The following is a 288,358-nucleotide window of genomic DNA, read 5'->3' on the forward strand; positions in this document are numbered from 1 at the left end:
CAGAGCTCACCTGCAAAATAACTCAATCTGTGACTCTGATCAACATGGAGTCCACCAGCCCAGAGTCCAGAACTAGGTTGACAAAAAAAAAAAAAAAGAAAGAAAGAAAGAAAAAAAACAAACCAAAACCAGTGGTTCACGTTTCTCATTTCCTAGATATTCAAGTCCAATAAAACCTATGTCATGAAAATGGAAAACAAACGATCCGTCTTTGTAATAAGAAAGAATAGAAATTACTCCAAATCAGAAGAGCAGAGGTGTGGGGAAAATAATGCAACACATATTTAGAAATATAGAATTTATTTGTATTCACCGTTAAGACAGTTTCACATTTTTGTACATGGTTACCCGGAGAGAGAGCACACCCCGATGGCATTATATTGCTGTCAAACATTGCTTACGCTGCTGAGGCTGAAAATACATTTTCCCCTTTAAAAAATTTAAGGCTCAGTTTCCAAAAGGTAATTTTACCCCTTATTTTCCTGTTTAATAAACTAGGAGAGTTCTGAAATAAAGGACAAAGAGGTGGACAGGGAGGGACAGGGTCACACACTTCACTCATTCCTACTTGCGCTGAAGACACTCAATGTGATTTGCTGTTGTTGTAAAAGGCTCCTTCTATTTGAAAATGTGTTGGTTACAATGTCAAACAACCTAGTAGACGGGAGAGGCCTTTAAGTATGGGTCTTTAGCACACAAACAAGGAAAACTTTATCACCAGTTGCTGGCTAACGTGTTTATTTACAAGTTGCCTACATAAAAATGTGCACACACAGTAACGTGGACTCACTTTTCTCTGGTAAAGCTCACCAAATAGTATGTCTCTACTGACAAGCTAGTAAAAAATATTTACGTTTCCTTTTGACTTTCGGATCAAGTGGCCACAAAGCTGTCCTTTCTCTTAAAAACTGTCCTCATTTTTCTTTCCAACCTTGTGGTAAAACAAAACCATGACGGCAGCCCTGAACTGACATGTAATCCCTGTTTAAGTGATTGAAGGGGGGGGGGAGGGCGTGAGAAAGCTAATTATGAACAAAAACTGGAGTACTTCTTCGAGAATTACCCCATCAAAGAGTTCCAGACACAACCCGTTCCAGAAGTGTTTTAGAAGCACTTTTTCTGCCCGTTCAAATAGTTCACTCAATCCACAATGACACAATCGTCTTACTAAAGGCAGAATCTGCTTAAACTCAGTAAACTACCTTACAGTTCACGAGGTTGATGCTATAACAACAAAAGCCAAAAAGGGCACCTTTTTGTGGGTTCTGCCTCTGGCATAAAGAGGTAGAGACAATCATCCTTTAGAAAAGATTAACAATAAAAAAACAAAAACAGTGAAACAGAACCCAAAAAACAACCCCTGCCACATTCAGTTTCTAAAGACTAGTTCTGGAAAGCCAGGGTGGCATTCAGTTTGCTTCTGAGTTGAGAGATCCGTTGCCCACAATCATTTTGCTGTAATTCTTCTGCTGCTCTTCCTTAAAGGTGTCCTTCACCTTGGCTCTCTTCAGCCCTCCATCCCTGAGAACAGAAAGACAAATAAATCAAAGATACTCCCAGTGGTGATTTACAAGGGTTACCTATTAACACGTGCTGCATGGTGCCATGACACTTAGGCAGCTGGTCAGCGATGAGGCAAAGTACACCGGACTTGGAAGCACAAAGACCCAGATTTCTGGGTCAGAGGTAGACCTCTGCTCTACCACTTAACCAGACGTATGTTACTTTATGGAAGGAACAATCTCTCTGATGTCTGGTTAAAATAAAGAACAATTTCTCTACTCAGTTTCTTTTCAGAAGCTAGGGCTCCTCTGTTCAATATTTGGATACCATATACCTATCTTTTCCCCCGGAAAGCAAAATACTTTTTTTAAAAAAAATCTAAATCGACCTATATCTTAGCAGAAAATCAGATGGAAAATTTTAAATATCCACACAAGAAATGGTGAGGGTACTCTGCGTGTGTGGATAAATTCCTTACAGAGAAATGGGGCTCATCAGTATTCAAATCTAATCCTATTGTCTGAGAAGTCATGTTTTCATTCAAAGCACTGTATTTCAAGTATTTATGATCTTCCATATCCCAAAACACACTCAGAGTAAGACAGATAAGAAAAACATAAATTGCATTCAACAGTAGTAGTGCCAAAGTCAGCAGCATTCCTTAATTCAGAGCCTGTGAATCTTTGAACTCTCTTCAGGGTGATGAAAACACAGACCTGCCTGGGTTATAAGGACCCTGCGTGCCTTTCCTTCTTTGGGCAGCACCAAGGAACAACAAGCTCGATGAGCTGGAAGGAGACTGGACGATCAGGGGCCACTATCTCTCTCCTAATCTAACGTTTTAGATTTTAACTCCTAGGAGACCGTGGATCAAGAACTTGCTTACTTTATACTCTGCCTGTTTAATTTTAACCCAGCTAGGCACAAATGTTTACCAAGTGCTCTCTAATGGTGATGTATGGATCATAGGTTAGCCAGTGACCCCAATGCTGTGAAGTCAGAACTTGACCTACAAACAGAAGCCTGCCTGAGCCCAGTGCAACGTTCTGGCCTCTAGAGTCAAAACTAAGACACAGCCCACCAGGAAGGCCCCAACTTAAAAACAGACTTCCATCCACAATTCTGCCAGGAGGTCAGTTGTAGGAAATTTCCATGAAATCAGGTTATAAGTTGTCATTAGGTCTCCAGAATTGTCCACAGGAGCCCTTTATCCAAATGAGCTGCCTCTAACACTTCGCAGCATTTATGTGAATTCGGACTAGGAAGAACTAAGGAAGGGAGGGAGAGACAGAAGGAAGGCCAGTCATCCTTCCCTGTGGTCCAAGCCAAAACGGACAAAAATTCAAAGTTAGCAACATTTGTCCTTCAGCATCTTGACATCATTTTTAAACAATTCTCTTTCCCAGGCACCCAGGAAACCGCACATTGCTCTAAGCACCCCAGCTGTGACTGGCCACCCCTAGAGACTTCAAAGTTTTACCCAGTTCCCTTTTGCCATGGCAGCAGATCTTAGTTCTTTTTTTTTAAACTGAAGTATAGTTGATTTACAATGTTGTGTTAGCTTCAAGTGTACAGCAAAGTGATTCAGTCATACATATACATATATATATTACACATATTCTTTTTCAGATTCTTTTCCATTATAGGTTGTTATAAGATATTGAATGTAGTTCTCTGTGCTACACAGTAGGTCCTTGTTTTATCTACTTTATATATAGTAGTGTGTATCTGTTAAGTGCAAACTCCTATTTTATCCCTCCCCTCCATCCTTGTCCCCTTTGGGAACCATAGTTTGTTTTCTGTCTATGAGTCTGCTTCTGGTTTGTAAATAAATTCACTTGTATCATTTTTTTTAGATTCCATATATAAGTGATATCATATGATATTTATCTTTCTCTGACTTACTTCACTTAGTATGATAATTTCTAAGTCAAGCCATGTTGCTGCAAATGGCATTATTTCCTTTTTTTATGACTAATGTTCCATGGTATAGACATACCACAACTTGTTTATCCAGTCATCTGTCGATAGACGTTTAGGTTACTTCCGTATCTTGACAATTGTAAACAGTGCTGCTATGAACATCTTTTCCAGTTAGAGTTTTCTCCAGATATAATCCAAGAGTGGGATTGCTGGATCATATGGTAGTTCTATTTTAAGTTTTTTTAAGGAAAACCTCCATACTGTCCTCCATAGTGGCTGCACCAATTTCCATTCCCACCAACAGTGTAGGAGGGTTCAGATCTTAGTTCTTAAGGAGGACAGCAGCCATAAATAAAAGCCAGTTTAAGATGACACAAGTAAGTTCTCACTTAATCTAGGAAAAAAAAACAATCTAGACATGTTAATTCACACCTGATGGATGAATGACAAATACATCTGGAAAGGCAGTGAGCCTATTTTCTTTTTAAAGAAGAGACTAGGTAATTAAAAACAACCTTATATCATAAAATCACATATGGCCTGATATAAGGAAATGTTAAAACTCTGAGGGTTACTTTTGCCATTCTATTCAAGCCAGTCTGACTGAGAGTCTGTCCTGGGGCTAACTCCCTTAAGCTATTTTGTTTCTCAAAGTTTTCTTCCTTTCCTTGTTCTCTGAGGCTATAGATCCAAAGCTCTAAGCTTTTTAGGGCAGGAGCAGGGCTAGGGTGTCAGGCAAGAGGAAGGGGGATAAAGACTAGAAAACAATGAACAAGGAAGATATAAGAACATGGGTCACTAGGGCATCTATAAACTACAGCATCGGTAAGCCTGTCATTTCATGACGGTGGGATGTCTGTAATTTAGTTTCACATATTCCAGTGTAGAGAACGTAACACAAATGTTGGTCTTAACCCATCTTAATCCTACTTTTTTTTTTGTTTAAATTATTTCATTTTAATTTATTTTATTTGTTGTTGAAGTATAGTCAGTTACAATGTGTCAATCTCTGACGTACAGCATAATGTCCCAGTCCTGTTAACCCTAATCCTGACCTTAGGGCCAGTCAGTTGCCCTAAATCAAGAACTCATACTCCCAGAGGGGTCAGCCAACCATTTAGTCAGAAGGCCACACTCCAGAGGTACCGCTATAAGGCTTCAGCTACCTTGATCTCCCATCATACTCCCAAGCTTTATAACTAGCATAATGAATTTTAGAAATAGGTTTTTACTGTAGAAATTAATAGCTTATTAATTAGTATAATGGATGCCAGAAAGTCTTCCCTGAGTGAAATTAGCTGTATTCAAGATATGTGAATGGATTAAGTATTTTAGAGATAATCCCCCCCCTTGCATTAAAGGGTACGTAAGAATCCAGCTAGCCCTTCCACCAGAGGCTTAATCCCTAAACAGTCCTGGGTCCCTCCATGTGTTCAGATGTTTTTGGTTGCCTGGCTGACAGCCTGACTTGGTTAGCCACATCCTGCTTCTAGAACACTGCCAAAATTGACTCCCATGAACTTTCCACATCACATGTTTTCAAAACACCAAAAAGATAAACAGCAGGGACCTAATATTAGTAGGCCTTGAAGTATGGACTGTTTTATGCCAGTCTACCAAATACAATGTCTATGTGTGTGTAAGAATTTAATCCCCCATCATAACATAGGTACATTTAACCCTCACTGACACAGACTAAAGTTTGTGTGCTCCCCAAAATTCATACTGAAGCCCTAACCCCAAAAAATACTGGTATTTGGAGATGGGACCTTTGGCAGCTAATTAGGTTTAAATGAGATCATGAGCACTGGGCCCTCAAGATGGGTATAGTGCCCTTATAAGAAGACACATCACACAGTTTCCAGCCTTCAGTGACAAAATAAATTTCTGTTGCTTGAGTCACCCAGTCTATGGTAGTTTGTTTTGGCAGCCTGAGCAAACTGACACTCTCAACTACACTCAGTCTTCCTCAAACAAATGAACAAAAAACTAAAGCTATAGTTACCCATAACTAAAAATATTTCACTTACTTCCTGTCAAGTTTTTAAGTTTTATTTAACATAGTTATAGCTAGAGTTAAATATGAACAAGCCTGGGGGTTGCCCCTCGCCTCCCAAGGTCCATGCCCCATGCTCAAATCCATTCACACTTTCTTCTTCAGTGAAAGAATTCTTAATTTTAGCTAGACACATGGCCATACAGAACAAAGACTACATCTCCCAGAGTCCTTTGCATCAAGGTGTTATCGCATGACTTGAGTTCCAGTCAACATATACAAGTGGAGGTGGCGTGTCCAACTTCCCGCCTGAGGTTCCCAAAGACATGAGTACATCCTTCTTGTTTTAGTTCTTCCCTGCTAGCCATTCTGTTGTACTCACTGGGTAGAGCTGAAGCAGCTGCCCTGGACCATAAAGTAGAAGCACACTGAGAATGGTAGACGAATACCGAATGAGCTGTTATACCAGTTGAACTCCCTATGGTTAAGTGAGAGGGATAAAACTCTACCTTATTCAAGACATCGTTAACGCTGTATAAACCACTGTCAGTGTCAGCTAAACCTCCAGCGAACTAGCGTAATAAATGACATTATTAAAAGTTGGGTTTTTAGAGGGGAGGGTATAGCTCAGTGGCAGAGTATGTGCTTAGCATGCACAAGGTCCTGAGTTCAATCCCCAGTACTTCCATTCATACACACATACATAAAAGCTTAATACCCTCCCCTCTCCAAAAAAGTTGGGTTTAATTTTTAAAAAATGACAGTACTTCTGAAAATGTCTTACCAGGGAAGCTCAGTCAATCCTCCTTGTACAGCAATAGCAGACTTAACCCTATTAGCAAACTGGACTGCATCTTCTCCTTTCTGGAAAAAAAAAAAATTACAAGTACATCCTGGGAACAGAATCTTCAAATAATGCTTTCAAATATCTCATAATCATTTAGATTTGTTTTAAAATATAAGATTCACATTTTAGCTCAAATATTCTCTATTCTGAATCACAGCAAATATTTGTTCTATCAAGAAAATGTAGTGCTATATTGTTTAATTTTTTATGATGTGTATATATATATATTTATTATGCTCTTTGTTAGTCTTATTCGAGATACAACATTCCACAACATTTGTAGGTTCAATGAACCAATAGCAATTGTAAAAACTCTTACGGAAAAGAGTCTCTGAATACAAAAACAGACTGATTTTGAAGAGAGCTAAATATATTTATTTTCAATGACTCATTTGCTGAGGAGGCAGAAAGAAAGTCCAACTCTAGCTGACGTGAGGAAGACAGATACCCAGGTTTTCGGGTAAAGGTTTTCTTGTCTTTATCTGATTAGATAAAGCCATTATCTATGGAATACCTCTCTGGTCATAGGGGGCATGTACCACACGTCACAGACAATAGCCCAGCTGGTCATCATTCGAAGCAGGTAGCTCACCATGTTGTATTTACTACTGTTCCAAAATGCATCGCCAAATTGAGGATTATACTGAGAAAAGAGGAAAGAAAATGCATTCCAGTTAAAAATTAAATGGCGGCTTCTCTCATCCATGTTAATGGCTAACAAGCCAAACATCTCTATCAGACCCCAAGAGAAAGAGAAAAGCTATTTCACTGGACAGAAATGATCAAAAGACTAAACCAGGTCAGATAACTCCTCTGACTAGAGCCAGGAACGCTGTGACAGGGAGGTTATTGACATGATCCTTAAATATCTGTCTCCCGACCTGACTGGAAAGCGGGTCAAAGTAGGAACGGCATCTGTTTTGCTTATCAGTGTATCCTCAGTTCTGGAGCACTGGCCCGGCACACAGTCCCCTGGTACATACTGTATACATATCAATAGAGAGAAAAGATGATCGAGCAAGTGGGGCAAGTGCAAACAACAGGTAAATCTGAGTAAAGAGCACACAAGTATTCTTTATTAAGTTTGGAATCATATCAAAATAAAGTTACCAAGTCACTGCCCTTTTGGGGAGGGTAGGGGTGGATAATCTGTTTTACCTTAATTGCAACTGGATGTATGGTTCCTCCAATTTCAAAGCTTCCCTTTTTGAACATCATTACTGAAGTATTGTTGATGCAAGTTCCTGGAGGGGAATTGGGGGGGTGGGTGAATATTTTTTAAAGCAGTCAATTTTTAAACTGATTTTTTAAAATGAATTATTTTGATATAAAATAATTGAAAATATTCACATTATATCACAATTATAGACATTTTACTACCATCTCATAAGTCAATTTCTGCTTAAGTAGTAATTCAACAGTTTTAAGGAGATTTACTAACAAATTTTTACTTTATTACTGACTATTCTAGAGATACACAATAGGTGACAATTTCAATATATTTAAAATAAGGAACCTTAAAAGTTATGGACAATGCCTTTCTAAGTTCATTACCCAAACACAAATTCTAAGATCAAAAAAAGTACCATGACTGCCATTAAATCTCATAAGGAAGCAGGGAATTACTAGCTCAGAAGCCATCTCATTCCTGTAGGACAGCACAGATCTGAACTAAGAATGCCAATTCTAGAACAATCCAATTCCTCATACACTTTTGGTACTTGTCATCAACTATAGCTTGGTAAGCAATCCCCCTTCTTACCTTCAGGAAAGATTAATATGGGTAATTTTTTCTTATCAGCAATATGTTCTCTTAGTCTGTGAAGAAAAATAAAGGATCAAAATTCTACCTTTAAAAAGAGAGGTGGGAATCCTCTTTGGTATTCTTTATACTCTACTAGCACAAATATAACTGTAACACAGTAAGAAGAAATCAGATTGAAATTCAAGTTGGTCCCTTTCTAAAAAAGTGTAAGGATATGTACACTGCTTCAATTTCTCTCATCTCCAAGGAGTGATTTTCAGTGCCTTCTGCCTACTCTTAAAAAACAGTACTAGGCAGTCATGTGACGTGCGCCCTCGAGCCCGTGTCATCAGCTTTGTGCCTTTCTCCACGTACTTGTATTTCCTCATCTAAAAAGTGGGAATATTGGTTGTGGGACTTGTCCACCTCAAGACCATTAAATATAAGAAAACTCCTTCAGTGAGTCAGGCTGAACTTTTCTGTGAAACACACACCATAAAACTAAGAATGAAAGAAGTTCTCCCAAGCTTAGGTCCTGCCCTGCCTGCGGCCAGCCCTACATTTCCAGCTGCTCACTGGAAGCTGGTAAAGCTGAGATAGAGAGACTACAGCTGCCAGAGTGTATACCACTGCTAAATCATTCCAAGATGGGGAACAGTTTCCCAACCTTAAAGAAATTCCTTCAGGTACTTTCATTTTTACTCTTAAACGCATGGCCCACCTTCACCCCTACAGAAGCGAGGACTAGAGCGTCTTCAGTTAAAAGGCAAAAGCTGTTTCCAAACAAAGGCAGCTCAACTCCATCCCAAGTCCCAGGAGCTCCTTCGCCTGTTCCATGAAGAGCATTAGCTCTGTCTGTCTCTAGACGGATTTAAGTGATAACGGTCACTCAGCAAACACTTAATCAGCCATCTGTTTATTCAGCCAACAGTTACCAATTATTTACCTTCAAGTAGTAATTTTTAGCTTTAAAAATTCAGTGACTGGATTATCCCTAAGTCCCGGCAATATAAATGTACTGGCCTTTTAATCTCATTGTATATCCCACTATGACTACAGAATTAAAAAATCTTTAAATCTAGCTAAGACAGATGATTCACTAGAAAAAGCGAACCATAAACAGAGCTCCGTATGCTGCAGTTTGAGCCCTTGGTGCTGCTCAGCCCTCTCTGGCAGGAAGGCCACAACTTATCAGACTTTATGCTACCCCCATGGATGCCGAGTAATGCCACTGCTTACCTCTGAGTAACCAGGTGTCGGTCCTTCATTTCTGAACGTTCAAACCAGACATGTGGACAAGCCTTGACCATAGCTCTCTGAATAATTCCCAGCAATCCACCATGAACCTGGCCAACCTAGAAGAACCATGAGAAAAAGGGGGAAAATGTAAAGGCATAGCTGTCCAGAGAATGCCTTTTTTTAGTTCCTATTAGTTCCTTTAGTTCCAGTAAGTTCCTATTTCCCACTCAGAGAAAAGACTGACCTTCTTAATCTGTTCAAAGAGTATAAATAGCCAAATATAAGCACAAAATGTTCTTTAGTAGCATCTTTGAATTTTGAGCTATGTTGCTACATTAGCTTTACTTCAGTTTTAAAAAGTAGAAATCTTTCAGCTGAGTCAAGATAAGGGAAATGCAAATTAAAACTACACTGAAATAATGATTTCAGACCCACCAGACTAATAAGGATGCAAAAGCTTGACGATGCACCCTGAGCCAAGGCTGTGGGAAACAGGCACTCTCGCACATTGCTTGGGATGTGGGAGAGAACAACCCCCACAGAAGGAAACTTGGCAGTATCTATCAGAACTACACATACACTTACCCTTCAACTCAGTAACTCCACTTCTAGGAATCTACCCTGCAGATATACCTCCAACAAAATGAAAACATATATACACAAGGTTTTCATTGCAGCATTATCTGCAATTGCAAGATACTGAAAAATACCTACATGTCTGAACATAAGAACTTAGATGAATACACTATGGTACATACACACAATGCAGTACTATGCAGCTACAAAAAGAACAAGGTTGATCTCTATGACTGGTAAGGACTGATTCCCAGGAGATGTTAAGTGAAAAAAGCAAACTGCAAAAAAGCAAATGAAGTGTGCCACATTTTGTGTCAGATGGAAGGGGAAGTACACACATTATCTCTACAAAAAGAAAAAATAACCAAAATCAACAAAGCTGTAGATTTCACAAGGGTCAGAGGAAATGGGGCAGAATAGACATGGATGGACTGACACTTCTATGAGTATAGCTTTTTTGTTTAGTTTCGACACTTAGAAGTATGTTAATGTCCCACAAATTCAAAAAATAAATCAATAAAAATAGGACTAGCAAAGTGCAAGCAAACTTAAACAAAGGAACCCAGCTGTATTTCAAATGAATAAAAGAACCCTGAAGGAAGAGGGAGAGAAAAACTCAAGAAATTTACAAAGACAGTATTTGACCACATCCGCTCCATCTTAGGTGGGGTACTAGGAACTGCAAAGTACCCTGAATTATTTTACTACATTTGTTTTTTGTAGTAAAACAGGCGAAGCAGTTCTGAAACAGTTTTAGATCTACTATAGGCTGGAGAAAACAAGCAAACACATTGATACTGTCAGGAAACAAGGTATTCACTGTGAAAAGAGGGAAATACGAACATAGATTGATGGAAAGTGAGAAAGAACTCCATGAGTTGAGTGAAATGTTATAGATTCAGATTTCCAATATATTAATATTATACATGAATATGAAATATAAACATATTGAAATAGAAACATTTATGCACATATTTACGAGAGAGAGAAAGCAGCACATGAAAATGCAAATGATAAAGCAAATGGGGCAAAATGTTACCAACAGGTTAATGTGGTTAAAGGGCTTATGGATATTTAATGTAACATTCTTATCATTACAATTTCTCTTGTAAGAAAGTATTTCTAAATTTTTAAAAAAAGCAGAGATCTTTATTTAGGAGGAAAAAAAAAAAAAAAACTTTGTAAAGCCACTAAGAAGAGATCTTGAATGCTCTTCAGATACATAGCTTATGTTTAGCCAAAAGAGGACAAGTATGACTTCAGGAAGTTAGCTGTACAGTTTCTCCTACTTCTGCCCTCTACTGACTGATTTCATCCAGTTGGCTTAGAGTGGATGGGGATGAGGAGTGGGACAAAAATAGGGGAAGGGTATTAAGTGGTACAAACTTCCAGTTATAAAATAAGTAAGTCATGAGATGTAATGTACAGCATAAGGAATACAGTAAATAATGTTGAAGTAACTTTGTATAGTGACAGATGGTTACTAGGTTTATCCTGGTGATCAATTTGTAATATATATAAATATCAAATTACTGCATTGTACACTTGAAACTAGCATAATATTTTACATCAACTACAATTTAAAAACTGACTATACTTCAATAAATACATATACCAAAAAAAAAAATCTAAAAAGATAAATCCAACTGACTTTTTTTTAATTGAGTTAGTCAGTTTACAATGTTGTGTCAATTCCCAGTGTAGAGCACAATTTTTCAGTTATACATGAACATACATATATTCATTGTCACATTCTTTTTCACCATGAGCTACCACAAGATCTTATATATATTTCCCTGTGCTACACAGTATAATCTTGTTTATGATTCTATATATATATATGTCAGTATCTACGAATTTCAAACTCCCAGTCTGTCCCTTCCCACCCTTCTTCCCGCTGGCAGCCACAAGTTTGTATTCTATATCTATGAGTCTGTTTCTGTTTTGTACTTATGTTCATTTGTCTTTTTCTTTTCTTTCTTTTCTTTTTTTTTAGATTCCACATATGAGCAATCTCATATGGCATTTTTCTTTCTCTTTCTGGCTTACTTCACTTAGAATGACATTCTCCAGGGACATCCATATTGCTGCAAATGGCATTATGTTGTTGGTTTTTATGGCTGAATAGTATTCCATTGTATAAATATACCACAGCTTCTTTTTTTTTTAAACATTTTTTATTGAGTTATAATCGTTTTACAATGTTGTGTCAAATGCCACAGCTTCTTTATCCAGTCATCTGTCAATGGACATTTAGGCTGTTTCCATGTCTTGGCTGTTGTAAATAGTGCTGCTATGAACATTGGGATGCAGGTGTCTTTTTGAAGTAGGATATATGGATATATGCCCAGGAGTGGGATTACTGGGTCATATAGTAAGTCTGCTCCTAGTCTTTTGAGGAATCTCCACACTGTTTTCCACAGTGGCTGCACCAAACTGCATTCCCACCAGCAGTGTAGGAGGGTTCCCTTTCCTCCACAGCCTCTCTAGCATTTATCATTTATGGACTTTGAATGACAGCCATTCTGACTGGTGTGAGGTGATACCTCATTGTAGTTTTGATTTGCACTTCTCTGACAATTAGTGATATTGAGCATTTTTTCATGTGCCTATTGATCATTTGTATTTCTTCATTGGAGAATTGCTTGTTTAGGTCTTCTGTCCATTTTTGGATTGGGTTGTTTGTAAACCCAACTGACTTTAGGCCTTTATCCCTCAACCCATCAGAAAGTTCACAGGTACTATAAGCTTTTCTAAACCTTAGCTAATATTGTAATTACACAACTGTACATTGCAAGTGTAACTGCAGTTACTACATATGATGAAAAAGCATGGAAAATGTGGACAAAATTCTGAGGTCCTCAGGTACAAATGAGTTATACTCAACTCTGTTAACTAGGACACAGAATGAATATTGTCTCAGAGACACAAAATGATGCTTTGGGGAAGTTGGTTAAGATGCCTAAACCTCTGTTTTCTCATCTGTAACAAAATCTCAGCCTTAACCTGTTTGGATTTAGTATATGATTTTTAAACCTTCTTGGGTTGCAAATACAATGGATATGAAAGTGCTTGTTTGCATAAATGCACAGAATTATTACATACACCCAGAACTGTGCTGGGGCATGTCAAAGGTTGTTAACATAAGCGTCCTTGGAGAGGCTCTCCGGGGATCCATAAATACCTAGAAATTATACACAAAACTGGGTTTTTATGATGCAAATGTATGTTGTTGTTTTTCTAAAAAGGGGGTACATAAATGTTAACTGATTGCTAATCTAAAAAAGGTTAACAACTACCAATTCCCATGTCTTTCCAGGGAGATGGATAAAGCTTCCTTGGATTCAGAAAAAGCTCCACAACTTAGAGAAATTTAACAACATGTTAAAATGTGGTTACCCAAGAGTTATATTTCCAAATTTATATTTTAGACAGATAAAATATCTGGCAATAAGTTAGGAGTTTTTACAATGGTCTTCAAAGCCCCCTCAATGATTATATAGCCCATGTATAACTGTGGGTTTTGTGGTTTGTTGATGGGTTTTGTTTTCTTTTCTCTTGGGGCTGTAGGCAAGTCAACTACCAGCGCTCCCCACTCTCCCGCCTACAGCAGACACTTGAGTCAACAATGGCTCCCTTCAGATGCCGTCCCAGAAAAGCACTCCAGACCATGACTGTCAGTCATAGCAGTAGGGGCTTAAGAGGTACAAACCGCTATGTAGGAAACAAGTGAGCTACAAGGATATATTGCACACCACAGGGAATATAGTCCATCATTTATAATAACTACAGATGGAATGTAACCTTTAAAAACTATGCAGGGGGAGAGAAATAGCTCAGTGGTAGAGTGCGTGCTTAGTGTGCACCAGGTCCTGGGTTCAATCCCTAGTGCCTCCATTAAAAAAAAAAGTTGGGAATCACTATGTTGTACACCTGAAATTTATATAATATTGTGCAGAAACTGGTACCTCAATAAAAATTAATTAATTAATTAATGGCTCCCTTCAAATGCGTCCCCAGAAAAGCACACTAGACCATGACTACTCATCACTGAAGCTGACAAGTGACATAAAAACCATCTGTTCTCTCTGAAGCCCAAGCTACTACCATGAGATATGAAGAGACAGTTCCCCAGGATCCCTCTCCCATACTCCACACACCAGCTTAGGGCATATTTACCACCATACAAGGAAAAAGGACACCTTCGGTGATCCTCCAAATTTTACCTGACATGTACATGAAAGAGATGAAGGAAATCATGACAAGTTCTTCACGGTAAGAGAAACATTCTTTGATGTGGAAAAAATGCCAGAAGTGCCACAAAAAGGTCTTTTGAGGTATTTGACTTATTTTACTGTGGGTTTTGTGGTTTGTTGATGGGTTTTTTTTCTTTTCTTTTCGGGCTATAGGCAAGAACTGAGAAGACAATGTGGTATAAATATTTGCCTTTCTTGCTTGATCTTCATTAAAGAGCCAGGTTGTTTGTTTTTTGTTTTTGAATTGCATATGACTACTTGAAAGGAGACAGAACTAATTGGTTGGTAAGGGATTTGAACAGCTCTAAGGAGGAAGATTTTAATGTCTCAAAGTGTTCACTAAACATTGCAGGGATTTTAGAAGCAAGATGGAATCAACTTCATGAAGTCCTGTCAAACCCACACACCTATGGTCAATCACTCTTTGACAAAGGAGGCAAGAATATGCAAAGGAGAAAAGACAATCTCTTTGGCAAGTGGTGCTGGGAAAGCTGGACAGCTGCATGTAAATCAATGAAGTTAGAACACTTCTCACATCATACACAAAAGTAATCTCAAAATGGCTTAGAGACTTAAATATAAGACAGGACACCATAAATCTCCTAGAAGAGAACATAGGCAAAATATTCTAACATAAATCGTAGCAATGTTTTCCTGGGTCAATCTACCAAGGTAATAGAAATAAAAGCAAAACTAAACGAACAGGACCTAATTAAACTTATAAGCTTTTGCACAGCAAAGGAAACATAAACAAAACAAAAAGATAACCTACTGGAATGGGAGAAAATACTTGCAAAAAAAAAAAAAAGAAAAGAAAAGAAAAGAAAATACTTGCAAATGATGTGACTGACAAGGGCTTAACTTCCAGAATATACAAACAGCTCACACAACTCAATAACAACAAAAATAAGACAACCCAATCCAAAAATGAGCAGAAGATCTTTCTCCAATGAAAGCATACAGATGGCCAATAAGCACATGAAGAGATGCTCAATTTCACTAATTATCAGAGAAATGCAAATCAAAACTACAATGAGGTATCACCTCAGAATGGCCATCATTAAAAAGTCCATAAACAATAAATGCTGGAGAGGGTGTGGAGAAAAGGGAACCCTCCTACACTATAGGTGGGAAAGTAAATTGGTGTAGCCACTATGGAAAACAGTATGGAGATTCCTTAAAAAACTAAAAATAGTTACCATAGGATTCAGCAGTCCCACTCCTGAGCATATCCAGAGGAAAATCCAACTCAAAAAGATAAATGCACCCCAATGTTCATAGCAGCATTATTTACAACAGCCAAGACATAGAAGCAACTTAAATGTCCATCAAAAGATGACTGAATAAAGAAGTTGTGGTATACAAATATAATGGAATACTACTTAGCCATAAAAAATAAAATGCCATTTGTAACAACATGAATGGACCTGGAGATTATTACACTATGTGAAGTAAGTCAGACAGAGAAAGACAAATATCGTATGATATCACTCATATGTGGAAGCTAAAAAAATGACACAAATGAACTTATTTACAAAACAGAAAGAGATTCACAGACATAGAAAACAAACTTATGATTTACCAGAGGGGAAGGTGGGGGAGGAATAAATTAGGAGTTTGGGATTAGCAGATACAAACTACTATATATAGAATAAATAAACAACAAGGACCTACTGTATAGCACAGGAAACTGTATTCAATATTTTGTAATAACCTATATATATGTACAACTGAATCAGTATGCTGCACACCAGAAACCAACAAAACACTGTAAATCAACTATACTTCAGTTAAAAAAAAAAAGTCCTATCAAGCTCACATATGTCTACATTTCAGTCAATTAACTTCTTACTACCCTAACTATAAAGAAAAATATAATTTTCTTTCTTTTTCTTGCACTATATATTCCTCATGTAAATATATTACATAACTTACATAGCTACAGTAGTATATAATCCAGTCACTTTCTAATATAAAAGTAACTTTCTAATTTGTGCCAAAATAAAATAGAAGTTTGAACAGTCCATAATGCATGCAATTACTTGAAACATCAATGAGCTGCTCTTACCATAGCATAGCACCCATCCATTGTCAAGATCAAAACATCTATCGGGGATGTGTGGTTGGCAACACAAATGCCTCCCTTCTGGGGTTTGTACTGCCTGCAATTACAAACAATAGTACATACTCAAACTTGAAAAAGAGTCACTGTTTTGCAGAATGGCATGTAGAAATTCATCCTGTTTTGTTTTAAAAAGTACACTAAAAACAGAAAGTAAGATGGGCCCATCTTAAAAAGGATGTCTCTAGGCAGTACGATGGGAGGAGGCTAAGAGTACAGGTGAAATGACTCATGATTTCCCTTTTACATATATTTATGTTGCTTTTTTTGTAATGATCATAGAGTCCTTCTACAATGAAGAAATAATTTTAAAATATTAGACTTAATTACAAAGATTCTATAAGTTTAATCAATTTTATGATACGTAAGTTTTACTTATTTTATCATAAATATTTTCATATTATTTCAGTCTTCATATGCATCACTTTTAGTGGCTTCATTGGGATTCACAGAGTAAATTTACTATCGTTCCCTCCCTCTTATCACCCTAAGGCAGAAGTTGGCAAACTTTTCCTATCGCAGGCCAGATAATACTTCAGGCTTTGCAAGCCAGCCAATCTCTGTCAAAACTCCTGGACTCTGCTGTTTGGCACAAAGGAAGCCATAGATAACACGTAGATGAATGAGCAAGGCTGTATTCCAATACAACTTTATTTACAAAAACCAGATAGCAGGCCACATTTGGCCTACAGGCCCATAGTGTAATTTGCTGACCTCTGTCCTAAAGTTAACAAACAGTATTTGACACTGATGAAGCAAAGCAGTTTTCCTTGGGCCTATACTGAGAAGAAAGGGAGCCACATGCGGAACAACTTTGACATGCTTTCCTGAAAATTAGAAGCAATTCTGTTGTGAACTCCTCTCTATGTAACTAAAGCACCTCTTCTGTAGAAGATATCACCTCTGATAACAATTTTACCAAATTTTACCAATTTTATTCTGCTCCCCACCAAAAAAATTCATAGCCCAATCACAAAATCATATAACTTTCGAAATTTAAGTGGCCTTTTTACATTGGTAACACACGGTAAAGCCAAATGATGAAATGTGTCCCTTCTAGAAAAGAGACAGAAAGATCCAGTCGGTAAAAAAGAGAGGTTTGTCCTAGGACTTTTAAAACAATGATGTTAAATATAAAAAAATAAAATTGAGTTAACAGAAGAGTAACTCAAAAACAATCAAAATGACTTTCATGTAGCTAATAACTTCACTTACTTCCTTTAACCTCTTTGTTCTGTTTTAAGGCTCAGTTACTGGAATTTTATAAGTCACAGGGCTGAGACTAGAAACCAGGTCTCAGGACTCCTACCAAGTTCAGTCCTCTTTCTCCCATCCTACAGGCTCATTTATTTCACCATTTAGAAATTTTTAAATTGACCCAGTGCAAAACCTGGCTCTGCTACTTACTAGCCATGTGACCCTAGACAACCAGTCCCAGAGCTCTCATTTCTTTACCCATGAAACAGGAAAACAGCGCCTCTCTGAATGGGATTGCAGATGAGAAGCACACACCTGGCCTGCACACCATAAATGCCCAATTATTTAGTGTCATTGCATGTTTATTATTATGTTCCCTCTGCAAATGGATTGCTTTTGAAAAGTGTTTTTGTGCCCTGCTATGTGTGTGACACTAAGCAGAAGGGATGAGCACACAGGAAGTACTCCTCTTTCACCTGCTCCCTCCCACCCACGGCTGTCAATCACAGGCTGGATTTACCCAGAGAGAGGCAGGCTGGAAGTCAGCACCCACTCACTTGTTATGATAATGAATGGTACCAGAGAGGGCACGAACACAGATTCTGCAGCAAGTCAGGTGGACCAGTTCACTCAGCCAGTTTTTGAGGCTGAAAGAAAGAGAAAATATTTCATTGTGCAGCTCCGGGCACCCCCAAAAAACAATATAATAGAAGCTTTTATGTGCTCCCTCACAACAGCCTATTGTGTTCTGAAGTAAAAGCACAGTTCGATTCCTAAGTCTCTTGGAGGACAAAACTCTAATGGAAGAAAGCTCCCACCCTACCAGACTGTCAGTCTCCATTCCTGACCAAGACAAGCTGAAGCGTCTTTGGTCTTGGCCCTATGAGCTTGACAATACTGTAAGACTCGCTTGCTTTCCTTGAGTTCCTTAATCTATTTTCTTTCTTCTCATCTTTTCTCCTTTGAAAAAACAACTTCTTTCAATTTATATGAAGGCATGATGGGAAATCAAATAATTGAAGACTATGAAGATGAATTGAGCAACATTTTAATACACGTGCCAAGGCCATCACTTTGATGCAGTACATAGGAATGAAACAAATACTCTCACCTCCCCCCATTTAAAAGAAAAAGCAAGTACTTGGTTATATACCAATCATTAGGTTACAATATAACACAGCTATGTATTGATTCAAAATAAAAAACATGAAGAATATACCAAAAATTTTTAAAAAGAAACAAATATTCTCTTTGTGGACACAGCTAAGAAAACGGACAATCCTATTAATGGCTGGGAGGAAGGAAATATTTCACCTGCTCTCTGGCAGCTGTCCAACCAATGTGGTTCCCATAACCAACAAACCGATCCCAATGAAAGCCAAGGTAACCCTGAAAAAGAAAAGAAAAGGTAATGCAAAAGCTAGCTGAACAGGATGGCAGAAAGGGAAAGAACATAAAGTTTGTAAATAATGAAACTGTAAAAAAGTGGTAGAGCATTCACGCTATGGAATATGATACAGCCATTTGTGAACGAAAATACTCCAATGTGAATGAAAATACTGCAAACATATCAGTAAACAAAGAATGCTGAAACCAAGTCATCAGCGGCTGCGGCCACCCCCCAGTGAGGACAGGCCTGCAGCCCAGCCTCTGCAGCCACTCACAATGGTGCACTCCGAGCGGACTCAGAATAAGAAAGGACAGGATACTGGCCCTAGATAGCTAGGTGCTTGTCAAAGGAATGAATTCAGTGAGCCCAAATGTTTGCTTCCTCCCATACATAGAAAAGCACTAAATTCTTTAACTTGAGATGCCTGGTTTTCTTTAGATAACAAGTAATCTTTTATTGTTCCAACTACCTGGTCTTTGTTGTAAAGCTCCTATATATCCTAGCTCCTCCCCTACCTCTTCAGAGAAGTCCCTCAGAACCATCTGAGAGGCTGTCATCCCAGCTCGAGTCCTCCCGCCAAATAAAACATAACTTTTAACTTTAAGGCTGCGCGTTTGTTTCAGTCGGCACATTGAAAGAACTGGGCAAATCTGTAGATTCTGACGTGGGAGAACAGTTTTTGGTACATTTTGAGAGAAAAGAAAGCAAAGTAAGTTTCAAAAGAATGTGTAGAGTATAATAGCATTTTCAGTAGAACAGCAAGCACGTAACTAGTCCATAGACACATAGAGCAGGCCTGGAAATTTGTTCACAAAGCTGCCAAGTTCAAGGGGGGTGGGTATAGCTCAGTGGTAGAGTGCATGCTTAGCATGCACAAGATCCTGATTCAATCCCTAGTACCTCCATTAATAGATAGATAGATAGATAGATAGATAGATAGATAGAAAGAAAGAAAGAAAGAAAGAAAGAAAGAAAGAAAGAAAGAAAGAAAGAAAGAAAGAAAAGAAAAGAACCCCCCCCAAAACAAACAAAACTGTAAAGTTCAATCTATGGAAACATCAAAGGGTTAAAGCGGGCTAGTGAAGAGAATAAATTAAAAGTCTTGCCCTTCTGCTTTTCTGAATTTTTTTTTAATTTTTAAATACACACATATTAACATTTTGTATAATATAAGAATTTTATGTTGTACAAAGGAGTCATTTAGGTTGAAAGTAGTTATTCTGATGGGATATTTTGGTGTGGAGTGGTATTACTATAAAAGGAAATATCTTGCAAAGGTCTGAAAATAACTTGTTTTTCTGTGTTTTTTAATGACGAGGCAAAAGAGTGCAATTCAACTTCTTCTCAAAAGGATTTAAAATTTACAGCAAATGGCAAGAAAGTTTTACTTATAAAGGCTCTATCATAATAAGAACACCAAATTATATCACCATGTAGGAATTCTTCCATGCAAATCTAACCTTTGTGTGTTTCAAGCTAACTCGTAAGTTAGTTACCAAGATGACTAACAACACCTCTAAACTTCACCTTCTCATTTTTGAAAAGTAATCTTAATATATGTGCTAATCACTCAAAAAGAAAAGTCATTTTTAAAGATGTAAATAGGATTATTCAAAAAGAAAAGGGTGAGATTTTAAAACTTTCAAAATAAACAGTGTCTCATAATTTAAGGTGTTTAACCTTGTGAAAGTCTTGGTTTAACACCTATGCCAGCAATCTGAAGGTTCATTTCAGTTTTCTTTAGATGCCATATTTTCATGTCAGACAGTAATGCAATAACTAAATGACTGCTTAATTTCATCCATCAATTACGCAAATGTTTTAAAATAATGCCATCTTGTCCTAATGAGAATAACTTGTTCCTACACATTAAATCAGAAGAGGTTACATTTTACCATGTTTAACAACTGGGTTCAAAACCATTGAACATTTTTATTTGCTAAATTAACAGGCCAGGAAACTCTTGTTTTCCAGTTTAAGCCAACATGAGAGATCTCACGGAAGACACAAGTTTTCTGCCACAGTCTGTTCTGCTTAAGAGCTTTACTGAGATTAAAATCCATGTCATACAATTCACCCACTTAAAGTGTATAATTCAACAGTTTTTGGCATATTCACAGAGTTGTGCAACCATCACTAAAATCAATTTCAGCACAATCTGTTTTTAAATGCTCACTTTGTAGCAACTGTCTCCTTTAAAAAGCATTTACAAAGCAATTCTTCCACATCGAAGAGTATGTACTACCCGTCGGAGTGTCAGTTTTGCCATTGTCTTCTTGTTCTTGGGTGCTTACATTACTGGATTGTCCTAAATCTGTGGTATCTTTGCAAGAATCATGTCTATTTTGTGAACGTCAGTTTAAACTAGATAACAGAATCGTAACACTCTTTGCTGGGCACCCACAGCAGGTGAGGAGAGCTAACCAACTAATAAGGACATCTCAAGTACTCCGGGTTGTAAAATCCTCTCTCTGCCCTCAGGTTGCCTTGGATACGGTGCCTAACCCAAGTGAAGATTTAAGAGTCCACCTAGATATTCCACTTTACTGATGTTTCATTTCTTTATAAGCATGAAAATAGAGTTATAAAAAGACTAGAAAATGCTAATAAATAAAAGCTCAAATATTTCCTTCCTACATACCAATGGCTAGTCTTGTGCATCCCCAGAGCACATGAACCCCACTTTGGGAACACTGGCATAATGATCAAGCAAAAATGTATCCGAATTTCACTTTGTTATCACAGCTGAAATGATTCCCAAAAGACATACCATGCCCTGGCATCAGACTCTGGCAACACGAGCACAAGAAAACAGAAAGAGCTCCTCAGAAATGTGCCTTTACCTACTTAAGCAATCTCCTCTCCTGTAATAAATCTGCATGAGGCAAGTACAGGCCATCCTAGGGATGGTAAAGAGGCTTCAACCCATGTGCCAATTTTAGTTGGTGGATAGCAACTGCCTGGAAACCTCCATGGAGAGCACACCACGGCCATGTCCAGGGCAATGAAGCAAGACAATGAGCAGCAATATCGCGACTGGCCCACGTGCCTACTACCTGCCACCACCGTGCTAGACAGACCTTCACCACTTCATCCCGCTGCCACTGTCACCTCTGCTACCTGTGTTCCAAACTGTGGTTCTGGGCTTTGAGGGTACCTCCTCGTGAGGTGGCACACAGACTTAGAACCAAAAGGGGACCCAACTGGGGAACTTTCAATAAGGAAGGTGAGTGACCATGATGAAATTGGATGCAACCAATTCACTCTTCTGAACTTCTCTCTCCCATGTGATAACCACTCCCAGGAATTTTTTTCTTTCCTGTGCGGCCATGAACGGCTACAGAACAGCAGAGAGTTTGGTTGACACTCTGGTGACTGAAACTGCAAATCCTCTCTTCTTTTTTCTAACTTCCCTTTTCTATCCATCTTCAAACTATGACTGAAAGCGCGTGACATGGGTCCAGATTAATACATAGTAGGTGGGATTAATCCCAGTAATACTATCATATGGCCATTACATACATGGATTAAAAAGAAAGCTGCTCACTTTGCTGTATATCTGAAACATATAGCACTGTATACCAACTATACTTCAGTTAAAAAAATTTGGAAAAAAAAAAAAGCTGAACCAATTATACCATCAAATTCCTGGGAGGAGACATACCTCAGAGGTAGTAGGATACAGTAGCGCACTAGGACGCCCAGCACCCATACCACGGTGAGCCGCGGACTGATGTACTGGAAATTTACATTGGTCCTTGTGAGGAGATTCCATGACACTAGCTCCTCTGAGGAGAACCTCTGGGTCACCTCGTCTTCCACAATGGCTTCCAATCCCTTCTTGGAGAAATAAAACACGTCAGACAGCTCAAAGTCCCTTCCTCGCAGACCAGAGAGCCCTTTTTCCATGGGTGACTCATCTCTTTGGATAATACCTTAAAAGAAAGCATCAGGACATGAGAAAATGCCACAGGACAGAGGAACAACTGACCAAAGAGGTTATTTTAACTGTGCTGAATGAAGACAAATACATTTAATGGGTAACATGAAGCAGATTTCAGAAATAAAAGACAAGCCAACAGCAGTGGGAAAAGAGTTTGTCTGAAATGGCTTGTACCCAATGATCTCAACTCATTATGGAGGAATTTAGTCCTCAATAACCCTCCTGCCTGCATTTACTCCCTATATACCATTAGCAAAAGAACTCACAGAAACAAACTCTCCCCAAGTTTAGATCTAGACTGTGTAAAAACAAAGATTTATGTTCGCCACAGATAAAATCTATAAAGCCAAAAAGCAAGCAAAATGGTCAAAGGTACTTATTTATCACAAATGGCGGAAGATTGGTGTTTTCAGTATGTAAAAACTATTTAATAAGAAAAACACAGCTCCCGCAAAAAAGTTGGCAAAGTTCATGAACTGGATTTATAGAAACAACATTAGTTAATAAATATATCCAAGCCTTTTTTACTAATAATCAAAGAAACCTGAATTAGACAAAGACTAGCCTATTTACATGAACAAATCAGCAACATTTTTGTTTAATGATGAAGTTCAAAGACAGAAATGATACAGGTACTCTCATATTCAATTTGTATGTGTGTGGAACTCGGAGCAGCTCTGTCAAAATCTGTTTGGCATGAAGAGGCTAAAAATAGTTTTGCTGATTATTCAATAATTCCAATTCTAGGACTCTGACATTAGAAGATAGTCAGAAATGTAGGCAACAGTGTTCACTGTAGTATTTTCTATTGTAGTCGATCCAGACAGTGAGATACAGTGCACCCATTAATAAACACTGTAATGTTAAGTGAAAAAAGCCAGGATCCAAAACTATGGTTTATTCTTAACTCTATGAAATACATACACAGTAAAAATGTCAAAAAGGAAACATTAAGTGGTTATCTCTGGGCAAGAAGACGACTTTTCCTCTTTATACTGTTACTGTATTTTCCATACTGAAAATAATTCAAAGATTTTTAAAGTAGCATAACTTGGGTAAATCGAAAAATGACTTCTGCCATCCAGTTCTAATCACTAAATAAAAATAATAGATGAGAAGATCTTCAAAGAATAAAAAGTAGCTATATGCCAGTGATATGGCTGTCCATCTGTCCCTCTGGGGTGTATCACAGAGGAATTCACGTCCCACATTAGAAAAATCAAGACTTAAGATGTTAAATTTCCTGAAAGATCTTCTTTGATTTTCTCACTTTTCAGTTTACTAAGAAATCAGTGAGGAGAGTGCTATTATCTATCCTCTGGAGAACCTGGGTGTGCATCCATAGAAAGAGCTATAATATATCCTTTTTTTTGAAGGAATAGCAGCGTATGCACTGGAGTAGAAAGTAAAGAGGATCTGGAATCCAAAGTCAACTTCTGTTAGGACCATTACCAGCTAGCTCCATGAGTGTGGGTAACAGGTAAGTCACCTAACGTGGTGTCTTCCCTTATAAAATGGGGCTGGGGTTGAGAATGTATTTAATATCCTTGGGAAGGAAGACTAAAGTTTTCTGATTTTACTTTGGGGTTTTTGGGTGGGTTTTGGTGTGTTTGTTTTTGCCCACATGCAAAGCTAATACCTAATCACCTTAAGAAAGCAAGCAATAAAGTTAAGTTTGTGAATGCTCATCAGATTATCTTTTTCAGTAGTGCACTCCAAGTGGTTTAACCTTTCTTCATCTCTGAAAAGGATTTGATCCACATTAGAGAAGGAACCAGAAAGTGTTGCTACTGAATTACCCTTTGGCTCCGTAGGTACTGCAGTACCACTCGGAGCAGCTTACGCAATCCAAGCACTGGCCAATATTTAGCAGTGCAAGAGTTTCATTATTTAGCAATGGAGATTTTTTTTTTAAGTCTAGAAGGGGAGGGAAGAACAGTTCTTCAGGAAATCTCTAAATGAAACACACTGGAGACAGGAGACAGCCCTTCCAAAATTAACCTTTTTCAGAGGGACCAGAGGTAAGAATACAAGTTCAAGTTGCCTCACATTATTTAACTGAGCCAGGAGAGAAGAAATCTGTAAAGAGAAGCCAGCCCCTTGGCCCCTGCACACTTGATGTGCAATGTTTTCTTTGCCCCTGACCTACTTTATTCTGTGTAACTCAAATAAAATATAATTCAATTTTATATTTTCCTTAAGCTTCTTCCAAAAGTATGTGGAAAACAACAATGCATCTAATTGACAAAAGATTCATTTCCAGAATATATTAAAACATACAAAAAATTAATAAGGAAAAGTCTTCAAAGAACTCAGTTAAAAAATGGCTAAGTATATGACAAGCAATTCATAAAAAGAGTAAGTCTTAATGACTTACTTTTATTTTTTCATTTTTTTATTGAAGTGTAGTTGATTTACAATGTTAATTTCAGGTGTACAGCAAAGCAATTCAGTTATACATATACAGACATACATAAATATTTTTTCAGTTTCTTTTCCATTACAGCTCATTACAAAAAACTGAATAAAGTTCCCTGTGTTATACAGTAGGTCCTTGTTGTTTATCTATTTTATATATAGTAATGTGAATCTGCTAATCCCAAATTCTTAATCTACCCACTCCTCCCCCCTTGCCCCTGGTAACTAGTTTGTTTTCTACATCTGTGAGTCTATTACCAGTTTGTAAATCTGTATCTTTTTTTTTTCAATTCCACACACATACAAACCACATCATATGATAAATGTCCTTCTCTGTCTGACTTACTTCACATAATATGATAATCTCTAGGTCCATCTATGTGCTGCAAATGGCATTGTTTCATTCTTTTTTATGGCTGAGTAGTATTCCATCATATATATATATCTCTCACATCTCCTTTATTTATCCATCTGTCAGTGGACATTTAGGTTGTTTCCATGTCTTGGCTATTGTAAATAGTGCTGCTGTAAACACTGGGGTGCATGTATCTTTTTGAATTATAGTTTTCTACAGATATATGCCCAGGAGTGGGACTGCTGGATCATATGATAAGTCCGTTTTTAGTTTTTCAAGGAACCTCCATATTGTCCTTAATGACTTACTTTTAAATAAACATTTTTTAAAATGTTCAACTTTACTATAATCAGAGAAATGCAAACTAAAACCACAATGACATACTATTTCATACCTACGAAAATAAAAAAATTTTAACTGAATAAGTGTGGGTAAAGATTTGAGACAATGGACATGTAATAAGCACAACCACACTGGAAAACAATTTGGCACTGCCTAGTAAATTTAAATATTCATAGCCCACAGCAATTCTACTCCCAGGCATACCTCAGGAAGGTTTTTTGCTTAATAATTTCAAATATACAGAAAAGTTGCAACAATAGTTCACTTTACCCAGATCCACGAATTGCCAACATTTTGTCACAGCTGCTTTACCATTGTATCTCTGTATGTAAAAACAGTATTTTTTTCCTGAACCACTTGAAAATAAATTGCAGACACTATGCCTTTTACCCTCAAATATTTCAGCATGGATTTCCTTAAGATACTGAGCTTCACTCATTTAACCACAGTACAATTATCAAAATCAGGTAATTGACATTACTGCAATACTAGTATCTAATCTACACACCTTATTCAAATTCTGACAATGATTCCAATAATATCTTTCATAGCATTTTTTTCTGGTCTAGGGTTCAACCCAGGATTGTACATTACCTTTCCATGTCACCTTTTTAGTTTCCTATTTTATGAAACGGCTCCTCAGCCTTTCTTTGTTTTTTAAGATAATGACATAGCTTAAGAGTACAAGCTTTTTATTTTGTAGAATGTCTCTGAATTTGGATTAATCTGATGTCTCTTCACGATCAGATGCGGGTTGTACACTGTGGGCAGGACTACTATGTAAGTGATGCTGTATCCTTCTCAGTGCATCACCTGGGTAGGCACAGATGTCAGACTGTCCCGTCAATGGTGATGTTTAACTCTTATCACTTGGTTTGAGGTAGTCAGTGCTTACAGGGTTTGTCCACTGTGAAGTTACTCTTTTCCTGTTTTTGATTACTAGATAATTATTACCTGCAAGTATCCATAAAGAGGAGATACTTTAAGACTATGGAAATATCCTGCTCCTCACACTTTTATCCCATTGTATTAGCAGCTACTGATGGCCTTGCCTGAATAAACTGGCACTATGTTTCTTTTAAAATAGTATTTTCTCCCTCCTTCGTTCCCTTCACATTTATTATTTGGCATTCCACTTTAAGGAAGCGCTTTTCCCTTATATTCTAGAGAGATTCTTATAAAATTGTGTACAAGTAGACATACATAAGAACACCATCTTGCCATACTGTTTACAATAGCAAAGCAGTGGAATCAATACAAAGGTCCATTCCATAGGTAGATATATAGCAGTATATACAAATATCAAATCATTATACTATACACCTGAAACTAATATAATGTTACATGTCAACTACACCTCAAAAAGTAAATAAATGGTAGCTCATAATTTTTTTAAATGGATATATGAAGTGTATACTACACAGCAGTTAAAAGAAATTAACTAAACATTTACCAACTTAGATAATTCACAAACATCAGAATAAACAATTCAGAATAATCTATGAAAGGTGATACTGAATAATGTAAAGCAATAAATACTATGTATTGTCTAAGGGTACAGACATATACAGAAGTACGAAATATGCATAAAAATAATAAACATCAAAATCAGAGGAGTAGTTTCAGGGATTGGCAGGGCAATGGAATCAGGGAGGGATAAACAGAATTTGTTTTGTGAAGTTTTATTTATTACATTAGGTGGTGGCTACACACATGCTAGAACAAAAGAAAAAACAAGTTACATGGAACTGACAGTTGTTCCTAAAATGAAGATCTATGTTGTAAGAGAGCAGGCACCAGCTTAAGAGTGCGTTAATAAGGCACACAAAATCTGCAATCAGGTATTATAAAATTAAATGTCAAAAGAAGTACTACTGAATATGTAATGTTACTTCCTTCTTGAAATATATTGACTATTAAGGGTCAGAAACACTGATTCAATTCACCCTAAATATAATCTTCTAACAGCAAAAGATACTCAATTCAATCAACACATAAGGGACACTCACTATGTATCAGGCATCAAAGTACATGTTAGGAAAAAAAGAGGAAATATCTCTTTTGACACCAAAATTTATTCCTAAGTAGACCAACAGTCTTCAAAATATAGATACAAATACATACCAGATTTAACTAGTACAGACAATTTTGATATTGGTTTTTATCATCATTAAGGAAATCTGTTATTATTAATAAATAAACCCTGATTCTTCAGAGCAACCTACAGTTCTTAAATTGGTAAAACTCTGATTCTAAGAAATACTTCCTTTTGTTCCAGAAAGCAGCTTCAAAAAAGGAAAGCCATAAACATTTGAACTTTGTCCTTACATCAAATGCTTTGGTAAACCCAACAAGGTTCATGCTTGGATGAAAATAAAATTAGAACAATTATCTCTAATGCAAGAGATGAATTTCACAAGCTGCCTGTGCCCCCCCCCCCCCCGCCTTGAGAAAGTCACTGGTACATAAATAATACCAGCTATGAAAGGCCTGTTAAAAGAAATGGAGGCTGAAGTTAAAACCATCTCAAATATAATTAACTCTAAATGAGCTGAGTGAACTCTTGGAATAACTGCCCATTTATAAATCATGCTAGTTTTCCCATCCTCCAGCTATAAAGTATGCTTTCTAGGTCAGTGATTACAGAAAATCAGAGTCCACTACAGACCAAAAATGGATATAACAGGCTTATGTATAGAAGTTGATCCTTGACCTACCAATGGGCTGTCTTCCAAAAGACAGAAGAATCTCAGAGTTCAAAACACACTCTCCCATGGAAACTTTGTTGGAGTTAGTCTGTTTGAGCTAGAATCCTATCCCAACATAAGCCTAATTAACCCAAAGCATACGTAATCATATAGTAGCAGTACCATGAAATGAAATAGGAATCTCCTTTAGCACTGTTTCTACAAGATTTAAAAATTAAATCTGGTTTGGAATTAACAACAACAACAAAAAATACTTCCTCATAGTGCAGTGACTTAAGAGGGGGCACTAGGGGACTTTCTGGGGCACTGGTAATGTCCTATTTCTTGATCTAGATGAAAGGCTCATGAGTATGTTCACTTTGGGAAATCCACCAAGTTGTACATTTATAATTTTACACTCTTTTCTATGTATTTCTCATGCCTCAATTTCTTAAAAATTTTACTGGAGAGCTGCTGTACAATACTGCCTGTGGTTAACAATTCTGTATTGTATGCTTAAAATTTTGTTAAGAAGGTAGATCTTCAGTGTTCTTACCACAATTTTAGAAAAAAAAGAACTGAAGGAGGCAACACCCGTTAACCCCCGATTTCAGGGATTTATCCATTACAGGATTAAAAACATATGACTTCTCTTAAAAAAAACGTTTATAACCCCCTACCCAATTATTAAGCAGCTGGGCAGGAAAGAGTTTACCTGTCCTACCACCAACTACTGGTAGCAAGGTCTTTTTCTGGTATGAAGTCCTCCTCCGAGGGGCTCTGATCCTTCCCTCCCACGCCCCAATATCCTTCCTGATCCATAAGTGTGATTGGCCTCATTAAAAAGACAAAGGTAAAGTAGTTGTAAAGATCAACTGTATGCGGTGGGGGTTGGGGAGGGGGGTGGACCAGAGTGGCTGGGAGTAAAGAGCAGAAATATTCAGTGCCAAGCTCCAGAGAGGTAAGACCCATGTTTAAGCAATCACTTAGCCATAGTTCAAGGTTCTTGGACAACTCTAACAAGCCAGGGCCAAGGATAGATCTCTGGCATAGACCACCGAGCTCCATCCTCATTCTCCAACTCATTAATCATCACAGATATTAACACACTAATCAATGCATTATCTATGCAGTTATCTACTGCACAGGTTTCCAGTCCACTTTTTGCCACTTTTTTCAAAATAATTTACCTGTAACATTCCAAGGCTGCCTATATCATGGACAAATCATTCCCTGGGCTATTAGTCAAGTGACAATTTCCTGCACATACATTAGGCGATTTGACTATGCTTACTTCACAGTGAACACTTTGTGTTCCAGATTACCATGGCTTTCCTGCCTAAGCACTTTTTAAAAATCCAGTGTATTGTTGTTACCTTAGTTAAGTGTAATAATGGTTTCAGGATTATGTTTTTTAAAAAGTCAAGTTTTTGAGATGCCTCCCAAGGTGCTTAAAGGTAACATGACATACTATCTAGGATTATTTTTAAAATATTCCCATAAAGGACATTCATTAAGGTGAGTGAATATGGTATTTCTGATTATTTATCTGTATTCTCTAACTTTCTACATTGCTTACATTCTGCATCTGTAATTAAAATTTTAATTAAAAAAAAAACTTCCACAAAGGAAAAAACTGAAAAAAAAAAAAAAAAGGATAGATGAAACAAATTCTTGTTGAATTTGAGTGATGGGTGTAAGTGGATTAATTATACTATTCTCTTTATTTTTAAAATCTATTTAAGGAGCTCATTTGAAAAGTCAATTTAGCTGGGACTTAATTTCTTCATCTAAATTAACAGCACTCATTCATTCATTCAGTCAATCATTACAGAGAGAGTACCAGACCAGGCACAAAAACACGTATTAGGGAGAGGGAAAAAGAGGAGTTGAATCTTTAGAATCCATAAAAATACAGATGTCAGGGCCCAACCCCAAACATACTAAACTAAAATATCAACCACATTTATAAAAAATATATGGAAATGGGGGAAACGCTATAAGGAAATACACCAAAATATTAGGGCTTTTCTGCGTCATGGGATATCATGTGGGTGATTTTTTTTTTAATGTTCTCATTTATACATCTGCACTGTAATTTTTCAATAAAGTATATGTATTATTTCACATAGTGAGAGGAAGGTGCTCAAAATGCTATTTTTAAAAGCTAAACAAGATATGTACTACCACTTACACCCCCCAGCAATGGCTGTCATTCAAAAGGTCAAAAGTACCAAGCATTGAGGAGGCTATGGAGGAACTGGCAGGAAATCATCCATACCCCACGAGTGTACAACCAGGCTGGACTGCCACTCGGTTTCTAACAGTTAAGCATACACTTGTTTACCCTATGACCCAGGAAACACAAGTAAATAGGTTCACAGCGGTGGTCACAGCAGCTTTATTCCTAATGGCTAAAAACTGGAAATAACCCAAGTGTCAATCAACATAAGGGGTAAGCAAATTATTATTTATTTGTATAAAGAAATACGCCACAGCAATTTTTTAAAAATAATCTGACTCCTGCAACAATGTGGAGAAGTCCCATAAACATTTTACCAAGTGAAAAAAGCAAACAGATACAAAAGAGCCCATACTATACAATTCCATTTATGTGAATTTCAAAACTAGGAAAAACGAATGATGATGACAGAAATCTGAAGACAGGTTACAATGGGGACGGAGGGATAAGTGATATGTACTAGGTGGGGGCTTGAGAGAACTGTGAGATCATGACTATCTTCTTTAGCTGAAACTGGGTGGTAGTCACAGTGGTCTATAAATATGTAAAAATGCATCTGTTGAACAGATGATATTTGCACACTTTAATGTATGTTAATTATGCCTCAATTTTTTTAATCAGAAAAAATGTTACATTTAAGAGTCTCCACAAGTTTTAGCTATAATCCCAATTAGAGGCTCTAGCCAATCTATCCTTCCCATGAATATTTTTAAGTCTTCAGTCCTAAACTAAAAGACAACTGACAGGTATTGAATGTTTCCTGTGGCAGACTGTATGCGAAAGCCTTGACACATGCACTTAGGTAATCTCCATAATCCTATGAGGTACTATCTATTGTGCCCATTTCACAGATGAGGAAACTAAGGCTCAGAGGGATTGGGTAACCTGCCCCATGCCACAAGGAGTAAAAAGAACAGAACAAGGATTTGAAACCAAATCTGTGATTCCAAAACCAAATGTTCCCTCTTACCTTAAACTTTCAAGTCCAAGTCAGTCTGTCTAACACTTACTCTTTGACAAACCTCAAATAGGTAATATCTTTCCCATTGACTCCACTTGGCCTCAGTTCTTCCTTGCTAAATAGAAGTCCTGAGTAGCAGTTTTTCCTAGTATCTCTCCTACCTTTGATGGGACAAATGGAACTTTGACACAGGAAAATCTATAAGCAGCCTCTAACTGTCATTAATCTGGATATGTACTTGTCACTAATTGACTGAAACTTGATCATCCTTTCCAGAAAACAGGAACTCAAGTCACTACTCTTTTTTTTTCAATTTGGGCAGGAATTTTTTACAGCCTGGAGCACATCTGATTAGGTTTCTCCAGGCCTTCCCATGATAAGCCCAACAAAAAACACCCCATGGGCAGTGGTTCACTTTAATGCTCCTCAGTTTGTAGGTCAGCCAGGTCCGAGTTGTCCAAGGAGGCTGTTCTGTCCAATTTAAGACTCAGCACACAGATGTCCTGCCAGTATCCGTCTTCGAGTCCTCTCCGAGGCAGAAGCACCTGCCCCGTGCATCCTGCAGGCTAGGCAAGGTTTAGAAAGGATAATCACCCTTGCTGTTTTATAGTTGTCGCTGTTAAGATATATTCTAAAATTGTCTACCTCATTAACCTGGACCATCACCCAGCCAAGGTTTGCAGAAAGCAGCCTCTTTGTCTTCTGATCCCAACAGCCTGCTGTATCCTCAGCTAAAGACTACGTTTGAGCTCAAGGTCTCTGAGCCAAAGACAAGACTGACCATGAAGCTAACAAGGTTAAGCTTCAATCTTCTCACCTGCAATGGCCCCTTCCAAGCTCCTACACCAAATTTTATGTATTCTTTTTCTTAAGGAGAATCTCCAAATTGTATAAGCTTCAGGCCCCCTCAAAATGTGGATTGGCCCCACGTCTGAATCATATTAACATCTTGTTGCTACAAGCAACAGTTCTATGTTAACCCATTCACTCTATGAACTAAAATGATTTAGAAGAAGAAATACTTAGGATGACAAGGCTGTTTCCATGGTGTAGTGGTTATCACGTTCGCCTCACACTTAGGATGAGAGAACCAGGTTATTACCAGTAAGTATTAGAACATTGGGAGTTCACAGACACACGTTAACATCTTTCTGCTTCATTTCACCTATTATTGATAATATTTTATCTATTTGATGGCCCAATTAGCAATGTACTTGTAAGAGGGGTTGCTATTGGCTAGGTCACATTTTGGTTGTTGTTTTAAGGTTTGAAGTTTCTCCAATGATCAGCATATATATGTAAACTAAAAAAAAATATGTGCAGTATATTGTATATATGTATTTACAGGCAACATAATGTATATGTGCAGTCAAACTATAATAATTTTACCTATTAAAACTAAAAAGAAAAGAAAAAAAGCAAGGCTACAAGACAAATTTAGCAGCAAAAAAAAAAAGTTTGAAGTTTCTCTGTTCTTAGATATGGAGAGATTGGAAAGGATAAAAAACAAAAATATGAATATAATACAAACTGAAAAAAACTCACTACATAGAAGTTTTACTAGTGTCCCCGGAGCAGCAAAACTGCTGTAGAGCTAAATCAGTATATACCGTATAATAGGTCCATAAAAAGAAAAGGGGGCAAAATCAGCAGAACTATCATGATCTGTCAAGACACATGAAATGTGCTCAAAATAAATGCTGACCTCGCATCTCCTTTGGTTCCATAAGCGTTACTCAATCATGGTTGCCTAGTTTTTAAAAAAAGCATTGGAATTATGAAACTACTTGCGCTCCCCGCCCCATAATGGTTCCCCAGTTGGCACAGAAGAGTAACATTCAACTTTTTTAATTTATTTTATTTTTTACATGAAAAGGGTAAAGTTTACTTTAAACAACTATACACCCCACTAGTTAATCCAAGTAAGAAAAATAAAATAAGGACAGGGGAGAAAGTCCACATATGATACAAAATAAGAAATTACAAAGGAAAAAATATAAGCAGAAAAGTGTAAAAATCATTAAGAAATAACTTTGCACAAAGTCCTACGCAAATGAATTTAACGAAAAGCTGGGCAAAACGGATAGCTTTTACTAAGAAAATTTTACTGACACCAAGAGACACATGCTGTAAAGAGAACCATTTGCACAAATAAAATATTGTGGGGAGTAAAAAAACTTTACCTGCCCAATTAAGCACCAAACCTGAACTGTTTTACAAGGAATTCTACCAAGCTTTTAAATCTGAGAAGAAAGGGAGAAACGTGGCTAGGAAGGAAGGAAGGAGGGAAGAAAGTAGGTAGGGAGGTAATACTCATCTCAAGTAAAAGGATCGACTGCAAAAATCCTAACTCTAATTTTGCAAAACTCCTAACTCCAATTTCAGCAGACAGATTCCGGGACCATATTATGACCAACCAATGTTTAGTCCATAAACATAAAGATGACTCAAATATTAAACTATTAATATAATTTACCATAATATACTTGAGGGAGGGGAAATATATGTTCATCACCAAATATGCTGAAAAAGTACGAAAAATTCAACATTCATTCTTTTTATTTATTTATTTATTTATTTATTATTATTTTTTTTTTTTTGCAGGGGGGGCAATTAGTTTTATTTTAGTTAGTTAGTTTTTTGATGGAGGTACTGGGGATTGAACCCTGGACCTCATGCATGCTTAGTATGTGCTCTACCACTTGAGCTATACCCTCCCCCCAAAAATTCAACATTCATTCTTGATCTACAATAACAAAACAAGCATCCAGAAGTATTTACCATAAGATGGAACGCTAGGCTAGTTCAAAGCCAACATGATGCTTACAGGGAAGACACTGTAGGCACTACAGCCTGTCCTCAGCACGAATGGCAACCAACATCGCTGCTAGTCTAACACTCAGTTAGAAGGTATCACGGAGGAAAATACTCCGTTTATAATATCAACTGGAAATATAAACTTAAGAGGAAATGTACAGTATCTGAAGAAAACTTTCAAGCACCCCTGGAGGATTCCAAAAAGCACCTAAACAAATGAAAGGACATAATGTCCTTGGAGAGGAAGACTCAACACAGATAACATTAAAAACGACCCCCAGTAAATTTATAAAATGAACACAATGCCAATAAAAATGTATTTCTCTGGATCATAGACAAGTTGAATCTCAAGATCATATGGATCATAAGGAAGAATGAACAAGAAAGTTCTGTAAGGAAAGCAACAAGAACAACGATCCCTACCAGATATTAAAATCATCTATTAATAACACCAATAATTAAATTAAACATCAATAATTAAAACAACACAGTACCAGGACGCAGCCATGACCCCACAGACGCAGCCACGCCCCCACAGACGCAGCCACATGGACAGTTACACACCAAGAAGGAAGCCTTGGGGGTGTGTTACTTAGGGAGAAACATTCAATGACTGGGGTGATTTCTCAGGACTCATCTTGTCCACAAGAGGAGGGAATTGATCCTGGAGTAATTTCTGTTAAGTTTTCACAGCAGCTAGTAAAACAAACAAACAAACAAACAAACACAAAAACAGAAAAACATGGTACCAGTGCATGAGAAGACAAGTAAACGAAGGAAACAGAATAGAAAGAAACAGAATAGAAATAGATCCAAACATATACTAGAATTCAGGAAATTATTAAGGATGCATCATACATCAGTAGAGATGGGCTTTTTAATAGGGAGTGTGGCAGTGGACGGCCAGCTGAACAAATACACCAAAATAAATGAATCAAGGCTTAATTTTTTTTTAAGTCATAAAAGTAATCACAGAAAACACTGGAGAACTCCCTAAAGATTTGGCAGGAGGAAAATCATCCTACTCATCAACTCAAAATCCTATAAAGCTATAAAGAAAATATTGATAAATTTGACTACATAAAAATGAAAAATATCTGCATAGTAAGGAGCATGATAAGCAAAGGAAAAAATACAAATTGCTCACTAAAAGCAGTATTTTCATCTCAGCACAGACAAGAGCTAATCACTTTAATATATGAGAGGGTTCCAGAAATCAAAATGAAACAGAAATCAAGAGAAATAGAAAAACGGCCAAAAGATGCGAGTAGACAGTTTCCAGAAAAAGAAACCCAAATGGCCCTTAACAGAAACGTGTACAAAATCACACTCTATAAAAGAAACGCAGATTAAGACTAAAATGAGTTTCCACTTCTCACCTATCAGGATGACAGAAACCCAAAAGTTTGAAGTATACTGACAGCACTGGTGAAGCTGTTGGGGAACAGGCACTGGCACACACTCCTAGTGGAAGTACAGCAAACAGCACAACCATTAATGAAGGAGGAATCAATCAAAATTACAAATGCTCTCTGTCAGAGCAATCCTACTCATATCACAGACTCATATTACATATAATTCATGTTCTATAGAGTGCGCATTGCCACATATTTTTCTAACAGCAAAAGTTAGAGAACTACAGGTATAAAGAACTATTTGACCATTTGCATTCATATAATGAAACTTCTTGAAGCGGACCAAAAAGAAGAAACTGCCGAAGTCATAATATGGAAAGGACTGGATGATATAGCTGAAAAACACAAGGCTCAGAATAGTGGTTACTGTACATCATCTTTGGTGTTATTAGCAAATCAAGAAAATGAACATTTGCCCTATAATAGCATGTTTGCAATAGGATAAAGAAACACTGGAACCATCCATAAGAAACTAACATGGCACAGAGGTAGACAGCAAAGTGTGGAAGCCACACTTACCAAAGCACGAGCTTTTAGTGGGGAGGGTATAGCTCAAGTGGCAGAGTGCAGGCTTAGCACACACAGTGTCCTGGGTTCAACCCCCAGCACCTCCTCCAAATAGAAACAAATGTGCAAGCTTAATTACCTCCCCCTCATAAAAAAAAAAAAAGCAGAACTTTTTAAATTGCTATAATTTTTGTACCACATGAATGTATTACTTATGCAAAAAAAAAATTAAGATGTGTAAACCCAAATTTAAAATGTTTACACAAGAACTTGCACATTCGCATCCTTTGTATGTTCACCTGCTAACTCTCCCAGAACCTCATCAGTTTGATGGCTTAGTATGTCCCCAGGACTGTAAAGATGGAGCAAAGTGAAACTGTACCATGATCACTTTTCACAAAGCCAGTGTCATCCCTGCATTTGAAGTCTTATCCCAAAATACGTGATTTCTAGGTTAGCTTTAGAAGTCCCCAATAACCAATCACCACCCCCACCTCACGTGTGTATACACTCACGGAAAAGCAGTTTATAGATGAGGTGTTTACTGTTTTTATTTCTGAAAAGGAGTTGATAGACAACACCTTTTATTCTTGGGAGAAAAATATAGCACAAAATATTACCAGTGGTCAGAGGAATGAAGAGTGAGATAAAATATAAAGTTAGAACTCTCTCTCCTTTGAGCTTCCATTCCCTCTGCTCCTACTCTCTTCCCTGGTTGATCCTCATCTGGTTCATTGATCTCTTCCTCTTTTCTATGATTTTTTTCCTCCAGCCTTTATAAATGTCTTTCACTCTCTGTGGGTTCCTTAAATCTACCATTTCAACTTCCACCCTCTCTGCAAATGATTCCCTAACGTGCATCTATGGTCCTGACTTGTCTCCCAGGGCTCACATTTTTATATGGCTGCCCAGACGCTCCACCTCTCCACCAGCCCCATCGCTCTGGTTCAAGGTCCCACTGCCTTCCAGAATGTTTTCCAAAGACCACCCTCCTTTCTTCACTTCCCCCACCCTCTTCCTGTCTAATCCTGCTTCCGCAAAGCTACCAAATTTGTCTTCCCAAAACTTGGAGATCCTAAATTGAATTAAGAAATTTCTTGGCATGGCATTCAAGGCCTTTCAGGATTGAAATATCCAATCTCAACTTTTTCCACCTCTAACTCACCTTCAGTCATCCTGGCTCCAGCCAGACTAAATCAGACCTCCTACCCTCCTACTTTGCTTATTTCTTCCACTGGATACCCCCTTTCCCAAAATCACTCAAAATTCTCTGTTTCAGCAGAACTCTATTTCCCCCTTTTTTGTTTTCCTTGAGCCCATGAGCCATCAACCTTCTTCATTACATGATGCAGGAGTTGTTTTAACTGATTATTAGCAAAGACTAAAAAAAAAAGATCATGTTATATCAAACTTACGAAATATCACTTATAAGTTTCAGGCTTGTACTAGAGGACACAGTGGGTGGCGTGTCCGATGAGGATAAGGGTGAATTGGCAAGGCAATGCCCTTCCTTTTTAAGGAAGACAAAAGGGTGTTACTTCTTTTCGTTGATTATAAAATGCCTGTTTTTCTCTCTCCTCCTGGTACCTGTAGTCTGATACACACGCTTCTCTACTGACTAACAATCCTGGGCACCAGCCCACTGCATAGATGCCGGATGAGCATCAGAAGCTGAGCGCTGTCACACACTGGGATTTCACAACGCCTGCTGGCATCGCACATTTGGTATCTGTTGTGGAGAGTCAGGTGGGTTGGCCACTGACTGGCAAGGGAACTCACCATTTTGAACACATGAGTCATTGAAAATAAGGACATCCATTTATCCATCTATGCATGTGAATTTGTGCCAACATCACTGCAGAAGCAGGAAGAGGAAAGGATTCATCCACATGATACATTAACAGATATCAACTTAATAAACAAGAAGCTGACCACACTTGGGAAAAAAAAAAAAGCATACATTTACCCTCTGCAAAGACTCTAAGTACTTTACACAGTCTACCAAGCAGGTGAATGTTATTAGTCACAGATAGCCAACATCTATATGCTCTATCCAGCCTCGATTGTCTTTTCCCTTTTCTTTTCTTTTTTTTTAAGGGGATCGTCTCTGGAATTCATTGCCAATTTACCCTCTGCTTAGACCAACAGAATGCCACTGGTTACAAAGGGATACCCGAAATCACTGCCCGTAATGCTGTTTTCTCTTACAACTTGAAGAAGGGTGCCATTTGCTACGTATGCGCACTGTCTCCAAAGTACCTGAACTTTTTGTAGAGGCCTGAAGCCATGTTCCTCCAAGGTGCTGTCCTCCGCAGAAAATGCAGCTTTCCAGATGCTCAAAGGTAAAAGGGCCAAATGATCCCACGCACAAAGTTTGTCCATGGCGCCCCCTGCATCCTCGAGCATCAGGGTCCACTCGATGAAATTAGCAGGTGCGGGCTGCCCAGCACTCAACACAGAGAAGCACAGAGGCAAGACTTCTGTTCCCAGAGAGAAACACTGAGGCGAGACAGGGAAAGGGCTCTGAGAGCATCCTGCTCTTTCCTCTTGTTCCCCAGGTTCACCAGGTGTCCCAGAAGTTCCAGGAGACATAAGGGGTCCACTGGTTCTGCTCCCTGAGGAACCTTCAGAAAACGGGATAGGACTTGAGGGAACTGAAGTTCTTCTCTAACCAGCCCAAGCTCTGGGGGAAGCGGAGCTCTGAGGAAGAGAAGCAGAGACACTAGGCACCTGACCTGGAAAAGTGAGTGAAGAGGGGACAGAGCAGAGCTTTTGTCACAAAGGAGAGGTCCCTGCCTAAAAGTTTTGCTCACCCCCAGGACATCCAGACATCAAAGGCTTCTTCCTACCCCAACCCAAGGAAAAATCTGTCTAATCACCAGCCCAACAGGATCTCTCCTTTCTCTGAGCCCCAAGAGCTTCTTCTTAACAAACACAGAACCACCGCTATCTGCTCCCCATCTCCCAGCCTTCGATGTACAAGGCCTGCTTCGGTGCCCTGGTCCCTCACCTTCTTGTTCATTCAAGAATTTATGTTGCCCCAAGTGCCTCAGCAAAAAGAAATAGGAAAAGAAAACTGGGAAATTCTAGTACAAAACCTCCTGAAGAAAAGAGGAAAGGTGAAGAGGCCTAGAGTTGCTGGTTGCAGGCAGAATAAAAGAACCGATGACGAGCTTTCTTGCTTCTTCTGCCCATAGAACCGGCGACCCACAAGCAGATGCCAGCGTTTCAGAGATAAATACCACACGCAGACAGGTGAAAAACGGGAATACTTAAAACTTTTATAGGGAACTTGCTACAACCAAGATGACAAGCCGCTGCTAAAAAAATGAAGTTTTGTTACATAATTCATACTCCCCCTACCAAATTCTCAACTCTCTATGCTATTTGTACAAAAATTTTACATAATCTACCTACTAGCCTGGTCCAGCTTTCTGATCATTTTTTATTAACAAGAAATTTTTTCTTTCATCTACCAATTTTTCTTTTTTTACTTTAATTTAAGCCAGTCTTTTTGTTCCATCTTTTACGAATCTGAAGAAAAAGTGAGATGGCTTCCTTCTAATTAACCAACTGCAAAATGTCACCCTCTTTTCTTTCTTAATTCAGTAACTAACCTTCACAGATCTTGTTTACCATTTTTATGGCTTCAGAATTTACTCTCTACCACCCTTAATATAAACAGTAAATCTGGATTTATCTATGCCTTTATATCACATCTAAACTGCTTTGCATTTAAGGCCTTTAGTAACCTAATCTTATTTCTATGTTTTGTCACTTCTATAAACTAAGCTTACTCTCATTGCTATTTAAACTATTCCCTCATTTTCCCAGTTTAGAACACGCTGTCACCTTAGTTAACCCCAGTCCACCTTCACGTGGCCAGCTCAACACCAACACGTCCACAAAAAACTCTCTTTGATGTCCCCCATCCAAAATTATCTCCTTTCATGCTACATTCATGAATTTTCTTCTTTAAATTAATTATGTTTATATGTTTGTGGAAATAAATATCAATAGTGCCTGATTCTCAACTGCCATGTGAATATCTGGATCTTGGTGTTAGCTCCTTAACTAGGCTCCAGATTGCTCACAGGCATAGTTCCACATATAACACAGGTACAAAGAAGACACACGTTAAGTACTTTTCATGGCCAAGACCAGGGTTAGTGATTCAAAGCAGCACATCACAGGAGGAAGGTATAGCTCAAATAATAGAGTGCATTCTTAGCGTGCACAAGGTCCTGGGTTCAATCCCCAGTACCTCCACTTAAAAAAAAAAAAAACTAATAATAAATAAATAAATAGATTTAATGACCTCTCCCCAATTAAAAAAAAAAGTTGAAAGCAAAACATCACTACATAGTGGAACATGCTGGTTCTGGTATGCACTGCAGCGTTGTTTTTCTATGCTTTGCCTTGATCTCCCCTGCCTGCTTATCTATAACTCTGCCTCTGGCCTTTTGAAGGAGCTGGGCTTTCTCTATCATATAACCAAGCCTGGCTTTCTATCCCACTCCGGAGCACCCTCCTTGAGTAGAGGATCTTGAATGTCATCCCTCCCTCTGACAGCACATTCATCAAAACCATCAAAATTACTAAATTCTATTCATGTTTCCCAGGTTGTTGAAAACCTAATTTAAGAGCATTCAATCAACTGTACTGCACTTTCAATTAGTCAAAGTCATCAGTGCAACCTCAAACAATACAACCAAATCTATGCCAACCCCAATTACTCAGCAGGCTCCCCTCCTTTCAGTTAGTGACCCTCCGATGAGCAGTGTGAGAGGCCCCGTCTGATCTCCAGATCAGGAGTGTGACAAGGTTTCAAGGGAAGGTCAACTCCAAATCGGCTGGTAATGAGAAGCTGTCCGCAGGTTTGTGTTAAGGAGGATTCTGAGGCCACATCTTGGTTCAATGACAAAGATTTCATCAATTACTGAGTCTGCCTGAGTCACGGGAGGGGAAACAGGAAGAATGGATTTGTCAGCCCTGTTACTTGGGATTAAGACAGAATCAAAAGCTTTACTGAAATAAAGCTTCTACTTTCCTGTTTTCTACATGGTTTATAAAACCTAAAATAGAATAATTTGCCCTATTTTAAAATTTAGAGTAATTTTCTGTTAGTGTCTCTCAGTTATCAAGATTGAAAGTACTAGGCTAGAAGTACTACAGATACACTTTTTGTCTCCTGAGAAAGGTGGATGAGAAAATCTACCTCCTTTTTCTTCTTTTTTTTTTAAACATCCTTTTTCATCATTGTATACTCCAGTAGTTCTCCAGAAACCTTCCAAAAAAATCAAAGCTGATTATAAAAGGGAAGATTTTTAATCCCAGATATAAATACTAATTATGGAATTAACCATCTGTTCAGACCTATTTTAAAGCATAAATGACGTGGATTATGGACATTGTAATCAGTTGTCAGTTAACATCGCAGAGAAACCAGCAGGCATTTAGAATAACAGGCAGTTTCATTTTAACAACTCACATTTTAACAACTTACATTTTAACATCTCATTCAATATACTGTTGACTCATATCTTGGCTGACAGTCCACATTAACTTTGTTAACTCAGATGTAAGTAATTTAATTAAACAAGAAATCCCATAACACAGAATTGTCCATAAAGCTTCATCATCAAATGAGCCATCGATTCAATTAAAATGTCAACCTTGTAATTTGGCATTTGTGTATGGTATCTTAGATTATAATACTAAATATTCTTAATAGATTTGTTTCTTTGAAATGTCCGTAGATGATTTGTGACTGAAATGTTACCAGTTTCCTAGAATGTGACAAAGCCAACACTCACCAGAGGAGTTTCCATTTGCGAAAGAGTAACCTCAACTTTCAGTGGGAGAATCAGAAGGCAATGGCTGGAGATGCTGGTGAGGAAGGCATGGTTTTGGGTAGTGAGTGGTGGCAAGGGATTCTGAGTAGGAAAAGAGAAATTGTGATTCCTTTTCAGGCTGCCTTTGACTAGCGATGTGACTTGAAGCAATTTACTTGACTTTTTTCACTTGGAGTTTCCTGATCAGTAAAATGGGGATTAATAAACTATTAGCCTCATATAAATAGTGTAAATAATTTTGCACAGGGGAGTCGGTGTCTAACAACAGTGGTAATTACTATTATCGATAGGTTCTTGTCTGTAAGGTAGAAACAAAATGGAGAAGTTTTGATGTTTTGACTGGAGTTTCCTCTGTGGGGAAGGGTGGCCAGAAGGGAGCCTGGTTTGGAGAACCCTTCTAAAATGACAAGCTGGATTTTGAATTCTGTGGGTACTAGGTGAGATGTCCGCTCCTCCACACAATAAAGAGAACGCTAAATAAACAGGGGACGTGTTCTTGAGTTGACTGTCTAATCATCTGATTCTATTACTTGTTCACCCTCAAAGAGTCCTTGAGTCTTAGTTCTCACCCAGCTTTTTCAAACCTCCATAATTCTGAGACACAGATACCCTCTTTTAAACTGCTGGGAGGTTTGGGATTACGGGAGCTAAATCACCAGCAAGATCTCCAACAGCTCGTTAGTGCTGAGGATAGAAAGATTAAAAACCTGCTTATATTAGTTACTTAAAAAAAAAAAAAAACTAGCTTCACAGAAAATACGAACAGGGCATAGGGCAAGTCATCTACTTTGTAACAGCTCTATGGGAAAAAAAGCAATCTGAAAAATAACGGTACATTTTACAAGCTAAAATATACCGGGAAAACTAGTTTCTTAGGATGGGAGCCTTCCTTTCTGTGTCTTCAGGCTTAAACTGTACTTTTTCCACCCCTCACTCACAATGCAGTTAAGACCCTTCATCTGCTCTGACGTTCTATCATCCTTCCTCTTTCCTGCCAGAACCACCCCATCCCGCTTACTCACTGCTGGCCAGAATTAAATCCTAAGTCATCTATGCTTTCAGAGATGAGGGCACCAAGTCATATGCAATCTCTAATTCACTCTAAAGTAAAGCTCCCTCCAAAAGAGTCAGCATATTTCCCTCAGATTCCAAGGCGAAGTTTGGCGGAAGAGTCCCTTGTCCAGAAGGAACATGCCTCCTCTCTCACCATCCAGTGTTCTCTGCTAACCATGTTGTTCCCATTCCTTACCTCGCACTCCATCTTCCCCCAAACCAGAGCCACCAAAAACTGCAGAAATCAAGTCCTGCTCCTTCAAGGGGCTATTAGTTAGAAAAGCAAAATAAATTCTGCCAATGATAGTGGTACCAACAGAGTAATGCATTATTCACCGAGAGAGGTGGTTCCACAAGGAGTGGAAGGAGGGCTGGGGGAGGGGAGAGGAGGATTTTGCCCCCGGGGAACAGTTGGCGCCGTCTGGAGACACTGTGGCTGTCACATTAGGGGTGTGCTACTGTCATCTAGTGGGTAGAGGCCTGGGACACGGCGAAACATCTTACAGTGCAGAGGACTGTTCCCCATGAAGAACTATTCAGCCCAAAATGTCAGCAGTACTGAGGTTGTAAAAGCCAGCTCTAGGAGGCTGTATACTTCAGTCAACAAGACCTGTGTTCCACGGGTTTAAGTTAAAATTCCAGGCCCTGGTCTCGCTGACGGGAGATGTATTTTGGAGTGGGTAACCATCAGTCACACTCCTGTGGCTGGTGCCTCTTTTCTATTCATATAAAACTGGTTCCGTTCATCGGACTAAAGAAAGTCTCCAGCTGAATGATTATTGATATTTTATTTGGTTGGGGCTTTTTAATGTTTCTGTTTAAAATATAAGTTTAACCAAAAAATATGAGTTCAACAAAAGAAAAAAGATACCCATTGTCATATCTGCTTCAGACTTTTTTTTAAAGAAAAAATTATAGATACAGTTAAAGCCCACCTCCCCACCTTTTTCCTCCCTCCTAGGAGCTAACCATTATCCTACCACATAGCATTTCCGCAAGTATTTTATACTTACCTACATATATCTACATAAATATATAGTATCTATTGAATGTACCAATTTTTTTTTTTTAATGGAGGTACTGGGGATTGAACCCAGGACCTCATACATGCTAAGCATGAGCTTTACCACTGAGCTATTTCCCTCCCGGTAAATTTTCTTTTTAATTGAAGATTGCTAATTTACAATGTTGTGTTAGTTTCTGGTGTACAGCACAGTGATTCAGTTATACATATACATATATGCATATTCTTTTTCATATTCTTTTTTATTATAGGTTATTATAAGATAGTGAAAGATTCTAAATTTTGAATGTTATTATACTATACAGTTCTTTGCTCTCAACATTGTTTGAGATTTGTCCATTTTGTTTTCTTCATGTAAATCTGTATAGTATAAATAAAGCATAATTTTCCTCCTGAGGAGTGACTGGGTTGTCGCCACGTTTCCACCACATGTCCACACTTGTAATGTGTCTCCTAATTCACACATGCTGAGCATTTGGGTGTGTTCAATATTTCAGAAGTGAAATCATGGAGTCAAAGGGCAGTGGGTCTTCAACTTTGCTACGAATTGCCAAAGTGCTCTCCGAAGTGTCACTGAACTAAGTCTTCATTGTATTGCACTTAGAAATGCAAATGCTAATTTTACAGTTTTCAAACAAACCAACAAAAAAGCAAACCTTTGCCTTCTACAGAGCTGTATTAAGATATGAGGATTAAAATATATGGTATGTTAGTGAATTTTTTTCAGAATCATAGGCTGTTAAGTATTAGTTACTTTTCCCATATTTTGTTCCAAGAAGAAAAATTGAAACTCCATATGTCTAATAAAGCAGTGCCAATAAATAAATAAACAACATATCTGTGGACTAGGACTGAATCTTGAGTCAAACAAATCAATTATCAAACCATTTTGAAACTATTAGGGAAATTTATATATGGATTGTGTATTAGACAATACTAAGAAATTATTAAGCTTGTTAAAGGGAGAACAGTATTGTGGGGGGTTTTTTCTTTTCTTTTTTTTAACACTTTTTATTGAGTTATAGTCATTTTACAATGTTGTGTCAAATTCCAGTGTAGAGCACAATTTTTCAGTTATACATGAACATATATAGTCATTGTCACATTTTTTTTTTTGCTGAGAGCTTATTGTGGTTATTTTTTAAAGTCCTTTTTTTAAAAAATGTATGAAAAGGCATGACATCTTAAATCTGCACTGAATACTTCAGCGAAAACTGAGGGGTGACAGATGAATCAAGCACGGCAAAATCTTGACAAAAGATGCCTGTATGGGTCTCATTATACTATTTTTCTACTTTTGTGTATGTTTGAAAATTGTCTTCATCATCATCACCATCAGGCACAAGACCTACCAACAGAGGTAGACTAATGTAAGCAAGTAGACGTTTCGCTGTGATAAAGAAAATCAACCTCTAATCCTTCCGTGTGCCGTAAGTGGGTTATTTTTCTCTCTACACCTAGCTAGAACAGGTCCTAGGATTTTATCAGCAAGATAACCCATTAAATGTAGTGTAGTCCATATCCTGAGGACAGCAGAGCTTACACCAGGACAATTAGCGCTAAATCAATTTAGCTGATTTAAACAGACTATCAAAAACAGCCTGCCCAAGACAAAATGAGCACAGAAAAATGACACTCCTCAAATTTCTGTTACAGCACATTGTCCCACATTTTCTGGGAAGTCAGGAGATCTGATTACTGCTGACGTAACAGATGTTGAACTGGTATCGACCCGGTTAATCGGTTCTCACAGAAAGAATTCCAGATGTAAAATTAGAGGGAAACACTGGGCAGCCTGAACTCTCGCTGAACAGGGACATCAGAAGCTTTGTCACAGCATTTTGTCCCTTGCGTGTGTCTGGGCGGAAGGCAGGCAGGGGCTGGGGGGCAAGAGATACAGGGCAGAGGAGAAACTCAGCCCAGAGGCTTAATTAACAATAGGCCATGTGACCCCAAATCCTCGTGCTTGGCGCCTGCTGGAACAGGGCAACCTGGAGGCCCAGAGGAGGTGGGTGCCTTTCCCACAGCCGACAGTGCTGAGTCAGTCCGGCAACACACTCCAGGGGACCTTGCCAGAAGGACGGAGCCATAGCTTTCATTTATTTGTATTGTTTGTGACTCACTCCCTAGACAAGAGCAAATGCAGACCTTTATTCCTGCCTGTCGACATTTAGTTGGTCATCATTCAGAAAGTCCTAGCATCATAATGCAATTACAGTGGAATTAATCCTGTGTCATGAAAATGACATAATTAATTACATTCATTTCAGTCGCAATCAAAATTACAAACTCATTCAAGTCTGACAGCGTAAGTCCTGGAAATCAGGTACCCAAAGAGTGAGGCTGGTTGGTGGCTCCTTAAAAGTCAAATGGTCCCTTGCACTACTTACAGCAGAGTAAAATAAAAGTTGTTAAAATCTCCATCCGACCACGAGGAGATAAACTTGTCCTATGGCTGGAGAGGTAAAAACACAGCTGATGCAAAAAAGCCAATACCCTTCTCTTTTCTTGTTTTACTTTCTAGCGCATCAGCAAAAATTAGGGTAGAGGGTAATTGTATTCTCCACTGAAGTTGAATGCCTGCCTATAACATAGTTACTTGAAGTGGGGAAGAAAATTTATCTTCATTATTGTATTAACAACGAAGAAAAGTCCTTGGAGGGGAGCAGTATAGCTCAGTGGTAGAGGCATACTTAGCATGCACGAGGTCTTGGGTTCAATCCCCAGTAACTCCATTAAAAAAATAAGTACAATAAAAAATAAAAAAAATAAAAATAGAATGTAGTAAAAAAAGAGAGAGAAAAGTCCTTAAACCTAGAAGCAGAAGATGCACTGATACAGCTTCTTAAAGAGCTCTTACTCATATCATATCTGAAGCTCAATAAGCCAAGACAGTGTCTTAACAGAAGACACAGTAGAGTACAGCCAAAGACAGCAGAGAAATATCTAAGTAGAAAGATAATCCTTCCCTAGGTCCAGCTTTCAGTCGGCTTACTCAATAAAAACACAGAAGAAACAGAATACATGAGGGGTTTAACTGGAGAGGGAGATTTGAAAAGTGTTTCCAAAAATGTGCTTCACCAAGTAAGAGTGGCAGATGGAATTTGTTGGTGCAGAAAATAAACATGAGTCTTGTCCTTGTTTAGCTCATCTCTCCCTCTTGGCTTCCCAAACCTATCATCAGCACTATATCATTCAAACACCTCGAAATCGCACCCCCATCCCTAGGGCCTGTGGCCTGCCAGTGACCCTTGCTTAAACTTTGACCAGCTCCACCCTGACTTGTGCTCTGGTTGGCTACAGTACAGAGACATGATGCTCTGAAGGGAGGAAATTACACCAGCCAACCAGCACACAGTGCTCGGTATGTTTCATCACCCTCCCTCTGTCTAGGACTGTGATCCTACCTCTCGGCTGACTCCAAACACCCACATGCACCAACAGGGAACACACCCTGCAACAGGGCGACCCACACAGGACGTAAGTCAGGATGGGAGTGGAGGTGCATACCACGCACAGTTGTGGGGTTAACAGAGATGAAAGCAGCACAAGGCAAAGACTAAATGAGATCTCACATCATCCTTTGCTTATGTAATGATTTTACCATTTATCACAGTGGCCTGTTGGATGACTCACCCCACAGGAACCACATCTTAATCACCTTTGGATCCCCAGTCAACCTCACAGGTAGTAAATGCTTAGTAGCTGCAATAGTCAATTCCCAATGTCAATGGCTAAAAAGGCGGCTAGCCACGCTGAATGAAACATGACAAATTTTGTAGGCATCAGCCTAACTCTTTACCATTGTGACATCTATTTTCTCCTCCTGTTCACTTCCACTCCCTCCTGGGGGGACCATGAAAAAGACAGACCAAAAATAGAAAAAGACAGATGCAAGCCAAAAAAAAAAAAAAAAAAAATCCAACAAGTGGTAATATTCACTTCCAGATAGGCTGAAAAACTAAAACAATGCTACAAACACCCTCTCCTGGTGATTTTTTTAATCCTCTAAAGCTACAAATTTGAAATACTTTGTGCCCTTTTAAATTCACGGCCCAAGACATACACCATCACCACCCCAATCTATAAGGCCCCATAGAATTTCACCCAAGATCAATGATGGCCCAAAGTCTCACCAAGTACGACAAAAAATCAGCAATAAACTCTGTTCTCTCCCTAAATCACAAGGACACATATTTAAAAAGTACCCAGAAAAATTAAATTATTAGATCTGCTATACCCAAGAGAAGGTATCTGGCAATAAAAAAGACGATCAAGAATAGCCAAAAATATCCAATATTGGTAAAAAAAATGTTGTCAGTGCTAATCCTTTGGTGTTTAAGTAGACACTATGATGTTAAACTAGTTGGTTCAATCATTTGAACGTAACAATCTAATTACACAGGTGCTTTCATTCAAATTCCTTATTTCCAAATTTCAGTATAGTATATAATTTCTACAACTCCTCTTAGACAAGCCTCCAGAAGATATGCTTCTTCTAGTGAAGTATATGACATTTTGACCATCTTTAACTCTAAATTAGATGGACACGAAGTTGTTCCCACATTATTTTTGAAGAACACACAAAGGCTTAATCTTTTAATTAAATCAAGGGTTTACTTCTTCCTAATTTCATGGCCATCACTTCCATAGAATTCTACCCCACTATGAACCTGGTGTCTTAAAAAATTCTTAAAATTCTTAACCCAAGTGAAAGGTTTATTGGGACAAAAGCAAAGCATACAAATAGAAGCAGGGACTGGTTAGCTCGGTTGATTTGTTAACACTTCTAGCAAAAATTAAGCCAGTCTCTTTTAACACAGGATTTTCCTGAGTCTTTGTCACTCTGCAGTATTACTCTCCAAAAAGAAGGTGTAGTATGTGGTGATTCCCACGCTTCTTTCACAAGGGAGTTTCTTTCTTTTTTTTTAATGAATTACCGATTAGTATTTAGCAAGAAAGAATATTTTGAGGAACACACTTTGAGAACCACAAGTTAGAATAAGGTGCTAACAAAACCTCAAAAATAGGTTTAACTTAACCCCAGGTACTCCAATTAGCCTTTTTTTTTTTCTTAAGACCAGTAACTACTGTGGGCAAACATCTTTAAACACACACCTTTAGAAATAGCCTGTAAGAACACATCCAAGAGCTAGTACGTATTACCCACCTTTACAGTAAAAACTCATTCAAAACTCGGACAGCTGCTATTTTGCATAAAGGACAGACTTATGAACAATCCAAGGCCCGTAAAATGCATTACTCTATGCATATTTCAAGTTCAAACTGGGTAGCTACAAATCTTCCCAATTTGGATACTTTAACCATCATAATAAAAAGGAAGACTCACCAACAGAAGCTGAGTGTTTAAGAACTGATTTCTTTGAGACTCCTTTTTCAATTCGTATCGTGGCCCACTGTTCAAAAACAAGAAGTATTAATGTAAACTGTGCCACAGACGGGATGTAAAATATGTAAACCATGCTTATACAGATGTGAAATTAATCATTAAGCCCTGGTGCTATTTGAATGGAAGAGAGACCCCACTGAATCTCTGATGTAATAGTATTCCAAGTCCCAGGTATACTTTTATATTAGTTACTGATAATGCCTAAATAAAACGAGGGAAAGATCATGTTTCCCCTATTTAAACCCCTCATACACACCTCATACCCCCAATAAACTGTTCCTTGAAAAGGTCGTGAAGCATGACCGGCAAGAATACAGACTATGGCATCAAGTCTGCGTGGGCTTAAAGTTACCTAATCCTTCTCAGCCTGTTTCCTCATCAGTAAAATGAGGATACTAGTTCCTGTCCCATGGGATTGCTATGAGGATTAAACGAGATTAAGACATGTAAAGACATAAACATAGAGCACAAAGAATATTATTTTCATAACAAAGTAGGCGTTCAAAGGTGAGACACACTCAAAGCTGCCTAACCGCCTGTATCAGAAACAAGCTTGCAGAAGGATCAGCGTGAAAGCTGGAAAGCCGGAAAGGAATCCATGAAGTCACTAACGAGACATCTGCCCACCAGGCCTCTGACCTATTAGGATGCATAGGGAAAATGTTATGCTTGTGAGGAACCACTGGTTTGAGAGAATTTAAAAGCAGGAAAGTGAACTCCCGTTTTGTTCTGAATAAATATAGGAGTGTAAAGAAATACACCAAGACATGATTCACTATTTTCTTCTTTACACTTCTTTTCTGCATTTCCAAAATTACCTACCATTAACATCATAATTCAAAACCTGCAAGTGAACTCTTTGGACAGTGCTCCAGAAAATCCCAACAGCGATTTTTCTAGTTTTGAATATTACTGAGATGATTACAATTGCACAAGCTAACAATGTCTAAATTGACTTGATCTGGGGAGGTGGGAGAAAAGCAAAACAAACGGGAAAAGGCATTGTAATCATTATACTTAAGGACTTTGGCACACTTGAAGGGACAAAAAGACAATTTATTAGATATGTCAAGGCAAAAACTTCAATTATTGCTGGGCTCAGGAGAGATTAAATAGAGAGGTAAAAAAAAAGTGTCTTTTCAAGTGAGTAAGAAAATAAGTGATAGAGAATAAATAAACTAAAGCACGTACATGATCTGACTACGTCAGGACCCCTGCACAACATCCCACAGAGCAAAGAAGGAACATGCCACTGGCGCTTAGAGAGAACAGGCTATAAATAGAGGCCTAATCTCCCAGCTTCAAGTGGCAAGTCACAAATGATAATAAACGCAGTCTTAATCTGGTTGCGTCCTTTTCTCTTCCTTGTTGATCTGTGCAGAAATTCTCAAACTCAGGACTTAGATCTCTCATCTTTCTCAACAGAGATAAAAGTTGATTTCCATAGTTTTTCACTTTTAAAGCCTTGGTACCTACTATCATCTGAAAGTGGACCAAATATATGATTACAATAAAATTTGGTAAAAACTCACACCCTTATCCTGGAGCTCGCTTCTTTCATCGCAGACTTGTGGTTTTATATTTTGCATAGATGGTCATCACCTTGGGCAAGGGTGATTATTCCATGCTCCATATAATGGAAAACACTTCATGGCTTATGGGCTGAATGTGTGTCTCTCCCCCAGATTCATATGCTGAAGTCCTAACCCCAAAACCTCAGCATATGACTGAATTTTGGAAACTGAACCTTTAAAGAGGTAAGTTAAAATGAGGCCCCTAGGGTGAGACCCTAATCCAGTATGACTGGTGTCTTTATACGAAGAGGAAGAGAACCAGGGGCATGTACACAAAGAAAAGGCCATGTGAGGTCACAGCTAGAAGGCACCATCTACAAGCCAGGGAGACAGGCGTCAGAAGAAACCAAACCTGCTGACACCTTGATCTTGGGACTTCTGGCCTCCAGGACTGTGAGACAATAAATGTCTGTGGTTTAAGCCACCCAGTCTACGGGCCTTTGTTACGGCAGCCCCAGCAAATGAAGGCGAGGGCATTCCTCCAACAGCATCACATGCTCCAAAGAGCTCCCTGCTCCATCATCAGACCAGTTTCAGCACACAGACCCTCTCCTGAAATGCTGACTCCGAAGTCTGTCCTCCAAAACGCAGTTAACAGTGCTTAAGATGAGCAAGTCTGAAGGCTGGAGAAGTCATTTAATGTACCGGGGAATTTGTACTGGAAAACCATTTCCTTCCTGAGGCTGACTCTCCAGCAAAAGTGACCCAGCGCCCGCCCTCTGCAGCCAGACAGACAGATGTACACTGCTGCCACTTCCTTGCTTTAATCATCTCAGCCAAAATTTGAACCTCCTGGGACCTTAGTTTCATCATCTCTAAACAACACCAAGGGCTGCTGCAAAGATTAAAGGAGATAATTTATCCAGTGATCACCACAATCAGCCACAAAGTAGAAAAACGGCTTTCTCTTCCCTCCTCACACCCCACTAGGTAGGTACCAAAATGGTCAGTTTTTTCAGACCATCAGCACATCTCCCAATAAATTGCTATTTCTCTTTCACCAAGCCAGCTTCTCTAGATGGTCAGGTTAAGCCTAAACACAGAGAAAGAATATCTCTTTAGAGGTACACATCTACCTCAAGGTACCACTAAAGATGCAGCTCCGTCTGCAGGCTGACCCTGAAGTGGGACAACGGCTTCCAACAATCCCAGCTCCTACTCCCCATCTTGCTCCCCGACCAAAGAGAGTGGCATGTCACTCTCAATCAGGCTGTCACTCCACTGAATTTCAAAATCCTCCTGGAAGGAAGGAAGTAGCTCCACAATTCACCAAAAAGAAAAGGTTAAGTCTAATTTTTAAAGCTTAGGCCAAAAGCTTGCAAAAACATGACACTGTCACCTAGACAATTCAACTTTCAGTTTTCACACTGAAAAGACATTTAAGAATTGACCAAAGAGAGGGAAAGAAGGGAAGAAAAATGCTTAAAATTATGTAAAAATTCAAAAGATCGGGCTTACTCAAACAACAGCTGGCCATCATCTATAGCAAAATAAAAACTGTCTCTCGGCAGAGGCTGTCAACTTGGCAGAGTAAGAATTCAGGCTCTAGTCTCAAATAGAAATCCTGATTCTACCACTGACAGCTGTACGTCTCTGCCCAGACAGATTACCTCTCTGAACCTCCATTCCCCAATCTATCAACAGGAATCATCAGGGATCCTATCCCAGAGTTGCTGCGGAATTCAGTTTACTGAAAAGCATGTTGCTCTGGTAGCTTTTCTTTATTATTACTTTCTGTCATAAATAGTCATGGCCTTCTAGCACATTGATTATATTTCCAACCCCAGGGGTAATACCTGAGTATGATAATAACAGAGGTGCTCACCATCTGAGCATTATTAGCATGCCTTTTTAAAAAGACGGAAGACTAAATGGTGGATGGAGAACAGGGTAAGAGAAAGACTAGTAATGAAAAAAGGCAGTAGTCTGCTCTGAGCACGTGTGCGAACCCATCAAAGATCTGAAGGTAGGTTAAATCTTAGCCACATAGGAGTGAAAAAAAACCCAAAAACACAACCAAAGAGTATTCCAATTTAAACTCCACTAAGATCTAAGCACCTACTATGTGTCAAGTGCTTTCATTTCCCTCTTCTCACTTAATCTCCACAATAACTGTACAAGGCATATTCTTATATCCACATGGAGAAACTGAGGTGGAAATGTTAAGTGACCTGCTCAAGGTTATAAAGCCAGAAATCTGGAAGAAGTTGTTATGTTTATTCTTTAAAAGTTGAAGGGAAAATTAGTCCATTACCATTTATCACCCACTTATTGCTTCTGTTACCTGGCTGGACTAGATAATGTGCGTACCATTCCCCCGCCTTCTTCTCCATCAATCCGACATTCTCTTCCTATTCTTTATTTTCCTCTACTCATGAGCCTCAGGCCAATGAACTGCAATCCTTCACCACCCTCATCCGCATCATTAACTTCGCAATTAATTTTCACCGGTTGAGCAGAACATATTTCAACCTTTAATCCACATTTCTATTTGATAAACATAAAAAATTCACAAATGCTCTCCCAGCGATTCAGATATATACACCTCACCATCCAGAGACTACCCTCTAAACATCCCCACAGCCAAAAGTTTTACTTTTCATAGTTTGTATTCCTAAAAAAATTTTCCCTAATATAAAGTTGTAATACTGACATATATACTCCTTAGAAATCATTACATACCCCTTGAAAATTAATGGTTTAGAGAATCACAGCACTTACTCTAAGCTAAGAATTCAAGCCTTGTCCTCAAGTAGCTTGCCATATCAGGGACTTATGAACACATCTGGAGATACTCAGCAATGCAGAAGGCAGCATTCAGTAGGTGCTCAATAAATAATTATTACCTGAATTGGTAAGGGTCCAAAGAAGAGTACATAGCTGGGTGAGTTACTTGACAATTAGCAATCACCACAGTCAGCTATTCAGAAAGTACCCCACACACATTTCAACTTCCAGAATTTGAGTTTATTGGTCACGAAATCGCCAAGAAAACTTATCAAAATAAACACATAACGTACAAAACTAAGTGACCTTTTAAAATGGTACATAAATTACAACCAAGGAAACCTGAGAAGTATCCAAATCCAATCAAAGAATCCAAAGAATATTCTTGGGACGGGAATGCAAAAGAAACAAATCAGCTGAGAACATCTTAAGGAAAAATGAGTAGCAGAAGGGCTGAGCCTTGAATAGAATTTACAAGAAGCAGGGTATTTGCCCAGATCAAAAGATGTTCTAATATTAAACAACCAACACATTTTTTTTTTTAAATGGAGATACTGGGTTTTGAACCCGGGACCTCCTGCATGCTAAGCATGTACTCTATCACTAGCTATACCCACACTCCAATCAGCACAATTTTTATGGGATTTATCCCCATGGTTGGAAAAGCAATCCCTTGTACTAACTCCTGCCAGAGAGAAGTGTCTTTGAAACATCTAAGGCTGTTCTAGTTGGAGGATGAGAAGCCCTGGGTGGCCATCTCCTCTTCTTGCGCCTAAAGCAGATATGGCTCCTGGGATCACAAGCCCAGCTGATTCCAAACACAGGAGCTGCAGGCAGCTACCACCAAGTCAGAGCTGGCTCACAAAGTGAATCCCCATTCTAATCCCATATATGCCAAGCATTCCTCTGACCTAGTAACTTTAGTCTTAGCAAAGAAGATGGTTCCTTAGGCTGCCATCTACCTGGTTTCCAAGTTAGGCGGCATATCTCCCACTACAATTAGGAAACTTGGCATTCTTGACAGTTTGATTAACAAGGAGGGCATGTCTCAAAGTCTCTTCCAACCTAGATGGGCAAAAAATCAGGTCAATCTTGGACTGGAGTTATCCCTTCAATATATAGTTATTTGCCAGGCTAAGAGCAACTATCAGGCCTCTCTCCTTGACATCTCTTTAGCTGTACCCAGTGTGCCCTGACTTACTCAAGCAAGGATACAGGACTCAGCACCTGGAGGACAGAGTGTGCGATTTACTTCCAGCTATTCTCACCTGGGATACAAATTCCAAAAGACATTGCTGTATGGGGGGGGGGGGCGAGGTGTACAGCTTAAGTGGTAGAGTGCATGCTTAGCATGCACAAGGTCCTGGGTTTGATTCCCAGTACCTCCTCTAAAATAAATAAATAAACGTGATTACTTCCCCCTCCAAAAAAAAAAAAAACCAACAAAAAACATAAGACATTGCTGTATGGGAGAACAGTTCAGTCATTCCAGAATTCTGAGAAAGAGTGAACACCAGCTGAAGAGAATCATCTGCTCCAGGAAGAGTGTTCTGAAGACGATCTAACGATCTAAACAGTAAGAGGCAGCTAAGCAGTGTGACCAAGTTCAGAGTGTTACGTCCATAAGAAAGGTGTAAAGCTGTGAGGTATCTCACAAGCAGAAACAACAGGGCTTTTAAAATGAGAGCTGAGAGCGAAGAATCAAATATAACTTCAAAGACTAGACAGAAAAACAGACACAAAGAGAAAGCACAGCAAAGATATGGGGTGAAACAGGCAGTGAGCTGGTAGAGGAGGTTTGCAGGAGACTAGCTGGTGGGAGGTCAGCAGGGAATCTCCAGGTAGGAGATAAACAGATGAGAGATGCATACCTGGGAGCCACCCTTCCAGCTGAGGGAGGAGAGCAAATCAAGCCAAACCCTGGGGCAGACCCAGAATAAGGGCACAGAAAGGAAAACCCGTATTAGAAGGTCCTGTGGTTGTGAAGGAAAAGCCCAGCTGGGCTAACGAGCTAAGTGTCGATTTACTGATCTAAGTTCTGCTGGGCTAACTCATAAATCTGAAGTTTAGTGTCAGTTTACTGGGCTAACAAGATAAGTCGTAAATCCAAGCTCAACAAGTGTCAGTAACGTGATCTGTTCCAAATTGATAAGCTCCAGTGTACTGATTCCTTGTTTTCTGTTGTTTGAACCTTATTGGCTAATAGCCCCATACTTGTAATTAACCCTATAAAACCTCATGTGCACGTCTTGGAGGTGCTCAGAGCTTCGGAGCAAAATACCCTCTGAGCACGCCAGCGTAATAAATCTGAGTACTCCAACCCTCCGAGTGGTGCTTGTTTCTTGGCTGGCCTGTCATTTCCGTAACATGGTAACTAGAGAAACAAAAAGGCCAGAATCCAAGTAATAATATTATCCTTTTAATACCAGCAAACGCATGCATAGCACCTAACACGTACAGGTACCATTCTAAGATACTTCACATATTTTAATTCACTTAAACTGCCCTTTGGAAATAATGTTATTGTTCCTCCTGTTTTATAGATGAGAAAAATGAAACACAAGAAGTAGGCGACTTCCCTAAAGTCATATATTGAGAAGCAGAGTTGGGATTTTGGTCCCAAATCAAAGTAAATCCATACCCAGAGTCTACTATTAACCACCAGCTAGAGGCCCTCTCTCCAGTTAAGGCTCCTGTCTCCACCACGTAACTCAAGCAAATCACGGAGCTTCTGAGTTTGTTTCCTTACTTGTAAAGGGGGATAACACTTGTTCTCCCTAGCTTCCAAGGCTTCGGGGAGCATCTGATGAGAGAGAGAGTCAAGAAGGAAACCTCTAGGATTTAATAAAGTCCTGTATTAAGCGTAAACTGAAGTTGTCCCCCAGGCCCACTTCCATCTTACACCTTTCTTTGCAAAATGTGAAAACGAGTGTAGGGAGAGCAGAGGTCAAAGATTATAGACTTTCAATGACATTTCAAGTGCCATTGGTTAGATAAAATTCCCATGACTGTTAAAGTATAATCAGGTTTCTTTCTACCACCCAGCAATTGGTTTCTTATCTTGAGCATAAACTGGAACAATGCCTTTCTGGACAAGATGCCTTAGCCCACCAAAGGACCTCTGAAACGGGGGCTATAAAAACTAAGGAGAGTGAGGAGACAGCAGTCCTGTATAATGGATTTAAAGAAAGCTGGTGATAGAAAAAGCAGTAGCACTGTTACTCTAATCAGTAAAAATCAGAGTAAGAATGACAGTAGGGATGGGGGTAGCTCTGCCCTCAACCAGAGGAACAACAGGGTGGTCCTAATGGTCTCAGTCCGGATCCTTCCAGCTCTGCGTGCGGAAGAAGCCGGAATACAGCGGCGGTTAAAACGCACACCCCTCCGGACCATTGACCTCCCTAACTGGTCTCCTGGCGTCTACTTGGCTCTCAGCGCTACCCTTGGCTCCCCCACCCCGGATTCTCCCTAAAACCCTCCGAGGAGGGGGCGCCGCATCCCTCCATGCACTCACCTCTAAAGTTTTCACTAGGATCTTCATGTAGATCTGGGAGATGCCCAGCGACACCCCAAAGGCCGAAGGCAGGAGTATGAAGCCAAGCACCAGAGTCATCCAGGTGTAAAGGATCTTCCCGGCCAGCTCTGAGCCATCCATGGCTCGGGGCACCCAGAAGGGGTCTGCGGAGGCTGTCCGACCGTGACGGCTGTCCCTGTCCCCAGGTAGTCGGGAGGCAGCTCCGGGAGCAGAGGCGCGGAGCACGGACCCAGAGAGCGCCGCCGCCTCCCGACACTCACCTCTGCAGGGAAAAGAAGAGAAGGAAAAAACTTTCAGAAGGACAGCAGTTTCCTTCCTTCCTCCCTCTTTGGGCTCCTCCTCGTCGCGGATAGTTAACTCTTTCTCCGCTGGAGGTCCAGGCCCCGGCTGAAGCCGCCGCGGCGTGCGCAGACCTGGCAGCGCCGGCCTGACGACGCGGGCTGGGGATGAGCGTAGGGACACCGCGGCGTGGGCGGGGAGCACGAGCGCGGCGGCGAATGCGCCCCACCCTCTGCCTGATTTCCGCTGGGTGGCGGTTTCCACGACGCGGCGGTGACTCAAAGAGGCCCTCCCGGAGCGAGGATCCCTGCGGCGAAGCACGCCGCACCGCCGTACCGCCGCACACCCGCCGCCGGCGAAACAGGCGCCTGGCCAAGGACTGCGCCGCTAGAGGGCCGCGCTTGGAAGCCCCGCGCTCTATTTCTGCGCCCTGCCCTCGCCCCACCTCCTCCGCCACCCAACAGGGAGCTCCTAGGCGGGATCTGCACCGAAGGCGCCGCAGCCTCCAGGGCGGCCTCCCTCCTTCCCCGCCGCCCGCCTCCCCCAACACCCTTAGCAGAGGTCCTTTTGGGGGAGCAAGAGTTTTCATCTGCAAAATGTTAGCATTTTCTCACCACCACCCCCCATTAACTATTGACGTTTGAGAAGGTCCCCTTTGGGTATAAAACGACCTCTCGGAAGGGCTTTCAAAGAAAGGGAAATGCCCAGGGCTCTGCTGAGCTGCGGTGTCCGCCGCTTCCAGGTCTCCCACACCTCCGTCCCCCGACTCCTTCCCCTCCTTCTACGGAGCTGCGGGCGAGATCTTGCTTATCCGGAGTGGAAAGCTCACTCTCCGCGAGTCGCCTACCTCACTCAGCCGCCGTGTCCCTGGCCCAGAAATTCTTCCGCTGAGGGTCGTTCTCTTCCTGGGACAAGATTCCAACCGCAGCTCCCCCTCCCATTCACCCAATACTCTGCTCACTGAAGCCACAGAAAAACGGCAGGCCCGCGCAAGGCTTCCCCAAGCGGACGCGCGCCTCCAGGGTGTTCAGTCCCCTGGACCGCTGCATGGCTAGCAAAATCTTGTACGGGTATTGACTTCACTGCAGTTCATGCCTCTTAGAAACCTGATCTGTTTTTAAGATGAAGCATAATGTTGATGTTTTGTGCTAAATATGTTTATTTCCAGCATTCCAGAAGTGATGTTGAGACCGGAGTAGATAAGAAAATCAGGCTCCGCAGTGTTTCCAGATTCCGCAGGGCTTCAGGTGTTATTTCCAGCTGACAAAACTGGAAGGGCAAGAAAATGGAACTAAAAGAATATTGGTAACAAATCCTGCAAAGTAGGCTGCCCCTGGCCAGGGTGTGGAAAAAATGGGAAGCGGAAGGGAGGAGAAGACCCCCTGCAAAGAATGTTTGTTCTCTGCACCGCCTGCCAGGCAGGTATCACAACCCCCTCCCTCACTAAGAAGGGAAACAAAACCTATTACTTGGTCCTGAAAACCAAGTTCTGGATGAAGTTTCAGGTGCTCAGCTTCTCAAAATTAAACCTCTGGTCTGCCATTTTATGAAAACAGTGAAAACACAGATGCCAAAATCCTCCCAAAGCCCTTGTTACAAATAAACATATTTAGCACAAAACATCAAGGATTATATTTGAGACAGGAAGGGGGCAGGGCACAGCCATTCAAGGAATGATACAGCAATTAACATCAAAATGGTAGAAGATTCAACCCCCAGTAGGCCCTGAGGCTCGAGATGGTGGGAGATTTGACTTCTAGCAGATGTTGAGCTTCATTATAGGCCCAATGTAATATATTAAAATAGTAAATAACATGCCCACAGGCACCATGGCAGTCCCAAGGCTAGCTACAAAAGGTCAAAGAGTGGGAAATGGCCAACTTCCTGGGAATCCCAGCCTCTTCCCCAGGCTAGTTAGACTGGTCCTTCCACTTATTAGTATATGAAGCCACCAAGCCCATAAAAACTGGCAACACAGTGCCTCTTGGCCACCCACCTTCTCTCTCTCTCCCTCTTCAGAGATGGCACTGCACACCGTTTATGGAGTGTGTACCTACTTTTAATCTGAGCACCCAACCCCTACACCTCTTGGCCTTTCTCTTGCCTTTCAATGTATCTCTCTGAATAAATCTACCTTTACTTCACTGTGGCTCACTCTTCAATTCTTTCCTGAGCGAAGCCAAGGGCCCACACTTGGCGAGGCACGTCCCAGGGGCTCAACCGAAGCCTGGGACACGGCCTTCCTCACGCCCCACATCCATTTTTCCTGCATCATATTGACTCACTTAACACTACACATTCAGCCAGAACCTACCCTCCTTTTATTTCCTCAAAGGAGGATGACTAAGGAATGCTGAATGTTTATACCACAGTTTACCCAACAAGTCCCAGTGCAGGCAACTTCGTTTAAAGGTGGCCTTTCTCTACCCATTCAGATGGAGCAGCTAAGTGACCACAATCTTCAATGATTTCTCTCGCTCATGACCAAATTCCACGAACTGGTTTTGCTTCTTTGGTTAGATGATGATGATGATGATGGAAGAATTACTGACCCACAACAAAATAGTGTAATGGTAATAACATGGAATTTGAAGTCTTTGACTGACTCCAACACAGACACTTATTATAAGTTTGAACAATTCATTTAGTCTTCTTTGCTCAGTTTTCTCATCAGTAAAATGGACTCTTTTTAGGGTCAGATGTGATGATGAGTTTTGTGGGGCCAACTGACATCCTTCAAGGTCCACTGACCCCTATTCCTGGGCTCTCAGATGTCTGCCTGCAATCCCTCAACAAATGGAGTACATTCTTTACTGGGTGTGTTTGCTCTGACAAATGAATAGCCCTAGATAATGTCTAGACACAATAGCTCAGCCTGGCTTGTTACAGCTCACCTTATCAGAGTCATAAAACCCACAGCCCTTCACTGACCCTAAACTTCTTACCTCACCTACAACCAATCAGGGACTTGTGCACAAGCCAATCAGGCACCTTGTGACCCTACCTTATAAAAGACTCCAACAGCTGCCCTCAGGGCTCACACAGGCACCTCTTTTCTGTGTGGCCTGCCATTGTTTATGGCAGTGTAACTATTAAACTTTTCCTTGTTCTTAAACTTTCCTTGGCCTCTGGTAAGTTCTTTTACCAACCCGCATCTCTGACCACCACGCTATGTCCCACAACAAGTTTGAAATTGCTTTGGTAATGACAAAGCTCCGTGCATAGATGGAAGGCAGCTTGGTGCAAATAGAAAAGCTCTCCATCTTTCACCTGAAACACGGGAGCACAGACAGGCTCCGCTTTGCAGGAGAGGGAGGAGGAGAAACGGTGGGCAGCCCCAGTGCTCCCTTTCATTCAGGGCACCGCTCCCCTCTCCTCACGTACCTGGAGGCCCTTTCAATTCAAACAGTAGGAAGGATCCTCCCTCTCTTCCTGCACTCAGGACTCCCTTCATTTACTGTATTAGTTTCCTAGGGCTGCCAGGACAAATCACCACACACAGTGACTTAACACCACACCAATTCATCCTTTCACAGTTCTAGAGGCCAGAAGTCTGAAATCAAGGCATCAGCAGGGCCAATCTCCCTCCAAAGACTCTAGGCGTGAATCTGTCCTTGCTTCTTCCAGCTTCTGGTAGCTTCCAGCATCCTTGGCTTGTGGCAGCATCATTCACGGCCTCGGTTTTCACGTGGCCTTCTTCCCTTCTCTTCTTTTATAAGATACTTACCCTCCTGGATTTAGGGCCCACTCCGATTCAGGATCATCTCAACTTGAGATTCTTCACTTAATTATACTTAATCTACAAAGAATGTTTTTTCCAAATTAGGCCCCATTCACAGGTTAGGATTTGGGCATATCTTTGGGGAGGCTACAGTTCAACCCACAGCTCTTACCGTATCTGTGAACTAAGAAAATAACACCTACATGGAAATGTTGTTATTGGGATTTGGGATTATATAGTTACACTTCAGTCAATATGCAGTTGTGAGTTTGTTAGGACAATTCTGTTTTTCACCTATTGACCTGGCATATACTTTTTTTTTTTTATTTTCGGGGGGGAAGTAGGTAATTAGGTTCATTTTTTATGTATTTATTTTTAGAGGAAGTACCTCTGGCATATACTTTTAATGATGCTTCCTTTCACTCTCAAAAATGTCCTAGTTTGAGCGATAAATCACATGATTCCCTTATGCTTACATAATTTCTAAGATCCCTTCCAGTCCTAAAATGTTAGACTCTTTGATAAAACTCACTGTCAAGTCCATGCTTGACCTCTTGTCAACATTTGAGGCCAAATAAAGTTGTATAGGGGAATGAAGAAAAGGGACTGATTAGCAGCTAGTCCAGAGTTTCTCAAACTTTAATGTGGGTAGGAATCCCTGGGGCTCCTGGGATTGAAAATTCTTCCTAGGGCTGGAGTGGGGCCTGGGATTCTGCATTTCTAACGAGCTCCCAGGTGATGCTGAGTTGCTGATGTACAGCCCACACCTTGAGTAGCAAGCCCTTTGAGTGTGGACAGAGAGGGGAGTTTTATATTTAACTGATAACAAAGGCTGTGGGAGTCCAGGTAAGTCTCGGGGAACCAAAGCAAGAAGAATTGACTCTGAAGCCCTAGCTCCTCCTTAACTGAAAACTCCTGTTCTTTGCATCTTCATACCCCTGCTTTGACAGCAGTCGTGGACAACCGTGAACAGAAGGGTTTAGGCTAAAAAGCCTTGAGCAAACGTCAGTACTGCCATGAATAGATGCCTATGACAAGTAAGATATCACAGTTGGAGCCAAATGACCAATACTGACGTCACTTAAGAGGGAAAGTAGAACTGAGAAACCTGGGGGTGAAACAGATTGCTGAAGCATTTCATTAAACAGAGAGGTTTTGCATTTTTTGTCTCCAGTCTCTGTGTGAGACCTCTCTTTTCTCTAATTTCACGCCTCTCTTGAGCCTTCATCATACCTTGCCTTGATTTGTGTATTGGCTTCATCCTCCCACTATAAATTGCATAATACCAGAAACCACATCATTTCTCTATAGCCCCCTCCCATTACTCCACCCCGTCTCCACCTGCAAAGAATTTTACTTTATGCCACACTACTACTGTTCAAAGCCAGCAGTGACTCCCTAATGATCACAAATTATAATCCAAATATATTGAATAGCTGAGGCTAGACCTTGAAGCACCCCAACTTTAACTCTCATCACAATCCAAAAAAACTTTCTGCTTTGTGGGCCCCTCTCAATAAATTTTACCCAACCTGACTTTATATTCCTTCACCATGCTCTCACTTAAGGGTAAAAAAGGAAAATAACCTTTGATATTGGTTCCCACACATATTCCCTAGGTTTCTGCTGGTGTAAATTGGAAAACTCATGCGGTTCTCTTGGACCACAGTGCACCTTCTCCTGGAGGTGCCTCACAATTTGTACTTCACCTTTTGCGTCCTGTCGGGAGTTGAGTTTAGCTCCAGTTGTGGAAGCAAAGCATGATAGAGGCAGGTTCTGAGAAGGATCAGCAGTGTTTTGTGGGGCACATACTTCAAGGGAGGCCATGACAGGTTCTTTGGACAGAGGTTGAAAGCTGCTTCTCCTGGCAAAGATGACTCAGCAGAATTTAGGGGTTCATTGTCCCCAGCTTCATCAAGATCTGGCCCTCTGTGTCCCCATGCCAATCTTCAGGATCCTGTTCCTTGCCAATCAGTGCCCTCACTTTTGTGTTGTAATTCAGCCACTCACAGGATGGGGTTCAGAAATCTTGGCCCATGGTGACAGGAGATGAGATTTTTCCTTCTGGAAGGATATAGAAGTTTTCAGACCATTGCTATAGAGCTCACCCTGAGAATTTGAAGCCCTGACCTAACCTTTTTCTTTTCTCTACTGCTGGAGGGCAGTTAGGAGCAACTAGCCAACTTCATGATATCCCTTAGCTTAAGTAAAATGTCCTAGTATGATTATGCAATTATGCTTTACATCAGAAATTAACACACTGTAAAATGACTATGCTTCAATTTTTAAAAAATGCCTAGGGTATCAAATACATAGTCACTCAAAACTTTGTCTTCTATTGCTATTGATTAGAAGTATCCAATGGCCATATTTTGTTTATCTCTTATGTATTATGAAAAGGACTACTAGTGCCCTCTTTAGCACTGAAAATAGAAGCATTAATGCCTTTAAATCTAACTAGATTAGAAAATCAACTCCAGAAAACTAATCCTTAGAATTCTGTTCTTCTTAACCACTTCTGCTAGCAAAATCCCTGTCGGGGTTAAACCAGAGAAGCAGAATACTGGGAGATATATATTAAGAGATTTACTGCAAGGAAATACACAATTCTGGGGGCTGGCTAGGCAAGTCTGAAATCTGTAAGACAGGCTTCCAGGAAGGGCAGGCTGAAATTCTCAGGCACAAGAAGCTGCAGTCCACAGGTAGAATGTCTTCTTCTGCAGAGAAGCCTCAGTTCTGCTTTTCAGGATTTTGGACTGATTGACTCAAGCCCACTCTGGTTATCTAGGATAATCTCCCCTACTTAAAGTCAACTATATACTTTAATCACATCTACAAGATAATGTCACAGAGACACCTACATTAGTGTTTGAGTAATTGAGTAGCGTAGCCAGGTGTACACATCAAAAAGACCATCAGCCACACATGTGAGAAAATAAGGGTAAAAAAAGGAAAATAACCTCTTAGTATTACTATTAAAATAGCTGTGACTTCATGCACCCCCTGAAAGGGTTTCAGGGACCTCCAGGAGCCCCTAGGCCTTTACAAAGATCAGTACAATGTTTTTTAGAAAATTTGAATTGATTACTCATATATTAAAATATTCACACTAAAATTAAAATTTCTGGATCCTGTTATAATCAGGCATCCCTGAGCTCCCATTCCTGCAGGACACAACCTCCCCTGTATACTCTGTCTCCATTCCCCTCATGGTCTTTTGTCACCACCATGGCATTGATGTATTTATTACAGTAGAAAAGAGTTAAGGGGAAAATGACATGTACTTGATACTTAAGTATTTATCAAAATTTTTCTCAACCACAGCCTATTTCCTCATTTTCATTACCTGCCCAGCCTCTTTCAGTAGGTATTTGAATTTGAATATAAATAAATTTCAGTTTGTCCTGGTTAGTCAGAATTTCTTCCACTGGGAATTCTGTTACTCCATCACCACCAAAGCTTTACATTTTTCAGTATTCCTAAGAGCTGGCTCTTATGAAGAATAAGATTTTTTTTCCTTTTCTCTTTCTTTCTTCCTTTTTTAATTTAATTTTTTAAAGAAAGTTTAGAGATGTTTGTTGGCCAAGTTCCCTGTGTGCCCAGAAAATATTAAGACAGAAGACTGCACCATAGAGTTTGGCACCTCTGGGGAAGGAGAGAGAGATGATAACAAAGAAAAATAAAATTGGAGGATAATAAGAATATTGGCAGAAGTTTCCTGTAAGAAATCACTCACTTAGGGAGGGTCTACTTCCTCAGGTAGTTGTAGCCACTTTTATCCCCAATAATACCCATAACTTACCAATCTTCCCAAAATATCGCTCCCATTTTGGAAGAATCCTTGCATTATTATAATAACTACTAAAACCTTTAATGGATTTTTTAGTTGACTTTGTATCCAAAATTTCTGTATAGTAGCAACATTTTGCTCAGATGCTGATACTATATCTCGCCTTCTGACCTTACCTGAGGGTGGATAAAGTCCTCATCTCTCTGCACCATATCTACAGGCACACGCACAAGCACATATGCGTGTACATAGGTCTTGGTGGTTTGGCAATTACAGGAATGATTTCATGATTTATAGTTCTCTAATGATACAATCAATCCCACACCGAAATTCATTCATGATTGAAAAACTTGTCATGGAGATTGATTTTCTGTCTATTGTCCTTAAAGTATTTACATTTCAGGAAAAATCTAAAAACTTTTAAAAATAAAAATTTTTAAAGACCAAATGTAGCTCTGAATTATATATTTGGTAATAATTGGAAACTGGTATTTTAAGTATTATTCAAGGGCATACCTTCCCTTCACTAAGGCAGAATAAAAATAAGTAGATTCCTAGTTAAAGACAACAGTCAGTTTTCTCCCAGAATTGGTCTTGGAGTCTTTCATTCTACAAGTTTATAAGTTAAAACCTTTTTTCAAATCATGGAAGTTTTCTTTAATTAATGGATTGCGGTCACCACCCTGTAATATATAGTGCTAAAGTTCACGTCTGTACTTTGAGCAGAGAGCAACTAGCTGACAACAACAATTAAAAAAGAAAACAACCTCCTGGCTAATTAATAGCTTCAATGCACTCTGGCCTCTGTTGAAAATAAAATCTCTTCAACTCTCATGATGACTGTTGCAACACAGTCCCACTATTTACAACGCTTCACCCATTACTCTTTATTTGTTCCCTCTTGCTATCTCCTCCCTGGAGTCCTGAAGAAAAACACCCCCTTTATCAAACCAGAGTTTAGTGAGCAAAGCTTAAAATAGATAGTGGGGCCAAGCACTGCCTGGTTGATTTTTATGCTTCAATTATTTCCACGATTCTTATTGTTATTTTAACAAACAAAAACTTTTTTGTTTTACTTAAACTTAAATCCATCAAGTACTGTTCTCATTAGAAGATTAACAACATTTTGGGCAGAACCTCAACATAAATGCAAAGGAAAACAGGTAATGCAACCTTGTCCATGAGTAAACGTCAGGTAAAGACCATCATCTCCCCAGTGCTTCTCAAAATGGATCCCTGGAACCCCCTGGGGGACGCAGACATATTTTCGGGGATCCTAAGTCCTCTATGAGTAAGTAATGGCCATCCACTCTTTTATTCAATATTTATTAAATTAATTTATACAAACATTTTAGAGACCTGAGATTTCTCTGGTTTGAGCATCCCAGGAAACGGTGATATGGTTCTGAATTTGACAAACTTAAAGCCAGAGGAAGTATTCTTTGGAACCAAGAGAAGCCCAGCCTATGTGTCTGTCACTAAAGATGTTAAAAAGCAAATGGCTACCTACACATGTATGTTGAACAAATTAAAGAAAACATCGGCTTGCTTACTGTTGATGGAAGCTTCAGCCTCTTAGATTCTCCTATTTGACCTGCCTTTACAAAAGTACGTCTTAAGAGGGCATGTTCTTCACGACTCCTACCTGGGAAATGTCATGACCCAGTCTCCCCAGCCCTCCTAAAGCCAAAGCCATGCCAAGGACTCCACAGCAGAGATTCTGCAAGACTGCCTAGGAATGACCTACCATGAGGACTCAGGTTCCTCCCCTAGGATTCCAATGGGTTAGAGAGGATGAAACAAGATTATCAAAAATGGGGACTCACCACTAACTTAGTATGATCATCTCCATTTGAGATAGCTAAAATGGCCCTTGGATTTAAAATTTAAAAACCTGATTTGTTCAGGCTTTTGTGGCCAGTTCATAATAATCGGATTCACAGGAGACTGAGATGTGAATCAGAATGCAAGTGCCATGTATGGTACTATATGTATTTTTCTAGTAGCCAGAATATTTTCAAAATATAGTGCCTCTTCCTTCACTGTGTCAAAAAGATGGAAGGCCAAAGTCATAATCAAAAGAAATGAGAATAAGAAAGCAGTATCGTGTAGAAAGTTTTTTCATCCTGGGCCAAGAGAAATCTGGAGCCCATGGCTATGTGGCTGAAAGATGAGTGACCAACATCTGGTCCCTCCCCTGGTCAAGCTACATGATGACACCCGAGTCAGCCCCTCTGATTTCTTTCTTTTTCCTGATTCCACCTGGACTCCTGACCTTCCTTCTTTAAGCAGGCTTTTCAGTGAGGTCACAGGTTCCTTTCACGTTAGTCATATTCTGGTCATTCTTCTAGGAAATTTACTCTAGTCCTTACATCTCTTTGGTGACACAATTACCAGTTTTTTTTTTTCTAATGGAGTTTTTTCTGCTTCAAATAACTCATTATGCATAATTTCATTCATCTTCTTAAATCATTTTTGGAAAAAATTGAGAATAAGTCACCAAGAAAAGAAATGATGAGCAAAGAAATGGTCAGATACATTATTTTGATCCTCAGAGGATGTACTTATTTCCAAGTTCTGGTGATCCTGGGATGTCTTACTCCATACTCTGTATAATGACTTTTTAAATAATCTCCTAATGGAAATGTCCATTCATTCAATAAGCAAATATGGAAGGCATACTATGTGTATGCCAGATATTGTGCTAAATCTCAGAAGTTTAGAGAAGAATAAAAAGGTCTGGTGCATGTGAAGAAATTAACTAAGAAAGTCCATAAATAGAGAGTAACCTAGAATGAATCCACTTTTGCCCCTTCCGATCCATTTTCCACTCTGCTATTGGAGCGGTCATTTTGAAAGCAAGCATCAGCGTATTTGGGGTTACGCAGTCTCCCGGTCATGTGCAAGATGTCAACATTCCAGCATGGGCTGGGCTGTGCAAGCCCAGTCCAGTTCCTCATCACTGTCTCTTCTGGCACAAGGTGAAGACTCCTGCTCCTCGGCCCTGGGGCAAAAGCTCTGTATCTCCTGCAAGCAATTCCTGAATACACTCACACCCACCTCCCCAAGGGTAAGCCCCCTTTGCTATAAACATGAACTCTGGGTATAAGTAAAATCACAGAGAAAGAGAATATGACAATGAATGTATGTATGTTCATGTACAACTGAAAAATTGTGCTCTACACTGGAATTTGACACAACATTGTAGAATGACTATAACTCAATTAAAAAAAAAGTAAAAAAAAAAAGAAATATTTCTCACCACAGAAGCAAATGAGTCTCAGTGTGCAATAATGATTCACCTATCTACAGTCCGAGCATTAATTAAGACTTCCATCTAAAACATCTACAAAAGAATAAAAAATTTAAAAATCAACGAAACATCTACAGTCTTGTTTTTCTTTCAGTTTTCTCCTAGAAACAAAGGGTAAGTACTTGCTTTACATTTGTATAATCAAAGGGTGCATTCAGGTGATTTCGCAGAACAAAGAAACAGTTCACAGTTGACTCAAAGATTCTAAAATATATATTAATTTTCTCTCTCAGCTCAGGTAACCCTTTCCACAGCTTTAGGTCTGGGCTTCCACCCCTGGTGTTCCTTTGGCTGGGCACTGGTTCTTTCCCGGCCTCTTTTCCTCCCCAGCATCTAGGCTTTTGAGAAGACTTTCCCTGATCCCAGCACTAGGTGGGGCAGATACCTTAGTTATCCTTGCTTCTAGCTTTTTAAAAAATATTATTTATTTTTTCAGTAGGGAAGGTAATTCAGTTTGTTTAGTTTTAGAGGAGGCACTGGGGATTGAACCCAGGACCTCATGCATGCTAAGCACACACTCTACCACTTGAGCTGCACCCTCCTCTACTTCTAGATTTTTGTATTTTTCCTACATGTGTTTATCAGAATTGTAATTCTGTCATCATATGAGATTTTGTCTCTAATGTTTCTGTCTCTAACTAGATTATAAATTCCATCAGGCAGACACTATTTTATTTTTCCATGTACCTTCAGTAGCTAGCATGGTACCTGACTTAAAGCAGATATTTATAGTAGTGAATTCATGAATACAAGGAAAGCATAAGGCAACATTCCTGCCCTCCAAGAACTTAGAATCTTACTGAGGAAAGAAAAAAATCCAAGAAACGCCTAACTAGCTCAGCAGTCATTAATTAAGAACCAAAATTTATTCACTCCACAAATATTTATTTAGTGTCGACTTTGATCTAGGCACTATCCCAGGGACTGAAAATAAAGTAAGGGTGGGAGGGACAGATAAATAATCTCTATTTACATAAAGCTCACATTTTAGCAAAATGGTTGATACTGAGGGGGAAAAAAATCTATGGGAGCAAAAACAACTTTTTACAGTGGAGAAAGACTCAAGGACAAACTAGAACTCCCACAGGTGGAGGGTAGATTTGCAGAAAAGAGAGAAGGCATGAAAAGGTCTGAATGTTTGTGTGCACTCCCTCAAACTCATATTTCTAGTCCTAACCCCCCAGGATGTGGTATTAAGAGGTGGGGCCTTTGGGAGCTGATTAAGTCATGAGAATAAAGCCCTCAAAATTGAGATAAGCTCCTTTACGAAAGAGACCACCAAAAGCCATCTCATGTCTTAGGCCATGTGACGTCACAGTGAGAGGAGGTTCTCGTCAGACACCAGACCTGCTGGCGTCATGATCTTGGACTTCCCAGCCTCCAGAAGTGTAAGAAATAAATGTTTATTGTTAATAAGCCATCCAGTTTGTGGTATTTTTGTTACAGGAGCCTGAACAGACTAAACAAAGCAGGGATATAAGAAAATAAAATTCTGTGGAGAAAGCGCATGATCTTGCCGGAGAGAGGAGAAAAGATTGTGGTTCAGTGCAGTGGAAGATTAGATGGACCACACAGTGAGGCTTTTAAACAGCAGAGTCATCTGCTGCTTTAGGAAATGTGTTAATTTTCTAGGACTGCCTTAATCAACGACCTCAAACCAGTTGGCTTAAACAACAGAAACTCATTGTCTCACAGTTCTGGAGGCTAAAGTCCAAACTCAACTGGGCAGGGTTGGTTTCTTCTGAGAGCCAGGAGGGAGAGTCTGTTCAGTGCCTCTTTCCTAGCTTCTGGTGGTCTGCCTGCAATTTGATGTTCTTCCGTTTGTATTTGCATCACCCCATCCCTGCCGTCATGTTCACAGGGCATTCTCTTCGTGTACATATCTGTCTCTTCGTATGATATTCTTTTTATAAGAACACAAGTCATCCTGGAGTAGGGGCCCACACTTCAAGGTAACTTCAGTTTCCTCATCTCCAAAATTTGGATAATAAAAGCACCTATTTTATAATCTCCTGTAAAACAGTGGTTTACAAACCTGAAGATGATCAGAACCACCTTTTCAAAAATGCCAGTGCCTGGTGATTCCAATTCATTAAGCTCTGTCCTAAGACCTGGAAAGCAGTATCTAAAAGGTGCTCAAGGGTTGCTAGGGGTTTTGGGGGAGAGAAATGGTAAGGAGATCAATTGACCAGGCATACCTACCGGGTCAAATTTACATCCATTGATGGTCTTCATTATTTTAAAATAATGAACAAAATCTAAATGAAATAAATTTAAATCTTAGGTGATTCCTAAGATTGTGGTTGGAGAACCACTGATGTGGGGACCTCTTAGCAGAATGCCTCACATGTACACGCTTCAAAACATTTTCTATGTTATGAATTATATATTATATTTAGTTAATTCGCATTTATGTAAGCAAAGATTTACATTTGTTTTCTTCCTACTTCAATTTGTCATCAATTTTGATCTATTTATAGTATGAAATGGGTTTCCTTCCAGGAATGAAATTTCAATTTATGAATGTATCTCTAGGAAAAAAGGACTTGGTTGACTAAAACCTTTGAGAACTACAAAAACTCTTGGCCTGAACACTCCATTCAAACTCTTGCAGTAGGAAACTTGACCAAACTTTAACACAACTCCTAGCAGCCTAAGCCCTGAGGCAATCCAGCCCCCAACTGAGTTACTGTCTATAAATTGCAAGGCTGTTAAAAGACTTACTGCTTGTTCTAGCAACACCTGATGATAGACCTCCTTTTCTTAGCGCACTTACTAAAAAGGACTTACAACTATGAATCCTTCCTCTGTCCCTTTGAGATGTTTTTGTGTTTCCTACAACTCCGGAGTGCCTTTCTCTTTAAGCCATGCCTTTGAAATGTAATCATCAGGAAAAATAATAGAAATCTTCCTCTTCTATTCTGGCAAGGACTCAATGAAAAGCTATGGACCCTTTGTTTAATATAGCCCTCCTTACTTCCTTTTTCCTCCATAAAAGCAATCTTCTTCTCTTGCCTTCTGGGGACTTACACATGATCTACCATGGTGGCAGATCCCAAACTACAATTCTCTGCTGGTCCCAAATAAACTCACCTTTGCTGGAGAAATATCTGGCACTCTATTTGTTTTAGGTCAACAACTGGGAGTCAGGACCCCAAAGTCATAGTTTTGACTCTGCTTCAAATTAGTATTTATAGTTCAATGCAGAATTATTCACAACAGTCAAGATATGGAAAAAACTCAAGTCTCCATCAAAAGGTGAATGGGTAAAGAAAATATGAGATACAACACACATACACACACATATAAAATGGAATATTATTCAGCCTTTCATCATGATAAGTAAAACAAGTGAGACACAGGAATACAAACATTGCATGATATAGATAGTCAAACTCATAGAAGCACATGGTAGAATGGTGATTGACAGGGGATGGTAAGTGGAGACAGTGGGGAGATGTTTGTTAAAAGGTATAAGCTTACAGTTATGCATGGGAACCTCTATTCTAGTTAAACTAGGATCTCACCCTTTTCCTCATCAGCAATTCTCAGTTCCAACCTTTTGGTCAATGTCAGCCCCTAAAGGAACCAAGCTGTCCATCAGGGCTGCTTTTTGACACAGTATTTTTAGGTGGAGTTGTCTTGGGATAATGACTTTATAGTAACATTAAGCACTTGTGTAACAGACGATGGAGAAAGGCCAAACAGCAATGACAATCACAAATATCATAAGAAATATTTTGAACCTATATTTATATCCAATTCCTTGGTCAGCCTAGGACTAGCCAATCTGGGTCATAGTCAGATAATCTATCAGAGATTTTTGTTCAAAAACTTGTAGTCAGGTCAAAATCCTTGCACAAACCAGTGACACATGGTATCTCAGACCTCTCCTGGTAATTTATCACCCGAATAAAATACAATCAATTGGTGGGTTTGTTTTGAATATTTGGAAAGTCCAACTGACCTGGTTCAATCCCCAGTACCTCCATTAAAAAAAAAAAGATTCCCAAAACATCACTCTGTTACCTCACCACCAACCAATCAGAAGAGTTCTACAAGTTGATCAGGTGCCCTGTGACCCTCCCTGTAATGCTCCCTTGAAAACCCTTCCCTAAAAGCCATTGAGGAGTTTGGGTCTTTTGAGCACTAGCTGCCTGTTGTCCTTGCTTGGCGCCCTGCAGAAAACGCTGTGTTTTCCTTCACCACAACCCAGTGTCAGTTGATTGACTTTGCTTCAGGTGAGCAAACTCAAGTTTGGTTCAGTAACACCAACACCTGGGAGGCTGGGGGTAGCATAGGGGAACAGGATTAGGCAGAAGGTGAAATCAAACAGTCACGCAGGCCCGGCAAAGCCTCAGCCAAACCAAATCCACAGGGACCTCTGGGGCCTTTATGACCCACAAGAGTTGTCCCTCAATGGCCACACCTTTAGACCCCTGCAGGATCACTTAGATGTTGGCCACCCTAGAAAGAGCAGGTCCTTGGGCAGAGTGACTTGCTTGGCAGCTGAAACAGTAAGTCTTGTTCACCAAAATCATGTCCAAATCACAAGTTGCATTTCAATGAGGTAATGAAAGAAACATCCCAGAGATTCTCATTGAGGAGACATAAATGTACAGTTTAAGGGATCAGTTGCTGTCTGAATTTAGTTGGTCTGAGGACAAATGTCCTGAACAGTGTTAAATAAATCGCATAACGGTTTCAATATGACTTTGTGAGAAAATAATTAGATAATAGCTTCTATTGCTGGTCCCTTGTCTCTTTCTATCCCTGATGCCTCTTGAGTTTCTTGAAGGTTCTGGGAGATGACAGTAATAGCAGTTAATTACTAAAGGCCTAGAGCACACTTAAGGCATGCACATGTGTTGAGGTTGATAATATTCTAGAGGGTTCCAGGGTCAGTTAATCCAATAGTTGCGAAGTCCAGTGGTTGGAAAGTCCAATCCTTAGAAAGATTTGCAGTCACTTTGCTTGTTTGCAAATGATATTTAGGGATTGTAAAGTCCATCGTCGGATCATGGATCTTGATCCAAAGTTCATGGGAGGAAAATGTTTACAGTGAGAACTGCAAAAAAAATTTGGCACAGAAGACTCCATCCAAACCGTTACGCTAAGAGACTTGATCTGCATGGCTTCCAGCAAATCAAGGCCATGTCCGTGGGATGACTGAGCTGCCTTTGAATTCCTGTCTTGAAAAGCTTGAGATTGCCAAAAGAATTTGCTGTTTGCCCCCGACCTCCCTTTCTTAGAGCGTTTACTAAAAATGGCTTACATTTGTAAATCCTTCTGTCCCTTTAGATGCATTTGTATTTCCTGCAATCCAAGAGTGACTTTCTCAAAGAAAATTATTTCTTTGAAATGTAATCTTCAGGAAAGATAGTGTATCTGTCTCCCAGTCTTTGGGAGGGTAGAAGCCTAATTTCAAGAAATGCCAGTTAACAGGCACAGATGTCTAATCATATTTACATTGACCAACCCTCTTACCCTTTTCCAGTAATTTTTCACTTCCCTAACTCTGCTTAAGCCCCAACTCACTCCTCTTCCCTACTCCCTCATTCTTCCTTGAAAATGCCCAGTCACCTCTGCACAAATTGAAGTGGAGATCAGCTCTTCCTCCTATGGTGGTAGTCACTTAATAAAATCCGTTTTTACCTCTTTAACTAATGTCCAGCATTGTTTATCTTTGACAATACCCAATGCCACCTTCTTAATACATATAATGTTTGGAGTGTTGACCTGAAACATATAGACTGCCAGGTATTTCTCCAGCAAATGTGGGTTTATTGGGGGTCAGTAGAGAATTGCATTTCAGGGTCTGCAACCAAGGTGGGCCACACACAAGTCCCCACACAGCAAGGCAAGGAGAACACCTTTATAGAGGAAAAGGCAGTTGGGAGGGTAGTAACAGTACATAGTAAACAAAGGTTCATGGTTTTTCATTTGCTGAGTTCTTGCAAAGGAAGCGAGGTCTTCTTGTTGGGCTCTGCTCTTGTTGCAGGGTATAACAGCTCCCCCTTCTGGTCTTCCAACTCTATTTAATTGAGGTTTCTGGTTACTAAGTTTTTCAGGAGAAAGCTTTCTACTTCTGAAAGTCAGCTGCTTTTGGACACCATTGAATGAGCCCCAGAACCATACCTCCAGTGAACTAGATGTCTGGGATTCTAAATGCTTCAGGCTGCTGGTGTGGACTAAATTATGTGTTCCCTCCCTCTCCTTGACCTCCCAGACACTTATGTTGAAGCCCTAATCAGCAGTACCTCAAACTGTGACTGTATTTGGAAGTAGGGTCTTCAAAGAGGTAATTAAGTTAAAATGAGGTCATTAAGGAGGAACTTAATCCAAATGACTGATGTCCTTACAGGAAGAGAAAGTTTGGACACAGAAAAGACACCAGAGATGCTCGTGCATAGAGGAAGGACCATGTGAACAGTCAGCAAGAAGGCATCCATCTGGAAGCCAAAGAGAGAGACCCCAGAACAAACAATCCTGCTGACACCTTGATCTTGGACTTTCCAGAACCAGAAATAAATTTCTGTTGTCAGAGCCACCCCTTCTGCAGGATTTTGTTATGGTAGCCCTAGCAAACTAGCATAGCTGGAAAGCATATCCACGTAAGGAAATGCACTGGTGCTTAGGAAACATATTTAGGATCTAAAATCTTCTTTTCTAATGTGTTCTAAGGTGGACTTCTGCTGGTGTCTTTTCTTTCTTCCTTTCTTTTGTTTGTTTTAGGGTTTTTTTGTTGTTGTTGTTTTGTTTAAAGTTTATTTATATTATTTATTTGTGGGGGGATACTTAGATTTTTTTTGTATTTAATTATTCTTAGAGGACGTAGTGGGGATTGAACCCAGAACCTCATGCATGCTAAGCATGCACTCTACCACTTGAGCTATACCCTCCTCCCTGCTATTGTCTTTTCTTGTATCTCCTGATGGTACATCAAAAAGGGGTATGACTGGTAATGCTCTTTTTGGAAACATATCTTGTACCTGTTGGACATATATTGTGGAAATGATGCCTTGAAAATACTTGACGAGATTGGAATGTACCTGGGAGAAATCAGTCACAGCGGGAGACAAGCCTAGCTCCATGAGCCTTCCTATAAGAATTTCACACTGTGGGAGCTGATGGGGATTTTGAAGTAGAGATTGTATTATCATAATGCTGGGGCAAAACTTGAGCTGAAGGGAGATTATTATGCTTTCTAGAAATTTTAGACTATTCTGATTTTATAATGAATTTTCTCATTTTATCTTCTGAGTTTGGGGAATGACATGGACAATGACATTTTTAGTTCATGAGCGTATCTTTCACAGTTCCTTAAGTATTTCACGTTATAAAATGAGGTTTTTTGTTTAATTAATAGATTATACTAAAGTAAGCCCCTAGATTGGAAAAATAAAATAGATACTTTTTTTTTTAGCAAAATTTCAAGCATGGCAGGGAAAATCTCAATCTGCCCAGGAAATTTACAAACTACTATTCAAATGTATTCAAAGCTTAGCAAATTGGGTAACTGGAGGAAATTTATTTGTAAGTTTTAAGAATAGTTCTTGAAGTGGAGATTTCAGAGTTGCCCTATTCCTCTGGTTTTCCTGAGTTATCATATGCTAAAAATAGATAAGGCAAAATAAAATCAGGTAAAATTCTTTTCACCAATACTTGTATATTTTTTGAACCATTTTGTCCCTGTCATCTTGGGTTATTCCTTGAAACATTTGGTTGCCTGTTGAGTTTTCTTTAATCTAGAACATTTTCTCAGTCTTTGTGTTTCATGTTTCATTGACTTTTATGAAGAGGGCAGGTCAGTTATTGCATAAAATGTTCTTCAATTTGAGTGTGATGTTTTCTCATGAGAAAATTCACTTTTAGCAAGCATAGCGCCAGAATGATGTTGTCTCCTGTGCATCATATGAGGAGGCATCTGATGTTTCTTTACTGGTGATGTTAACTATCATTATTTGACTAACATGGTGTTTGTAAGGTTATGTTTCCTCCTCTCATTCATAAATATCTTTTGTAGAAATATTTGGACACTACATAAACAGCCTGCTACTCAAACTTTACCCACTAGTTTTCGTATCTGTTGCCTTTATGAATCATGATGATGAAGATAATAGTTGCCAAAAGGGATTTTCTAATTTTGTGATTCCTTCTGCATTTATTCTTTGGTGTTCAGCTGTAAGGAAGCGCTTTCTCTTATCCCATTTATTTATTCATTCACTCATTTATATCAGTATGGACTCAAAGATTCTTACTTTATTCAATGGGACATAATTCATTAATATTGTTATTTATTTTGATCAAATTTGATTAGTATCACCACTTTTCACCCCTGACTCCTATGTCAGGTTGACATGTTTACCTCATCCTTCGAGCCCATCTTGACTTTCTGGCACTAAATGCATGTTTCAAGTTTATCTTCTATTTTCTCTTGCCCCAGCTTTTGAAAAAAGAATTATCATTAAAAGAATCCTTTAAAAACAATTCTGTTGCTTGTATGAATCCAGTGTTTAGAATTTTGGTAAATGATCTTTGTTACAGTTCCCTTCAGCAAATGGCACTAGTCTTAATTAGTAACTGCCTCTTATTCAAAAATAGCAGTTATTAATCGTAAGACAGGGAATTCTTCCTAACTATGTTACACAGAAAGATTAAGGGCATGAATAAAAATTTCAAATACTAAGTTTTAGTGGGGAGGGTACCTCTCGGTGTGGAGCATGTGCTTAGCATGCATGAGGTCCTGGGTTCAATTCCCAGTACTTCCATTAAAAAAATTAAAATAAAATAAAATAAATACAAAGCTTTAAACTTCTTTATTAAAAATAATTTACCTTAAACACAAGTAAAAGTTAAAAACCATCTGGGGAAAAAAACATTTTCAATATTTGACAGACATAAGGTCAACACATTTAATATATAGACACTTTTAAATCAATAAGATATAAACAATAAGATATCAACTCTTAACAGTTCTATATAGTCAGTGTTCTCTCCATCTGATTGTAGCCCATGTTAGGGCTTCACCAGCAGGTGTTGGTGCCCCAGTGCACGAGGCTCCTGTGTCCAGGCATCTCAGAGTCTCTTTTCCTCATCCCAGACTGTTTTATTCACTCCTGTGCAATAGACTTTGGTTCCCCAGCCAAGGGACCCCATTTTGTCAGTCTTCATCTTGACTGTCTGCCTGACCATCACCCCAGGCTCTACCGGGTCAGGTTTCTCATTGTATTCTTTGCTTCCCAGCCTTTAAAAAATTCTTCCAAACTGGGGTAAATAGAGCAGACTTGTTTGGGGCATTCTAATGTTGGGGGACAAACCAGGGGTCCGTTTGGTCCATCCAAGCTCTAATAGTGCTCCTTTTTTCAACCAGATCATGTACATTTTATTCATTTCATTTCTTAATAATCATCTAAAGATTTCTACCTTACTGGGAAAGTCCCTTGTCTTTCCCTGTCTTTCCCCATTTTCTTGTTAACTAATTTAATGTTTTTTACTAGCCTCTTTAGGACCATGAGGAGAAGCTGAGCAACTTTTATAAGGCTCTTCAAACAGTTGCTTGATTTTGCTCATAGAAACCCATCTTTTTCATGGCTGAATAATATTCCAGTGTGTGTGTGTGTGTGTGTGTGTGTGTGTGTGTGTGTGTGTGTGACATCTTCTTTGGGGGGGTAGTTTTCAAATAGTTGTTTCTTATTCATTTTGGATTACAGAACATTCCTATGCAAAAATAGAATGGTAGAATAATCCCTCATGTACTCATCACATAGCTTCAACAATTATCACCTATAGATTTTTTATTATCTAGTTTAGCCATGACTACGTTATCCTTTAGTACTGGTTAAATCACTTTTATTTTAGATTTATTTTTTTGAGGTAACATTGGTTTATAACATTATATAAGTTTCATGTGTACAATGCTATATTTCTACTTCTATATACCCTACAGTGTGCTCACCACAAAAACTTTAGTTTCCATCTGTCACTATACAGTTGATTCCCTTACCCATTTCACCCTCCCCCAGATCCTTCCTCTCTGATAACCACTACTCTGTTCTCTCTATGTGTTTGTTTTTGTTTGGTTTGTTCATTTAATTTGTTTGTTTGTATTTTATATTCCACAATTGAATGAAATCATACGATATTTTTCTTTCTCCATCTGACTTATTTCACTTAGCATAGGTCCATTCATATTCTCAAAAATTGCAAGATTTCATCTTTTTATGGCTGAGTAGTATTCTACTGTATATATATACCACATCTCTGTTATCCATTCATCCATTGATGGGCACCTAGGTTGTTTCCGTATCTTGGCTATTATAAATAATGACACAATGAACATAGGGGTGCATATATCTTTTTGAATTAGTGTTTTTGTATTCTTTGGATAAATACCCAGAAGTGGGATAGCTGAATCATATGGAAGTTCTATTCCTAATTTTTTTAGACATCTCCATACTGTTTTCCATAATGGCCACACCAATTTACATTCGCACTAACAGTGTATGAGGCTTCCTTTTTCTCCACAACCTCATCAACATTTGTTATTTCTTGTTTCTTTGGTGATAGCCATTCTAACAGGTGTGAGGTGATAACTCATTGTGGTTTTAATTTGCATTTGCCTAATAATTAGTGATGTTGAACATCTTTTCACGTGCAGTTAGCCATCTGTATGTCTTCTCTGGAAAATTTTCTATTTAGCTCCTCTGTCCATTTTTTAATCAGGTTGTTTGATTTTTTGTTGTTGAGTTGCATGAATTCTTAATATATTTTGGATAGTAAACCCTTATTTGATATATAATTTGTAAATATCTTTTCCCACTTGGTAAGTTGTCTTTTCATTCTGTTGAAGGTTTCCTTTGCTGTGCAGAAGCTTTTCAGTTTGATGTAGTCCCATTTGTTTATTTTTGCTTTTGTTTCCCTTTCCCAAGGAGACATCTAGAAAGCTATTGCTAAGACGGACGTCAAAGAGTGAACTGCTTATGTTTCCTTCTAGGAGTTTAATGGTTTCAGGTCTTATATTCAAGTCTTTAATCTAGAACCCCATTTCTTTAGGGGTTTTAATGGAGGTTTCATTACTTAGGCATGATTGATTAAATCTAAACTCAGTCTCCAGCCCCTCTCACCTAAAAGGTCAGGAGTGGGGCTAAAAGTTCCAGCCCTCTAATCAAGGCTTAGTCTTTCTGGAAACTAGCTCCCATTCTTAAACTTAATCTAGCCCTCCACCCCACTCCCCAAATCACATTAGCATACTTTTATCCCTCTGGAAACTCGAGGGTTTTAGGAGCTCTGTTCCTGGATGTAGGAACAAAGACCAAATATATTTTTTATTATGCCACTGCTATCCTAATGTTTGTGAAGTGGTATGTCATTATGGTTTTGATTTGCATTACCCTAATGATTAGTGATGTTAAGTGTCTTTTCATGTACCTATTGGCCTTCTGTATATCTTCTTTAGAGAAATGTCTATTCAAGCCCTTTGCTCATTTTTAAATTGGGTTTTTTTTCTATTGTCATTGAGTTGTAGTTCTTTATATATATTCTGTATATTAATCCTTTATCAGATACATGGTTTGCAAATTTTTCTCTCATTTTGTGGGTTGTCTTTTCACTCTCTTGATAGTGTCCTTTGATGGACAAAAGTTTTTAATTAGATGAAATGAAGTTTGTCTGTTTTTTCCCTTTGTCTATGCCTTTGGTGTCACATACAAGAAATCATTGCCAAATCCAGTGTCATGAAGCATTCCCCCATGTTTTCTCCTAAGAGTGTCATAGTTTTAGGCCTTATATTTAAGTCTTTCATCCATTTTGAGCTAATTATTGTAGATGGTGTAACATAAGGTCTAACTTCATTCTTTTGCATTTGTTGAAAAAGACTGTCCTTTCCCCAGTGAATGGTCTTGGCAACTGAGTCAGAAATCATTTGACCTTACTTGTGAGAGTTTACTTCCATTCTCATGGAATAATATTATATCTTATTTTTTAATCCTTTAGATCATTACTATCCACAAAACACAAATTACACGAAAATCTTTTCATATCAACAGTGATTTGCTGAAATGACAGCAAAAAACGTTAGGAAATAAACACATAATTATTAATGCAATGCATCTGTCTTCAATGTGGAGTAAAATATGGCTGCTACCTAACAAAACCCAGAAATATGCAATATTAATTCAATTCAGTAGTCTGATATTTTGCTGACTTTCATTTATAAACCATAGCTTTACATTCTGTGTGTGGAAAACTGTCAAGTCCCGGTCCTCCCACTCCCCTTACGCTTATATCAAATGATCGATCCATCACAGTATGTTTGTATCTATGATAAAGCTGTCAGAACAATGTTAAAAATCTGGGTATTCTTTAAATTAATTTGGGTCCTCAAGTTTCTAAAAGCAAGCAAACACTCAAATAAACCCATTCTCCTCCCTCGACTCCATGGGATGGAACGTCGCCAGAGAGTTCCAGAAGAGACTTTTTCTGAAGCAGGCATTAGTATTCTAGATGTTTCAATGGGTAAAGGGCAGCACCCTGCACTTTGAAAACCACAAACGTGGCATTTCCATTGTGATATTATGTCACTAAGCAATGTTTCTCTTCTGTCAGCAGTGTTCTTTTTTTTTTTTTTTTTTTAGTTTTGCCTAAGTGCCAGGCTCCCTTAGCAGCAGCTGGCCACCAAAAGCCCTCTCCGTGGCCCTCGGCAGAAGTGCCCAGTACCCAGCATTTATGGCATTAAAGTCCTCAGAGGCAGCCTGCGCGCGACTTTGAGAGCCCCTCAGAGCCGCCTCGCCGAGCCCTCCCCACCAGAGGGCGCTCGCGCCCTCCTAGCCCGCCCGTGCCCGCCTCGCCTGCCTCTTCGGTGGCGCGCGCCGCGCCAGTGCGCCGGCGCAGGCCCCGCCTCCTCGAGCTGGGCTGTGGCGGCGGAAGCATGGAGGGCGAGAGCACGTCGGCGGTGCTGTCTGGCTTTGTGCTCGGCGCGCTTGCCTTTCAGCACCTCAACACCGACTCGGACACGGTGAGCCGAGGGGCGGGGCGGGGCGGGATCCGGCGACGCCTCGGAGGAGGCCGGCGTGCTGGCGCCCTCCCGGCCGCCGTGGCCCTGCTGCCGCTCGCGGGCCCCCCGACGCCGGCCCGCTGCCGTCGGGGCTGTGCCGAGGTGCCCCCCGGCCGCCGAGCCCTCCCCAGGGTTAGCCCTCCCTCTCGCGCCCGGTGTTTATTGCGGGGCCCGATCCGGGTGTCCCACACGCCATCTCCGTCAGCAGTGCCCCCTTTTCTGGTTAAACTTGCTTGTGAAAGGATAGGACGTTCACCCAGCAATTTCCCGCTACCGCGGGAAGGTGGCCGCTTAACTTTGTGCCGCCAGCCACCGGGGTTTTCACGGACAGCTGTTTTTTTCTGCAGAGCCGCTACGATGCACGCTTGTTGGCATGGTAGGCTTGTAAGGGAATGATAGATGATGCAACCAGTGGCTATAGGGGGGGGGGAATCTTAGTAGGTGAGAAGATTAATTTGGTGTATCGGATATCTAAGTTTTCTCTGCGTTGGTATCAGATTTATTAAATTGTAATCGCAGGCTCAGCTAGCTCCTTGTCGGATGCTTTCGGTTATAATTTAAACATCATAAATCCCCAAATATTAGATGTGCAAATGCTTATTTCATACTATGGGCTAGGTTCAAAACCTATGTATGAAGTTAAGTAGTGAAGTAGTTTTAAACTACAGTGCTTGTTTTTTTAAAACGTTCATTTTTATGAAATTAAAAAACACTAAAACCTTGAGCCTGAGAAGTAGTGTCTTAAGAGTAAGTGCTTAATAACTTGCTAATACTGTTTAGAGAATATCGTACTGAACAAAAGCTAGTGACTTCTGCAAAATTTTGTGCCCTTTATTTTATAGTAAAGATCTGTCTTCTCCAATATAGTTTTTTTGGCGCAGTCCTAGTAGATTGGAACGGATATCTTTCATGTATACACCTTTAAATAACTTTGTAGGTTAACAGCTAGCAAAGAGCAAGGAAATTATTTTGGAATGTCTTAGTGTAAATATAAGCAGAATGGGTCTGTAAGTCCTCTGTAGCTTAAAGGATTAGTGCTTGCAAAGTACCATAGTGTTAGAGGGGCCTTTGTTTCTTAGATCTTTTTCCTGAAGTCTTTAAAAGGTGGTTTTCTGGATAGTTGCACTTGCTTTGTCTCTTGTCCCAGTTTTTTCTAGAACACAAGAGTGTAGAGTTATGAATTTTTCCCTTTTGATTCCAGTCAAGACTCACCTTATGGAAACATTCCTTTTGTGCTCTTGTTTCACTGGAGTTTTTTTTTTTTAAAGCATTCTTAACTAATTATAAAGAAGATTAAAAAATTGTCAAGCACATTGGATCTTTAAATGTGCCAAGTAAAATAACTGAATTATCTGAAATTCGAGGAAATCACCACTGTTGTGGCAAGGTGCCAGCGTTTTAAAAAGAATCAGGGCTCACAGCTTTCCTTTTAGAGAGCAGGCTCTGATACTAAATTCCAGATCTTTAATATTTTGCACAATTTTTAATCTAAAAACCCACCCCTGTGTCATTTGGTAGCTCAGAAGCCTCCACTGGCTCCCAGAAGCATGTGCCTGTCATTAACCCAGAGTCTTGGCCAGTCATTCCAGATGGTCCATTATTGGCACTGTTCTTATTTACCTATGATTTCCTTACTCACAAATGGGAGGCTTATCTTCTGAGGAGAAGTGCTCTGCTCTTCGGTGCTCAAACTTTTGCTCATTTCTGGCTTTAAGCCTTTCGTGATAGTGCCAAAATTGCAGTGGTATTTACAGTTTCTTCAACTCATGTTAGTTTAACTGGTCAGGTTTGCCAGCTAAACTGGAGTGCACCTGGTCTTTCTTTTGTGTGCCCACCACCCGGTAGCACACACTTGTACACGTTGTAGAATATTTGGGGAATACTGGTTCTTTAAGTCACTGACTGGTAATTCCATCAGCCTATTCCACATACTGTTTCTTATTTTTATCCTCGTAGGAAGGTTTTCTCCTTGGGGAAGTGAAAGGTGAAGCTAAGAACAGTATAACTGATTCCCAGATGGATGATGTTGAAGTTATTTATACAATTGGTGAGTCACTTATTTCTTTGTCTCCTATTTTGATAAGTCTATGCTGAAAAGGATCAGCATAAATTACTTTTTAAGCCGTTAAGAAATAGAATTTCTAAAAGCAAGTTTTAGAAGAATATATTGCACTCATTTCTCAGTTAAAATTAAGGCTATGCCCTAGTCTAAAGGGAAGGAATAGTTTCGGCCATAGGAAGCAGATTAAGATTACTGTGGGGAAACAAGGATGTAACAGCTCGTGTGTACATTTAAGTGGCAGGAAGACAGTCCAACAGAAGAAGGAACCAATAAGCAAGACAAAAAAAAAAAAGATAAAACAGGTTGGACAGAAACGTAAAATGCTGCAGAAAAGTTGGAAGATGAGAACTGAAAAAACTCAGTGATTAAATAATTGAAAACCGTAGGTAATTTCTGGGGTATAAGGGGAAAAGGCCAGACTACAGAGGGTTTGAGGAGTAGACGGTGAAGCAGCTGCAGCTCCTGGCAGCTGTTTATTCAGAAAAAGATGAGAAAGGGAGCTTTAAAATACATAGGAACTTTTCTTATTATCTAATATATGCACTTTTTTCCTAAGCATATTTTTTTAAACAAAATTGGTGGTATACTTTATAAAAAATTTGCCAACATGACATCCTCATGTCATGACCATTTTCTCATGTTAAATAATCCTTTAAATATTATTTTTTATAACTACACTGTATTCTCTATGGCCTTCCTCTTCTGGCTCTATGTGATTTCTGCAGTCCTTTAAATAAATAAATTATAATAAAAATTATTTCCAAGTTTTCCTTATTGTAGATTATACTACAGGGAACATCCTCGTACACAGATACTTTTCTACATCTATTATAGGTAGATTCCTGGGAATGGTATTACAATGTCAGAGGCTATGAGCATTTTTAAAGTTCTTGATCTGTATTAGCAAATTAGCTTTCCAGAAAGATTCTGTCAGTTTATACTCATGCTATATGTCATCTTTTGTTTACCACTTTAAAAGGTTAAAAATGAAACTACATATGTAACATAAATGTATATACAAATTTGTATACTTGTGCGTATAAATGAATGTATGTATGAAGTAAATATGTAAAGTAAATTTAAGCTCGTTCTCATTACAGTCGCCTCTGTGGCAACGGCTGTTGGTTTTATAAGTTTTTTTTACTCATTAGCAATACATAACACACAAGTATAATTAATTGTATGTATATTTTTATTTTTACAAATGGGATCATACCATATACATGGGTAAATAACTCCAAGAAATCATTAGTGCAGAAATGTATGAATGCATATGGTTTGCAGTTCTTTCAGATGACTTCTTAGTCCTATTGTGTGGATGTACCATAACGAACTTAACCAGCTATGAGTGACTTCCTGTGTTTTTTTGGTTAATACAAAACGATGTAACAACAAACATTTTATAGTGTGTACATCTTTGTGCCTGTGAGTATATCTGAAAGTCAGATTTCTAGAGGTAGACTGTTGCCTTCTGGAAAAGTCATGCCGTCTTAGATTCCTCCACAAAACGTGAAAGTGCTTGGGTCGCCATACTCTTACCGCCACTAGGTATTATCAACTCGTAATCTTTGCTAATTTGGTAAATGAAAAACATTTTAATTTGCATTTCTTTTTTGAAGTATAATTGACTTACAGTGTTATGTTAGCTTCAAGTATACACCATAGTGATTCAGTACTTTTGTCAGTAATACTCAATTTCAAGTTATAAAATACTGGCTATGCTCCCTGTGCTGTATGACACATCTTTATAGTTTATCTTATGTATAGTAGTTTGTACCTTTTAATCCCTAATCCCCTGCTAATTTGCACTTCTTAATTGCAAATGAGCTTGTTAATGTGTTTGACTTCTGGGGAGTCCTTTTTATTTGAAAAGGACAGGCCTGTTCATGCTTTTATTATGTTTCTACTGGGCTATTTTGCTTTTTCTTGCTGATTTGTAATACCATATCATAACTTAAGGAGATGGCCTTTCGCCATGTGTTACACATGTTTATACTGTTTGTAATTTTATTTTGTTAGTGTTGTTTTTCTTTCTGCTCACACAGGAGCTTTAAAAGCAAGCCCTTCGGGAATTTTTTTCCCCTAATTGTAATTGGCATGCCGCCCAAAGTATCTAACGTATTTTAAGAGTTTAATTAAGTATCTACTTATTGAGCAACTCCACTGTGCTGGGACAGTGCTAAGCTTTAAGGTATTGGGCAAGTCCTGTAGGAACTTTATTTGCCTAAATTATTTTGAAAAGTTCAGTTACTTTAAAACATGACTAAAAGATAAAATTCAAGATCCACAAATTACTGCTTTGCTCTAGTTAATGAGATTTTCATCATTTTTATACTTTGTCTTATCTACACAGAATGCATTTGGCCAGTTATTAGTTAGACTTTCTGTTCAGTGTTTTTTCAGACAGGGATTTATCTCAGGGCAACATATATTTGCTGGAAGAAGAATGTCTAAAGAGGATGATCACTTTTCCTGTTTTTTTAATGGACTAAATTACTCTTAATAATTAATAACTTGATATACATATCAAGCTATTGAAACAGTGACTTCATATAGTTCTCTCCTTAAAGATGGACTTTGCAGGTACAGAGATGCAGAGATGTCTACAGCCTTCAGATGTTTACTTGAAGAGATCTTCAGCAGCAGTTTGACATTGGGTTTCCTCGTCTATACAGAGATTCACAAACTCTACATAATCAAACTGATGTCTTTGATTTATATGGCCAACAAGATTTTGAGTAGTCTGGCTTGGATCTCCCCAAGGAAGAGACCCACAATAGGACACGTCACAGGAACTGTTTGAAATAGGTGATTCCAGTTACAGTGATCCAGTAAATGCTGTCTGATAAAATTTGATTCCTGACACAAGGGACACGTGAAAGTGGGATGCCTAGAAGACCTTGTGTTGTCCTGATGAGTGTCTGTGTGATCAGGTGTGAGTGTCTCCTTTCACTGTTCCCTGTGGAATCTTGAGAGAGCTGAAATGGTAGAGGACACACTGTATTCCTCTTGATACTCCTTACATGATTTGTAATGATGTCTCATGTGATAGAGTTTAGTGTTTTCACAGCATCTGCAGCTACCTGAATTTACGTGTATTTAGATATATGTAGTATTTCTATTGACAGACTAAAACTCAGCTCTTAAAAGATGTTGAATTTTTTTTTCAGTCTGCAGTTAACATTGACAAATCCTTTATGAAACAACTACTTGGGATAACAAAAGGATAATCTCTTTAGCAGCTGTTTTTATCAGTTTGGTAAAATTAGCATAACCATTTCAGAACTCAATGAAAATACAGCAGCTGTGAATTTATCTTTTGTGTGGCTTTATTAAACCTGTTTAGAAGGAATATGGCATTTTAGGCACGGGTGAGGCTCTGGGTTTGGATTTTGGCTCCACCATTGGCTTGGGTGAGCCACTTAATCTCCCTGCCTGTTACCTCACCTTTAAAACGGAAGGAATAGTAACATCTGTCTCATAGGTTTGTTGTTAAATGAGATAATGGTAAAGTACTTTCTGGCATGAAGTGCTCAATATATGCTATTCAAATGATGATTAATGTAATCATAACTAAAAATTCTTTTTTTCTAGATATTCAGAAATACATTCCATGCTATCAGCTTTTTAGGTGAGTAGTAAGAGCAAATAAATGATCTTTTGTCAAAATTATTCTCTGCAAGTGAATTTTTAAAACTAACAGAGTATCTTAGCTACCAGTTATACATGGTGGTATGGATTAAAATTAAGACTTGTTAGAAATACCTGAAAATGCACTTGTTCGTTTCAACCCTGTCTAATAGTTCTTTCTCTGTATTTATATGCTTGCTTTAGCTGGTCTCCACTGCCTCTCCCAGGTACCAGTTTACCTTGAGGATTGCTTTTCCTTCACACACCCAGTCGCCTCATTGCATATTATAAACTCAGTGACGTGTTCTCATACATCAACAGCAGCCCTTTTTTCTACCCTTTTATTCCAGTTTATTTTATCATCTGTTTTCTCACTTATATTTTTTAATGTTATCTTTTGTTTATTACCTGGTTAGTTTCTTTATCTAACCTGCTTCCTATTGCTTTTCTAGGGTGAGAACTTGCACTCTTAGTCGTACAGATAGTAGTGGTAGTACTCTTAGCCCTGATAGGCTGTGATATTGTTAAAAACTTTTTATTGAGGAATATGCACAGAAAAGTGCACAAATAAATGAACTTTCATAAAGCAAACAAGTGTAACCATAAACAACACGGTGCAATAGCTTTATGTGGGATAGCTTTATGATGCATATAAATCGTACATGAAAAGTCAGCATCGCTGTCTCACAGTCACACCATATGTACTCGTCTCTGAGGCTGTGTCAGAGTTGCAGTGGAGCATGTGGTTAAGGTGAGAAGCATGAGTGGTAGGGAGGACAGAAATAAAGGCTTGGTGTGGCCTTAACCTGCTGTAGCAGAAGGGGGCACAGCTCCTGTGTCACCTAACATCAATGAGTATAAAAAAAATTTGTGTTTGTTGAATGAGGGATTCTTGGTGGAGACCCATAAAAAGGACTTCCTTAAGGGACTCTGGGCCTACAAAGATTAGGAGGGAGAGTGAAAAAAAGAGTGATTCAGTATCTTCTGGCAACTACTTTAAATAATAAGACCAGCTTAACAGAGTCTTAGAGCTGAGGAAGCCATCTGATCCAGTGATGAGACGCCCATGCCTCGACCTTTTAGTTTTACAAACCTGGGGTTTGGGGGAAGAACTGGAGAGCAGTAGGGCAGACCTGGAAGAATCGGGGTTCTTTGAGTTCTAATCCAGCAGCATACCAGGCTGTTTCTTCCTTGTTTTAAATCATACAAGTGACCATATTAAAAACAGTCTTCTGATACCATACTTGTTCGAGCCTGAGCTGGATAAGCTTTAATCCCAGTTTTATGTTCTAATACAGAGGGTGGCAGAGTCTAGCCCCATGGCCTGTTTTTATATGCCCTTTATTTATGAATAGTTAATATATTTTTAATATAATTTGAAAAAAGAACAATGGAGGAATATGTAACAGAGACTATGTTCAGCAAAGCCTAAAATATTTACTATCTGGCCCTTTACAGAAAAAGTTTGTCAACCCTGCTGTAATACATTGTTTCTCAAAGTTTTCCACTGAAATACACTGATTCCTTTACCTCAGAAATCTGGGGGAAGGACCTGGAAAACAGCCCACTGAAGTCACTTCAAAAAAAAAAGTATGCAGTTCAACATGAATTCTGCTGCACCACACAGTGTATCTATTTCTACATAAAAATGCCCCCCTTCCCAGAAACTTCACATAAAATCAGTGCTTGCACAGAAGATGTACACTGTTGTCCTATTGTTCCTTTGTTTATCATTGTATTATCTAATTATTTTATTTTGGTGGGAATGGGGGAAGTAATTAGGTTTATTTATTTTTAGAGGAGGTGCTAGGGATTGAACCCAGGACCTCTTGCATGCTAAGCATGCCCTCTCGCTTGAGCTATATCCTCCCCCTCTATTGTTTCTTATATACCCTGATGTATTTATTGCCTTATGCCCCAGTTTGAGAATCTCAGAAGTGGACCGTCCTAGAGAAATATAGGAATAACCTCTTTTTAGATTTTTCGTGTTGGAATAAATAGATAAAATGGAGGGATCTGTTCGATGAGCTGAGTTACCTCTCCCTATGGTAGGTGGAACATTTTATTTTGTCTGTTTTGTAAGTTAATATATTACCTGTTAGGATATATTTTTTCAGTTTTATGTAACTGAATTTTTTCAGTGTACAGATTAGAATTACCAGTAAAAGCCTATTACAGTGAATGTTATTTGTCATGGATTCTGCCTAACATATTTCATCATAGAAAAGAACAGTGTTGATCCTGATGAATGTTAAAAGGAGGAAAATACTATTTGCAATTCCTGGAGGGAAAAGAAAGCTGGAAGTAAATGCTTTAGAATCTTTTAAAACTATTTTCCCTTTCTCCCTACATCTTTCCCATCTCCCTACATCCAGCTACAGAACAAAGATCACTATAACTAAACCAATAACCTATCCCCCTCCTTACCCCCAAACAAAAACAACCAACTCCCAAATCACTTCTCTTAATTTAAGTATAGCTTTTGGAATTAGCAATGAATAAATTGTCTTTTTGTTACTGTCCTTCATTACTCATATTACCCATTCTTTTGTATGTATCATTATTGTAAAAAAAAAAAAGTTTTGTTAAGTAAATTGTTAACTAGCTATGTGAACTCACAAGTATCTGTATTTAATGGATAGTTTGTTTTGTTTTAGGTTTTAAAAAATGTGATGTCCAAACTTACCCCTTGAAGTTTCTCTACTCCTTTTCCTCTTTCATTGCTTGTGGACCTCATATTTCTACCACTTTAAGTCTGTTAATTTGAGAACTTTCTCTCCTGTTTATTTTAGAACTTCACCTCACAGGCAAGTAGGTATGTGGATTTTGGTTAGGTAGTTACTTTAGGAGTTACTAAACTTGAAAGTGCTAATAAAACCGTTCATATTTTTAGCTTATTTACAATGCCTTTAATTTTGGCTTTTACAGCTTTTACAATTCTTCTGGTGAAGTAAATGAGCAAGCACTGAAGAAAATATTATCAGGTGTCAAAAAGGTATTCCCTGATTTACCTTTTTTCTTTTTTAGTATTATATGTATTATTTTCAGCTTCTAAAAATGTGTAATACTTTGACAGAACTTGTAAGCAGCATTTATTTGCACAATGTCATATGTAAAGCAGGTGAGGAAAGGTTTGTTCTTTCTGGAATTTCAGAAGGGTTGCTCGGAAAGCAAAGCTAGTCATGAAAAGTCTTCCTCTTGTTCTCATCCTTCCCTTGACTGTTATGGTTACATCGATCTCCTCTTCTCCATTCCCACCCTACCCCTTCCCAGGACCACTTGCTGTAGGACTTCATCGACTGCTGGTATTTTGCATAGCTACAGTTACTATTTCTTACAGTGCAGGGATGACGTCCTATACAGCACCTAATTTGAATCCTCCACAGCATACTTAGTGTTCAGTTAAAACTTGTTGAATGATCATTTTCCAGATACAAAGTTTTCTCTGGGTCCTTTTGTCCTCGTAAAACTTTTTGATCTCCCAGTTGAGAATAAAATTAGATTCAGTAAAAGAAGTTTCTTTCAAAAAACATCCTTTGTTGAAATTGCTTGGGTTTTTCCCCCGATTATATTTGGGCATTTAAAAATGTACCTGTAATATACAATGGAATATTACTCAGCCTTAAAAAAGAATGAAATATTGCCATTTGCAGAAACAAGTTATGAACCTAGAGATTATCACACTAAGTGAAGTCACAGAAAGACAATGTCATATGATATCACTTACATGTAGAAACTAAAGAATGAGACAAATTAACTTATTTATAAAACAGAAGCAGACTCACAGACATAGAAAACAAATTTATGGTTACCAAAGGGGGAAGATAGGGGGAGGGATAAATTAGGATTTTGGGATTAACAGACACACTACTATATGTAAAATAGATAAATAACAAGGGCCTACTATAGAGCACAGGGAACTATATTCAGTATTTTATAATAACCTATAATGGAAAATAATCTGAAATGGAATATATTTGTATAACTGAATCACTTTGCTGTACACCTGAAATGAACACAACATTGTAAACCAGCTATTAAAAAATAAAAAACACATGCACACAAAATAAATGAAAATAAACATGTGCCTGTAAAACTGTTTTAGTTTTAGAAGAGAAGTACCTTTAATTTCCTCAGTTTAAATATGCAAATATGAAAAGTTGCTGAAACTGTCAGATATCTTTAAACAAAGTGGTGGTTTTTCTCTTTGTTACAATTACTACTGAGTTTTCAGGAAATGAGATTTATTTTTCCAGTTTAAAAAAAAAGGTTTAGTAATACTAACAGCACATTTGTTTGGCATGTTATAGTTTACAAAACCCCTTCATATGATCTTACTCAGCCTTGAAACCAGCTCTGTGGGGTAGGTGGTGACACTCCCATGTAAATTTCAGTTAAAAGATACTGGGTTCCGTTTACTTACGTAGCAGACCAGTATCCATAGAGGAAGTTAACTTGTTTCATTGACATTTTCTTCATTTAAATTTTGATTAAAGATTAAGATTTTTTGATGAGTTTATTTTATTTTATATATGTATTTATTTTATTGAACTATAATCAGTTTACAATGTTGTGCCAGTTTCTGGTGTACAGCACACTGCTTCAGTCATATAGGAACATACATATGTTCTTTTTCATATTCTTTTTCACCGTAAGTTACTACAAGATACTGAATGTTGTTCCCTGTGCTATACAGTATGAACTTGTTGTTTATCTTAGATTAAGATTTTAAGATAGCAAATGCCATGAAAGAAACTAGAGGAAGTTAAGAATTTTTTTCCCTCTAATCTATATTGAATAAAGTTGGAAAATATGTTTTATAAAAATAAAATGGAAAATAGTTTAACCACACATTAGTTTGTACACTTTTCAAGAGGTAAAATACATTCTTAAGTGTATGCTTTGTTTATATAGGCCCCAAATCTTGCTAAATATTAAGAAAGCCATTTTTAAGGTTGTCAGTTTTCTGATTGCTTAATCATGACAGTAAGACACGTAATAATTTGTAACCCTTAAGGCATACGCCTGATTTTTTTTTGTATTTTCTTTCAGGATGTAGTTGGTTGGTACAAATTCCGACGTCATTCAGACCAGATCATGACATTTAGAGAGAGACTGCTTCACAAAAACTTACAGCAGCATCTTTCAAGCCGGGAACTTGTTTTTCTGTTATTAACACCGAGTATAATAACAGAAAGCTGCTCTACTCATCGGCTGGAGCATGCCTTATATAAACCTCAGAAAGGGTAAATGGGGCCAGTCACTGGCTGTCTCCAGCTAACAGAAAAACACAGTCAATACTTTTATTGTACTTTTTGCAGCTTATCAACTATTTTCCTATATTATTACATTAGATCACAATAACCCCTTTCAGTCTGCCTTACCATCAATTCTTTATATATGGGAAAATGAAGGTCAGATAAGGAAGCTAGAAGCCCAATAGGGAGTGATGACTTGTGTTTCTGGCACTCGGGATTTGCTATTATTTACCATAAGATGGAAAAAATATGTATGTTTTAGATACTGGTTGCTAAGGAGTATAATGTAGGACTGGACCCTACGTACTTGAGCAGCTTTTCTGTTCCCTCTGCCAGGAAGCAGGGTCGTTCTTGATGGTCCATTAAGACGAGCTGCTAGGTTCTATAATGCACAGGTTATTTAGCAACATTTCATGAGGTATGAGAATGAAGTTAAAAGTAGCAGTGAAGAGTAATTTTACCATTCATGGAAGAAGGGATGAATCTCAACAATACTGCCTTATTTTTCCATGTGCTAATCAGTTAAAATAGCCATTAAAGTACGTCTTCACACAGCTATCTTACACTGTGCACATTTCACTACTTTTGAAAGCCATTTGCCTCAAGTCAGTCGATTATGTCTTGAATAAGTAGTAAGGAATGGGTTTTTTTGGTTTTTTTTAATCTTGTAGGGAAAAGGTAGTCTATAGTAATAAGTAGATGCTAATCTTTCACTTTATTTTAAATTTACTTCTTAACAGTTTATTTCTTCAGACTTTTTCATAGGATACCTTTAGTGGTGGCCAATCTGGGCATGTCTGAACAACTGGGTTATAAAACTGTGTCTGGTTCCTGTATGTCCACTGGTTTTAGTCGAGCAGTAAAAACACACAGGTGAGATTCCCCAACCAAACTTACCTCCTGTTCATTTTTTGAAGATACCTTTTTTATTACATAAGGGAATAAAAATGAAAGGAAAACGGACTCATGACCACATTCCTCAAGTAAAGCAGACTGTTTTTACTTTCTCTGCATTTCCTTCTAGCACCTGTCCATTGATGAGACACCAAAGAGACGGGTGTAGCTGTATGCCTGCATAGTCTAACGTGTTCATTCTAAGAATGAGGAGCTAGCCTCAGAATAACACTTTTCTAAGGCAGCAGTTCAGATTAAAGGCAAGAAATTAGACTGGATATTAAATAAAGACAAAAAATGAGGCTTTCACCCACACTCACTCACACTGTGGGCTGCTGAGCTATAGCTTTTCTGTGGGCAATAAGGGAATAATTAATGTCAGAAGTAACAACGCTGGTAATACAGGATACCTACTAGAGTGCAAACTTCGAGAATAATGAACTAGATTTTATTTATTTTTGTGTTCCCACAGGGCTTCATATGTCTTAACAGAAATTAACTACCACATTGCACTGATTCTAAGATGCAGTTTTACATTTATCTCAAACTGGGATTTTTACAAAACACACCTTAGCATTTTCTTTTTTCTTCATGGTCTATAAAATAATGTTGTCTCTTTCAATCAATGATGACTTAAATTCAGTAAAATAAATTGATGGGTCTCATTGCCAAGAAAGAACACTGCTCCCCTCCCTGCCCTTCGGTCTTTATCTGTTTTCACTTAACCTCTTTTTTGAGTCCTGGGAATAGTGCTTAGGAGGCTAAAAAGTTTGCTAAAGTTGAAGATAGATTACGTTTTCTGGTTGGTTTTGCTGTATACAAGTAGGTTGACAAAATTATTCCTACAAAGCCAGTGAAAAGAATCTTCTATTATTGCTCAACTACAAATAAATTTTTCGTTGTATCATTAAAATAAGTTCTGTATGTTTGCCTGAGAAAATGGTAATTTTTTTACAGCTCTGAATTTTTTAAAGAAGATGGATCTTTAAAAGAGGTACATAAGATAAATGAAATGTATGCTTCTTTACAAGAGGAATTAAAGGTAAGTTAACAAACATTTAAAGACCACTTACAGAGTTCATATTAAATTGATCATTAAAACTTTTTAGGGATAAACTGACAGTTGATTAGACATAGATTTTTGTATTAGTTTAGCTTCAGTAACAAAGACCTCCATCTCAGTGGCCTACAAAAGCAAAAGTTTAGTCTCATTCACATTATATCGTTGCTGCAGGTCTGCTCCTGTTCTAAATGTCATCTTCATTCTAGGATCCAGCCCTTATGTGGGACATGCTCTTCTTATGACAGAGGGAAAAGAGCAGGAAAGCTGGTGAAAATTCACAACAGCTCTTAGAACTTCTGCTCAGAGCTGGCATGTCACTTCGTCACATTTCGTTGGCCAGAAGATGTCATGGCAATAGGCAAGGATATGTAACCCTTTTACAGGACAAAAAGGGAAGCAAATATTTGGGAACATAACAGTATACCACCGTACTAAGTTCTGTCTCGTGTCTGTTGAGAAGGTCCTTTGAGAAGTAGACATCAAGATAGGATTAGACATGCAAGAAGTTTATTAAGTCTGCAGAGAATAAAGGGAAAGGATCAGGAGCAGCAGGGAGACTTGCAGTGCAAGTCTGACACCTGAGAAAGGAGACAGGGAAGGGAGGACGACTGGGTAGGAAGAGCTTTAGACCGCAAGGTCAGAAAAATTTCATCCAGGCTGATGGAGTCTTTGAGCAAAGGTGTCCTACAGGAATGGACTTGTACTAATACCCGCACTGTGCGCAGTCATGGGCTGAGAGCAGCCTAGGGGAAGCACGACCTAAGCACAGACACAGTAGTGGACCCAAAAGGATGGCAGCTGGAGCTGTCAGTCAACTCTGCCTCCTCCAAATGGAGGTCTGAGTAGTATGTTCCTTGGCCACTATACTCATCAATATAGCACACCAAGAGAAATGGGATTAATACATTCTACACATTGATAATGTTGTACAGTATTTTCTAATGAGAATGATAGTACAGGAGTTTTAGAAACTAGAGAAACATCCCAAATCCTACCATTGTAACTGAAGTGTTTTCACTTTGCCATATTTTCCAGTTTTCCCTGATGTGTATGTGCTTTTACACTGTTGGCAGTGATAAGGACATTGAAATTTGTGTCATGATTTTTATTTGATGTATCATAAAACAGTTTTTCATGTTGCTGTATTTTAGTTGTTTTAAATAGCAGTACATTTCTTAGAGCAGTGTATTAGAACTCTTAGGTTAAAGGTACCAGCTTGGGCTAAATTAGGGAATATAGAGGTATGTGAGAGGAACTGGAGGCAGAACGCCACCGAGCTCCACGAAGGAACTGGAACCTGGAGCTTGAATGCCGTCAGAACTTTCTCTCCCTTTGTATCTTCATGTTGGTTTCCTTACAGTATCTACACATCTTGCTGTTTGTTCATCCACTGGCTGACCAGGGAACAGCCACCCTGCAGCTCCTGCATTTAGATCTATTCAACAGATTAGGATTTGTCAGTCGGCTATGTGATATATCTGCTTGGGTCAGCTGGGGTGAAGGCTGGTGTAGGGGTTGCCGATGAACTCTTATGGCAGGTGAACAAGTCCGTGAGAAACAGGCTGAGCAGACATGCCAAAAAGTATTCACTAAAACTGGCTCTAACAACCTATCAACACTAATCAGAAATAGTCACTTTTGATTTGATACTATTCTAAGAAACATCATTTTATACAAATTTTTGTTACTTATTTAAGCTGTATTCCCAAGATGACATCACTGAGTCAGAGCTATTAGTACTTAAAAACTGATGACACTTAACGCCATTCTGCTTTTCAAAAGTAGTTTCTTTTAGAATCTTCAGTAGTTTCCTTTTGTAATAGTGAGTCACTTTTCTTTTTTATGTATTGTCAGTTTGTTAATGTTAAATGTTTGCAGTAACTATGCATCTCAAAATAGTACAGTATTTTTTGTTTCAAAGAAAGGTTAAGTATTTTTACTTTTCAGTAGTTTCCTTTTGTAATAGTGAAAGTCACTTTTCTTTTTTATGTATTGTCAGTTTGTTAATGTTAAATGTTTGCAGTAACTATGCATCTCAAAATAGTACAGTATTTTTTGTTTCAAAGAAAGGTTAAGTATTTTTACTTTTCAGTAGTTTCCTTTTGTAATAGTGAAAGTCACTTTTCTTTTTTATGTATTGTCAGTTTGTTAATGTTAAATGTTTGCAGTAACTATGCATCTCAAAATAGTACAGTATTTTTTGTTTCAAAGAAAGGTAAGTATTTTTATTTTTTAATTTCTGGGTATTATCTAGGAAATAACTTGAATGATAAATCTTTGTATAAATGAGAAGTTAATACATTTGGAAAGCATTTATAACCTATAAAGTACCATACAAATGCTTGTTGAGTTCCTCCAGAAAATAGCAAAATAAAATTTTTATAAAGCAAAATATTTGATATTTTATACCATAAGGGACTTTGTATTATTTGTGAACCTAGGCTGTAGTACACAACTTGGAACTTTATCTAAGTCCTTAAATTATTTTATTTTGCAGAGTATATGTGAAAAAGTAGAACACAGTGAGAGAGCAGTAGAGAAACTACTAAAGGATGTAAACAGATTAAAAGGAGAAATTAAAAAAAGAAAACAAGCACAGATTCAAGCAACACGTAAGTAAAACTTCACACATCACTACTCTGTGCTTTAAAGAAAAATTCTCTGATTGGAATTATGAATGAGCTGGCTGTACTGATGAATGTGTCTACTTTAGGGTTAAAAATAACTTTAATACTCTTAAATTGCACTGAACGAAGAACATGGTACTACTTTAGTTACACTATCTTGATATTAAACAATACAACTTTAATTTTTTCTTAGGATGTTGTGGCACATAAATTTGGGATTAAATATATCTTAATTTAGATAATTTGATATAATTCTTTAAGGTCTTTTTTACTTTACTAATAGATAACTATAAAAGCTTTGTAGTACAATACTGTTTTTGTTTGTTTGTTTAGGAGAGAATGTCCAGAAAGACCCTCAGGAGAACATTTTTCTTTGTCAAGCTTTACGGACCTTTTTTCCAGATTGTGACTTTCTTCATTCATGTGTTATCTCCTTGAAAGACAGGCATATTTCTAAAAGCAGTTGTAATACCACCCATCATCTCAGTGAGGTAGACAACCTGACCCTAATGGTGGAATACACTGACATTCCTGAAGCTAGTCCAGCTGGCAGCGCACTGCAAATGACTAAGCGTAAAGTTTTAGATACAGATGACAGATGGCAATTCAAGAAGTTACGGCTGTTAGAGATACAGAACAAACCATGGAAAGCAGACACTGACAGCAGTAACCAAGAAAAAGCATCCGCAGTGAGCAGCCCGGAAACAGATGAAGAGATTGAGAAAATGAAGGGTTCTGGTGAATACTCACAGTCTCCTACCTTTTGATTCTTTTAAACCAAGTTGGAGATTTTTGATCAGCTGAAGGGTAATGCCAGACATTTCTATTGTTTGCACTATGTTCAGCTCTTTGCAGTAACACATAGATAAGTTCTGGTGCATTTATTTTATAAAGTACTTTAAATTGAGTGAATCCAGAATTTGAATTCAGAATAAGCCTAGTAATGCAGTGTGTTTGGGATCTGCAGTTGGTCAATTAGGTGAAAAGGCCAGTTAAGTGGGACTCAAATGATATGTACACATACATATGGCATCTATCAGAGGTTTCATTTTAACATACAGCCAAAGTATACATTGATTTCTCAAACTTTTACTGTAGGGCCAGGGACTTTTCTAAGAATGCATTGGAGTTCCTATGAAAATCACACCCATTACTTAACCTTTACAATTCCCAGTTTTAGTTTCTTTAAAGAAAACTTGCAAAGCAACCTAAGGATAAAATGCTACTAGTTCTTTTTTCATTTCTCATTCCCAATCTTAATTGTCCTAACCATACCTAATTTGACAGCTTTTTTTTTAATCTAGTTATCTTTATCAAATCTTCTCACTTACTTAGTTTTCATTGCAACAGTAACTTTCTAATGCTCATGCTTATCGCTACAAAAATGCAGCTAACATAGGTCTGGGAACAAAATAGCTGACTCTTGGCAATGTAGAATTCAGTAGGTTAGGAAAGTCATGGGCTTGAGTGTAATTTTTAAGGAGGATGTAAGGCCCCAGTTTAATCCAGTGAGTTGGTTAAGTGGAGGTTGATAAAAAGAGCTTTGACTGTGTTTTTTGTCTTTGTCTTTTCCATAACAGAATTTCCCATGAAGCAGACACATCACATGCAGGCTTCATGTGGTACTCAGTGGGTGCAATGCTGAACCCACATGTTGACCACGGCTCTGCCATCAGTTACTGCCTAAGTAGTAAAGCATATTCATAGCTAGTATCAAAAACTCTTTTATCTATATGTCAACATGCATTGGTTACCATGGGGTGCTTCTGAAGCCCACATAATACCAGGGACAATTTGTGCAAATAATGAGTTTCTATTGAGATTGTTTCACTGGTTACGTAAGAAGCACACGGCAGGAGAGGAAATAGGGTTCAGTCTGAGCTCTAATTTAAAAATAATTGATATCCCAACTTTTAGGGTATTCAATGAAAAGGAGGAAAAGAATCCTTGTAGGACACTTTTTCTCCATTACTCTCCACCTTTTGGCAGTTAGTTTGCATCACTGGATAAGAAGATGATGTAGCAGATTGCCTATGGACTGGCTTATTTATAGGAAACTAGCAGCTTCAGGACACACTAGTCCAGGAATGAATGTTAGGTCCTGTGACAGCACCACTGTGCATCTCCATGTAACATCTCCAGAGGAAAGACAAGTCTTAGCCAGCGTACTTACTTGCTCGTTAGAAAATCTTCCTTAGCAATTTTAAGTTCACATCCTGTCATGTGGGATTTGTACATTATATAAACATTTCACTCTCCTACACTCCCATCCCCACAGTCCTATTTACAAGGCAGAATCTGAGCCCAAAGTAAAATTCCAGTACAAGTCATCCCTTTCATGTTTAACATCTCAGTATCAGTGGTAGTTGTATGAGCTATTTGAGGACTAGATATAAGTGAAAATCCCACGGTACCGATTTTTTTATTCATATGTATGCAAACTGTAATGAGTAGTAACATTTTAAATAATCTGATTCACTTAATGAACATTCTCATGGAGAGGAAGCTTCTCTCTTGAAACACTTTTTCCTCATAAAATTTCAAATTATTAAGAATTAAAAAGTTAATACTTAAGATTTAGCCTATTAGTTTTCTACTCAAAGGTTATTAAAACTTATAGTTTGAGTCAGTATTACTACCACACATTTATTGTAAAATAAGTTTATTGATGGTAACTTTATGTAATTTACTCCATGTATCTGATGTTACAAATTTTAGGGTCTTTGAGATATGCAGGATCCTTGTATGTAACTGGCATAAACCCTGTAAAGAGATAATGAAAGTTCTTTACTATGACAAAAATGAATCTGTTACTGAATATTTAGGTAAAACAATATGAAAATGCCGGGGGTGGGGGGAAGATAATGAAAGTTCTTCACAAAAGATAATGAGCAAAATTCTGGTTGGCATAATTCATGTTTTCAGATGCTCTTACCCATTATTTGAGCTCTTTTAATTGCTTTTGTGATTTCTTTTTGTTTCTTCCCACAAAGACCTATAAAAGAATATGATTTCTTATTCATAAAAAATGCCAGTATTCAAAATGCATAACAACTAAGTCAAGGAAGAACTGGAAAGCCAGGTTTGTGGGCCATACGGTCTCTGTCACTGTCACTCAGTTCTGCAGTTGTAGCTTAGACACTATGGAAGGTAAGCTATTTACAGAAACAAGTGGCAGATCTGATTTGGCCTCTATGCAGTAGACTCCTGGCTTAAGTAATAGTCTAGAGATGATTATAGGGTACTCTGAAACAGCAAGCAGTTTTTTTAAGCCCAAGTTTTCTACATGTTGTCAGCCTATAGTTAACTGAGTATAAGAGGACACGCAAAATAATAACCCTTTTGGCCTTAGAGGCTTTTTCAAAGTACTCATAGTATGTGGCCTAATAGTAATTTACAGCACTACAGAAGCAGATTTATATAATTCTTATCTACTTTTAAGTTGCTATAATAGAAAACAAAATACCTGTTATGTGCCTTCCATAAATGCATCCAGTAAATGGAGAAATAAACTGGGATAAAAGCTGTTTTCAGTTTTATTTGGAAAGGAAAAAAAATTATATTAATATACTTGTTATTCAATCTTGATTGTGTAAGTTTCAAAATACCTTATGCCACCTTCAAGTTATGTAAAGGTTTATTAATAAATTTCAGACAAACTTCAAAAATATGAATAGAAACAATGAATTGTGTTCATTCTATTAGTAGGTCATTTTTAAAATAATTACTAAAGTTAACACTTCTTATCCAGTGTGTCAAAAAAGTCTATCCAGCAGGTTAATGCGCATATTCTTTCAGTGCTAACACTGTTTTCTTGACTTTCCCACAGGCAGCTTTTCTAGAACACTGCTGCTTATAACAAGGTACAACACATTTCCTGTCATGACAGGCTGTCACATAATATCAGACTGCAGTGAGGTCTTCAAGAGGTACAGGTACATCAGGCCATTTGCTGTTATTTGTGTTTTATTAATTTAAATTCTTAAGCACTTTCTAGGTACCAGGCACTGTTCTGGGCACTATGCATAATCCTAGTATGTTGCATTTTTAAATTTCTTGGGTTTTCTCCCACTAAGGCAGCTATCACTTTATACCACTGTCAGTATACGTAACTGGCACCATTCTCTCCCCTAAATTTGCCACTTTTAATTTGCTGAATACTGGACAACACATAAAATTATATTCGAAACAGTGATATTGGTGGTGAGATACACAGATCAACTTCACCAGAGGAGCTTTTTCCAAACTTCTCAGTTCCATCTGAGGATCACTGCCATAGTGAGCTATTGTTAAGACATTTGGGGCAGAGAGAAGAGAGAGATGCTGAACTGCACTAACAGGAAATGAGGGAGAGCCAAGGAGCTCTTATTTGAATAAAACAGATACCTTTTTACGTAGAAGTATAACCCGATCTGAAATTACAAAGTTGCTAAAAGTCACTACTACACAAAGCCTGTTATAAAACCTGACTTCCTTTTCTATTTTTAATAAAGAAGCAAAATCCCAAAATCAAGTATCATAGTGAAGTAAAACCAGATCTCACCTGTACATTCTTATAATCTACACGTTTTCCACACAAGATACATTTTTTCAGAGGCTCCTTGTAAGGATTTTCCATTGGAACAGGCTAGAATAAAGGGAAAAAAAATCTGATAATATAGTTTGTGGTAATTTTGAATCAAAGACACTTAAATCTTAGGTTACTACATTTGAATCTCTCCAAGGGATGAGCTGTACCTCTCCTACTGTGAAAAAGGGTAACAACAGCTTGGCTTGTAAAACAAAAATTGAGTATTCCTGAAAAAGATTCACCATTTTAAAGGGTTCACTGTACTCATACATATTTTGTACACGTATTTTGTTTTAGTTTGGCTAAGGAGGGATTAAGTCATGGAGAAGAATTCTGAGATAAAAGACAATCTCTGGGAAAAAATAGGTTTATGGGAGGAAAAAACATTAAAATCTTTGATAAGTGATTCTTTCCTCGAATGCTTTGCCCAGATTGTAGGTGACTAAAAATCCTTACCTTAGATTTAAACTAAGAAAAACTTACAGCACAGCAGATATATACAATTCTTAAAATAGTACAATCCCTAAATCCATCCCCATATTTCTCTAGATGTTTTATTACTATTTTTATATTATAAAAAGACAACACCCCCATGGCTTACTGTAATACTGTCAGGTTCTTTGACTACAATTTTATGGCTCCAGACCATTTTATAAGTTTGTGTCAGCCTTTTTGGTTTTTCTGTGTTTGCTACTGCCTCTCAGGCTTCTGTCACAGGCCTCCCTCCTATAATCAGTATAGGTGTCTCCAGTCTAGAGATTCTTAATCTAGAAATGGCTTTGAAGTCCTTGAACCCCCTTGAAGTCCAGCCCCCTTGAATTGCCTTTGAAATCCTCAAACCCCTTGACTTTTGTAGTATGGAAAATTTCAAATAAATGGAACAGTGTGCCTTTTTCTGAGAGAACCTGTAGCTTTCATTAGAGTCTCAGTGGGACTCTAGTAATTTCCTTTTCTCTCTTGGCTATGATGTGAATTAGATAATCAAGATGGATGCTCAGAGTGCTAGAGGAGTTTTTTTCCTCCAACTTCTCAAATTTTCTTAATCCAGTTTACATTCAGCTCACATGTAATGTGTGACTGTTCCTTCTCTACACTGTGCTAAGTGCTTTGTATGGTCTGATTAGTGACAAGTTATCTTTGCATGTAGCAAGAAAACCTGTACTGCCCAAGTACTAATACTTGAAATCCATAAAAATACATCTATGGTTTAGAAGAAACTGCATTTAATGTCCTGGTATAAAATTTTAATTTTGATCCCTCACTTACTAAGGCTACCCCGCCCTCTGCCCAAAGTGATGAATAGGACAAAGATAGAATTAAATTTGAAATGGGAAAAGTGCCAAGGTACAGGTATACTGTACAATTCCTTTGTTGGATTTTCTTCAAATAATGCTTCCACCAAAACTACCTTTTTTAATTCCCAAAGCACATATCCAGAAAGAAAAATGTGGTGTTACAGAAGCCACGCTCTGGCTAGGAATCTAGGAGTTCTCTTATTTCAAAGCTCTCTTAAGTGACTACTCATCAACAAATTACAATTTTCAAACTCAGACTAATGATTATCATCTTAATTGGTTTCGTCCCTCAGCTGAACTCTATTCAGATAGCTAAGACATAAGAATTTGGTCATATTTCCAAATGCCTTATTAAAAGGAAGAAAAAAAAAGTTCTTACCAGGTCCTCATTGCTGGTTACCTGTTTATACTGTGAACAACTTCTCCAGAGAACTGCAATTAAACAGAAGCAGCAACAAACCAATTTTTTGTTAGCTGAGCAGCTAAAGAAAGATTTTGTTTCTATGGAGGCAAGATGAATTAAGGGACACGATATAGTGGGGGGCTTGGGATAAATTAGGAGTTTGGGATTAACATATACACACTCCTATATATAAAATAAACAATATGGTCCTACTGTATAGCATAGGGAACTATATTTGATATCTTATAATAACCTATAATGAAAAAGAATCTAAAAAAAAAGGTATATATATACCTGAATCACTCTGCTGTACACCTGAAACTAAACCAACATTGTAAATCAACTATACTTCAATTAAAAAAGGACACTATAAAAGAAAGTTTTTATACTTATTGTACTAAGAAGGTTAAATAAAGGTTAAAAACCTTTAGATTTGAGGCAGAGTAACAGGATAAATGTACTTTCTGTAGCTTTGGGGAAAGGCCATATATATCCCCACCCATACAACTTTTCACCTGCTCTTCCTGAAATTTATTTTACCTTCTCTCCATGGATAGAGACAGACTTTAACGCAAACTGAAAGGCATTGTCAAACCAAAAGAAAAATGAAAAAAGACTCCCTACAGAGAGTAGGTATTGACAGAGAGGCACAAAGTAGATTAAAGTGCAGAAATGATATTCCAGGGTCCATGTCACAATTTCGCCCTGATCTGGGACGACTGGATGACTGAAGAACGCTCCTTCCTTACCAAGTATATCCGAAGATCTTAGGCAAGTCCTTGCCTCTTTTTGAGAATCACTCCATCAGTCTCTTCATACTTTTTTTTTTAAGTGTACCGGACGACATCTCATGCCCCCGTCATTTTTAAAATACTAGTCACAGGCCATTACAGATTCCCACTTACCCTAAAGAAATGTAATTGCCTAGACCCTGGCGTCCTTTAGCTAACAGTGACGACTCCATCGACCTAATTAGGGTTAAGCCAACGGCTGCAACGCTACAAAGGCGCCTAGGATACGGAGACTTTACCTGCTTGGATCCTGGAATCTCTAATGCAGACAGCAGCCGTTACGAAGTGCGTCAACCTTTTCCTCCCTAGCCCACTACAAAGAGCTACCAAAGAGGCCATGGTTCCTTGCTCCTCCTCTTCCTTTCCTTTTTCCAAATCGTCCTGATAAGTCCCTTCCGGTGTTCTTCCCCTGCTGGCCCGAGTACTCGGTTCAAAGGTTCCGCAGGCGAACGCGGCGAACGTCAGAAAAGAGCACGTGGGGTTTTCAATGCGCCTGCGCGGCACCTTCCCGCAAGCCGGGCCCAGGAGATTGGACGAGGAGAGAGCGGGTTCCCACGCTTGTGCTTGCGTTTCCGGCCCCAGAGCCCTGACAATTGGTTTGTAGTCTTTCCCAAAGGTGGATGGAGGGGCGAGCGGGGTTTCCACCTGTGGCTACCCGCTCCCTGTTGCTGCACTAACTCCTCCATTGGGCTCTGGCGGCTGGGTCACGGGGGACGAGGTTCGGGCAGGGCCCTCGGCCCCAGCCATGGATGAAGGTGGCTCCCGCATTCGCCGGCGGGTGTTCTTTCACAAAAGGAACCGTCCTAGCCTAGAGAGCGTTTTTGCCGCGCCCACCGCGGCGGAGCTCAAGTCTGGCGATGAGGAGGAGGAGGAAGAGGACGAGATAGGGGCTGGGAACCGGCGGCGGAAAACTGTGGACGTGCAGCCTGTCGAGGTACAGCCCCACCACCTCTCAGATTCCCCAGAGTTCCACGTTCCATTTCCCACCTTAGGGGTGATGATCCAAACCTAGATCTCCTACTGCGCATGCTCACTGAAAGAGCTATGGGAGACCAGCTACAGAAGGCGTGGATCTTGAAACGCAAAAAAAATAAAAATAAAAAAATTAAAAATTGGCAGTTCCCTTCCAATTGGCCAACTGTCCTTCATGTGCTTACCTCGCCTTTGTTATCGCTGTTAATCCTCACTTGGAGGTAATCCTGTGTTCTTAACCACTATATTGCTACCTCCAAATTTGTGTCTATTCTGTTTAGCAGACCATCCCAAGTCACTTGCCCTTTCAATTCCAAATTTCTGCCAACAGAATCTCCTTGGAGTGTCCAGTGATACAAGCATGATTTTGTTACAGGCCAGTCTCTGCAGATTGGAGTTTGAGAAGGGGAAAGGGTAATGCAGTTATCAGAAACTTCTAGTGAGATGACATCCTTCTCAGTAGATGGCTACTGGTCTTGCTGCCATTTTCAGAATTTATCACTAGCTTGACGGTTAGGATCCCAGCATCACCATACACTAGGAGTACAGTTTATGCCAGTCACTTAACCCCTCTAGGCCTCCATTTTCTCATCTGTAAAATGGGGGTGATGGTGTTTATTTCACAGGGTGATTTACGTTTAGATGCCTGATTCATATGTGACCATATAGTTATATACCTGGTAGAGCCGTAGGCCACAACTTTTAATGAAGCTAGAATTGGGCATAAGTTTTTGTTTGTTTGTTTTGTTTTCTTTCCAGAACATTGACAGCGAAGAGGACATGTTTGGTGACAATGATAGCTTTGCTGAAAACTCTCTTTTAGCTCAAATTGATGACCTGGAACAAAAATATATGCAACTTCCTGAACATAGGAAGCATGCTACAGACCATGCCACTGAAGATCCTTGTGCAGAAAGCATTAACCACAAAACGCTCAGCATAACTACTGTAGGCAACTTTACTGAATTAAAACTGGATGAGCACACAAAGAACCAAAGTGGTCGTGAAGATGTCTCTCTTGAACCTGAAGCTGATCTTCTGTATGATGTACCTTCTTCACAAGTTTTATTCTTTGAAAATTTGCACAAGTCTTCAAATGACTTTAGAGATCCATCTGCTAAAGAGAGGGATTGGAGCTCATCCTCTCACAAGACTGCAAATGAGGAATTGCCCACTAATAGCATAGATCAGGCCCAGCAAATTGATGAATCCTCTTCTAAAGTCAGAGCTAGTTCAGATGTGAATAGAAGAAAAAGTCTTAAAGATCATCTAAAAAGTACCATGACTGGAAATGCCAAGGCCCAAACACCAATATTTTCTAGGACTAAACAGCTCAAAGAGGCTCTCCTATCTGAAGAAATTAATGTTGCTAAGAAAACAATTGAGTCATCATCAGATGACCGTGGTCCTTTTTATTCCTTACCCAGCAAAGTGAGAGACCTTTATGTTCAGTTCAAGAGAATTGAAAAATTATATGGTAATGTTTTTTGCTGGGATGAAAAAAAATTACCATCATTACCATAATATTGGTGTAAATCAATAGAAAACAGATGCTTTTGTGGTCATGTTTCTCATCTTAAAACGAAACATCTGTCCTCTCTCAGCCTTCCATCCCTATCCTGCTACTGTTGAGCCTCTTTCCATCCCTCCATGGTCACACTCCTCCAACCTGTTATCCTTGCTGCCTCCTTTTCCTCACCTCGGTTTCCCAGCCCACTCCGACTCTGTGTTCTGTACTCTCAATATATAATGACTGGGGGGAGGGTCTAAACCCAGTGATGCTTTTAGTTCTTAACTTTATTGACTTCTCAGTAGCTTACCGGACACAATTGACAGACACTTCTTGAAATATCCATTTCTTGGCTTCTTGACATTCTACTCCTGGTTTTTTCTGTGATTGTCTGGCTGCTCCTCAGTTTTCTTAGCTAATGCTTCCTTAGCTGCCTCTTACTTGGCTACCAAAACTTAGCTGTTGAAATTCCTTTGACTGTTCAGGTATCTTGAGTGAAAGAAGTCAGTATTTGTAATACCATTGATTAAAATGAAACATCTTTAAAGACAGCTGAAGTTAGGGTTTAAGTGGAAAGAAATAGTATTAATAATTTATCTTGTAACATTTTCAAAAATCCAAGGTCCTTGCATATATTTCAGATTGTGTCATTTTAGACAAAGAAGGGACGCTTGCTGCCATCCTGGAAGAGCAGCCTACCAACCAGTCACTTCACAATTACTTCTGAAACTCCTAAGTTAGTATCTTATGAACCACATGAAAACATGGGGTCTCATCTCAGGGAGAAGACAATCAGGTTGGAGATGTAGGACTGCAGGAAACAATATAAGACTTTACAAGAGTCTAACAAATTCTAAATTGTGAGGTTTGCGGTTTAAGAGCTAAAGGTGTGTATTGCCCTTGAAGTAGATGTTAACTTTCTTCCCTCTGCTTTTCTTCTAGCACCTTGTTCTTTGTTTTAATCTGCATCTCCTGCCAGAATGAGTACCCTGTGGACAGGGCTCGCTCTAACTCATCTTTTTCTTATGTAACTAGCACTGTGCCTGGTAAACTCTGGTAGGTTCTTAACTGCTGGAGGTTGCCAGCCTGATTATGAATTCTGGCCTTGTCACTTAAACACAAGTTTTGCACTTTTAGCCTTAGTTCCTGATCTATTAAAAAGGGGTAATAATAATAATAGTTGTTTTGCCAGTTATGTTCTGTGTCGAGGACATGCCAAGTTAGGTTTTGGTAATGACTGTTGGTAATTATATTGATCACTTCTAAGTAAGAGCTTCAGTAAATAACTTTTTAAATCTCTTTTTACTTGTAAATCTGGCTTAACGACATGACTGATTTAAAGCATAAACATGTGTGCCACTTTTCATTGAGCTAAAGCAGTGCTTCTCAAAGTGCAGTTCCTGGACTGCAGCATCAGCATCACCTGGAAATTTGTGATGTGCATTTCAATGCACATTCTTAGGCTTCACCCCAGATCTCCTGAGTCAGAACCTCTGAGGCTGCGACCTGACAACGTGCTTTAATAAGCCCTCCAAGTGATGCAGATGTGTGGAAAATTGAGAACCACTTAACTAGAGAACTTCAACCTAATACTGTTATTTTTGCCATTTAATCATAGAATTACATGCTTAATGTGTTTTATTGAAATGTTGGGAACTAAGTTAATGTAATTTTTTTTTTTTTTTAGTGTGTGAAGATAAATGCTATTTCTAAACATTCATTATTTTGGTCAACTTATAGTTTAAAAATCTGAGGTGGATAAAATGTGGATATGGTCAAGTTGTATTTTCACACAGACATCTGCAGTTCGATAACTAATGGGTGATACTAGTCTGGTGTATTTTTTAATATATGTTTTTATATTTAATATTTTTAAATATTACATTTAAGTATTTAAATATTTTTGAAATTCCTAAATATAGTTGGTTTACAATATTATATTAGTTTCAGGTGTACAACATAGTGATTCAATATTTTTATAGATTATACTCATTTTAAAGTTGTTGCAAAATAATGGCTATATTTCTCTGGGCTGTACAATATTGAAATACTTTTAAAGTAGAAATACATAGTCATTTGAAATATTTCAGGCTGCAAAGAATTACATAATATGATTGTGCGCTAATTCATTCAGCCTTTACCCCCGCGGTGGCTCTTTGTTATATATAAACAATGCTGTGAACACCTTGCATGTAACCTTTGTATGCCCTTGCTTTTCGTTCTGTAGGTAAAGAGCCCTAGAAGCAATCCTGCTAGATCAAAAACAATGGGCACTTTTATTTTGATTCTGCAGGGTTGCATTCCAAAAAGATTGTAGCACTTCCTGCTTTCATCAGCCACACACAAAAGTGCCTGTTTGTGCCGGCTCTAGTCAGCTCTGGATTTTACCTGTGGGGGGCTTTTTTCTCGTATTTAATCCTTTTTATTTGTTTGTTTATTTTGCCAACCTAATAGGTAACAGTAGAGAATTTCTTCATGTGTTTATTAGCATTAGCATTTCTCCCTGCTGTGAAATATCTTGTCATATCTTTTGCCCATTTGTCTGGTGGTAAAATACTGGCACACATTTTGAAGACTTCTGGTGTTGCATGTTTGTTTTTCCTGCACACTGGTTGTACTCATTTTCACACCATGTTTTGGGTCTGATGTGGTCCTCTTCATGAATTCTACCTTGCTAAGCTGTGGAGCCCCTAGATGTCCTAGTTAACCATTCTAGTCTCTCATGGTTTAAACAGTCTTAGTTTAAAACGGTATTCAGGCCATTCAAAGTTCAGCTCCCCCTGAGAGTTCGTTGAATAGTCTTTCTTAGTTTGTACAAAACCTCATACATTTTTTTCCACCTTCCGCTGTGTCTCTCTAAGATGATATATGGGTAAATGAGGAAGGGAAACGCACAAAATCTCCTTGCAGAACATAGGAGGAAGGCCTTAGAACTCACACAGATCCCTGAGTTGCCCTTTAGCTCCTCTGAAGTGCCAGCCTCTTGTCCAGCAGGTGCTGCCTGCCCTATGGAATCTCAGACTTCAGTCTGCAGCTGGCGGATGGGTGGGCATCCATTTGCCCACCCTGCTGACCAGACCTGAGTTAGAAATAGTATTAGAATGCACACCTCACACTGGGGATTTTTGACATTTAACACTGATGTGTAATTACATTTATCGTTATGAGAAGATGCTACACAGGGTGGAATTTGATTTTTCTTCTTAGAAAACTTTTTTAAGATTGTGGAAAGGGAAAAATAAGGCTTTTTTTTTTTTTAATTCCACAGAATGGCAACATACTTGCTTAACACTGACTTCCGTGCAAGAAAGAAAAAATTTAATATATTCCTTGCCAACAAGTGGTGGGAAGACCCTCGTGGCTGAGATTTTAATGCTACAAGAACTGCTTTGCCGGCGAAAAGATGTTCTAATGATCCTGCCCTATGTGGCAATTGTTCAAGAAAAGGTGTGGGTTTTTTTTCAACAAGTGGTATTTGCTAATGTTATTTTGACATTAGATATAAAAACTAGCATAGATGTAACAAGTTTTTCCTGAGAAGAGGTACCTTTATTAATGATGGAGAATTAATATTTTTAGGATGTGCAAAAGCAGTATGGAGTACTTACCAAAAATCTCTAATACTGATTACCTGTTTCAGAAAGAGTTTTATTTTTTTCTAAACTGATGGATTAAACACCATTTTAAATGTTTTATATATATTTAGACTTCTTTTCAAGCAGAAACTAACTCAGTTATTTTATCAAAATAAATGAGTTATTCTGATTTTTTTTACAGCAGAGGAGACAGTTAAGATTTATTTTTACATTTATTATGTAGAAGTGTTCATTTGCAAAGATCAATACATTAATTATGACATTTCTTAGTATATGTGTTTTATCTGTGATTTTGTTCGCATTGATTGGTATTTAACACTTTTTTAGATTCTGTAAATCCCTGTGAACACTTAGTGACTGGAGTTCTTTTGGGGAGGGGGGTGGAGTAGGTAATTACGTTTATTTATTTATTTATTTTTAGGGGAGGTATTGGAGAATTGAACCCAGGACCTTGTGCGTGTGAAGCATGCACTTTACCACCTGAGCTATATCCTCCCCCTTAGAGTGCTTATTTGTCTGATTTCTTTTGTTTGTTTTAACTAATATTTTAGGTTTCAGGTTTGTCAAGTTTTGGTATAGAACTGGGTTTCTTTGTTGAAGAATATGCTGGAAGCAAAGGAAAATTTCCTCCAATTAAAAGAAGGGAAAAGAAATCACTATATATTGCCACTATTGAAAAAGGACATAGTCTGGTGAATTCTTTGATTGAAACCGGAAGGATTAGCAATCTGGGTCTGGTTGTTGTAGATGAGGTTGGTTGCTACTTTTATAATTTATCAACATTTTTGTTATACTAATGTATTTATTATTACATGGACCTGCTTAGTACCTTTATGAGAATAAGTCATTTATTTTAATATATAGACAATACAGATGAAGAAATTTCATGCTTGGTAATCTTAAATTCATTTTTGTGCCAGGTGTTTCTTGAAGAGTGAGTATATGTGTATATGTCCAATTTTATAATAGTGCTTATGAATTTCAGATGTAAGAATGTTGTCCTGGGGACAACCTCATTAACTTAAAATACCAGTGAATTAATGTATATGTACCCTAGTTGCCATAACTAAAATGCTTTATTTGTAAAGCAAAGATTGCTTCTTCATTTTATCGAATATATGCTTGTTTTATGTGGGTGTTATATGCAAATTTACTTTTCTCCTCCCCGCTTTATTTTTTAAATCTCAAAGCTGCACATGATTGGTGAAGGAAGCCGTGGGGCCATACTGGAAATGACCCTAGCAAAAATCCTCTACACCAGCAGTAAGTATTTTTTCAGGTGTGGCCACTAATTGATTTATAATCAAGAGACCTGTAAGAGTTAATTCTATCACTAGCTAGAGTATGTAACCTAGAGTAAGATACTTAAGCTTTCTGCCTTAGTTTATTTCTTAAGTGAGCTTATGAATTTTTGTTGGAAGAATGGATAAATGGGTAGAATTATGAAGATAAATGAAATTACCATTTTTCTCCACTTACTAGCTTTGTGTGCTTAGGCATGTGACTCAACCTCTCTGTTTCTTCATCTGTAAAGTGGCTATAATGATGGTACCAACCTGATGGGACTGTTGGGAGGACTGTAGGAGTTAGCACATGTGAAGCATTCAGCCACACCAAGCACACAGCACAATAAGAGCTCGCTGCCATTGCCACCATCAGTATCATCATCATCATACCAATAAAACAGTGTATGTTAATGGTCACATTAAGTAGCTATTTTGCAACATCAGACAGTCTTTAAGTGTTTATGAAATATTTATTCTACATGTCTTCTCTATTACTTATTGATATGCTATTGCAGTAGTTTATTAGTTGTTATGTATTATAATAGCTTATCTATGGAAAACTATTAAAGGTCAAATTTTTTTAAAACATTTTTTTATTGAGTTATAGTCATTTTACAATGTTGTGTCAAATTCCAGCATAGAGCACAATTTTTCAGTTATACATGAACACACATGTATTCATTGTCACATTCTTTTTTGCTATGATCTACCACAAGATCTTGTATATATTGCCCTATACAGAATAATCTTGTTTATCTATTCTACATATGCCTGTCAGTATCTACAAATTTTGAACTTCCTACAGTTTCTGCTGATTCTCATCCACACTCATAACTTCAAGTACTTCTTGTGTGCGGATGGCTCCCAATCTGTATTATCAGCTTATACCTCTCATCTGGTAACATTAATACTCTGGAAATATACAGTTGACCCTTGAACAACACAGGTTTGAACTGCATAGGCCCACTTATCCGTGAATTTTTTTCAGTAGTAAATACTACAGTACTACACGATGTGACGGTTGAATCCAGGGAGGCGGAACTGCAGGTACAGAGGGCCGACTGTAAGTTTTGGATGATACTCGACTGCGTGGAGGGTCGGTGCCCCTAACCCTAGTGTTGTTCAAGGGTCACCTGTATTTGTATTCTTCTTACCTTCCTCCCTTTCCCAAATCACTCAGGAAAAATTCAGAACACAAAAAGGCTGCTAAAAATTACTGTTATGATATACCAAATAACACCTTTTCCTCAATGCTTTGGATTTTTATTTTTTAGAAACAACTCAAATTATTGGTATGAGTGCAACGTTGAACAATGTTGAAGACCTCCAGGAGTTCCTACAGGCAGAATATTACACCAGCGAGTTTAGACCAGTATGTACCTAAGGTTTGATTTGTTATGTATCATCTTTTATTCAGAAAGAAAAGTAGTAAATGTACTATATAAAAAACGTAAGAGTAGTGAAGGAGTGTAATGCCACTGACCATGGCTGTTTGCTAGTAAGTCTGTGTATAGAGAGTGTAACTCTGCGGGGTCAGGGATCTTGGCTTGGCTATAGCACCCAGAACAGTGCCTGGCCCCTGAGTCTTCAATGAATATTTATTGAATGAAATTTTCCAGACCCATTCTGCTTTTCCACTTTATATTCTGTAAGGTACATTTTTTCATTCAGTGAGAATTCAGTAATTCATGTTTCGAGTTATTGGCACATAAAAAAAAACTTACCTTAAAATTTTAAATGTTTTCCAGTATTTATGCCTTGGTAGTTATAATGCTTTTTTAATAAGTTAAGACTTCACATGGATTTAAGCTTAAACTCCCCCTTAACAGTATTCCCAAAAGACGAAGAAAGTAAATTAATGTAGTTCATAGTTATTTGAAAGTAGCTTATAATGTTTATATACTCTGTTTGCAGTTTCTGTGTCTAAATAGGTTTTCAGAAAATGATTTTTGAGAATCACCAAATTTTAATTTGAAATTTGGTGTTTTTACATTTGCACCAAATATGAAAATTTTCAAGAGATATTTTCTGACCTTAATTGTCGAATTAGAGGCTGTTCTTTTAAAAATTCAATGAGCTGTTCTTACAAACTTTTGTCTACAAATACTTAAATTAAAAATAACTTGGTGGTATTTAGATTAAAACTGATGACTAATAAAGCTTTAAATCTTGAGGAATAACACAAATAAACTCCTTAATAAAGGAGTGTGAACACTTGACTCATTTATACTTCTTGTGACCAATACAAGTGTCTGATTTCCTTTTAGATATGTGGCTATTCAATTCAAAAGTATTTCTTCAAGGATATTAATCCCAGTTTTGATTTAAAGGGGAAAAGAAACTTAAATGGGAAAGAAATAACTTTTATGTTGAAACATTTTACAAACCTTAGAAAAGCTAAAATTTTTGTATAGCTTTCCTTTTTTTACAGCATATTTTACAAAATTTGAAACTCTGGAAAGATGGATTTGTATATGGTATTAATTGCAAACATCTTTTTAATTCAAGGTTGAATTAAAAGAATATCTGAAAATAAATGATGCAATATATGAGGTTGACAGCAAAGCAGAGAATGGCATGACTTTTTCACGTCTCCTTAATTATAAGGTAACCCTGATAATCCCTGAAGATGAGGTTCCCAGACTTTGTTCCCAACTGCCCTGGGACACCACAGGGGAGTCTCATGGATACTGTGGAATAGTTTGGACATTTGAGAGAAAACAGCTGATGCTTGACGTCTGTTGGACACCATACAAACTACTGGTTCAAGATAGGCAGTATCCAGTGTCAGCATTAGATCACACTACATTCCTTTCTATGATATTGTATCTTTGTGAAGTTGGGGAGAGTGTGTTGTACTTACTGTAAGCAAATACCATGTAAAAATCAATGTGGCACAGGACATAAGGGTTTCTACAGTTTGGAAACCTGTGGAGGGCCCAGCTGTGCACACAGTCCATTGGAGGGCTGTGATGGTTATTTAAGAATGAAATTTTAAAAGATTTTTTATTCCATTGATGTGTATTATTTATTCAAATGGCTACTGATTTGTAAGGAAATACACACTTATTAATTTGTTTGGACCTAACTACCTAATAATCAAAACTGTTAGGTATTTTATTTGCCCTTGGGGATCCAGGAACCAAGTTTGGAGACCTCTCCCATAAATGTTTTTTCATTCAGCAGCAACAGCAAAACAAGAAGAACGTCTGTAGGCTCTGTAGCTCAGATGTTGGTATATGAAAACGTTAATGTTCTGTGACTTACATGAAGGACATTAAAAAAGGAGAAAAGGAATTTTACAACAGTTTTAGAATTCTATAAAGGTATATTATTCTAAATCTTAATGAGTTTTCAGTCAAGTCAAAGGAAGTGAGATTTTAAATAACTTTGCATTTCTCTTCATGTTCTTTCTGAGTTCTTTGTGTCTGCGTAGTAAATATATTTTCTATTTCTGAAAATACATCCTGTAGTATGATTGAACCTGTGTTTTTGAAAGCTTAGTAATAGCAAGAGCTCTAACTTATTTGTGCAGTTCTTTGACTGTTACTGGGATCAATCTGTGTTTCTCTCTGTGGACTTTTTCTGCTTCAGTGCAGATAGACGTGCAGTTGATTTATTAATAACATTAACTATTTTCACTTCCTTTATTTAAAACTGAATACACCTAATGAAACCCTAATAATCTAAGAGAAAAGTGGAACTTAACATTTTGCTGTTTAATACAGGTTTCGTCTTTTCTTTTAAGTGATCATATTTATTAAATGAGAAGTTCAGAATTATGGATGATTTACTTTCCTTTCGAAACACACTGATAAAATGAAAGGCTTTCATGGTTGCTAACTGCTTTGTTCCTACATCTTGTTGTACAGTATTCTGACACTCTGAAAAAGATGGATCCTGACCACTTGGTAGCATTGGTGACAGAAGTTATTCCCAATTATTCCTGCTTAGTTTTTTGTCCCACTAAGAAGAACTGTGAAAATGTAGCAGAAATGATATGCAAAATTTTAAGCAAGTATGTTAATCTTTTAAAAATATTCTGTTTTATTTTTATTATGATTTACATGCCAGGTATTCTGTTGATTCAACAAGCACTAATTCTTGCAGAACATCGTACTGAGTTGTTGTACTAGGTTCTGAAGGCCCTGACCTGGAGGAAAGTTGAGCTGTGAAATATATATGTGTGGAATAGAGAAAAGTTCTAAGGCTGCATGTCAGGGAATGCTGGCTAATACAATGGCTTGGCTGCACAATGAGTCATTGGGGGCCTTTTTAAAATCTCAGTGCCCAAGCTACATCCAAGACAAATCAGACAATCCCAGATAATCTCTGGGAGTAGAACCCAGGCACCATTATTTTGTAAAGCTCCCAGGCAAGTCCAACATGCAGCCAAGGTCAACCACTGGCTTACGTGATCAGAGAACTGATCACTGATCACTGTGGGGATGAATCATATCTTCAGCTTAACCTTCTCTTTAATTAAATACTGTTTTCTTTGTTTTCTTAGTAAACTTCACACTTAAGTTGTGTGGACATTGGGATTGAATTTCCTAAACAATTAAGAAATTTGTTGGTTGCAATTTTACAGTATTTAATATTGGTTCTGTTGTATCATAGATATATATAAAGTGACCTTAAGTATAAACTGTTTAGTTTTTTCTGCACCTTTTTGTCCTATGTGTGGTTCTATCATGTTTTTCAGACTTCTTTTTTGGTCCCTTAACCACTGCTGTATCACTATTCACAGACCAGTGCCCTGGACTCTAATCTAGTCATGCTCCACCTCCCCTCCCAATCCTGCTGTCATGGATTGGTCTAATATAGAGCTAAATCCGTTGGCTAACACAAAGATACACATGTTTGGGATAAAGTGAAGAAGTTTCCCATTTTGGTAGCTGCATGTCCACCTTTATAATGATGATGCACATTATAAAAGCCTAAGGAAATTGTCATTTGACTGGGAGGCATGAGTTTTATATTGGTCAAGTTATACCTTTGACTTATTTTGCTTTTTGTTGATAATAGTTTATTTGAATCATAAATTTGGAAGTTTAATATCAAAGTACTTAAAAAGTAAAAAAAAATAAATAAATAAAGTAAAATCTAGGGCTAAATGGTTTCTGATCTCAGTGGTGTCTTTAAAACATGATTTCTTGAGAGTCCTCGCATACCAGCTTATCTCTTAATAATTTGCCTCCTTACCATAAATTTCATGGGAAGCAGTTACTATAGAACCACCTGGGCAGTAGAATGTGCTTGTAAGTGCAAAAACTGAAGCAGATTTTTCCCAATTGATTGTCTCAATCTCAAGGAAACATCTTTTTTCTGGCCGTTACTACTTTTGACTTTTAAGTCAAGAATGCCTTTTTTTTTTTTTTTTTTTTTTACATTTTTTAAACACTATTTGCTGGCAACTGCCAAAGATCTGGCCATATCACTTTTCCTAAAAAATTCCTCTAAAAATGATATCACAGTGCTTCTTAGCCTGGAATTCAGGCTAAGATCTGACTCAGCTTACTTTTCTATCCTTCTTCCTTCTGCTCTTCATTCGCCTTGCACTCCTTCCAAGCTGAGCCACTTCTCTTCTTTGTTTGTGCTTTGCACTGCCCGTTGCCATGCCTGGGATCATGCCTTCCCCTCTGCGAACAGTGCACTTCCTGCCCCCTCACTGCTGCCTCTCTAACACCTGTTCTTCAGGACCCAGCGCAGATCTCACTTTCTCCCACAAAACCCTTCTCCATCTAACCATATCTTACCTGGTCAGTTACAAATCATGTCTCCCTTCTCTAAAACTGTAGGGTGATTATTAGTGTTCTCACACCATGTACGACTGAATTCCTTGAGAAGGGTTCATCCCTTTTAGGACCTCAAATACTGGCTGGAAGTAGTAACATGAAGTCTGTCACTCCCTACTCAGCTTGCACTGATCACCCTTAACCACTTTCTTCCCCATTCTTTGTTGTGTCCTTGCATCCCATTTCTCAACTTCTTATGAAATTCCTGGCCTGCTGCGGTTACCACCAGCCAGAGCTTTCCTTTCTTTCCGTGAAGCACACAACAACACAGGCTGTGTGTACTGTATACTCTTAGACTCTGTTTGCTACTGGTATTCAGAAGTCGTAGCTTTACAACTAGTAGTTAGTTGTACTTAGTCCTTCTTTCCTTTCTCTCTTTCTTTTCTAGAAGGGAATTTAAATAATAGGTGCTTCTAGATAGGAGACATGGTTGGATATTACTGAGGCTTCTAAAATGCTAGTGTTTAGATAGTGTTCTACCTATAATATGTATGATTTAATAATATATGTTTTCATCTTCAGAGAAGAAAATTTATGACTTAAAACAGATCACCTTCACTAAAGATGTATGTTTTGTGAAAAAGAAAATTGTAACATGTAGAGCAGGGGTCTAAAACTGGCACCCATGGATTCGTAGGCAGAACAGGATTGAACTTCAGGAAGTCCATGAACCCTCTGAAATTACAGGCAGTGCTGTGTTTATGTGAATATTTGTTTTTCCCCTTAGCTGTAAGCAGATTTTCACAGAGCTCTGTGATCCACAAAAAGTTTGAGAGAAACTACCTAATAGTTATTGAAAGCAAAATCAAAATCCTAAGAACATTTTATATACTTACGTCAATAAGTGATACGTTTTTAAGACGAGAATGTTTACATGCATCTACTCAAATTAAAATTGCAGGCACCCTGTCACTGTAAGATCAAGGGGTCGTATCTCTAACAGATCTTTTTCCTAGGGAATATCTGAAGCACAGAGAGAAGGAAAAACACGAACTGATTAAGAGCTTGAAGAATAGCAGCAGTGGCAGCTTGTGTCCTGTGCTAAAGCACACCATCCCCTTTGGGGTTGCTTATCACCACAGCGGCTTGACGAGTGATGAAAGGAAGCTCTTGGAGGAGGCCTACTCCACAGGCGTTCTCTGCCTTTTCACCTGCACATCCACCCTAGCAGCAGGTGTTAACCTACCAGCTCGAAGGTAAGATGTAAGTAATTGTTGGCCGGGCTCAAAACTTTTCAATTCCTAGCTTGCCAGCAGTTTTATTGTTGTCTTATTCGTTCTCAGTAGTGGGTGAGAATTTATCAAATGTTTTTTTCAGCACTTGCTGAGTTGATTGGTTTATTTCCTTTAATATTTTAATGAAAAATAACACCGGTAAGTTTTCTGCTGTTAGAATTCCTTCTTTCCTGTTGCTCTCCCTGTCTGGTTTTGAGGTTAGGGTTTATTAGCCCAGTTGTGTAGAAACAGTTGGCAAGCTTTCCACCGTTTCTTATGATCTGAAAGTTTATTTAACAGAGGTTTCCTTGAAACCTTAAAGACTTTTGAGTCTAGTATCTTTTTTAGAGTAGATCCTTGATTACCTTTTCAGTTATTACCAAAGCTGTGTAGGGCTGTATAATTGATTTCTACTCTTTGTCATTTGTGACTTTAAAATTTGTGACCTTTTTCAAATAAATGATTGACTTTTGTAAATTATCCATGAGCATAAAAAAAATGTGGGTATGCAGTTTCATAAGATCATGGTTATTAATCATGTTGTCAGCTCCTGTGTTTTCTTACTATTTGCGATTCTTTGTCAATTTCAGGGAGGGTATGTTAGGATCTCCCACTGTAATTATGGAGTTGTCAGCTTCTCTTTTTTACCTTTTTTAGAAGTTTTTTTTTGCTTTGTAGTTCAAAACTACTTAGGTATGTAAAGGTTTACTCCAAATATCTTACTGCTGAATTATACCTTTTATCAATAAAATCGGTTCTTGTCTTTCTCATTTAGTGATTTTACTTCAAATACTAGGATTACATTTTTTTTTTTGCCATGTATATGTTTTTCTATTCTTTCATTTTCAAATCCTGTCACTGACTAAATTTTCCATTTTTTCAGATAGTTGGTGAAATAAAGAAAGGAAATCTAATTCTGCAAGTCCTAACCATCCCAATCTAGCACTTCTCATTCACATTAGCTCTTGAGTATATTGTTTCAATTTAAAGTTTTATGCATTTCTTCATTTTAGAATAATTTTTTTCCAGTTATTTCTTTAATTATTTCTTTCCTTTCATGATCTCTGTTCTTTGCTTTTGTAACTTCAATTAGATAGAGTTGAAGCCTCTTAAATTGAGCTTTCAACTCTCAACTTTTTTTACACGTTGTTCAATCTATGTGACATGTATGATTTCTTCAGCTTTACCTCCCAAATGACAAAATCAGTTTTTAACTTACCCCATTAACTGTATTCATTCATTATTCAATTCTTCTATTGAATTGTTTAAATGAATTTTTTAAAGTTTTTTAATTTCTAAGAGCTCTCTTTTATTGCTCTTTCTTTATGGTAATCTGCTCTCATCTTGTGAATACATTGCCCTCTAGAACTTTCTGTGGATACCAGTTAGAATTTTTTAAAGTTCTTATCTGTCCCTGTATATCTGCTTCTGTGAGACATTTATTCTGTATGTTCATGTTATTTTTCTTTTATGGCATTAGTTTTCTTCATGTGTTTGGTAATTTTGGCTGCCCATTGGATTTATAAATAAAGGGGTAGGTTGATTGGTTTAGGTAAATGACAGGTTTTCTCGCACCTTTGAACAGGAAAGCTGGCTATAGATTTCTGTATACATGAGCAGGGTTGAAAACATGTTTGTAGGTCAAAAACAGTTGAAATTTGCAATTTTATGTAGTTGACAAAAATATAAGTTCATAAATAAATATGTATATGTTGGTAGTGTGTAGTCAGATTTTTTATTTATGGAATATAAAATCAAAAGTCTTCTTAGATTATTGCTATAGTGGATTGATCATAAGCTTTGTTGCTAGTCAAACTTAAGTTCAGATTATGGTTCTGGTAATACTAATTTTGTGGTTGACTTGTCTGTGCTTCAATTAGCCCCTTCGTAAAAAGTAAATTAAATTAAATTAAATTAAAAAGAATATTAGCACCAAGAGTTTTGTAAGGATTACAGATAATGTCCATAAAGAACCTCAGGCATCATAGATTTTTGGTGAATGGTAGTAGTCATCTATTACTTTGAGTCAATGTGTTATTAAATTTAATGTCACTTAAGTTATAATGAAATTAAAAGTTTAAAAAATAGATGCTCTGGCTATAGATGGAATATTACTTTTAATTAATGTTATCAATTTCATAGAGTTATTTTAAGAGCCCCTTATGTTGCCAAAGAATTCTTAAAGAGGAATCAATATAAACAGATGATTGGCAGAGCTGGCCGTGCTGGAATAGATTCTTCTGGGGAGAGCATCCTTATTTTGCAAGAAAAAGACAAGCAACAGGTAATATTCAACTGGTTGTTGGTTGGTTGTTTTGTCTTCTTTCTTTGTCTTTTGTCTGGCCCTTTTATGAGGTCTTCTTTTAAAAATTAATTATTAATATTCCTTTAAATATTTTCTTCTCCTCTGTGATTAAGAATTAGAAAGAGTAGTGTGAATACTTTTTTATTTCAGGCAAACAATGAAAAGTATTTTCTCTATTTATCTTTCTTCCATTTTCATTAGGACTCCTGCTAAATTCATATTTTTTTAATCTTTATGTTTTCTTATCTCCCCTGACCTCCACAAGATCTATGTAAAATATAAAATTTTATATGGAATGTCATTTATTTTTTATAATAACACAAAACTATAATATTGGTTTGATTGTTGTAGGTATTGGAGCTAATAAGCAGACCATTGGAAAACTGTTACAGCCAACTTGTTCAAGAATTCACCAAGGGAATCCAAACTTTGTTCCTCTCTTTGATTGGTTTGAAGGTATTTTAAAATATTTTTATATCTTATAAAGTGATATCTGAGATAATGGAGGTTTAAAAATTTTAAAAATCTGTGAAGTATGAAAAAAATGTTAAATTCTAATCTAATGTGGAAAAGAACAATCTGACATGATAAATCTGAATCTAGATTTATATGTGCATTTTTAATCTTTTGAATTGTAAGGAATATGAAAAACCAACAAATCATAACTTGGTGTCCATTACAAATAAGAGACTTTGGTGGGTACTGTGGGGGATACAAGGAGCTGTAAAGACATGGGTCCTGATGGGGGTAATCTAGCATCTCTGCCTTTGGTAAGAAAAAGGTTCACTGTAATCCTGTGACCATAAATGTGTGTGAGATCAGTATATACTTTATCAGGCAGAAAATTAAAAAAAAAAAAGTTAGTGGGGCACAATGAGAAAATAGTCTTTTTTCCTAAAATCAGAAATTAGCTCTCTTTATTAGAGTTACTCTTGAGTTAAACCTCTTTATTAGGGATATTCTTAAGTAAATTTTAACTTTGTGCCCAAGGTCACTCTGCCTCAAAATAGCAAAACCAGAGTTTGAATTCAGCTTTATCTAACTACAAAACCAGCACTCTTAATCTATCGTACAGGCCACCTTCATTAACCTGAACAGTTTAAATGAAAATCCGAAAGGTGATTGATAAATAATAGACACCATGAGACAAGTTTTGATTTCCTTGCTGGTGAATGGTATATTACAATATCCCCTGGCAATTTATAAAAGTGAAAGGCTGCAAGAAAGAAAAGTAATTAGTGCTATGTATTGAAGGAGATAGAGGTTTTAGATAAGCAGAGGGAAGGAATAGCCATTACTTAGAATGAAAGGTGAGAAACCTTAAGATGATGCGGGGTGACAGTCAGTAGGCTTGAATATTGAGGAAGGCTGAAGATACTGAGGAGTAGAAAGTTGAGTGGGAAAAGTTGGGCCAGACTGTGTGCTGTAGATGGAGGAAGGTGGAGAGCATGTTTAAACACTGGACTAAAGGGTTGTGACCCAATCACTTATCAGTGGAAATAGTGAAAGTTTTCTGTGGTTGTTCAGAGCAAGGGCTCTGATATCACACATACCTGTGTCCTGGTCAGAGCTCTGTCTCTTGTTACCCTGCATAAATTACTAACTCTTCCAGTTACCTGTGAAAAAGGAATACTACTATGCAGGAGTATTGCAAGGCTAGTTTGGGAGCAGCTGTAGTAAAGCATGTATAATGTAATAAAGACCTACAGTTGGAGGGTTGCCCTGGAATTAATAAAGGAGGGAAAGAGATCATGAAGATCACTGAGTCTTATTACATTTATATAGTGGATAAGGTAACAAGACTCAGAGAATTAATGGTTTAGTTTAAGGTCATTCAAGCAGTTATGGTTTAGATAGGATTATAATTCAGGTTCCTGCCTTGCTGGCCAGTAATCTTTCCAGTGTGCCATTGTGTATGTAGAACATTCGCTAAATGCATTTGAAAATTCACCAAGATAGACCATATTTTGGGTCATAAAACAAGTCTAAATAAATTTGAAGGATTGAAATTATTTAGGGAATGGTATCTAATGACAACAGAATTAAAGTATACATCAGTAATAGAAAGGTATCAGGGAAATACCCAAATGTTTGGAAATTAAATAGCATACTTTGACCACAGGTCAAAGTAGAAATCATAAGGGAAATTAGAAAATATGTAATATAGATAAAAGCAGAAATCAATGACATAAAAAATAGACAAATGAGAAAAAAATTAATGAAACCATAAGCTAGTTCTTTGAAAAGATCAGTAAGATTATTGATTGAATTGATCAGGTGGAAAAGAGAAAACACATAAATTACCAACATGAGGAATGGAAGAAGGGTCATCACTGGAGATCCCAGAGATATTGAAGGTAGTATGGAATTATCTTTGAATAACTATATCCTTGAATACTGAAAAATGAATTCAACAATTTAGATGCAATGGGGGAAATTCTTAAAAGACAATTCTCAAAATCAACTGAAGAAGTATAAAATCTAAATAGTTCTATATCTCCAAAAAAATTGAATTTATAATTTAAAACTTTCCCACAAAGAGAATTCCAGGCCCAGCTGACTTCACTGGTGAACTCTAACAAACTTTTAAAGAAGAAATAACACCAATCATACACATATTCTTCCCGAAAGTAGAGGAAGAGGGAACAGTGCTCATTTCATCTTATAAGACCAGCATTACTCTGATACCAAAACCAGACAAAGATGTTACAAGAAGAGAAAGCTACAGGCCAATATCTCTTGGAAACATAAAAACCCTTATCAAAGTATTAGTAATCCAGCAATACATTATAAGAGCAATATATCATGGTCAATCAGAGTTTATTCCAGTAATACAAAGTTGGTTTAATATTCAAAATTCAATCAATATAATTACCCATTTGACAGAACTCAACACTCATTCATGATAAAAACTCAGCAAACTAGGAGTAAAAAAGGACTTCTTCAACCTGATAAAGGGTATTTACTTAAAAAAAAATGCAGGTAACATCACACTTAATCTCATCTGATTCCCCTGAGATCAGAAAAAGAAAAGATGTCTGCTCTCACCCTACTATTCAACATATATCAGAAGTCGTAGCCAATACAGTAAGACAGGACGAAAAATAAAAAACACGAATTGGAAAGGAAGAAGTAAAACTATCTTATTTGCTGATGGTGTTGAGTTCAAGAAAAATCCAAAGAAATGTACAAAAAAACTAGGGTATAATTAGCAGTGTCATAAGATACAGGGTCAGTGTACAAAACTCAATTGTATTTCTACATACTTACTACAAATAATTGGAAAAACAATTCCATTTACACTAGCATCAAAAACCATGAAATACTTAGGGATAAATTTAACTAATACGTGTCAGACCTATACATTGAAAACTAAAACACTGCTGAGAGAAATTAAAGAAGACCAAAATAAATGGAGAGAGATATCATATTCATGAATTGGAACACTCAGTTTTGTTCAGATGTTACTTCATCCCAAATTGATCTATAAATTCAGTTTAATCCCAATCAAAATCTCAACAGGTTGTTTTGTGTAAGTTGTAAACTGATACTAGAATTTATTTAGAAATGCAAAGAAGTAGGGGCAGTGCTCCCTAAGTCTGGGACTCGCCCATCTTACCTCCCCATCTCCAGTTTCACTCTCACCCACTGCTTTGTCTGGTTAACTCCCACTCAACCCTGAAACTTTCACTTAGCCTCGCTTGCTTAGGAAAGCCTCCCTGTACTGCTGAGTCCAGTCAGTCTATTGTGTGCTTTAAAAACCACATTCCCTTCCTCTAATGACATCTATCAGTTTGTAATTGTATTTTGGGGGGCCTTTTTTTTTTAATTGAAATATAACTTATTTACAGTGTTGTGTTAGTTTCTGGTGTACTGCATAGTGATTCAGTTATACATATATATTTTTTTCATTATAGGTTTTTTAAGCTATTGAATATAGTTCCCTGTGCTATACAGTAGGACCTTGTTACTTATCTCTTCTATATATAGTAGTTTATATCTGCCAATCCCGAACTCCTAATTTATCCCTCCCTCCACCCTTTCCCCTTTGGTAATCATAAGTTTGTTTTCTATGTCTGTGAGTTTCTGTTTTGTAAGTAAGTTCACTTGTATCATTTTTTTTGATTCCACTAATAAGTGATATCATATGATATTTGTTTTCCTCTGTCTGACTTACTTCACTTAGTATGATGATCTCTAGGTCCATCCATGTTGCTGCAAATGGCATTATTTTGTTCTTTTTTATGGCTGAGTGGTATTCCATTGTATAAATATACCACAAATTCTTTATCTAGTCATCTGTCAGTTGGACATTTAGGTTGTTTCCGTGTCTTAGCTGATGTAAATAGTGCTGCTATGAACACTGCAGTGCATGTGTCATTTCAAATTGGAATTTTCTTCAGATATATGCCCAGAAGCGGGATTACTGGATCATATAGTAAGTCTATTTTTTTAGCTTTTTTTAGGAATCTCCATACTATTTTCCATAGTGGCTGCACCAAATGTAATTTTATTCTTAGTAGTGCAGTTATTTAGCTAATAACTTTACCCCACCAGAATGTAAGCTCTGTGGCAGCAGGGTCCACAGTTATTTTCATTTATCACTGAATCCCAGTGCCTAGCACCGTGCCTGGCATGTGGTTGCCACTCAGTAAATACTTGAATTAATGAATCGATTGATTTTGCAGTTGGTCATGGCTGAACCTGCAGATTGGGGCAACAGTGGAGAATCCAGCTTTGAGAAGTTGTGGAGGTCAGAGGCAGAGGCAGGCCCAGTGAGTTTAAATCACTGTGTCTAAAAGCTTTTCACAGAGGGGTAGAAAGCTAACATGATGGAAGCTAGAAGAATCAAGTAAAGGGTTTTTTGTTTGTTTGTTTACGCCTAGTGTTAACTATAATCAACAAGGTAGAAAACAATAAAGAAACTAAGTATGTTGATAATCTACAAACTGATTAGTTCTTGAATATCTCAAAGGTGCAGTTTTAGCCTAAATAAATACTATATTAAAAATGATTTTTTTAAAGGAGGAGAAGCAATAAGAAATGTCTGTGCTCCACAGTATTTTTTATCCCTTACATTGGCTTAATATGAAATTACTACTGAAGTTTTCCAGTTGAAATATCATCAGAATTATAAGAGAGAGAAAATATGCTTATTGGTTGACCATATTTTAATATAACATGCTGATTTCATTGAAATTGGCTAATATAAATTATTGTAATTCAGAGTCAGCTCTATGTCTGAATACCAAATGGTGGGTTAAGTATTACTTATGATCACCATTATAAGTTTTAAATTAGTGATCAGGGGAGGAGGGAAAAAGGCAGCAAAAGAATAGAAAAAGGAGATGGGAATGAGAGCAACAAAAAGAGGTAGAAAACTGCTATTTATTTTTAGGTAATATGTCAGAGTATTGCCTGGTCCTGTTTTAATGGACTTTCAGTTTTGTTTTCTGTCTGTGTGTGTGTGCTCATTTTTAACATAGGTGCTTTTTGTTTTTTGGGGTGTTTTTTTTTTTTTGTCATAAAAAACATTTTATGTGAAATGTAGATTGGACTTTTTTTTTTAACATTTTTTATTGTGTTATAGTCACTTTACAATGTTGTGTTAAATTCCAGTGTAGAGCACAATTTTTCAGTTGTACATGAACCTGTTAACACAGGTTTTAAAGCGAAAGACTGCTTTCACAGGTGACTGGAAAGGGGTAGAAAGGAGGATTTCTGGAGGAGGCTGAGTGGGAATTGGTGATAATTTTGTGTGTGTGTGAGGGAGGTAATTAGGTAGAGAGAGAAAGAGAATGAACTGGGGGTTCAACTCAGGACCTTGTGCGTGCTAAACACGCACTCTACCACTGAACTGTACCCTCCCCCCAGAATTAGTAATAATTGATCAGAGAGTAATCAGCACAGCTTTGGAGATACTGTGAAAAATTATTCAAAAACCTAAGGAGTTTTTGAATGAGAAATGTGTAGATGTGTTCATTAAAAATATGCATGTGATAACTACCTTCTCCCTTAAATTTTTTCTTGTGATTTTAAAATGCCATTGTAAAATTACCTTTATGTAACTATGTAGATTTATAACAATTTTTTATTTAAATAGCTTTGAGGTATTGAAATGAGTCATCATCTTGATTAATTATTCATTCAAATGATACCTTGAATTAGGGAAGATGCTCCAATGATGTCCTGAATTGTTTCAGATTACAACAAATCTTGGTGACATATACCACTTTATGAGTGGTACATTTTTTGGTGTTCAGCAAAAGATTTTGTTGAAAGAAAAAAGTCTCTGGGAAATAACTGTCGAATCACTTAGATACCTGACAGAAAAAGGACTCCTACAAAAAGACACCACTTTGACAGAAAGAGGACTTCTACAAAAAGACACTATTTACAGGTCCGAAGATGAGTTCCATAGTTTTCATATTACAAAGTTGGGACGAGCTTCTTTTAAGGGTAAGAGTTCACTTAAATCTCACTACTAATCTGAGGAAATGCATTGGAAAACATAGAGATTATTCTGTAACTTTAAATTGGATTTGTAATTTCATATTAATAAAATTAATCTTACAAACTGTTAGACTACTTCAACTTTAAAAAGTTGAAAAATGTTTTGAATCACAAGTAATTTAGAATACTGCAAAAGTATGTGGAAAAAAAGATGTTCATCCCTCCTTCTTGCTCCCCTCCCCAGGCCATCACACAAATCATAATATCCTACCAAGAATAACAATTTGGTGTAAATCCTTCCAGACGTTTTCTGTAAATTTCATAACAATTTGATATATATACATCCTTCCAGATATTTTTACATGTACATGTATATATGTCTGTATTGTATGTGCATATGTGTCTGCATACATACATATACGTATATACATACACACATACATACATGTGTGCATAATGTAAGTATTTGGGGGCAGCTTGCTTTTCTCACTTCTAAAATATCATGAGCATCTTCACATGTCAGTCTCTTTAAATCTGCCTTATTTTTCTTTTAATACTTTAGTCATCCATAGTAGGGATACCATAATGTATTTAACCATTCTTTTATTGATGGACATTTACACTACTTCTGATTTCTCTCAGTTGTAGACAAGGCTGCATGGGCATCTCTGTTCATGTATTTTTGGATATGTGTGGAAATACTTCTCTAGCTTAGATTCCCAAAATAGGGTAGTTGGGTCAGAAGGTATGTACTTATTAAATGTTGACGGATGCTATCAAAGTGACTGCCAAAATAGTTGTGCTAAATTACATAATAAGAGATTTTAAATACTTTTTGCTATATTTAGGTAACTCCTAAACCAGACTTTCTTTAAAATCACCTCTTTCCCCACTGGTGATTATGAAAGATGAACTATTTGTATCTTTCTTTTAGGGACTATAGATTTGGCTTATTGTGACATTCTCTACAGAGACTTGAAGAAAGGTCTTGAAGGACTTGTGCTTGAAAGCCTTCTTCATCTAATTTACCTAACAACTCCCTATGATATGGCTTCTCAGTGTAACCCTGATTGGATGATATACTTCAGGCAGGTGAGAAGATAAGATTCTGCAATGTAGGCTACCTAGTTTATTAATCATGATATGATTTTTATCAAGTGATTATTCACTTTTTTCCTCCATTAAAATATATTTGAAATTGGGCCTTTAATCTTTCAGTTTTTAAAGCAGCAATATGGCAATAGCATTTTTGTTTGTTTCACTTAAATATTACTTTTCTGTTAAATATAAACATATTCATTATCAAAAAAAAATAAAGGTGCAGAAAAGAAAATAGGGTCATCTCTGGTCCCATTCCCCCAAAGATAGTTACTCTTGTGGTTTGGTGACCACTGTGTTTTACAGTGTAAAGAAAGCCATGAAAGCCATCTCTAATGATTGAGAATTTCATTCCATGAAAGCTTTATCTGGGCCATGCATGATGAGACACCAAACCCAGTGATGTTAATATCTGAGAAGGAATATCATTCTTATGGCCAGTAGCCAGGTAGAAGTGGCCCTACATGCTACAAAACCAAGGGGTAGAGTACAGTCTATTATGGTTTTACTGTGAACAAGCTAGATTCATGAACACATAGTAGGTAGAAGCAGTATGTAGCTTTTAGTTGCAGGAAATTAACTTTCTTTTTAATGCCGTATTTTTAAATAGTTACTCTAAGTTGTTCTAAGTGGTACTATACCTTTCCTTCTTCTCCCCACCCAGATATCTCCCATATTAAACATGAGTACGTCCATGGAAATCATAGTCTATACTCACAGTACTGTGCCCATATCTTTAGTCATTCTACTAAAATATGTTATATTTTAATAATACATCTTTTAAGCTATCAATATTTTTAAGTAAAATTTGTGTTATTTTTTCATATCTTTTATAATCATGAAAATGTGGTAGTGCAGTGAGTACTGGATTTGGTTCAAGTGGCAGACTTTTTAAAGTTACAACTTAATTTTTGTATATATTTATTCTTTTTCTATGTAGTTTACCCAGCTCAGCCCAGCAGAACAAAATGTAGCTGCTCTGGTTGGAGTCTCTGAGAACTTTATTGGGAAGAAAGCATCAGGTCAAGCTATCAAGAAGGTACCATAGTCTTTTTTTTCCCTCCTACATAAGTTCATTTAACAAAATTAATGCTATTGTATTATCTCCTTTGTTGACTTGATCTTTTGGGTCCACATTTTTTCCTTTAAATTAATGTAATTCCTATTTTACTATTTAAAACATCTGAGGGCTAGAAATTTAGGTATTTTTTAAAAACAGTGTTTATTTCTAGATGGTGTGATGGCCCTTTTTTTGTACATTTGTATTTCTAAAATAGTTGTGCACACGTAAGGCTTTTTTTGTTTGGGGTTTTTTGGGTGGTAGGAAGGGAATTACGTTTATCTATTTATTTAAAAAAAAATTTTTTTTAATGGAGGTACTGGGGATTGAACCCAGGACCTTGTGCATGCTAAGCATGCAGTCTACCACTGAGCTATACCCTTCCCGCCATGTAAGGCTTTTATCATAGGAAAAGGTAAACCTTATTCATCTATTTTTCTTAGGCTACTTATAGCTTACATTATAAAAATTGTGAAATGTTTGTACGATGTTTTCATGATATTGTAGAATCCTGAAATAAGTTCAATTCAAAGGAGAAAAAGTATTTTCTAGAAAAATTTTATTAAGCATGCTCAGGGATTCAAGATAGGACAAGTTTGGGATCCTTATTTCTCTTGTTACTTTTTATTGTCCAAATACTTGAAGTACGTCAAGCATTTTAGAAGGTTGAAGTGGAGAATCCAGTACTCTTTTGTATGGTATCTTATATTTTAGTGTTTTAAAGTTCAGTCAACAAACATGAAGCAAGTGTCGCATGCATACACTAACTTAAGAGAAGTGGAAATAATTCTTTGGCAAACATGCATTCAAATTCCTGAAGTTAATATCATTTTTCTACCTCATAATTCCCTTTTTTTCGTTTTTCGTTTTTTGTTTTCTTTGGTAATCTAATCTTCATTGAAACCTAATTATCTTACCTACAATTTTCCTTTTTTTACATTTACATAGACATTACTGATTTAATTTTGAAAAATGGAAGATGGTTGGTTACTTACATTTGAAACAAATGGCGCAACTGTCCCCTGTATTGATGTATCATAAAATTATAAATGTATAGCACTTCAGCATTCATTTTGTCAATACTTAGTTTGGGTCTTTTACCTCAGAAATGACTATGTTGGTTAGCCTTTCAAAATGTTCAATAAAACATTTCTTAAACCTTTTATATCAAACACTAAAATATAAAATAAAAATAAAATCATATTAATTTGCAACTCATTACCAAATAATAAACATTTATAAAATCTCATTAGAATAATGCATCTTTTTAAACTTGAATCAGAACTTATTTTTGTTACATTTTATGAAATACAGTCAATAAATGTTCAATTGGAATGAAGTATTTAAAATATAAGCATGAATTTATCTTAATTACAAATGGATTAGTTACTAGTTTGGTGTTTTAGAATAGCTTTTTTTTTTTTTAATTCTACAGAACACTTAAAATCTAATTGATTTCTCCATGTTGGAAAAGACCTTTTCTTTACACATTTCTGATAAAATATCTTGCAACTGGCATAAAGCAGCTTTTCTTGCTATGAAATATACTTGTATCATTGTTTTTGGCTTAGAAAATACATTCTGAGCAAAATCTACATTGACTCAATTTGTAGTTAACGATGAAGTTGTACTAAAATTGGGAAATTAAAAAGTGATTTTTCCTATCTGTTATTCAACTATCATGCTTTTTCAGCTTAATGCTTTTAAAAGAGTGATCCAGTGTCAACGTACAGAATTTGTGGTCTTACATCTTTCAATATACCACCCTCAGTTCTCATCTCACACACTCTTTTATTCTAGTAGGAAATATAATTTTATACCTACTTTTTCTCTTTCATATTCATCATTTTTTCCTCTGATTTTAAGCATGAATTACTCAATTTCTAAGTTAACTTGATGTTAGCTATGAAATACTTTACACAAAAAATAATCACTAGACACTAAACACTATAGGCAAAAGCAGGTACACAGAATAGAAATTGTCAACTACAGGAAGCATTTTTCTTTTCGTGTTTTAACTTTGGAAACATTAATTATTTATCATGACCATGTGGAAATCATAGAATCTGATACAGACAAGCTTATTAACATATTTAGCTAAACGAATACGTTTGTCTGATTTATAATCACAACCACACACATGTACAGCCTGTAACTACTACAATAAATGTAAAGGTTTCCCCAGCTGCTCCTCCTGTCTTCTTTTCCTAAGGCTTCCTTAACAAATCAGCACAAACTGGGTGTCCTAAAATAGCAGAAATTTATTCTGTCACAGTTTAGGAGGCCAGAAGTCTGAAATCAAGATGTTGGCAAGATTGGTTCCTTCCAGAGGCTCTGAGGAAGAAACCACCTTGCCTCTCTCTTAGCTTTTGGTGGTAGTCAGCAGTCTTTGGTGTTGCTTGGCTTGTAGACACATCCCTTCAACATCTACCTGCGTCTTCATACCACCTTCTCTGTCACTCAATGTCCTCTCCTTTTATAAGTGTACCAGTCATTGAATGATGGGCCCTTAAGGGTCCCTTGTACATCCAGGATGACTTCATCTCAAGATCCTTAACTAATTACATCTGCAGGGATCCTCTTTCCAAGTAAGGCCACGTTCTGAGATACCAGGGGTTAGGACTTGAACATATCTCTTTTTAGGGGACAGTTGAACTCACTACACTTCTTATAGAAGGAAGTTTAATTTAAATTGGAAACAATTTGGCTTATCTCTCTTTTTATACTTGGAAAAATTATAATTTGAACTAATCTAAAGTGCGTACATTAGAACTTGGTTTTTGTGGAACTGTTGTATCCTTCCTCTCCTGTAGTACAACTTCATTCACTTTGCCTTTTGTCCAATTTGAATGTAATGTACATTTTTAGCAGATCCAGTGTATAAATTTATTTGTGTCTTTCTAGAAGGTGGACAAGAACATTGTCAACAGACTATACCTGTCTTTTGTTCTTTATACCTTGCTCAAAGAGACCAACATTTGGAGTGTGTCTGAAAAATTTAATATGCCACGAGGATATATACAAAATCTTCTCTCTGGAGCTGCTGCATTCTCCTCTTGTGTGTTACATTTCTGTGAGGTAATTCCATTAAATAGTTGATATATGCTTTGTGCATCTTCTGTTTTAACTGTTACTAAACTCAAAAACTAGTTCATATATTCTCATTGTTGACTCATTCTATTATTAAAATTTATTTAAAACATGTTTGTTTTTATCCACTTATAAAAACATTGTATACATACAAATAATAAAGATACAAAAATGACACAACTAAAACATATAATGAACAAGTAGGAAGTACCCAGTTATCCCTACTCTTAGAACTACTATTAATAGTTTCAAGTCTTTGGAATCAAATCCTAAAATAACATTTCTCCATTGATGTATGTCTGCATTGATGGGGTATGAGATTCTGCATGTCTTAATCCTGAATGATAACCATGTAAAGCGTTTGATTAATGTGTTACCAATATCCCGCAGCTACCCAGTGACTACCTAGTACTGTGTTCCCATTTTTGCTTCCAGTGTCAGGCAACTGCTTAAGTTTCTACATTATGTGTGTATTTTATAAAATAAATCAAGAAGAAAACTTAATTTTGGTCATATGCATTTGGGATGGATTTGTTTAAGACTTTACTAAAAGAAGCTTTCAGAATTTCCTTAAATAACATAACAAAGCTTACAAGACTTTTCTACCCAGACAATTTTTTGATGAGTTTATAATATAAGCCATTTTTGGTGCATTGAAACTTATTCTTTTTGGGTGGCACAGTAATATTTGTTTTTATACTCAAATTTTTAAAAACTTTTTTTCATTATAAATTCTAAAGTTAAAATCTACTTCATTTGCTCTACCTTAAACCTGCATATTCTGTGTATGTATTTAGCAGTTAATTCTATCACATGTGCTAATGAAGGGAGTAAATAATCCAAAACTGCTTGGCTTTGGATTGAATAATAATTTTAGCAAATTTATGTTTCTAAATACTTTTTACTTATGCTGATTTTTAAATTTTAGCTTATGTTCCCTAATTACATGCTAGATAATCAGTAGACAAAAATTATGGATAATAAGGAGAAACTGGCCTTTAAAATGTATTTTCTTAAGTTTTCTGTGTTTGTTCTTCATATTTAAAGATGCGTTCCCTGACATTCAATCCCCTTGTCCCCTTGTTTTGCTTAGGACTGTGAGGACGTGAGCCTTACAGAATTGTTCAGGTGAAACAGTCTACAGGTTGAACTTGAAAAACAACTATAATTTGATGGTTGATTCTAGAGTCAATCTACCTGACAATTCTCATGAATTTATTTTCAATATTTTAAACTGTTTTGTTCTTTATAAAGTTATGAAAGTGGGATAAAATAGTACACCAATCATACTAGTTAATATGCTTTTAACTACAAGTAACAGAAAAACCCCATAGAAATTTAAAGAGTAAGGAAAAATGATCATCTTATGTAGCAGAGAAGCCAGAGCTAAGGCAGTTCGGGATTGATTGGTTCAGTAGTTATGCAAGGTTTTCTTTCCCGCTTTGTACGCTGCCATCCTTAGTGCACTGACTACTTTCCTAGTGGTCACAAAATGACTAGCTCATGCTGTTCCATGCATCATGTACTCACAATGATACCCAGAGGTTAGAAAACATAAAGAAAAGACAACCAAACTACTATTATAGAAAATTTCAACCATATATTAAAAAAGACAAGGTAATATAATGAATACCCATTTATCCCCACCCTGGCTTTAAGAGTTATGGACTCATGGCTTCTAGTATTATTATTGTTTTGAATATTGCTGCACTGACCATCGTCTTGCTTTTGAATCCTTCCATATTTAATATCTTATCTTCAGGATAAATTTCCAGAGGTAAGAATTGTTTTCAGTCATTTGGGAAAGAAAAACTATGCAATTCATTTGCTGATGTTTTGATAAAAATGAATAGAAATCTTACTGACTTATTTTTCAATTTTCAGTCTTTTTCCTCATCCTGAAACCATTTCATCAAATTCCTCAGTCTCTGCCATGTTTCTTCATAATTTTTCTTGGAGTTATTTTCACCTCTGGCTTAACCCAACTTCCAGAATTTACAGAAGGGAACATTCTTTCTGAGCCCCCTACCATGCAAACGAAATTTTGAAATAACCAGATTTAAGTTCTGCATATTTCTTTGTGTTCTGCAGGAACTTGAGGAGTTCTGGGTTTATAGAGCCCTTTTGGTGGAACTTACTAAGAAACTGACTTACTGTGTAAAGGCAGAGCTAATCCCTCTCATGGAAGTGACTGGAGTTTTAGAGGTCAGTAGCTTTCCAGTTTTTTAACTGAGATAATTTCAGCTAACTGAAAAATCAGGTTTTACTATCATGTGAAGTCTTATCACAGGACAAGTGATGACAATAGCCTTATTGCTCATATATCATGGGAATCTTTTTTTTTTTTTTGGTAATAAATTGCCAACATGCCTTCCCAGAAATCCCTGTTAATCCAAAAGCAGTCCTGTTGAAAAATCACATTGTGGGGGGAAAAAATAACAGTAGGGGTAGGGATCTCTCTCCCCAAGTATGTGTGCTACCACTCATTCTTAACATCCCTCCCTTCCTCCACTCCAGTGAAGAATTACCTTCTGTCACTGTAGACATGCTTGGTTAAGGTGGTGGTGATTAGGCGGCAGTGAGGGTCATTTACATTTCCTAAAAGAGTGAGAAGAAAGTATCCTCAGCTGGTTTCTTAACTTTCTGTTTTTGACCAACCCTTGATTGCAGTTTTTTCTGTTATTCAATTTTTAAATTAGAGGAATTCTGCTTGGGAAAGCAGACACACACTCACACACACGCACATACCCCTAACCCTCAGGGATTGCTTGGGGATCTGAAATAATGCCCCTAGCCTAAGTGCCCTAATGGGTTTCTCATTTCTGATTGCAACACACCTCAGTTGACTTAAGCTGCACAGAAAGCTAGCTGTCTTGCAGTCAAATTGAAACCACCCAAACACATCTAAAATTCCTCAGGATTCTGATGTGTTACATTTTCATATTTATTATCTTCGTTTATTCCTAGCTCTTGCAAATGAATTTTTCCCCTCAATAAGACACTTAATTATTTTTTCCTAGTCCCAAATTCTGACCCTAATTATTTTTATTACACTTTTCAGAGCCGAGCAAAACAGTTATACAATGCAGGTTATAAAAGTCTAATGTACTTAGCTAATGCAAATCCTGAAGTGCTGATAAGGACGATTGATCATTTGTCAAGACGCCAGGCCAAGCAGATTGTTTCATCAGCCAAGGTAAGTGAACAAACCATTTTTTAACCTTTATGATACTTTTTTTTCCCCTTAACAGAGGCACAGGGGTTTGAACCAAGACTTGGTTCACGCCAAGCATGCACTCTACCACTGAGGTATACCCCTCACGCCCCTCTTTATGGTATTTTGTAGTGTCATCACCTTATACTTTAGACAAAAACGAAAGCATTCAACTATAGACACAAAAGTGTATGCTCACAATACATGGATAAAAATAGTGCATCTGTTATGATACAAGTCCTGCTAAAAAGAGGACAAGGACCTCCTAAAAAATAAAGACACTTTCAAGAGTTCACTGAAGTACAGGGAACTCTGGAACTCATTGAATTCTGCCTCCTCCTACCCTTTTCACAGAAGTCCTTTCCTCAGCATCCCTGACATCTGGCCTTCCCATCTTTAAACACTTTCACTGACAAGGCGCTTACAACTTCAGAAATTAAGTAGTTCTATTTTTGGACTCTTAGTGTTACAAAGAGCATCCTAATATAATGAGGCTAAATTTTGCCTTAAAATGTCTACCATGGTGTCATAGTACTCCCCTGTGAAACTAGGCTATTCCTTTGTTCATTTGGTAGTTTTTCACATATTTGAAAAGAGCTCTTGTTGTCTCCAAGGGTTTCTCTTTTCTGCTTCTTTCATCTGTAGTAAATAATCTGGTTTTAGACCATTCACTATCCTGGTTACCCTTTGCTAGACACAGTCCAGTTTGTCATTAAGCTCCTGCTCCATGTGTATAAATCTATCACACCGCATTTAGGATTTTTTCCTTCTTGATCTCAACTGTAGTTCTTTCTTTGTGGCCTAAAATTGCTTAGTTTTCTTTTTTTTTTTTTTAACATCTTATATACATCAGAATTAGCTAAAAAGTAAACTTACATCTTACACTTTTGAATGGTGCTCACATTGTTTGTATTACCGTATTACCTTTGCAACAGTCCTCTGAAGTAGGCAGAGTCGGTGTTACGTTCAGTCTACAGATGAGGACACTCTTTGGGCTGATAGAGATGAAGTTATAGTTGTTTCCATTGCTATAGCATCTGGCACAGTATCTAACCTGTAGTAGAAGTTTAGCAAATATTTGAATAAATAAATAAATGAGATTTAAAGAAATTAAGTGATTTATCCAAGGAAACACAGCCAGTCAGTAAGTAGTAGAGCAGGACTGTGGTGTCAGACTGTATATTATTAAGGATACAAAGGGAGCTGCGGCAACAATGGCCAAAATAAATGACTATCAGTGTCAAAAGTTTATTAGACAGTTTCGAGCACAAGCAGTTCACGGCTGATGTGGGGAATCAGTGGTGTGTCTAGGGACCCATACTTCTTCTATCTCATCGCTCAGCCAGTACGTGGCTTCCATCTCATGGTCGTTCCCACCACCCCTTCCGCTTTCCAGCCAGCTTGACAATAAAAAATGGATACTCCTTGCAGGATTTTGAGTAGAAGAGTGAGTTAGAGGTTGCAGATAGGGAAGCCAGAATAGAAATCAGGAAACCAGCTGGGATTATATTAAGGTTAAACAGGTTTTTGCAGGAATGCCACAAAAATGATGTGTGTCCTTAGTCCATCCTATCAGGAGCCATAGGATGTCACTTTATCCCATCACTGATAATGACTCTGATCATTTGGTTAAGAAAGTGTTGTCTGGCAAGTTTCTTAACTGGAAAGTTATTTTTCCCTTTGTAATTAGTATTTTGGGAATGGATACTTGGAGACTATGTAGATGCCCTATTCTTCATCAAACTTTCACATAACTGCTTTAGCATCCATTAGTGATTTTTGCCTGACTCAGTTATTTCTGGGATGTTTGTCAAATGATGATTTTCTAAATCCATTATTCCGTCTGCATTTATTTATTGGCATTTTACTATGAGGAAAAGCTTTTCCTTCATCATATATTTATTTATTCATTTATTTATATCAGAATGAACCATGGTTTCATACTTATTCAATGAGGTACAGTCCATTATTATCATTACTTATTTTGGTACTCAAAGGGCCTCAGAGTTGGCCAGCAGGAGCCCCTACAAGCTGGTTCCTTTGTCTTTCTGACTTGTCCCCGTTCTTGGAGTGCTTTCTTGTTCTCGGGCTGTATATCAGGGTCTAATCATTAGGAACAGAAACTACACAGTAATTTGAACAGGGAAGTTTAATGTAAAGAAGTAGTAACTAGTAACAGAGGTTACTAGTTGGCTTTTAAGAGGTAAACAACACTACAAGTAATTTGATGTTAGTAAGTGATGTCTATTCTAGTAACGCTGACACGTGAGTTTTGTGTAGTTTACTTGTTCTTGCTGATGTGTGTAGTGCTTACAGGATGTGTGGGGAGATTCATTTCACATGGTCATCATTACCTCAACTACTGGAAAGCTTACCTAATTATATTTTAGTCTCCTGTATATAATGCCACCTAATGCTCTACTTTATATCAGATTGGTAGAGTGTGGGTTTTTTTCTCTATGTGATTTTGGTAAGTTTTTTTATTACAAAAATGTTGTAAGAGAAGTAGTGCAAGTATTTCACACCAATATACACAAAACCCAGCTGCAAGCAATACCAACAGCTTATTTCTGGTTTTTTAAGGAAAGGGGAAAAATCATTCAGCAAATACTCATTGACATCTACTCTGTGTCATGTTTAGAAATACTTTTTTGTTTATTATGCTTCTTTTGAAGTTAATTTTAAGAGATTGAGTTAAACTTTTCTTTGAAACACTGATACATTTTTAAAAGAGAGCATACTAAACTTTGAGGAATAATAAAATGCATATATAAAGGATAATGTTTTCAAGAACTAATTAAATTTTTGCAAAATTGTCTTAAATTTTATAGATTAAAAGTTAATTTTTATGTGGCTGAGTCTTCAATAAAACAAATCTTTGAGAGTATTAAAGCTCCCTTATTTTTAGTATACCAAATGCAGCGATCAGCTAAAATGGCTTTAACTAAATGCCTCAGCTTCATTTACTATAATCGCTTGTTCTTAAGTGGCCATTTTTCAGTCTCATTATTAGCTTTAATGTCTAGATTGCTGATATGTAAGGATTCGGTTGCTAATAGATAGTGGTAAAATGTTGGCAGTTCTCTAGCAACGTATATTTTTCTCTCATGTCTTGGTTTTGTATGTAGATGCTGTTGCATGAAAAAGCAGAGGCCTTGCAGGAAGAAGTAGAGGAGTTACTGCGACCACCTCCTGACTTCCCTGGTGTCGAAGCCTTCCCCACTGAAAAGGCGTGAAGTCATTAGACCAGCATTTTTAAATATGAAGTATTCATTGTACATATGTTTTATTAAAGATTCTCTCTAATTTATAAATGAAAAAAATACATTTTAATTATATATTAAGACCTATGAATGATGTGTGAATATACCTCTCAACCATAATTGCATAAATAATTGCACCTTATTTCTCTGCTCAGAAATCTGGTGTCCGCCACAAAGTGAAATCCAGCTCTTTTGACACATCCCCAGCCCTTGTGGCCAGATCTTTCTTCATTATTCTCTTACCCATTTCTTTCCTCAAGCCGGACTACTTGAAATCCCAGAATTCTCTGATTTCCAAACCCTCCATTTCCTAACTGCCTTCGGCTATTCCCAGTGCATGGAAAATTATCTTTAAAATGTACTGTATCCTTTAAGTGTCAACTAAAAATTCTCAAATACTGTCTCCTCTATGAAATTGTCCAAGTTCAACCTCATCTCCACCCAGTACATGGGTTCTTTCCCTCTTAAGTATTGTGAGCCTCTCACTTACGCCCCTGCCTTTTTTAATGCTACTGGTTTGAAGTCTCCTGGAGGGCCAAGACCTTTGTTATCATCTTTATATGCCACATGGCACCTACCACAGTTTACTGCACAAAGTAAGAACCTCTGTGAAAAGTGAATACTACTCAAATTAACAATTTAAAGATTCTCTTTAAACACAACTTAAATATTGCCTCTCCCCACTCCATTTTCAGATCCACAGCTCAAATGTAGATGACTGGTTAAACTAGAAGGTTATAACTAGCAATATTTATAAGTACTGAACTGATTTAGTCAGTTTTCCTTACCTGCCTGAGAGAAACTTTTCAAATAGATCTATTGTCTAAGTTCTTTGTGCCTTAACATTTTAGACCATGTATAATACAGACACACCTCAGAGATATTGTGGGTTCAGTTCCAGAATACCACAAAAAAGTGATTATTGCAAGAAAGTGAATCACATTAATTTTTTTGGTTTCCCAGTACATATAAAGTTATGTTTACACTCTACTGTAATATATTATATTATGAGAATTACCAAAATGTGACACCAAGACACAAAGTGAGCAAATGCTGTTGGAAAAAATGGTGCTGAAAAAATTAAAGTAATTTGCAGAGCAGGGATTTAGACCCAGGCAATCTCAATCTAAAGTCTGTGCTCTTAACCATGATACAGTATTGTCTTGGTAGAATTTGTCCGTTTTGTCTCTTGCGAGTATTCCTTTCACCTGGCATTTCTGTCCCCAGCATGACACCTGACCCCTTCACATGAGGCGCAGTACAGCATCCTGATGTCCTGGTGGACTCCCGGGCTGCACTGCACAGATTCCATTTGTTACAGCTAAAAAGACTGTAAAAGAGCAGCTGGCCCACCTGCTGGCTGCTTGTGTGCAGCCACTGAAGTATGCTCCCGAGGTCCATGGTCCAGTCTTCAGTGCTTTAAAATCTGGAAACCCAGGTTTTATTAGTTTCCCCAAGTGAATAAGGCTGTAAGAGAGCCCTGATTCTTCCTAACCAATTTATAAGAGGCTGATTAATAATCCCAATTTAATGTATTAATTTAAGATTAGAGATAGCATGTTAGTGGGGTACTTTTACAGAAACTAGAATGCCTGTATCTGCAGCCCAGGACCATCTCCCTCGCCCCCAGTCAGTGTCTCTCCAGGTCAGTTCAGTCGAAAGTCTGTACCAAGGGTAATGATGGGAGATGTGTCCTAAAAGATATTAAAGTGGAAAGAAATTGAAACAGTTAGCTCTAGAGAAGAAGAGAAATGCAGATTAGTGAGAAAAGAGTGTAGAATAAAAACATTCAAAATACATTTAAGAACTTAATATATAATCAACATGTTTTTTTTAGGTTTTTTTTTTAAATCATTCTTTTTTTTCAAGTCATTCTTTTCTTTTTTTTCTTCCAGTGTTATTGAGATGTAATTGACATACAACACTGTATACTTTTGGGGGGAGGGGAGAGGTAAATAGATGCATTTGGCTCACTTTAAAGCAGGCTTTCACTAAGATTGATGTTTGGTTTCCTTCCATCTGTATTGTGAAACCAAGGTCTTGGTCTTTAATATTTGTTCTTGGGTTTTTTCTCCACATGGTCACAGGGGAGTAGGAAGGGAGTTTTGCATGAATTAGTCCAGCTCTTCATATAGCTCTGAAGTTCACCTTTCAAGACTCCTGCAGCAAGAGGAAGCCTTCAGAAACTGGAACGACCTTGGAAAGTTGCGTTCATCCATCACTTGGGCCCGAGCTGATGCAGTCCAGAGTGACCTCGAGGGGGCTTCCACTTTTATAGTCAACAGGCTGCACTTTAGTTGTTCCAGCCCGTGCAGACACACTAAATCAAAATTAAGTATTAACGATGGCAGCGTCTGTGCCATTCTGCTGGGGAAACTAAAATGCAGAGAAACGAGGCTCTAACAGCTGTCAGTAATTGGGCACTGCCTTCCCCTGTGCCCTGGCTTCCTCGATTTACTCCAGCACCTACTATCATTTACAGCCCTGCTGCCAAAAAGGCTCACCTTTGCCAAGATATTGGGCTGGAGGAACATGAGTTCTTGCAGGAGAGGCTCAAAGTCCTTGAGACAGGCACAGAAGAAGGCCATGAGTCCACAGCAGGAAGCGGTGAGGACACTGTGATGCCTCACTCAGAGGTACCACGTGTAGAACAAGCTCACAGGGGCTGCATCTGCCCTCCTGTTACTAACGCAGCGTGTATTTTAGGTGGAGGCTGACTTGTGAGGTGACCTTTTTATCTTCTCCTTCGGAATGAGCATGTTCCAGCAGGTGCTGCCGAAACTTCTTGTCAATTCAGCAGAGAAGGAGTTCTTCCCATTATTTAGTCCAAATGTGTAATTGGTGTGTTACTAATTCTTAATGGCTAGTGGTCCCACTCATCCATAGTAGTCAGCTGGATTCCTCTATCCGATACAGACGGCTAGACGGGCTAAGACCAGGCGTCCCATCCCAGAGTTCCTCTCTTCCACAGTGAACTTCAGTGATCTCTGTTGAATAAGAAAGTTGAATTCCGCTCTTGGAAACAGGTGCCCTGGCTGGTCTCTGCTCAAATTGTAGGGAAATGGTTCCAATGATTCCAAGACATTCTCACAAACTTTCTAATCTCCTCTTCATTCTGCTAAAAACCCTTTTCTCTTTCTTAAAGAAACCTATTTGTTCTTCCCATAAAAGTCTTTTCTCCGCCGTCCCTTTCTTTTACTAGTTGAGATACAAATTCTAACCACCCTTTTGAGTTATCCATTGCTGAGCCCTCCCAAGTATATGCAAATAAACTCTGTCTTCTCTCTTTTGTCAGTCACATTCGCAGTCCTTCAGGTACTGAACCTAAGAGGGTAGAGGAAAAATTTTTCCTTTCCAACCAGCCAATGAGAGGCACTGGCAGAAGACAGGGCAGCACATCTGGCTCTGTCTCCTTCAACTTTCCAGCTTCTGCGAGATGGTTCCTCTGTGGCCTCAGCTCCTCAGGCGGCCTCCTGTGCGGTTAGTTCCCACAGAAGGTGGAGGTCCTGGCTCCTGGACTCCTGCCTTCCCCCAGGGACCACCTCCTTCCTGGATCTCTCTAGCCCTGCAGGCAATAGCAGCTTTCCATTGTTGCTCTATATGGCTTGCCTCTGTGCCATTTGACTTTTCCACACTTTTGTATTAGTTGTCTACATCATATTCCCTCAACTGAACTGTTTGGGATGGGCTCTGTTTTCCAAACTGCACCCTCTCTGATAAAACAGAGTCACAGCATGGCCCTCCTCACCACGTGCAGGGCCTTTCCTCTGTCAGCCATCCTTAAACTCTTTGCAAGAACAGGAATCAATGTTTTAAGGACAGTAAGAACTCAAGAAGCATGGACTGGCTGGCAAAGGAAGTAACAACTAAGCTGTCTGGCCATGGTGTGTGTCCATAGCCATGAGTAAGGAAAAACACAGAGAAGAAAGATGGAGTCCAGAGGGCTAAAGGGAAATATTGGGGCCAGCTTCCAGAATCTGAACACTGCTGAAAATCTTCCTCTGATCCTACTGTGGAAACTAGAAGGGTATCAATTTAGGAAACATGTCAATCACAGAGTTTGGTACCTGCTGAAGTTGCTTTACACAACTTATACTTTCTATTGAGGGTCACCTGTGCACAGCAGAGGATGTAAAGGTGAGTCTGACAGGATCTGATCCTTAGGAAACGTAGCTTAGTAGCAGAGAGAAGGCATCCTTGTAAATAACTATAACAAAAGTGATTAAGGGGTGGATCTTAAGAGCAGAGGTAGAAGCTCAGTGCTGAGGGAGATTAGAAGAGGATGTTAAGACCATCTCCCTGATCCATTTGGGGGAAAAAGGAAAGCATGGAGAGTGTGCAAGTGCTGTGTGCCACTTGCTTGCTGAATTCCCAAACATGGCTTGGACGACTGACATAAACAAAGAACTCAGAAGATGGCTTCAGGCATGGCTAGATCCAGGACTCAAATTTTCTTCCCCAGAAAAAACCTGTCTCTTTTTATCTTAATTCTGCTTCCCTCCCCCTACCCCCACAATTGCTTCCATTCTCAGTCAGGCTTATCCTCACAGCTAAGTAAAACCAACCAAAAAAGAATTCCTCTTTCATGCTTTTCATGGCAGCTAGAAGGATGAGCGATCGAACATATCCAAGGCCTACAAGACAACTCCTAATGCTACAATGGTTTGGGTCATAACCCCCCTCCCTGGCCTGACTGAGAACGATAATCAAAATGTTGTTATTAAATTTAGAAGAAAAAAAAAAGGAGGCTGGCTGCTGGGCTGGTACAGAGATGTCTTCCACTTAGAGGACTGGGTCTAAGTTCATCTGAGAATGGCAGTGTTATGTCCATGCATCAGCAAACATTACTGCAACATGCATCAGACAGCAGACTACATCAGGCAAGGCTCATGTAGTGAGAACAGAAGGCTTACGGACATCCCCAACCAGTCGAGGCTCAACTATCTGTTTGGGTTGTGTGTCTTGACAATTGGTCTAGGCTAGTAGTTTTCAGTGGCGGGTGGTTCCAGTCCCCATGCCACCCGGGACGTTTTTAGCTGTCATCGGTTGCATGTGGGGGATGTCCTACTGGCATCTAGTGGGTAGAGACCAGGGATGCTGCTAAACATCCTACAGAGCACAGCACAGTTCCCACCAGGAAGAATTATCTGTTCCCAAAAATGTTAATAGTCACACTCAAAAAATCCTGGTCTAGGCAGTCAGAAAAGAGTATGTTTCTGCTGTTTTGCCAAAAAGGGAAAACTGTAAACTTGACATTTGCTGAATTTTTTTTTTTTTTTTTTTTTTTTTTGCTCATTATCTGACACAAATTAAGTGAGTTGGTAATTACCCCACAGTATGTATGAGGGTGAATAAGAGGCTTAATTCTTGTCAGAAAGACCCTCCCTACCACCATTTTAGAATTTCTTTCTCTGTCTCTTTCAAACGTATGTAAATCTTTTAAATGGCTAAATAAGCTTCTTGCTGGTCTCACAAAGACCTGGGAGCCATCTCTATGAAATGTTTCGTCAAGGAAGACAGCATCCTCTCTCCCACTTTCCCAGGAGGAGACAGGCCTCGCGGTCATCTGCCCCCCAAACGCCGACTGCACCTTGCAAAGCCGACCTGCCGCTGGGACAGCACCATCTCTGCTGTGAGTAATGAGGTGGCTTCCTGTCTCCACCACCTCTTAGCAGGTAGACTGACATGCACTCCACATCCTACTTTATGCTATTCACTGATCCAATTGTTTCCTTTTTCTTCTTTGTAAAGAGGTTTTCTGGGTTGTGAAGAGACTTTTGTTTTTAATTCTGTTTCTCCACCAAATGCCAGTTGGTGAGAGTGGTTAAAGGGCAAACTGTCAGAGACACACATTGCTCCATGGTTTTCTGATAAGGGTATTTCACACCAATTTGTTGTTACTTTCCTTTCATCTTGATTCACTTCACGATTAAGTTCTCTGTTGGTTAAATGTTCTTATAACCTGTCCTTAACCAAATTATCATAAACAATAATATTGTTTTCAGATAACTTGTATGTGATCTTAAAAATCACTTTTGGTTGATAATAATGTGCCCATGTTGGTTCATTGATTGTACCAAATATGCCACACTGATGAGGGATGTTGAGGGTAGGGGAGTATATATGTGTGAGTGGGGAGGGCTATGTGCCAACTCTCCAAACTTTCTGCTCAGTTCTGCTGTGAACCTGAAACTGCTCTAAAAGAATAAAATCTATTTTAAAAAATCTCCTTTGTTCCAAAAGGAAGTTTTGCTGTTTCATATTCCTTCAAAGAAATCATTCTATTCCTTTCAAAATTTTTCCTTTCTTTTACTAATAGGAGCTATACTTAATAAAAATAATTCCCATAGCTGGGCTCTAGTGATTAGCTTGTGTACTTTTGTGAAAAATAAAATGAAATAAAATGAACTCTGGCTTCAGGTTTGGAAACCAAATGTTGAACCTCTGCATAGATTGCAAAATCCCAGAGGAAACAGCTTTACCTTCTGCTACCTGCATAACCATCCAAAGAACAAGGAGTGCTGAATGTGCAAGAAATACTTAAAAGCAATGTCAAATCTGGATAGAAGGTAGAACAAAAATAAAAAAAACAACAACAACAAAATCCCCAGCTCACAAGAGTGGTCTCGAGGACATGGCCTATCTTCTATTTTTAATTACTTACTTTTGTTTTTTAAATATTTATTGTGGAGAAAAGAGCTTTTTTTTTTTTTCATTATAATACTAACATTCACTGCTGAAAATTTAGGAAATAAAGAAAAACCAAAATAAGGAAATTCATAAATGGTCTCCTCCAGAAATAACTCATGCTGACACTTCGGTATGTATTCTTTTCTTCTTCCTGTGCAAACATCTACATTTTAATAATGTAACTGAATATGCTGCCCATTACTCCTGTGGAAGAGAGAGAGGGGTCACTGTGGACATCTGGGGTTCACATGTGCTCCAGCAGTTGCTAGAATCGGATGACAGCAATAATGATCAGCCTTTTTTGGGCAGAATCACCCATCCTTGTTAAGATAATGTGCTGGGATGTTTACATTGGTACAAAGTCAAGCCACACAGCCACAAATGAAAAAAAATAGCTCTCTTTTCCAAAACCATTATAGGGAAGGAAAAACTTTTCCCCCTCCTCACTTATGTTTAATGCCTGGGACCTGTGAACTAAATTGACCGAAGAGTAACAGGAGAAAAAGTTTTACTGGTATACCCACAGAAGCCAAGAAAAGAAGCAGATGGCTAGTTAACTGGTTAAAATTGGAGGCTTACATGTCTAACAGCTTCTATGGGAAGAATAAATGCATTTCTTTAGGACAGACAAATGGATTTTTAGGAGAATAAATGTGAGTTGAGAAAGTTTGTAATAATGTTTGTTTAGGCAGGTACAGTGGCCTGTCTGTCCTCTTCATGGTCATGAAACACCCCTGGAGAGGGGATGTGTGGTAGATTTACTCTTAGTCTCTCTCCTGGGAGTGGAAACCACCCCAAAGAGACTTTATGGCAGCCTCATTTCTCAGAAGTTTCTGCTCTTGGTCAGATAAGGGAGCTCCGAGAAGGCTTTTTCTCTGCATCTGTTGAATCTCAAATGTCTTCAGCTTAAAATACTCTTTAGACCAACTCAGGGCTCTGAGCAGGTCCCCACACCTTCAAGAAGGGAAAATCAACAACATGGTGGATGCCAATACTTTGTGAATCATGGCACTGGGCTGGGTCCACAGGTTGGTTCTGATTAATCCCATTTTACAAAGCGTCAACTAGAGGCTCAGAGAAGTTAGACCATGGACCCAATCATCTGAGCGAAATTGTATTAGAGGATCTTTGAACCATTCTTCTTTTATTCAACAAATATTTGGTGACTGAATCCTATGTGGCAGGTTTTATACAGGCACTGAGGATGCAGATAATAAGTTGCTCCTGCCTTCAAGGCACTGCAGCATAAGGGGAAGTCAGAGCAGAGTGCTGATTGCTGTGCAAGGAACAAACAGGTGCTGCGCTAGGGACAGGTACTGTGCACACAGGTAGAGGCAGGTGCTGGAGAAACACGGAGGAGGAACATCTGCATCAGCCAGCTGGCTGTCAGCCTTCTGGCTGAATCCGGTCCTCACATGTATCTTGACCTATACAGTTGTTATGGATTGAACTGTGTCCTCTAAAAAGATGTGCTGAAGTCTTAACCGCAGCACCTCACAATGTGACCTTCTCTGGAAATAGGCTGTTGCAGAAGTAACTAGTTAAGATGAGGTGATAGTGGAGGAGGCTGGGCCCTACGTCCTGTGTCACTGATGTCCTCATAAGAAGATGATGTGAAGATACAGGGCGAGAATGTCACGGTGGAGGCAGAGACGGGAGTCATGCGTCCTCAAGCCAAGGATGGCCCAGCTACTCCTTGAGTTCAGACTTCTAGCCCCAGAAATGTGAGAACACATTTCTGTTGGTTTAAGCCACACAGTTGTGGCCCTGAGTTCCACAGCCCTAGGAAACAAATACAATAGTGCAATATCTAAAAAAGTCATTTGATGACGTTGGTGGTGATGCTTCTTTCCCATACTGGGTCTCCTCTTTGCATGGAAGGAGGGAGCTCTGAAATTCCAACGCTCCTGACTATCTGATCTTCTCCACCCCTCACTCACTCCTCCCCAGCCAAGGAGGAGTAAATTGCAATTGCTGAGTCTGGGATAAGGAGCAGGGCTGGGGTCCTAGGTCCCTTGGCTCAGTTTCCTCTTTGAATGACTCTGCCCTCAGGGCAACTCTCTCCTGTTCAGATCTTCTGGGCTATGAATTGTTTCAGGCTGACCTCCCTTTGGGGGTGGGTCTTTGGGTGGGTTCTCCAGAAACAGAACTGGAGGTGTTCAATTGCTTTATTGGGGGAGAGCTCTCAAGAGACACAGGGCAGGAAAGGGGAATAGAATGAGGCAAGCACGTGGTCTCCACTGAAGCCCGGCTCGGTCTAATCCCACGGAGAAGCTTGGGAGCACAGATTGCAACACAGAATTAGTCCTTTTGAGGCTGTTTGTTCCATCATTCATCAGTCAGTCACTGGACAACTCAGGGACGGGCAAGAGCATGGGAGAGCCTCCAGGGCAGCACAGCTGTGGCCAAGGGCCATTCTCTAGCAAAGGCAGCAAGTGTGGGATGTTATCAGCCCCCACTCCCAGCAACTAGGGGATTGGATCACACACACACACACACACACACACAAACCCCAACACACACACACACATATCCCGGCCACCTCGGAGACAGGAGGAAGGAAAAAGGGCGCCACCATTAGAAGAATGACAGCCATTGAGGATACAACAAACTGGTTAGAACCTACTAAGCCAAATGGCAGAAGATCTGACTTCCAGTGTGTATCTCTCTAAATAAACCTGTTTTCACTTTACTATGGCTCGCTCTTGAATTCTTTCCTGCAAGAAGCCAAGGACCCTCACTTGATGGGGCACGTCCCCTGGGACTTGCTTGAGACCTGGGACACGACCATCCTCTCGCATCATGTTTTCGGGCGGCAGCTCCACTCCAGGGAGCCTGCTGTGGTCCTGCACTGCTTCTGTCTGGGTAGGCAGACGTGTGTATCTGGGGGAAATAATCGGGAAGAACCACAGCCAGGAGCAGCCCCTTCCCCCTGAGGTGCCTTCTAGTGAAAGAGTCGAACAAAGTGTTCTCTGCAAAGGAGTGATGCAAGGGTCTAGCCTGTCATCACCGAGCTGATCACAGAGTGGATTTTGAGCTTGATCGGCAATAAGTCGGTAACTGGTGCACACACTAAGACCATGTTTGGACACTAAACCTTCCTTGGCTTTTCTTCTTTTCCTCCATTCTTTTTGAGTGTTTATAATACTTATCCCCAGATTCACCTCTCTCTTTCGCTCCGGCCGGTAGGGCGAGGCTGGCTGGGTACGTGCCACAGTCCTCACACCACCAGGAGGCTCTGAGCCACTGACGGGGACAGAAGTGGCACGATGAACAGTATAAGAAAACCCATTTTGCGCAGCCCTGAAACCTGTGCCCTTTGGAGGTGCTGGAAGGAATAGGGCTGAAGCCAACAGCCAAATGCTGCCAGACACCTGTCCTAGCAGTGATGCCTGCTTGAACTGTACTGAGGAAAACAATGACGTTCTGTTTGTTGGGTTTGGTCTCAAAGGCTATGCTGCTGGTGACTTTCCTGGAGTCTATTTGTTTGTTTGTTTATTTATTTAATGAAGGTACTGGGGATTAAAGCCAGGAACTCGTTCATGCTAAGCATGCACCCTGCCACCGAGCTGTACCCACCGCCCTGGAGTCTGTTTTAAGGGTGTCAAAGTAGACACCCTTAAAAGGTCTCTTTTGGCCTTAAACAAAACCAAAGGTCATAAATGTTGATGGTGGAAACATGGTAGTAATACTTTCTCATAAAAATATATTCATATTAATTTATATTTTATACTAAAATAGATTTGAAAATAGATTTTCAAAAAATTAGCAAAAGAAAATAGAATAACATTATATTTTCCAAATAATATCTCTTTCATTGTCATAAAGGGAACACAGTGTTATTATTATCACCCGAAGATACAGAGGAGACTGTGCAAAGCACCAGATAAGGTATTTTTCCATTATGTTGTCTTGTTGATTGACCTCCGAGGTCAATTCCAAGTGATGTGCTCAGCCTGAACTTACAACTTCAGAGCTGAGTGAAGCTAACAGGCACAGAGCTCATTATACTCCTCAACCATGCAAACAGAAGACCCCAAACTGCCCACTGGTAACATATACTTCCTATTCCTATATATTGGGAAATAGATTTACATTACCTGGCTTGCTGGATTTTTTTTAATGTTTTAATTGTGCACTTACATGTATCAGAAAAGCTATTCATTTTTTCCAAAGATCAATAGAAAAATGTACTAAAATTCAGCAAATGGGATGATTTAAGAAATTATTATTCTTATATTCTTCCATTTCTGGGACCATTACCATTTGAAAGATTACTGGTAATTAGTGAAAACCATAATATATTATATTTAGTGAAGGAAGTCACTGATCTTATTCTATGTATTTATGTCTACTTTTGTGAATGAAACAAATGCTTTAAAATGTTTGTTGCTTTGATGATACAGGTAAGTCTAGTGAGTAGACTGGGGACCACTGTGGAGTCTTTGGGTATCAGTGACTTCTCTGGCGCTTCATAAAATGGCCCGTTCTTAGTCTTCTTCCTGTTCGACTTCTTTGAAATCCCTGATTCTGTCAGTCCATCCCGTGCTCTTGTTTATTCTTGGGCTCCATAAAGATGCTGATTCTCTTCTCTCTGCACTACTTCGTATTTTCTGTTTGAGCCTCTTTCCCCTTTGAGCTGGTGTACACCAGACTGTCCCCACTCCCTCCTCGTCACTATGATCATCGGATCGAAACACAACTTACTGGTTGTAGTTTCCAAATTCCTGCCCCCAAATTACCTTTCCCCAAAGGTTTCCGTGAACACCCAGTGAAACTCTCCTCTCTGTCTACAAGCCTGCAGCTGGGGCTCTTAGATAACGACGACACATCAGAAAACCTGGGCTCAAACCCCAGATTTACTCACTCCTTGTGTGAGCTCGAGGTTGTCACCTTACATCTCTGAACCTCAGTTTCCTAATCTGTACAATGGAGATTTCTACCCTGTCTTGTGTGAAGGTCACATGAGATTATTCACATAAAAGCACATTGTAAAAGAATAACTGTTCCTCATCAAGATGTTACCAAAATGCAGGTATTTTTGAGGATAATTTATACTTACTGTTTCATTTGATTCTAACAACTCTGTAAGTATATATTCTTATTTCACAAAATGAGAGAAACTGGAGCTTAGAATGCTTAAGTATTTTACTTAAGGCTGCAAAGCTAGTACCAGGGCTGAGATGAAAACTTGTGCTTCGTTCCAAAGCCCACTCCCAAGCAATAGTGTTCTCGGTTGCAGGTGACAGAAACTGACACTGACTATTATGACAGAAGGACAGTGGGGGTAAACAGTATTGGCTTGAGGCCTGAGGACTAGACTTGGAAAATTAGCTAGAACCAAGGCAGTTCCAGGGAATAAAAAAGAAAGTGCATGAAGCCATCTTCGAGCCATGACAGTTGGGAGGGACACATGACACCCGACACTGCTGCCATCTCAACAGAGCATCACTGCAGTTGCCATGAACAACAGCTGGTTCCAGATTCAAAGCCCCAGATGAGCATCAGGTTGAGGTAGCCTGGAACAACATGGCCCCACCCTGGTTGCAGAGGGGTGGGAGGGGTGTCCTCCCATTTCCTCTCCCCCATCAGAGGGCGGGCACTGTGACACGGCAGGCAGGGATTCCTGCACACGCCCCTGCCCCCCCCCCACACACTCACACACTCCCTTTCCTTCCCCCCTCCTCTGAGAAGGTGAAGTGTTTTCTCTCTTGTCCAAAGCTAATATCTTCCACTTTCTCCATCTCTCCTCTGATGTACACCTCTCCTCTCTACTTGTTTTCACTCCCCTCACAAAGGAATTCAAATCCCTCTGGTCCCTACTGAGGAGATTCACACGATGGAGCTGCTGGTTTCCACCATAAATTCATGATTACCAACTTCAAATGGGCTCAGCCCTGCCCAGAAATCAGACTACATTTCTCTGACCAACTCCCTCTTCCATTCAATAGAACAACTCTTTCAAACCTCCATACTGGTCAGAACTCTGAAAGATGTAAGGATCCATTGTCCTCCAGGATGATGAGAAAAATATACCTTACCTGTCTCAGATGCAAAGGGCAAATGATTTCATCAGCCCCCAAAGCTAGGAGTGAAGCCAAATGGAGTCTGAAATATCATATGATATCCTTTTATGTGGAATCTAAAAAAAAAATACAAGTGAACTTATTTACAAAACAGAAGCAGACTCACAGACATAGAAAACAAACTTACTGTTACCAAAGTGGGAGGGAGGGAGGGATAAGCCAGGAGTTTAGGATTAGCAGATACACACTACTGTATATAAAATAGATAAACAACAAGGCCCTACTGTCTAGCACAGGGAACTATATTCAATACCTTGTAATAACCTATAATGGAAAAGAATCAAAATACATTATATATATATATATATATATATATATATATATATATATATATATATATATATATATCTGAATCACTTTGCTGTACATCAGTAACTAACAACATTGTAAATCAACTACACCTCAGTAAAAAAAAAAGAAAAAAGAAAAAAGAAAGAATCTGGAGGACACCAGAGGAGACCAGAGCAAGGAGGGAAGTAGATTTGCAAGTGAGCACCCTACGCCACCTCCAGGCAGACTGAGGGACGACCCAAGTGAAAACATAAAGAAATGTTTTACCATTCATGCTGGTGATGGTCTGAACCTACATGGGTCTTGCGGGCAAAGCAAGAGTTACAGAAAAAATACAACTTTATAAAGGACACATCATCACATATCAAATGAATAAAGAAAAGCATATTCAGAAGGTGATGTTGAGATAATTAATTTAAAATTTAGAGAAATAAAAAAATTTAGAGAAACAAAAATGATTTAGGTTCTCATCTGAGTATCACCAAAATAAGCTCAAGGTACTTTAACTTATATAAATAGAACAAAAATTAAGAAGCTGTAATTGAAGAATTAAAGGAAAAATGGGCTAATTGACTACATTAAAAAAATTTTAACTTGTATGTTAAAATAAAGTTAGATTCGGGAAAAGTGTATTTGTTATGAGAAATTCTGGGGGCAAAATAATTTAGTTGGCAAAGGATTTGTTATGGGATGAATTGTGTTCCCCTAAACTCATATGTTGAAGCCCCAACCACCCAGTACCTCAGAATATGACTGTATTTGGAGATGGGGCCTTTAAAGAGGTAGCTAAGGTAAAATGAGGCTGTTAGGATGGCTCTCAATCCAGGACCACCTGAAGACACAGGGCGAAGACGGCCGTCCACAAGCCAAGGAGAGAAGCCTCCGTAGAAACCAGCCTGTCAACACCTTGACCTCAGACTTCTAACCTCCAGGACAGTGAGAAAATACATTTCTGTGTTTAAGCCACCCAGTCTGTGGGACTTCTTCACGACAGCCCTAGCAAACAAATGGAGACGTATGCAGATCTTTTACAGAAGAGAATGCAGTTCATAAACTAAAGTACCCAAAGCCAGAATGGAAATTCTTATGAAAGAGATGACATTTGAGTTGGGTCCTTAAAAAATGAAGAATTGCTGACACCCAATGAGCTTGTAATCATTATTTCGAGTTGGTCTGCTTGTTTTTAGAGAAAAACACTTCATCTGTTGCCAAAAATGAGTAAATCTGAAACCCCAAACTTAAAGTTGTAGTTTTTTTTATCAGTGAAATAAGCACAAGCAATAAACTAATTGAAGCCTTCTTCAAACAGGAATGTGTGTCAGACGCAACCTCAAAGCTGTCTGTATTGCTTTGATAGGGTTCTGTGGCGAGCTAATCTTAGGGGAACAGATGACAAAGCAGATTAGGTGCATTGAATCTATTTGCATCTGTTGCTGAAGCGCTTTTGCCGTGGTCAGCCCCGTCTCACAGGGATGGATACGGTGCACAGCCATGCAAGGGCATCCTGACTCCCTTGTTTGCCCTTGAAAGCTGCAGAGGTGGGAAAACCAAAACCACGCTTTGCTTCCCAGACTGCCTTGCAGCGAGGGTCCTAGACATGAAGCAGAAGACACCATAAGACGCAGGCACACCTCTGGAGCTCCTTACTACCTGCGTGACCCGGAGGTGCTTACTCTCTCTCTCTCTTTTGTGACAGGTTTAGGATCAATTTTTATTATATTCATAAATATAAATGGGATAGACTGAAAACTGCCAGATTGTCTTTTTTAATGCAGTTGTAATTATTTATTAGAGACTTAAAAAAATTTTTTAAGTGAAGTTGATTTGCAATGTTAGTTTCAGGTGTACAGTAAAGTGACTCAGTTATACATATACAGAAATATACATTTTTTTGTTTTCAGATTCTTTTCCATTATATGTTATGACAGGAACTTGAACATAGTTTCCTGTGCTACACAGTAGGTCCTTGTTATTTATCTATTTTATACATGGTAATGATTCTTGCGCTCTCTTTACCTCCTGTTCCTTGTCTGTAAAACAAGAAATAATGATAGCATCTACCTCATAGGGTTGTTATGAGAACGAAGTGAGTTAAATTATATAAATTCCTTAGCCTGGCACATGGTTAGTTTCAATCGATGTTAGCTTAATTATAATCTTTGTTGTTGTTATTTCGCAGGCAGAAGCGAGGTGAAGGCCATCTTCCTGCTGTGAAGCTGTCTTCCTCTGGCAAGAACCGCCCAGGGGTTTTCTACAGCAGGTGGGCCTGTCCTGCAATACGTTTTTGAGACTCATAGCAGAGGCCCAGCCTAGTCCCTGCAGCAATTTCGTAAGTGCTTAATTATCTTTTCAGAAATCCCTTTCTGCATAGGATATGTGAAGTGGTATCTGTTTCCCACAACTGAATCCTGAGCGATCCACCCACGGGAGCCCTTTCAGTCTCCCATTGCCCATTTACAGTTGTGGAAATGAACAGGAAAACTGGCTTAGGAGAAGGCTGCACAGAGCTGTGTCAGTTGTGGCCAAGTCCAGCCTGGAACCCAGGTGTCCTGCTCAGGGCTTTTCTGTAGATAAGACTCAAGGAGGGTGGCCTGTCTAGACCTGATCAGCCAGCTGATCCTGGTGATCTCGCTCCACCTCCCCATAGAGCCGACAGCAGAGAAGGGGGAGGGAGGGAACTTACACTTACTGACGTTCCCTGTGTGTAGGACACTCCTCTAGAGGCAAGGGACCGATCTTATTCCTCTTGTGTCCCCAGTACTGGCACAGTCTGTCTATCACATGCCTATCAAATGTCTGTTAAAAGATCTGAACTGAGCTATTTTACAGAACTCACACATCTCCACTGGAAAGTAAACGTTTCTGAGGAAATCAAGGGAAAAATGCCAATGTGCTTATTTCTGTGCATGTTCACTTGGGTGTTTTAGGTTGAGCTTACCGTGTGCTTTATTTGCTTTTAGCTGGGAATGAAAATCCTAACACAGTAGAATCTGATAAAACTGTTTCGACCACGGCACCTCTTTCATTCAAGATTGCATTACTTTTCTCCTAAATAAGTTCAATTAAAAAAAAAATTCAGATTCTGTGACTACTAGCTAGTAAGTGTCCTTTTGTTCTTAGTCAAAGTTCTTGGGGGGCAGGGTGGAGGATAGTTCAGTGGTACAGCGTATGATCAAGGTCGTGGATTCAATCCCCAGTCCTCCATTAAAAAAAAATCTAATTACCTACACCCCTCCCAAAAAAACGAAACTAGAAAAAAAAAAAAACTCACCCGCATGCTTTTCGTGGGGGTGTATAACTCAGCAGTACAGCATATGCTTAGCATGCACAAGGTCATGGGTTCAATCCCCAGTACCTCCATTTTAAAAAAAATTAAAGTTCTTTGGGTTACAAGTAAGAGAAACACAAGCAAAGTAAACATAAACTGAATAAGAGGGTTTATTATAAAATGCAAGGTCCCTCCATAGATTCCAAGGACAGGATGTGCCGTCAGGTTCACAAAACATGGAACCAGGAACCAGAAAGCTCTCAGATAGCTGCTCTGTCTCTCTCCCAGGCTATCTAAGGTGTATCTACCTTTGCTTTCTCAGCACATCTACTTCTCTGTCTCATCTCTCTGTCTCTGTGTCTGTCTCAGCGCCTCTCTGCAGACAGGCCCCTTAGGCTCTACAGGTGTGTGGTACAGGACGGCTGCCCCACAGCAGTAGCTTCAGATCCCTGTTCAGAGGGCCTCCCACTTGCAGACCAGGGGTCACCCTCCCGGATCTCTAAGTCTTAATTTCCCAGAAAGGAATGACTAAGTTCAGATTGCAGTTCCATCCCTGGTCGGTCAGTCAACTGTGGCAGGAAAGCATGGGCATCACAGAGTAGGAATTCACTGCACAGAATCAACTTTGTGGACAGATGGGAGTAAGCAAACACGCCATAGTATATGCCTGACAATATCCCAGGGAACAAAGATTTTGTAACTTTAGTGTGAAATTGATATAACTCTTAAACTGCTTGCATATAGGAGTATCCATGCTCCACGTTTTAAAAATTATACTCTTTGTATATGAATGTGTAATCACTTGCAGCAACTTAAAATAACCCACATTAACTCTGTGGCTTTAGTATTTCCCTTATACAAGCAGTATGACATGGCTACTCTGAGAATAGTTATCAAAGTAACTAGAAAGTTAACTAATGAGATAATTAAAAATAGAATCCTAGATGTTGCTGGGTGGCTAAATCATGCTCGGCATGCAAATTAGGCCATTTGGAAGGGACATCCATTTATTTAGGCCACCAGGGCACCATTTAAGGAATTATTGTTCTGATTAGTGAGGGTAAATAAGACACTAGTGACTGAAAAATTTGAAGCTGTTTCTAAAAGCTCTAATTTGCACCCAGGGAATACCAAGAAGAATCTGGGTGGAATAAATAGCCAGATAAATAATGCAAAACAGAATCTGGGCAAAAGTGTAAGTCATATTTGAGAGCTCAGGTACTGATGTGAAGATTTGAAGTGTGCTTTGTAGGAAGATGACCATAGCAAATTGATTGACACGGGGCTTTGACATTGGGCTGTCAGGATCTAGGGCATGAGCTTCCATAGGTACATGCCTGAGCTTGGGGAAGAGTCCCAAGACGGCAAATAGGAGGTCTGGAAGGAGGAGCAGGCCCCTGTCCTCACTGGGTTCCTGGCACCCCCTCTCTATACAACCTGCTCTCACCACTTCCCTAAAGCAAGTTTCCTCCACTGTGGGAGTATAGACTATCAACACAATTTTTGTTTAACGTCCTCATGGGTAGTTTCTAAGCACAGAAAGTTATTTTATTTCTAAAAATGAGTATTTCCATTATTTAAAACCTGATTATTTCTTAATCTTTGAAGAAGTCACAGTTTTTAAAATATAATTCTCTTTATAAATCTAGGCAATTTTAACATTCACCTTAAAGGTAGATTTTTAAAAGGAGTTCCCTTAAATATTTCCAATGACATTTATACTTTTAACATATTTGATTTACCCTTCGAGTACTGCTTAAACAAATAAAACCAATAAAACCCTCCCATATTCTTAGGTACTTTAAAATCTAATAAATTAAACTTATAACAACTCAACTTAAAATCAGGAGCTGAATCAATTTCTCAGTTAGACATTTAACTGAGAAATATCAACCCAAAAATATTATGAAAATAGGCCAAATTCTCTTAAATATCTAAATATCAAATATGCACAGTTTCTTTAGCCCAAAGACATTCATGTATAGGTGTATTTTCCCTAAACACTCCCATCCTTAATGCTTTCTGAGGTTGAGAGATGCTCACCCACCAAGGAAAAGATGATGTCATTCCACACTCTTTGGGAATTACCTTCTCAGAGGCTTGAAAGGTTGCAGAACAACCAGAATTTTCAGCCCGGTCAGCTTTTCTCACAACCTTGACCTTGGTTCCCCTCCCTTCTATAGTCGTTACAGTTTTTATGCCATCATTTAAGCAGGGGTGGTGAATAACAGGGCTGACTTTTCCATTAAGCAGAGTGGCACACTGTCTGGGACCTATGATACTTTTAGGTTCCCATGAATATATTCTAATTTCTTTTAAAATCAGAAGAAAAATATTAATATAATATTCACAGTAGCGAATATATAATACCAAATCAAGCTTGGAGTGTATTCATCTTTATATTAATGCAGTAGTAAAATACAATTTTTAATATTTTTTTACCTCAAAGGCAAAAATACCCAGGGCCTATCAAAGTCATAATGTGACTAAAAAAAAAAAAAGAAGAAGAAAAAAAAAAAGTCATAATGTGACCCTGGCCACTTAGCCCCCTTTACTTTCCTGGGTGTGAGTTCTATCTATCAGGCCATAATTCTTAAAATCAGTCTACAGGGTTCTGACACCCCATCTAGATGGGGCCCCTCATGCCAGTGCATCTTGTATTTCTCTGGCTCTTCAGGTATTTAAGTTCCTGAATTCTCAGAATTTTGCATTCTTTTTTTATTTTTACTATCTTGAAGGGCATATGACTCTTACGTATGTTCAAATGCTATATACAGTTAACAACATTTTGGACAGTCATTTCATAAAGGAAGTTGTTCAGATGGCAAATTAAGCACATAAAGAACCTCATTAGTCATCAGAGCAATGAAAATTGAAACCACAGTGAGACAGAAGTATACGCCCTATTTGGGCATATAATGGCTATGATTGTTAAAACTGACAACAGTGAATGTCGGTGAAGGTGTGGAACAACCAGGACTCCCATTCATTGTTTATAAGAGTGTGAAATGTTACAGTCACTGGGGAAAAATTTGGGGCAGTTTCATAACGACCCTATGACCCAGCAATTCCACTCCTGGCTATTTACTCTAGAGAAATGAAAATGTATATCCATAAAAAGACAGATAAGAATGTTCTAAGCAGCTTTATTCATAATATCCCAAAATTGGCAACAATCTAAAATGCCCATCGATAGAAAAATAGATAAACAAGCTGTGATATATTCATACAATGAAAACTACTGAGGAAAGAAAAAAGAATGAATTCTGATACAACAGTGTGAATTAATTCAAAAAACATTATGCTGAGTGAGAGTATTACACAAGAGTATATAATATATGGTTCTAGTAGTAGTTTTTTGTTTGTTTGTTTTGTTTTGTTTTGTTTTGCAGCAGGCTAAACTAATATATGGTGAAAAAATTCTGAACAGTTTCGCCTTTGGGGATGGGAACAGGGATTTATTGGGAAAGAGTTTGAGGGAACTTTCTGGAGTGATAGAGTTTTGGGTTCACACATTTGTCAAAACTCATCCAATGTTACACATAGGATTTGTGCATTTTACTTGTTAAAAAACAAAATTCAATGGAGTAAATTTTAAAGATCTTACTGGCTTTATTCAATGATTCATGAATCAGGCAGAGTGCCATCTGGCAGATAGAAAAGAACTCTGAGGAGCTGTACCAAATGAGAGACTTCTATAGGCAGAAGGGAGCAGGAACAAAAAAGTTATACTTGGCAAAAAAGCAGGTTGGTTACTGCAAGGTCACTTTGCTTTAGGGGATGGCAAGTGTCTCTCAGGCTGATTATTTAACTAGTGCTGATCCAGTGATTCCTGACTGACTGATTTAAGATTCCATTTCTAGGATATGCTGAAACTGTATCTGTCTGTTTAGCAACATGAAACTTAGCATAAGTGACTTCATTTTGGGCCTGTTGTCTTGTTTTTAACACACTGTATGTAAATTTTACCCCAAAACAGAAAGAACCACAAACAAACATTGAACTATAGGTGGTAACATGCATGTTGAAGTCTTTAAGAGTAACACTTTCTGTGGCTTACATTGCAATATCAAAAAAATAAGATGATGGGCAGAGGATTTAAATAGTCATTTCTCCAAAGAAAATATACAAATGGCTAATAAGAACACGAAAATATGTTCAGCATCCTTTTTCTTTAGAGAAATGCAAGTCAAAACCACAATAAAGTATCACTTCACACCAACTAGAATAACTGTAATAAAAAAGACAGACAATAATAAGTGTTTGCAAGAATGTGGAGAAATTAGAACCCTCATGTATTGCTGGTGGGAATGTAATATGGTAGAGTCATCATGGAAAAACATTTTTTAAAATGTTAAATGTAGAGTTATCATATGACTCAGCAATTCCACTCCTAATATATATAATAGATATATATTATTATACATATCTACCCAAGAGAATTGAAAACATGTCCACACAAAAACTTGTGCATGAATGTTCACAGAAGCATTATATATAATAGCCAAAAATTGAAAAAACACAAATGTCTGTCAACCAATAGATGGACAAATACAGGTGGTATATCCATACAATGGAGTATTATTCAGTCATAAAAAGGAACAATGTATTGAGTCATACCACAACATGGAAGAAAAAGCCAGACACAAAAGGCTACGCATTGTATGATTCTTTTTGTATGAAATGCCCAGAATAGGCAAATCCATAGAGACAAGAAGTAGATGGCAATGTAGAGTGACTGCTTAATGGCTATAGGATTTCTTTTTGGGGTGATGAAAATGTTCTAGAATTAAATAGTAATGGTTGCACATCCTTGTGAATATATCAAAAACAACTGAAGGATGTATTTATGATATGAGAATTGTATCTCAGTTAAAAATATAATGGATTGATGGATAGGATAGAGATATGGTTAGAATAAACAGCAAAATGTTAATTGTAGAATTTAAGTGGTTACTCTATGGGTATTCACTGTATGAGTCTTTCAACTTTTCCATATATTTGCAACTTTTACGATAAAATAATAGAAAAAAAATGACCAATTTACACAACTTTAAGTTTATTGGTTGGTTTATTCTACCAACATATATCAAAGACCCTTTTAAAAAATAAAAAACAAAATATAAATTGATGATAGGTGATAAATAGATGCTATAAACCTTTGATGCAACATGTTATATGGTGACATGTTACCTCTGATTCACCTCACAGAATCTCCTTAACGAATTTAGGTTTAGGCTTTTGGAAATAAACACCTTTTTTTTTTTGGCTTTGTCACATTCCTCCCCTGAGGAAATGAGCCTGGCTGGGTATTTGTTCTATAGGGAAGACTAGAAAGAAAAAAAAAAACCAAAATAAAAACATAGGTTGGTAAAAGTGTACAAACTTTCAACTATACGATAAATAAAGTCTGAGGATCTAATATAAAACAAGACTATAGTTGATAACATTGTATTATGTACTGGAAATTTACTTAGAGAGTAGAATTTAAATGTTCTCTCTCTCTCTCTCTCTCTCTCTCACACACACACACACACACACACACAAAATAATTTGTGAAGTGAGAGATAATTAACTAGGAGAGGAATTCTTTCACAATGCATACATATATCAAATCACCATGATGTGCACTTTAAATATCATACAGTTTTGTCAATTATACCTCAATAAAGCTGAAATTTAAAGAAAAGTTTTTGAAAAGGACATATAATAATATATATAAAACAGCAGTTCTTAAAATGTGGTCCACAGTCCACAAAGGGTCCTGGACATTCTTGAAGGGGATCTGCAAGGTCAAAGTTCTTTTCATAATAATAGTAAGATGTTATTTGCTCTTTTCATTTTCATTTTCTCTTGAAAGAACAGTACAGTTTTCCAGAAGCTCAGTAGATGATGTTGTAACAGACTGATTGCAGAAGATGAGATAAGAATCCAGCAGTCTTCTATTAAGCCAGACAGGAAAGGATTTGCAGAAATAGAAAACAATGCCATCCTTCTTACTAATTGTTTTGTTTTAGAAAATAGACTTATTTTTCACAATAGTGATATTTACATTGGTATTAAGTGTGTTTATTATAGTCATTTTTAAATAAATAAATCCTTTAAATTTCTCAGTTTTAATATCTAGTACTTTTAAATATCACAGATATAACCCACAGAAAATTACTTGGGATGCCAATAATTTTTAATTGTGTAAAAGGGTCCCAAGACCAAAAACTATGAGAACCACTGCCAAAGTTTTATTCTGCCAAACACCTGATAAGGCAGAAAACTCTGCTGCCACTGAAGTGGAGCATGAAAACATATTTATTGAATGAAAGGTATCCTCTTTATTGTTAGCTGAGTATGCTGTAATCCCATATTTAATTAAAATAAATGTGTGTGTGTATAACCATGGGGAAAATGTATAGAAGGATGCATGTCAATTAATGCTAATTATTTCTAGGCTATACGATAATAATATTTATTTTCTTTATTCCTTTTCTTAATATATTAATTTAAAACATTTTTTCAACATTCTTTCACTTTTTAATTTTTCAATTAATTAATTATTTTAGGGTAGGGAGTTAATTAGGTTTGTTCATTTATTTTAATGGAGGTACTGGGGATTGAACCCAGGATCTCGTGCATGCTAAGCGCACACTCTACCACTGAGCTCTGCCTTCCCCCTAAAACATTTTTATTGCAGTAAAAAACACATAAGATAAAATTCACCATCTCAACCTCTTCAAGTATACAACCCAGTAGAGCTAAGTGTGTTCACATTGCTACAAACCAGATCTCCAGATCTTTTACATCTTGCAAACTTGAAACTCTATACTCATTAGACAACAACTCCTCACACCCCTAACCCCCAGTCACTGGCAGCTGCCATTCTACTTCCTGTGTCTATGAAGCTGACTAGTCTAGGAAACTCATGTAAGTGGAGTCTTTTTTTTTTTTTGGTGATTGGCTTATTTACTTAGCATAATATCCCCAAGGCTCATCTCTGTTGTAGCATATGACAGGATTTCCTTCTTTTTTAAGACAATGATATTTCATTGTATGTATATACCACATTTGTTTACATTTATTCACTAAAAGACATTTGAACTTCTTCTACATACACCAGTTTTTTTTTTTAAAGAACTTGAAATCATTTTAGAAACAGAAATAAAGTTATTTCCATTTTGGAAAAAGAGAACACCTACTCCCTCACGAAGCACAGGTAACAAAAAGAAGGAAAGGGAGATACAAAGGTCTGTAACTTGGTTGACCAGCCTGTTGTGCAGGATTCCTGGGAAATTAATCAATGATGAAGGAAAAGATTGGCCATAATCCTGTCGATGAAAAATTAATAGTCAATCTAAGAAAGAAGTGGAAAATTTTGTTTGAGCCAGATTTGAGGATTATAACCCGGGAAGAACATCTTAGAAAGCTCTTAGAAGTCAAGGCACAGCTAAATAAGTTTTTTGAGACAGAGGGCTGTACATTAAATGACATTATCATTGACAGTTTACAAAATCCAGATCTAAGTTCATCGTGACCCCATACAGGATCAAGAAGGAATGTTATCTTTTAAGGAGTTGTCTTGTTGATGCCAGGAGACTGTTGCTCTTCATGGCTGAGCAGGTATTTCTGCTGATGGGGAGGTTTGCTCGAGGCATCATGCAGATACACAATGCACAGTAGCAGGGAGAAAGGAGGCCAAAGGACAGAGAAAACTTTATATGCTTAAATTTTTCTTGTTTTGCCATAAAATAAGAATTTTATTTTACAATCCCAATATCCATGAAGAAGAAATAAGGGTTTGGCTTCTTCTCTGCACACAAAATAAAGAAATCTACCTAGAAGCTGTAATTTACCCTAATTTGACCCTTTCACTCTGGACATTGGAGTCTCCCCTACCAGCTCTCTCACCATACACTCTTCTCTCCAATTTAATACAAGAAAACTCATCTAGACAGTCTCTGACTTCCTCACAGGCTGTATGAATATGATCAGGGAGTCTGAACATTAACCATGCTGTAAGGAGAATTCTGTCCCCAGAGAGCTAAAACCATTGTAAAATCCCTCATTGCACCTTGCTTTATAGACAACCTGATGGTGTATTTTTAGTATTCTTTTTTTAAGTGTCCATAAAACCTTTTAAAAACTTTTTATTATGGACAATTTCAAATATACACAAAAGTAAATAAATAGCATGAAGTATCTCTGTTACATTTATCTATTGCTGTGTAACAGATTATCCCAAACTTTGTGATACAAATCAAGAACAATTTTATTATGTTCATGGATTCTGAAAGTCAGGAATTTGGAGAGTGCATAGCGGAGATCCTCCAATATATACGTGTTCAGCAACACGATCATCTTTGGAGCAACTGCCACACCTGCAACTTTACTTTTGTGTGACTTTTATTTATTTTTTTAAATTATAGGTTACTGCAAGTATTGAATATAGTTCCCTATGATATATAGAAGGAATTTGAGGTTTGCAAATACTAAGAACTATATATAAAATAGATAAAAAACAAAACACAACAAAACTCCCAATTTATCCCTTCCCACCCCTTTTCCCCCTGGTAACCATAAGATTGTTTATTATGTCTGTGAGTCTGCTTCTGTTTTGTAGATGAGTTCATTAGTGTTTTTTTCTTTTTTTAGATTCCACATATGAATGATATTATATGGTGTTTTTCTTTCTCTTTCTGGCTTACTTCACTTAGAATGATGATCTCTAGGTCCATCCATGTTGCTGCAAATGGCATTATTTTATTCTTTTTTATAGCTGAATAATATTCCATTGTATAAATATACCATAGCTTCTTTATGCAGTCATCTTTCCATGGACATTTAGGTTGTTTCCATGTCTTGACTATTGTATACAGTGCTGCTAAGAATATTGGGGTGCATGTATCTTTCCGAATTAGAGTTCCCTCAGGATATATGCCCAGGAGTGGAATTGCTGGATCATATGGTAAGTCTATTTTTGGTTTTTTAAGGAATCTCCATACTGTTTTTCATAATGGCTACACCCAACTACATTCTCTTAGGGATTTTTACATTAGGAAAATCTTAATTTTCTAGACAGACAGGTGAAAAGATTATTATTTTCTGAAGATGCCCTGAAATCAGCTTTTGTTTTAGAAGTGTTTATATTTGTTGACCTGGTAAACCTTCTGTGAGTCCCTAAAAACCCAATGCCACTACTGAAAATCAACCCAAAAGCCACGTGGAAATGATACCACTTCATAATTATTAAATGATTCACATGAACTGGTCCCCCGTTCATTTGAAGATTTTTTAGTTCTAAATCATTATCGTCACATAATTTGTGAGTCACCAAATCTGGGTGATAGAGTGGAAAAATGCTGAACTTGGAATCAAAAAGCCGAGTCTAAATTACAAGATTATTGTGAAGATTAAATGAGTAATAATAATGATAACATAATAATAACTCACCTGTTGAACATATATTTCATATTGCTTATGGAGCTAGATGTGTTACATATATTAGGTTAATTGAGCCTCAAAAGAAGCACTGTGAAATATGCATTATTACACCCAGTTTCCAAGTGAGGAAACTGAGGCTCTGGAAAGTTGGAAAACTGGCACAAGTTTCCACACCCTTCCACATTGCAGGGCTGGGGTGCATGTAGAAGGGCTCTAGCTGGGATGTGTATAAGCTGGAACTTGCCGTAAAAATATAAGTTGTCTAATTATAAAGTGTCTCTGAAATGACAAGCTCTATTAATATTACCGTGTATTCCTCTCTCCTATGTGCCTGCATATTATCTTATGTTCTTCACTCTTACCTGGTGTAGGGGATCAAACTAACTTGGATCCAGGAGCCAGGAACTCATTTGATCTCAACCAACAGATCATCGACCATCATTTATGCAAGTCGTTTTTCTTCACTTCCTCATTTATGTTTGCCCAGTTCCCATATTAGTAACTTGCATGTGGACCACACTGGCCCACATCTCAGAATGTCACAAGGACTCACTGTCTAGAAAACTTGCAAAGATCAAATTTTTAAATCACCCAAGTATTCCAGAGAAAGTGGTGTGACTTCTGCCCCAAGACAACAGGAGCATGAGTGGGGTGGGGTGGGATATAGGAGCAATGTTATGACAAAGGCAGAAAAAGAACCCAGGCATCTGTTCTTCCACCTCCATATCTGCTGCCATATGATCTCCTGGGAGCTTGGTGTTTATATGTGAATTTTTTTCTTATGTACAATTGTAGGTTATAAACCTGATTCAGGTTACAAAATAGTAACTGATACATACACATAAAATCTCCAAACTGTAACCTTCCCTGATTAAATATACATTTAACTTTTTAATTGCTCAAGAATAGACAGATCTACGCAAATTAGATATAAATTTCAAAACAATCCATTTTTATTTATTGCTTTAGTGGTGGTGCAATCTAAGCAGAAAATTCTAAGGGTTTTGGTGTTGTTTGCTTACTCAACATTCATTGGATTCCTATTAAGTGCCAAGCATAGAGCCGTGAGCTTCGGTGAGTGCAGCAAACAAGGCAAACCCCATCTCTGCTTCCACAGAGTTTATAACCGAGCAGGTGAGGCCAACATGGAGCAATACAATACTAACAATGTGGTAAGTTCTAGCAAGTTCAGGATGCTGTAAGAGTGTGTGTCATGGGGGAATTCAGCTGTCTGGAGATTCAGGCAAAGCTTCTTTGAGGAAGTTACATTTCAGCTGAGACAGGCTGCCCATCTGCTCTGGGTTGTGTAACTGCCTTCCCATCCTGATTCTAACACTTGAACAAGTCAGTGTCTCAGAGTTTGGGTTCTCACATGTAAAGTGAGGATAATACCCACATATCAGTGTTGTGGGAATGAAAGCCAATACAGGCAGAGCACCCCTTGTGGTATCAGGCATATAGTGAGCCCTAAGTGCATGGTGCTTGTTATAATTACATATCAATGTAGGCATCAAAGGAAAACTGAAGAGAAGTTTGGCCAACAGCTAAACATAAATGTACAGAGGGGAAATTTGGCAAAGGCTCCAAATTCAAGGGATGGTTATTACCCCTCACTTGTATAAAGGCTTCATGTCCTGGGTTTCAGATGTTGGAGGATCTAATACTTTAAAGCTGTGCTAAATATTGTTTTCATGAGAAACTGATAAGAAATTTTGGAGTTGACCTCTTTCTAGCTGTAGGTTAGCTATTGCCCAGGTCAGTTTTTGTTTTTTTGTTTTTTTTTGTTTTTTTTTTCAGGCCAAAGTAAGATGTCTGGGAAACAGCTCTCTGGCCAGAGAACACATGGTTAATCAGCTTTTGGCAGGCTCAAGTGACAGGCAAGTGTTCCGAAACCAGATGAGGAGGGGAAGCGATGAATGCTCACTGGAGGTTTTAGTTGAGGGTCAGAAGACCTGGCGCCACCGGCGGGGACCTGGAAGAGGGAACTGCTGGCGTCCTCACCAGGGCTCACTGGACAGTAAGCTTCAGGAAGCCGGATCCAGGATGCCCGGCGCTCCTCCCAGGCCTCCCTCCCCGGGCCTCCCTTCCCAGGCCTCCTGGGCGCTTGGATCCTGGCCATGTCTGCACCCTTCAAATGGGTGTGGGTGATTTCGTAAGTGGACGTGACCGCCACCGAGGGGAAAGCATGCAAGGAAGTGGCGGGAGGCGGAGCGGGGAGGAGAGGGAGCAGTGGGAGGGATGCCGGGCAAGAGTGGGAGGGATACAGGGCGCTGTGGGAGGGGTGAGGAGGAGTGAGAGAGTGGAGGAAAGGAGAAAAGGACGCCGTGGCCGGCCAGGAGGAAATGCGCGAGGTCTCGACTGTCGCTGCGCGGCCGCTCGCGAGTGGGACAACCGGGTGCGCCCGAGATGCTGCTGCGCAGGAAGCCACGGCTGCCTCTGCTGCCGCCGCCGCTGCTGCTGCTCCTGGGGCCGCTCGGTCCCTGCTCCCCGGGCGCCCTGGCGGGACCCGCGCCAGCTGAGGACGTCGTGGAGCTGGACTTCTCCACCGAGCGGCCGGTGCACCTGGTGAGTCCCGCGTTCTTGTCCTTCACCATCGACGCCAACCTGGCCACGGACCCGCGGTTCCTCACCTTCCTGGGGTAAGTGCCGGCCTGCGGGTGCCTGTCCCCTCTCCTGCCCTCCTGCCATCCATGCCAGTCCCCAGTGCCTCTCCCCTTTTTTAAATCTCTCTCTCTCTCTCTCTCTCTCTCTTTCTCTCTCTCTCTTTCTCTTTCTCTTTCTTTCTCCATCCGCCCCACCCCGCCCCCCTGCAGCCGCCCTTAAACCGCTCTTTCTCGCCTTCATTCATTCAGCAAGTGTTGCCTGAGCGCCAACTAAGGGCTCGGTAATAGGGCGAAGTTGAAGAAAGAAAGTCCCACCTGCCCCAGCAACTCGCCAGAAGGAGGGGTCTTGGCTTGGAGGGCTGTGAACGCCTGGATTTGCTGGGCAGCGCAGGACAGTAACATTGTGCACCAGGCTTCAGTCTCCTAAACTCTGTTAGGAAAGTTACAACAACAACAAAAAAAGATAGACGGAAAAAGCCTCAAAGGAGAATAAGCTTATTTATTCCATATATATATATATATATATATATATATATATATATATATATATATATATATATATATATATATTAATATATATAATTAATATAATTATATATATACAATTTTTAAGAAAACTTTTAAAAAACATTTTTTATTGAGTTATAGTCATTTTACAATGTGTGTCAAATTAAAATTAACTTTTAAAGAGCAGTTTTAGGTTCATGGCAATACTGAGCACAAGGTACAGAGATTTCCCATATTACACTCTTTAAAAATGTTTTTAATATCACATCCATGAGACCCAGGACACTACTGCAGTGACTTCAGAGCCTTAAAAAGCTGTCTCTTCCAGATAAGGCTGTAAAAGGTGGCACTGCTTTATAAGCTGTAATTTTTTTCTTACCTGAGAAAAACTGAACTTAGTGCAGATTCACTGGCCCCTGCCTGTGAGTGCAGGCTGATCCCAAGATAGGGAGCTGCAGGACCGACCCAGGTCATCTAGGCCACTCATCTGGGTCACGAGAGCCTCCAGAGACCGCCACACCTCAGCCAACCCAGACAACTGGGAATTCTGTCATTGCCAAACACCTGCAGGCTGTCCTTCCTGTGCCCACACTTTCAGCTGCCATTGCTCAGTTCAGTCATTCATGATGCAAATAAAAGCAGACAGTTTCATGGTTATGAAACTTGCAGCCAGACCACCCTTGGTTCCCAACTCTGCCAAAACTGGGTGGCTTAGTTTTTAGAGGCTGCTTGACAACTCAAAGCCTTGATTTCTTTCCCTGCAGAATGGGACTTCTAAAACCATCTTGTAGGACTGTATGAGCATTTAATGAGAAGTACTTAGCACAGTGCTGGACAATGCTCAAAATTTAAGTTAATTGCTTATTCCTGGAAATTGGTGAATATTTGCTAGGCATTCATCAGTTGTCTGTGTTTTTCATGCAGAAATAGTTAACCTCTATCTTTCCCCATGTGGTAAGAGAGAAGGAATTTCCTGGTGAGACAGCGGTCTCACTTTTTGTCCTTCCCCTTGGGGATAGTGAGCTGATACCAGGCAGCAGTTGGTTGGGAGACAGAAAGATTACTCTGGAGAAACACTGAACTACAAGGTGCCATATCTGAGGACCCCAGGCCTAGCTTAGGATGGGATGGAGGGCAGTGATAGGGGAAGAGAGAGTGTGAAGTGTCTTACTGCAAACAGAAAGATTAATTGAATGACCATTTACTAAAATATGAGAACTAAGTCCTTTTATGCTGCAGTAGCCAGAGTATATACCCTTCTCCTCCCCAAGGAAGAACAGCTGGCGATCCCCTCCTGGAGAAATAGGTCCAAAAGAAAATACCTACAGTATGACTTTTGAGGTTCAGGCCTGATCACCCTGAAGTCAAGCTAACCAACTCACTAGCACCCTCACCCCTCTACCCACCGCCGCACACACACTGGGAACCTCCAGTTTGCAATTTAACCAGGGTAATAACTTTGTCTCTTCTTAAACATGTCTCTTACGTTCCCATAGCACTCTTTCTCGCCTCCCTCCCACCAACTCTCCCAGCCTCCACCTTTTTGTTAAAGGCTGGAGGAGGATGAAAACCAAAAGAGCATAGCATGTAATAAACAAAACTGTTTTTTTGGTTTTTTGGTTTTTTTGGTTTGCAAAACATAGTGCATTCCTGTTCATGCAGGCTTCTTTCCAGGGCTGGCTCCTGACCATTCCAGGTCCCTTCCCAGCTGTCTTCCTTGCCTGCTCCCCAGAGGCATCTGCAGGCACAGACACACTATTCCCAGCTGAGACCTTAAAGACTGGAGCTCCCTCCCCTTCTCATCTAAGACCGAGCTTCTGAATTAAGAGTCTGAGGGTCCATCTCCCCAGGACAGTTGGCACAGTGCCTAAAGTGACCTGGCCATCTCAGAAGACAAAACATTTAGCTTCCATCTCAAACAACAGCACGGGACTTACCATCTGTCACAGGAGCGAGGGGGGTGAGATGGGCACAGTTGTATTTCAGTTCCTCAAAAGTGAAGCTGCTTGGGCAAAGATGGCAAGATCTGAGCAGGTGAAAGCTGAGGTACTAAGGAGAGGATCATAAGCTAGCCGACACTAACTGAGCCGTCGTCAGGGGCCAGGCCCTGTTCTAAGCACCGCCTAGGTACTAATTTAGTCTTGGCTGCAAAACTGTGAGGTTAATACTATTATTGTCCCCATTTTTTTTTTTTTAATGAAGAGATCCAGGCTTAGGGAGATTCAGCGATTTGCCTATGGTCAGCCAGCCATGACGTGGAGTAGTTTGATTAGCAGATGCTAATTTTGCAGAGGTGAGAGTGCACAAAAAGAAAATAAAGCAGTTTACATTTTTTAAAAGCAGCAGAGTAGGGATGGGAGAAAAGTCTGTCCCGAAATAAACTGAGAGGAATGATGTAATGAAAAGAAGCACTGACCTTGGAGTAGGAGAATCAGGGCCCACACCTCTACAGTATTTCAGAGAAGCCTAAGCAAATAAAATCAGATGGCAGAGATCTGGTTTCCCATGACGGCAACCAGATATGGTGGTGTTTTTCTTTTTTTCACATTTGCAATTCGAGAACATGGAGAGAACTTAAATGCCAGTGACAGCAATCTAGACTCCGAAAGGAGCATCTTTTCAGTTTGCCTTCTTCCCAGAGGTAACTCACCAACAGCCCAATCAGAAACTTCCTAAGCCTGACTGTGGGCTGAGCTCTGAAGAGGCTCCCACCCTCAAAGGTGGGAGAGCCGAGACCAGCGTGACTTGGTAGAAACAGAATATGAGCCTTATGGGCAAACTACATAATGTAGTTTTAATTTTTCTAATAGCTATGTTTAAAAAAGGTAAAAAGAAACAAACAAAATTAACTTTAGTAATGTATTTTATTTAACACAAAATATCCAAATTATCATCATTCAGTATAATCACTACAAATATATTAATGAGATATTTTACACTCCTTGTCGAACCAAGTCTTCAGAACTTGGTGTGTATTTTATACTCACAGCACATCTCAATTCAGACGAGCCACATTTCAAGGGCTAACCACCTGAGTTACCGGCTTGGCAGCGCAGTCCACATTTCAACCAAGTCACGTATACAAGCACAGTTCACCAATTCAAGGCAAAAATCAGAGCGCTGAGTCAGGGGTGCAGATCATAAGTCCTACAGAGCAAAAACAGGGGTGCAACGCAGAGGCTGCATTAATCATGCAGCTGTGCTGCTTTTCCCAAAGATTTGCTTATTTTATTTCAGCAAAGTCCAGCCCTTTTTGCAATTCGATAGATATTTATTATTAATAACTTTCAATCATAAGATTCCTGCATCTTCACTGACAAAGTTGCTTTTCATATTTGGAAAAGCACTTACTAACAACGTGAAGCACGCGTTTTGATAACTGATGTTGGAAATAACCTCAGGCCCTCTGTGAGCCTGTTGCTAAGAGAAATAACCACAGTCAGAGACATGGAGAACCGAGAACGATCACAAGACATAAACTCACATTTTCTGACTCCTGAGAAGGGCTCTGCCCTGACTGAGCCATGCTCAGTGTTCTCTTCCCTCTCAAACCTTTCATTGTGCAGCCCGAACCCTCTGCATGGTAATGCTTCTCCATCCTCCTCCGAGAATACTCCTGCCACTCTGTGCCCTAGCTAAAACTCTTCTCTGAGGACGCCAGTGGAGAAGTAGACGGGGCTACTTTGGAGTAGAAGCTGAGCGTTCTCCCACACTGCAACCCTGTCCCGTCCCCCAGGGCTGCTTCTAGACAACTGCCCACAGGGTTGAACTCCAGTAGTTCAAATCCCCATTGGCATATCACCCTGGGCAAATCACCGAGCATCCTTTTGCCCCAACTCCTTATCTATAAAATGAGGATAATAATGGCATCTCATGATTATTAGGTTGTTTGGGGATTAAGTGAGATAATCTATGCAAAGTGTCCAAAACCTTCAGTCTGCATAACCTGAGATTAGAGATGACTGTTCTGGTCCAGGGTGAGGTCACTGTCTCCACGTCTGACTCTGCTCCTGTGCTCCTTGTCACTACCCTCTGCCCCCTCTTACTCACTCCTCCTTATTGATTGACGTTTGGCACTGATCTCAGTTTGTTCTCCACTCCCACATCCCACCATCATCCTAGACGACTTCAAATCCACTTGAATACACAGTCTCTCAGTTTCTTCATACCCACAATTTTTAATTATCTTCCCTCAGTGTTGTACTAGAACCAGCTTGCACCAGCTTGTGAAATGTGTACATCTCTACCCAATTCCATATTCAGTGACATCAACACCGGTATTTTGAAATCAGCCCTGGTATGTATATTTACACCATGGAAATTGGCAAATGCAAAAAACAGAACACCTTTCCCCCCTCCAGAGAGCCAGCTTCCTAGCACACACCACTTCACCCCTTTCTTTTTCTGTGTATGATAGAAATACTCTACCTTTGATCAATTTTGTCTTTATGACAAGTTTGCAGCTGTTTTAAATCCAGTTTTTGTCAGAGGGCATCAATATTGTATTCTAAAAATAAGAAAATATTCCATTGTAAAGAAGAGAAACAAAAGGGTCCTTAATACCAACACTTCAAAACATGTGATTTCCTTTACTTGGCAAGAGTCATAGCACTGGGATTTAATTATGTTCAGAGAACAGTATTTGGCCCCACTTGGCCCTTTCACCAACCTGAACTCAATTGTTCATTCACTTATTAAGCACCAGCTGTGTGCAGGCACTTACCTGGGTGCTGAGGAGAGTCTGATGAGCCAGACAGAAAGTCCCTGCTTTCATAGAGTTTACCCCAGGGATGAGCGCTGGGAGAGACGGTTAACCAAGGAAACAAATCTGGAAGCTAATTCCAGAGGTAAGTGAAGTGCTATGAAGAAAATAAAAGCAGGGTGATGTGTTCGAGAGTGACCCGAGGTGGGAACCAGACTCTGGTCCTCGGGCATCTGACCCAGGCCGTGCACACACACACATCCTGGGGTACCACAGCTGCTCCCTGCTGCTCGTTTTCCCTTCATTTCCCAGAGAGCACCAGCCTCTCCCTTCTCAATTGCATACAGATACCAGCTACTCAAATCTAAATGAGCTTCCTCTGTCACCAAACACAATCAAAATGCCAAGGACCAGAATCAGTGCCTGACCAAAAGCAGTGGAACAAGGCCAGCCCGGAGTGACTCTGAGGAAGTTCCGTGTCAGCTTTAGGGCCGCATCTCGGTACTGTGGGTTAGAGGGTAACTAATCACTGCCTTCTAGACTGAGAGGACCCTCCATTCTACACTTCGCCTATATGAGTCTTCTGAGCTCCAGACACACATGGCCAAGAGCCTGGTGTACATGTCTTCTGGTGTTCCAGTGGCACCCGAAATTCTACAACACTGGACCCTGCCCTTGCCTTCATCCCTGTCTCCAATCTATGACCCAGTCTTCATCTCAGCAAATGATAATACCATCTTCCAGGATGCTTCCCAGGGTAATCCTTGACCGTTCTCCAGCATCCAATTAAACACCAAATCCAGAATTTCTATCTCCCCGTGTGTCTTGAATTTATCCGCCTCTCTTCATCCCCACTGTTGTTTCCTTGCCTCAGCCCATCATATTAACTGTCTACATTAACATGACCACAGTCTTGGTCCTTCTACTCAGTTATTTATACTGCAGCCAGAGATTCTTTTCTAAAATAAAAGTCTGGTGAGGTCCCTCCACTGCTTTAAATCCTTCCATGGCTCCCCATTGCCCTCATATAAAGTTGGAACTCCTGGACATGGTGGCTGACAAGCCCTCCATGATACAGTCCTGCTTGCCTCTCCAGTCTATCTGCTCCTGGCAACTCTCTGCCCCTAGTCTCTAGGCTGTAGCCATACCGTCAGCTCTTCAGTGGTGCCATATTCCCTTCTACCTCTGGTCCTTGCACAGACTGTTCCTTGCACCTGGAATACTGTCTTCAATCCCACCTCACTATCTTTGATCTGGATAAGATTTATTCCTTTTGCATGTCTAACAGGGATGACATTTCCCCTGGAAAACTTCTAATCACTTCCTTCTCCCAGGGCAAAGTCTGGGTTAGGATCCCCTTTGTATGTTCTCATAGCATTGTTTTGGAATTGCCTGTTTACTTGTTCATCTATATTGTGAGACTATAAATCATATGAGAATAGCAGCTCTCGGTCTTGTTTGCCACTGTATCCCCAGCAACTAGCATAATGCCTGACACGGGGTTGGCCTGCAATGAATAATTATTGAATAAATTAATGGATGGCTGTGTTTCCTTTGAGTAAATCTTGGTGTCTTCACCTATTCTTTAAAAATAGAAACACAAACACACAAAATCATCTTGTATGATTTAAAATATTGTGTGCTTACTACAGAAAACATGAAAAATACATAGAGCAATAGAGAAGAGTCGACCACCCATCCTACCACACAATAGTGACTACTGTTAGCTCCTTCTCTCTCTCTATTTTCACTCTGGAAATCACATTGTGTCTACACGTTGTTCCTTTTATCGTGGTAACCACAGTAAAAGTTGTGCTTACTTAGAATGTAGAGTTCACTGACATTAAGCACGTTCACACTGTTGTGCAACCATCACCCTCAGCCATCTTAGACCTTTTTTATCTTCCCAAACTGAAACTCTGAACTCATTAAACAACAATGCATTCTTCCTCGCTTCCTAGAGTTTAGTTTTATTTGGGTTCATTGCAAAGTGGAAGTGGCTTTCTTCTGAATCCTTGCTTAGTCCAAGCTAACATTTCCATTCATTTTCAAGAGGTTCTGAGGATTTCATGGCAGAAGTCATCCTTCCCAGGGTTCTTGGGTACTGTCAGGTATTTCAGCCAATTCCACGTTGATAACATCCCTGACATCTCGCTTAGTGCTGCATCTCCCTGTGCCAGGACCCACAAGACATTCAAGAGCCCATGAAAATATTTCAAGTTCTTTTAAGATCCGAAGAAAGTGAACTTTTAGGTCAAAAAATGTTTTAATATGTAATATTAACATATTTGTCTTTATGTAAGTATCATCATAAAATACAATTTTAAAAAATTTTGTGGAGGAAAGGCTCATGAAGGCAAAAGTGCCTAGATAGTATAGTAAAATGCTCCCATTATTACCAGAAAAAATGGTGAGGAGAAATCACTGAAGTTTTTAATGCAGGTAACTCATCCTTTGGTCAATTTCTGCCTTTTAATTTCTCTTTCCTAAGCAAAAATAAAGAAATCTTTGAAAATTTTTACATAGCACTATATATAGTAAAAACAGAAGAACACATTAAAATTTTAAATTTTAGATCATGTCTTTAATTTCTAGGATGTCCAAAAGTACTGGTAATTAAGAAGTTCTCCTGGAGTGATTTTCTGATTTGAAATAAACCCATATGTAAACTAATTATTTGGGCCATTTTGAGAACCACACAGCATTGACTTTATGTGTGTTAAGAGCTTTCCAGAGAGCAGTGTGGCCAGAATCCCATGTGTGAGGCTTCAGAAATACATGGCAGGTTTCCCTGCTACCTGCGTCTTCTGTTTTCTTAGTTTTTTTCACTGAAATATTCATGACATCTTCATCTCTCTGAGAGAAGGAATGATAAATAACTCTAATTCCCTTCTGCAGCATTCCGTACCATTCTGAGCACATCATAGGGACCTATCAGGAGCATTTTTGGCTTGATGAGATACGCATTGAGAATTTCTCAAATTGGAAGTGTCTTAGATGTGTAGGAATTAGAATCTTACCTAGTTCTAGGTCATTTGACTTAAATTTGAAAGGATGGTTTTCCTTGGAGTGGAGGTGAGGGTTGGTTAGGGAGAGAAGTCATTTATGAACTTATCTGGAAACATAAAATTTTGAAGACAATCGATTTTTCAAAGAAACAGAGTCATCTTTCCTGAAGTTTCCACTCTCTTACCTCTTTTCCTCCATTAATCACAAAAGGTTTATGAGTTTTTTGAAAGTACTGAACACTATCCTACTTGTCAAGTTGAAATATGAGCTCTTGCCTGAGTCAGAGCTCCAAGTTGCCTTCAGGTGCCTAGAAGAGCAACCTTGCAATGAGGGAGACTCCGATGGAGATGGTACCCCCGGTAGAGAGAGATGACTTCTCCCTCCACGGCCGGTACAGTGAGGTATTAAGAAATGGGTCCATCCAAGAGAGAAGGGAGTAGATGCATTTGACTGGATTGTCTTGGAAAAAATAATTTTAATTTCTTGCTTGTCTTCAAAACAGTTCTCCAAAACTTCGTACTTTGGCCAGAGGTTTGTCTCCTGCGTACCTGAGATTTGGTGGCACCAAGACAGACTTTCTCATTTTTGATCCCAAGAAGGAACCAACCTTTGAAGAGAAAAGTTACTGGCAATCTCAAGGCAACCAGGGTGAAACTTTTTACAGATTACCCATATATCTGAATTCACTTGAGTCAGTCATGAGTATTCTCAGAGAAGTGTTATTACCCACATCTAACAATTAGTAAGGGATGAAGGGCTCCCAACTGACCCGTGGAGGCACCTACACAGGAGGAGGAAGCAGTGGGTAGCTTTCCCCCTCCTGATGTTTTCAAGCTTGTGAGACCTCAGAAAAATAACCAAACCAACAAAAGGTGTGCTGGGCATAACCGAGGGTTAATTGCACTATAAATAGAATAATGATTGTAGCTGAAGAGGGGCCTATAGGTAGAAATGCACCAAACTGAAGGGAATATTTCCTGCTGAAGACACAGCCCTGGATTGAAATCCCTTTATTCCGAAAATAGAATGTGGATGAAAGGTATAACAAGGGAACGTGGAAATGTGCTCTGCTTCTAGGAAGGAATTTTAAGACTTGATTGGTTGGGCAATGGTTCTCAAACTTTACTGACTCTACACAGGCACCTGGGGTGAGTTTGAATATTTGGATTTCTGGGTTCCAAACTTAGGCTACAAGTTTAGCAAGTTCCTCAGGCAATTCTGATATTAGAAGTCTGTGGACTTCATCTAAGAAGCATCCTAGGGAGCTACGAGGATTTGCCTGGTGTCTTTCATAAGTGATAGACATCAAATAGAAGTTAAATCATTATCTAAACAATTATTAAGAATACCGTGTACATCACTGAATTATAATAAAGTATACATGATGTATACACTAATGAACAGTATTTCATTATTTTATATACTACAGATTTTCCTTCTGTTTATTTTCTGCAGTTAGGAAGTACTTAGAACAGTTAGTAAGTGGGCCAAATTTGATAGAACAGTAATTAGAAAAAAATGAAACAAAGCAGAAGGGTCTTCTTGGAAGAATTTGTTGGGTTATGTTTAGACCTGGCCCTTTCTCATCAGTCATATGCGTTCAAAAGGTTCATAAGTTTTGAGAGGAAACTGTCCTTGTGCATCAATTTTCTTCATCCTAGGGGCAGGCGGAGGGTCACTGGGATTATCCAAGTGCTTCTGAAACATCCTTTGTGAGCACAGGGATGGATGAGGCCCCGGCTGCCAGAAAGCCAGAATGTGCAGCTTCCCAGAAAGGAAGTCACCGGGTCAGCCTGTCCTGGCAGCGGGTGCCTGCAGCCCTGCTGCCTTGTGATAAAGAGCATGGTCTGCCTGACCAGGCAGTGTGGGTTTGTCCAGGCACACATGCTGTGGTCTTAGGAGCTTTGATGATACCAAATTTGAAGGAATAAATGTCAACATTCCCTGTCCTACCATTTTGGCAAGAGGAAATCACAAAGCAGATACAGTCCATGTAGAACAAATGTCTGCATATTTTCAAAGTGAACCTTTAAAAGAACTGAACTATCTTTTCTTTTTTTCCCTCAGTGGTGTTCCCTAGTAATTTCAAGTTTCTGAGGAGCCTTCTGAGTTGTGAAATAGCTTAAAGTTATGTCCAGTGTATCTATGTCCAGTATATGCCCACTGTTTCTTAGGAAACCTGCCCTTTGGATGGTTTCTGTGTGTGTGTGGTGATTGGTTAGCCAGCACATCTGACATGTGTAACAGAATATATCTTTCTCTGATCTCACGCCTAATAACCAGAAACTCAAATATGCTGTTTTAGTTACATAACTAACTAACTAAATAAATGTATGAGATTTCAACCTTATCACTGTGAAACAGAGTCCTTAAATTATTTACTCCATTTGCAGATATTTGCAAATCTGGATCCATCCCTTCTGATGTGGAGAAGAGACTACAGCTGGAATGGCCCTTCCAGGAGCAACTGCTATTCAGAGAACAGTATCAGAAGAAGTTCAAGAACAGTACCTATTCAAGTAAGAAATGAAAGGCACCCTGCAGGTGTCCTAGCCCCCAAAATATTTGGATGGCTCGACCTTGGGCTTAAATCCAACAGTGCTGTAGCAGTTGTGTAAAGCTGCATAATCCTCAAATGTTAACAAGAGTTAATGGGCATTCTTGAATCCCAAACTTCTGGTTTTTTTTTTTTTCTTCAACCTGACTTTGCCTGCTAGCCACAGAGTAAAATATAGAATCATTCATTCACAAGCTAATATTGACCCTTACTGCTCTAAAGAGCTAAGGAATGAAGAAATGGATACATTCCTTGTGTGACAGTAAAATACAAAAGTGTGAAGAGTGAAATGTGAAAACCATTCACACCTCATGTGCATTCTGTCTCCGCTCCCCTATGAAGCAGCCCCTATGATGTGTTGTGTAGCATCAGGGCAGGGCAGTGTGGGCCATACCAGGCAGTCCTGGCCATCAAGCAGCATTCTCATTTCCTTTCCCTTGTGGCTGTGCAAACATAGGACTAGCTCAACCAATCAGGAATTTATTTCCATTCACAGAAACAGTTTTTCCAGTGTTTAAAATGGGATCACAGTGTCATGCAGGGCTTTAAAACAACCGGAACAATCGTTATCTAACTATAAAATAGATTTTTATCTGAAAGTTGGTGTTTTACATCCAACTAAGGAACGATGTTGCCCCAGATCTCAGTTAAGGAAATAACCTGCTCAGAGACTCTACAACTGTATTCTCTTGACTTTTGAAAAGTAAGTGATCTTGAAGTTAAATTGGGTTAGTCAACATTTCTAAGAGTACATTATTTGACAGTAAATTACTTATCTTTGTAAGATTTTACTATACATTATATTTACTATACAATAGATTTTTATTTGTATATTTTTTATGTATAAGACACAGGGGAAAAATGACACATAAGAAATCAGAAAATAGGTTATATAATATATAATAAAAAATGTAGTCCTCTAAATTACTTTTTGCATTTTAAAACAGGAGGCAGCGGGGAACTACTCTGATCTTAATAATATGATCTATGGTGGAATTTGGCACGACAGGGCCTTCTCAGATCCCACTAAAGGAATGACAGAAGTCCAAGAGACCTACAGCAGTAAGGTCTCATTTGTAATAAATCGTTATGATATAGTCCTGTTAGAAGAAGACCCCATGGTCTTCGGTAATTCATAGATTTTCACTTTTTTGGAAGGGGGGTCATCTTAAATATGTACCAATTTACCTTAAATTTTCCTTTAAAAATGTTTGTTACCTCACATGATCTTTCTGTAACCAAGATGGTAGGTTTTCAACATCTCTTTCCTGCCTCTGGGACTTGGGCCTTCGTAGTTTCTACACCAGGGAAAAGCCCTTGTTTTACTAACTCTGTTGCTGGGTCACTATAATTCCAGCCACCCTGCTGGCAATGCTAAGATGTATGACAAGTACAGATTGTTCATTTGCATTTGGAAACATTTGACTTCTGCTTTGAAATTTTCTATTTTAATCTGCATGGTTTAGCAACATATAGATAGAAATCTACTGCACTTAGTCTGGGCACCAACTCATGATAGGGGTACACATCTAAGAAGCCAACACATGTCTCCACGCGTGGTTCTGTGTCTGTGGCCGTGGTTGGTAATGCCTGAGTAACCTGCGGTGGCATTGCACGATAGAAGACATAGCGTCTACTGTGTTCATTGCTTAGTTGATGGCCTTCACCTTTAAAACAGGTGTCCTAGAAGATATAGGTAAGTTTCCTAACTACAGGACCCACTGGATGGTGTGCTTCACTTAAGTAGATGACAAAAACATTCGTCATGAGGATATGAATTCACACTGTAAACGTGTTCAGGCAGGGAAAGGAAGCAATGTTACAGATGTAATTCCGGGTGTGACTGCAGAAAGGAGGCCTCTCTATTAAAATAATCCTATTTCATAAACTGATTCTTTGCTCTCCTTCTTCTCCACCTTCTTCCTCATCATCCCACTCCCACACTGGATGCTGAACACACTTATGTAAACGAAAATGGTGTAACAGTCAGTGCCAGTGTTTAATGTGCCATTTAGATTTTCTTTGTCCTAGGGATCTTTTCACCTTCTCATATAGTAAGAGAGACGAGATTGGATAATGATTGGAAATTGGATAATTAATTAGCTGAGTCTTCTTATTCTTATTTTGAGGAGGGAGTAGGCTGGCTGGGTTTTTTTTTTTTAATTGAGTTATAGTCAGTTTGCAGTGTTGTATCAATTTTTGGCATACAGCATAGTTTTTCAGTCATACATGAATATACATATATTTGTTTTCATATTCTTTTTCACCATGAGCTACTACTACAAGATCTTGGCTATATTTCCCTGTGCTATACAGTATAAACTTGTTTATCTATTCTATATATACCTGTCAGTATCTATAAATCTCAAACTCCCAGTCTGTCCCTACCCACCCCCCTTTCCCTGGCAACCACAAGTTTGTATTCTAAGTCTATGAGTCTGTTTCTGTTTTGTATTTATGTTTTTGTTTTTTTTTTAGATTCCACATATGAGCAATCTCATATGGTATTTTTCTTTCTCTTTCTGGTTTACTCCACTTAGAATGACATTCTCCAGGAACATCCATGTTGCTGCAAATGGCATTATGTTGTCAGTTTTTATGGTTGAATAGTATTCCATTGTATAGCTACACCACCTCTTCTTTATCCAATCATCTGTCAATGGACATTTAGGCTGTTTCCATGTCTTGGCTACTGTAAATAGTGCTGCTGTGAACAGTGGGGTGCAGGTGTCTTTCTGAAGTAGGGTTCCTTCTGGATATATGCCTAGGAGTGGGATTACTGGGTCATATGGTAAGTCTATTCATTTTTTGAGGAATCTCCATACTGTTTTCCACAGTGGCTGCACCAAACTGTATTCCCACCAGCAGTGTAGGAGGGTTCCCTTTTCTCCACAGCCTCTCCAGCATTTGTCATTTGTGGACTTTTGAATGATGGCCATTCTGACTGGTGTGAGGTGATACCTCGATACCTCATTGTAGTTTTGATTTGCATTTCTCTGATAACTAGTGATATTGAGCATTTTTTCATGTGCCTATTGATGATTCGTATGTCTTCCTTGGAGAATTGCTTGTTTAGGTCTTCTGCCCATTTTTGGATTGCGTTGTTTGTTTTTTTCCTATTAAATCGTATGAGCTGTTTATATATTCTGGAGATCAAGCCTTTGTAAGTTTCATCTTTTGCAAAAATTTTCTCCCATTCCGTAGGTTGTCATTTTGTTTTGCTTATGGTTTCCTTTGATGTGCAAAAGCTTGTAAGTTTAATTAGGTTCCATTTGTTTATTTTTGCTTTTATTTCTATTTCTTAGGTAGACTGCCCTAGGAGAACACTGCTGATATGTATGTGAGATAATGTTTTGCCTATATTTTCTTCTAGGAGGTTTATTGTATCTTGTCTTACGTTTAAGTCTTTGATCCATTTTGAGTTTATTTTTGTGTATGGTGTGAGGGAGTGTTCTAGCTTCACTGATTTACACGCTGCTGTCCAGTTTTCCCAACACCATTTGCTGGAGAGACTGGGGTTTTATTTTTAAGACTGGACTCACGATCAGTATTGTACAGCCCTTATTCTAGGAGATGTTACTGTTATGTTATAGAGGGCATATGATAGCATTTAAAGCTACATAAATTCCGAGTGTATTAGGACAAAGTGAGGAAACAGAGGAAGAATAAAGTATGAACTGAATAAACACTCTCAAATGCAAACATTCTAGTTTTTTTTGAGAATGCTGTAATCTTTGTAGAGGGTCTAGGCAACAACAGTGCTTTATATCTGTAAGAGTTTTTTACGGTTTGCAAAGGGTTTTCACATGTACTGTTTCAAGTTGGTTTTGTAAGGTAGACAGATGATGGTACTAGTTCCAGGAGTGTAGATGCATAGCTGAGGTTCATGCAGGTGGAGGGGTCACCCCTGATCATTCAGTCTGTAAGTGGGAGAGTGGGGCCTGGAGCTCAGGTCTATGATTCCTGATTTAGGACCCTTTCTACATCAGGATTTGCAATATATGTCTAAAATACAGCTGTGACTAAGGCAGTCACAGGGCCTTTATAACAGGCCCTAATAGCTATGTGATATTGGGCAAAATGCTTTATTTCTTTGGGTGTCAGTTTCCTCATAGAAAAATGAGGGTGGGGTTTTGCGGAGGCCTCCATAATCCCACAGGCCCTCCCTCTTCTCCACTGTGGCTCTAATATCCCATGGAACGCTGGCCTGCAAGACCCAGAGAGTTTTTCAGACCTTGATGTCTGTAGCTCGGTGATGACAGGTAGCAGTTTTGTGGAAGTAGGTGACAGCAAATATCAAAACACCTAAAATAGCTTGCTAGTGTCGTTACTGCCCCTCAGCCTGCTGGCAGTATTAAGTCTAGGGTCTCACTGCTGTAGTAATCCAAGTTAATTCAGGCTGAAGACAGAAACAAAACAGAAACAAAGCCACTTTGTAGGAGAAAGGGTGTAAGTTTGCCAGATAGAGTTTTTGGGTGATTTTTTCTTAAACTAGGAGCATTAAGAGTGAATTTCTGTTTAAGAGATAACTCTAAATACACATTAAAATCACCAGGACCTATTCAATAATAAGTGATTTAAAGATGACACTCAAAAATACATTGTTGCCACTCTCAAAAAGTGAGCATAGGCTAGTTAAGGGTTAAAAAACTGAGTTCAAAAATTCCAAAGCTTGTGCTTGCTTCGGCAGCACGTATACTAAAATTGGAACGATACAGAGAAGATCAGCATGGGGTCTGCGCAAGGATGACTCACAAATTTGTGCAGCGTTCCATATTTTTATGTCTGAATCACTATGTTGTGCACCAGAAACTAACACAACATTGTAAATCAATTATCCTTCGATTAAAAAAAAAAGAATAAAACAATAAATGGTGTAAAAAAATTCCAAAGCTTTAATGGTCCCTTAGTGACTCAGTAATTTTTTTTCACAGCACATCTAGCCCAAAAGAAATGCCTAAGAGTTTCATTTAAGCTGTTAGATCCAAACAACCGAATAGTAATAGTTCTTATTGTGCCCAATAGATGTTAGTGTTCCCTTGCAAATTTGAAAGATCCTGCAGTGCCCCTCTGAGTAGGGTTTCCTGGTTTAAATTTTAATTTCAAATAAACCATCATTTCTTTAGTGTAAGTATTTCACAAATATTACACGACATACACTAAAAAATTATTATTTATTTGCAGCTCAAATTTAACTAGGTGTCCTGTGTTTTTATTTGCCAAGTCTGATGACCAACCACACCAGTGAATTCACTCCCCAGGGCACCTCAGCACAGAGTTTGGAAACCACAGCCCTAGAGCCCTAGGTCACTTTTTAAATGTAAAATTCCATTCATTTTGAATTAATATATTATATACTTGAATTTTTTTAAAGTTTTAAATGTAAAGAAATTTACCAAGCTATTTTATGTTTGCGTTTGTGAGTAGAGATTTTTAGATTATGAAGAGCAGGGTTTGTGTTGGCTAATGAAAGTCTGGCCTGTGTGTGTTGAGCACTGAGTCACACACTGCAGTTTCCTGAGTTCACCTGAGGTCACGTGAACAAAACCCAAGTGCCAGACCAAAGCCTCTGTTACCTTCTATGGGACTTGATTCAACAGCTGAAGCAAATAAAGTCACATTGATGTGTGTGTTTTTTTTTTAATTTGCCATTCCAATTTTGTTGACTCATTCATAATCATAGGTCCCCATTAGGACTGGAATTCCTTCCATTTAACAACAGAAATAGTAATTCATTATGAAGACCAAGTCTGGAGATCTTTATCACTGTGGTATCAACCTAATCATGAAATGGCAACATTTTTCTTTTAGGAAGCTCGGTGGATATGCTGTATACTTTTGCCAATTGCTCAGGACTGGACTTGATCTTTGGTCTAAATGCATTACTGCGAACTGCAGATCTGCACTGGAACAGTTCCAATGCTCAGGTGCTCCTGGACTACTGCTCTTCCAAGGGTTATAACATTTCTTGGGAACTAGGCAATGGTAAGTGTCCCCCACCCCCATTTCATTTATAAGGAGATTCCCCTTTGGTATTATTTGTTCCTATTTATGACTTTCTTTTTAATATTAGCAAATATATCATTTGCCTTGGAATATTTGTGCTCAACAGTGTGAGTTTGGAATGACTTGTGGCAGAAAATTCCTTTCTGTATCCTGATTCCTATCACTTAGCCCAGCTTCCATCACATTTGAGCACTTCCACAGCTCGCAGGTTCCCTTGAGATCTTCAGGGTCACTTAGACCTCTTACACTTGACAGGTTAGACTTCAGCAGTTTGCTTTTACCCTTCCCCTCCTTCCTCTGTTCTCAGCTTGTCTTAGTCTTAACAACCCCATCCCAACACTCATGATAGGTTCAAGCTGGAAGTTCCAGTATAGAATCCTACCTGGGTCGAGCTCTTGATTGTCTCCTTCTTCACTCTTTTTCGCAAGAAATTTATTTATAAACTCTAACTAAAGTGCTAATGATTAGCCACATTCATTCAAACATATTTACAGTGCTTTGTTCACACATCAGCCAATGGGAATGAAGATAAAGTGGGAAGTGAGAGGGAGTAGTGTCATGTGCACATACTATATTCCAAGCACTGTTTTGAGCATTTAATAAGTATTAGCTTATTTTTTCTTTACAATCACTCTGAGGTGAACACAATTATGACCTTCATTTCATAGATGACAAAAGAGGCACAAAAAGGTTAGCTAACTAGCTGTGTGATGCTGGGCAATTATTAGTTAGAGGAATCTTAGGAGAAGTTAGGATTTGAACCCAGGCAGTCTGGCTGTAGAATGAGGTCCCTGCTCTCTTGAGACTTCTGTTCTGGAGGTAGGAGCCAGACCGACGGGAAAACAAGCAAAGAAGTGATACATGTCCATAGTGGTATGTGAATGATAAAGTCCAGCAGCAGATTTGGGGATCAGGATGCTGAGGATAACTGGCAAGCCGAAGCCCTGAAAACAACATAGAAGGAAGGGCAGAGGCAACCATATCTTAGAGGTGAACAACTTCACAGCAGCAACTACATGAATAATAGGTTGTCTGAACCCATCCTTACCCATCCCTGTACATCCCTCCCTCCCTACTTTTCTACGCTACTCATCCCCAGCTCCTTCTGCTCTTCAGAGTAAAAGAGTCATGTCATCATGTGGGCCCCATTTTACAAAGAGAAGGTCTGATTCCAGGGTGAAGGAGAAGGGTAAGGTAATGTGGGGAAGTAGACTGGACACTTTCCATGCCTCCCTCCCGTCTCTTCAGCTTTGCTGCTTCCAGACTCACTTGCACATATCTGTGAATAAACATTCTCAATAAGACTTAATTACATTGTAGTAATCGTTTTTTCTTGGGGGGGTGTTGTTTTGGGGTTTTTTTGTTGTTTTGTTTTGGGGGTTTTTTTTGGGGGGGGGTGTGGTAATTAGGTTTTTATTTATTTTTTGATGGAGGTAGTGGGGATTGAACCCAGGACCTCATGCATGCTAAGCATGCACTCCACCACCAAGCTATGCCCCCCCCCCCTTTTTTGGGAGGGTGGTTGGTAATTAGGGGTTTTTTTACTTATTTTTTGGTATTTGGTTTTTAAATGACTTCTCCCTACATAATCTTTTAACTAAATTAGGTTATTAAATACTGGATACAGACTAGTCCCAGAATATCCATTGGTTTAATATTCCCATTATTAATTCCAAACTGTTTTATTACCTCCTCATACTTCAGTTATATAACTTAAATTTTTGTTTTCTTAGAATATTTTCTTTATAACTAGACGTTTTACTTTCCTTGCCTTTGAATTCTAAGCTTTTGTAATATGAAAAATTCTCTTTTTCTTTTAGATACTGTTTTTATGTTTGCTTCTAAATAAAAAATGTCTAGGTAAGCAATTATTTTGAGAATTGCTATCTTTCAGAACCTAACAGTTTCCGGAAGAAGGCTGGTATTTTCATCGATGGATTGCAATTAGGGGAAGATTTTATTGAGTTGCATAAACTTCTAGGAAAATCTGCTTTCAAAAATGCAAAACTCTATGGTCCTGATGTTGGCCAGCCTCGAGGAAAGACTGTTAAGATGCTGAAGAGGTAAGAACCAGAGGAAACAGAACCACTTCTCTTAAAACTAGTATTTTTTGTCGGTGGAGAATCCTCAATAAGCCACCTATTATTAAACAGCTTGTTGCCTGATTAGAAGGGTTACCAAAAGAGGAAACACTGACAAGCTCAGAATACCAAAGATTTGGGGGCATATGGCACCTGTGATAAAATCTGTCTCAGAATTAGGAAGTTTGTGTTGTTGCCTTATCCTAAAGTAGTAACTGGCCAATTTCTAGGGAAAAGAAAACTCTTGTGTATATATTGCGTGTATATATTGTTCATATAAGGTTTAAGTGACAACATAATAGATTATTTTTTTCCTAGTTTTCTGAAGGCTGGGGGAGAAGTGATTGATTCAGTTACATGGCATCAGTAAGTATGTCTCCTACTCTTAATACTAAGAAAGTAAACTTAGTTTTACTTATTACCTAGTTTTTTAAAAAGTGGTTTTATTTAACTGCTAGCTGGCTTTATAGTTCAGATAAGAAACACATAGTGTTTCAAGCAGCATTGTACTAGGATTTTAATATTAACAAAACAAAATTTAAACTTATTTTAAGTAATGGGGTGGTTTCTACAAGATCAAGGCACACCATCATTTAGGTCATGGAACAAATAAGTAGCTAAAACCAATATATTTGCTAAAGGATGGATGGCCCACTAGTACCTGCACTTATGACTATGTCTTCTCAAGACAGAGTAACTGGTGCCTTTCATCTTATTCTCTCCTTAATAGAACTTCCTCCTTTTTTTTTTTTTTTTAATAGCAGGAGCGTGAGAAGAGGTAAAAAGGTGGCAAAGGCAGCCAATTAACTTAAAAGCAGGAAGTAAAGTTTGTTATTTTTTTCTGAATATTTTCTGAATAATTTAGCTACTACTTGAATGGGAGGATTGCTACCAAAGAAGATTTTCTAAACCCTGATGTATTGGACACTTTTATTTTATCCGTGCAAAAAATTTTCCAGGTAACAGTCTTTTTTTTTTTCTTTTTAACGTAAGAGCAGAGTCCTTACTTTGTGGACTAGCTAGTCCCAAATTTTACAGGTGTGTAAATTTACCCGTTTTCCCAATTTTAAACAACAGGCACTAGATCTTATTCACCTTTGGTTCCCCTTAGCGTCTGGTCTTCCCCACGTATGCTGATTAGAAACGACAAATGCTTCCAGTGGCCTTTCGGTAGAATCATCCCTCACAGGTCATTGGAATGGGGTGGTTTACATTCCTTCCACACCTAGTATTCCAACAAAAGCTAATTGCCCAAGATGTAAATGACTGTGAACATATTTTGTAACTGTGTTGGATAGGTAGGTCTGGGAATACAAGGTTTTGAATGTTGTTAATCTTCAACACCATACTTGATCAGCTTGTTTGCAGTTACCACGGACTTTCCATTTTCTAGGTTGTTGAGGAGACCAGACCCCACAAGAAGGTCTGGTTAGGAGAGACCAGCTCCGCGTACGGGGGTGGAGCGCCCTTGCTGTCTAACACCTTCGCGGCTGGCTTCATGTGAGTGAAGCTGCGCTTGTCTCAGAGGCCAGGCTGCAGCAGTCTCCTGGTCTTCCATGCAGCTCATCAGCCAAAAATCTGGTCAAAGACAGTTTGTGTGGCTGAGCCCCAAGCTTCGTGCCAGATTTCACAAGAAAATGATTTACTAAAGCTGGCTGGACATTTTAATATATGCCCAAATTAATCACTGCGTGAATGAACTGCTTTAGAAGTTTTGTTCCTCAATCATGGCCCGTAAATAAGTCAAGGATTCCTTTCTCTAAAGCTGTTGTAAAAGAGTGCTTCTTGACTCCGAGAAGGATACTGAGCACCTGTAGCTCTGTTCATAGATTCCCAAGAAGTTCAGGGCCTGGCAGTATGTGGTCACACCAGAGGGGCTACCGATGACTTTCGAGATTTGCTAAATCATCCCATTATCTAACTACCACAAACCTGATTGCTTTAAAACCAACTGGTTTATTTACATTCCACGACTCTATTAACACCTTTACTCTATAGTTCTATATCCTCACACTGAGTTTTATTCTCTTTCCTCTCCTACTCTCATCCTTATAAACCCCGAATAAAGCACACATCCCTTATGCTTGTGGGGGCACGAGGAGTAGAGAAAAGAATGGAGACATTTGTTTTGCCATTAACTAAAGTTGATGGGGGAGGAGGTAACCATAAAGGTTTGGGCATGATTCTACTTATTTCACATTTTACTACTTCTGGCCACAAGCAGCCTTTTCTTCAGACCGCACATGGGGACAGGGGTGGGGAGACTGGAGGTGGGGGGCGGATCCCATAGGATGCAGAATAGTTGTCTCCAGGGGTGGCATTTATCTACTCCACCATATAGAAGTTGCCCTACCCTGATAGGGGATCCTGTGGCATATTAGTAATCTTCTGAGATCTGTTATCATGCGGATATGTGGGAACATGTAAAGGGAAGGACAGTGCCTGTTTCATCTGAATGACTTATTTGTAATTAATGGCACTTTTCTGATTTCCTGTCAATTCTTCCCACATGGAGGAATAAACCAGAAAAGTGTATAATTAAAGTGGAGCTATTTCGTTTCCCAAACCTGACGCAGGCTGGGCCTCACTCTCTTCCAGGTGGCTGGATAAACTGGGCCTGTCGGCCAGAATGGGCATAGAGGTGGTGATGAGGCAAGTGTTCTTCGGGGCCGGAAACTATCACTTAGTGGACGAAAACTTTGAACCTTTGCCTGTAAGTCACCGTTATTCTCCTCTTTCTGTGAGTAGATTAGAGATTGTATTAACCTTTTATGAACAGTCCATTCTCTCAATAGATTCAATGCTCTCAATAACTAGCCAAACCACAGAAAGATGACTTGGAAGAAAACTTAGAGATCACCCATGCTAACATTTTTGTGTCTCAGGAGAAGAAATTGAGACCCAGAAATCATGTTTTTAATGTGGGTCATTTGAGGTATGGTGTGGAATTTTTTTTTAAAGGGGTACATTGAAATTTTATGACTCCAGTTTTACAAGACAGCAAACCTGAATCAAAAAATGGTTTTTTTGCAATGTAAATCAAGGTTAAAATTACCTACAGTATCCAAAGTTTAAAAATTTTTAATATCATGAAATCAGAATTTATTTAACTTTAAGATAAGCCAGTACTATGTATTTGTTCAAAAATATCACCTTAAGATTGGCTGTTTTGTTAATACTCTTCAAGATATTTATGAATAAAGTCTCATCTCCACCCTACTTCCAGCTACTTCTGGTGCTAAATCAGGAAATGTAGCCTTTCTATCTAAAAAAGCCACCTGGAAGATATATATGTCTAAAAATTGGGATAGCATAGATATAGCCCTGAGGAGTATGACCTTGATTTTTATAGTCTAAAATAGCATTTGAGAATATCTGTTTTCTAAGAATAATTCCTAAAGGAATTATTTGAACACTGTAGGAAAGCTAAGGAGGTTTGCAAAAAGCACATGCCAAAATACAAGCTGGGCTTCTCTGGTTTGTAGTCAGATTTTCCCCCAAATTGCTTTTAACTTGTAGTGGTCCAAGCTCATGGAGCACACTGTTCAAAACTTTAAAATTTTTTTTAGCAAAATGCCTTTGCACAAAATGGAATCTATCTTCCCCAAGTATATTGTGACTCATTTATAGAGGTAAACCAAACGTGATAATTTCGTTAGACAAATATCCAAAATCTACTACTGGCTCTTTCTTAAATGGACCTTGAACAAGAAAGGGAAATAAATCATTTCTTCACAATTTGCTGTGAGTACAATATTTAGAAATTAGCCAGCTTGTCCTGTCACTCTTTGTAAATCGTACCAGTTATTTATTATGTTATCTAAATCTCCTCAGCCAAACATAAACCTTTGGCTTAAGAGTCCTTTGTGTATGCATTAAATACACTTCCTCCTCAAGGTTCACAGTCAGCTAGAAAAATCTGCAGGACACCTGCAGGATCCAAGGGAATCAGCCTTAAACCCATTGGACATCTGTTTTCTTACTTTATTTGCATAACAGTCCTGGAAGTTGGCAAGGCAGGTATCTTAGATCCATTTTTCAAACAAATATGTTCAAATTGAGATGAGGTGGTGTGACCTGCTGGAGGTCACACAGCTGTTCCATTGTTGATCTAAAGAATCCTGTACAAATCCTGGCTCTGAGGCCTGTTTGCTTTCTACCCCCAAGTCCTTGAACCATGCTGAAGTTATGTCTCCTTTGAAAACATTTGATTCTCCTCTTGTCTCTTGTGAAAATTCTGAATTTAAGCAGAGAAATAAAAACTGCTTGCCTGTTGAGGCTACCTTAACCTCAGCTCAAGAAGGAAGGCCTCGGGTATACATATATAATTGAGTGAGTTTTAAAAAACAAATGACTTTTTATTACGGAAAATTTCACAGTGGAGAGAAAAGTATATGAAGCCCCAGTCTTACTTAATCCATAATCTTACCCACCTCTTACCTCCCACCTCCTGGATTACTTTGAAGCAAATCTCACACATATCACTTTATCCATTTCAGTATGTATCTCCTTTGTAAAACATAACAAAATATAATTATGATACTTAAAATATTGAGGATTAATTCCTCAATATCATTAAATAATTAGTCAATACTTCACATCTTCCTTATTGTCACAAATGGTTTTTTTTTTTTTACTGTTTTACTCTTTTTCAAAAATTTTATTTAGCAGATGTTTTTAATAGTTGGTTTATTCATATCAGAATCCAAACAAGGTCCATATGTTGCATTTGATATGTCTCTTAAGTCTGTTCATCTTTAAGTTCTCCTTCCCTCTCTTTTTTGGTCCTTGGGGATTTATTAAAGAAATCAGGTAATTTGTTTCAAGTGTCTCCCACATTCTGGATTTTGCTAAATTTATTTCTGTGGTATCAATTAGCATGTTTCTCTGTCCCCTGCCTTTCCCGTAAACTGGTATTTAGACCTAGAGGCTTAATTTTTGCTTGTATGTTTTGTTTTGCAAGAATTCTTCATAGGTGATATTGTATGCTTCCATCAAAAGGCATAATGTCTGGCTGTCTGTGTTTTTTTGACCTTGATAGCTAGTGATATTAATTGCCTAAAGCATTACTTTATTGGCAGGGGGCGAGTTATAAGGTTTTAGAGGAAATTGTTTTAGTTTCTTAAACAGATAGAAGTTTTATTTCAAAAACTTGTGTGTACCTGAGTGTGTGTGTGTGTGTGTGTGTGCATAATCTAAAAGTTTTGCTTTGAGCTTTGCTTTGAATTCCTGGATGACAGACAACAAAGAATATTTAAACTGTTTCTGAGCAATGAGTTGTATTCTTGAGATTATCTCCTGGCAGGCATAGACCTCTGAATTGTGGAAACATAGTCCTTCAGTGATAAAAAGCAGCAAACAAGATATGGCCCTCAGAGTCAAGGTGGTAGCCCAGACAAAAAGATGAATCCTTTTAAAATATCTCTAAGATAACAGTCACAATCTTTGTAGGGTAACTATGTGCTTGACACTATTTTTATTAAAGAAATAAGGAAAGATCTATTTTTGTCCCTCCCCTCCCCAACCACCACAACTAGGATTACTGGCTCTCTCTTCTGTTCAAGAAACTGGTGGGCACCAATGTGTTAATGGCAAGTGTAAAAGGTCCAGACAGAAGCAAACTTCGAGTATACCTTCACTGCACAAACATCAACCAGTAAGTGTGTAAAACACCCTTTACCAATCAACAGTTTTTAATTAGTAAGCACATAACTTCCTACTCTAATACCCTGTTGTCTTCTATATATATAGTGGGTCTAAAGTATGTCATTTGTCTTTATTTTTTTTTTTCATGCTCATAGTAATATGGTGCCAGAGTCTAGCTAAAAAAGAAATAGGTTAAATGTAGCATTTGCAGTCCAGCAAAAGTCTGTACAATGGTTTAATTATCATAATCTATAATGAAAATATATACTGAATTTAAATAACTAAAGAATAGTACAAATGTAAGAACACATAATTAATTTTATATGAATGATTCATTAATTGAATGACTATGACTGAATATAAATATGAACTTATATGAGTGATTGTATGAATATACATATCCCTTTGCATCATAGCTGATAAATTTAATAAGGAGGAAGAGTTAAAAGGAGAACAATGACGCCAATAACACTCATGCTTCCAAAAGTTTCAACACAATTTCTGGAGTTAAGAGGCTACAGAGGTTTTTGTAGTACAGTATTCTGGTCTTAAGTAGCAAAAAAATATTCCTAAATCTCAGAGATTTTTCTCTTCTTGGTTTCAATCTGTCTTCCCAGATAGAATGATACTAAAATACTAACTCTAGCTAAAAAAGCCACCCACTATTTCCAATTCCAGTGAGCGGGAACTCTGTTTCTGGTGAGTGGGCTCCACTAGGAAGAAGTGCGGAACGGTTTGGATGGATTAAATCCACTGAAAAGTGTCAGTAGATTTAATTTTCTTGTTTTAGTCTTTTCATAAGGCTAGGGAAAAAAACCCGTTTATATGGTTTATAATTTGAATTCACATGAACCCACATAATTTCCTTTTAACTTTCCTATGTTTGAACATGTATGGGCTGTCTGGCTTCCTCACAACTCCCCCTGGCAAAAGAGCAAAGATCTCAAAGTGCTCAAGCCCAGAAGATGGTACTGTGAAGAGCAATATCTTTAGCATGTTTTCAAAACAGGACCACATCAGTGGTCTAATATTATCATAAAAGGAAGGATACAGAAAGGTCCCAGCATATAGATATGAATACTCAGTACTACCCATGATTATGTTTGTAATCAACTACTTAATTGCTTAAATTAGATACATATTTTTATTGAGTTAATCTATTTGCTTTTAGCCCAAGGTATAAAGAAGGCGATTTAACTCTGTATGCCTTAAACCTCCATAATGTCACCAAGCGCTTGCAGCTACCGTATCACTTGTTTGACAAGCAAGTGGACAAATACCTCATAAAACCTTCGGGACCTGATGGGTTACTTTCCAAGTGAGTAATTTTCCTGGTTCATTTCAAACTTTCACCAAAAGTGAATTTTATTGGCGCTTACTAGGACACAGAGTGTTAACCGGGAGCAGAAAGAGAGAGTGAGAGAGACAGAAAAGAAAAGAAAGAAAAGAATGAACTATTTCAAGTTCTAACAATTCTTAATATTCAGGAAGTTTATGTGTGAATACATACTAATCCAGGTGTAAGTCACCCTAAGAGTCCAAAGCAGAAGGATAGGAACACAAACTAGCAATTATCTTAGGGGAATGTTTTTATTTCAAAGGAACTTGATACATCAAGAACCACTCAATGCATTTAGATTATTTGCTCTAAAAAGACATAATTCTTGGTTACACAGTCACTAAGTAAAACATACCTATGTATAATTGCTATATAAATGCATAGGAATTGGTGTAAAATATCAGTGAGCTGGGTGTGATTCTTTTACAGTATTACAATTGCTTTACAATTGGAAAACTGGTGAAATTGTAGATGTTTTATTACCCTAAGTTCTCTTTGATAAGTATACATCACTTATGTATTTCTCTCTTTAAAATGTTGCCAAAGTACCTGAGATACGTCTGATGAGTTCACAGCCTGCACACTTGCTCATGCTAATAATCTCAAGAGGGTTAAACAGCAGTTGCTTTTAAAAAAATATTTTTTTACTTGAATAACTTGTGTAGCACCCATAGAAAGTCCTGCATAGTATTTAATAAATACTTGAGGTGAATATATTTTAATATAAAAGTAGTATTTTAAATTATCTCAGATAATACATTATCTATTTTATATATCACAGATAAATTTTGCCCAGCATCTCCAACTCTGCCAAATCTGTTGCTTGCTAATTCCTTCCAATGCTATTCCATCCGAAACTTGACAAGCATGTCTTCCATTTCTTGTCATCCTGTAACTGACTTCAAAATATGAAACAAGATCCTACCCTCAGATAAAACTCTGCCTTCATATCCCAGCCCGATGAGGAAATATTCAGCATGCTTTCAGCTTACACTCAGTATACTGTTAACATTGTTTTGCTACATTTATAGCTGATTAAACAGTACAGCCAGATGGATTGGGTATTATCTTGCCCATGTTTCATCATCTTAACCCACAGCAGTATTAATTTACAATGATCAGATTTACCTTTAAACTCTGTGGCCTCTTCTAAGCATTGCTGAAACCTTTCTGTGTACCCTTGTAAATGCAGAATTTCATGCAGAAGAGCCCTTGCTACCACCAGTTAGAGATGTTTGTTTCTGGCTTCCTGATGATGGTCATGTTTCCTCCCCCACCTCATCAAGGGGCTGCTGTGACAGAGGTGCTAGAGCAAGGCTCAGGGTGTATGTGGGCTGAGGGTAACTGCAGCGCAGGCTCACCAGCCTCCAGCACAATCATGGTCAACAAGTCTCCAGACACAGAGCCCAGTGCTGGGCGTCTAACCAAGGTTAAATGGTTTTTTCTGCTGACTGATGCTTAGTGAGGATACAGTGTGAGAGATCTTTAAAAATGAAAACTTACACTGACAGGCATATGTAGAATAGATAAACAGGATGATACTGTATAGCACAGGGAAATATATACAAGATCTTGTGGTAGCTCACAGCTAGAAAGAATGTGACAATGAATATATGTATGTTCACGTACAACGAAAAATTGTGCTCTACACTGGAAATTGACACAACATTGTAAACTGACTATAACTCAATAAAAAATGTTAAATTAAAAATGAATAAATAAAAAAATCAAAACTTATAATAATGCTCAACTGAAAACAACTAAATGTCTAACATTAGACAGTTTAGTAAATAAACTAATATACTCACACAACAGAATCCTGTGCAGCCATTAAAATGGTGTAGTGGATGAATGTTTAATGGTGTGAGCAAACATTAGGATGTATTAACGGAAAAAGAATCAAGTTTTAAGAGACTTTGTACTGTATGCTCATTTTTGTTTAAATGAAAATATGCATGTAGACACACATATACAAAAGAGATGAAGGAATATACATCAAAATATTAAAAATGGTTATGATGAGTTAACAGGTTGCTTTTGTTACATTTATTTATCTGAATAATAATGACAGTAGATAGTACTTTTACAGAGCTTACTGTATGCAAGGCACTGTTATAAGTGTTCTACATATAATACATGTATTACATATATGACATAGATATAACTCTGACATTACCTAAATTTTCAACAGTAAAAAACTTGTTCATATTATAAAAATTTCATAATACAAAAAGCATTTAAGAAAAAAGTAAAAGAGATATAAGCACCATTTAAAATTACGAAACTATCAGTAGGACTGAAAGCAGACTAAAGTTTTCTTTATAAGCTCTTGTTTGTATTAGATTTGTTGCTGTAGACATGTACTAATTTGATTTAAGTAATAATAAATAAGCATAAGAAATAACACTTGTCCTTAATTTTTTTCATTTTTTGACTCAGTTTTGAACTTCAGTTTCAACAGTGAAATGCAAAGAAAACATAATCTTTTTTGGAATCTGTGGTTTAGCTAAGCAAAATCATTTTTGTCTCACCACAGCAATATACATGCTACCAAAATGGCTTAATGACATAAAAGGAATGCATTCCTCCTGGGGGAAGGGGAGTTGGTGGGTTTATGGACATAGTTACAAGTGGGAAATTTCATTGATCATCATTTTTTATGTTTAATTCATGAAATTCACATTCTATTCCATATATTTATTTGCTTTATATAAAAACGTTTCAAGGGAAGGGGGAGGGACAGGATGGATTTAGAGGTACAAACTATCAGGTATAAAATAAGCTACAAGTATGTATCGTACAACATGGGAACCATAGCCAATATTTTATAATAACTATAAATGGTATAATCTTTAAAAAGTGTGAATTACTATCTTGTATACCTGTAACTTACAATACTGTACATCAACTATACTTCAACTTAAAAAATATGACACTGTAAAATAAGTACATGAGTAAAGTTAAAAAAAATTTTTCAATTACTTACCATCCAAAAGAAAAAAGGCCACCAATCCAGAAGTATGTCATCTTCATCTTCTTTATACCCCATCATCTTGCCTAGTATGGAATATCAAGTGTTCCACTTCTGTAAAGGGCCAGATAGTAAATATTTTGGGCTTTGCAGGCTGTGTGGTTTCTGTCACAGCTACTCAGCTCTACCAGTGTAGCTTAAAGATCATGTAGGTCAGATACCTAGCTGATACAGTGTGGGAACACACTGTATAATATAGGCTGCCACAGAACATCTTTTTGGTCTTACAAAGATCTCATGATTTTATAGAGTAGGGGGAGGACATGCAACTTGGCTAACTTGGATGTATCTTTCCCCTTTGCAGATCAGTCCAGCTCAATGGTCAAACTCTGAAGATGGTGGATAACCAAACCCTGCCAGCTTTGACCGAAAAACCTCTCCGCCCAGGAAGCTCACTGGGCCTGCCGGCTTTCTCATACGGGTTTTTTGTAATAAGAAATGCCAAAGTTGCTGCTTGCATCTGAAGATGAAAGACATAAAGTGGCCCCGGGGATTTATTTTTGTCAAGTGTATTGATAAGAGAAAAGCAAAACTCAAGCTATAGGAAGGCGAGCAGATGCATTACAGATCAACTCATGGGAGCATCACAGAGCCACTGGGACACTCTCAGGCTAGATTTAGCACAGTATTTCGCTCTAAGTAGACCACTGCTAATAATAACACCCAGTGCCAAACACTATGCTTGTACTTTGCATGTACTATTTTTATTTAAGGTTATTAAAAATGTATACAAATGTTCCCAATACAGCCAGGAGGCAAGTAAATGAAGGATATATTATTTTAAGAAAGTGCTTAGATGTTTTTATTTTTCAAAAAAACCAGTTATTAGAAGATTGCCGGATTCTTTCCTCTCTATGCTATCTCAATGGGCTGCTGTCAGTCAAAGTTTACTACCACAACCTTCAAATCATCTATAAAAGAGAGACAATCTCTTTGCAGCTTAACAGAGAGCTAAATTCAGCCACTGCTTCTCTTCTCTCTGTTCTGGTCGTCTTTGTCAGAGGACAGATGCTTAGATGTAAAAGTATTTTTTAAAAAATGATTAATGACAATTCAGAGGGAAGGGATTATGTAAACTTCAAATATAATATTTTCAAATGTCTGTAAGTGAAATTGATTTACCAAGAGGAGAAAACTTAGTTCAATACAGTATAACCATCCCGATTAATGTTTACCTTTAATCTACCTTAATGTTCTTGTTTTAGTTGGCTGCAAGTAACAGAAAACCTTGATTCCAGTGGCTTAAACCTCAAGAACATGTATGAACCCACATAACGAGAAGTTCAAGCACGGTGAGCTCCACAGCTCCGTTTGTCATCACGGAATCAGGCTCCTTCCATCTCTCTGCTCTGTCACCTTTAGTGTTGGTTTGATTCTCAAGCTGCTGGCATGATGGCTGTAGCTATTCCATGGGCCTGTTCAGCAGCAGCCAGAGCAAGAAGATGAGCAATTTTTTCTTTCTCCTTCATAGACTTGAAGGACCCTTTCTCAGGGGTTCTCTCAGCAAACCTCTCCTCATGTCTCCTCGCGTCTTATTGGTCAGGAATGTGTTGCGTGGCCACTCCCTCCAGCCACTGCCAACATCAGTGAGATCCCTACCACTGTCTCCTCTGGAATCTTTTGGAATGAAGAGGCTGTTGGGAAGTCCATGACACTGACCACTACAGTTCTGTGCTTTTTATCAGTGACAGAATGTGTTATTTTTTCTCTTGTGTCTTAATTCTTAGAAATATAATTCTTTTTATATTTATGCCTGCTGTGAATATTGTCACAATTAAATTTAAGTACATTTATAAGAGCTAAAGCTCGAACTCAAAGTTTGGATGCTTTAATATCCTTAAGTTTTATACGTATGTGGTTTTTATATTTTCACATTTGAAATAAAGTAATTTTTATAACCTCAATATTGCATGATTATTCTTTTAATAAAGCTTAAACTTACAGAGCCCTTGTTTTCCTTCACCACTTTGTGTACACCGCCTACCCTTTGTCCTTTCAGCCTCCCTTACACCAAAAGTTGACTTTGAAGAAAAGGGATCATCAGACATAAACACGATTTCCTCCCTCATCATGTAGATTCAATCATGATCAAAGTTCTGTCCTAGTTTTCTTTTCCGTGTCCCCTCTGCCATTTAAGAAGTTCAAGGCTTAATTTTTCACTTGTATTATTGTAATAATCTCCTAATTGTTCTCCCCGATTTTGCTTAAAATTCTTAAACGGTTCTCCACTTCCCATAGCATATAAGGTCCTCCACAGCCTGGCACCTGCTGTTTCCTTCAGCCTTAACTCATTACCTTCCCTATGGATTCTGGCCTCCAACCCGCACATTGGTTGAGAAGTCTGGACCTACAGCCTCTTTAAATTTTGTTCCTGTACCTTTTAACTTTTGTTCCTGTGTTGCTCCTTCTGCTCTCCACCTGGACTTCTAACTCCCCTCTCTATGTGGCAGACTTATATTTCTTAAGATGCAACTCAAATAGTTCCAATGCCTCCCCTATCGTTCAGGTGGCTTGAGTCACATCTTCTTTGCTTCTACAGCAGTTACAACGTTTACTGTGGCATTCTTGTTGCATCTTAATTGTGTCTGTTTATCTTTTTAACTTGACTCTATGCTTGTAAGAAAGAGGTACAATATCTTATTCATCTTTGTATTCCCTGTGCTTAGCATATTGTCTGGCACACAGTAGCCCTTCAGATGTTTCCTTAATGACAGAGAAGAACATTCAAATTTGAAACTACCTTAGATATTTTGATTTTGTACATACAGAAAAATGTAGTGGTGTTTCAAACCTCAAAAGGTATTGTCTGCTATCATCAAAAAGTCTTTTTAAAATTATCCCTAGAAAGCTCTTACTAGTGGTGGGTGATTATGTGAAGAATACGGGCATAGTTATGTGAAGAAAGGAATGCTCTTAGTTGTATATTAATGAATATTAAGTGCATTATTATTAGGGTTTTCTTAAACTTTTTTAGAGGAAGCTTCTTGCTTGTCATGTCAGTGAGAGTTTTGAGCCCACACACTTTAATTTAATCAATCAAATACATATATTTTCTGCAACTTATTATATTGGCTCAAAATTATTTCTGTCTTTTAGTTTCACCTTTGTGGTTCATTTCATCTCCATGACAATGGGAGTTTCCAAGTCTTGCTGTGAAAATTGTGTGTGTCAGTCGGTAAATGCACCCATTTTCTCTTTCTTTTTTTAAAACTTCTGATGTGTCTCATCAACCTGTAAAAACACCTCATAGTTGGTAAGTCTTTTAATTATTCTTCTAACCTGAATTTTGATGACCAACAAAACTAACATAAATACCATCTATTTTATCTGACAATGCAATACAAAATCAAACCAGGGGCATTCAAAACTAAAATTAAATGGTAATGATGAAAAACAGCAGAGATTCCTTAAAAAAACTAAAAATGGAGTTACCATATGATCCAGCAATCCTACTCCTGGGCATATATCTAGGGGAAACTCCAATTCAAAAAGATACATGCACCCCAATGTTCACAGTAGTACTATTTACAATAGCCAAGACATGAAACAACCTAAATATGCATCAACAGATGACTGGATAAAGAAGTTGTGGCATATTTATACAATGGATTACTACTTAGCCATAAAAAAGAAAAAATAATGCCATTGGCAGCAACACGGATGGACCTGGAGATTGTCATTCTAAGTGAAGTAAGCCAGAAAGAAAAAGAAAAATGCCAGATAATACCACTCACATGTGGAATCTAAAAAAAGAAAAAAGATGCTAATGAACTTATCTACAAAACAGACTTGCAGACATAGTAAACAATCTTATGGTTACTAGGGGGAAAGGCGGTGGGAAGGGATAAATCGGGGGTTTGAGATTTGCAAATATTAACTAGTATATATAAAATAGATAAACAACAAGTTTCTTCTGTGTAGCACAGGGAACTATATTCAATATCTTGTAGTAACCTATAATGAAAAAGAATATGAAAACAAATATATGTATGACTAAAACATTATGCTGTATGCCAGAAACTGACACATTGTAAACTGACTATATTTCAAACTATATTCAGTATCTTATAGTTTATAATGAAAAAGAATATATATATAACTGAATCACTATGCAGTACACCAGAAACTAACACAATATTGTAAATTAACTATACTTCAATTAAAAAAATTAAATTAAATGGTAGTGAAAGAAATAACTAGTTTCCACTGTAGAAGAATATGTTACACATGATATGGAGACCACCTCATGTACTGTGTGCCTTAGAAAAACGTAGTGTGACCATTCCTGTACTCACTCCATCTCTAGGTCAGAGATTTGTGTTTTTTTCCCAAGGGTAAGGTACTTCTGTCTTGTCCTTTTCCAATTTTATACCATTCTCAATTCTACAGACTTATAGGTTGGAAAGCCCTGGAGCAATTTAGATACTTAAATATTTAACAGTATTCTTAAAAAATCTTCCCTATTATTGTCATTAAATGCTGTAAGTTTTTATAATATCTTTGATTTAAATTGAATTTGTTCTTTATTTTTATACATTTGATGATAGTCCACTAGTTTTTTAATTGGTTTTTAGGTTACTTTATTAAATGCAACTTATATATTTATTTAAATTCTCATAGACCTTTCAAAGAATAACAAGGCTAGTTTATCTGATTTTGCAGCACTCCAAACTTAAGGCATATTTACATATTTAACATAGTCTTCCTAAACACACTTTAAAAAAATTCTTATACATCTAATAAATTTACAAATTTACTACAGCAAGTTCTCTAAGCATTTAAACATCTCAAAAAACAAACAACATTGATAGAAAAACCTATATATATACAATTTGTACAAAAATGTCATTTTCTCATGCCAAAGTTACAAATTTACCCCCATAGCCAGAGTTAACAGAATTACCAGTTCAGGTCCTCTACACCAAGTAAGGTAACAATTAGCCTTTTTTTAATTAAAAAAATTTTTATTGAAGTACAGTTGACTTACAATGTTGTGTTAGTTTCTAGTGTACAGCATAGTGATTCAGTTATACATATTCTTTTTCATTATAGGTTATTATAAGCTATTAAATATAGTTCCCTGCTCTATACAGTAGGGCCTTGTTTATTTATGCTGTATATAGTAGTTTGTATCTGCTAATCCCAAACTCCAAACTTATCCGTGACCTCCCCTTCCCCCACGGTAACCATAAGTTTGTTCTCTATGTTTGTGAGTCTCTTCTGTTTTGTAAATAAGTTCATTTGTGTCATTCTTTTTTTTAGACTCCACATATAAGTGATATCATAATTAGCTTTTGATTAGAGTCTAGAAACAGGCTATAGAACCACTAGTGTGTTGGGTTCAACCCCTTCCTATGCTTAGGTGTCAGATGTTGGGGTCAATAAAAGCAAAGCCTGAGATAAGGACTTGGGGTCCACTGGTTTATTTGAGAGGTGCTCTCAGGAAGCAAGCATGAGAGATCAGGGAGAGTGAGATGGAGGAGATCAGGGAGAGTGAGACTGAGATCTGTTGTTGGGTTTGCTGAGGTAGACAATGAGAAATCAGTTTCACCAGTATGCCGATAAACATGTGGATGCTTTTCATAATTTTTCCCTGATTAGTCTCATATTTCTTAGCACCTCTCATTTTATAGTCACTTTATTGTCAATTACAATTTCAGTAAAGAAAACCAACTTCACATAAAATAGTTTTAAGGACTGAAGCATTATAGTTATTGATTCTACTATTGAAGCTAGAAAGTCACTTTTACAAATTCAACATCTATTTTGGAAGTCAAATGATACTTTTTAAAATCTAAAACACCTCTAGGACTCAGCTCCAAAATTCAGATGAAAAATAGTGGAGAAGAAAAATTGTTCTAAAGATCAAATATTATGATGAATGCAGAATTGCTTAAAAAATGTAAATCTGTAAAAATGAATGGTGCATATAGAGTGAAGTGTTTGGCTGATTCATCACTTAAGCAAATATTTGTGGAATGAATGAATTCATTCACCAACTACTAGGTGTTATGTTCCCATATTAGGCAGGTTTCTCCTGAGATTTATGATGTATTTTAAGGAACTGGCTCACAGGATTATGGAGGCTGTAAACCCAAAATCTGCAGGGTAGGCCAGGAGGCTTCTGACGCAGGAAAAAACCAATGTTGCAGTAAAGTCTGAAGGTCAATTGCCTGCAGAATTCCTTTTTGCTTGAGGGAGATCAGTCTTTTGCTCTATATACAAGGTCTTCAAATGATTGGACAAGGCCCACCCACATTACAAAGGGCAATCTGCTTTACTCAAAGTCTATCATTTTAAATGTTAATCTCATGAAAACATCCAGAATAATATTTGACCAATCATCTGGGCACCATAGCTCAGCCAAGTTGACACATAAAATTAACCATCCTGCTTCCAATGGGTAATAAGTTTAAAAAAACAGAGAGCCCCTTCCCCCAGGTATTCACAGTCCAGATTGAGGGATTAGAGCCTTGTAGATTTGTTTTGTTTTGTTTTGTTTTTGAAGAGACAATCCAGTCTCTGCTATTTCTTAATAGTTCATAGCAGACAGTGCCTTGGCAATAAAGTCTAGGGGTACCCAGAAAGTTGGGGATCCCCCCTATGTGACTGTTCTACTGTCCCATAAATTTACAGAGTGACATTTGTGTACTTCCCTCAGTCTCCTGTACATTTCAATTGGCCCATTTTTTTTTTTTTGAAACCCATCACCTCTGGGCAGTGCCAGCATCATAGGTATGATCTATGCAGTCACTCAACAGTCTCTGCTCAGAAGGACCTCGTGCTTGGTTTCATGTCTTGCAAGAGCCATTTTGAAAATGACTCTGCATTTTCATTTTGCACCGGGCCCCCCAAATTATGTAGCTAGTCCAGTCTCAGGGTACTGGATAAAGAATGAGTCACTGAACCTTCAAATCTGAAGTTCATATCTATCAAATCCCCCCAGCATCTATATTCTCTGTTAGATTTACGTCTGATCTCACTCTCTACCATTTTTTAAACACTTATCTTCCCATCTTTCTTATACAACTTTGAACTTTTCTGCCCAGGCACTATGGTTTATAAGCATTCTTACAGCTTTTATGAAAATCAGCAATATAACTGAGTAAAAACAGAAATATCTAATGCTATTTTAGGAATCTAGCCCAAGGAAATAGTATGGCTGAAAATTTACCTAAGAGCATGGTTAGGGGGAAAAGTTACTATAGTATTGAAAAACTAAAAACTGTCTAACTGCCCAAGAGAATGGCTAAATAAATCATGATATACCCAAATGAGGGATTATTTTACAGCCATTTTTGGAACAATATGTAGTGACAGGGAAGATGCTCATAATACTTTAAGTTAGGAAAACTGAGAAAACTTTCTACATAGAGGTTACTCTCAGAAGTTATGGAAAAGATTTAAAATTCCTAGAATGGAATACAGTATCTGCTTAACAATAGTGTCAGTAACAAAGTTCAGATGTTTATACTTTCAGTCTTGTTCTCTACACTTCAGTTCAACAAATGTATCATTTCCTACCATAAGAACGACTCTGTGCGGGATGCCACCAGAGACTCAAATGTGAATATATCCCATGGGTTCTTTCCAGTTCTTATTTTACTAGAAGGATTTGATACTATTGACCACTTCTCTTTCCTGAAATAATCTCTCTTGGTTCCATGACACCATCTCTCCTGTCCTTACACTCGTGTCTCTAGCTGCCCCTTCACTGTACCTTTCTTGGGTTTCTGTTCGTCTGCCTATCTTACATGATGGAGTTTCTTATATGATGGACAGATGACTCCATCTCAACCCTCTTGTCTCACAATCCATTCTTCCTGATTGAAATCAAGTACTATCACCCTATAGTTACAGGAATGGGCCATGGTCTCTTTTGTTCTCTGCTGAATTTTTAATATTCATCTTTATTAATTCTATCCTGAATGTGAACACATGGTGTTTAGATCAGAGACAGATTATCACTGTTCATTGATAGTGAGGTTCCCCACATCCCAATCCTTACTCCTGGAGCAACACAATGAAAGCCAGGTCAAATGCCCTCTGCATATAAGCCACAAAGTCTGTATCACAAGTGAGGAATGGAGGAAAATGGACTTTCTATGCTTATACACAGGAAAAAAAAGGCAGGTGCCTCCCCTACTCTTCATGAAAAAAGGGAGAAAAATCTTTGCTCATTGGAGACAGGATGGAAAGGATTGTGGGCTCTCACATTAACTTTCCGGAAGGTAAATAAAATCTCTCCAGGGCCTCTGCATGCTTCCAAGTCTCATTTTCTTTGAAATGTCACACCTAGGGAGATAGTGTTCCAGTCTTTCTGGCACCTTGGTAATTTGTGGTATAATAAAAAAACATTTATTTGGTCTTTGCCACTGGTTCCTGGCACAAAGCCTCAGAAGCCCTTGGAATTTCCTGAGTAATAGGAGTGTCTTTTGTATTCACAGGAGTCCTTTTCTACCAGATATGAGTTTATACTAATGAGTTGACTCAAGGTAGACTCTCAGATAGTTTCAAGGGAGGGTGGCCACCCACTAAAACTTTCAGCCCCATTCCTGAATCTCAGGAGACAGGAGGGAGGCTGGAGAGAGGAGGGAAGCTGGAGACTGAGTTCAATCACTGTTGGCCAATGATTTAATCAATCACGCCTATGCAATGAAACCTTGGTAAACTCTGGAACAAGATTCAGAGAGCTTCCTGGTTGTTGAACACACGGATGTGCCAGGAGGGTGGTGAACTTTGACTCTATGGGGACAGAAGCTCCTGTGCTTGGGACTCTTTTGAACCTTGCCCTATATACCTCTTTATCTGATTGTTCATTTGCATCTTTTATAAGAAATTGCAACCATAAGGATAGTTCTTTCTTGAGTTATGTGAATCATGCTAGAGAATTATCACACCTGAGAGAGGGTCAGGGGAAATCCCTGAATTTGTGATCAGCCAGATGAAGTGCAGTTAACCTGAGACTCCATTTGTGGCTGGCTTCTGAAGTAGCGGCGGTTTTATGGGACTGAATACATATCTTAAAGGGTCCATGACAGCTCTGGCCAGTTAGTATCAGAATTGATCTGGCCATTCTGGAAGTTCCAGTTTTCTCTGTGCCTCCCCTGAGTTCTTTTCCTCAGAGATAGAACAGCACACAGCATTCTTACTTCACATTTAAACCTCCTCAAAATGATGAAAAGCAAAGGAAAAGGTGGGGTCCTTCTCTCAAAGGTGGAATCTTTCCCTCAAACCTATAGAAATACACACTGAGGGGCTTCCAAGAAGTATAACTAAGAATCATGTTACATAGGTAATTTCTACTTTGGGGACAATCTAAGTGCATGATACTCCTACAGAAATCCATCTTTCCAAAGGCTAAGACAATGTCAATTGAATTTGAGATGTCTTTGTTGATTTTGAGAATCCCACTTAAAAAAAAAAAGGCATTGAAACTGTTAAAAGGTAAACTAACGCGTAATAAATATTTAAATTTTTTTTTTTTTGAAATATTTATCTATTCGAACAAGGCTGCACCAAACTGGAAGTAGTTAGGAACACTCCTCGGACAGGAGCCAGGGGAAAGACATATGCAAAAAGTGTGGAAAGAGAAAAAAGAAAGAAAAAGAAATTATTTGATTGGCTGGGGTTTAAAGCCTAGTTGGTTCTTTGTGACCGGCTGTCCTTAGCATTCTGATTTCCTAATCTTGAGGCTTAGATCTGGGTTTAGTAATTTAGGCAGCCACAGCATAGAATCATGTCAGTCCTGTGGCCTCATTTAATTAACTTAATAAAACACATGGAGGAGGATGGCTCTAGGGTCAGGAGGCCCCCTCTAGCAATGTTGGCCCTTGGCCTAAACATCTTACCTATCCCCCAAGCACAGAAGACACCCTATGAAGACCCATATACCCAAAGAGTACCCTTATTCCAGGGCCAGTGCAGCCTCAGAAGCTCTCTATTGTCCTCCAGTCAGGGTTGCAAGAACTCCTGCCCCTGTACAGCAGATCCCACCCAGCAAAATATTGTAACTTTTGCAACTGGGAAAGGACAGGTAGGAAAAGCCCAGGCCGGATGGCTGAGTCAGCAAGGGCTGCCACTTCAGAACTTCCCTCATTCCCCAGAGGCAGGCATACACGTCATTAACTGAGCTGCTTATCTGATATGAGTCTGTTTCTGGCTGCGGAAGAGAGGCAGTGTGTGGGTTACTGTTAATCATTGCCCTCCAGTTATGTGTCCTTAAAATGAGCTCATCCGTTTCCAACTTCTGAAAGAGTAAGCTTCAAAGCCAGCTGGCAAAAGTAGGCTTCAGGGTGCTACTGCTCTGTCTCACCTTGGAGCATGTCTTTCATTTTTACAAGAAATATCCTAAGCTGAGTCTAGTGACCTGATTGCAAACATTTGCCTATTAGTCTGTTACTTTAAGGAAGGAAGAAGAGAATTTATGCACATAGAGTTTCTGTTAGGGCTAGAATTGATTTACCTTTAAGTCCTCTTCTGATAATACATAATATTTTTATATAGAATATATATTTATGAATATTTATATATCTATATAATATTGTCCTATAAGAAATACATGTGGTCTTTGTCTCCAGTTCCTGGCACAAAGTTCCTAAAACCCTTGGAATTTCCTGAGTGGTTAGGGTGTCTTTAGGAGCCCAGATGAGTGCACCTGAGTTTATGTTAATGTTGGAAAGTCCCAAAGGATGGGGGCTGGTTGCCAGAGGAACCAACCACCTGACTAGTGGTTTGGAACTTTTAGCCCCACTCCAGACCTCCAGGGAGGGGAGAGGGACTAGAAATTGAGTTCAATCACCAGTGGCCAATGATTTCATGAACCTTGTCTATATAATGAAGCCTCCAGAAAAACCCCAAAAGGACAGGGTTCAGAGTTTCAGGTTGGGAATCACGGGGAGGTGAAAGGAGAGTAGTGTATGCCTAGAGAGGGCATTGAAGCTTTGTGCCCTTTCCCACGCACCTTGTCCTATTCATCTGCTCCACCTGGCTTTTCCTGAGTTATGTCCTTTTATAATGAACTGATAATTTGATAAGTGAAATATTTTCCTAAATTCTGTGAGCTACTCTGGCAAATCAATCAAACCCAAAGAAGGGGTCTTGGGAACCCCCTATCTATAGGCGGTGTAGGGTAGAAAAACCTGTCACCCTAAAATGTGTCTCTTCCGGAATGGGGATTATTTTAGGCTGGTTGTGTTTAAGAAACAAACAGCTCAGGAAGAGCTTTGACCTCCCCTCCCCTCCGACTGCCTAAAAGACTTTAAATAGAGAACCTATTCCAGGAAGGCAGTTATCACCATAGATAACTACAGTATGATGTGAGCTAGGTGTGGCAGACAGAGAGGAGTCTAGCAAAATCTGTTTGTTAAAATTCTCTCTGTGTCCTGTTGTTTTTGTATGGTCCAGCAAACATTTGTTTACCAAAGATTTGCTCTTTTCATTCTTTCTGTGAATAATCTTCTTTCCCTTTGAAGTCCCAGACTCCTATCCCCTTCTCTTTAGTGCAGGAAACCATATATACTTCATTGTACCTGACTGTCTTTTTGATACTTTCATGTTTGGATTCCTCATTTATATGTAATTAAATTTGATTTTCTTCTCTTAATCTATCTCATGTCAATTAATTCTGAGACCAGCCATAAAAACCTATAAGGGTAGAGGAGAACTTTTTTTCCTCTCCAACAATGGTAGGTAAGAAGCACAGGGAACAACCTGGACTTTCCATGGGCTTCTGAAGGGGTAGGGGCAGTCTTAAAGGACTGAGCCCTCAACCTGTGGGATTTGAGGCAAACTCCAGATAGATCGTGCCAGAATTGAGTAAAATTATAGGACACTCAGGTGTCACAGAATTGCTTGATGTGTGGAAAATGCTACATCTGGGGTCACAACTCAAGAAGAGTATTGAGAGTATTTACATACAGGAGAAAGTATGTTCTTCCCTTTACAAATCTATAATAAAATATCCCAGTGTCTTGATCCCTTTGTCTACAATTGAACAAACTGTGAGCTAGTTTTGTAAAACTTATTAAGAACCACCCCTCGCCACCACCATCGCAGACTTAAAATACCACAGAATCACTGGATTTTAAAGAAACCAGCAGACTAACCTAATTCCCTAGAACACTAAAATCCAACTGAATGACTTCCCTGTGGTCACTCAGTAAGGGGTTAAATGGGATAAAGCATGCAATGTGCCTGTAACGTGCCTGGTACACAGCCCCATCCAAGAGGTGCTCCGACCAGATGTTCCAGCTGCAGTCTCTTAGCATCCCATACACCCGCTGCCTGCGGATTAAACGATCTCCCTTGAATTGACTATAAATTCTCAGACTTGCGTAAAGAACGCCCTTAGTTTCGAGTACTGTTTTAGTTTACATTCTTGGATTTGGCCGCTTGGTGCTCTTATAGCTTTAAAAAGGAAACACCTGGCAGCAAATCAGTAGTTTGGGCTCAGTAGGTGTTTCCCAGTGTGTTTTTTCGCCCACTGGTACAACTGCTACGTATTCTGACAACAGCATTCCTTTACCTGAGAGACTCCCTTACAGAGGGCAAGGTGCCCACGGTATTCCCTAGTTCACGTTTCTCCAAACGCTCGGGCCGCTCCGCCGTCACCGGAACCGGACAGGCGCGCACTGCCACCCCGCTGGCGTCACTGCGCATGCCTGGCCGTGACCTGACGCTCGGGAATGACGTTAGGCCCCCGCCGGCCCACGCTCTCCGGAGCGCCATGCTGGGCGTGTGCGGCGCGGGCCTGGCGCGGTCCCTGCGGGCCGGGACGCGGGCATGGCAGTGGGGCTCGCGCGGCCGCTCTCTGGCCCTGGCTCGCGCGGCCGGCGGGCTCCGCGCGGGGGACTGGCGGCGCTCGGAGGGGCGCGGGCCGCGGGGGCCGCGCGGGCGTGGGCTGCGCCTGTCTGCCGCGGCGGTGGTGAGCTCGGCGCCCCGCCCTCTGCAGCCCTACCTGCGCCTCATGCGGTTGGACAAGCCCATAGGTGAGTGCAGACGCGCGCGGCGGTCCAGGGCGCCGCGGGCGGAATGGAGATGATGCCTGAAAGCCGGCGTTGGGCCGCCAGGCGCCCGGTACCCTCGATACTCCCGGACCCGGGGGCCTCCGAAGTCGGCCGGCTTTCGCACTCTTCTGAATCCTTAGCGCCTGAATAGAGCAAAAAAATTCTCTCATTCCACAGTCTTTGTTTAAGCAGTGACTCTAACAGAAATTCCATCTTCATGTCGCTACTTTTGCGCAGATTTACTGTATGGAAGCACTTCCACGTTTATTATGTTTCATCCTTTAATCCCGTAAGGCTCCCAGAGCAATAATTAAGACGATAAAGACGCTGAGAAAACTAAAGCTCTTTGGCAAAGCCAGACATGGTGATGCTGAGTTTCCTGCTCTTTGCCTGCACCATCCGTAACACAAACATTTAATTTATTTGAATGCAGCAGGTACAGCATTTATGGACTACGTATCAGCTCACGGTCGCCTCCTAACGGAGGGTTTCCCTGACCGTCCTATTTAAAGTATCACTTACCACTTCACTCTCTCTTTACTCCCAGTTTTTCTTCTTAGCACGCGCCACTAGCCAACCTTGTGACTTTATTTGTTGATAGACTTCTCCAGTGCAGTATAAGCTCCACTTATATGGAACTTTTATATCTAGTGTCTAGAACAGACCCTGGCAGTAGTGGTTGAATAAATTAATTCCTACAACATAGCCTAGCCTTGGGGATAGAAAGAGCTATGGAAACTCCCTACTTTCAAAAAACTACCCGTCTAGTTCGGAAAGACAAAGTATTGGGTGAACTGAGAAAGTACAGGATCAAATATAAGTGATACAGATATGTAGGTAGAGCAGGAAAAAGAAATTATTGTGACTCTTCATTGCTGGAAAAAGTCAAGAAGAAAGTGTACCTCAAAGGACAGGTAGATTTTGCAGAGGAAAGAAGAGCTCTTGACTGGTGGAGGAAATATTTTGCAAAGACCCAGGGGTGGAGTGTTGGAACACTAAGGATATAAGCTGGTCTGGAACCCCAGGTGGGCATGGAAAATAGTGGGAGTCAAGGCTGGATAAGAGCTGGGCTATTTAAAGTATTACCTATCACCTCACTCTGACTCTTTCCCCCCACTTTTCTTCTTAGCACTGAAGGATGGACACTGGGGAGGGAGAGGGAGGAGGCTGAACTCCAGGTAATCTGGATGATGACATTTACCATTGCAGTGAATGAAAGTACATTCAAATGCCTGGATATATTCCGTCCACTTTTGCCCAGCCAAGACCCCAAAGTAGGCCTGGTTTTGGTATTCTAGGTTTATGCACTACCAGTTTGATATTAGAGCACAAAGAATTTATAACAGTCAACAATTAAAGTATAAAAGCCAATTAAATGATAGGCGCAGTCCTGCCATCATGACCCCTTGCATTTTGGGGCCAGACAAGCCCAGTTTTCATCTGAAGCCTGACTCTTACTCTGTTCTTGTGATCTTTGTCCCTATAGTGTAGGCTATGGGCATGTAAGATCAGCAGCTGCTGTTAGTCCCGGTTCCGTGAATCTCTGGCTTCTCCCTTAGTGGCTAGACCACCCTACTGCATAGTAAGAGGCTATAAAGGGGTTATGTATGAGAAAGCTCTGGAGCCAGACCTCTTGGGTTTGAAATCTCCACTCTGCCCACTTGAGGGACATCTGGTAAGTTACTTTACTTCTCTGGGGCCTTCACTTCTCATCTGTAAAACAAAGACTTAAGGGAACTAACTTTATAAGGTTGTCATGAGAATTCATTAATATACATTAAGTCTTTAAAACAATGTCTGACGTAGTAAATGCTTGCAGATGTTAGCCATTATTTGAAAAGTAGGAATTGGAGAAGATTGGGTCAATAGTTATTACGCAGGTTAAGAAGATAGCAGCTGGCCTGCTTTGGTTCTAAATGAGGTAACTGCAGGATTTTTCAGACAGCCTATTAATAGTACTGTTAGAATTCATTCAGCAAACATTTTTTGAGTCCCTACTATATGCCAGGAACAATAAATTGACAGTAGTAGAAGTCCAGGTTTGATATTTCTTTATTTAAATTCTTTTGTGGGGTAATTTTATGTTCGTTGTTTTATTTTGTTGAAGTTTGGTCTCTTTATTTTCAGAAACCAAAGTGGATTTTGTTGTTTTTCAGAATGAATACAACTTCCTACAACCATGACACAAACCATGTTATTTTAGGAAGTTTCAGCAGGTGGCACTCTTTCCACTAAATTGGTGGTGTAATTTTTGTTTTACTGCATTTATGTCTGATTATGTTGTCTTAAAGATAATGTGTAATTAGTGAATGAATCCTAGGCTCAATTTACACAGGCTCTTTGGTCTGCCTATCACCGCTGAGAAGGTTGCTTATTTTAATCTCTCAGAGTTTTTTCCTTTTTCTGTAATAAATATTTATTTCTGAAATTTATTTGTATCCTTACCATCTCTGCATCTTTCTTCACAGAAGAGAACAGAATGAAAGTGTCATAGGGAAGACAGAAAAAAATGTTTCTGAGAATCAGAAGGGCAGAAGAATAATAAGAACTTAAGCATCTGTAAAGATTTAGGTCTCCAGAGTGATAGCACTGGCCTTAGGATATAGACTGGAACCAGGCTGCTTCGGTTTAATTGCAGCTCTGCCACTTTTTGCACATGTGGTCTTAGGCAAATTATTTTCTCTTTGATTCAGTTTTCTGCATTTGTTAAATGGGTATAAATAAAAGTCATGCCTATCTCATAGGTTTGTTGTGAGAACCAGAAGTGTTGTATGACGGCCCCTGGCACACAGTAAGCACTATGAATTTGTTTTTGTCATTATTGTTTTCATTATTGCCATCATCACGAATATTGTCTTATAACAACTCTGAGAGACAGATGTTCTTTCCCCTCACGTGTAGATGAGGAAGACTGAGCCTTAAAGTTTAATATACTTTAGCATCTAGTGCCACTTACTAGGGACAGACATTGAACCTTCACTACAGGGGTCATCTGTAGTGGTGCCCTACAGAGTCTTAGATCTGTGAATATGTTATCTATAATACAGACTTACGGCCAGGGAAACTTTGTCCCTGACACGAAATGCTGTAGGTGATTACACATCTTTCTCTCTGAATTCTTTTTTAAATGACACCTTCAGTTCTAGTTGCACCTGGAAAATAATGTCTGTGAAGTGGTGTTCTTTCTTTTTTTATCAGGGCAGAATCAGCTAGATACTCCTCTGTCCCTCTGAGCTATACTGGTAGGTCCAGGGAAAAGGAAATGATTAAATGCATTATGTTTTACTTAACTTCTGTGCATCTGTTTTCTCATCTGTAAAATAAAAATAATAATAATGTGTACTTTACAAATAGGGTGTTTTTGAGTATTAAATGAGTTTGTACTCATAAAGCATTTGGAACACTGCCTGACATTTCATGAACATTTAGAAATGTTAGTTATTGTTGTTATTGTTTTAGATGGGACACACCGAATATGAGTCTGTCCAGGACAACCTGAATTCAGGTCTAGACTAGTCATTTCTCATTTTTAGTCTCTCCTTGCCTTTTCAGCAGTGTGAGGCTAAGCCCCTTCTGGAAGAGCCTCCCTGGGTTTTCCCTACTCCCTCCCCAGTTAACTTGGGTGGCACCGTTTTATGCCTTTATAGGATCTTGCACTTGCCCTGTTGTTGAATTGATCTGTTTCATTGTTTTTTTGTTTGTTTGTTTAACTGTGTTTCTTCCTTTTGATTTATAAGTTGTGTGAAGACAGAAACCAGCTCTCTTCTTAGTCACCATTGTATTTCCAGTGCCTGCCACAGCTCTGGCACAAAATACATACTTTATAAATATATGCAAGTGAGTAAAGCTTAAATTTAATGAAGCTTAAATACGATTATTAAGACTTTGTCATTTGACCATTTTGCACAGGCTCTGATCTTTCTTTAGGCACATATCCTATTTCCTTTTGGGGGAGGAAGAAGTTATCCTATACCCTTCTCAGTTCTGACTGGCCTAAGAATTAAATTGACATCCAATTACTAAGAGAAAATCAGACAACAATTTAGTAACATATATGTATGGGAGAGACCCAGGAAGACTGAGTAACTCACCAAAATACCCTCACCTTAAATACCATCCTCAGCTAAAGGCACAGGAGGATGTTGCGGGGAGTGGTTTCAGACTTCAGAGGGGAGGGAGGTAATTCACATTGAGCTAGAAAAACAAAGTTTTGACAAACAGTAATCTGTGGTCTGTAGGCCCCACCAAATCTCCCCACCACACCTCGCCCTTATTTTTTGCAGATATCTGGTGATAGCTCTACTTCAGTAACAAAAATTAAGTGTTTTAATTTTTTTCTTTCCAGGAAGTTGAAAGAGGTATTTATTGGAGCACCAGTTGCAAAATGTAAGGAAACTAGACTTAAGAGACCACAGAATGTTAGTAAGTGCTGCCCATGGACTATATATTTAAGCCATCTTTTTGCTGCTTAGGAAATAAAAGCCAAAATGTTGAGTTATTTTGATATGAGGACCTTTATCTGAATTCTTTTAGGCAGTTAAGGAAGGAGGTACAGGAAAACTTCTTGAATCTTCTGTTTCTTAAAAATAATCGGCCTCAAGTTATCCTCATGCCAAAGGGACACACTCTGGGGTGACAAATTTTACTCCTCTACACTCATATTGCTAAATGGGAAAGGAAGAATTTACCTAACACGCACAATATCCAAACATTTGTTGAAAGACTTTCTTTTGAAAATAGGGTATCTGCTAAAGTTCATTTATGAAGTCTCCTATCTCTACAATCTATTTGGTTTTAGCTTAATTTCATCTAGTTTATAGGCTAAGTACCAGGAACTAATCTCATTTGTGCATGTAGTAGCAAAATATTAAAAAAACAGTAGGTTAATAACCTCCCTCCCCCAAGACCATTTTATTATATTGTATTAACAACAATAAAGGTTTTATTTGCTTTTTTGGACAGGTAATAATACATGCATAGGATACGAAATTCAGAAGGTGCAAGGGTGTAGAGTGAAAACTAGATTTCCCACCCCTGTCTCCTACCCAACCAGCTTTCCTCCCCAAAGGCAACTCTTAATCAGTTTCTAATGTATCCTTCCTGACATGGTCTACGAACATATATTCAAAAATACGTATCTGTTTTATATGTGTGTGTGTGCATGTGCATGTATATATATGTATATATACATGCACATGCACACACACATACATAAATATTTTAAAAATTTTCAACTTGTGCTCCATAAGAGTTGGGCCATTTGCAAATTCATCAGAAATACATGAGAGTATCTAACTCCCTAGAGTGTGTTGTCAGACTTTGGTTTTGCCAATCTGATAGGCGAAAAATGTTTTATCAATGTAATTTTAATGTATATTTCTCAAAGTGGAGTATATTTTCATTGATATGAGTCATTTATATTTTCTACTATGTTTTTTGTCCATTTTTCAATTAGGCTATTGACTTCTTTTCAGTTTCTGGGAACCTTGCATAGTAGAGACAATAGTCTTTTGTTATATGAATTGCTAGTTTATTTTCCCAATTTTGTCATGTGTTTTTGATTAGGTATTCCTTACTTCACTGGGATGCAGTGTTCAAACAAATGAAGGCAGTTAACTAACTTGAATTCGTACCCTTTTTGTCTTTTTATTTTTGTTTAGGAACCTGGCTGCTGTATCTGCCATGTACCTGGAGCATTGGTTTGGCAGCTGAACCAGGTTGTTTTCCAGATTGGTACATGTTATCCCTCTTTGGCGCTGGAGCTGTTCTGATGCGTGGAGCAGGCTGTACTATTAATGACATGTGGGACCAGGACTACGATAAAAAGGTAGATTCATCCTGGAAAGGAACAGAGAGACTCCTCTCAATTCTGCAGAGTAAGATGGTGGCATCATGTTTGAATGCCACATAAAGCAACAGGATCATTTAGTGTCCTCACTGAAATCCAGCATAAGAAGTGCCAGTATTGGTTGAATAGCTGGTTTGCCAATTGCAGTGTGCTTCCTTTCTCAACACAAAAGCGACCATGGGGGCAAGGTATGTACTTCATTTTCACAAAATGAATTAGAATTTGGGAGGCCAGAGTAAGGATGTTAGGAGTGAAGGTAAAAATTCCATCCTCAACCTTTGGGTGTCTGAAAGAACTGTCATCCCTTCCTTTGATATGTTAGAGCCATAACAGTTCATATGTTCAGTTAAATCTTAATTTAAATGAACTGAGGCAGCCCTGTTAGCAGTTGCTCTAATTATTTCTTTAAAACAGCTAATTTTATTATTTTCTTCTCCTTAGAAAAATAATTCATGTTTATTCTAAAAAATTCAGACAGTATAGAAATAGAAAGGATAGAAAGTAACAAGTTCTCCTTATCACCTCCCCCTCATCCCCAGGGGAAACTTCAGTTACAGTATGACACGTTGTATTCCTCTGGATTATTTTCTATGCATGTTCTAATGCATGTGTGTATATTCTTTGTTCTTCAACAGACCGTTATTTTCTCAAGGGAAACGTCCATCTTGTTTGCCTTTTGTTACAGCAGTCATAGTATAACAAGTACAGGGTCATTAAATGCTTGAGTAAATTCTCAAGTAAACTTTCAGTTTATAGGAAACCTGGGTGAATTATGTAAATAATCATATAACACTTACATAAAGTGAATAATCTACCCTAGTTTGTCTTTCATATGTCTGAATTTCCTTAAGCAAAGCCCACCTATAATGATTTTTAGTGTGTAGAACAGTATCACACCAATATATTTTTTAATTCAAAAAAACATTTGTTGAATACCTGCTGTGTATGAGACAGTGCAGGTATTGCATGGATGAAAGACAACATTGCTAACCTCACAATTTAGTAGCTATCATGAGAATGGTACCCACAAGGGAGTTTACTGAAGACCACCTACCTTAGCCCAAGGGAGGAGGTCTAAGAGAACTTTTGGCAGGGTTGGGGTGGGGCGTGACCTTTGAACTCTGTCAGAATCAGATGGCAAGAGAAAGCTGGGCTGGAGGGTGAAGGTGACTCCAGGCAGAGGGAACAGCAGATACAGAGGCATGACTGTGAGGTCAAGAATATTACACTTGACAACTGCAGCTTGGAGTTTGTGTGTGGCTGATGATAGGATGGCGGCAGGAACTGCATGGTAAAGGCAACTCTGTCCCACTGACCCAGTTGGGCTGTCTGACCATGCCAGGAGGTGCATACTTTGTTGATTTGGGGATTCACACATCCTGGTCAGTTTTCATTCTGCATAACCATATGAATGAGGCTTCCGCCATATATCACTTCAGAATAATTATTGAACACATTTAGAGTAGCCTAATGTCAAAATCGTGGTTGTGAAATTGTACTGTAAAGTTTCACAAGATGTTACCCTTGGGGAAACTAGATAAAGGATTCATCAGATCTCTGTATTTCTAGAAGTACAGAGATCTAAAAAAAATTTCCTGTGAATCTGTAATTATTTCAAAACAAAAAATTTGACTAAAAAAGAACATACTCAAACCAACTTTTTCTACTTTTTAAATTAACAAAATATGACCATTTTAGTTTTCTCTTAAGTGATTTTTTTTCTCCTTAGATAGAAAGGAATAGATATCTTACATCTCCTCCATTTTTCTCTGATTAGAAGAATCCAGAGTCTGTGCTGACGTACAGCAAAGCATTTAAATGAGTGTTTTTTATAGCTATTGCGGTGGTTTTTCTAACATGAATTTTAAAATGTTAAGTGCATCTCTTTCAAAGGATGGGTTAAAAAACTTGGTCAAATTGTAATGTTTACATTACAGTTTCTTAAAGGCTGTATTTCATTAAGGATATATTTATAGCTCAGGGTTTTGCTTAATAGATGACTAAACTGCTAATACATTAAATGATAAGTGAATTGCTATTAGGGTACATGGGTTAAAAGTGTTTTGTTGATGTTGTATATAATCTGCTAGCCATGTGATAAACATTAGGTTGAATAATCATTGAAATAATCTCAACACACAGGTGTTACTTGGTTTTGTAAGCTGTTTCATAAAAACCACATCAAATATGTTTTTTGGTCATCGTGTTAATTCATTTTTAGTCGTTTGATGGAGTGCTTGTTTATCCTCAGCTTTCAAGGTTAGCTGGGTAATTAGCATTGCAGGGAAGGAGCAGTGTAATCTTGTGGTTAGTACTGTGGTTGGTGGGACTGACTCACTGTGCTACTGTAGTATCTGTCACCTTGGAAAGTTATTGAGCCTCTCTGCCTCAGGTTCCTAAAACTTAGAAATGGCCAGAACTTATGAGTGGCTAAAAGACAGTTGTTCCAAGGAGTCAATGGTGCAATGCATATATAGCTCTTAGAATAGCAGCACGCTGGAAACACTCAGATACTGGCAGGAGTAATCATCATATTCTAAAACAAATAGAAGAGCATAGATGTTACTTCCACTTGAAACTACAGGGACCAAATCAAGGATAAGAGATCCAGTTCTGGCGCTCTGATGAAGAAGAGTCATTACAGTTTTTGACAAACTGTTTTATTGCACAGCGAAGCATGCTATGAATTGAGTCAGCAAACTTTTTCTGTGAAGGACCAGATAGTAAATATTTTAGGCTTTGTGGGCCATACCATCTTCGGTGCACTACAGCTACTGCACTCTGTGGCAGTGTGAAAGCAGCCACGTACACCAGGTAAGCAAATGGGTGTGCCTTGGTTTCAGTAACATTTTATTTCTGGACACTGGAATTTGAATTTCTTATTTTCATGTGGCACAATACATTATTCTTTTTAAAATTTATTTTCAACCATCTAAAAAAGTAAAAACCATTCTTAGCTCATGGGCTGTATAAAAACAGGCAGTAGGCTGGATGTGGCTCACAGGCCATAGTTAACCCTTGGTATAAATCATACAAAAATATGTGATAATAGTTAACATTTAGTGCATACTTACATGCTTCAGACACTGTAGTCACTCTGTGAAGTAGGTGCTGTTATTATCTCTACCCCTCTGTTTTCCTTTTAATAGACAAGTAACATAAGCCCGAGGGAGGTTGTGTAATTTGCCAAAATTCACACAACCAGTAAATGATAGAATCAGATTCAGACACTGGGCTCTCTGGTCCCACATCCTGAGTTCTTATCTTCCAGCAATGTTGAAAATTTTGGTTGTGCTCTTTATTTGTGGTTGAGTTTAGAATAATCACGTTTCATGATCTCTTGGAAGGAAAAGAACAATTGATATGTATTATTTATTCATGTAATTGCTCTATCTATTCATATTCTCACAATGAGTTTGCCCTTTATATTTGGGGGCAGTTAATACAAGATCACAGCCCCATTCCTACATAGACTGGCAAAAGCACTCCCACTTGCAAATCCAGATAATCTGTCTGCCTTCCTTCTTTACATCTGATTTCTGATTGCAGTGTTTCCCATACTCAAAACATTCACATGGTGTCAGCCTTATCTGACATGCTCTGCAGTTTTCTCTTTGCTGAGAATTCTCATTATTATTGTCCCTCTCTTGTCTATGGAAATAGAACATACACCTGCTAAGCTGGGTGGTTAAATAGCTAGATAAGGAAGTTGCTTTGTCTGGTTTGTTCGAAGGTGGGGATGAGAGAAGGAAAGAAAGCGGAATGAGTGGTGGGAATTTTTAGTTCTTTTCAAAGCTATTTCAAATACGAAGTTCTGATTCCTGGCAGTACTTCCGATGTTCACCTTTAATTCATATTTCTGCCTTAGTGCCTACCCCGAGCCATCTCTTGAGTAAATGTTTAAATAAATGTTTGAGCTATCATCTGAGGCTAAGGTATCTGGTTTTTGTTTGTTTGTTTGTTTTAATGGAAGTACTGGGGATAGAACCCAGGACCTCGTGCATGCTAAGTGTGCACTCTACCACTGAGCTATACCCACCCCGCTAAGGTGTCTGTTTCTATGTGTTAAGGTTACAAGAACAGCAAGTCGCCCAATAGCTGCTGGAGACATTTCAACTTTTCAGTCCTTTGTTTTTCTTGGAGGACAGCTGACCTTGGCACTGGGTGTTCTTCTGTGTCTGAATTACTACAGGTATAGTAATGTGTTTTTCATGATCATGTATAAAATCTTTCCTTTGAAATAAATGATGTAGGTATAAAATAAAATTGAAATATCTGTATCACAAAGCTGTCTATTCCCTATCAAGCATCTGTAAGTTAGCAATATAAATAAGTCGCCATGTGTTTGTAAAGTCAAGAATGCTTCAGCCAAAGGAATGAAGAGATGAGCATTTTTATTCTGCACCACCTCCAGTACTTGTGTCAAGGATTCGAGGCACTTGCCTAGGTTTTCTAGGTGCATGCGTGGGAGTGTGTGTCTATGCCTATATATGCAGTTACACACATAGTTATAAATAATTATTTATTTATCCTGACAGATCTCTGAAGTGGGGAGAGACAGAAGAAATTATGCTCACTTTGCAAAAAGAGGAACAGGGTCTTTCCCAGAGTCATGTTCCTAATCAGTGACAGAATAAAAGAGTGGTAGGACTCCCTCCTGTATCTCTTAAACAGATGGCTGCTTACATAGTGCTTCAGTAAGACAAAAAAGAGGAGTTGTTCAGCAGATAACAGTACTTTATATAGAGACAACTTAATGACTTACCTTGCCCTGATAGCGTTCGTCAGGTGAAGACACTTTGAAAGGTCATTCCTGGAGGGGTAGTGTTAGGTGAGCTGTGATGTCCCTAAGAATATCTGATGTTGTCATCCTTTTGTCAGTGCTTTGTGACCTGATCCTCTTGTAGAAGAAGAAACACCCTGTCTTGTATGTAGGGAGGGGTATCTGGACTCTGATTCTCTATTAGGACATCTCAGTTTACTAGCTGTCTCAATGTTTGAAAAAGAAATTTAGAGAAGCAATAGCATATGGTGGGTAATATGTTGGACTCTGGGGCCAGACTGTCTTAGGTTTGCATCCTGGCCCCACTACTGACTGCTGTATGACAGTCGACAAATTACTTTACCTCTTTATGCTTTAGTTTCCTCATCTGCAAAAAGACCAGTAGAATGAAACTACCTACACATTAGGGTTGTGATGAAGATTATGAGTTCACATGCTAGAGCTGTTAGAACAGTCTTAATACGTGAAAGCGGTATATATGTTAGCTATTGTTATTTTGTTTGGCTGTTTGTAACATTTAAAATATTTTCTAATCATCCTTTATCCTAATTAAAGTCCAAGAATCAAAGTCTAGGAAGAGCATTTTACATTAAAAATATAATTTAAGATAAGTCATTTCCTAATTAGTGTTACTGTTGTTGTCTTATTTAGCAGTTTCTAAGAGATGGTGATATTAATCTTTTTAATGTTTTTCCTTGATTTTAGTATAGCTCTTGGAGCAGCATCCCTGCTTCTTGTCATCACCTACCCGCTAATGAAAAGGATTACGTACTGGCCTCAATTAGCCTTGGGTGAGCTTGAAATAACTATTAATTATATCCTTTGATAACCGCAAACTAAATTTTTATTTATAATATTGTACGTATGTATGTGTGTGTGTGATGTGGCAAAGATAAAAAGTCAGTCATGAAATTTTCCAAACTAAGAATCAATTTTCATATTTCAAAGGAGATCAAATAGCCAGCTAAGAAATCCTGCATATTTACTAAGATGATCATTATTATTATTATCCAAAATGCTTTTTTAAAAATCTAGGTATGTCATGGAGAAAAAAATTAGCTCCTTGATCCTATCCCTCTTTATGTAGTTGATCTAAATTCCCTGAAGACTCTGGGAACTGGAGTAGAAAATGCTCTGAGGCAGGAGAACAAGAGTTAAAGTGTGTGTTAGCTTAGGCGGCTCCCTTCCTGTGGAGTCTTTGTTAGACCTCCCAGGAAGAAGTTAGCCAGTCTCTCCTGGGCTCCCCTAGCACTCTGGTGTGGACCTTAGTCATTTCAACAGCAGTGATTCAGCAAGAAGATATTTCGAGCCTGCCCTCTCTCCCCATTGTAAATGCCTAAAAGGTAAATCATTCTTTACGTGTGAATGGCACAGTATCAAACATAGCACTTGGCACATTGCAGGTATTGAATAAATATTTGTTGGTAGAAAGAGGAAGATAGGTAGGTAAGTCAAAATCTGTTGCAGAAATAACTACTCCTAGACTTCTCTGTTCTATTCCTAGAATAGTCTAGAATATTCCTAGAAGTATTCTAGTTCTTTGAACTATTTTTTCAGTAAATAAAAGTACCAAAAGACACTTCAAGAAATTGATGGGAGCCTGACTTGTGAGAAAGTGGTAAAATATTTATCTTTTTCTGAGATCTCCTCATTTAATGTTGTGTTTCTTTTCATTATTTAAAAAAAAAATAGGACATGATATTCTCAACTGACTTGAGAACCTTTTGGTTAAGGGAGGAGAAGCATTTCCTGTCTATAAGATTATGTTAAGAAAGCTGGTAAGCAGATTATTGCAGTACAGTGTAGTGACATGCGTGAGTGCTGTGGGACCACAGAGAAGCACTTCATCAGCTGGGGAGGAGGGATTCTGAGTGGAAATAGGCAAAGTAGGAGGAGAAAAAGGATTTCTGGGAAAAGACATTTGGGACTCATTGAGTTTGAGGTACCTAAGAGACTTGCAGGTGAAGATGTCTAGCAGGCAGTTCAGTGTCTAGTCTGAAGCTCATGGAAGTGATCAAGCTTACTCACAGAGATTTAGGGGTTGTCAGCATGTAGTTGTTTGTTTGTAACTCAGGCCTCAGAGAGGGTGGACTTGTAGAACAAGTGTTCCTGTCTGTACTCTTGTTTCTGTAACTTTAAGGGGAAGCAGAGGGATAACAGAAAGAACACAGGAGTTTGACTGGGGTGGGTCTAGGTTCAGACCCCAGCATCTACTGTCTGTTGGCTGTGCCGGGCATCCTACTAGGTAGAATAAATGTTGTTCTCATGAAACCACCTATTTGTCAGGGGATAATATTCTTTCTGTTAGCTATATTATTTTAATTGTTAACTAACCTCTCTGGTTCTGTGTGCTTTTTCTTTTTCTTTTTCTTTTTCTTTTTTTTTTTTTTTTTTTTTAGTAAAATGTGGCTAATAACTACCACAGAGGCTTGAGAAACTTTAGGGAAGAAACATGAGAAAATAGCCTACACAGAGCCGAACACATAGACGTACCCAATACATGCTGATGCCCTCTCCTTCCCTTTGGAATTCTCAAGTACATTGAGACTTTTCCTCTCTTTCTGTTTCACTAACTGTAGGGTTGACTTTTAATTGGGGAGCATTACTTGGATGGTCTGCTATCAAGGGCTCCTGTGATCCATCTGTTTGCCTACCTCTGTATTTTTCTGGAATTATGTGGACTCTAATATATGATACTATCTATGCCCATCAGGTAAAGAAATATCCTTTTTCCTAACTTTGGTTTAATTGTTGTTATTTTTTAAGAACTTTAAAGTGAGAACCAAATTAAGGAAAAGTTTTTTCTTTAGACTTTTTTTTAATTGAGATAGACAGTGGTTTGTTACATTATATAAGTTTCATATGTACATTATATTTCGACTTCTGTATACACTACAGTGTACTCACAAACAAAAATTTAGCTTCCACTCACAATACAGTTCACCCCCCTTACCCATTTCATCCTCCCCTCACTCCCCCTTCCATTCTGGTAACCACTATTTGCTATATCTATGTGTTTATTTTAATTTTGTTTGTTTGTTTGTTTATTCATATTCCCATATAAATGAAATTGTATGGTATTTGTGTTTTTCTGTCTGACTTATTTTACTTAGCATAATACCCTCAAGGTCCATGCTGTTGCAAATGGCAAGATTTTATCTTTTTTTAATGGCTGACTAGTATTTCATTGTACGTACATACCACATCTTTATCCACTTACCTGTCAGTGGATATTTCCATATCTTGGCTATTGTAAATAATGCCATGATGACTATTGGGTACATGTATCTTTTTGAATTAGTGTTTATGTTTTCTTCAGATAAATACCCAGAAGTGGAATAGCTGAATCATATGATAGTTCTATTAATTTTTTGAGGAATCTCTATACTGTTTTCCATTGTGGCTGCACCAATTTATATTCCCTTTTCTCTACATCCTTGTCAACACTTGTTATTTGTTGTCTTTTTGGTAATAGCCATTCTGACAGGTGAGAGGTGGTATCTCATTGTGGTTTTGATTTGCATTTCCATAGTAATTAGAGATGCTGAACATCTTTTCATGAGCCTGTTAGCCATGTTTGTCTTCTTTAGAAAATTTCTTTAGACAAATGGCTATTCAGATCCTTTGCCCGTTTTTTAATTGGGTTACTTGTTTTTTTTTTGTTGTTGAGTTTCTTATATATTTTGGATATTAACCCTTTACCAGATATGTGATTTGCAAATATCTTCTCCTACTTGATAGATCATCCTTTCATTTTGTTGATGATTTCCTTTGCTATGCAGAAAGAAGCTTTTTCGTTTGATATAGTCCTGTTTGTTTATTTCTGCTTTGTTTCCCTTGCCTGAGGAGACATATCTAGAAAGATATTGCTAAAACTGACCTCAAGGAGCATACTGCATATGTTTCCTTCTAGGAGTTTTATGGTTTCAGGTCTTACATTTGGTCTTTAATCCATTTTGAGTTAATTTTTGTATATGGTGTAAGGTAGTGGTCTAGTTTCATTCTTTAGCACATGGCTGTCCAGTTTTCCCAACACCATTTGTTGAAGAGACTGTCACCCATTGTATGTTCTTTGCTCCTTTGTTGTAAATTAATTGTCCATTTATGTGTGGGTTTATTTCTGGGCTCTCAGTTCTGTTCCAATGATCTGTGTGTTTATTTTTCTGCCAATACCATGCCATTTAATTATTATAGCTTTGTAGTATAATTTGAAAACAGGAAATTTGATACTTTCAGCTTTGTTTTTTTTTTTTTTCCTCAGGATTACTTTGGTTATTTAGGGTCTTTTGTGGCTTCATACAAATTTTAGGATTTTTTGTTTCATTTCTGTGAAAAATGTTGGTATTTTGATAGAAATTGCATTGAATCTGTAGACTGCTTTTGGTAATATGGACATTTTAACAGTGTTAATTCTTCAAATTCTTGAGCTAGAATAACATTCCATTTCTTTGTGTCTTCATTTTCATTCAAGTGTCTCATAGTTTTCAGAGTACAGGTCTTTCACATCCTTGGTTAAATTTATTCCTAGGTATTTTATTCTTTTCTGTTGCAATTGTAAATGGGATTGTTTTTAAATTTCTCTTTCTGCTAGCTCATTATTAGTGTATAGAAATGCAACAGATTTTGGTATATTGATTTTGTACCCTACAGATTTATTGTATGTGTTTATAATTTCTAATAGTTTTCTTGGTGGAATCTTTAGGGCTTTCTATGTATAAAACTATGTTATCTGCAAATAGTGAGAGTTTTATTTCTACATTCCAGTTTGAGTACCTTTTGCTTATTTTTCTTGCCTAATTACTCTGACTAGGAATTCCAATACTATGTTGAATAAAAGTGGCAAGAGTGGGCATCCATGTCTTGTTTCTGATCTTAGAAGGACAGCTTTCAATTTTTCACTATTGAGTATGTTTGCTGTGGGTTTGTCATACATAGCCTTTATAATATTGAGGTACATTTCATTTTTACCCACTTTATTGAGAGTTTTTATCAAAAATGGTTGTCAAAATTTGTTAGGTGCTTTTTCTGCATTTATCGAGATGATCATGATTTTTATCCGTCATTTTATTAATATGATGTATCACATTGATTTGTGGATATTGAACCATCCTTGCATCCCTGGAATAAATCCCACTTGATCATGGTGTATGATTCTTTTAGCGTGTTGTTATTTTCAGTTTGCTAAATTTTGTTGAGAATTTTTGCATCTATGTTCATCAGAGATATTGAACTGTAATTTTCCTTTTTTGTATTGTCTTTGTCTGGTTTTGGTATCTGGGTGATGTTGGCCTCGTAAAATAAGTTAGGAAGTGTTCTCTCCTCTTCAGTTTTTTAGAAGAGTTTGAGAAGAATAGGTATTAAATCTTCTTTGAATGTGTGGTTAGAATTCACTTGTGAAGCTGTCTGGTCCTGGATTTTTGTTTTAAGGGAGGTTTTTGATTAGTGATTCAATCTCCTTACTAGTGACCAGTCTATTCAGATTTTCTGTTTCTTCATGATTCTTTCTTGGAAGGTTGTATGATTGTAAGAATTTATCCATTTCTTCTAGGTTGTCCACTTCATTGACATATAGCTGTTCGTAGTTTTCTCTTATAATTTTCTGTATTTCTGTGGCATCCATTGTGATGTTTCGACTTCATCTCTGATTTTATCTATCTGAGCCTTCTCTCTTTTTTTTTAAGTGATTGTAGCTAAAAGTTTGTCAGTCTTGTTTATCTTTTCATTCATGTTTCACTGATTTTCTGTTGTATTTTGTTTTGTTTTGTTCTGTTTAGTCTTTTATTTCTACTTTATATTTTTATTATTTCTTCCTTTCTTCTGACTTTGGGCTTCATTTTTTTCTTCTTTTTCTACTTCCTTTAGGTGTAAGATTAGATTAAGTTTTGAGATTTTTCTTGTTTCTTGAGGTAAGCCTGTATTGCTTTTGCTGCATCCTGTAGATTTTGTTATATCATATTTTCATTTGTCTTCAGGTATTTTTTTTATTTCTCCTTTGATTTCTTTTTTGACCCAATATGTTCTTTAGCCTCTACATATTTGTGATTTTCTCAGCTTTCTTTTTGTAGCTGATTTCTAGTTTCATGCCATTGTGTTTAGAAATATTGCTTGATATGATTTCAGCCTTCATAAATTTATTGAAACTTGTTTTGTATCCCAGCATATGATCTATCCTTGAGAATGTTCCATATGTACTTAAGAATGTGTATTCTGCTGCATCTGAATAAGTCTATTAAGTCCATCTGATCTGATGTTTCATTTAAGGCCACTGTTCCCTTGTTGACTTTCTATCTTAATCTATTAATTAATGTAAGTGAGGTGTTAAAGTCTCCTCCTATTATTTTGTTGCTGTGAATTTCTCCCTTTAGGTCTGTTAAATATTGCTTTAAATATTTTGGCCCCTAGGTAGGTTCATATATTAATGTTATGCCTTCTTGATGAATTGTCCCCTTTATCATTATATAATGTTCATCTTTGTCTCTTGTTACCTTTTTTAGCTTGAAGTCTATTTTGTGTAATAGGAGTATGGCTACACCTGCTTTCTTTTGGATGCCATTTGCTTGGAGTATCATCTTCCATTGTTTGATTTTGAGCCTATGTTTGTCTTTAGAACTGAGATGAGTCTCCTGCAGACAGCATATAATGATTGTTGTTGTTGTTTTTAAAACCATCCAGCCACTGTGTCTTTTGACTGGTGAATTCACTCCATTTAGCTTGATGATTGATAAATTAGAACTTAGTACTGCCATTATATCTTTTGTTTTCTGGTTATTCTATATCTCTGTTGTTTCATGTTCCTTGTGCTTCTGTCTGCCATTTTAGTTTGGTGATATTTCTGTGATGTTTTTCTCAATTTTCTCTTTTTTTATGTTTCGTGTCTCTGCTCTAGATTTGTTTCATGGTTTCCACAGGGTTTGTATAAAACATCTCATAGATAAAATAGTTCTTTTCTGCTGATAGTATGTTATCATTTGCCTGTACAGGTTCCATCCTCTTCCTCTTTCCCCCTTTTATCTTTTGTTGTTGTTGTTGTCTCAAAGTAGTCCTTTTTATATTTTAAGTTCATTATCAAATTGAAGTAGCTATGGTTATTTTTACTTTTTTCCCTTTAATCTTTATGCTATCATTAAATGTTTAAAACCTCTTCTGATACAGAGTTACTGTTTTCTGATTCTATTTATCACCTTAATCAAAGTTCGGTATATTTTTGCCTTTTCATTTCAGGTAGAAGATCTATTTCAACATTTCTTGTAAGGCAGGTCTAATGGTGATGTACTCCCTTAGCTTTTGTTTGTCTGGGAAAGCCTTTATTTCTCCTTCATATCTAAAGGGTACTTTACTGGATAGAGTATTCTTACCTGACAGGATTTATCTTTCAATATTTTGAGAATGTCATTCCACTCTCTCCTGGCCTGTAGTTTCTGCTGAGAAATCTGCTAATAGCTTAATGGGGTTCCTTTTTAGGTTACCATCCTTTTTCCCTGACCACCTCTCAAATTCTTTCTTTTCCATTGACTTTTGACAGTTTTAATATAATGTATCTCATTGAAAGCCTTTTTGTGTTGGGGTAATTAGATGTTTTCCTAGCTTCATGGGCTTGTATATCCAGTTCCTTCCCCAGCTTTGGGAAGTTCTCAGATATTATTTCTTTAAATAAACTCTGTTCCTATCTCTCTCTCTTAACCTTCCAGGATACCCATTATCCTAATGTTGCCTTTTCTAATGGAGTCCTAATGAGTAATTCTTGCAGTTTGTTCATTTTTAAAGATCTTAGTTCTCTCTCCTCTTCTACCTGAACCATTTCTAAATTTCTGTCTTTAAGCTTGCTGATTTTCTCTTTTGTACAATCTGCTCTATTTCCAGTGCTTTCTGATACATTCTTCATCTTATTTATTGAGTTCTTCAGCTTCAGAATTTCTGTTTGGTTCTTTTTTAAAGGTTTCATCACTGTGGTAAAGTGTTCCTTCTGTTCATTACTTTTATTCCTGAGCTCACTGAACTGCCTTTCTGAGTTATTGTAGCTTATTGAATTTCTTCATAATGGCTATTTTGAACCGTCTGTCAGTTCGATGGCAGTGTTTCACTTATTTTAAATTTGGTTTCTGGAGAGTTGTTACGTTCTTTTTGTGATACTGTGTTACCACGGTTGACGAGTTGTTCCCCTGCCAGCTCATTTGAAGTAGTAAACATCTTTCTTCTTTAGGTAAAGCTTTGTTTACTTTGATTCTAACAGTTCAGTGGGTTGGTAATTGGAGGCCTATCTTCTGGTTTTTAGTAGGTGGTGCTATAGCACTATTTCGGTTTCTCTTACTTGAGCTGTCATTGGCCACATTTGAGAATCGACACTTTGCACCCTCCGCCACCTCTGCCAGGGTGATGCTTTTGTTGTTACTGTTAGTGCCTTGTTGCTACTGGTGTCACAGCTGCTGCTGGCATCACCACTGGGGGCACTTGGGATGGCGGGTGCCTCTGCTGTGCCGGGTCAGCTGGGTTGTGGGCACCACCACAGCAGCTGGAGATGGGATAGTGGCCAGGGTCGCGGGCACTTGCCACTGCAGGCTATGGGGGTAGAACTGGAGTCATGGGCACTGCCACAGCTGTAGGGCCTGGGTTGTGGACCCCACTGCTGCAGGCTGGGCAGGTGAAACCAGATTTGTGGGTGCTGCTGTGGCTGGAGGGACTCAAGTTGCAGGCCCAGCCACTGCTGCTGCCGGGTTCTTGGGGGCTGCAGATTCAGCTGCTACAGCTGGGCAACCAGGATCACAGGCACCATCTCCACTGGTCCAGCTCCTCTTGTGTTCCAGTCCACCAACCTTTAGATGTGCAGATGCAGATCTCTTCAGCGCCCTGATGTGGTAGGCAGACACCTTTGCTGAGTTACAGATGTTTCAGTAGTTGTAGACTGAAAGGGAGAGAGACAAAGGGAGCATCTCCTGCCACCATGATGCTGATGTCACCTCCTTGAAGATACTCTTTTTCTGAAAAAAAAAAAAAATCTTTCACGATTCCATGGCAACAACAGAATATTTTTGAAAACTCCTATTCTCACTGACACTTTTGTGATCCACATGATTAAGGACACAGTTTGTATCCTCAAGGTGCTTGTAGTTTGAAAGGAAAAACATATACTAACCCCCCACTCACTATTATTATTTGGATTTGGGCCCCCAGAAGATTGCCTGTCAGGTAACTATCTCTCTGCCTGTAGTTAGGTACAGTGTTCAGCATGAAGCCTCTGATATCACGTGACCATGATTACAGCAGTATATGGAAATGCTCACAAATAAAATTGCCAGAGGAGACTATAGCCAGCCAGATCTGAGTGTATCATCAAACCTAGTTCTCCTTAAGCAGAAAGAATTTGATGGTAGAGAAAAAGGAATAAATTGAGCTAGAAGTGAAATGTGAGTGGATGTGGTTAGGAGTGCAAGTGAGCATTTTTCTCCATCTGTGAATTTTAGCAAGACTGAAACTACAATGTACAGGAAACTACTGAGATTTGAGAACTCTGAAGTAAAGAGGAGCTACACAAAGAATTAGAGTTGAGTTTGACTTCTAATTTAGTAAAAGAACAGTTAAAAGTCATAGGGGTATAAGTACAATGATACATAGAAATAGACCTGGAAGATAATTTTAGCAGTAACATTTAACTTTGATTTGGCCTGCACATTCATTATTGATCAACTGTGTTTCTGAGTTACTGTCATTTTTCACAACTTACAGTATATCTGCATGTTTTTTAAAAGATAGTTTCTTCTGGATTTAAGTAGTAGTAATGGTTGCACAACCTTGTAAATATACTAAAACCACTGAATCACATGCTTCAAAATGATGAGTTTTATGATATGTGAATTAAATCTCAGTAAAACCCAGTCTCTTATTACTTTCTGATGTCAGGACAAGAGAGATGATGCTCTGATTGGGCTTAAGTCCACAGCCTTACGGTTTCGTGAGGACACCAAGCAGTGGCTCAGTGGCTTCAGTGTGGCCATGCTGGGGGCTCTGAGCCTGGTGGGAGTGAACAGCAATCAGACTGCACCCTACTATGCTGCTCTGGCTGCTGTAGGAGTCCATCTGGTTCACCAGGTTTGATCTTTTTCTTATCTTTCCCTCATTTTTCCTTGGCATAAGTTATAAAAATTATTTAAACAAAATGCCCTCTGTCTTTACCAAACAAATTATTTCCTAAAACAACTACCTAGCTTGTACTGCTTTGAACCACCTCCTCCCTGCCCCAGTTTGTCATATTAAAAAGTTAGCTGTATTATTTTAGAAAATAGTATAAACCTAAACCTAGCATTTTTTCCTTCTGATTTTCCTGGAATTATTTCTAATGCATGTCTAAAAAAAAATTTGAACAGTGTCTTAAGGTTGCATGTTGAGTTGAATTACTCTGAAAGCAAACTGACTGACACAATTGTATTTTTTAAATGTGGGCTTCTGTTGACGGTTAGCAAACTAATCATTCAGATGTTTGGGTCCCAGTGGCATACAGACCAAGGCCAAATAAGACATAAAATGCTAACGTGTCAGAGTTCTGGCTACACAGTAGGAAACTGTCAGAATATTCACCCAGCACCCCAGCTCCCACGTGGTTATATTGCAGATCTACATTATTGACTTTTGTAAAATGAATGAACTAAATTGAATTTTAATTAAATAGATTGCTTGTAAACGGACTGTATTTTTATATCACTGTTACTGTTATTTTATTTGAATAAAATTGAAAAGATGTTAGTCAGCCTGTATTTAGGTGATCATTGCAAGTTACTTATCAGTGTAAGCAAGTCTTATATAACATGGTATAAATGAAACTAAAATCTGATGTTCATAAACTAATCCACATGCTGTATCACTTTCATTGTTTTCCTCATTAGGAAAGTTAAAAGATATGAATTAGTGATTCTCCAGATCTCACCATTTGCCTCATTAGAATTTCTCAGCATCCCTTTTTGGTCATAACTCCGTGGGAGCTGTCATCATCAGTTGATTGTCTGGCCAGGATAATGAATCTTTAGCAATATTTAAGCATCTGGATTTTAGCAGAGGAACGCAAAAATCATGAGGATAATCACAAATATAAGAAAATAATTTGGAACCCATCTTATATTGTAAATTACATTTGTGGCTCTCTGTCCAGTCCTTGATGCAATGCTTTAAGACGGACGTAGCCTTCTAGTATTTGAAAAGAAGGAAGTCATGATGATTTTAAGTATGCAGTCCCCATAATAAACAATAGTTGGAAATAAGGGGTGCTGATGCTTAAGCCTAGGGAAGAGTGAAACAGGAACATAAGAGTTTCTCGATATATTTGTGGGACAACCATGGAGAAAAAGGAGTATGTTTGTTCTGGGTTGCTAGCTGCAGATCTAGGTTTTTAGATCCGTTTCTCTGTGTGGAGATGGAAGAGAGATTTTCACACGTCCGTGGGGGTATTTGCGGGTATCATAAGTAACCTGGGGGGAGGGGTCACTATAGGCATTTGGTGGGTGAGGGCCAGGTATGTTAAACATCTCTTGGTGCACTGGACAGTGCTGCACAACAGAGAGTTGTCCTGCCCAGATGTAATTTGTTCTCCTGTTGAGAAGCATTGCTCTGAAGAACCATGGCAGAACTGGAGGGTAAGAGTTGTAGGAAGCAGATTTTGGATCAGTCAGTATAAGGGAGAGTTTTCTAAATAGAATTAGAAATGCATTTGCTGCCTGTCAGTGTTCGTGCAGCCCTCAAGTGCAAGTTCTTGTGACACAGCTTAGATGATAACCATTGAGAAATATGGTGGGTTTTTTCTACATTAGGAAACAGCCTGGGGGTACATCAAGGGCTTCTCATTGCTTAAAACTCTGTAATAGTGTTATTTTCTTCATATTGACGTGTTTATTTGTGATGCCAAAAAGTCCACACTGAGTCCTAACACAGTATATGTTCTTCCCTTATAGATTTACACTCTGGACATCCACCGACCTGAGGATTGTTGGGAAAAATTCACCTCGAACCGAACAATAGGACTAATGCTCTTTTTAGGGATTGTCCTTGGGAATTTGTGGAAAGAAAACGAGACAGATGAAACAAAGAAAAATATAGATAATAGAATAGAAAATTAGCAAATTAAGTTTATCCAGGGACTTTTGAAGCAGAGTTTTACAAAACACTCTCAGGTCCTGTTATCACATAATTAGATTTGAATGAGCAGTCTTACGTTAAAGAATTACAAACTAGAAAGTGAAGACTTGGAGCATACTTGCCTAGATTTTAGGTTTGTACTAGTCACATTCTTCCCCTGTCACAGAAACTGGGGACTCTTTAGGACTTGAGATGACCTGGAGTACTTAAGTTAATGCATTCTTCTCATCATAATTCTCATCTGCAGTTTTGGGAATTATATGAGTTTTGGCACTTTATAAAAAACCTGGTGCATGTCTCATCTAAATGAATGTCTCTGTAGGAAAATAGACTCTTTTTAGGGGAAAATAAAAAGAAGGTTGGGGTTTATTGTTCTTTGTTGTGACTTTTACTTACTGCCAAAAGCTGTAATTCAGAAAACCATTCTGTATTTTATATTTCAGGAGAATTTAAATAAATAAATGAGGATTTTTACCTACTATCCCCAGACGTACTGCCGTCATCCCCAGCCCTGACATTGATTTGAGAGGCCTCTGTGTGCAGCCATAGTGACTCGATGAGCAGGCAGTCACCAGGGACTGTTTTAATTTGTTTGTTTATTTCTTTTATCTCATCTGGTTGTAATTTATAGGGTGGCAGCATGTTGGTTAGGTATACTAATTTTCTTCCCTTGCCCCCTTCAGAATATTCTCAGTATTTCATAAGACCTCTCTCCTTATAGAGGTCATTCCTCTGCTCAGAGCCCTCCAGGATCTTCCCAGGTCACTCAGTAGAGACTAAAGTCTTGTCACCTGCTGCGCCCTGCACGATCTGGACTTGCTGTAATTGTTCTTCTCATGGCCCTCTCCAGCCCTGGTGGCCGCCTCACTGCCGCTCGATGGTCCAGCTCAGCAGGCTGGACAGACCCCTACCCCAGAGCCTTTACAAGTGCGGTTGCCTTTATGCTGTCCTTGAATTATGTCTTAGTTCTTCACTGCAGGTCTTTTCCTAAATGTCACCTTCTCAAAGAGGCTTTTCTTAGCCATTGTTTCTAAAATTTCATACACAAATACTACCTACACTTCCTGTATTATTGGTGTTTTCTCTTCAGAACTTACCACTGTTAACCACCTAAAATATATTCTGCTTGATTTAAGTGGCCATCATGACAGTGGGGTGTAGGGGAGGCAGTCATCTGTGTATGCAAGTTGTGGGCAGCAGTGATCACTAAATTGCTTAGCGATGATGATAATGATAGTGACGGTGACAATGCAACTGACGTAGCACTTACATACTCCAGGCGCTGATAAATCAGCTTAGGAAAGTGTATTTAACTCTTCATTCAAAAGATACCAAACCGCTGGGACTTAGGACAGTGGTAGCAGCTGTAATTATACTCTGCTATCACAATGAGTTGAAGGGGAGAAGAAATAGAAATATTATACCCTATTTTTAGGGAAATATGATTCATTACTATTTCATCTAATTCTGACACTATACCAGGACAGATAAAATTTAAATCTTTGTTGATTTCTGTTTTCTTACAAATATCATCCTATCCCCTCCTGCTTGGAAATTTAGCATAATTTACATAATTTTCCTAGAAAATACAGTAATAATAAAATAGAGTGTTTAAACGGGAGGATATTCTTCAACAATGAGTGAAGTGAGAACCAGGAGAAAAATTGAGCTTGGAAAAGAGTTAATGCCTTTAAAAATACACCATTTCTCACAGCAGAAAAATGTTGATCTCTGAATGCCTTTTTCCAGGTGTGAGCTCTAGAAGAATGTTGGCCCAGGATAAGTGGCAGAGATGCAGAGCCAAAAGGAATCTGGTCAGCACAAAGAGGCCTGGTGTGGCAGCCCCTTTGTTTTACCCTGGAGGAAACCTTAAGGCAGAATTGCTTCTCCACTTGGGAAAAAGCTCCAGTGTCTAAAAGGCAGTGATTCTGTTGAGGGCTGGCTCCACAATTTGCCAAAAGCTACATAATTATTCAGGACTGGCTACATAATTTGCACATCACCCTGTATTTTAAAATGTTTAAAATAATTATTCCAAGCACTGGTTCCAGTTAGAAGAGGGTAAGTGCAGTGTTTTTCAAATATATTTCATTTTCTTAAATTAGTTGATGAAAGTTAATGTGGAACAAATCTCAGAATCAATCTGTGAAGCTCCTGCAGCCATTTGTGATAAATGGAGACTATAAGTAATATATATATAAATAAATATAAATATAATAATAAAGAAGAATATAAAAATTCAAGATTATCTTGCTCTCAAAAAACAACTTAAAACTTAATTGAATTATTTTAGTTCCTTTTCATTTCTCCTCCTAGGTAGAAAGGCTGAAAAAATAATTTAAATGGGTAAGAGGGAAATGGGGGGAGAAATGAAATAGATCATTTGCCTCTAAAATCATGGACTTTAAACCATTCAGGGCTGGAAGTAAGTATAGCCATTACCTACCTGGTGTCAGGGTTGTTTATCTTCTGCGTAGCCATGATGGGTACTGTAACTTAAGTGAAATTACTAGTCTTGCCTTTGGGAATCCATTCAATGGGGAGGGCCCTTGCCCTAGTTTTCTACTGTAGAGTCACCGTAAGGTTCTAAAGAGAAAGCATGTGAAAGAACTTTGTAAACTGAACACTTAACCTAGTACAGGTTTATGGTCGGGGTGGAGGTGAGGTGGGAGCTACAGGAAATCTGGCTTACAGAGGCTGAAATTTGTGTCACAGGTGCTACCTCTCCTGCTTCTGAACCTTTTCTCTGAATTGCTTTATGCCTCTTCCAGATTCCAGATTATACCTTCAGTTAAGCCCTACCATTTCCCCCAAATCAGCATACATGCTTGCCCTCAGGCTGGTCTCTCCACTGTCAACAGGCCTTCTGCCATCACAGCTGTCCTGGCAGCCGTAGGATATTGAGGGCCTGGCCTTTGGAGCAAACAGGCCTGTGTGTGAATCTCCCTCTAACACTTGCCAGCCAGGAGACCTCAGACAAGTGATGGACCTCCCTCAGCCACCACATTCTCATCTGCCAGACCTGAGTTGTGAGCATTAAACAGAGTTGGCATATGTTAAAGCCTGTTGTATTGCCCCGAAATTCATACAGTGAAGTGATTCAGAATGTAGCCGTGTTTGGTGATAAGGTCTTTAAAGAGGTAATTAAGTTAAAGTGAGGCCATTAGGGTGGACCCTAAACCTTATGACTAGTGTCCTTGTAAGAAATCTGGACGCACAGAGAGATTCTTACACACATGACTGGAGGCACAGGGGGAAGACGGCCATCTACAAGCCAAGGAGAGAGGCCTCAGAAGAAACCGAGCCCTCCAGCACCTTGATCTCAGACTTCTGGCCTCCAGAACTGTGAGAAAGTGAATGTTTTTTAACCATTCAGTTTGTGGGATTTGTTGTGGCAGCTCAAGCAAACTTAACACAAAGCTCTAGTCCTGAACTTCACAGAAAAGACACTCTACAAAAGCGGTTCACTGGAGAGCTCTCTTTCCCCTCCAAGCCTGCCTTTTTGTCTCAAAGCACAAGTTTTAGCCCTTCTAATGTCCATAACAGTGGTAGGCTGACTACAACCCTCCAGAGATATCCATGTCCTAATGCCAGAGCCAGCAGATACATTACCTTATGTGGTAAAGGAGCTTTGCAGATGTGATAGAGAAAGATCCTGAGATAGGGAGATTATCCTGGTTTATCCAGGTGGGTGCAGTGTAATCACGAGCGTCTTTACAAGAGGGAGACAAGAAGGTCAAAGTGAGTAGTAGATGTGCAGATGGAAACAAGAGGTTAGGGTGGGGCAAGGAAGGGCTCACAAGCCAAGGAATGCAGGTGGCCCACAGAAGCTGAAAACGCAAGGACACAGATAATCCCCTCAGAGCCTGTGGAGGGAACCAGCCCTGCTGACATATTGACTTTAGCCCAGTGAGACTGAGTCTGGACTTGGGACTTCGAGAATTATCAGATCATAAATTTGTGTTGTTTAAACCACTCAGTTTGTGGTAATTTGTTATGTCATCAACAAGTAAACTAATACAACAACTATTCAAGGTTGACCTATCCTCTGAACTGCCAGAGCTCTTGGTTGGTTCCAGTGGCACAATGGCTAAGAATGCGAGTCTGGGTGACAGCGCACCTGGATTTGAATCTCTCCTTTACCACCTGCCAGGTACTGAGCTCCCTGTGGTTCAGTTTCTCAAATGGAGCCGATAACAGTACCCTTCTCATGGATTTAAAAATCATCTCTTTTTATCCTCTAGAATGCAGATTCTGTGATAACTGGGGCTTTGTCTTATTCACTAAAATAGCCCCAATACAGCACAATGTAGGCATTCAATAAATATTTGTAATGTATCATACATCAGTGAGCTAACATTTGAGTACTTGCCAGACCCAGGGTTAGGTGCCACCATTAAAAATTATTAATGGTATTCAACAGCATATTTTAAAATTCACAATGTGAGGCACTATAATAAAAATAGATTTTCATGTACACCTTATTAAAACTATGTAAAAAAATATATATATATAATGAAGACTAAAGAAACAAAAACAGATTTGTCATGGGTAATAGGTTAATATAATGTTGCTTTACAATAACATTAGACAGGCACTGGTCCTAAGTGTCATGTTTTAAGCTAATCTATGAATGTAACCTTTAGCTCTTTCCATATTATTTTCACTTTTAAATATTTGCATTTAAAAAGTAAACATTAAGATAACCTATATGTAGCCCCTACAAAAACACAGGTTATTATTTTAATAAATTCTTTCCAAAATAAAGCATAGGATTGAGTTCTAAAAGGACTGTAACTGCAGCCTCAGACTTGCATGTCTTCCTTTAAGCAATAATCTGAAAAAGAATTACAGTTCCAAGAAAGGAAGGAAACCCTAACAGAGCCCCAAAGTGGAGACATCCCTTTGGCTGCAGTGTAAAGCAGGCATATCCCCACGTCACTGTGCAGCCAGCGTAGTTTCTCAACCAGTGATGTCCAGAGGCCTCGTGATGTTGGGCAGTGACTGCCACCTCTTGCTTATTATGAGATAGATGGCTGGGAAGAGCAGCGCCACCTTGCTTGTCCTCAGGAATAACTAATAAGGAGCATGAAATTAAAATTTGCCCGTAGCTTGCTTCTGTCTTTTTAAAATAATATTTACTACATTCTTTTTCTAGTGTAAAAGTAGCATATGTCCTTGTGGGAAGTATAGGAATATAGAAAAGCACAGAGGGAAAAATAAAATGCATTTTTAACATAGTCATTTACAGATACGTGCTGTGAGCAGACTGATAGGCTTCTAGACTTTTAATAGTCATATAAGCATATTTTTGATAAAATTGGAGCCACACTGTATTTCTTCAAAAATCTCTCTCTCTCACTTAATATTTTCCCATGTCATTAAATCTTCCTTCAAAATAGGAGTGTTTATTGGTTGCATAGGTTTTTATCATTTTTTACTATTATTTAATTTTATTATTGAATACATACAGTTTCTACCTTTTTCCCTCCCTCACAAACACCAGTGCTATGAATAGGTTCCTATCTTTGGGCACATCTCTGATTTTTCCCGTAGGATAAATTCCTCAAAACAGTATATCTCTCTGTGCATGTATCCAGGGATTATAGGTGGGGTAGAGGGCTGGACATGGTGGTACGCACATTTTTAAAGTTTTGGACACATTTTCTCAAATTATTTCTAGAAAGGCCTATATTTTTACCTGCAGTCCATGAGGGCCTCTTTCCTCAGACTAGCCAACACTGAGGCATAATTTTTTCATCCTTGCCAATTACATAGGCAAGAATAATACACTGTTCCTCTTAACATTTCTGTGAACAAGTGTAGTTGAATGTTTTTCAAAATGTTATAAGACATTTGTATTCCCTCTTTGTAAATTGCCTGCATGTCTTGCCCACTTGGTTATTGCTGTTAACAATACAGGCCACCTTGCGGCTCATATTACCAAAACCTGGTATTTGAGATACTTAGACTGTGTGCTCATTTTACAAGGTCATTATTTTGTTAATAGTTATGGGATTTTCTGTTTCATGCTTTAAACAGACCTATCTCTTCCATGGAGAAGGTAACATGTTTCACATATTTGCTGTTCTCTAATGTGTACTGCTCAGCCAACTGTCAAACATTTATTGACCATCTCCCATGTCTCAGGCACAGGCTAGTTGCTGCAGATTCAGAGATGGATTATATAGATATTTTCTATGGTCAGAAAATGTACAATCTGCTATATAGAGCTGTGCTGTTCGATGCAGTCACCACGTGAGACAATTAAGCACTTGAAATGTGGCTCATCTGAATTGGGATGTCCTATAAGCATATAATACACACCAGATTCCAAAGATCTAGTTTGAAAAAATCTTATTAGTAATTTGTTTCTTGATCTCAAGCTGAAATCATTTTCATGTATTGAATCAAATACAGTATATTAAAATTAATTTTATCTGTTTCTTTTTACTTTTTTAACATAGCTATTAGAAAAATTTAGATTACATTAGTGGCTAATGTATTTCTGATATATGGCAACACACTATGAAATTATCCATATTTAAAAGATTTGACCTATTAAAATTACATAAACTCAGAGCTTTAGTTTCCTTACCTGCTAAACATAGGAAATGAAATTTAACTTCACTTGGTTGTTGTGAGGCAAAACTGATAAATTTCCTGGTTCATGATAGAAGCTCAGAGAATGTTAGTTCCTTTCTCCCTCTGCCCCCCTGCTTTGAAAGGTTAGCAGCTATGGAAAAAGAAAAAGAAAACATTGAAATAAGTCAGTATATTAGCACTTTAAAGTCCATGCTACCAACAATATTATCTTTGGATGCTCTTTGATGAGTAAGTAGAGCTAGATGATGAATGGATGGATGGATGGACAGACAGATAAACAGACCAATATGTGCATAGGTATTCAGTTACTCATCCATTGACCCTTTAATCAGAAAATGGGAAAAAACTTCCTAGCTTTCCTTCCCTTCTCGACATTGAGCTAGAATCTTAAGAGCAGTGCTCGGAGCAGCACGAGCCCGCACTAATTGCTTGTTGGGTGAATAAATGGAACTGTTGATAGAGATCATCTAGTCCATGAATCTCTCTAACTTTGTTAAAAACAAAACAAATACATTTTTTAAATAAAATCTTACATAAAGCCCCAAAATATAAATTACAAGATAAAACAGAGACATGGCCCTTTGACCTGTGAAGGTGCCTGAATCCTCCCTTCTGAGCCTCCCTTTCTTATTCAGTGGTGTTCCTGCTCGACTTCTGGGGAGCCTTGCAATTCTCACACTACCCTGTTTGAAAACCATTTATCCCTTAATTTTGCATGGAAGGAAACTAAAACCTAGAGAAATAATTTACCTATAATCAGAAGAAGTTATTGCCAAATGAGAATTGAGGTAAAGAATGAATATTTAAGTCCATATAGTTGCCAACTGTCTGACTAGGAGCCAACTAAACCTTTCCAGCTTCAATTACTTTATATTTAAAATGGGGATTAAAATAATATCTACCTCATGGTGGTGGTATAAAGATTGCATGAGAAAATGATCTTGTCCAGGGTGGTGACTTTGAATATCATCTGTACATTGATTTCTTCCAAATGTGTACCTGCAACCTAAGCTTCCCCTTTAAACTTGAACTGGGCAGAATTGAATACTGAACTGCCTGCCTGATATTTCCCCTTGAATGCCAAATACGGACCTCCACCTCAACATGTTCAAAACTGAGCTCCCCATCTTCCCCCTCAAACCTTCTCCTCCCTCCCTCTGTACCATCTCAGTAATGGCATCCACTCTTCTATTGCTCGACCAAACTCCTGGGACTGTACATGACTCCTCTTTCTCTCACTTTCCACATCCAAGGCATCAGAAGAGCCTCTTGGCTCTACCTTCAAAATGCATGCAGAATCCCACCTTTTCTTAGCTCCACTCCTACCACCCTGGTCCAAGTCACCAAACTCTCTCCCTGGATTAGTAATTCCTAACTGGTCTCCTTCCTTTTCCTTTGTCCCCTCTCACTCTGTTCTCACCACAAGAACCTGGGTAATCCTGTTTAAACACAAGCCAGCACCTGCCATGCCTCTCCTCAGAATCTCACAGGACCTCCCAAGTTCTCTCAGTGTAAAGCTAGTGTCCTAAGCATGGCCATCAGGTCCCGCGTGACGCAGTTGCCTGTTACCTCCTGACTCTCCCACCGCTCTCTCCCCTGCTTCACTGCTCCAGCTCCACAAGCCTCCTTGTAGTTCCTGGGATGCTCCCTCACCTCCTTCAGTCTTGACCCAAATAACGCCATCTCATTTCTCAAACTGCACACTCACCAAAAACAGACTTCCTTCCCTCTTTCTGCTTTAGTTTTTTCCATAGCAAAACATATGATATGATTTGTTTTATTTATTTCCTTTATTGTCTGTCCTCTCTGTCTAGAATCTAAGTTCCATGAGGGCACAGATATTTCCTGTTTTGATCAATACTTATCTCCAATGCCTAAAAGAGTACCTAACACAGAGTAAGCACTCAATAAATAGTTGTTCGAAGAATCATGTGTGTAAAGCTTTAAACAGCAGAGAACATGCTCATTAAATATTGTGATTGTTTGGAGGCATTTTCAGCTTTTTTTTTCCTCTTCAAATTATCTTTTCCCAGAAGCCATCCAGGAGGAACTATTCACTTAAGAGATATAGCTGATTTTAAAGTTCTATTTTAGGAGAATGATTTTCACGTTCAAGTTCCTAGGCCTGAGTTTCTTAATGATTTTAACTTCTCAGGAGTGGGAGAATGTGGAACAAAAAATAGAGAACTTGTTAAAATTATGGATGAATTTTAACAAGATATCCTACCCACTAATAAAGTACAAATTCAACATAATGAAATGGAAAGTAATTATGCAAACACTAATTCAGTTTCTGTTTGTTTACTCACCAGTTTGAAACTGTAAGAATCCTCTTTAAAAATTAAAGTTATTGTTAGTTATTATAAAATATTGGCTATATAACTGTAAATGTGTTTTAAATTGTGTTTAAAATTTTTTTAACAAAATAAAAAGTTAAAACCAAAATTATTAATTTTTTTCTTAGGCAGCACTGAGCATTGTACCAAAAGTAAATTATCATGACTATTACTTCCTTTATGCTTAGGCAATAGAAATACTGGCACTGTGTCAGTGAGAGTTACTAGGATCCAAGGGCAGGTCTTGTTTCGGGAATGCCTCATAAACTCTGCTTTCGGTTTGTGTTGTTTCCTTGACAAGAGATAAGGGAAACTTCAACACTTTAGCATCAAGAAAGAATTTATGTCTCTGATCAGTATTTTAGAACTAAAAATAAATACTCAATATTTTAAACAAATTCACCTGAAAACATGTTACAAATAACATTTTTAAGCACAAATTAATTAATTACTAGTTGAAATTGTTAAGATCTCAGGATATGCAGAAGAATGTAGGGAAAAGTTTTATAGTTTCACAATTTTCCCCCATTTCTGCATTTGTGTTTCTGAGTGTTCCTGGCTGGCCTTCATTGTGTTTGCAAGGAGGCCCACCTCCAAAGTCAAATGTGAATGAAGTTACAATAACACGTGTGGATGTGCTCCAGGAGGAAGGAACAGGGACAAAACTAGGTTTGTCCCTAGAAACAGGGACAAACCAAGCAAATTCAAGGAACAAGAAGGACAGATTTCTGATTTATTTCCAGAGCCGTGCTACATTATAACACATGGTGGCGAGGCTGCTGGTGGAAATGCAAATGGTGGTGTCACTTTGGAAAACAGTTTGGCAGTTTCTTGTAGTTAACTCTGACTTTTCCACATGATCCAGCAATCCCATTCCCAGAAAGCTACCCAAGAGAAAAGGAAACAGGTTCACATGAAAACCTGCAGATGAATGTTTACAGTTGCTCAATTTATAAATTTTATAATCACCCCAAACTGGAAAAAAACCCAAATGTCCTTCAATTGGTAAAGGACAAACAAACTACGGCACATACACATGATGGAATACTACGCAGAAATAAAAAGGAACAAATTACTGATCCAGGCAGCCACATGCATGGGCCTCAAATGCATTATGCCGAGTGAAAAAAGCCAGACTCCAAAAGCGATGTACTATAGGATTCCATTTATATGACATTGTGGTAAAGGCAAAGCTATAGGGATAGAAAACAGAAATCAGTGGTTGCTAGAAACTGGAGGTCCGGGGAAAGGTTGACTATAAAAAGGCATGAGGGAATTTGGAGGGATAACAGAACTGTTTATGTCTTGATTGCAGTGATTTTACACAATTGTATGCATCTGTCAAAACTCATTAAAATGTATACACATACAAAGTGAATGGAAATTGTTTTCATCAAGTTGAGGTGAGAATAATCAAAATGCAATCACATTGTTGTTATGCTTATTAAGTTAAAAGCTAAAATTCTATCCGTCTGCATGTGGACTTAGGTTTCAGAAGAACCATTCCTTTTCCAACACCTAGAGTCATTCATATAATCAATATTTATCAAATACCTACAATATGTTATGCACTATTCTATGTTCTGAGAGTACTTCAATGAATAAGATGTGTTCCTATCTTCCTAGAGCTTGCATCTTAATGATAAATAAGTGAATAAATGGGTAGGTAAATAAATATACTATTTAAAATAATATAATTTAACATAGTGGTAAGTTGTCATAAAGAAAAATAAAGCTTAGTAAATGGAAAGAAAGTTATGGGGAAAGGAGGCTGTTTTTTATAGAGTGCCAGGGAAGAAATTTCTCAGTGGCAGTTGAACAGAGGTTTAAATGATGTGATACAGAGACTGTGTATTAGCTGGGGCAAGACTGCTCCAAGAAGAGGGAACAAGATTATCAGCCTTGAAACAGGGATGAATCAAGCAAATATGAGAAGCAACCAGATTTCTGGATTTCTGGTCTTGTTTCCACATCCATAATCGTACCACATTATGAATTCACATCATTTTACTTTACACTTATCAAAATTATTATACTGGGGAAATTTTGGTCTATTTTTCCAAAACTGATAACTCAGAGGTACAATCATGCACAACTGCTGTCAAAAGAAAAAGTGTGTCAGTGTTCTTAGTCGCAAAACGGCTGATCTAGGCAGACAATTTATCAAGAGAATATCAAAAATCTCGGAGAAATGAGGAACCAGGTTATTGCCTCTTTGCTCAAAATTCAACCTGCATTATCTGCTCTACAATAAAGGAGCTGGTTCCTGTAAGAATTCCTTCTTGGCAGGGAGCATGATTTTAAGCTTTGTCAGTAGAAGGTGCTGGAGGGACATTGCAGGAGGAAGGGGCTCCTCTTCCCTGATTCAGGGTTTCTATTTGCTTCTTGCTTCTATACATGGCTGTCAGCAGCATGTGGTAGGGATATCCAGTAACACTCCTCACCAGCTACTATGGACTGAATTGTGTCCCCCACCAAATGCATATGTTGAAGTCCTAAATCCCCAGTACCCTTGAATGTGACTGTACTTGGAGATAGGTCTTTAAAAAGGTAATTAAGGATCCAGCAATCCTATTCCTGAGCATAAATCTCAAGAAAACTCCAATTCGAAAAGTCACATGCACCCCAGTATTCATAGCAGCACTACTTACAATAGCCAAGACATGGAAGCAACATAAATGTCCATCAACAGATGACTGGATAAAGAAGTCATGGTATATTCATACAATGGAATACTACTCAGCCACCAAAAAGAGTGAAATAATGCCATTTACAGAAACATGGATGGACCTAGAGATTATCATACTAAGTGAAGTACGTCAGACAAAGACAAATATCACATGATATCACTTATATGTGGAATCTAAAAAAATGACACAAATGAACTTATTTACAAAAGAGGAGGAGACTCACAGACATAGAAAACAAACTTATAATTAGCAAAGGGGGAAGCGGGGGGTGGTGGGTAGGGGGAGGGATAAATTAGGAGTTTGGGATTAGCGGATGCAAACTACTATATACAGAATAGATAAACAACAAGGGCCTACTGTATAGCACAGGGAATTATAGTCAATATCTTGTAATAACCTGTAATGATAAAGAGTATGTATACATATGTATGACTGAATCATTGTGCTGTACAACACAATATTGTAAATCAACTATACTTCAATAAAAAGCTATAAAGAGATAATTAAGATTACAAGAGGTCACTAGGAGGGGCCCTAATCTGATATAACTGGTGTCTGTTTCAGAGGAGATCACACAGAGGAAAGATCATGTGAACACACTGGAAGAAGTTCACATCTACAAGCCAAGGAGAAATGTCTCAGAAAAACAACAACCCTGATGACACTTTTTTCTTGGACTTCTAGCCTCCAGAACAATGAGGAAATAAATTTCTGTTGTTCAAGCCACCCAGTCTGTGGTACTTTGGTGTGGCAGCCCTAGTAAACTAGTAATACCAGCTGTGCACATAAAGGCAAGCTCTCAGCCCTGACACAGCCCAGCAACCACCTTGCTGCAGCCCTCCTGACATCAGGCCTCATGACTGCCAGCTGGAAGATGGGTTCTTGTGCCCTAAGACCCTGCACAGTCCCATGTGCCAACCTCCATCCTCCTGCACTCCAGAGTGTTTGCCACCCTTGCCCACATGTACCCCAGAGGATGTTTACTCTTGCCAGTCCTGACCATGGCTTCCTGGCCAGGTTCAGCCCTCCTCCCCCAAGAAGGGTGTTAGCTGCTTGTCTGGTGTCTAGAGATGCTGGCTGAGCACCACCCAGCAGATGGCCGAGTACCACACACCATCATCCAGTGGGCTGCAACCACTCCTTCTTCAACAAAATTTGAGCCCCAGCTCAAGGGCAGGAACCCATTCCAAGGTTGTTTCTTCCTTGGGTACTTTTCTCAGCCATAGTTATTAATTGTTACAGTTAATAATACTTTATATTAAACTTTCCCTTGTTTATATTATGCTTGGCTTTCACTGCAACATCTAACTGGTAACAGAATCGGTTCTGGGAGTGGCCCTGAGAGGCAGACCTGCAAAGATGGGATTTGGGAGTTGGTTTGATGATGCCCTTGCATTTGAGCACAATGTTGAGCTCCTTGCCAATGGAATATGAGAAGCTAGTAATTCCTAGTGTGCTGGGACACCATAATTAAACTATCTCCTGTGGTTGATTGTAACAAAGTGCAACCTGAAGCAAACGTCTTAGGGTCCAAGTGGTTGTTGCACCTGACTGTTACAGCAGTCAGTGATGACTATAAACAATGTGGTGTGAGGTCAATTTTTCTGAGTGTACTTCAGCACTTACAGAAAGAAAATGACAAATCTTTTAACTTTCAGCTCAAGTCACTGTTGGAGAACCAGAAAGCTTCCATGACAGACCTAAAACAATCTTTTCCTTTTACACAGAGGGTAATTCCTGTGTGATTCCTGAAAATTAAACATAAAATTTAATTGTTTGAGTTGCTGAATTAAAACAATGGTGGAATTTACAGTTTCTGAGCACCTCCTTACCATGGCCGCAGCTTGCAAACCAAGTCCAGGCAAACTAGCCTTCCTTTGCTTAAATGCCTGTGAAAACCACATCTGGGGCAGATGTCTTAAAAGAGGTCTTTTATTCTCCTCAAGACCCAACCCAGCTTTGTGACTAGATGCATAACTTAGGTTAAACCCCACGGTACTCCAACAGAACAGGTACACACAAAAGAACAGGTACACAAGAAATAGTTAATGCACCAAAAGAATTGCCAGTTTTTTAATGTATCTCATCAGAAACCTGACGAACACATGTGGAAGATTATTCTAAAGATGTTAAAACAAGAAGAGTGGAATATAACACTTGGTCAGGCCAGATTTATTGGTATGAGAGCTCTTACCAGAGAGCTTTCCTGGCATAATGTGGAGGAGGGAACGCAAAGGCTTGGGGAGATAAAAAAAAATTGAACCTGATTTATTATATGCAATCTGCACATCCACCTCCCAGGTATGTTCCAGGAAGAGGCACTGAAGACAATTCCCTTAGGGAAAGCACCTGCATTCTTGGAAATCTCTGTGGTTGCTGTCTTTTATAGGCTAGGTGTGACCATAAAGGATGTCACCATCAAGAGGGACCCACTGATTTCAGTGGAGATGATGGGACCCTGGGATAGCTGAGGCAAAGTGACAGCATTTAACCATCAAAGACAAGTTATGTGGACACATCTACCATAAACAGCAGCCTGTCATAAGGTTTGATCCATGTTCCAGGGAAAACTCTAAGACTGGTAGCCAAAAGTCTGACTTGAGTTGTCCTAGTGACAAGTCACTGCCTTTCACTCAATTTCTCAACCTAAGTGAATTTACAGACTCAGAGGTCCTTGAATGAAAAGTATCTCTTGTGCCCCATCTTAACTACAGCTTCACAGGGAGAGGAATTCTGGGGCCCCACACCTAGCAAGGAGCAGGACAGGGATTTGAGTTCCAGCCACTACTCTTAACCACTGTTATCTTTTATCTCCATTCAGGGATCAAGGTGACAAAACCGTCCACCTTGGTCCGAATGACATGTAAGTGCAGCTGAGGCACATCACAATGTGGGTGTTGAGGGGTGCACATGGCATTGTAGATCCTCAGTGGCAAATCTGCAGTTGTGGGAGGAATCATTATGGCTGCTTCCCCTCTTCTTTCTTTGGGAGAAGACATTCCTAGCAATCTGTAGATGAAAGACAGTACCTGGTGCCTGTTTGTTCATGTTGCCTCTGCACTAGTCAACGCACACCTTTCTCATCTGGCATGTGAGACCTCCTTAACCCCCCAGCTAGGGGGACTGAAGTCCTGGTTTGCCCAGAACTGAGGTGTTTCCTATGACTTGGGACTTTGTGTGCTACAACTGGAGAAATCCTGAGCAAACCAGACCCCTATATTCTAGTCACCCAGCTGTCATTCCAGCAGCTGCATTGCCTAGAAGTACAGAAAACAGAAAGATGAATTGCTCGGATCTTATCTGATTTTGACCCCACTCCATGATATAATCAACTGTGTTAATTTTTTGGTATACTCTAAATTGTGTATATCTTCTAGCCATTAGGATTGATTCCAATCAGAAGATGGTAAAACGTTTACCATAAATTCAACAGATAAATAGTTAATGTGAAGCGACTTCATAGCCCCAGATTACACTGTCTGCCATAGACAAACGACTTCAAAATAATTCCTTCAGAATTTTCAGACTATCTTAACACCATTAAAGATCTACAGCCACTGAGGGGAACAAATAGTATGTAGGTATATTTAATGCACAGAGGATGTGAAGATTTTCTTTCAACAGCCACACACTGACCATTTTTTCTTTAAAAAAGTTATTTCAGTTCTCTTTTTTTACCCCTTTATGCCTTCATACAGAATGGCTGATCATCAGTTAAATGTCAGAAAGGCAGGCAGAAGATAAAGGACAAGAAAAAAGAAATTTTTTTCTATTCCAGAATCACAGTCTTAAGGATTTTAAATTTCAAAACCACCCCAGCAGCCGTACCTGCAGTTACCTAATGGAGAGAAAGCATGTGACATGTTAAGAATGATGGTTAAGTATAAAAATGTGTTACTGGCTTACTTCTTAAAGTAAAAAGTAATAATAAAGTGGAGAAGATTCAGTCTCACAATCGACAGGTCTGTTGGGAGAAACTAATGATAACAGCCACCACCTACTTGGTGCTGCTGTGTTTCAGGTACTGTTCTAAGCACTCTGGGCCTATTAATTCATTTTATAGGCAGGAAATGGAGGAAGAGGGTACAAGGTCACACAGGTGGTAAATGGTGATGCTGGGAGTCAGCCCTCCGTGATCAGAGTCCAGAGTCCTTGCTTTAACCTTGAGGTAAATTGCCCCTTCACTGGAAATAATACAGTCATATGCGAAGGAATTGAGAAAGACTGTATCAGTGGTCAAAACGATTTTGAGCCAGGACTGAAGCAAGAAAATAAGAACCACTTTCATTTATACTAAAGGCCTAGAAACAGGAAGTGGTCTTTCCCAAATGGTGTGGGATGAGAGCAATGTGGAACACTGAAAAGGGGATCCAGCCATCCTGGCCACAGACGTTAGCTGTTATGGCCGGTTCCTTAGTGGGGAGGAACTGGAAACTGACATCAGGACCTTTAGAACTGTGAAGCATGTAGAATGGATTCAGTCATTCTTAAATCCCTTTGTCTTCTTCATAAGATTCTTTTTTTAAATTGAAGTATAGTTTATTTACAATGTTGTGTTAATTTCTGGTGTACAGCATAGTCATTCACTTATACACACACACACACATACATATTCCTTTTCAGATTTTTTTCAGTATAGGTTACTCCAAGATAATGAATATAGCTCCCTGCGCTATACAAAAGAAATCTGTTGTATATCTATTTTATATGTAGTAGTTAGTATCTACAAATCCCAAACTCCCAATTTATCCCTCCACTCATCCTCCTTTCCCCCCTGGTAACCATAAATTTGTTTTCTTTTTCATAATCTCTTGAATAACAGAATCTCTCTGGGAATATTTGCATGTTAATAACAGGGCAGAATGAACCCTACCTAATAATTACCATCTCTATCTTGATATCTAGTCTCCTGTATTTCATGTGTGGGGTGTGTGTGCGTGCGCAGTAGGTATCAAGAGCAGGGACAACGGGACATACATGTGTTTGTCAGTTTTAATCTAGAGATAGTAATTAAGCATGTGCAGTCCTCTCATCAGGAACTCGCCTTCCGGGTATATGTAGAATGCCTTTATCAGGTCTCCATAATTCAGAGGACTTACTACCAGCAGTACAACTACTGCTCTCTCAATATGTTGATTGTTAATAAGCTTAAGAAATTATAGAAATAGTCTAGCTGATAAAATGAGAGATGTTTAAGTTATGTATATTAACTAGCAATACTGTAGAGGTACATCTGCCTTTATATGTACAGGAATATATGAATTTATGAGCCCAGCAGCCTGCATCTTTCACAGTATTCTCCTTGGCTCTGGCTCTGGTGTAGACCTGAAGATTCTGCTACTTGTTCTGACTAGTGAGTGAGCTGAACCTACCTTTAGAATATTATTGCATCTGCCTTGATTAACCCTTTCATGCAAGATATTTGGCCATGTGTCAGTGGTGGTGACAAGTGGTCATCCATGAAAAAATCCATTCTGCCTTCCTTCCCAGGTGCTTGGCTACACCAACTTACAGCCCACCTAATGGATAGTTATAATCACATGGCTATGTTTTGTCTGATGGAATGTGAGGAAGATAATGTGTGCTTAGATTTTGGGGTCTAAGCTTTAAGACCACGAGTATGGCTCCTCCATGTTCTCTTTCCCTTCTTGCCCTTTGGATAGTTAGGATGTTGGCCATGCAGACAACAAAGGCCCTGGAGATGGTGGAATACCCTGTTAAAGGAACCTGAGTTCCTGAGTAACTACCTGGAATAGAGGCCACCAGCTGACTTCAAAGGTTCACCTTAGACTCTTTTTAAACTACTATACTACTGTCTCTTTGCTGCATCAGCTTTTCCTTACCTCAGCTAATACAGTACCTAATGGATTGAGCTGAGTTTATAGGAACAGGGAACCTGCTTGCTAATAATGATAAGCAGAGCAGAATTTAGTCTGAGGTTCAATACTAGAGTAACATGCAACTTTTAGTGCATTTGGGGTTCAACAACATGAAGTGCTCACCTACTTCTAACTTTTGGAGGCCTTCAACATCTTCCAGTCAGAATCAAACAGTGGTTAACAACTTAGGCCAATTTGCAACAAGCCTAGTCTGAGCTCAGTGACAGACAGGGAGACATCAAGGATAACTCAGGTATCTGGCTTGGGCAGCTGGGGGACAGAAATGCATTTTCTAAGGGAAAAGAGGATGAGTTCAGTTTTGGATGTGTTGGGTTTGAAGTGCCTGCAAGATTTCCAGGTGGATCCAGAGTAAAATATTCATGCCTAGAAATCAGAAGAGAGAGATATCTAGTTTTGATACCTTCGGAAAGGTTTGGGAACCACCCACTTATGGGTAATTACCTTAGGAGAGGCTATGGAGTGAGAAAATCAGAAGGACTAAGACAGAGCCTTAGACAGAGCCTTAGACAGAGCACGCGTTTAATTGAGAGGGAAAGATGAGGAGCCTGCAGAAGAAATGGTGAGGTGGTGGGGCATTAGAAATCAACCTGGACATTAATCTCCTGGAAGACAAAGAGGGGACCTACAGGAATGAATTAATATTTCCAGCTGCCAGAGAGAGGTTAAGTAAAGTAAGGGCTGAATTTGGAGGTGTGATGACAGCAAGAACCAGACTCCAGCGGATTAAAGGTAAGAGTTAAAAAAAGAAATAGAGGCAACTTTTCAAGAATTTTGGTTCTGAATATGAAGAAAGAAATAGGCCAAGAGTTGATAGAGGTGGACCAGCCTAAGGATGTTGTTATTCTGTGTTGAGTTCACGTGAGAGAAATTTGAGCATATGTAAATACTGACGAGAAGGATCCAGTGGAGAATTAGGGTGGAAGATCTGGAGGAGAAGATGGTTGGTGGACTAAAGTCCCTGAGAGAGCAGGAGCGGAAATACAGGTAGAGGATATAATTTTTTCAGCTCCATATTTGAAAGCCAAATGTCAGCTGGAAACTCTAACCCCTCATCATCATTGTGTCTAGATGTATGGCCTCTATTTCATTCTGCACTGACCAAGGACTCAGCACTCATTCCTTCTCCAGTTTCCAGGGGGAAGAAATCTAGTCACCCAGGCATTTCATAATTTTTATAGAATTCACTTAGAATTTGGAGGATCCATAAAGAGGGTCCATTGTGCAATGCCCAGCATGATAGCATCATGTGTGTTCCCTGCAGGGCTAGAAGTCTGTGGGACCAGGAAGACATGCCCACCTGGGTCCTGCACTATACTATGTTCCCTTCTGTGCTATGTTCAGGGTGCCTGAGAACTCAGAATTATCTGCCCAAACAGCCCTAAACCTACTTCAGGACTTTTGCAGCCTCTTTCCCAGCTCATTCCTCCCAAGGTTAGACTGCCCAGCTGGAGTACACACCCATAGTCCCCAAGGGTGCCAAAAGGACTCATGTTTTATGGAAGCAGGGTTGTCAGATGACAGCATCAAGAAAGTATTTGTAAATTGAGGTATGTACTTTTGAAAGACATAATGCTTGCACACTTAGCAGACTACAGTGTAGTATAAACATAACTTTTATATGCACTGGGAAACCAAAAAAATTTGTGTGACTCACTTTATAGCCATATTCGCTTTACTGTGGTGGTCTGGAACCAAACCCACAATATCTCCGAGGTATGCCTGTGTACTCTTGCCCCACACCCAAAGGGGTTCTGGGAAATAGACTCTTGTAGGAAGGGTGGGGTTGGTGAGCCCTGATTTATAGCTCTTACCAATTTCTGTGATATAAATACTCCTTCCATGGGTTATTTCAAGCTAGCAACATGACAGAGTTGCACATTTGACTCTCTTGAGCAACATCTCTGCCCAAACCCGCAAATATTCGGGGCTGGACTGACCTGCAGTGCGCCACCTTGCTTGGCTCTCTTCTTACCCTACTCTTTCTCTTCCCCTTTTTTCTTCCTTTTTCCCTCTTAGGAGCAACATAACTTCCTCTCCTCATTGATGTAATAATTTTACAGTCATCTTCTGTAATTTGAGTCTGATCTTGGATTTTACCCTTCACTCTCACTAGCTTTTCAAAGTGTTTCTTCTAAACAAATGTGCCTCTCTTCTCTAGAGTACTTCTTCGTGAAGTTCTTCTCCAGCGTGTTCCACTGCAGACTGGCTTGTATGATAATTTGGCCTGGAGATAATTCACCTTAATGATGATGATAAACTCAGAGAGGATGTTAAGAGGCTTTTGAAACTGTAAAGCTGCCCCTGCTTTGTCCCAGTTTACCAACTCTTCAAAAGCTACGGACAGTTCATCCTTGTTGCTTACTACATTCGGAGTAACAGCCAAATAAATGAGTCCCACCCAGGGGAATCCAGTATTCATTTCATTCTGAGACTGCAGTTGTTATTTGCAACAGGAGACTCCCACTTGGGTACCTGCCTTCAAACTCAGGTTCTGAGAGCCAGTTTTAAATTACCTTGTAGAGTTTGTCTGCTGAGTGATTAACTATCTCATTTCCCATTCTGGAGACAGTCCCTGAAGAGACGCTGTGTAGACACCAAGCGTCATATTTGTCTTTATTTTAATGAATATGTAATTTAATTAGGTACTTATTATTAAGCTAGTTGATTGTTTAATAGTTGCGGAATACCTTTAATACTCAAAAAAATGAAAGCAAATATGAAATTCTAGAAAAGTGCTGAAGATCATATGTTAAAAGTAAGTCAATAATGAAGTTTCTATGAATGCATCTCTTTGGAAGCAGTTCTACTTATGAATTTAAGCATCTTAATAAACATTTCAAGAGTAGACTATAAAAATAAGACAATTTTTTGACAAAAGCCTACATTTTCTAAGATTTAGTAGTTTGCATGGGATTTATCTCATTATACTTCTTCAGGTTTTATTCTTCTAAAACTTAAAGAAAAAGAATTACCTCTGTTGGTGTTACATTCCCAAGAAAAATTATATGCAAATAACTTAATTCTAGATGATCACCCCTCTCCAACAAAGAGTGGAGGAAGGACAAAGATGGTAACACAGGTTACATATATTAATCTCAGTGTGTGTCAGGTGCATATCAATTTTAAAAATAGTCCCTTCATCTTGTTGGATCTTTACATTCACAAATTTTGAACAGTATAGGTGCCAGCTTAAATGCTCCGTCTCTATCTCTTCTGATTATCGCCAAATCAATTTATCCAATACTTAATATTGGTATTAGAATAAATTAATGTGGGATTGACAGTGCTTTCTTAGAACTAGTAAGTAGAATCTAGGGGTTGGGTGACATTTTTAGTAATTCCAATCTTAAGAGAAAGTAAATAATATTTGCTTCTGCCAATCATATAGTCTTTAGCCTCATAAGCTGTTTCAATATGCATTATGATTCTAATTATAAACTCCCTGGAGACAGAAGCCATGTATACATTTTATCTGTCACTGTGCCAATAGGACATTCCAAAGCTTCCTGTTCCTAATCCAGATTTTCATTTGTCTTTTTCTGAGGAGGGTTAAGAGGAAGCTATTTTTCTTAAAGGTTTGTATGATGGGAAGATAACTAATGGTGCAAAAATCCTATCCTTATTGTAGGAACAAGGAAAGGAGGTAGGACAAAGAAATCTTAATGGCAAAATTAACAGACAAATTAGGGGACAGTTTTTCATAGCATCACAAAATAAGATAGTCCTCAGATCATAATCTAGTAAAATACCTACCTTGTTTCTAAGAAAAATTTTAATTAATGTTAAAGAATTGGAGTTACAGAAAAAAAAAATAGTATTATCCATGCTAAATACACCTATACACGTATAAATAGTTATTGGAGGAGAAATTCTTTCTACTCAAGGACACCTTAGAGATGTCTATTTCTCAGTCATTATTCTCTCTCACAGTCTCCCTTCAGTAATTATTCCAGAGGTAGGTCTGGATTCCTATGGCAGCAGGATATTCATATAACAGGGTGGTTCACCATGCCCTTACTGAGACTTTAGTTAGCGACATTCTTCAAATCAGAGGATTCAGTGAGATAAGGGCTCCATGTCTCCTGATCTCAAAACAGACTTGAGAAAGTTAAGAAAACAGCAGTGACACTTCTGTGAATCCCTACTTGATGCCTGCTTATTTTTCTCCTCCAAGGAAAGTCCTCTTTTGTGACATTCTGATGCCTTGGATAGAATATTCAAAATTTCCTGGACCTTGTCCTTGAATGACCTTGGCCATTTTTCTGTGGCAAATCCTATATGACTCTTGTGATCCTGAGATCAGAGCCAAGTATCACAAGGGGGCCTCTGGTCCACCACACAGGGCAATAGCGGTTGTTTTTGCTGAATCTCACTTTGGCAATTCTTTGAAATCCGTCAAGGGAGGTCCAAGCTCCTTCGCTACCTCAGCCATCAACTTCAGTGCAGGTTATATGTTGGATTTCTCATCTCTAAGTGTCCTCACACTCAGAGCAGCAGACACGATTGGAGGTTTCTTTCCAACTTCTTCGGACACCCTCATAGCAAAATGTGTCCACATTCAGTTGTAGTTGATTTGATCAAAAGAGTAAATGAATAATGTGTACAGAACAAGTCAAGTCTCCTTGAAATCTGGTGGATATGAGGCAGCTCTTTTCCTTATATGGTGTCCATAGTCAAAGCTCTCACACCAACCCTCCAGCGCTGGCTTTAGGAGTTCCACAGTTTCCTAATAACCTCTTACTGGCCCCTCCTTTCTCCTTATTTGTGAAGTTTATGGGGTAGAGGCTATACTGATGAAGTTTTATGAAGCTTGAGTACACCAGTTTTAAGGTCTATGGGCTTTACACACATGGTCCCAGTGCTCATCTTGGAGCATTCTAACCAGCAGAGAGGAATTCCACATTCACTCACTATTGATTACCTCAGGATCTTTGGCTCCAGGAGGCAAACTCTACTCTTTCTTTGCTCTTAGTTATTTTTACATTATGCTGAGAACACACAGGGAGGCATGCAGACTGTATGATTCTATGTGCATAAAATTCTAGAATCAGCAGAACAAATCTATAGTGCCAGAAATCAGATCAGTGGACACCTAAGGCAGGTTGGGGGAGGACTGCAATGTTGAAAATGTTCTGTATCTCAGCAAGTGTATACATTTGTCAAATCTCATCAAGCTGTCCAATTAAATGTATGTGTTTTATTGTATATAAATAATACCTCAATAAATTTGATTTTTAAGTCCTTTCGAAATTTTTTTTACAAGTATCATATCATTCTGAGGATTGAGCTTCCTAAAAATTGCCTTTCAATTCAAGGTCACACTTGAAATTTAATCATCTTCCATCTTTTGTGAATGTCCTTTGATATCTGAGTTTACTAGAGAATTTACTAGGCTGCCAAGTATGTCTCTTTAGATAACTCTTCCTTTTCTTCTTATCCAAGATCACCCTTGTTTGCAAAATTTAGAATTTCATTTCAAAGTACTTCTCCCAAATACTTGTCATCTTACCTTTAGGGGTCTTTATCCCAGGAGTCCTATTATTTATCAAAAAATTTTAGATACTTCTTACCGAAGTCTAGGATGTCTATCTGATCATGTCTAACTCTCTTTGACTTCATGAATTCTAAAATAAATTGATCATTCTCTTCCCATGAATTCATGTCACTTCCACTTCTCTGACAAGTTCCTTCTTGTGGCCAGCATTTAGTACTTACTTCTTCCACTTTTGGGGGGAGTTGGGGAAGTAACTATATTTATTTATTTTTGTTGGAGGTACTAGGGATTGAACCCAGGACCTCGTGCATACTAAGCACATGTCTACCACTAAGCTATACTGTCCCCACCTCTTCCTCTAAGTTTCTGAGAAAACTCCCACTTAAAAAAACTGGTGGCCCTTAGAGTATGGTGTTTTTAGATAAAAAGGAACTTACAGGTCAGGGATGACCCATTCACCTATAATATGCGACATCTAGGATTTTGAAGGGCTAAGCTGTTTGCCTGAAGTCAGACATTTAATAAAACACTGCACTGAAACAGCATCTTTTTGTAATATTGGGCAGAATGTTTATTTCCCAAGGGCAACCAGCTGAGGGCTGAGTGGTAACTAAATTTAATCTGTGCTCTGCTTCTTTGTCAAGCTGTGAGTTTTGCTTAGTGCTGAACCCCTCCTAAGAAGAAAGGGCCCCTCTCTAATTTTCATAAAAGAATCATTTGACTAACAAGTGGTTCTGATCTGCCATTAAACTTTTCTTTCATATCATTTCAAAATTTAAATATTTTTTAGAAAAAAATTTTAATCAAGAGGAAATTTTGAATTTTTATTTTAAAAGAATAAGTATCCTATAACTTTATATTTCTAACAATTCTTATCACACTTTTTTCAAATGCCATTTTGTGAATTCTTAAGCCACAGCATTTATAGATTTGAGGCAATTTGCTTCAACTCCTTCAGAAATGGGTGCATGGCTGCAGATCCAGTCCAGGAAATGACTGTGAGGGCTCCCCACAAGAAATACGCCCCAGTGAGTGCTTCAGGCTCTCCTAGCTGCTAGCTTCACCATTCACAGGCTGAGACTGGCACAATGGTGTGTTCTGTGTGTATGCATACACTCCATAATATCCCTTTGTTTCTTTCTCTCTTTTTTTTTTAAACTCCTGATTTCAATGTAATCGATAAAGAGACTTGGTTACAATAACTAGAATTATGACTGATTGCTTTTGACTTAACATACCAAATGATCCTAATCAACTTAATACTTGAGATGCCTCAAAGTTCCTCTGAAGCATTTCAAAGTTAGCTGGAGGTCCAAAGAACTTCTTAGAATTTGCTAAACAACACTTACTGAACCAAAAATTTCAAAAGCAAATACAGATCACTTAAACACAAAGAATCTCACACAATCTGTTATCAAAAGCAGAATTTGAAGGAAACTTTGTTTTCTTAACAGAGAGAATAAAACTCCAGTCTTGTATTAGCCTACTGTTGATGAAAATTAATCAAAATTTTGAGCCAAATTTAAGGATTAGAACCTGGGAATAGCAACTCAGAAGGCTCCGAGAACTGTTCTGCCCATCAGATGCCCAGACACAGTTTTGGGACAGAGGGTTGCACATCAAACGACATAGTATTGTTAGTTTACATAATCGAGACCTGAGATGCTTTCAAGATCAAGGAGGAATGTTATCTTTAAGAAGCTGTCTTATTGATGCCAGGGGCAAATCGCTTTTTATGGCTGAGCAGGTATTTCTGCAGATGGGGAATCAATGAGTCAATGCATAATGTAGGTATACAGTGCACAGTTGGGGCAGAGGAGGCCAAAGGGCAGAGAAGAATTTTTATGCTTAAATTTTCTTGTCTTGCCGTAAAATATGAATTTCACTTCACAGTTCCCGTCTGTTGGTCAGTACTCTTTTCAACAGAAAGCATCAGGTGATCACAGATTTGGTCCCTCACAGCTAGGGTGGCTGCTTGCCTGCTGCAGGGCCCATCATGTCCCTTAATGCTGGGTCCTAATGGCCCAGTTCTCTCCATTTTGGGGGTCATGCTAGCAGGATGTTCAGTAAGGACTGGCAGCCAATTCTAGGTTGTCCAATGAGGGACTAACGCCAATTTTCCTCTCACGTGCACTGTATATGTACATTATTTTATGGATAACTATAGATGTGACCTACAATTTCAAGTCATTTAAACACAGAGGCTCTAACGAAATTTACTCAGCAAGCTTTGAATGATAATAATCAAGCTATTAGCTTGCTCAGTTCAGAAGTCTCCATGATGAGAAAAGTGGTCTTACAGAATCACATGGCCCCAGGTGTTTTAACTGCTTCCCAAAGGGGAACTTGTGCTGTAATATATAGTGAATGCTGTATCTTTATACCTGATGAGTTTTCAAATGTAACCTATCTTATGACACATATGAAGAATCCCATTTCTGCTGTGAACAATTCCCTTCCCAGTTTAGGGGAAATACTAGAAAAACGGTTTGGCTCAAGAGGATCTTGGCTTAAATCTTTGCTAATGATGATGTTGGACCTATTGGCAATTTTAATTACAGTTTGTGGCATTCATAAGGTGACTCATAAGGTGCCTTTCATGCTGTGTGTCACCTGTTCATACAAAGATAATGATGTCCCCTTCTTTCTTATACAAGAGGTTGCATAATAGATGCACTCTTCTGAACTTGCTTTTTTCATGTAACAATATGATCTGGAAATTATCCTTTATTATTTCATCAAGATCTTTCTCATTCTGTTTCAACAGCTGCAAAGCCAACGACCAACATGTTGGTTGGGGCTGCAGTCATCTGAAGGCTCGTCTGGGGCTTTCTGATCCCTTTATCAGGATGATTCACTCCGCTGTCCAGCCCATTAGTGTTGGTTGTTGACAGAAGTATCTCCATGTGGCTGCTGGAGTGTCCTCACAACACAGCAACTCAATTCCCCCCAAGTGTGTGATCCAGAGAGCGAGACTGAAGCAGCAATGGCTCTTATGACTTAGCTTAGTCATGCCCCATCCCTTCCAGAACATTCTACTTGTTAGAAGCAAGTCACTAAGTCTGGCCCACATTTAAAAGAAGGTAAATTGGGCTCCATATTTTGAAGGGAAGAGTATCAATGAATTTGTAGACATATCTTAAAATCACCATAAGCCTCCATGCAGGGGTCTGCTTACCTTGCACGGATGTAATTCCAGGAGGGGTGCTTTAATTTCTTTATGAAAGTAACAAAAAGATTTATCAAGAGTTTCTAAATGTATATAGCTCCATTTAATTAAGTTTCTAAATGTATATAGCTCCACTATTTACTCAAGATCCTGCTCCTAACGTTAGGGTAACGATTTCCCCAGGGATGTTCAGTAGAAGGCTAAAATGGGCCAAGTGGACAGGAAAGGTCAGATCTCACAGGAAGGACTTTACATGGTGGTCCTCAGTGTAAGGACATTTTTATCCTGCATCAACTGTGGATGCATTAGTGGAATAAAATGGAAAATCTACATACTTTTTAATCTAGCATGCAACTCCAAAGAAATTTTGAACTTAGGTAGCTGAAAATAGGCTAGGCTACTTTGGCTTATTTCCTCTCATCTCCCAGAGGTTCCTTTCCACCTCTCTGTCCTCAGTGGTACATCAGTGGAAAAGTCTCAGAAGTGCTGTCTTTAGAGCACACATCTGTATTTTATCCATGAGGGACTGGTGGGAACCTTTCCTCTAGTCTTCTAGAGTGTCTAAAGGAAACACTCATGTTCTTATGTAAACGATTCCAATTCTGCTGACTGTGCCCCACCAAAATTTGAAGGGGGTGTTTGTCAAGCTATTCTAGGCTTATGTCATATGCATTGAGTGGGTTCCCTTAGTTCATAGTTCTTACTACTATTTGCAGGTTTTCTTGGTCCTTTTTAATGTGATTGTTCAATGTTTGACTTAAGTACCATTTATCTGTTGATTTCTACAAAGCTGGTGCCCTTTAATAATGTCTGGAAAATACAGGTCTTGTCCTTGTTATGCCAGGAATGGCACCTCATGGTAATGTGTGATCTTCCTGGGTCAGCCCTCCCCGTCCTGGCAACCCAGCAGACCACTGCTCCAGGGAGAGGACACACTACAGCCAGATGCCATCACTGGGGCCATCTGCTCCTTTGGGCATGGAGCTTGATTGGGCTCCAAGATGGAAATAGATTTCCCTCACTTGCAATATCCTAACCAGTGCTGAGTTACTGAATAGACAGGGTATGCATTTTGACTAGTACTAAAGCAGAGGCATCCAAAAAGTATTTTTGGTAAGACAATTAGATATTTCCTTTAAAACATCAAATTTGTCATCATAGGAAAAATCAAAACTTTGACCACCTAATACTTATTTTATGATTTGGAATAGATTTAAAGTTTAATTACATAGAAGGGAAGGAAATCTCTTCATGCTCAAGGTCTCTACTGGTCTTAATAGGTCCCTGCTCATATAATACACCAACCTTGCCCTATAATACACAAAGCATCCTTCCCTTGCTGGCTACTGCTCAGGTTAACCCTGGTGTGATCACTCTCCTTTGTACTCTGGAACTAGAAAAGTCACAAATTTGAGGGCAGGGGAGGATATAGCTTGATGGTAGAGTGCGAGCTTAGCATGCATGAAGTCCTGGGTTCAATCCCCAATAACTCCACTAAAATAAATAAACAAACCTAATTATCTCCTCCCTCAAAAAAAAAAAAACACAAACAAACAGAAAAGTCACAAATCTGGGAGCGTATCAACATTTTCCTTCATGGTAATTAATCCTTTGATGGAAATACACTTGTGGTCTATTCCCTTTGGTGCGGCTGTGGTTAGGTTCTTCTAACTATGAGAACTAAGATCACAGTTCTCTATCATCTTAGTTTCTACCCATGGGAAAGGAAGTGCAGATAGTAGCTGAGAGCACAGCTACCTAATCTAAAAATAAAATATCATACTTCGTTAAATTATGAGTGTTGGCAAAAAACCCCAGTAGTTTTTAACAGAGTCTATCGCATTTCCACAGGTAGAAATCACACATATTTTCATGTCCAATTCAGTTGTTAGAAATACCTTGAAATCACTTCTTTCATCACTACTTCAAAATTACTAAGGTTTTTGGCTCCTGGGTAGATCACCTGTGGTTGCAGTCTTTTTGTGTATAGAAGCTTTTGAGCAGCTATGATCCCAGAGGTTCCATATTTGATGCTGGTTGTCCAGAGATGTCCATTGCTTCCCTGCTATTTCATAGCTACAAAATTCTCGGTCCATTTCTTTGAAAAGAGAAAGCTGAGAACATCTGGAAACACTTAGAACTCTCTCAAAACGTGTTTCTATCATAATGGCATCAAAGTGGACCATGAATTTACGATCATTTTCTTTCAAGTTATACTGAAGATGTTGATCTATTGATCTTGGACAAAATACTTATTTCAAATAGAGTAGTACTTTAAAGGTCAGGTAACTCTGGTGTTCCTTGCAAGAAGGTCCCTGTGTTTGCTCTGTAAAATGAAGTATGGAAACTGTCATTTCATTTGCAACAATACATTTTTGTGAAACAGTCTTCTTAACCCTTGTAATTAACAAAACAAAATATCAAAATGGATTGAATTAAATGTGGTTTTTTTCTTATTACTCAGATATAGCAAGGCCAATGTATCAAGAGACATTTGCCATTGACATAGATGCTTATTGTATTCATCTACTCTGCTGTTAAAACACTGGGTGGCTTAAGCAACACAGTTGCTTTTCTTTGTAATGCACTGTATTCTATTTTATGAATTTAAATCATTATTCTAAGAAGGGATCCCAAATGTTTCTCTAGCTGTACACAGCACAAATAGATTAAGTACCAGACAGGTCAGTGTTCATACCCTGCCTCACCTACCAGCCATGGGGGCCATCAGCAGTTGCCTCGCTTTTGCAAGCACTGGTTGCTCCAACAGTAAAATGAAAATAGTCATAGTGTGTATCACAGGTGTGTTGTAGGGATTAAATGAGATCACGCACATAAAACACTAATATTCTGCTTGATTAAGTTAAGCACTCAATAAATAGCTGATAGCTATTCTCAATACAGGAAAGAAAGTGTCTGAATTTCACACACAAGCATAGTTTTATATTCCACATAATTACAAACCTGGGGTTAGTCGATGGCTGGTTCCATTCTTTCCCCCTGTTGTATACCACAGCTGTCTTAAGCAACATATGCGATGAAGCCCAATGTCTGCACCTGCTCCTGAGCCAAACAAGCCCATGTGACATACTAGTATTACTGTACCCAGAGGTATGAATACAAATGATGCCAGCATAAGAACTAGTGCGGGGTCAAAATCGTTCCTTGGGAGAGGATGCATAACTCAAAAATTTTCTCCTTGACAGAATCTCAAGCCTGATGATTTACATGTTCCATCAGTAGAATACCTGCCACGCAGGACACAGGTAAATAGTGGAAGGAGAATTGACGGAAGATCGGTCTTTCCAACAAGCTGCTCCTCCAGGCCGCTGCAGTGCACAACAGAAGAGGCAGGGGGGAGACTGCAGCTGCTCTGTTCTAGTGTAATCTGTTTGTGAAACTCTCTGAACAGAGGGAATTGGAAACCCGAGAGAGTCAGGAATGGCTTGCTGCCTGCATTTGTTTGTTCCTGTGAGTCTGAAAACCAGGAAGGTGGGATTTGAAAGAGGCAGGTCCAACCCTCTTGCAGGTTCTGACCTGGGAACTGGACGCAAGTAGAAACTGCTGATTCAATCGCACTGGAGAAGGCTGTGTCCCAGCTGGTGTGTGTACGCCTGGTCCACACACGGATCATGTTACAAAGAAAGGGCATCTGTCACCACGGAGGAGTGAGCACATTAGCATGCTAGTTTTGATTTCCCAGCAACCATGAGGGGAATGAGGGGAAACTGAAAATACTTTGTTCCTCTCCACTCCCCACCCCTCCCCTGCAAGCTTACTTTCATGTCCCAGATAGTTTTTCAAAATCAGACCAGAGAATTGGATCTGAAGTATCTTGATTAGCACTGAAATTAAAGTTAAGCCGCTCAGGCCAAGGGGACATGGGATGTTTCTGTAATATTTCTTACAGTTCCATGAGAAATCTACAATGAGCTCAAAATTAAAAGCTCAAAACAAAATAATCAAACTACTCAGGATGTACTGAGACAGGAAGAAAGAACAATGCCTGCCCCTCCAAAAAAAAAAAAAGCCCCACTCTGAAAATCACTTTTTTGTTATTTTGTTAGATGAACTTCCTCAGTCAAGCGATTGCTACATAGATGCTGTTCTGTGCCAAGGTCATGCCACAGAAGATGATACCTGCTCCCATCTTCTCCCTTCCCCTGACCAAACTGACAAGTTTCTCAGTAGCAACTGCAAAGAATTATCTCTGGTAGTAGAAACAAGAACGATGAGAGTCGTTCGCCCCAGAGAGGGGAACAGGGGAGGGGTCCAGGAGAGAAAGGAAGATACATCTTTCAAGATAGATCTTTTTGGACTTTTGAATTTTACATCATGTATACATGTTACGTAGTCTAAAGCCATCGTTCCCCCAGTCTCTCACAGCCTTCAAAGGTCCAGCACAAATGTGACCAGCTCTGGGAGCCTCTTCCATCCTACCAGTCTGAACTCACTGTTCCCTTCTCTGTGTTTCATCCCACAGTGGCTTTCAAGTCTGGCCACCAGTTGAAACACCTGAGAGCTTTTTAAAAAATGCCCACGTTCAGCCTACTCTCCCGACCAACTGAATGCGAATCCCTCCCAGTGGAGAGGAGGTCAACAGGGATGTTTTTTTAATTCCCCAGGTAATAACGTGCACTCAGGATTGAGAACTTCTGCCTTGACACTTTATAGAGTCAAGATTTAAACACTCGCCCTAAAAGTAAACACTGAATAGCTGATTACAGAAATAAAAACACTTTCACACTTCTTATCTCATTTTGTTTCCAGAACCACCCTGTGAGCTAGCTGGACGTCATTGCACCACTGCCCTGAAGAGGAATGGGTGAGTCCAAGTGCTGGAAGTCACCAAGGGGCCCTTTGAGCTTTCTGCTTCTATACTGTATCTTTGATGGTCTCCCCTGGGGTTAAAACTGGATTTTGTATTCCTCACCCATATCCTGGCCCAGTGCCTTACATGCAGGTTGTATTCAACCACAGTGAACTGTGTTGAACCACAATATCAGCAAAGTGAAACTGAGTAGATCAGCAGAGCAGCAGGAAGTGTCTCTCAATCATCCAGAGCGCCACAGGGCGGCTCACCTGAGAGGCTTCCCAGATTATGAGTCAGAGTCTATCCTCCTGTATCTCTAGCTGCTTGTTTACCCTAATCATACCACCACAGCTGCCTGCTCAAGATGCGTATTCCTGGGCCTGGATTCACAGAACCAGGGTCTCTGGGAATGACATTCGGGGCTATCTATTTTTTCATGTCTATTATTTCTTGCTCTGTGTGTTGAAGTACACATAACATAGAGTTCAACATCTTAACCATTTTTAAGGGCACAGTTCAGTGGCATTAAATACCTTCACATTGTTGTGCAGACATCATCACCATCCACCTCCAGAAATTTTTCATCTTCCCAAACTGAAATTCTGTACCGATTAATCAATGTCTGCATTCCCCTCTCCCCCAGCCCCTGGCAACCTCCGTTCTACTTTGTCTCTATGGATTTGACCACGTCAGTTACCTCTCGTAACTAGAACCACGCAGTGTTTGTCTTTTTGTGATTGGCTTATTTCATTTAGCACAGTATCTTCAAGTTTCATCCACATTAAACCATATGACAGGAGGATTTCCTTCTTTTGTAAGACTCAGTAATATTTCATGTTACACACATGACGCATTTTCTTTATTCATTCACCCATCGGAGGACATCTAGGCTGCTTCCACTTCTTGGCTACTGTGAATAGTCTACAATGAACATGGATGTGTAAGTACTTCTTTCAGATCCTGTTTTCAGGTTTTTGTTTTTTTTTTTTTTTTTTTTGATACATACCCAGAAGTGGAGTTGCTGAATCATATAATAGTTCTATTTTTAAGTTTTTGACAAAACTTCATACTGTTTGCCTTAGTGGCTTCACCATTTTAAATTCCCATCAACAATGTGCAAGTGTTCCAATTTCTCCACATCCTTGCCAGCAATTGTTATTTCCTTCCTTCCTTCCTTCCCCCCTCTCTCTCTTTCTTTCTTTTCTTTTTGGTAATGGCCATATTAATGGGTGTGAGGTGGTATCACATTGTGGTTTATATTTGCATTTCCATGATGATTAGTGATGTTAAGTATCTTTTCATGTGCTTGTTAGCCATTTGTATATCTTCTTTGGAGAAATGTCTGTTTAAGTCCTTTGCCCATTTTTGAATTGGGTTGTTTGTGTTTTTATTGTTGAGTTGCAGGAGTTCTTTATATATTCTGGATATTAACCCCTTATCAGATCTATGATTTGCAAATATTTCCTCCCAGTTCTGTGAGTTGCCTTTTTACTCTGTTGATTGTTTCCTTTGCTGAATAGAAGTTTTAAATTTTGATGTATTTGCATTTGTCTATTTTTACTTTTGTTGCCTATGCTTTTGGCATCATATTGAGAAATCATTCCCAAATACAATATCATAATGTGTGATATGTTTGTGTCTAGGATATTTAGTTTCAGGTCTTACATTAAAGCTTTTAATCCATTTTGAGTTAATTTTTTTCTATGGTGTAAGGTAAGGGTCCAACTTCATTCTTGGAAGAATGTGTATATCCAGTTTTCTCAGCACCATTTATTGAAGAGACTTTCTTTTCCCCATTGTGGTATTAAAGATCATTTGATCATGTATATGAGGGTTTATTTCTGGGCTCTCTGTTCTGTTCCATTGGCCTAAGTGTCTGTCTTTATGCCAGTACTATATTGTTTTGATTACTGTAACTTTGTAATATGTCTTGAAATCAGAAAGCATAAGGCCTACAGTTTTGTTTTTCTTTCTCAAGATTGTTTTGGCTATTCACGGTCCTTTGATTTCCCATATGAATTTTAGGGTGGATTTTTCTATTTCCACAAAAACTGCTGTTGGGATTTTAATGAGGATTGCATTGAATCTGTGGCTTGCTTTGGGTGGTATTCTTTTAACAATAGTAAGTCTTCCAATATAAGAACACGAGATACCTTTTAATTTACTTATGTCTTTTTAAGTTTCTTTCAGCAGTATTTCATAGTGTGCAATGCATAAGCTTTTGACTCCTTGGTTAAGTTTATTTCCAAACATTTTATTATTTTGGATGCTATTTAAGTGGGATTGTTTTTTAATACTTTATTTTCAGATTGTTCATTGTTAGTGTATAGAAATAGTGTATAGATATTTGTGTGTTAATTTTGTATTCTGCAATGTTGCTGAATTTGTTTATTAGATTTAAGTTTTTTGGTGGAGTCTTTAGAGTTTTCAACATATAAGATAATGTCATCTGGAAATAGAAATATTTTACTTCTTCTTTTCCAATTTGAATGCCTTTTATTTCTTTATCTTGCTTAATTGTCTGGCTGGGACATCCAGTACTATGTTGAACAGATGCGGTAATAGTGGGCATCTTTGCTTTGTTCCTGATCTTAGAGGAAAAGCTTTCAGTTTTTCACCATTGAGTATGTTAACTATGGGCTTTTCACATATGGCCTTTATTACATTCAGGTAATTTCCTTCTGATCTTGATTTGTTCAATGAATGAAAAAGTATTGAATTTTGTCAAACACTTTTTCTGCATCAATTGAGGTAATCTTTTGCGTTTTCCCTTCATTCTATTAAAATAGTGTATACGTTAATGGATTTTTGTATGTTGAACTATCCTTGCATTCCAAAGATAAATGCACTTGGACATGGTGTATAAACCTTTCAATGTGTTGTTTAATTCAGTTTGCTAGTATTTTGTTGAGGATTTTTACCTCAATATTTATCAAGAATATTGATCTGTAATTTTTCTCTTTTCGTATTTTTGTCTGATTTGGGTATCAGGGTAAAGCTGGGACTCAAAATGAATTTGGAAGTGTTTCCTTCTCTTTCTTTTGGGGAAGAATTTGAGAAGAATTAGTGTTAATTCTTCTTTAAATGTTTGGTAGAATTCTCCAGTGAACCCATTTAGTCCTGGGCTTTTCTCTGTTGGGAGGTCTTTGATTACTAATTCAATCTCCTTACTAATTAGAAGTCTATTTAGATCTTTTATTTCTTCATGATTCAGTCTTTCTGGGTTGTATGTTTCTAGAAATTTATCCATTTCTTATCTAATTTGTTAGCATATAATTGTTGAAAGTAGTCTATTATAATCCATTTTATTTCTGTGGCACCAGTTGTAATATCGCCTCTTTATTTCTGATTTTTGTTTTTTGAGTCTTCTCTTTTTTCTCTTGCTCTAGCTAAAGGTTTGTAAATTTTATGGATCTCTTTTTAAATACTCAACTTTGTTAATTTTCTTCTATTGTTTTTCTGTTCCCTATTTCATTTATTTTTGCTCTAATCTTTATTAAGCCTTCTTTCTGGTAACTTTGGGTTTTGCTTATTCTTCTTTCTCTAGTTCTGAGATGTGTAAGTTTAGTTTGTTGATCTGAGATCTTTCTTCATTTTTAAAATATAGATATTTCCCTCTTAGTTGTGTTTTGCTACATCTCATAAGTTTTTGTATGTTGTGGTTTTGTTTTCATTTGTCTCAATATTTCCTAATTTCCCTTATGATTTATTCTTTGACACATTGGTTCAAGAACCAACTTCCTAGTTTGGCGGGGTTGCGGGGGACAGTTCTATCTGAATGAGGCTGTAGACCAGGTGCAAAGCAGGGTAGGGCTCTCCTCAGGCATGGCACGGGCTTGGGAGGCTCAGGCAATGAGACACCCACAGTCTGGAGAAGGGTCATCTGAACCAGCTGTGGAGACCATGGGGCTTGTTGAGCATCTTGACCATTATGTCTACCTGGGGCTTTGTGTGTCTTTGTGGTTCTGTCCAGATGGATCTTTGGTTTGTGGTGCAGTGACTATCCCCAGAGCCTAGCACAGCTTTGTCTATATCTGATCTTGTTCCTGTGCTTGAGAGAACTAGCCACAGGCAGAGAGATGGCCTGGAGAAAGGCTCATCAAACAACCCACAGGCTTCAGAGATTTCTAGTGCTGAGTGGCAAATTGTCCGCTTGGTCTCCTTATCACTTCCTCTACCTACTTCTTCCTTGGAAACCACTGCTCTCCTTTCTTGTCCCCTCTCTCTTCCCTCATTCAAAGGGAAGAATAATATACCATGTGCTCTATATGCATTATCTCACTGAAGTCTCACTAAGTATTACTAACCCCATTTTATAGTTGAAAGAACTAAAGCTCACAAAGGTTAAGTAATTTGTTCAATGTTGTACAAGTAGATAGTAAGAGGAAGAGAGTGGACCTCAAAATAGGTCTTTTTGCCTCTAACAGCCAGACTCTTCCTATTGTAGCAACCTCTCTTATTTATTCAACAGATACCTATTATGTGCTTGACCTGTGCTAGGAGCTCAGAAATCTATACAGAAAAATAAGATATGGTTCCTGCCATCCAAGAAAGCTACTGCTAGTAGAGAAGATAGATACCAAACCTGTAATTACAGTAGGTTAAAAAACGTGCTACGGATATATAAATACTAAGGGAGCATAGAGAAACAGGGATTCTAGGGTAGAAGTAGGGAGACATGTCACATTTAGGGCGGGACTTCACCAGGAAAACAGGTGGAGGAAAAAGATTGGGGAGCCGTTTTTTTTAAGTATGCCAGATAGTAAATATTTTAAGCTCTGCTGACCAGATGGTCCCTGTCACAGTTACTTAACGCCACCACTGTAGCGCACAAGCAGACACAACCAAAGGGAAAACAAATGAACATGGCTGCGTTCTAATTAGACTTCATTCACAAAAACAAGAAAGCACCTGGATTTTGCCTGGGTGCCTGAGTTTGCAGAGCCCTGCAAAATCAATGATTAAAACAGGGAAGTGACCACATTTTTGTTCTAGAAAGACCACGCTGGGCACTGTTGAGGAAAGAGTCTATGGTCTCGCTATCTTTTTCCTCGGGGCAGCTTGGAGACATTTGTACCATGGTGGGCCCGTGAGGCTTGGATTCTCTAAGATGAGGGAAGTAGTGGGCCTGGGTATTTGCACACATTTTCTCACTTGCCCTCCCAGTTCCATTTCCTCTTATATATGCTTATTGGTTCCCCTTTGGAGTGTTGAGTTGCCAGACTTAGCAAATAAAAATACAAGACACCCAGTTTAATTTGAATTTCAAATAAACAAGAAATAAATGTTTAGTGTAAGTATGTCTCATGCAGTATTTGGGACATATGATGAAATGTATTCATCGTTTATCTGAAATTCAAATGTAACTAGGCATTCTGTGTTTTATCTGGCAATACTACTGGGGCCCCTTTAGTAAGAATTCCTGAAAAACTTAAGGAAATACGAGAGGACATGGATCAGGGTCCCTGATGTCTAGATTGGGTTGTGGCTGTTGGGCATGTGGGTAGCAGGTAGGTAGTGGGTAAGACAGTAGAGGGAGACCCAGTAAAAATGAGTATCAAGGTAGATCACAGCAAAATCCAGAGGTTGAAGGAAGGCAGTGGCCTGAGAAATGTAGGCTGGGCCAGGAAGTGAAGCAAGGATAGTTGTGGTGGCTTTTGTAATCCCTTCCATTTGAATAGAGTTTCATGGCTTCTCAAAAGCTGTCTCCATCAACGCTCAGAAATCTTTCAGGGAGAGGGCATGAGTCAATGGTCCCACTTTAAAATGAGAAAACTAAAGATTTGATATGAGTCAGGCAAGTTCCCTTGGATAATGATCAAGTTATCAAGTTAATGACCCAGGTGAAGTCTGGGAGAGTTATTCCTCCAGCCTCTTTCTTTCTCTTCAGTAATGCTTTGGCAATTCTAGGTCTTTGATGGTTCCATATAAATTTTATTATGATTTGTTCTAGTTCTGTGAAATATGTCCTGGGTAATTTGATAGGGATTGCATTAAATCTGTGGATTTCCTTGGGCAGTATGGCCATTTTAACAGTATTGATTCTTCCAATCCAGAAGCATGGGATATCTTTCCATTTTTTACAGTCTTCTTTAATTTCCTTCATCTATGGTTTATAGTTTTCTGTGTATAATTCTTTCACCTCCTTGGTTAGATTTATTCCCAGATATTTTATTACTTTGGGTGCTATTTTAAAGGGGATTGTTTCTTTACTTTCTTTTTCTGTTGATTGATCATTAGTGTAAAGAAATGCAACTGATTTTTGAACATTAATTTTGTAACCTGCTACCTTGCTGAATTCTTCCATCAGATCTAGTAGTTTTTGTGTGGACCTTTTAGGGTTTTCTATATATAGTAACATGTCGTCGGCATATAATGACACTTTTACCTCTTCTTTTGCAACTTGGATCCCTTTTATTTCTCTCTCTTGCCTGATTGCTGTGGCTAGGATTTCAAAGACTATGTTGAATAGGAGTGGTGATAGTGGGCATCCTTGTCTTGTCTCAGATTTTAGTGGGAAGCTTTTGAGTTTTTCACCGTTGAGTACTATGCTGGCTGTAGGTTTGTCATATATAGCTTTTATTATGTTGAGATATGTTCCCTCTATACCTACTTTGGTGAGAGTTTTTATCATAAATGGGTAGAGCTACAGTCATCAAGACAGCATGGTATTGGTACAAAAACAGATATATAGACCAATGGAACAGAATAGAGAGCCCAGAAATGAACCCACAAACTTTTGGTCAACTCATCTTCGACAAAGGAGGCAAGAATATACAATGGAATAAAGACAGTCTCTTCAGCAAATGGTGTTGGGAAAACTGGACAGCGGCATGTAAAACAATGACGCTAGGACACTCCCTTACACCATACACAAAAATAAACTCAAAATGGATCAAAGACTTAAACATAAGACAAGATACAATAAACCTCCTAGAGGAAAACATAGGCAAAACATTATCTGACATACATCTCAAAAATTTTCTCCTAGTAGAAATAAAAGCAAGAATAAACAAATGGGATCTAATGAAACTTACAAGCTTCTGCACAGCAAATGAAACCATAAGTAAAACAAAAAGACAACCTATGGAATGGGAAAAAATTTTTGCAAATGAAACCGACAAAGGCTTGATCTCCAGAATATATAAGCAGCTCATACGACTCAATAAGAAAAAAATAAACAACCCAATCCAAAAATGGGCAGAAGACCTAAACAAGCAATTCTCCAAGGAAGACATACAAATGATCAAAAGGCACATGAAAAAATGCTCAATATCACTAATTATCAGAGAAATGCAAATCAAAACTACAATGAGGTATCACCTCACACCAGTCAGAATGGCCGTCATTCAAAAATCCACAAATGACAAATGTTGGAGAGTCTGTGGAGAAAGGGGAACCCTCCTACACTGCTGGTGGGAATGCAGTTTGGTGCAGCCACTATGGAAAACAGTGTGGAGATTCCTCAAAAGACTAGGAATAGACTTACCATATGACCCAGGAATCCCACTCCTGGGCTTGTATCCAGAAGGAACCCTACTTCAGGATGACACCTGCACCCCAATGTTCATAGCAGCACTATTTACAATAGCCAAAACATGGAAACAGCCTAAATGTCCATCAACAGGTGACTGGATAAAGAAAAATTGGTATATTTATACAATGGAATACTACTCAGCCATAAAAACCAACAACATAACGCCATTTGCAGCAACATGGATGCTCCTGGAGAATGTCATTCTAAGTGAAGTAAGCCAGAAGGAGAAAGAAAAATACCATATGAGATCACTCATGTGTGGAATCTAAAAAACAAAAACAAAAACAAACAAACAAAAACAAAGCATAAATACAGGACAGAAATAAACTCATAGACATAGAATACAGACTTGTGGTTGCCAGGGGGGCCGAGGGTGGGAAGGGATAGACTGGAATTTCAAAATTGTAGAATAAATAACCAAGATTATACTGTATAGCACAGGGGATCACAGAGGAAAAAATGTGATAATGAGTGTGTATATGTCCATATATGACTGAAAAGTTGTGCTGAACACTAGAATTTGACACAACATTGTATAATGATTATAAATCAATAAAAATGTTAAAAAAATGACCCAGCTGAGACTCAAAATAGGTCTTTGACCACACTTGGCTTCCTCTGCTTATTGAATGTTTTTTCTATGGTCAAAGAAGTTAACAGCAGTAGTAGGAAGAAGCAACACCAGCACCAGCAGATAGCACTTACTGAGCACTTACCTTGTGCCAGGCCCTGTCCTAAGTGCTTTGTACATTTGATCACTTATTTCTCACAGTCTCCCCATGAAGTACATATTACAGTTATCCCTATATGACTGGCACAGACAGATTGAGCAACCAGCGCAAGATGATACAGAATGAGAATTCAGATCCAGTCCTTCGGTTCAAGAGCACAAGGATCTGATAAAGACTCAGTTCTCCTTAACCAAACTCGGGCTCCTCTGAGCCCTCTTCTCAATGAGGCCCCATCCTTGTCTTCACTCTGTTCTTGCTGAGTCCAGTTGTAACAATCTTGCTAAGTCAGTTTAGACAGAATCCCCTACCCTTGATATCTGATCGAATTCCTCATCCCCTCATTGATTTCTCATCAGCTTGGCCTATCTTCAGCAAGAATCCTGTTAAGTCAGTTCAGCAAGAACCCCTACCCTTAATGTCTTCTCTTAGTACTTTTTCATTTATCTACTGACCTCAGACTTCATGTCGGCTATAGATCCCTAGCTGTGTTCTCTGTATTCAGAGTTGAGCCTCAGCTCTCTTCCCTATTGTGATAGTCTTGACTCCTATCACAGTAGTTCTGATTAAAGTCCTTACCATGTTAACAAGTGTCAGACTAAATTTTTCTTTAACATCCCTAACCATGGGGTATGTTGCCTTCTCAGGTCAGAGGGCTGAAGATGTGTGAAGAAGGAAAGCAGGAGTTAGCACAAAATGAGATAAGCTGGATGTCAGAACATCTCATCCTTCCCAGACTCCTCTGCCCTTTCATGCCTTTGCACAAACTGTTACTGAAATGGCCCCACCACTATTCCCCACACCTCCTAACCCTAAACTCCTGTGCACCCTCCATCAATCTATTCAGGTGTCACCAGGTAGAGTTGGCCTCCACTTCCCTAGGTAGGTTTTAGAACTCCTTTCTCTGAGCAGCAGACTTCTCTCTTAATGCCTGTATTAGAATACTGCATTGCCATCATTTATGCCTGTCTTCTTTAATAGACTGAGGACTCTTCTATGTGAAGGCCATGCCACCTTCTTCTTAAATTCAAGACTTTTAAACCACTGCCTGATTCTCAGTGGCTTACATAATAAAAGCTCATTGTGAATCCCAAAAGATAGTTCCTGACCTGCAGGAGAGCTTCCATGTGATCATTTGGAAGCTCCTTTCATCTTATGGCTCCATCTTCTGCTAGGAACTTTAAGTTCTCTGCATTCAGCTGGAAGATGAAGGAGAGGGATGAAGGATTGCATGTGAAAGCTGGAAGTAGCGCTCTCCCCTTCTGCTCACATTCCACTGGCTACAACCCAGTCACATGGCCACAACCTAACTGCAAGGGAGTCTGGAAAATGTAGTCTCACTGTTTGGTCTAGAAAAGGAAATGGGCCACAGACAAGCTGGCTAGTTTTGAATTATGGTTCTATCACTTACCAGTTGTGTGAACTTGGACAAGTTGCTCCATTTTTTAGACCCACAATTTCCTCATCTGTGTAAACAAGAATAATGCCTATTTCGTGGAGTTGATATAGAGAATAAATGAGTTAAGATATGTAAAGTACTTAGAACAGTGCCCAGAATCTAGTAAATGCCATATAAGGGTTGACTATTATCTGCATTAATATCCTCTAACCAGTATAGCACAGGGAACTGTATTCAATGTCTTGTAGTAACCTGTGGTGAAAGAAATGAAAATGAATATATGTATGTTTGACTGAAGCATTATGCTGACACTAGAAATTAACACAACATTGTAAACTGACTATACTTCAATAAATAAATATATATATACACACACAAAGAAAAAAATCCTTTAATCAAAACTCTCTTCACCTTCCCCTCTAACCCAGAGTAAAAGCTCAAGTTTTTACAATGACCTGTGAAATCTTTAATACTCTATTCCCAATCGTCTCCTGCTTCTCTCACTACTGAAACCACCCTGACAGCTTTTTGCTCTTTTTCGAAAGTGCCAGGCACACTCCCACCTCAGGGCCTTTGACTCCCTGCCCGGAAGGCTCTTCCCCAGGTTTCTGCATGGCTCACTCCCAAACTCCTTCAGAGGTCTGCTCAGACGGACCTGCCCTGGAAAGCTGCAAGCATCCCCCCCCCCCCCAACACTCCCCATTCCCCTTCACTACTTTATTCTTTTTCTTGTCTTCTACCATCTAACATGCCATAGATTCACCTTACTTTTCATGTGTATCTGTCTTCCCTGCTGGGCCTAAGCTCCACAAGGGCAGGAAGTTTTGCCTGTTTTTCCCAATTCTGTATCCCCAGCACCTGTAATACTGTTTATTCAACGTATCAGTAAGAGAGCAAATGAACGAATGGTGATTTTTCATTGACACACTAACATCTCTGACCTTATTAAACACACATCTGTGGTGACTACGATTTCTGTATTGTCAGACATACAACTGAAGGGGTTCAGAACAAGTCTCCCCAAAATGTGCCACTCTGGTATGTGGGTTACTTTGAGCTGAAGACAATCCAGACCCAGCAGACTCAAGAAGAACTTTCACCTCTTTTCTTAACTGCTTAAAAGAATTTGGTCAGGGAGCCTGTCCAGAAAGAGCACAGTTACCAGAGATGACTTTTCTCTGAATGATGTAACTACATGGCAGGACAGACATCTAATAACTGAGCATCTGCTGTCCTTTTCATCCCATAAATTACCACCCTCCCCTTTGAAGGTCCAGGCCCCACTTCCATCCCATTTCTTAGCTCAGGAGGACATACAAGCCACAATTACCTGACTTGTCCTTGGGTCTCATTGTTTTTGTGGGATTCCTGTATGTATATAGTTAGATTTGTTTTTCTCCTGTTATCCATATTATGTCAGTTTAATTAGTAGACTAGCCAAAAGAATCTAGAAAGGTAGAGGAAAATATTTCCTCCCCTACACACATAATCCATTAATTATGGGCAATATGCAAACACGCTATAGGAGACAGTGTATAGCAACACATGAGACAAGAGAGTCCCTTATTTCCAAGGGACTTGACCAGGAACTGAATTATCTGAAATTAGGACAGTCTCAGAAATCCCAGAAAGCAAGATTCTTGTAGTCTTAGACTATAACCTGCAGGAGAATGGCAAGAATAAATTTGTTGGTGCTTCTTTAAAACCCAGAGCCCAGTGCAGTGATCCACTCAGCATGTGGAGTCTGGCATATTCTGAGCCTCACAGCATCCAGTGACAATGGTTATAGTTCATACAGTGTGTTAAAATGAACACCAATTAATTGCAGCCAGTATGCAAACAACTGAAGAAATGTGTCCCCCCCCCACTTTTTTTTAACAGAAGTGAATTTATTTCAGTGTTACTGTGACCTTTTGCAGTTGTGTCCTGTCATTTTCCTGTCACTTTTTCCAGTGATTGTGTGAATTCAGAGGAAGAGAGCAATGCAGAAGTCAGTTTTGCAAGATTTGCATCAAGTCAAACAACACCTTTTCCCCCAAAAAAGATGAAATATTCTTTCATTGGTTAAAGTAACACTAACAGAATAGGTGATGGATCAGGTGCTACTTCCCCATCCAGGGGCTAATTTTAATTTTTGTCCCAAAATAGATGTATTTAAACAGACACTTCACAGAGTGTGTATTTCACAGGATGTGAAAGCACTGAAACCAATTTCACTAGTCTGGGTGGGGTCGGACTTTCTATCCACAATTCAGTTGAACGCACCTATGTGGTAACTGAACCCGCCCACAAAACAAAACAAGTTTGAATGGGTCTGGCTGCAGCCAATATCAATTAAGGGCAGGGTCCTGAAGCTTTGTTTTCAGAAAAAAAAAAAATACTTGTCTGTGACTCTCCCCCACCTCAGATGAATCCCCCACTTCCTACCCCACCCCAACCTAGGTGGGGTTCTTATGTTTGATTTTCTCAAAGCACCTCTTTGCAATGCTTAGCATTTGTGATTGTCTGTAGTTACCTGTCTTCTCACACTACAACATCAGCCTGGGAAGGGACTGACTTGCTTAGATCACATTTGCTACAGTATCCTGGATGTCTGGCACAGTTAAGTGCTCAGTAAATATGTGTCTTGTTAACCAACTGACTGAGAACCTTCTAGCTGTGATTAACATGGAGAAGTCAAAGGAGCATTGCATTTAATCAGAGCACCCTAGTCTCTTCTTGACTCCACCTTTTCTAGATTTGTGATCCTGGAAAAGTCACCTAGCATTTTTTAGCTTCTATTTCTTCACCTGGAAAATAAGAATGATAATAATAATATCCTCCTCTGGGGCTTTCTAAGGAGCAAATGTTATCATGGACTTGTAAATGCCTGGGAGACATTCAAAGCACATCAGGCAAATTCAGTTATGTGGTGAACATTTCAGTGTTGATGCTATAAAAGATGGTGGGAAGTGAGTAATTTAAAAATTGCAGATATGACCTTCTATATCTTCACCACCTGAAGCCAGTTTATTTGAGATAAAAACATGGGAACTTGTGCAAGTGGCAACAAATAAACACATATTTATTAACTGCCTTCTCTTGTCCAGACTACTTGACTGCAATCTCCCTGAGCCAGGGAGCTCACTGAGTGCCGAGTCTTCAGCCAGGGTCAGACCTAAGTGTACTCAACACACGTTAACTGAATGAATGACTCCCTGCCCTAAATGATCTCTACCCTTCCTCAGACTGTTGAACCCGCCCGTTCCTTCATGCACGAGGCATGTAACTAATGCCCAGGAATTAAGTTGCTTTACCTGTATCCAAATTCTTTCCATCTTTTAGTGTTTATAAATCCACCCCTGAATTTTGCTTCCTCTTGACATAGGATTGTATCTAATCGCTAATCGTCTGGATTAGCCAAATGACACCTTAATTTCAATGGGTAGCTACAGATTCGGGATTTCCCAGTGATGTGTTAAGGCGGAACTTCTAGGTAACTGGCCCAATAAGAAAAGTTACCATCAAAGTGGTTTCCTGGGGTTGGTGGGGAGGGGAAATGGGGAGTTATTGTTTCATGGGTATAGAGTTTCCGTTTTGCAAGATGAAAAAGTTCTGGAGAGTAGTGGCACAGAATGTGAATACATTTAATTCTACCTAACTGTGCTCTTAAAAACAGGTGAGTCAACAAGTTTTATGTTACGTGTATTTTTACCATAACATTTTAAAATGTGATTGTTGAAAGTCTCCACCATACACTAAAGAAGCCAAGCAATAAAGACATTGCATTTGTATATAAAGCTTGGGTGTTCTTACCACCTCTGGAATTCTTACAGGTACGTAAAAGTGCAGATCTGTAGGTCAAATAGGAATAAAATATCTTCCAAATATTTCATATCCCCAGAGTGAGTGAAAAATGAGCTTAGAAAAATGTGTCCACACTATAAAATAGTATGTAAAAGTTATTAAATGCACAAAATGCATGGACCTAAATGAACTCTGACATTTTCTCTAGAGGCAACTCAGAGTAATTGAACTAAGATTTGTTGCCACAGCTGGGATTTTGGGGTTTTTTTTTCCCAGTTTTATTGAGATATGATTGACATACAGCATTGTGTGAGTTTAAGGTGTACAACATGTTGATCTGATACACTTACACACTGGAAAACTATTACCACCTGTAGCTAATACTGCCATGTGTCACATAATTACTGTTTCTTTCTTGCGGTGAGAACACTTTAGATCTAGTCTCTTAGCAACTTTCAAGTATATAATACGGTATTAATTATTATTAATAGTGCTTGTGTTTGAACAAAAGTTTAGTAATTGGGAACTTCTAGCAACAAATACAAACCTATGGGGTAATATATCCACACCGGGTTTTCCGGACTTTAAGATTCTACAGCTCCGTTCAAGTTACTCTGCTGATTTCACAAGCCTTTTGTCTTCTTGCTTCATAGGGCAAGATTACCTAAAGTTAAATGCCTAACAGAAGTAGGAAGGGTTTCAGTATTTACATTTCCTTTCTTTAGAAACCTGGAAACTATTTCCAACCAACAGCTCTGCCGCTTGTCGTATTTAAACCATTGTTTAAATGGCAGCAACATTCTAATCGCAGCAATGTACAGTTAATCTAGGGCTTTCTCACATTCCTCACTCCATTTTGCTTCTTAAAGCATTCAGCATCGTTGATCTGCTTCTTCTGTGAAAAAGGTTTCTACTACTTTGACTCCAGCGGTGGTTTTCTGTTTTTCTTCCACCTTCTCTGACTCTACCCCTCCTGCTGTCTTTGCTTACTTGGTTTTCTCCTGTATTCATTTAAGGAATATTTCTGGAGGGACTGCAATATGCCAGACACTGTGCTCCCAACAGGGAGCAGAACGGATGTGGAGCCCCCGAAAGCAGAGGGACAGGTGTGGACTAAACCAGTAAAAAGGGTGGATTTGCAAGGACAGCCTGTGATGGGGGTACTGGGCCATGGGGAGCTCAGGGAAGGCCACTGGGGCTGAGATCTGAAGGGCAGGTAGGCACCTGTGGATGAGGTGAAGAGGTGAGGCCACAGCCCCAATGTTTCCATCTTGATCAGCATCCTTGATTTGCATAGTGTTTGCTGGTTTAGAACCACTTCTACACACATCACATCATGCTGATATTCTGTGGAGGGGAGGGCAGGCATTAGTAGCCCTTCATGTATTGAGGACACAAGGTTCAGAGCCATTAAATGATGTACCCAGACTCACATGGTCAGTAAGCAGCACTACTAGACTGATCCCAGGTCTCCAACCCTAAGTTTTGAGAACCCCATTTTCTCTTCCTTGGTGACTCTCTCACTCACTCACATGTGACCTCAAGAGAAAGCTCTTAGACCCACTTCTCTTCAGATGCATGTTTCACATTAGCAGCTGGATAGTTCCACGTGGCATCCCAATTATGTCACTTACTGAAATATCAGAAACCATTAGTCTTCCACAAAAAAACAGTTTTGCTCTTAAAGTTTCTTACATTTGTTCTAATAATTTTGTTCTGCCAGAATCTTGAATTCATTCTCTCCTTCTTTGCCTTGGCTTCTGGTGAGCCACCCAGTCCACTGACGGGTCCCATCACAAAAACTTGTACATCTGTTTTTCCAATTTCATCTCCATTTCCATCCCCTCTCATGTCAGTGTTTCATCAGGCAAAAAATGTCTCTTGTTCCTTCTGTGTGTAAAATACCGTCTTGCCCTCAAGAAGTTTACAACCCAAACTGAAGATCAGACATACCCACAACCATCCAGAGAGCAGGATATCACAAACATGCAAAGTGCTGTGTCAGTTACATCACACGTGTCAGGAACTTTTCTAGGCACAGGAATAAAAAGAAGAAGACATGCTTTCTGTGCTTGAGGGGCCTTGCAGTTGAGGAGGGAGGGAAGGACCAGAGCATAAGCTCCACGAGAGTGAGGACTTTCGTCCGCTTTGGTTCACTGCTGTACCCCCAACCTTTAGAATAGTGCTGGGCACACAGCAGGGTCTTGGTAAATATTTGCTGAAGGAATCAGTGGATGGGCATATCTGTAACAGCCCTCTGGCTTCACTTGGTTGTTTTCAAAGGTTCCGTCCTAGAACGCAAGCATGAATTGAGACTGGACTGGGTATTAGTTTACAAGGCAGATATGTACTCAGAATTTTCCCTCTGCTCCCACACTGATCAACTGTTCTTGACCCCAACATATGACCCTTGGATCTTGTTTCCCTTGAGATGAGTTATTTCGTAGGGTGCTGCTTAAGTCCTCATAATGATATGAGGGCTCACTCCATCAGTCTTCCTGAGTAAACGTCCACTGCACCCAGCTGGCTAGAATCCTAAAATACCATTCCTGGTCCACACCCCCAACACCTTCAGGTCACCTGAACTCACCACCTCGAGACAAACCTTGTTAATATGTTGATGGATCTCATTGTATATTCATACATCTAGTCTAATTTTAAATAAAGGGGGCCATATCACACATGTTCTTATCACGGATCCCTTTCTCGCTCCTTTCTCCTTTTCTCCCTTTGTAGCCACGTCCTGCCCTCCAACTCCACCCCCACCCCAGGTAAATCATGCTGACGACCTCATGTGTCTCTCCATATCTCTCTATTTCTCACACAGTTCTATGCAGATTTACATATTCATACACATGGATGGCTTTTTGTCACAACTTTACAAAAATGAAGTCGTATCTACTTTTTGCATCTGGCTCTTCCCGCTCAAGAGTACATGGTGAAAATCTCAGCAAGTCATCAGTTAAAACTCCTACTTCATTCTTCTTAAAGGCCACATACAGTGTGGACACATCAGTTTGTGCATCCGTTCTCCTTTGATGGTCATCCACTTCGTTTCTAGCTCTTAGCCACCATGGACAATGCTATAAAAACATCTTTGCATGTTTGTTTGTACCACTAGGATAGAGTCCTAGGAAAGGAACTATTGAGTCAGTAGAGATATATATTTTATTTTTCAGAGAAGTTTCACTTACTTAACCAGAAAATCCATAGCATTTATTATGTGAAAGCATTTCATGAATATTAACTCATTTTTTGATGCCTTCCAAAAAACTATAACACTTCCCATTTCCACCAGTAGGAAACCCTGCCCATATTCTACTTCACATTGCTGGTTTTATATAAATACATAGTTTATTAGTTTATCCAAAACTTTTGGAATTATTTTCAGTAGATTTTGACTTATTCATCTTTCCTACTATTTTATCTTTTCTGGGTTTTTTTCTGTCATTAATTTCAACTTTTGCCTTTACTGAGTTCAATTTCCTAATTTCTTTTTCTAAATTTTTTTTTACATTTTTTATTGATTTATAACCATTTTACAATGTTGTGTCAAATTCCAGTGTTCAGCACAATTTTTCAGTCATTCATGGACATATACACACTCATTGTCACATTTTTTTCTCTTGTGAGTTATCATAACATTTTGTGTATATTTCCCTGTGCTATACAGTGTAATCTTTTTTATCTATTCTACAATTTTGAAATCATTTTCTAAATTAAATGAATATTTAGTTTCTTTTTTGTTTTGGTATTACTTTTAAATTGCAAAGGCATTTTTAGAGCTCTAAATGTTCCTCTTTGGCACTGTTTTCTCAATAGAAGTGTAAATCTGTAAATTTCAATAGAAGTGGTTCCCTTTTCATTGGTTTCTAGAGACTAATGAGTTCCTTTTTATTTCCACTTTGATCCAAGACTTATCAAGGAGTTTCTTCCTTAATTTCTAACTACTTACAATTTTAGGTCACCTTTTATCATGTATGTATAATTTTACATTTTTATGAAAAAATTTTTCTTTATTTTTAGGATGGGAGAGGTCCTTATATGTACTATATCAAGTTGTTTGATTATATTATTGAGTTCATCTGAATAACGTTTTGACTAGTATTACATTGTATTATTTTGGTGGTCTGAATTATTTTTTTTCCAGTTTTATTGAGATGTAATGAAATAGAGCACTGTATAAATTTAAGGTATGTAGCATAATGAATGGGGTTTTTTTTGACTATTACTTCTGGCTAATTGTGAGAGAGCAATTTCGAAATCTCTCATTATAATTGTGTATTTATAAGGTTTTCCTTGCCTATACGCATTTAGCTGCTAAGTCCTTTGATGTCTATTTTATGACTGTTATATCCCCTTTATTATTTGTCTTTTATTATTACTATATAAGGATGTTCTTTAAACTCTAAGTGCTTTTAGCCTGCAGTTTCACCACGTCTGATATTAATGTTACTACCCCTGTTTTCATTTGTTTTTCATTTGCCCAGTATTTCTCTGCCTATTATTTTATTTCCACCCTTTTAATATCACCTTGTTTCAAGTATAACTCAACACGTCCAATGAGCCACATCTTCACTTAATGCTTTTCCAGCACTTTGAACTCTGGCCTTCTAACACCAAGCTCATCGTCTTCTCCCTAAAACCTTTTTCTCTTCTTTATTTTCTATCTCAGTTGTGATGGGAAGCTCTTGTTTTGCTGTTTGTTCTGAAGAGAGTATCCAATAGCCATTTGCTATCCATCCCTCCCTCCGTACCCTCCCCAGCCCAGGAGTTCTAGGTGGCATCTCCCCATGGCCACTTCAGGACAGGCACATGACTGCAGCCTAGGTGACTGGACATCACCTCATTCTAGCCTTAGGAACCCAGACAGAGTGAATGCACTGAGTTGGATCCAAAAAGATGGCGGCTCTCTTTCAGAACAGGCACTTCAGAGCACAGACCTTGAAACCAGACCACCTGGGCTCAAATCCTGGCACTGCCTCTTATTTGTAACTTTGGGCTAATACTTAATCTGCCTCAATTTTCCTGTCTTCCTCATTCTTGTGAAAATTACAAGTTTCAGTATATGCAGAAGGTTATGTACGCAATAAGCCTGTGATGTAGGAAGCAAGTATGGGTGCTAACTATTGTTGTGATGTACCTATTTGTTATACAGGCTCTGAGAGGACAAGCCTGGAGCTGTCAGCAGTCCCTGCACCGTTACAGGGCACGCGAAGTCTGAGAGGGAATGAAGTCCACACCGAGGAGAGGGGAGTCAGGAGGACAGGCCTGGGCCCTGATCACAGAGGGGGCCCTGGAACAAGTTGGCAGTAAAGCCAGTTGTGTGCCCAGGATTCTTCAGAGATGAGGCAATAAATCCCCCCCCCTTTTTTTTTTTGCTTACTATTCTATGACTTGAGTCAGAAAAAGCCTTAAATGACACAACTGTCAAGCAGTGTTCCAGGCTAGTACTCAAGAACCGTTGCGGTTTCTCTCTCTCTCTCTCACTGTCCGTATCCCACATGGACAGCCTACATGTTCTACTTCTTCTGTTTCTTTTCATTATGATTCATTTTTTCTACTTTCCTAATTCAGGGGAAAAAAAAGAAAAGCAGTATTTTCTGAATACTGATCATGTGCTTATGTGCTGGGACGTGTTCATGTTTTAATCCTGACGGTTACCCTCTGAGGAATTTGAAGCACAGAAATGGTGGCTAACTAGTCCAAGGTCACACAGCGAGCCAGTGGTGATTCCAGCTCCAGAGGCCACACTCAGCACCACTCTGCTCTACTGTCTTGATAAACATTTACTAAATGGCTAATCCCAGGGACAACGTGAACAGAACTCGCTACATGACACAGGCCAGTGGCTACTTTGCCCTTTTTGAAAATGGCAATGACCCTCTGAAGCAGTCTGGTCAATGGCAGGAGTCACATGCACCCAGCCTGATCATTATTCTCAGGGAATTGGTCATCAACCACTAAGTCTACCCATTCTCAGCCCCAAAGCTACAGAGCCTGTTTGCAAAGCAAAGAGCAGCACCAGCTGGGTGGTGTGGCCGTGCCACAGCTCTCAGTCATAAAAAGCCAGACAGACGGCCTGGTGACATTCCCAGCTCGAATTCACACACACACGCACGCATGCACTCACCCCAGGGCACCGGTCTGTCTCCTCCAAAGCGTAGCTCTTGGGGAATGGCACCATCAAACTCTTTCCGCCACCATTCCTGGATTCCTGGGCCCCTCGTGGTGTGCAGGAGAATGCTGAGTGCTTCTCTTCCAGGTGCCTCCTTTCAGTTCCTCGAGTCTGCTGAGCTCACACTGGGACTTGTGCCCTCTCCCTGGACGCCCCTCCCGCCCATCTACACAGCCAGCGCCTGCTCTGCCCACGTGCCTGCTTCGGGGAGGCCTCTCCTGCCCACCCCCTCACTCAGACCCTCAGCCCCTTGAGGACTTTCTTCCCAGCCCTTAGAACAACGTGCAGCTGTTTCTTTCACTCGTGTGTTGCCTGGGTTGTGTTTGTGTTGCATGCGTTTTCCTTTTGTCTTTCTCCTTTATTAGAATGAAACCGAACAGGCAGCTTGAGAGCGGGAGGAAACCTGTTGTTGCCGTTGTACCCTAGCACCGCACACGGGCCAGATGTACAGGTACTCAATTCGTATCTATGTTTGTTGAGTGAATGAATAAAAGACCCAAAGACTAGAACACAGGACCTGGCAGGGGGGTGCTGATTTCACCCCAATCGCAGGTGACTTCATGGGCCCCTTTTAAAATGCTTGATCTGTATAAATGGGCAGAATGGGTAAAGTCCCCGAACCTTGGATCCTTCTCCGTCAGATAGAATCAATCAATCCCTGGTTCTTTCCCTATTCTTGTGTGACTGGCTTAGATCACAACTCTAAAGACATTTCAGCATGATCCCATAGCTCCCTGAATCTCTCTGTGCCTTCATCTGGCTTGGCTCCAGCTTTTAAAGTCACGCTAATGACAAAGGCCTCCCCCTCTCATTCAAAGGGCTCAGCCTCCAGCTGGGGAGAGAGGCAGATGAGGCTCCTACTGCGGAAGAGAGGGGGACACAGGGGACACTGGAAGAACCTGAAAAATGGAGCTTCATCCTGAGGAAGAGCAGGGATGACAGGGGAGGGGGAAACACACCCTCCTGCATCTCCTCCATGTATCCAGGCACTCCCATAGTATCTCATTAATCCACACCACATTCCTGTGATATGGAGGCTTCACCACTGCTTTGTGGTTGAGAGTCATAGTGGGGAAAAGGGGGCTTTGTGTCAGAGAGACCTGGGTTCAAATTTCACCCTTCCAAATTATTCGTTGTAGAGCCCTTGGGCAAGCTACTTAACTTCTCTGGGCTCAGTCTCCTTATCTTTGCTATGAAGATAATAACAAAGAGGGTTGTTAAGAATATCAGATGGTTGAATATCACACTGGTTGAAATGATTTTGTGCTCAGCACACACTAGGTACTCAATAAGTCACAGCCTTTTTTTATTATGAGATTTGCCCAAGATCTGCTAGAACTTGATGGCCTCTTGCCTTGTAAGATCCTAAGGATATTTTCTGTACAGCCCATAGGCTTGTCTCACTTCCCAGGCTGTGAGCCCTTCCAGGACGGGAATGATGTCACCTCCCTCTTTGGTTTAGTGGCCTCGCTATGCAGTGGCTATAACTCACACCCCAGTCTCCTGAAATAATGTAGCACTGATCGTGCAGACATTCGGTTTTCTACTCAAAGGTATGTGTGAATGTTCGCAGATGAGGCAAATGCCCTCTGAAATAAATGAGCACCCAGGTACCCCTCTTTTCCCCTTTCACCTCCAGGAGCAACTCCCTCTGTACACACACCTTACCTAGGGTAAAACCGTTCTAGTGAAGTGACTCATTTGCGTTTTCTGTTCAAATCCCATGAAAGAAAATACGACTTGCCAGAGTCACACTAAGAGGAAGGAAGGGCATTTTAACCTCTGCTAAACTAACAAATTTTTAGTCAGCAACCGGAAACAATTGAGGTTTTTATTTACAATATTGTACATCTTATGAGCCTATCTAATGACTCATGAGGTGATTCATTCCCTCTCTCATCCCTCTGCCCAGTTCCTAAGATCTGCCCATTCATCTTAAGATTTCCTGCTAAAGCCATCCTTTGCTTTCCATCTCTGTTCAGGCCCCTGCCTCCTCCTTCTCTCTGTGAAATTGCCCCTCCAGTGGGTTCCCTGACGACAGTCATGCCTTCTAGAATCCAGACCCCACACTGGCACCAGACAGGTAGCTCCACATCCCACGCCACCCACCACCCTTCAATACCTTCCCTTGTCTCCACCACTCAGCTCTTGAGCTTGAACAGAAGTCTCAACAACCTGACGAGAAGGAAGGATGAATATATCGTTCGCCTTTTTGAGACCTAAGACCAGTTGCCCAGTTCTTACTTTTAAACGTGTTTCAATATCCTTAAATGCCTTAGGAAGTAAATGAATTATAGAAATCCTAAATAAATAAGCAAGCTTTGCGCTTTCATAAAATATTTTGTTGCCCAATCATAAATCAGTCTTGCTGTCTAAGGGAGCAGCGTTGTCAGGCAAATGTCACATAAAATAAATGGAATGAGATACAATGAGGTGCTCACTTTCTTAAAAGGAAAGCATGGATCCCCAGGCAGTAGAGACAACCTTGGCACAGTTCCTCTTTCCCAGATCTGCCTCCTAAGTTTCCACACCCCTAACCCCACCCTGCTAATTACAACCCTGGCTACAGCAACAAAACAGTCCTGTTCCAGAGGCTTCTCCTGGTTGATCTGGGCTGCTGTCCTCTGTAGATAACCTGAGTGTGGTAAGTTACTTTTGCAGTAATTTCCATGTAGCAAACCTCTTGTCTTTCTCTTTCATCTTCTTTCAAAAGAAGAAAAATTATTTTAAAAATTATAAATTACGGAGCCAGTAAAATTTTACCATGTATCAGGGAAAGGCAGAATTGAATAGTAGGTATGAATCATTTGCCCAGGTGAATTTTTGTTAAAACCCGAGTGTCTGCAACATGTAATTGTCTTTTAAATTAAATCTGACAGTGGTGATTCTTAAGAGTCCTGTGTATATCATGACTTTCTTTAAAATGCGCTAGTTGTAAGAGGAAAAACGTTCTTAATCATGAAAGAAGAAATAATTGTATCATCATTAAGACTGTTGTGTATAAACAGAATAGTCTAAATTCCTTCTAGAATCTGTCTTATTTTGTAATTGGTTTCAAACCACCTGCAATTTGGTGTTGAATTACTTTTGCCAGTGGTGGGGACACAATGTCTGCTTCAGTCATTTTGATGTGTATTATTATTTTATTGTCTGAAGTTCATTCTAAATGTCTCTGTTTCTATATAACAAAAACAATTTTTTGAGATCATCACAATCTGGCCTCTCGTTACCTTTCCTGATTTGTATCCTTGCTATTATTGTCACTATTACCAAGGCAGGTCTCTGTATTTTCACTGTTGAGGGGGGAAAAAAAGCTTCTCACTTGCATGATTTAAAGAAATGAGAAAAAAAGAAGCTTTTTTCCTCCATCTTACTTCCAGATCCCTAAAGGCAAATATATTTCTTAAAGATGGTTGATAAAAGGCAGAGGGTTTCAGGAGGTGGCGTTTCTGTTATGTAGATAGATATCTAACCTAGAGATTTTGAAATTGTGCATAGGAGACCTGCAGTTTCTATATTCATACATTTGTTCACTCATTCATTTTTTTAAAAACACTCATTGAGCATCTACTGTGCTCCAGGCACTGTTTTAGAATAAAAAGGTGAATGGCCAGCACCTGTGGAGCTCAGACTCCAGTAGAGACAAGAGACCTGAAAACAGCTGGTCTTAAGATACAACCAGGACCAGACAGGCATCTTGAGAGGTCTCAGACACTTCAACAAATATGTGGTATGCTGCCCATCCACACCCCTCCCTATGTAAGGAAGTCCAATATAATTGTGGTTATTTCCCTCAAAAGTTACTTTTATTTGAAGAAGAGGGCTAAATATCTTCCCCAAGCTTTCCCTCTTTTATTTCACTTTGTTGTTCTAAGTTTATTGGTGCCCTGAGGTTACGCTTAGTTTTACCTCTTGGCAGGTAGTCGACTCTAAGAATAACCCTAATAGCACTTGAACACCTTAGCAAAATGCAGAGGAAACTGGGAGGACTGAGCGGGCATCCATGGTCAGCCAATAGTTTTATTGAGAAATTAGCACCTGACACCACTTTGAAACTCAGTTGGGTTTTATGGAGGGAGGGAGGGAAAGTGGAGACAAATGCGCGTGAATTTAATGGCTGCCCCTCTTAGTGCACAGATCGTGTTCTGGAAGAGTACACCTGGAAACTCTTGGGAGAAAACATATTATATAATGTTTATACAATATATAATGCATATTATACATTATATATCAAGTGTTTGTCTAGGCTGCTGCCTTTCTCCTGAATTAAACTTGTCAATATTTAAGTGCTTCATGGCCACCAGGTAACTGTGTTTTCACCAAAGTTTTGAGATCCATTTATATTGACTAGAGCATTCACAAATGGTTTTGTAATCTTCTTAAAAAGTATTGGATGGGACTTGCCCAAGTTATAGATTACAGACACCACTCAGATTCGATTTTATAGCTAAGAAGCAGCACTGGCTTAACCCTCTTTACTTCCATCACCAGTGCAAGTTGTTGGTGTTGGGTGGCAGTAGGGGGCTCTTCCCCCAACCCCTTGCCATTAAAACAAAATCTAAAATCATTTAACAAAGTTGACTGTTTGCCAAAAAGTCTTTTCTTTTAAGTCAACCAAGTCCCTTCACAATGTTTGTGCCAAAGTAGATACATCTGTTAGCTGCCTTGACTTACCAGGTAAGTGATCTTCAACCCACGTGATTCAAAAGACAGATAATTCCATTTCAAATGTGAGTCACAGCAAGATTTAAAATACAGTTCTGTGCTTCATAGGTCTTCTGGTTCTTTTAGCTAAGACATTAAATCTGAGACATTTACAGGATTGCTATACTACAATGACCAGATATCAGACATGCCAAACATGGGTGAAGCCAAGCCCTCTGCAAGTCCAGGATCTGGTGATGCCCTCTTCCCCTCTTGGGATTCCCCACTGTTGAGCTCCTATTGGAGATAGAATTCCAAGAAAGATGTGAAGGGAGAAACAAATAGAACAAAGGCAAGACATGAGTCTGGGGAAATAAATAATTGCCTAAGAGAGGAGTCTGATTTTAGTTGAGGGCTTTCATGATATCTGCATATGAGTTGAGACTGCAAAGGTAACTCAAAAGTTCATTCACTCAACCAGTAGTTTTTCAACCTATGATTCTGCAGACAGAAGTAAATTATGGGATGAGCTGGAAGAACTCAGATTAAATTGTTTCTTAGAAAGACATTTTATGCTCCTTTATACCAATTCAAGAGTCATGGTAGAAGTCTTAACTAATTAGATAATAATTCTGAGCCAGAGCACAATGATTGGATCTCACTTCTAAGGGAGATGAATACTTGCTCCCCAGGTACATCAGAAAGGGAAGCACCCTTCTCTTCACTGTAGGAGGAATTGTTTTATTGCCACATTTGGGAGTATTCTTATTAAAACATGGTCCTGCACACAAATTTTTTTCATTAAATG

The 288,358-nt window shown here is 38.7% G+C and overlaps 7 protein-coding genes, 2 long non-coding RNA genes and 1 other non-coding gene across 26 annotated transcripts in view; 6 read left to right on the forward strand and 4 right to left on the reverse strand.

Moving 5' to 3' along the window:
* Window positions 1-283: 283 nt before the first annotated feature.
* GPAT3 (glycerol-3-phosphate acyltransferase 3) lies at window positions 284-58,935 on the reverse strand. 9 transcript variants are annotated; one of them, XM_032498946.1, is made up of 13 exons: window positions 58,167-58,335; window positions 57,638-57,920; window positions 49,763-49,829; window positions 22,458-22,728; window positions 18,718-18,792; window positions 17,961-18,050; window positions 16,153-16,246; window positions 9,253-9,368; window positions 8,032-8,087; window positions 7,428-7,513; window positions 6,784-6,912; window positions 6,207-6,286; window positions 284-1,521 (listed from the first exon to the last, which is right to left on the reverse strand). In XM_032498946.1, the coding sequence occupies exons 2-13, from the start codon at window positions 57,776-57,778 to the stop codon at window positions 1,410-1,412; spliced, it is 1,317 nt and encodes a 438-aa protein (XP_032354837.1). In that variant the 5' UTR covers window positions 57,779-57,920; window positions 58,167-58,335; the 3' UTR covers window positions 284-1,409. The 9 variants fall into 9 exon arrangements, 7 of the variants coding, with proteins under 7 accessions (XP_032354837.1, XP_032354828.1, XP_032354844.1 ...); XM_032498937.1 differs by lacking the exons at window positions 284-1,521; window positions 58,167-58,335 and adding exons at window positions 3,620-5,827; window positions 58,785-58,935; XM_032498953.1 differs by lacking the exon at window positions 284-1,521 and adding an exon at window positions 3,620-5,827 and having other exon boundaries at window positions 58,072-58,341.
* Window positions 58,936-81,658: 22,723 nt separating this feature from the next.
* On the forward strand, window positions 81,659-101,029 carry ABRAXAS1 (abraxas 1, BRCA1 A complex subunit). Its single transcript, XM_032499053.1, has 9 exons — window positions 81,659-81,776; window positions 83,772-83,862; window positions 87,472-87,508; window positions 90,436-90,502; window positions 92,560-92,753; window positions 93,519-93,638; window positions 94,617-94,701; window positions 97,220-97,334; window positions 97,683-101,029. The coding sequence occupies exons 1-9, from the start codon at window positions 81,690-81,692 to the stop codon at window positions 98,114-98,116; spliced, it is 1,230 nt and encodes a 409-aa protein (XP_032354944.1). The 5' UTR covers window positions 81,659-81,689; the 3' UTR covers window positions 98,117-101,029.
* On the reverse strand, window positions 99,995-104,804 carry MRPS18C (mitochondrial ribosomal protein S18C). Of its 2 annotated transcripts, XM_006190460.3 has the most exons (6): window positions 104,648-104,804; window positions 103,594-103,646; window positions 101,893-101,976; window positions 100,816-100,873; window positions 100,285-100,344; window positions 99,995-100,112 (listed from the first exon to the last, which is right to left on the reverse strand). In XM_006190460.3, exons 1-6 carry the CDS (start codon window positions 104,745-104,747, stop codon window positions 100,036-100,038), a joined length of 432 nt encoding a protein of 143 aa, XP_006190522.2. In that variant the 5' UTR covers window positions 104,748-104,804; the 3' UTR covers window positions 99,995-100,035. The 2 variants fall into 2 exon arrangements, with proteins under 2 accessions (XP_006190522.2, XP_014419601.2); XM_014564115.2 differs by lacking the exon at window positions 100,816-100,873 and having other exon boundaries at window positions 99,995-100,344.
* Window positions 104,805-104,891: 87 nt separating this feature from the next.
* HELQ (helicase, POLQ like) lies at window positions 104,892-154,637 on the forward strand. Of its 7 annotated transcripts, none has more exons than XM_032499001.1 (20): window positions 104,895-105,342; window positions 106,140-106,857; window positions 110,159-110,337; window positions 111,038-111,238; window positions 111,677-111,749; window positions 113,047-113,144; window positions 114,281-114,379; window positions 115,645-115,790; window positions 118,527-118,766; window positions 120,927-121,068; window positions 121,441-121,545; window positions 127,293-127,548; window positions 128,477-128,634; window positions 129,581-129,679; window positions 132,605-132,778; window positions 134,882-134,995; window positions 135,852-135,986; window positions 139,133-139,234; window positions 144,811-144,899; window positions 154,514-154,637. In XM_032499001.1, the coding sequence occupies exons 1-20, from the start codon at window positions 105,154-105,156 to the stop codon at window positions 154,620-154,622; spliced, it is 3,426 nt and encodes a 1,141-aa protein (XP_032354892.1). In that variant the 5' UTR covers window positions 104,895-105,153; the 3' UTR covers window positions 154,623-154,637. The 7 variants fall into 7 exon arrangements, 5 of the variants coding, with proteins under 5 accessions (XP_032354905.1, XP_032354919.1, XP_032354892.1 ...); XM_014564116.2 differs by lacking the exon at window positions 154,514-154,637 and adding an exon at window positions 145,688-145,874; XR_004326720.1 differs by lacking the exons at window positions 139,133-139,234; window positions 144,811-144,899; window positions 154,514-154,637 and having other exon boundaries at window positions 104,894-105,342; window positions 132,669-132,778.
* Window positions 147,653-170,674, reverse strand: LOC116669357. The gene is made up of 3 exons (XR_004326756.1): window positions 170,589-170,674; window positions 155,273-155,278; window positions 147,653-147,664 (listed from the first exon to the last, which is right to left on the reverse strand). It is a non-coding gene; the product is annotated as an uncharacterized LOC116669357 (long non-coding RNA).
* HPSE (heparanase) lies at window positions 167,265-198,441 on the forward strand. Its single transcript, XM_014564123.2, has 12 exons — window positions 167,265-167,673; window positions 176,358-176,503; window positions 178,249-178,374; window positions 184,224-184,397; window positions 186,313-186,481; window positions 186,818-186,865; window positions 187,365-187,458; window positions 187,893-187,999; window positions 189,098-189,212; window positions 192,037-192,155; window positions 193,317-193,463; window positions 196,820-198,441. Exons 1-12 carry the CDS (start codon window positions 167,441-167,443, stop codon window positions 196,977-196,979), a joined length of 1,638 nt encoding a protein of 545 aa, XP_014419609.2. The 5' UTR covers window positions 167,265-167,440; the 3' UTR covers window positions 196,980-198,441.
* Window positions 170,990-209,172, reverse strand: LOC116669354. The gene is made up of 4 exons (XR_004326755.1): window positions 209,042-209,172; window positions 196,471-196,569; window positions 172,573-172,651; window positions 170,990-171,291 (listed from the first exon to the last, which is right to left on the reverse strand). It is a non-coding gene; the product is annotated as an uncharacterized LOC116669354 (long non-coding RNA).
* On the forward strand, window positions 183,087-183,193 carry LOC116659424. Its single transcript, XR_004314814.1, has one exon. It is a non-coding gene; the product is annotated as a U6 spliceosomal RNA (small nuclear RNA).
* COQ2 (coenzyme Q2, polyprenyltransferase) lies at window positions 209,159-232,751 on the forward strand. 2 transcript variants are annotated; one of them, XM_032499067.1, is made up of 8 exons: window positions 209,201-209,504; window positions 213,868-213,944; window positions 215,183-215,349; window positions 219,441-219,562; window positions 220,859-220,944; window positions 222,733-222,866; window positions 230,048-230,236; window positions 232,087-232,751. In XM_032499067.1, the coding sequence occupies exons 1-8, from the start codon at window positions 209,299-209,301 to the stop codon at window positions 232,249-232,251; spliced, it is 1,146 nt and encodes a 381-aa protein (XP_032354958.1). In that variant the 5' UTR covers window positions 209,201-209,298; the 3' UTR covers window positions 232,252-232,751. The 2 variants fall into 2 exon arrangements, with proteins under 2 accessions (XP_006190520.3, XP_032354958.1); XM_006190458.3 differs by lacking the exon at window positions 213,868-213,944 and having other exon boundaries at window positions 209,159-209,504.
* A 52,649-nt stretch (window positions 232,752-285,400) lies between these two features.
* Window positions 285,401-288,358, forward strand: part of LOC102516568 (placenta-specific gene 8 protein) — a 24,413-nt gene continuing 21,455 nt past the window's right edge. Inside the window, exon 1 of the mRNA XM_006190457.3 lies at window positions 285,401-285,550. The gene's annotated coding sequence lies outside the window, so the exon portion shown is untranslated. The remainder of the gene's footprint in view (window positions 285,551-288,358) is intronic.

The sequence above is a fragment of the Camelus ferus genome, chromosome 2, assembly GCF_009834535.1.
Source record: "Camelus ferus isolate YT-003-E chromosome 2, BCGSAC_Cfer_1.0, whole genome shotgun sequence".
Taxonomy (NCBI): Eukaryota; Metazoa; Chordata; class Mammalia; order Artiodactyla; family Camelidae; genus Camelus; species Camelus ferus.

Bases quoted from the DNA above. Each gene is read 5' to 3' on its own strand.
- GPAT3 (XM_032498937.1), bottom strand. From the start codon at position 57,778: ATGGATGGCTCAGAGCTGGCCGGGAAGATCCTTTACACCTGGATGACT. The intron at 18,793-22,457 runs GTATGTCTCCTC...TTTCTTTTTCAG, and splicing joins TGTATCCTACTACCTCTGAG to GGTTACCTTGGCTTTCATTG. The intron at 18,051-18,717 runs GTGAAATATTTC...TCTTTCTTTCAG, and splicing joins GGACAGCTGCCAGAGAGCAG to CCTCAAAAACTGGCTGAGTG.
- COQ2 (XM_006190458.3), top strand. From the start codon at position 209,174: ATGCCTGGCCGTGACCTGACGCTCGGGAATGACGTTAGGCCCCCGCCG. The intron at 219,563-220,858 runs GTATAGTAATGT...CCTTGATTTTAG, and splicing joins CTGTGTCTGAATTACTACAG to TATAGCTCTTGGAGCAGCAT. The intron at 220,945-222,732 runs GTGAGCTTGAAA...CACTAACTGTAG, and splicing joins CTGGCCTCAATTAGCCTTGG to GGTTGACTTTTAATTGGGGA.
- MRPS18C (XM_006190460.3), bottom strand. From the start codon at position 104,747: ATGGCCTCTTTGGTAGCTCTTTGTAGTGGGCTAGGGAGGAAAAGGTTG. The intron at 101,977-103,593 runs GTAAGAACTTTT...CCTTTATTCTAG, and splicing joins TAACCAGCAATGAGGACCTG to CCTGTTCCAATGGAAAATCC. The intron at 100,874-101,892 runs GTGAGATCTGGT...AACTGAAAACAG, and splicing joins TAGATTATAAGAATGTACAG to CTTTTATCCCAGTTTATTTC.
- HELQ (XM_014564116.2), top strand. From the start codon at position 105,154: ATGGATGAAGGTGGCTCCCGCATTCGCCGGCGGGTGTTCTTTCACAAA. The intron at 111,750-113,046 runs GTAAGTATTTTT...TTTATTTTTTAG, and splicing joins AAAAATCCTCTACACCAGCA to AAACAACTCAAATTATTGGT. The intron at 132,779-134,881 runs GTAATTCCATTA...TGTGTTCTGCAG, and splicing joins GTGTGTTACATTTCTGTGAG to GAACTTGAGGAGTTCTGGGT.
- HPSE (XM_014564123.2), top strand. From the start codon at position 167,441: ATGCTGCTGCGCAGGAAGCCACGGCTGCCTCTGCTGCCGCCGCCGCTG. The intron at 178,375-184,223 runs GTAAGAAATGAA...TTTTTCTTTTAG, and splicing joins CAAGAACAGTACCTATTCAA to GAAGCTCGGTGGATATGCTG. The intron at 192,156-193,316 runs GTAAGTGTGTAA...ATTTGCTTTTAG, and splicing joins CACTGCACAAACATCAACCA to CCCAAGGTATAAAGAAGGCG.
- ABRAXAS1 (XM_032499053.1), top strand. From the start codon at position 81,690: ATGGAGGGCGAGAGCACGTCGGCGGTGCTGTCTGGCTTTGTGCTCGGC. The intron at 81,777-83,771 runs GTGAGCCGAGGG...TTATCCTCGTAG, and splicing joins TCAACACCGACTCGGACACG to GAAGGTTTTCTCCTTGGGGA. The intron at 90,503-92,559 runs GTATTCCCTGAT...ATTTTCTTTCAG, and splicing joins TATTATCAGGTGTCAAAAAG to GATGTAGTTGGTTGGTACAA.